Source organism: Pseudophryne corroboree, chromosome 5 (genome assembly GCF_028390025.1).
Source record: "Pseudophryne corroboree isolate aPseCor3 chromosome 5, aPseCor3.hap2, whole genome shotgun sequence".
In the NCBI taxonomy this organism is placed as follows: Eukaryota; Metazoa; Chordata; class Amphibia; order Anura; family Myobatrachidae; genus Pseudophryne; species Pseudophryne corroboree.
In genome coordinates, this window is record NC_086448.1 from 713,679,399 (window position 1) to 713,967,756 (window position 288,358).

The 288,358-nt window shown below is 45.8% G+C and overlaps 1 protein-coding gene and 2 pseudogenes across 11 annotated transcripts; 2 read left to right on the forward strand and 1 right to left on the reverse strand.

Moving 5' to 3' along the window:
* The first annotated feature begins 27,014 nt into the window (after positions 1-27,014).
* On the forward strand, positions 27,015-156,115 carry PEX2 (peroxisomal biogenesis factor 2). Of its 11 annotated transcripts, none has more exons than XM_063923953.1 (5): positions 27,015-27,169; positions 36,751-36,855; positions 117,293-117,351; positions 120,054-120,130; positions 151,695-156,115. In XM_063923953.1, exons 4-5 carry the CDS (start codon positions 120,106-120,108, stop codon positions 152,618-152,620), a joined length of 951 nt encoding a protein of 316 aa, XP_063780023.1. In that variant the 5' UTR covers positions 27,015-27,169; positions 36,751-36,855; positions 117,293-117,351; positions 120,054-120,105; the 3' UTR covers positions 152,621-156,115. The 11 variants fall into 11 exon arrangements, with proteins under 11 accessions (XP_063780023.1, XP_063780031.1, XP_063780027.1 ...); XM_063923954.1 differs by lacking the exons at positions 27,015-27,169; positions 36,751-36,855 and adding exons at positions 113,901-114,150; positions 114,253-114,455; XM_063923961.1 differs by lacking the exon at positions 120,054-120,130 and having other exon boundaries at positions 117,293-117,356.
* A 35,208-nt stretch (positions 156,116-191,323) lies between these two features.
* On the reverse strand, positions 191,324-191,441 carry LOC134930126 (5S ribosomal RNA; annotated as a pseudogene).
* A 1,677-nt stretch (positions 191,442-193,118) lies between these two features.
* On the forward strand, positions 193,119-193,236 carry LOC134930127 (5S ribosomal RNA; annotated as a pseudogene).
* The last annotated feature ends 95,122 nt before the right edge of the window (positions 193,237-288,358 follow it).

Below are 288,358 nucleotides of genomic sequence, written 5' to 3' on the forward strand. Positions count from 1 at the left end.
TAAAAAACCTAACAAATATACTTTCTGTCAGGAAACTCAGGAGAGCTCCCTGAAATGCACCCAGTCTCCTCTGGGCACAGTAGTAAACTGAGGTCTGGAGGAGGGGTATAGAGGGAGGAGCCAGTGCACACCCAGACCTAAAGTCTTTCTTAAAGTGCCCATGTCTCCTGCGGAGCCCGTCTATCCCCATGGGCCTTACGGAGTCCCCTGCATCCTCTAGGACGTAAGAGAAATCTGGTTACGGCTATTATTCAAGGTGCTGGGGGAAACAAAATGTGTTTTTTTTTCCTGCTTAGAGAAACCCCTCCCTTTCAAGCACCTGAATGATATCACTAAGCTAATTGAGCATCTGCCACTATACAGTATATTTCTAAGGTTATCTCTAGCTGAAAATCCTATTCCTGTCACTTGTGTAGAGTAGACTATTGGATTGACTACCCCTGTATAGTAGATATAAAAGGCAAAGCAAAAAAACTATTTTGTCTAAGTCAGCTTTATAATACCTTAACAAGTATCAAGTGTCAGACTCCAATGGGATGTAGTCAGACTGTCAACATACAAAATGTCGACATGTTCAGTAGGTGTCAACATAATGAATATTGTCATTATCAGCAGCGGCTCCTTCTTACGTTTAGTAGGGGGGCTGCTGCTGCCAGCAGATGAGGAAAAGAAAGACGAGCCCTGTCAGCTGGGTCCCAGCACCTGAGCAATGGATCTGACAGCTGTTGGGGCCTGCACATGCACAGCCGCTTTGGTGTGACTAAGCATGTTCAAAAACCCGGCTTCTATGGAATGTATCAGCTGCAGTACATACTGTAGAAGCTGGATTGGGATGTGCCAGAGGCAGGGAGTGGCTTCCTATTGGAAGCCAGCTCTCTGCTTATTGCAGCCCGGACTGGCAGTCCCAGAGGAAGGCAACACCTCCCAATGGGACTGCCTGTAGTGTCTGTGACTGACAGGTAAAACTTCCAATAGGAAGTCACTGCCAGTCACAAGGAAGCCAGTGCAGTCACGGAATGACACTGAGCTGGGTGGCAGATTTTACCTGGGGGAGGGGGGGGGGGGGAGCTGCAGTTATAAATCTTGAGAAATCAGATCACACCCGACTGCAATGACATGCATGAATCTAATGGAACAACCTGCCCAAGTTGCTGAATTGTATCATTGCTATCAATGTTATCATTCGTTCTGAAGATAAAAAAAACTGATTCTGGATCTGTTAAACAGTTAATATTTATAGAGTTTTCAAGTACTCAGATTAGTTTACAGATCTCTGTCCGTGTGTACAGCAATTTGTGCACTTCCCTGCTAAGACTGTAGGCCAAGATTGTTACACATTAACAAACCACAGTGCTCACACATGTAAACAATAGCGCATGTCTGTTTATGGATATTTGGAAAGAGAAACTTTTCAAGTTGTACTGAACTCAGCAGACCTCATGTACTAGTTAGGCACAGTCTGATTTTACTGCTCATTTTGAAAACTGATAAAGAAAATGACAGCAGTAATCTGATTGGTTGCTATGAGTTACAGCAAAATAACCATATTATTAAATTAAGCCCCAAATACTGCTTATATTTTTTTTAAATCATCATATTGATGCTATTGCAGTGACAAGGATTATAAAACTTCTTCACCCGTTAAACTATCTTTCGCGAAAGACACTTTTTTTAATCTTATCCGGCAGCTATTATTGTTCATTGCACATCAGCCTGTATGTGTCACTAAATTATTCCTGGACTTTGACTTATGTATTATATATCCTAATTTTTGCCACTGCTCCAACTCAGTATGCTATTTTTTACACATAATGCGTTTGTGATAATGAGGTTCTGAGTGAGGTTTGTTCAAAGTGAAGATTCTCTGTGTGGGGGGTTTGGTCCCAATAATCAGGGCTTGATTGTGCCACGTCCCCCTGTGACGAGACTCTTTGTTTGACTCTCTTCTTGCGGCACACCGCTGTGCGAGCCGATGACTTCTCCATCAGTACACAGTGGAACACATCAAATGTTATATTGAAACACTGCTATGACTTTAGCTGTTTTTCCTAGTGTGTGTGGAGCAACACGAAAGAAAGCGAGATATGGTGGGCAGTAAAACTGTTTTGTATGAGAAATGTTTTAAGAAGAAAGGAGCTGGATTTCAATTCATTAGCAACGTGACAGTCTCTAACGCCTTTGTAAGCAGGGGACAACCCAATGGAAAGATGGAGATGCGAGGAAGTTAAGGAAATGTCGCTGTCTTACACGAGACCACTAAGCACTCTACTAACGCCATCTAATAACTGGAGCTGCGGCCGTGAAAAAGCCTTTTTTTCCCTCATTGCTGTAATACAAGTGAGAACAGAATACATTAGGATGCATGGAGGGAGATGCATGTGGATTAATAGTCACTATTTAAGTACTGTGTTTGGAAGTGTGAAAACAAGGAAATCTCTATACTTCATTGCAGGTTAAGATGCACTTAGACTAAAGGAAAACATTTAATTTGTCAATAAAAACAATTAACTTGAGGCAAACAGAAGGTTAGGGATTCAGGGAAAGGAGCGAAGGGTCCTTGAGACATCATGGATGTTTTAAATAAACTAAAAGCAGGATGTGCTAATGGAAGGACTTGTACTGATTAATTTCAAGCCAGCAACATGTTTATTACAACTACACGTTTCCTGGCTCTTATCAAAAACATGAAAATCGCATTATAAGAAAATTGCTGTTAAAAACCAACACTTTAATTGTTAGGGTCATGGTTAATGGCACTTTCTAAGATGCAAGAATGTCAGCTCCCTACATGCTGCTGTGTTACTGTAAAACACGACGTACAGTCAAACACAGTGTAATGGGAAACATACACAGCAGCTTATTAATATACGTCAATGACGATTTTTCCCACTCAAGCCAGCTTGTGGGGTCTTCTTGTTTACATTGTATAGAAATAAAAAGCTCTAAGCATAAAATAAAAGAATAAAGGAAAGCATTTCATATTACATTGTGAATAATGTATACCCTACTGTATGGTATGAGGCTATTAGAAGAATGCTGATCTTAGCTAGGAGAATGTAAATGGCTTTTTTTGCACTTTCTCATGTATTGAAACATAAGGGGGTGATTCAGACCTGATCGCTGGGCTACTAACTTTGCTGTCCTGCGTTCATATAGTAGCCACTTAAGGGGGAGTATATATTTGCCGTGCAAGTGTGCGATCGCATGTGCATGCCAAGCTGCAAAAATCCAGTGTGTGCAGTCTTTGCGCAGCCCAGGACCTACTCCTACAGAACAGACTGATCGGGGCCGGAGCGGACGTCAGACACCCTCCCTGAAAACGCTTAGGAAGGCCTGCGTAAACGGTCAGTCACCACCCACAAACGGCCTCTTCCTCTCAATCACCTTGCGAACGCTTGTGTGAATGAAATTTTTGCACCATCCTGTCGCTGAACGGCGATGCCCATTGTTGTTGGCCGACGTGCGTGCGCATTGCGATGCTTACGCATGCTCAGTCATTACCTGATCGCCCGCTTCGTGAAAACGCACAAAAGCGATCAGGTCTGAATCAGGCCCGTAGAACGTTAGCAGCAAGGGGAAAGGAGAAAGACAGGGGAACATTGGGATAGGGAGAAAGTGACAAGTATGGGGGGAACATATGTACATTTATCAAGTAGGGAAACAAGTGGAGAAATGGACCAGTATTGAAGTTGCCCATAGCAAACAATCAGCTTTGAACTTGAAGTAGCATTCACCAAGTACATTCTATAAAATCACAGGTATAAGCTGATTCGCTGCTATGGGCAACTTCTCAACTAGTCCACTTCTACACTCTTCACTGCTTGATGCATCAGGAGTATGGGCTTATCTAGAATGGGTGCAGGGTGTGCGCGGTGCATACTGGCACACACCGCACACCCAGTATCCATTCACGATACTTACCTCTCGGTCTGTCACTCAAAAATCACTGGGAAAATGGCGCAGTCACCATTTTACCGAAGATCTGTGCATGCGCAGTACTAAAATCACTGGGAAATTGTTCCCAAAGAGCGACCCATGTGGTCATCTCACTACAAATCGTGGAAGCTGCTGCATTGGCATATTTTCATACAGTATCTGAGTGCAAATCTGCAGCTACAGCAGCATTATCAAACATCTCAGGCTCGCTGGGCCTGATTCAGATTTGGTTGGAGTAGCTATGTTCATATATGTGTATGCCTATAATTTACTTGTATATACTGTACAGTGGCAAACGCAGGATTTTTATGGGGGGTTTCCATAACACACACACACACACACACACACACACACACACACACACACACACACACACACACACATTATATATATATATACATCACAGTCAGCTTGCCCGGTGCTCTCTTAATCAACTTTGCAGGTTGAAGATATAAGCACAATGAAGCGGCACTCCAGGACTTAATTCCAATAAACAGGTCCAGTCTCCCGATTTTGATGTGCAACGTTTCGGTTTTAATCACAAACCTTCGTCAGGCATATTTGTTGTCAGCACATTCAACTATGTAAAGAACAAAGTATTTAATAAGATTATTTAATTCATTCAGATCAAGGATGTGTTGTTTAAGTGTTCCCTTTATTTTTTTGAGCAGTGTATATATATATATATATATATAAAACTATATATCTATATACATGACACTGATCGTAATTCAATCCTCCATTATAATAGTTGTCATCCAAGGCCACTTAAAATGGGTTTACCTTACTCCCAAATGATTAGGATATATAGGATTAATTCTAATAAAGAAGCAGCCATAATTCAGATGGACCAACTGATTGAGAAGTTTATAGCGCGTGGCTATACACGTAAATTACTTTTAGATACAAAAAAGAAAAATTCTCACATTGAATCGAGATGATCTCTTAAAAAAGAAAGAGGATAAAGTTAAATCTAATAAAGTAATTTGGGTGAATAAGTATAATGTAACATCTTCAGATATTAGCCACACAGCCAAAAAGTTATGGCCGATTGTAAGGAGTGATCGCGAAGTGGGGATCCCTGATCACTCGCTAATGAATTGTTATTCTCGGGGTCAGAATCTTAGGGACCTTCTAGTTAAAACTGATCTCCCAGATGTGAAATCATCTACATCGCATACCTTTCTGCCACAACCTAAAAAAGGTTGCGTTAAATGTCCCTGCACCACATGTGGCTTTATGTTACCAGGTGACTCCTTTTTCCATCCATATTCTGGTAAAAAGTTCTCCATTCGACATCGTTTAACATGCAATAGCACACATGTTATCTATCAATTAATCTGCCCCTGTGGGTTATCATATGTGGGGAAAACTATCAGGAAATTTAAGGAGCGCATGACCCTGCACCGTTCAGCGATCAGGGCAGCATTAGCAGGGGGCAGTAGGGAACAACCTGTGGCAAGGCATTTTGCGGAAGCAAAGCATAGCCTTGCCAGTCTAAAATACCGGATGATTGATCACGTCCCACCACTGCGTAGAGGTGGTGATCGGGGTAAATTACTCCTCAGAAAGGAATCATTTTGGATCAATAGGTTGGATGTTTTAGCTCCTAAAGGGCTTAATGAAATGCTCCCTCTATCTTGCTTTACTTAAACTGGTGATTTAAACTGTCTATTAATAAACTGTTTCAGTGTTTTTACAGATATGATTATTGATTATTGCGGCTTTATATGTATGTGGTTCTGACACAGTGATCTGAGGGTTAACATTCTATTCTTATTTCTTATATATGCCTCTGTAATTGATGAAGAAGTACTTTTTTGATATTAATTATTTATATCGATTGTTATATTTAAGATTATTACATCTTGACCATAGCGACTTGGAAGTACTATTCATTGCTCTGTTTACATTGTATTCCTAGCGTGTATTATCACTGTGGTGTCTGTGTTACTTTGGTAACGTCCTCACGTTGGTGTGATGACGTCATCGGCGGGCGCCAAGCTCCGGAAGCTGCATGCGGCGCCGACGAGCGGGCTCTCTCCTTGTATGTGGTGGCGGGAATATAGGTAAGTCACTTGTCTTTGTATTTCTATGTATCCTGATGACAAACCATTAAAGGTTTGAAACGTTGATCTACACATTATTGTCGCTGTGTATATGTCCTGAGTGCCGCTTCCAAGTTTTGTCTATATACTGCTGCCATGCAGTGTTGAAGGCACCGGACCAAGCTACTTTTGTTTATGGGAGTGCTGAGTCCTTTGGTCTATGTATCTATATATCTATATATATATATATATATATATATATTAATAGTAGAGAATCCCACACTCTCACCCAACTTAGATAACCACTGGGGTGCCAAATCAGAGTCCAACCCACACAAGGGTGGGACCCATAGTACAGTGCAGTGTTTTCCACAATAATGGAAATGATAGTACTCTCCAGACTTCTATAATGATAATACACAAAAATAATTTATTAAGGAAAAAATGAAGAAAAAAACCATCTCACAGTTCCAAATGGTTACAAGTTCACCAGGGCCGGTTCTACACATTGTGGCGCTCAGTGCGAAAGTTTCCACTGGCGCCCCCCCCAGCAGCTAAACAGGGGCGTGGCTTCATAGGGGAGGGTCGTGGCCACAATTATGCTCCCAGTAGTTGTGCCCCCAGATCTGCTCCAAGTAGTTGTGCCCCCCAGTTGATTTGCCCCAGTAGATTTGCCCCCTGTAGCTGTTCCCCCTGTAGCAGTGACCTCAGTATGTGCCCCTTGTTGTTGTGCCACCTGTAGTTGTGCCCCCAGTATTTGTGCCCCCCTGTAGATTTGCCCCAGTAGCTGTGCCCCCAGTTAATTAGTTAATTTGCCTCCTGTAGCAGTGCCCCTAGTAGTTGTGCCTCCTGTAACTGTGCCCCTTGTAGCAGTGTCCCCTGTAGTAGTGCCCCCTGTAGCTGTGCCCCCAGTTGATTTGCCCCCAGTAGCTGTTCCCCTTGTAGCAGTGCCCCAGTATGTGCCCCCTGTAGTTGTGCCCCCTGTAGATGTGCCCCTTGTAGCTGTGCCCCCAGTAGTACTACCCGCTGTAGATGTGCCCCCAGTAGTACTGCCCCTTGTAGCTGTGCCCCCATTAGTACGGCCCCTTGTAGCTGTGCCCCCAGTACTACTGCCCTTGTAGCTGTGCCCCCATTACTACTGCCCCTTGTAGCTGTGCCCCCATTAGTACTGCCCCTTGTAGCTGTGCCCCCTGTATGTGCCCCCTGTTGTAGCGCTGCATTGAAACACTAAAAGAAAAATCAAAATACTTACCTGCCTCGCTCCTGCTTCCGCTGGACCACTGCTGCCGTTGTCTCCGGGTGCCGGCTCCTCTCTATGGGAGAGACGTCATGACGTCTCTCCCATAGCAGCGCCGCACTGACACTAGGGGTCAATTTTGACCTCTAGCGTCAGTCAGTGACGCCGGCTGCAGCGGGCGCACGCGGCTCTCGCAGCAGCTGGGGAGCAGGGAGGGAGGCTTAGTAGCGGCTCTTGTCACGGCGGCGCCCTCAGGGTAGTGGCGCCCCGGGCAAAAAGCCTGCTTGCCCGTGGCAAGAGCCGCTACTGAAATTACCGACGTTTGGACCTAAACGTCGGTGAACTTGTAACCATTTGGAACTGTGAGATGGTTTTTTTCTTCATTTTTTCCTTAATAAATTATTTTTGTGTATTATCATTATAGAAGTTTGGAGAGTACTATCATTTCCACTATTGTGGAAAACACTGCACTATATATATATATATATATATATATATATACACACACACACACACTCTCTGTATAAGTCACATACAGTATTAATCACACACACTCGCCATCCCCACCTCACTCACCAAGCAGCTGGCAGTACCAGGCACCATTGATAAGTCCTGCCTCCCTGCAGTAAAATGTCACGATTTGCGGGTTGTCAGGAGCCAATAAGATGTGATTCCTTTAGAATCCCTACTGCGTTGACCTGCAAATTGCTGCATTTTGCCGGAAGGGGTGGGTGCTTAAAATGGTAGCCGATAAAAAAATAATAATATCTGTCGGGGAGGTTTCTGGGTAATCAGAAAACCCCCCTGCATGCACTACTGATACCATGGTCCCTTCCTAACAGTACCATTTTCCTTTGCACAATTATTATCAATATTGTCAGACAAAAAGTTGAACACTTTCCGTACTAAAATCAAATGGAGCACAAACAGTCTTGAAGAACTCCAGCCTGATCCTGGATTGTAGTGGAAATGTGCCTTTTTTAAATGTCCTATTACATGTGCAAAATGACTGAGAAGCGATTGTCATGCCTACAGCATGTAGCCTATTTCATCATCTCAGAAAATGCTTCAGGCATTTTTTTTTTATATAAAATTGTTTAGGGTTTTACAATCTAATCCCAAGTCAACTTGATTTATGGAATATGTACATTCAAGTACTTTGAATTAGGGGTGATATAGAGAATGAAAGGCCGCATCTTTCCTACCTATGCACTTATGTATTTCCCAAAGGAGCTGACAGGCTGTCCTCTGTGCAGCAGATTATTAAAGTAAGGGCAGGAATAGGAAGCAGGACAAGTTCGTAATTTGCATGTATATACTGTATCAGCAAATGATTGACACGTGCTCTTATGTTGAGAACTGAATCATTAACATAGTGGGTCCAACGCTTTGAAAAACGGTTTCTTTCCTTGCTTAGAAAATCCCATTTATAAAAAAAATGGGGAGAAAAACTGCTTGCTCTTAGGAGCACTTCCAAGATTGTGACTGAGGCAACATTCGGCAGCTTGAAAACATCTCCCAGTCAGCCAGAACAGGAGTCATTGCAATGTTTGTGGAGTCTGAGGCTGACACTGGGTTAAATGTACACTGGTTTACATAATGTAAAATATGCGACTTGGTTCTGTGCATGCCCACAAACCAGGCCGTATGCATGGGCAGTATTGATGTATCTATAATGGGCACATGGGCCCCTGGGTCCTGGAGTAGGGGGGAGGGGGGAGGGCACACGCCACACCCTATAACAAAGTTTAAACTATTACCTCTCAGTCAGGGCTGCAGCAGCATAAATCACCAGGAAAATGGTGTGGAGGCCATTTATCCAGAGATTTGGACATGTGCAGCAGAAAATTCTCTGGGACAAGGGGGGTAATTCAGACTGGATCACAGCAGCGGCAGCGATCGCAGTCTGAATTACTATGCACACTGCGCTCGTGCAGCCAGTAAGATGCTATCAGCGTCTCACTGGCTGCGATCGCCTCTGCCTGATTGACAGGCAGTGGCGGTCACGGGGCAGGAGGGGGCACAGCAACGGCGTTAGAACACCATTGGCAGGGCGCGGTCCGGACAACGGAGGCGTATCCACACCATTGGGGGTGTGGGCCGCGGCAGCTGTGTGACATCACGCAACCGATGCGGCTGGTAGCTCCCTGCCGGAGCGCAGGAGCTGCATAGGTAGGGAGCTACTCGCCAGGTACAAAAGCATCACCACCGTACAAAGCTTTTGTACCTGTGCAGGGAGGGTAGGGCCTGACATGTGGGGCGGACTAGCCCTGTGCTGAGCATCCCCCCGCATGTCAGAGGAAAAGATCGTACATTACCCCCCAGGTGCAGATGTCATGTTCCTGGAGACCCGTGTATGTGCATCTACTGTACCTCAGAGAGGAGGAGGCCCGCACACGGGCTCTCTACTCTCTTAAACAGCCCCTGATACACAGAGTAGCTCACACCTGACACCTGGACCCAGGGCCGGTGCTAGGGTGTTTGGCGCCCCCCCTGCCAACTATAAATTTGCGCCCTCCCATATTTTACAAAGGGACAGTGTGCGGCAAAAAGGGCTGTGGTTTCACAAGGAAGGGGCATGGCCACACAATAGTACCCCCATTTCAAATTACGCTACATAGAAGCACAATCTTATTCACATTACCCCGCACATAGTAGTGCTGTTTATACACATAATGTCCCCAGTAGTGGCGCCAGTTATACACATAATAACCCATGTAGTAGTGCCGCTTATACACAAAGTAGCCCCTGTAGAAGTACCTCTTATACACATAATAGTCCCTGTAGTAGCGCTGCTTATACACATAATAGCCCCTGTGGTAGCGCTGGTTATACACATAATAGCCCCTGTAGCAGCGCCGGTTACATATAATGCCCCAGTGGTCGAAGTGGAAATTTTGAAGTGGGAGTATGGAAAAATGAAGGTTGCAATTCTGCGCACTCCGGAAAAGGGTTGTGGCCACTCAAAAGGGGTCGTGTCCATAAGTGTAGTGTACCACACCATATACCCCTTATACACATTATGCACCACCAAAGTAGGACCCCTTATACTATCTAGTACTGGTGCCCCTTTCACATTATACCACACAGTATGAGCTGAAATTCACATTATAGTACACAGTATGAGCCTAAATTCACATTATAGCACACAGAATGAGTCGAAATTCACATTATACCACACAGTATGAGCCGAAATTCACATTATACCACACAGAGTGAGACGAAATTCACATTATAGCACATAGAATGAGCCAAAATTTACATTGTAGCACATGGAATGAGCCGAAATTCACATTATAGCACACGGAATGAGCCAAAATTCACATTATAGCACACGGTATGAGCCGAAATTCACATTATAGCACAAGGTATGAGAAATGCCGGTATGCCATACCGTTGCATACCGGCCCACTTCAACCACTGTAATGCCATCAGAAATGCCATTATATAAATTATGCGCCCCACCCACACAAACACATAGACAGATACACACACATACATACAGATACACACACATACATACATACATACATACACACACACAGATACACTTACACACACACATACATACAAATACACACACGCTTTCCCTCCACATACCATTTGTCTGGCCGCAGTGTCTGTCCTCCTCAGGCTCTGCAGCCTGGTCCCGTGTAGCTCCGCCCCTCGGTGCCATGTAACCCCGCCCCCTTTTCATCCAGGATACGGAGGACACTGCAGGGAGGTAAGTGGAGGCTTCAAGCTGCCGGCGCCGCTGCCTGTCAAACGGTGTAACAGGCACAGCAGCCGGCAGCAGCAGGGGGCCCAGACGCAGCACAGGGTTGTAGAGTAGGTAGAGCACCTCTCCCAGCCTGGCGCCTACCTGCACTGCATCCCTTTGCTGAATGTGTAGCATCGGGCCTGCCTGGACCTGAGACTGGAGAGGCGGAAGGAGGAGGGAAGGGATGGAATTACATAGGCCAGTGACATGCGGTGGGGTGAGGCAGAGCCTTTCCTTTTATACTAATGTTTGCACCAGAGTTTTGCCAGTATAAAGTATATGAAAATAGAAATATATTTTTGTATTGCGTAATTGAAGCCTATGGGTTTCTTTCTCTCTGTCCCTCAAAGAGCGATCCAAACGGATCCCTTCCAGCACTCCTGCGAGGCATGCGTCACTGAACGCATACACAGGTAGGACTCCGGGTCCAAAACCCGGAAGTCCTATCATTGCAAAGAACAGCTCTTACTGCAAGAGCTGTCATTCATGATTTTATTCATGCATTCAGCAGATATGCATGAGGTAAGCGGTGGGATGCATTGCATTGAAAATTTGATAATTAATGCATCCTGCCCAATATCTTGGTCCACAAACAGTACTGTAAATGCTGTGAGGTATTCAATTAAGAGTCACTATACTCCACCACTGAGTGTTATCTACATTGAGTAGGTTTTAAATAAAATATAAGACTCCCATAGAGTCGTTGAATTATTTTTCACTGCATAGTCTGATGGCCGACCAAGGTTGCCCAAAGCAACTGTGTAGAAGATGGATATCATTTCTTTCACTTCGGGTTAAAAGTTCTACATATATGTCATATATGTCATTGCTTGGCAAATCAGTCCCTGAAACTTGTTACACAGATGTCATCACAATAAATACATGATGCAAATGCCACATGGATATATAATACTATTGCTCATAAAGAAACAGTGTCTCTTTAGCAATAAACTATGATTTCTTTATAAGGTCTAATTTCCAATAATGACAAGATAGCAGAATGAATAAAACATCCAGGAAGTCCTTGAATCATACAAGGACTCACTTGGAAAACATGAAGCAGATGTTTAATAAATGAAACAGTATGATGATGCACTTGGGGAGCAGTAACAATAATCTGAGTATTAATTGCAAGCTGTGATCGTAAGTGATAATTAAAGACAGTTAAATCTGAGAAGTGACAGGCGTCTGTAGCTTACAGTAATTTGGGCGGAGTATGAATTTATTAAACAAGACATTGACATCTGGTGTTATATACAGTCTACTATAGTCACAATAAAAAAATAAAATGTACTGTACTTTTGTTCTTGCCTTCTACGCTTTTATTACATTATAAACCATTCTTCATTAAATATTCATTGTCATTATATTTTATTGGTTGTTTAGTATGAAAATTACAATTTTATTATTACAATTGTTATGCTCTGTTATTATTGCATTCATATTATTTTATGTTGTTTGCTAATGTGCTGTTTTGTTTACAGTATCTCAGAAGCACTATGACCTAAATGTCTTGAATCCAAAACTAGATACCAAGGAAGAAGCCATTTTTCTAAACAAAGACCAATAAGATTAAAAGAATGGTTTATGTATATACTTTGTAATTGACTTCCTGGGAGGGTAGGGGGGGAAATAAATATTTTTTGATTGGTTTTCAATTCTTAAAACAGTGAATGTATTATTGTAACCTATAAATGTATTTTTCTCCAATCTTGAAATCGCTGGTCAAAAATGGTTCCACGGTGCAGACTTCCCTGCTGAGAAAAACTCTTTTTCTCTTCTAATAGAACCATGGGGGTAAAAAAAGAAAACAGTCAGTTGGAGCCACCTTGTCAGCATAATGAGTACGTTAAACAAATAGGCAAATCTTTCCAGTTTATTCCACCAAGGGCCATAAAAATATTTAATGATTTTCTTCTTGGTGTCTAAAAGAGAATCCCTGGTTAAAAAAAAAAAAGTAAATAAATAAAAAATAATAATACTACATCTGAGGTTGGTTTTTGTTACCATTGGGAAAAGGATTCCAGCTTCAACGCAGAAGTGCTTAATTGGTACCAAAAGACCACTAAAAGTCAGGTTTTATAGGTAATTATTTATGAAGAAACTTGGTTCCATTTCATATCAGAAATTCACTCATGATGCCATTTGTCATATATGCTGCAAGAAGGAAAATTGTAGGTGGACCATGACCATAATTTAGCCAGCGGGAAGTGCAATAAAGTGCACTTCCATCTTCAGTATACCACACATTTTTGTATTATAATGTGATTAAAAAAAAACAAAAAAAAGCAGAAGACTCGTGGCCTCATCCAACGCTTTCACCTTTTTTTTTTCCCTCAAAGATTGTTGTTTTTCAGCACAGCTTTCACATTTGTGATCTAAATAGTGGTTTCGCTTAATATTTTTGTAGTATAATGGGATAAAATAAATAAATAAATAAATAAATAAATCACAGCTTCAACTATTAGACTTAACTGTATTTTCCTCCTCCCAGGCTCCCTGTCTTCTTTCTCAGCTGTCACCTAACAGCTGCAGTATAGTTACATTGCAATACAATTTAAAATTCAGGACTGGCAAATCTCCAAGGCTCTTATGGGGTACATCCTTTTCTGTTAGTGTTACGATGCTTGACCTGCCAAATGAATGGAAAAAAAAATGTATGGAATGGAATTTTCAGCATGCGTCTATAATTAATAGTTATAATAAGCAAACAGCAGTAAATATTTATGTATATATGATTTTCAATTAAAGGAAGATCTCACAAATTCAAGAAACAAATCAACGAAGGTATTGTGGATTAGTTTAAGAGAATGGATAGTTAGTAGACAAAATTGTCTCATCTGAGTTATACTTGGAGTTTTGCAATATATGAAGCAGAATTCTTTCTGGATAGTTAATCTGATTAGTCAAGCCCATATCTTCTATTATTAGTTGTCAATGGTGAGCTGAGTATAGTGGGTTCTCAATTGCCAACATGGATTAGCATGGTTTTTTTTTTTTTCGTTTTTACCAAGGACCTTTGCCTTGTTTCCAGATGTGATGAGCTGGATGTCAAACTAAGTAATGACTAGTCAATAGAGTTTGAACTGGTACATGTACACAGACTGTGAAGTGCCACACAGAATCCACAAGGAATAAAAGAATGTCGGAACATCCCAGGTTAGCATGAATGCCATTTAGCCACATCCATAGTTGGAAATAGGTATGGGACCCTTTGTAGCCCAATGCATTGGGCTGCAGTTTCAGCAGTTACCTCGTAATACCACATCTTAGTTTCCTGCCACTTTTTCCAGCACTTTGTGAAAATGTTGCTTTATAAAGCTCATACAACTTCAGCATACCTCCCATTTACCCAGGACTGTCCCACTGTCCTGCCTATGGGCCACAGTGTACGGTGGGCCTGGGGGCAGCCCAGAATCTCAGAGAGTTGGTGGGCACACCTCCACAGTGATGGGAATGGGTGTGCTGTGAAGCTCCACCCCTTACCATTAGGCCCCACCCCTTTGTGGCCACGCCGCACCTCCGCTGTCCACCAATGTTAGGAGGTATGCTTAAGAAATCTCTCTGTTTACTTATCTTCAAAAAAAAAAAAAACTGGGTTGGGATGTGCAACTTTTTTTGCTTTTTTTTCAGTGATTCTGTCTTGTGATTTGCAAACCACAAAAATAAAAACGATGGATAATTGCAGTGGTACGAAACCACACCTTAGTCCCTGCCCCCACCAGTTGGTTTTATTACAGAGTTGACAGGTCAAAGGACACAAGTTTGGATGAATACAAAAATTTACAGTTTTTATCTACTTTGCACATGGGGCCTCTTCCAGACATGGATGCAGAGCACATCGCTGCTCATTCTTTGGAGGCAGCAGCGATGTGTAAAAATTCTCATGCAGCAGGGGGCATCTGTAGAAAAAAGACGCCTCCTGACAGCACCTGCGATCCGAGTGCTGCGTCCGAAAACGCAGCTTCAGATGACCAACACGACTGTCGATTGCGATGTTGGCAGCATCGGCCATGGGAATAAAGTGATGCTTACTCAGAATGACGACCAGAACCCCGTAGCTGGGGTTGGGGAATCTGAAGATGCAAACCCTGGCCTCAGTTCACCGAAAAAATGGGGGTGACACCCACCCATTTCCTGGAACACTGGCCAGCCCTGTCAATCAGCCTGCAGCATAGGGGGCTGTGCATGCGATCACGCAGGACCAATTCTGCACAATCCTGTGCAGCCGTTTCACCATCAGAGATGTACACAGACCATCGGGTTACGTACATCTCTGAATGAGGCCCATAGTGTCTGCTGGGCTAAAATAAGCATTTGCAATAACGATTGGTCAGATAACACCATCTGATAGCCACAAGTGGCACTGCTTTAACCACTATTACCACACCTACTGCGGGATAAGTGGAACAAGTTGGATCTGTTGTTTACAGAATAAGAAAATCATTCCTTTCTAAGAGATTATGGGTTAGATTAACTAAAGCTTTTAAGACAGACAACTGCTGTTGCCCATAGCAACCAATCAGATTCTATTGATTCAGATTCAGATTGCTTTCTACAAAATGATAGACAGATTCTGATTGATTGCTAATTGCAAACCTCCACTTGTGTATTTTAAACCATTATTATAATTACCCGAGACTTATAGGCCCTACACACTGGGCGATATTACTGAAAGATATGAACAATCTCGTTCATTAATGAATGAGATACCGTTCATATCTTTCAGTGTGGAGGCAGCAACGATGAACGATGTGAGGCCCCGCGCTCGTTCATCGCTGGTGCCCCGTCGCTTGTGCATGCAGGCCAATATGGACGATCTCGTCCATATTTGCCTGCACTGCTATGGAGCCGGGTGATGGGGGGAGTGAAGAAACTTCACTCCCCCCGTCACTGCCCCCCGCCACCGCCGGGTCGCACGTCGACCGTATAGAGTGTAGGGCCCTTTAAATATTTTTAATTACCTAAATTTTGCTTTTTTAAAAGCATTCTTAAATAATTTCTTACGAAGAGATAGCAACCCATACTGCAATGTATAAAATATATGCAGTTCCATAATTTTTTGTCAATATTTTTTCACTGACTGTGTCTGAAGTTTTACTTGTTATAAAAGTGTTATATGGCTAATTACTTTAATTTTATCACACTTTCAATATATTTTCCGATTTTAATTTATTTTTGCTGACATAAAAAATTGTTTCGTTATTGAAGCAAAACCTTCAGCCGTAACTGTACATCATTAATTTATATTGATGTCGTTTCCAGGAGTCTTAATTTAAATGTTGATATTTTTTTCTTGAGATAAGGTAAATTGACATATGTGTCTAGTAACAATGCATCTAGTTATAGAATGGCTCAATAGTAATGCTGCAATTGATAGCAGTGCTATCGGAAAAGGTATTTGATCTAGTTAAAATCTGCACAATTGCTTTAATCATAATTACATTAATATTGACAGGCACATGACACTACGCACATAACTATTGATAGCTTCTTGTCGATGGCACGTTCCTAAATAAAATATGTACAGTCATGATTTGGAAAATACCCTTTGTGAGTTTATAACAAGTAAATGGTGACATACGTTTGTTTATTGGATTGTACAATCCAATCCGTAGACTTGCGAGACGGTTCTTATTGATATATAAATAATATGAGTCGCACGGGTTAATGCGTGTGTCTATTTGAGACGCTGGCTGCTTGTAGCAAAAAGACATACAGCCGGGCTCATGGCTGTATAAAAGACAAAAAAAGCATTTCAAACGCTTTGATCTTGGTCTTGATTCTTGACAATTGTTGATCATATTTTGACACAAACAGTCTCAAAAGATCCTGCCTTACGGTCGATTGTAGCCATCACATTACTTCAAAGCAGCCTTTTTTAAGAGTGAAAGTTCCTCTGTTTTAACCCAGAACTCCCTATTTATTGAACGTTCCTTGTCCACTATCCTTTTTTGAGGTCGTTTTATGGCTTAAGGGCTTGAGGTTTCTCAATCCATTTCTGCCTCTGTCTCAGTGTTTAACAGGTACACAGGGGTGATATTGATACTCGAGGGGACCTCATTGGTACCTATTGAGAGATGCCAATTAACAGCACATATATGTTGTATCATAGTATGCGACAGCACCAGGATTGGGAAATATATAGAGCACTCCGTACTCTCCCCCAGTCTTATTCCACCATCATGTTTTGTAAAGTTCTAAAGTCCTTGTGTACTTTGTAATCAGTGATCTCTTGAGTAGTGTCCCCACTTCATTTATATGTTGAATAAACGGAAAGGTGTTGAAATGGATTGGGGCCGGGGGGCTCCTGGTGCAAATTAGGCTTGCCTGGTGTGAAAATTAGATTTTATTTTGCAGGATGGAAATGTTTAAAGTGTTCTTCACAGCTTTTTTTTGCCGCAAGGGAACTGGAATTCAACATTCATTCAGAAGTGTAGAAAACCCCACCTCTGATGTGATAGTTAAAAGTGTAGAAAACCCAACCTTTTGTGTTATAATTAAGTCAAACTGAGAAATATTTTAGGTTAAAAATGTAAACGTTTAAATGAGTGAAGCTGGTTGTTCTTAACTGGAAGTTGGCTGGACTTTGATGTGATGTTTCTGCTGTATACACCATGCACGTTTTCAGGACATTCTGCAAAACCACAAATGTAGGCGTAGATTGATTTAACAGGAGCGTTTCCAAAGACTGGGAAGCACAGTAGGTCTGCACCTTCCAATGTGCCTGGCAGACAAGTAGGCACACTTGTGCAAAAAGAGACCCACTGCCAACCTGCATTTTTTGTGGTTGGTAAAAAAACAAAGACTACAAGTCTACATTTGTGTACGTAGCCAAAGCCAAAAGAGCTCTGCTGAAAATCCAAGAACGTTTTGTCAGGACTGGAGATATCACTGGCACTTCATAGTCAATGTATAGTTCATATACAGCATTAGTCACTGACCTGGTTCAAGAGTGAGACAAAGTGTATAGCATGCAGTGACTGCCAGTCAGCTGATCAAGGAGTTGGGAGTGTGCTTTCCGAATTAAGGAGCCGATTCAGTATAGAATGCTGAAGATTTCCGCACTTCCGTTTCCGTGCATGCGTGCATGTTGCTGCGCGCACGTGCAATGACTTAGATTGAGATTGCACACAGGCATGTCTGGGCCATTTCCGTCACACGCAACCGCTGTGACCCAAAACATGGCGGCCCAGTGACTGCCATTGCAGGGAGCTACCCTTAAGATGCAAGCAGCAATGCGCTCGCATTTCAGCAGGGTGGGACCCAGTCGCGTCACTAGCGGGCATTTGCATGCGGGCGGCCTTGCCCTGTGCTGGGTGGCCCCCGCATGCTAGAGATATGAGTTGTAGTTTTGTGATTTCTTGCAAAAATACAACTCAAACTGAATTAGGCCCTGAGGACCCCAGCAGTTTGGCTGATTTAGCAAATTACATATCCCTTACATGGTGTTACTGTGAGTACAACTGTAAAATCTGTGCACCTCAATAAACCCAATCTCCTGTAAAAGTCTATCCACATGGTGTACCTCAAATTCTTCTTTCCACTGGTGTACTGTTTATCGCTTGTGTACATTGCAAAATAGGAAACACATATCAACAGGTTACGGGCCCAGGCACCAAGACAGTGACACCCCAGATGCCACAGAACACTGCACATACGACAAAAGGCACTGAGGTTTCAGAGAGGTATGGGTCGTTGGGTTGACTCAACTTAGGTCAACAGTCATTAGGTCGACCACTGAAGGTTGACATGCATTAGGTCGACAGGGACACTAGGTCGACATGGTCATTAGGTCGACATGAACTAGGTCAACAGGTCGACATGGGTTTTTCGACTTTTTTTGGTGTTGTTTTCTTCGTAAAGTGATGGGGAACCCCAATTAGTGCACCATGTCCCCTCACATGGCTCGCTTTGCTTGCCATGCTTCGGGCAAGGTGCCTCTTTCCACTACCGCTGCGCTCGGCACAGGTTACCGTTCCCAATTGTAGTCAACGTGGATCGTAAAGTATGAAAAAGTCCAAAAATTGATTTAAAAAAAAACTCATGTCGAACCTTTGACCTGTCGACCTAGTACATGTCAACCTAATGACCATGTTGACCTAGTGTCCCTGTCAACCTAATGCATGTCGACCTTTAGTGGTCGACCTAATGACTGTTGACCTAAGTTGTTTCGAACTAATGACCGTATCCCCTTCAGAATGACTCAGCAAATAACATGAACAGGGTAGCTGCATCCACAATGAGATTAGTAAAATTTAGAGATTCAGAGAACTACAGTATGCCACATGAAAGTTCACAATGGAAATGCAATTTAAGCGTGAGAATCTGTGGAAAATTACTATTAACCTAGGTGACAGTCCAAATCCTGATTATGTAGCTAAGGCCATGTGAACCACAGGTTTAAGTGTTGCACAACACAGGAAAATGTCAGCATTTGACATGTGGACAGCACCGCAGGCAGCATATGAGGATAAGGGTCTCACAAAAAGAATTAATCTCAGGTGAATACTGTATAATACTGAGTTTTGTGAAAGCACCTGTATGAGTGACTATATTGCTAAGATGTGTGTTCCACCAGGTGCCAGGTAGTCAACAAAAGTGAAAACAAATACAATATAATGAGAGAAATGTCATATACATCCCTTCAATGGATGTAGTGGTCCAATGGGTGTAGTGGTCTGTTGAGTCTCTAAAAGTATAACAAGTCAGAGGCAAACTCAATGTAGGGCCGGATTAAGCCTTGGGTGTGCCTGGAGCACTTAAAACCCCAGGCACCCCCAAGGCTTAACCCAGCCCTGCATTGAGTTTGCCTCTGATTGTTTATACTTTGAGAGACTCAACAGACCATTACACTTATTGAAGGGATGTATATGACATTGCTCTCATTATATTGTATTTGTTTTCACTTTTGTTGACTACCTGGCACCTGGTGGAACACACACACCCTATATTATATTCCTATTAAAAGTATCTTTTGAGGTGTTGTGGAGGGACACCTTCTTTTGGTTTTTGTGTACTATAAGGCTGCCTAAGTGCTTCTGCACAGTTGTCGAGGTATCCTAACATTACCTATTGTTTATATTGATAAGATGATATCCATATCTCAGAGATTAATGTCTACAGAAGATCAAGTCGATGATGAGGAGATTGCTATGGGGATGCTATAGAACTTAATGTCTGAATTTGATTTTGCAGTAGCAGCACTTACAACCACAAAAGTTAGGACAATCATGGCTCACCTAAAAATAGGGGGTAAAACCAAAGTCACAGAAATCCAGGATGTGCTATATGTACCATATATGAGTACACATTTAATTCCCATAAGCATCCTAGAGCAAATAGGGAAAGTGTGTTGTGTGGAACAAAAATGGGACTGTAATAGCAAGAGGTACCACGTGTCATCAACTACATGCCCTAGACATTGAGGAGTACTGTATTAGGCGATGATGGCTCTGGCACAGAAAGCTATGCCACCTTTGAAACTTTATGACAGTATCCAGAAACGTTTGACAGTATGATTACAGTAATATCCATGAGTAACACAGAGAGACCAAAGTATGAGAGCTCAGTAGGCAAGCCAAGCTGCTGCCCCTTCCCAAATAAGAAGAAAGAAAAATGCAGATTTACACTCTAAGCACTAAGAATACTGACAGTCAAAAGTATTTTGTTAAACTCTTACAATTAACATGGAGTTTATGTGAAGTACTTAGCATTTGTAGCCAAAAATGTGGGCCCATCCACCATGTCCAGGTGCACTTCATCAGATAGGTCTCTAACATCCATCATACACATTATAACTTATTACTATAACTTGGTCATTCCTGTCATATGACCCATTCTAACATGTAGACAGCAATGTAGGAAACTGTGTTGATTAAAACATCTAAGTCCGGATGGGAGTGGTGCTACTACCAAACTGAAGAAGTCTCAACCTTCCATTGTACAATATATACACAAATACTGTATAGAGGAGGGGGAGCTTGGACTGCTTACAGTGTGCACTTGCATTCTTCTTTATCCTGCATGGTACTAGAAGTCTCAGCATGGTAGCACTCTTATCATGTTTAAAATTAAGATGTGTAGTCCACACTTTGGGTGGATTTACATGAGATAAATTATATTATCTCAACTACTTTCAACCAAAACACACAGCAAGAACTTTACCCCAAAGCAATTAGTAAACAAAGCAAGGATTGTATTCCAAATATTCTGCAATAAACATCAAGAACATGACCCCAAGCTTATGCTCCCTCATGTCAATGATGTACTTACTCACCTAAATTTGCCATGAGCTCCATACTTTCCTAGCACATGGTCCGATTATAACCCAATACTGGATACAGTGTGGAATAGAACTCAGATTAGAGAGACAGACTTTATTTGTACAGGGTTGTGTTCTATAATGGTTATGAATAAAATATTATTTAGGTGGAAACTTCTGACCCAGGCATAGTGGCGATTTACTATTACCACCAGGGGCCAGACTTCAAATGATAGTAATTATAGGGTATGGATTATCATGGTGAGGGCATGGATTATCATGGTAGGTGTTGAATAATACAATAGCTATCATGATAACTCGTGCACCCATATTGGTACTGCTAATTTTCCCTTAATCCTTGCCACCATTCAGCAAGTGCATAGTTGCATACTCCCAGGAGACTCCCAAACTGAGACAATAGACCAACCTCCCAGATCCTGCCTACTTCAATGGGGAGATGCACAATGAAACACATGATTGTGGCCATGACCTCTATTGCACCATGACACAAATCATGTCAGTGTACTGTTGGGGCCATGATGACACATTTAGTATTACAATGCCCCCCGGATATCCCACTAAGACTTCACCTCGGAAGTGGGAGGCAGGATAAGTAGTCAGTTGTTCCCACCAATGAGTATTACACACCAGCTATGTTCTGTGTACTTTGGCATGCTTACAAAAAGAAACGCTTTATATTATGGTTTATGTAGGCAATTTGGGGAAATCAAAATATACAAGTTAAATTGGTAAAACAACCCTTTACTATATTGTCTGCAGAGTTTGTACCTAGCACCACATGACTGCAACAATTTAAATAAGAGAAACCATCTTTCTTTATGTGCGCTTCATTTTGTCACTGTGGTATCCAGGTTTTGCTGTGCAGCTTCTGTAATACCAAACGTACCAAGCCAAGAGTAAGTCATAGTACTTATTGTACGGTCATATATAAGGGATGAGCTGCATACATGTGACTGCACAGTGGAGTGATGTTTTTAAAATGTATAAAGTTGATAATTTGTGCATAAGTCATAATGGATATTACATTAGATGCCAGCTTCAGGCATCACAGGGGGCTAAAGGTCACTCTGAACAGATGATCCTTTGTGTGAACTGTAACCCTAACTTTGATTACTTGCATGCACAGGTTTATACAAATAACATCCATCTCTAAATCAGTCCCATAATCATTTACAGTATCAGTCACTAGGAGAACTTGGGATGGAGTCAGGATCCCGGCAGTTGGGATTCTGACAGAATACCGACAGGTCCCGGAGGTAAGTACTGGTCTTGGGTTTAGGATTAGGTACTGGGGGAGGGTTAAAGTATGGCTGTTGGAGGGGACATTTAGGGTTAGTCTGCCGGGGGGGTGATAGGTTTAGGCTGTGGGAAGGGTGAGTTAGGGTTAGGGGAAGGATTAGGGATAGGATACAAATACCACGATCTGTCAGGATTCTGTCGGGATTTCATACCTGACCTAGGGAACTCTAGCCCTTTGTAGATAGAGCGGCAAATGCAGGCAGTATATAATGAGAAAGGTAGCCCAGTGACAGAAGAGGAAACTAATATATACAGGAGTATGCAGTGCAATTTTGGGATGATGTTGATGGACTAGAAATTTCAGACACTGCACAACTTATTTTCCTTGTTAGTAATACTCAATACGTTGTAACAGCAGCTTGTAATTTTGCTAACTACATTAACATCATGCTTGTTGGATTATTCCAGTCCAAAACTTTTTCACGGTTTTTGAAACAGAAGCACCTATTGACGGATACAAAGAAATTTGCAATACAGTACCGTTATAAATTCATTATAAAGACGGCATAGAGTAACCTGATTATTATTTTTTTCTGCAGACATTAAATCACAAATGCTGAATGTGTAGAGTTTGATGAATGAACCCCTAAAGTCTCCCACTTCTTCCACGTTACAGTTAAGAAATCCCTTCTGATACCTCCCCTGCATCATAATAATATTTCACTGCTGTTTCTGGATGGCTGACAGGACTTGGCAACTGGGATGAACTGGCAGCTCAGCTGAGCAGCGGATGATGTCACTGGCCCGTTAACCTGCTCCAGGAAGTATTAAGGGAGACCGAGACACAGTACATCCTCAAAATCATCAGAATGAAAAGCAATCGAAAAACACAACACAAAAGGGAGAATTGATTTGAACTAAAATTGGTGCAATTACAGAACAGAGTCTTTGCTTTGCAGGGTTTTGCTGGGAATATTTTCACATGATGACCTTTAAGTTTTGAATTTATTTTTCAATCAAACTCCCTGTTTTGCTGTGAAAGTTTTTTCTTCTTCATTTTTAAATCACCATCTCCCCATCTCACCCCCGCTGACTGTATATTCACATTTTATATATGTAGCCTTGCACACATCATGAGTTTGGTTACCGTCAGATTATTAAGACATCACACAGCCTATCTAGACATGTGTCCCCTAGTGCACAGAACATGTGATAGATTGCTCGGGAGAGTCTTACTTTGTTTAATGTCAGGCAATTAGTTCTGGGACAGGGAGAATTTATGCCTTGTAACTACAGGTGTAAACTTTTCAAGAGAGATCCGGCTTGCATTGGTCTGGAATGATGCCATAAATATCACTGAAACACTTGCCTTTGGGAAAACTATTTTAGGGAGGGGAACAACATGAAATTATGACATACATTATCTCTCACGCATATATATTAAAAATATCAGGCTGTCATTTTTTTTATTCTCCATATGGTGTGTATAATACAGTCACACATTTTACTGGCAACATACACTTCCAGATATGCTTCCATTTAATAGAATGAATAAATAAAAACAATAAAAATACTTTGTATTATGTGTCTCTGGACACCATGTATCTAATTCATGTTTATATGCAATGGCCGATGTTCACGCAATGGAGCGATTATCGGCAGACTGCGCAAGTGCTGAGAGATTGAGGAATTCATGGAAAAGTGATTAACAGGAAGTGACCCTTTGGAGGTGTTAGCGGTAAGTTTACAGGAAGTGGTTAGAAAAACTCAGACATGTCATGGCCGTTTTAGAGGCGTATAGCTGCTGTTAGCTATGAGGTCATATGTGCAAAAACATGGCACCTGCATTGCTAATGCCGTGTTCAGTCTGCATAGCCATAGGCCTATCCTTAACCTCAGTGTTCCAAAGACACACCATTGGTGGTGGCTGCAGTTGCTCCATCCGATTATGGCCTACTATGTAAGCAGTTCAATATCTCTGCTTGCAACTGCTTTAAGCGCCATGCCTGTGATACTCCCATAAAATGCAATACTCTGTGCGTCTTTTTAAGTATTCCCTTAAATAGACCAGTGTCTCTCCAGTCCCCTTCTATATCTCCAGCTCCAGCCCCAAACCCTTTGATTCTCTCATTTCACCCTTCTGTATCTCCAGCTCCAGACCCCTTCTTTATGATGCACAGATGCAGTGCTGTGACAGGCGACTCAGTATAACCACAGCAGACTCTGCCTCCACCCCCTTCATGACTGCTGGGGAACTGAAGCCTCTGAGTCCTCGGTAACAAGTTGCCTTTCCCACGTGACCGCAAACTCCCCTTTCTTCCTGCATCAAAGCTGCTGATGCTTGCTGTCCCTGTGCTGCCTGGCCAGCCATCTTTCTTGCTGGACCAGCTACATTAAAGAATGACCAAAGGATCAGCAGCTGCTCTGATGCAGGAAAGTGGCTTGCCGTGCCGTGCTACCCTTTGCAGGTGGTGCCTTAAAGAACATGCCTACTGGGAAATCCACCACTATGGGTAAGCAAACCAGAGAGCCAGAAGCTGTCAGCTAGATGTTAGTAACAATATATAGCAGCACTTATATCAAGTAACAGATTGGGTGCAGGCTTAGAACACCTAAGAAATTGCTTTGCAGAGGAATTAGAGGTCTGCTGTATCTATTTGCCTCCAAATCAGAGATCTGATTTGTCCTCTAGCTACTAGACTGTAGGTGCGCTTCATTTACCAGTCGCCAGACTGCAGGTGAGCACTCGTATGCCACCACATTGGGGCCTGTTTTATATTCTAGCCATTACATTACAGGGGTGTGGATTAAAAGATCAACAGTGCCTAGATCAGGGGTGGGCAATTATTTCAGCAAGGGGTCACTTAACACTTTCCCGTGAGTATTCGAGGAACCCACACAAAATATCTTGTATACACGACCCCCGGGAACGTTCATTGGTCGTCGTTCGTACCATACACTGTGCAATATTACAAACAATATCACTCAGAAGGGTGAAAATGAGCGATATCATGTGTAATATCACATAGTGTGTATGCACTTAAGGAGAGGAGGGGATTGAGTAGCTTTTGGAAGCAGCATTTGCTATAGGAACTCCCCTGACCACACATTTCTTCCCTCACAATACTATACGTTTACATAAATTACTAAGAACATTATGGGGCTAATTCTGAAGTAACACACATTTATTAAAACACAATGGGGTCGATTCAACTGATTGCATGTTAAAAGCGCCAGGAAGGAGGTCCCAGCGCTGTTAAATTGAGTGTGATGTTAAGTCAGAGAATGCCCATCCTCTCCCAGATTAAACAGGGGGTTTTGTTGGGAGAACCGGCATTATCTGACTTAAGTACCTGGTGCAATGCTGTGTCCGCAGTGCTAAGGGCAGAAATCAGCATCGCAATGGCATGTTTGTCGGATTTCTGCTTCACCCCCAACACTGCTCACAGCCTATTGTATTGCCGGACGACTGACATGATGCGACCGCGAGACCGCGACCTGGATTTCCTCTGCGGCGCCGGCAGCTTAGAGGTACTGCAGTGCAATGACAAGCAGCTCAGCCGGTTGGTGGGAGGTAGCGGGCTGGGCATGATTGGCCCACGGGCCGTATTTTGCCCACCCCTAGCCTAGATAGACAGTCAATAGACTGACAACACATGGAAGACAGTAAATAGGTCGACAGGTTCAAAAGGTTGACAGGGTCAAAAGATAATTGGTTTACATGGACTTGGGTCGACAGGGTCAAAAAGACGACATGGTACAGTATAAAGTTAAAACCAAAGTAAAGCACATACATAATGTAAAGATAAAACAACTTAAATGGTGATTATTTTGGTCCCAAAACATTGCACAAATCTCATTTTCATGTAAATTAAACTTACTTATAACTGTGTTGACTGTGGTTTGGATTGGTATGGTACTTAGGGTCGACAGTGTCTAGGTTGACAGACATTAGGTCGATGCCTATTGGTCGACAGTGACTAGGTAGACACCAGAAATAGGTCGACACGACCATTGGGTTGACATGAACAAGGTCGACATGGAAAAAGGTCGACCTGAGTTTCTACAAAAAATGTGTGTCATTTTCTTCGTAAAGTGACAGGGAACCCCAATTAGTGCACCGTGTCTCCTTGCATGGCGAGCGAAGGGCAAGGTGCCTCACTGCAGTCGGCACAGGTTACCATTCCCAATCGTAGTACATGTGGATTGTAAAGTATGAAAAAGTGAAAAACTCATGTCAACCTTTTTCCATGTCGATTTTGTTCATATCAACCTAATGGCAGTGTCAACCTATTTCTGGTGTCGACTTAGTTACTGCCAACCAATATGTGACACCCCATCAGAGTTGCCACGGACATTTAACTTATTTCTGCGCCCTTTTTCCCCCTCTACAAAATACAGCCTGGCTAAATGCTTTGAGACTTCATCAAGGAAAGGGTTAAGAACATTTTCTATGCTATAGCTGTCATGCGCTTGGACAGCCATGTGCCGAGTCTGTTGGCAGTTGGGCGGCGGCCATCTTAGGAGGATGGGCAGAGTGAAACAGGACCTAGGAGCAGAAGGTGCTGAGCTGATTTGGTGGTGTACATGGTGACCAAAGGAGACTCCTTACCTGATCTTCAATAAATCAGAGTCCAGCAGCTGACAAAGAGAGTGTCTATGGAGTGGTGAGCAGACTACGTCCGCCCTGAGGCAAAATAGCCACTTCTAGTGAGATCCAGGAGCCCCATTGCAGACTATACATTCTCACACTCTCTGTCACAGACTCCCTGGTATACAAGAGATCACAGTTTTATACAGTAAATTAGCCCGTTTCTATAGTACTAACACCCTTTATGAAACTGATAAGAGCCATCAAATAGCAGTAAGCACCTCTGTGCAGAAGCAGACAGTCATGTGCTGCAGTTTTCTCAGCACACAGCCAGAACTCTGTAGCGCAGTAAGGAACAATACTGTCTTAGTTACACAGACAGCTTAAAGGATTCAGGACTCAATATCACAGGGGCCTGCAGCTGATGTACTGCTCTCAGTCAGACAGTGTAAATGTAACAATTGAGTACAGTAACCTTTTTGGAGTACAGGTCAGTAACCCTGTTTCACCAACTATTCATTGCAAGCCCTTCCAGAGATAGAGAGACTGCTCATAACAGGGACAGAGACACCTTAGCTGCCTATATTGCATTTAAGGATGAGTCAGGATTAAGTGGCACAGTTGTAAACCTACTTATTGCCTGACACAGCCATGTGGATAGCGCAGAGAGCCTCCTTTAAGAAAATAGCACCTACAGTACAATCAATTAATATTACATCCAGACTAGCAAAACAAACTCACAGTTGTCTAAAAATAGTGTGATGCATCATATTAGAAGTTGCAAAACTGCCCGGTTGGACAGAACCAGCTACACTTCATTTGTTGTAATCCATCCATTGCTACCTTCATCCAAGACTTGTATTAACTATTCTCAGGATATAACTTTCCTAGAAAGGTGCATTATACTCAATGTAGCTAGCTACAAAACTAAAGGTTTTTACGGGGCCTCAATTATAAGAGTATTTTCAGGTGATTGCTTAAAACTTTATATTAGTGTGTAAGGATTGTCAAATGTGGATACTGAGGGTAATTCCAAGTTGATCGCTGCAGGAAATTTTTTAGGAGTTGAGCAAAACCATGTGCACTGCAGGGGGGGGGGGGATATAACATTTGCAGAGAGAGTTAGATTTGGGTGGGTTATTTTATTTCTGTGCAGGGTAAATACTGGCTGCTTTATTTTTACACTGCAAATTAGATGGCAGATTGAACTCGCCACACTCAAATCTAACTCTCTCTGCACATGTTATATCTGTCCCCCCTGCAGTGCACATGGTTTTGCCCAACTGCTAAAAAATTTCCTGCTGCGATCAACTTGGAATTACCCCCATTGTTTCTTGTGCTTTATTGTTCTTTGCATGAAAATGGTATGAGACTAGCATAGACATTGAGGTTAATCTAAATTGCCATTATATGAGATAATCTCAAATTTCTACAGCTGAGAAAAACTTATAGCAGTTTTTCAGTAGAATAAAAACTCATATAGAGAAATTGTGTAATCAATGCCTGTGTGCAATATATCCTGAACTATATTGTAAGTTGCTGGTGAAACTTATGCCTGTTAGAAGCTACAGACACTAGGTCCAGGTGAGGAACACCAGAAAAGATAAAGTAACACATTAGACCAGAGGGTTAGACTTCCTAATACTTACTTGTAAATTGTTGCCTTCAGTGATACCTACTTTAGGGTGTCACATTTGGTGTCGTACGAACAGGATACAAACATGTCTTCTGATGATCAAGCAGCGGGGGATTTGTCAAATACTCACCCAACCATGGCCAGCATAAATCCAATCGTCTTGCCGTATTACTTTGGGGCTCCATGGATTCCAACATATAGCGGAGATGTTAGAGTTTCTGAAGGGAACACATGGACTGAATTTAGGAACAAAATTAAGTCATTGTTCCGTTTATACCAATTAAGCAAACAACAAGTGGAGATTCTTATAGGGCAGCTAAAAGGCACAGCCCTGAGAGAGGTGACTTCATGGCCAGAGGAAAAAAGAGAAACCGTAGGCCTTATCTTGAACCGACTAGCTGCCACATTTGAAACAAGATCGTTATCTGATCTTAAGGTGGCTTTTTACACGAGAAAGCAGCGGCCAAGAGAAACACTGCGTGACTTTGCACTCAGTCTTCAGGAGGCACTTCGAGCATTACAGTCCATAGATCCAACAGAAATTCAGCCAACAGATGAAATATTGATTAATCAATTTATAGAGGGATCCCATGGTGAGATAGTGAAGTCGCATTTATGCCTCCTTCAGCTACAGTTATCAAATAGCTCATTTTTGGTCTTCAAAGAAGCTGCCGTTAAAGTGGTAGGGACGTTACAGATGCAAGAAATGTCCTGCCCTGAGATGTTGGGAATCCAAGAAGAAATATACCCTCCAGAGATCACAAATCTGAAATTGGATCTGCACTCACCTAAAGAAGTTGTTGCACAGGGTGATCAGGTGCCAAGGACCGATCTATTAAGTACTATAGGAGTGCAAGTCGCTGAGATGACCCATGGGATAAATGAAATGACACAGCAATTGCAGTATTTCATGCAGCAACATGAAAAGTGCAGAGGAGAGACAAACTGGAGCATCGATGAAAGACAGCCCAGAGATGTGGACCTTCATGTTGTAGACCAGAATCAAACTGAAGTGGTCACAACACCAGCTACAGAGCCTGTAGTCAGTTCAAGAAAAGTTATGGGGAAAGTCGTTTGGTTTAATGTGTGGTTTGGCTATGGCTTTATAAATTGTCCTGACACCAAGAAAGATGTGTTTGTACATTATACTGACATAAAGAAGAACAACCCCCGGAATTATTTCTGAAGTCTGGAGAGAGGAGAAACGATTGAGTTTGATGTTGTGAATGGAGAAAAAGGTCCGCAGGCAGCTAATGTAACTGGTCCTGGTGGTGCTCCAGTGCAAGGCAGTAGATATGCATCAAATCGCAAGCATTATTGTCACAGAGGTGCTCCATGTGATTATCAGCAAAGCTGCTGTCACAACTGAGGGCCTGAGCTGACGGGAGGCAGCCTCAGTTGTAGGGGCTGAGATGTACCGGAACCTGGGAGGTTGTATCAGACCCCTGGACATGTTAGTAACATAAAGAATAACCGCCCGAAGGCGTGACCACGACAACTTGAATAAAAGTCAATCATCACAGTAGCAGTAAAAGAAACATAAAATCAGCAGAGAAATAATACAGTTCCTGGGTACTACAGGGTGGCAGGGGCCACAGAGCTCTGGTAGTATGAGACAGTTTTTATTATCTGCGAGTTGGAAAGTCCTTACCAGGCCCGACTGTAGCAATGAAGAAAGCCCAGGATCGTACCAGCTGGTGTTCCAGGGAAAGCTGGACTGCTGTAAATAAAATAGCTGCTGTGGGTTCTGGTTGGAACCAGACAGATGTTGGCACGGAGTGGATACTGGCTGGAACCAGTTAAATAATAAATGAAGCTTGAGAGCGATGCAATATGAATGAAATGTAGAGTTTGAGAACGGAGAAATAATAATACCGGTGGAGAGTGGTAAACTGTAGAAAGGACACCGGCCCTTTAAGAGAAGCTGTACTCTGCTGGAAGCTGGGCTGGAAGCAGGTAATGTTGTAGCTGGAAACAGATGAATCCACAATGGATCGGAGAGTCAGGCTACACCGCAGGTGGAATGCTGGTGCGGGTCTCTATGGTGGAAGTCTTGAGACAGGAGCTGGAACCTGGAAGACAATCACAGGAGAGAGACAAACAGGAACTAGGTTTGACAACCAAAGCACTGACGCCTTCCTTGCTCAGGCACAGTGTATTTATACCTGCAGCAAGGAAGGGATTGGCTAGGCAATTATGCAGATTAACAATACTGACAACAGATTGGAGGAAATGATCAGCTGACAGAATCCAAGATGGCTGCGCCCATGCAGACACTTGGAGGGAAGTTTGGTTTGTAATCCATGTGGTAATGAAAACAGTAATGGCGGCGCCGGCCACTGGAGACAGGAGACGCCAGGCAGACAAGTGCACATCCAACCACGCGGACACAGCGGAGGCCGCGGCTGACGTAATCCACTCTGACACTCTGCATGCAGAAGCTCAGGGACGGCGGCGGAGGCAGCGGGAGACGCCATGCCAGATGTATTATGGCGTTACTGTGACAGCGTCTCAGAGAGACAGGAGAGGATGCAGGAATGTGAACATTAGGATAACAGATGGGATCCGGTGCTGGAGCGCTGAGCCAGCCTTAGGAGGCATCTGATGGGTAAGAAATGGCGTCCAGATACCCGGATCGTGACAGCACCCCCCCTTTAGGAGTGGCCCCAGGACACTTCTTTGGCTTTTGAGGAAACTTGGAATGGAATCTCCGGACCAAGGCAGGAGCATGGACATCAGAAGCATTGGTCCATGAACGTTCCTCAGGGCCGTAACCCTTCCAGTCAATAAGATATTGTAGTTGACCGTAACGGTGACGTGAGTCCAGGATCTTAGCCACTTCATACTCAACGCCTCGTTGAGTTTGGACTTTCGGAGTTGGAGGAAGTGAGGAATGAAACCGATTTAAGATCAGCGGTTTCAACAGGGAAACATGGAATGTCCTGGGTATTTTTAAGAAGGGAGGCAACTGGAGTCTGTAAGCAACAGGATTGATGACTTGTTCAATCTTGAAAGGACCGATATAGCGAGGTGCAAACTTCATACTGGGAACTCTTAACCTCAAATTCTTCGTGGATAACCATACCCGATCACCCGCCTTGAGAGCAGGATCTGCTCGACGCTTCTTATCCGCAAACTTCTTGTACCTGAACGATGCCTTGAGCAGAGCTGATCGTACGCTCTTCCAGATATTGGCAAACTGATGCAAGGTGATATCCACTGCGGGAACAGAAGTTGCTGGAAGCGGTTGGAACTCAGGGACTTTAGGGTGGAATCCAAAGTTAGTGAAGAATGGTGTTGAAGCAGATGAAGAATGATACTGGTTGTTATGACAGAACTCGGCCCAGGGAAGTAATTGAACCCAGTCATCTTGAGAGGAGGACACATAGATGCGGAGGAAGGCCTCCAAGTCCTGATTCACCCTCTCGGTTTGACCATTGGTCTGAGGATGGTAAGCCGTGGAAAACTTTAGCTTGACTTGGAGGACTTGACATCAAAGACGCATTTCTCTAATTTGCAATAGAGATGATTGACACGGAGACGGGACAGAACCTCTTTAACCCAAAAACGATGTTCCTCTAAATCGTTGGCAAAAATGAGGATATCGTCTAGATAGACCACGACATGACGGTATAGAATGTCTCTGAAGATCTCATTGACAAAATGCTGGAAGACAGCTGGAGCATTGCTCAATCCGAAGGGCATGACGAGGTACTCATAATGTCCGTCACGGGTGTTAAAGGCGGTCTTCCACTCGTCACCCTCACGGATCCGGATGAGATTGTATGCACCTCTCAAGTCCAGCTTTGTAAAGATGGTAGCTCCGCTAACTCTGTCAAAGAGCTCAGTAATCAGGGGTAAAGGATAACGGTTCTTGATGGTAATGTCGTTCAAACCTCTGTAGTCGATGCACGGCCGCAGACCACCATCTTTCTTTTTTACAAAAAAGAAGCCTGCGCCGGCTGGAGAAGAAGAAGGTCGAATGAACCCCTTTGCTAGGTTCTCTTTAATGTATTCCTCCATAGAATGCGTCTCAGGCAGAGACAACGGATAAGTTCGGCATCGAGGTGGAACCTTCCCTGGAACGAGATCAATCGGGCAGTCCCATTCTCTATGAGGAGGAAGGATATCAGCAGAAGCTTTACTGAACACATCCGTGAAATCTTGATATGGAGGAGGTGGAACATCAGACGACCTGGGGGAGGAAGAACAGACAGGCAATACTTTAAACAAACATGTCTCAGCACAGGAGGAACCCCATGCCAGGATTTGCGTAGTCGTCCAATCAATTGTAGGATTGTGAAGACGGAGCCATGGAAGGCCCAGGACCACAGGATGTGTGGCTCTTGGAATCACTAAAAAAGAAATAAGTTCGGAATGAAGAACTCCCACTCTCAGACGAACTGGTAGAGTCCTTAAAGAAATAACTGCATCAAAAATTTTGCTGCCATCCACGGCAGTTAAAGAAATGGACGAAGGAAGTCTCTCGGTGGGTAGGGACCACCGTTTAACATAGGCTTCGGTAATAAAGTTCCCAGCTGCTCCGGAATCAAGGAGGGCAATGACGTTCCGATAACGTTGAGCAACTTGAAGCGAGACTTGGAGATTACAATCTTGAGGAGAGGGAGAGGAGATCATTACTCCTAGCCGGCCCTCTCCTTGGCGAGCTAGGATTTGGAGTTTCCCGGACGTTTGGGACAGGCATTAATGGTGTGAGACGGAGCTGCACAATAAAGACAGAGAGACTCGGAGAGACGTCTTCGGCGCTCAGCAGGAGTTAAACGGGAACGGCCAATTTGCATGGGCTCATCTTTAGTTGGTGACAGTTGGCGAGGAGGAGGAGCAGAAGATTTTGGAGCAGATGATCTTCCACGCTCAGTTGCTCTCTCTCTGAAACGTAAATCAACTTTCGTGCAGAGTGAGATTAGTTCATCTAACTTAGAGGGTAAGTCTCTGGTAGCTAACTCATCTTTAATACGCTCAGATAAGCCATGCCAGAATGCAGCATACAGGGCCTCGTCGTTCCATGCCAGTTCGGATGCCAGGATCTGGAACTGTATCAGATATTGTCCTACAGTACGTGACCCCTGGCGTAAACGGAGAATCTCGGATGAAGCTGAGGTTACCCGGCCTGGCTCGTCGAAGATGCGCCTGAATGTTGAGACGAATGCAGTGTAAGAAGATAGCAGGGTGTCGGACCTCTCCCATAACGGTGATGCCCAATCAAGGGCTGAGCCACTGAGAAGAAAAATAATGTAGGCAATTTTTGTACGGTCACTGGGAAAATTGCCAGGTTGTAGCTCAAACTGAATCTCACACTGGTTGAGAAATCCCCTGCAGAATCTTGGAGATCCGTCAAATTTTGCTGGCGTTGGAAGATGAAGACGTGGAGCAGAAATGGGTAAGGTGGGTGGGGTTATAGCTGGAGTCACTGTGGTTGACGCACCAGACGCGCCTGATCCACGGAGAGTTGTCTGAATCCCATCCAGCCGAGTAGAGAGATCCTGGAGACAGCGGATGATGTGGCCCTGTGCAGCCTCCTGATGTTCTAGTCGGGCTGCCAGTTCTTGCATCGGCCTGGCCGCTTGATCCTGGTCTCCGGCTGGATTCATTAGGTCAGTGCTTACTGTCACAACTGAGGGCCTGAGCCGACGGGAGGCAGCCTCAGTTGTAGGGGCTGAGATGTACCGGAACCTGGGAGGTTGTATCAGACCCCTGGACATGTAAGTAACATGAAGAATAACCGCCCGAAGGCGTGACCACGACAACTTGAATAAAAGTCAATCATGTTTATTTATGACAAACTCCATGCATCACAGTAGCATTAAAAGAAACATAAAATCAGCAGAGAAATAATACAGTTCCTGGGTACTACAGGGTGGCAGGGGCCACAGAGCTCTGGTAGTATGAGACAGTTCTTATTATCTGCGAGTTGGAAAGTCCTTACCAGGCCCGACTGTAGCAATGAAGAAAGCCCAGGATCGTACCAGCTGGTGTTCCAGGGAAAGCTGGACTGCTGTAAATAAAATAGCTGCTGTGGGTTCTGGTTGGAACCAGACAGATGTTGGCACGGAGTGGATACTGGCTGGAACCAGTTAAATAATAAATGAAGCTTGAGAGCGATGCAATATGAATGAAATGTAGAGTTTGAGAACGGAGAAATAATAATACCGGTGGAAAGTGGTAAACTGTAGAAAGGACACCGGCCCTTTAAGAGAAGCTGTACTCTGCTGGAAGCTGGGCTGGAAGCAGGTAATGTTGTAGCTGGAAACAGATGAATCCACAATGGATCGGAGAGTCAGGCTACACCGCAGGTGGAATGCTGGTGCGGGTCTCTATGGTGGAAGTCTTGAGACAGGAGCTGGAACCTGGAAGACAATCACAGGAGAGAGACAAACAGGAACTAGGTTTGACAACCAAAGCACTGACGCCTTCCTTGCTCAGGCACAGTGTATTTATACCTGCAGCAAGGAAGGGATTGGCTAGGCAATTATGCAGATTAACAATACTGACAACAGATTGGAGGAAATGATCAGCTGACAGAATCCAAGATGGCTGCGCCCATGCAGACACTTGGAGGGAAGTTTGGTTTGTAATCCATGTGGTAATGAAAACAGTAATGGCGGCGCCGGCCACTGGAGACAGGAGACGCCAGGCAGACAAGTGCACATCCAACCACGCGGACACAGCGGAGGCCGCGGCTGACGTAATCCACTCTGACACTCTGCATGCAGAAGCTCAGGGACGGCGGCGGAGGCAGCGGGAGACGCCATGCCAGATGTATTATGGCGTTACTGTGACAGCGTCTCAGAGAGATAGGAGAGGATGCAGGAATGTGAACATTAGGATAACAGATGGGATCCGGTGCTGGAGCGCTGAGCCAGCCTTAGGAGGCATCTGATGGGTAAGAAATGGCGTCCAGATACCCGGATCGTGACAGCTGCCAATACAGTGAAGGTGGAGAGGAGAGCAAAGAAGGGGAAAATGTGGCAGAAAGTGCATATGAACCACAGCCTGATGGGACATGTTGCTACCCACTGTATGAGCAAATGGCGGAGGAGAGAGTTGACACTGTGCAGCAGAGCTTGCAAGACATAATCCGACCACAGCTGCCTCCAGATCCAGCATGTTCAGGTGAGGCCAGAGTCAAGGATATCAGTTCCAGTGCGGCCTGCCTTGATCAGGCAGATTCAGGTGTAGCCGACCAGGGAGAAGTCACAGAGAAAGTGATCTACATGGCTGCAGCAGAAGCCTTGGAAGTTTCCTCTAAACCCATTGCACCAAATTCCGTTAGGTCAATGTCTGAACCTCATATTCCTGCAAAACCCTCTAATAAAACAAAAGAGGCTGTAACATGGCTTTTCCCAGAGTGGCATTGCAAAGACTGTGAATACACCACAATAAGCGGTGAAGAGTTTGTCTCAATTTTGCAACAGTCATCAAGAAGATCAGGAAAGAGGCCCAAAGGGATTTCTTCCCATTAGATACTGGCAAAAGAAAATGTAAAAGTGATTATATAACAAACATATCAGTTTATACAATAGTTTTGGAAAAAGTAAGTGTTAGAAGTGTTTAATGTTACTGTTGCTATATGGCAAACTGACTGTGTTAATGTTTATGGTAAATTTGTAAAACTTAAAGTGAAGTCTTGAAAGTTAAAACAGCATGTCTTCTAATGTTATTTATGTTAAATATAGTGTAATGTAAAGACTGTATTTGAATTTCACAGCTGCAAGGTTGTTTGCTGATATGCGTGGGGACACGCATAATTCTAGCGGGCTGATATGTGACACCCCATCAGAGTTGCCACAGACATTTAACTTATTTCTGCGCCCTTTTTCCCCCTCTACAAAATACAGCCTGGCTAAATGCTTTGAGACTTCAGCAAGGAAAGGGTTAAGAACATTTTCTATGCTATAGCTGTCATGCGCTTGGACAGTTAACAGCCGTGTGCCGAGTCTGTTGGCAGTTGGGCGGCGGCCATCTTAGGAGGATGGGCAGAGTGAAACAGGACCTAGGTGCTGAGCTGATTTGGTGGTGTACATGGTGACCAAAGGAGACTCCTTACCTGATCTTCAATAAATCAGAGTCCAGCAGCTGACAAAGAGAGTGTCTATGGAGTGGTGAGCAGACTACGTCCGCCCTGAGGCAAAATAGCCACTTCTAGTGAGATCCAGGAGCCCCATTGCAGACTATACATTCTCACACTCCCTGTCACAGACTCCCTGGTATACAAGAGATCACAGTTTTATACAGCAAATTAGCCAGTTTCTATAGTACTAACACCCTTTATGAGACTGATAAGAGCCACCAAATAGCAGTAAGCACCTCTGTGCAGAAGCAGACAGTCATGTGCTGCAGTTTTCTCAGCACACAGCCAGAACTCTGTAGTGCAGTAAGGAACAATACTGTCTTAGTTACACAGACAGCTTAAAGGATTCAGGACTCTATCACAGGGGCTTGCAGCTGATGTACTGCTCCCAGTCAGACAGTGTAAATGTAACAATTGAGTACAGTAACCTTTTTAGAGAACAGGTCAGTAACCCTGTTTCACCAACTATTCATTGCAAGCCCTTCCAGAGATAGAGAGACTGCTCATAACAGGGACAGAGACACCTTAGCTGCCTATATTGCATTTAAGGATGAGTCAGGATTAAGTGGCACAGTTGTAAACCTACTTATTGCCTGACACAGCCATGTGGATATCGCAGAGAGCCTCCTTTAAGAAAATAGCACCTACAGTACAATCAATTAATATTACATCCAGACTAGCAAAATAGACTCACAGTTGCCTAACAATAGTATGCTGCACTATATTAGAAGTTGCAAAACTGCCTGGTTGGACAGAACCAGCTACACTTCATTTGTTGTAATCCATCCATTGCTACCTTCATCCAAGACTTGTATTAACTATTCTCAGGATATAACTTTCCTAGAAAGGTGCACTATACTCAATGTAGCTAGCTACAAAACTAAAGGTTTTTACGGGGCCCCAATTATAAGAGTAATTTCAGGTGATTGCTTAAAACTTTATATTAGTGTGTAAGGATTGTCAAATGTGGATATTGTTTCTTGTGCTTTATTGTTCTTTGCATGAAAATGGTATGTGACTAGCATAGACATTGAGGTTAATCTAAATTGCCATTATATGAGATCATCTCAAATTTCTACAGCTGAGAAAAAGTTATAGCAGTGTTTCAGTAGAATAAAAACTCATATAGAGAAATTGTGTAATCAATGCCTGTGTGCAATATATCCTGAACTATATTGTAAGTTGCTGGTGAAACTTATGCCTGTTAGAAGCTACAGACACTAGGTCCAGGTGAGGAACACCAGAAAAGATAAAGTAACACATTAAACCAGAGGGTTAGACTTCCTAATACTTACCTGTAAATTGTTGACTTCAGTGATACCTACTTTAGGGTGTCACAAATAGGCATCAACCTAATGGGTGTCGACCCAAGTGCTGTCGACCTAAAGTCCGGATACCGATTTGGACAATAGGTCCCCTACAAATAGGCAGAGGATATTTGTTATACCCCTTACACATCTTCAATGCTGGATCCCACCCGGGAATTAGAAACGGGTCCTTCCCAGGTGAAATCCGACTTTGGAGACTCTCCTACCTCTTTCTGCTGGCTTCCAGACCCGGCATATTCCTGGGTCGGTTGCCATAGTGGCGGGGGGCAGAGCCGGCAGCAGGGGCAGAGGTGGAGGTGGTGCTGGTAGATGAGCTCATCTCAGCGCCGCCTCTCCCTATCTTGTAAACGTGTGGAATCCGTTTACAGAGCCACTGACCTGGTATTCAACCCGGGAATAACACTGGTTATAACCCAGGTTGAATTACCGGGTCTGGCAACCTGGGAAATCCGACATGGCACTTTCACACCGCACACTAACCCGTGTCGACCCGGCAATATATAAGGTCGATACCGAGTTATTTGTGCGGTGTGAAAGGGGTATTAGTTGGAACTCATCACGCTAGGATAGTTTTGTTGTTTTTCTTATCGTCTTGTCGCATAATAAATGGCTAGCTGAACCAGAATACTGAACCTTTGTCTTATTTACTGGCTGCTACATTGCTAAGTGCCACCGTCTACTCCAGGCTTATCTGTATAATTGTTTTGAACTTATTTGTGTATAAACTGGTCCAGATATCTTTCACTGTTATGTTCTGCTGGTGGTCATTATATTCCTCTCTTTCCATACCACTCCAGAATTCTTTCTATAAAATGTAATTATAAACAAACAAAAAACATCTTGGAAGCATGTTTTATGGAGACAATGATTTAAATATGTTCTATTGTAATGTAGAAAACATACCTGGTTTCAATGGACGCTATTAATCAAAAATGTTCGGAATATTAATTCTTAGAACATAAGAGTTTAGACTAAACGGTTTTCATACAAAGGTGTTTTCCACTACCAAGTGCTTTAGTATTAAAGGACTTCTACATATACTACATAATATAAATTGTCCTTAGTGTTTAAAATATGTTACATAAGACTGTATCATTAATACTGTAGGTAGCAGTTTGCACTGCACAGCAGACTTCCGTCTGTAAGCCTAATGAACGATACCACATCCTGAGCTTAAAATGAAAAAGTACAAAGGACAATAGCTAGTACTTGCTGTATAAATGATATATTTTGTTCTGTCATGGCACAGTATACATTTGTAAATGTTGCAGGATCCATTTCCATAATGTATCAACTTAATTTATGTGCCACTCAAAGCATATTAGAGAACCTTACTATAGCTGAGAGAAGTATGCCTTTGATGAAAAATAAAAACAAACTTAAAATCCAGGAAAAAAAAAAAAAAAAGAAGTAAAATATTTGTACTCGGCGCAGACATTCAGTCAAAGTGTTTGAAAACATCCAGATAAAAAAAAAAAGTTAAACGGCAATAATCAGAGTTGTAGCAAGCCTCCTAGACTAGTATGGTACTGATTCCGAAATGTACATAATATGATGGTTTACGCACATCTTTGATGTTTGTGCAACGAAGGACCAATTCAGAACGAGATCTGCGAGAACGCAAGCAGTGCCATTTGTGGTCGAAGATGGGTGCGGGCAGCCTGCTTTTGATGTCAGCCCAGTTTTCCTGAGACTGACAAGGGCAGTGTCTGCATCTTCAGATGCAGATTTTTTTGGCCTCGCAGGGTGACAGGAGGTGGCCATTCTGAGTAATCTTAGGCTTACCCAGATGGGTGATGATGCAAACATCACAACTATGCATCTTCTGACACAGGACACAGATCTGAGATGCAGACACCTATGATGCTGGCATTACTATATTTTTCCACTCCAGCTTTGTCAAAAGATGTAGCTGCTGTGCAAAACCATCCATCTCTGAATCAGGCCCTACGGTCCTATCAAATAAGTTCTATAAAGCGATAGGTAGAAGCTGATTTGGATAAGTTACCCATAGCACCAATGTCCACTTCTCTGCTATTGAGAAGGCTTGATACATCTCCCCCACAGTTACATGAACAGAATGTATTAGCATACCCTCCAACATTTCTCATTTAAAAAATGGTACTCTTGATTTGAGGGGGTGCAGACACGGGTAAAGGGGAGTGGCCACAGGTAAACGGGGAGTGAGATTGGCCTTCTGCTATAGCCACATAGAGGACAGAGACAGCTGTCAGTTCACCAGCGCTGTGTAAGTCTGTCCCCGCAGCGCTGCTATAGCCACACAGAGGACAGAGCCAGCTGTCAGTTCACCAGTGCTGTGTGAGTCTGTCCCTGCAGTGCAGCTATAGCCACACAGAGGACAGAGCCAACTGTCAGTTCACCAGCACTGTGAGAGTCTGTCCCCTCTGTCCCCGCAGCGCTGCTATAGCCACACAGAGGACAGAGCCAGCTGTTAGTTCACCAGTGCTGTGTGAGTCTGTCCCCGCAATGCTGCTATAGCCACATAGAGGACAGAGTCAGCTGTCAGTTCACCAGCGCTGTGTGAGTCTGTCCCCGCAGCGCTGCTATAGCCACACAGAGGACAGAGCCAGCTGTCAGTTCACCAGCGCTGTGTGTCATGAGTCTGACCCCGCAGCGCTGCTATAGCCACACAGAGGACAGAGCCAGCTGTCAGTTCACCAGCGCTGTGTGAGTCTGTCCCCGCAGCGCTGCTATAGCCACACAGAGGACAGAGCCAGCTGTCAGTTCACCAGCGCTGTGTGTCATGAGTCTGTCCCCGCAGCGCTGCTATAGCCACACAGAGGACAGAGCCAGCTGTCAGTTCACCAGTGCTGTGTGAGTCTGCCCTTGCAGCGTTGCTATAGCCACACAGAGGACAAAGCCAGCAGTCTGTGAGAGTCTGTCCCTGCAACATTGCTATAGGGCCTAGCTAGCATCCGGTAGAAATCGTCACAGCCACGCTTGCCGGTACAGACTGTTGAAAAATGGTACTGTACCGGCCAAAATGGAACAATTGGAGGGTATATATTAGGTTCATTGCAGAAAGTATTATCTGAAAGATTGAGAACTACTTTGTTCTGCTATCTATGTCCAAGTCATAAGGATTTACTGTATGATGAATATTATAGAGACAACGGGAGACTTTTGAACAGCAAACCTACTGTATTGCAGTGATAATCGATAAGTAGCATTTATGTAACACTAACAATCGCTTAAGTAAATGCCATTGCGTTTCATAGCAGACTTTCCCTCAGGAGTCAATTTATGTTGCAGATCTGTGATCTTAAAACAGCAATGGCTGCACCTCTTATCATTAATATCACGCATTTCAGCTTCTTTGTAAACACTACTAGAACCTACAAACTGTCAGGTCTCTGCTGGGGAAGGATTACAATCAATGACATCTGAAGTTTAGAATTCCACAGACATAGTCATGGATTTTATGAGTCTGGCAATGAAAACAGACATAATAAGCTGTTAAAACCGATCTTCTTTTAAGTATTTTATCATCATCAGAATAAAATGTACAAGAAACTGACCATTCATTAAAAACACTTTGGGGTATATGCACTAAAGGCTGGTATACACGGGAGATATGTGTGCTGAGTGAGGCGGGGAAGGACGGGGGGGGGGGGGGGGGGGGCGCTCATTTCACCCGGTGGGTGAAATGAGCAACGTGCTAGATTATCCTGCATGCAGACTCAATCTAGCACCGGTGATAGCGATGCGCGGGGCTGCGCATCGCTATCACTGAGGGGGCTACACACGAGTGATCTGTGCTTAAAATCTAAGCAATCTAGTCAGATTGCTTAGATTTTAAGCATGGATCTCTCAGTGAGTACCCCCCTTAAGCCTTGATGAGAGATAAAGTGGATGAAGCTAAAGTAGCCAACCAGCTTCTAACTGTCATGTTTCAAACCCAACCTGTAACATGGGAGTTGGTAGCTGATTGGCTGGTACTTTATCTCCATCCACTTTCTCTCTCTCCAAGGCTTAGTACATAGGGCCTAATTCAGACCTGATCGCAGCAGTAAATATGTTAGCAGTTGGGCAAAACCATGGCCCTCATTCCGAGTTGTTCGCTCGCAAGCTGCTTTTAGCAGCTTTGCACACGCTAAGCCGCCGCTTACTGGGAGTGAATCTTAGCTTATCAAAATTGCGAACGAAAGATTTGCAATATTGTGAAAAGACTTCTCTGTGCAGTTTCTGAGTAGCTCGAGACTTACTCTGCCAGTGCGATCAGTTCAGTGCTTGTCGTTCCTGGTTTGACGTCACAAACACACCCAGCGTTCGCCCAGACACTCCTCCGATTCTCCAGCCACTCCCGCGTTTTTCCCAGAAACGGTAGCGTTTTTTCAAACACTCCCATAAAACGGCCAGTTTCCGCCCAGAAACACCCACTTCCTGTCAATCACATTACGATCACCAGAACGAAGAAAAAACCTTGTAATGCCATGAGTAAAATACCTAACTGCATAGCAAATTTACTTGGCGCAGTCGCAGTGCGAACATTGCGCATGCGCAGTTAGCGGAAAATCGCTGCGATGCGAAGAAAATTACCGAGCGAACAACTCGGAATGACCACCCATGTGCACTGCAGGTAGGGCAGATATAACATTTGCAGAGAGAGTTAGATTTGGGTGGGTTATATTGTTTCTGTGCAGGGTAAATACTGGCTGCTTTATTTTTACACTGCAATTTAGATTGCAGATTGAACACACTACACCCAAATCTATCTCTCTCTGCACATGTTATATCTGCCTCCCCTGCAGAGCACATGGTTTTGTCCAACTGCTAACTAAATTCCTGCTGCGATCAACTTGGAATTACCCCCCATGGTTTTGCCCATTAGCTAACAAATGTGCTGCTGCAATCAGGTCTAAATTAGGCCCATAGAGCCTACCTCAGTCCTGATTGTTGTTGTGCGAAATTGCACAGTGGACGATTATCGAATGACTGCGCATGCATATGCACCGCAATTTTCCATTTTCTAGGAGTGTCAGGAAAAACTCAGGCGTGCCCAGGTGTTTTAGGGAAGGTGTGTGATGTCAGCTCCGGCCCCGATCTGCCTGTTTCTATCGCACTGTAGGAGTAGGTCCTGGGCTACGCACAGACTGCACAGCCTGAAAAACATTTGATGGTGAGTGAGTTGCGAACGGATTTGCAGATGTCCGCTGTCTGGCGAAGTTTTCGCACAGCGTTTGCATGCATTTACACACTTGCACGGGCGGGTTTTCACTCTCTATGGGCGGCGGCTATCTGATGCAGCCCTCTGCAAAATCGCAGAGGAGCGATCAAGCCTGAATTAGGCCCATAGACTCCTATATTACAATATTGGGCCTGATTCTGAGTCACATGTAATGCCAATGTTCATGGAGGTGAGCAATTGTTTGCGTCTCTAAGTGTGAGAAAATCCCTAAAACATGTATGTGTTACACTGTGTGTATGAGAGAGGCGCTGATGTGATTGAGACGCACAGTATCAGAAATGGCTTTGAAAAGTGCTGGCTGTACCTGGGTGGTGACTGGGAAGTGGCTAAACAGACGCACGTCTATGGACCATCTCATGGGCATGTGATGGAAGTGTTGGGGCAAGGCTAAAGTATTTGCATATACAGATGCTCAGTAATTCACACTGAGTGCCATACTCAGATGAAAAATCTGCACCTGCCGTAGGGCTGGGGCAAGTTCCAATGGAGAGTCTAAAGCAGAGGTCTCCAACCTTAATTGGGGTGTGAGCTACTCGAGAAAAATTAAATCTCCTGAGGAGCTACTAAAGTTTTTGAAAAAAATATGCTGTACTTGAATGGTTGCTGGCGCTCTCTCAGTGTTAAGACTGGACTCGTGGCCAGTGGTGTAGCTATAACTTTTGCATTCTCCTGTCAAAAACAGTTTCTGGCACCCCTCCCATTGCTATATCAAAAGTAAAGAATTAGCGCGTGCCGTAGGCGCATGCGCTCCAAAAGGAGGGTGTGGCCTCACTGCAAGGGCCATGGTATTGCAGGAAAATACTACCTTTTACCCCAGTTTTGCAACCTGCTTGCCCAGACATTGGCCACCACAGGAAGAAAAAAAACCTAATTCATGCCCCTTACATTATTTGTTATTTTTCCTCCTTATAGTAATGCCTCTTACACATTATGCCACACACCATAATGCCCGTGACACATTATACGACACACAGTAATGCCACTTACACAATATGCCACACACCGTAATGCCCGTTACACATTATGCCACACACCGCAGTGCTCCTGACACATTATTCCACACACCGCAATGCCCCTGACACATTATTCAACACACCACATGCCCCTGACACATTATTCTACATACCGTAATGCCCCTGACACATTATTCTACACCCCGTAATACCCATGACACATTATTCTACACCCCGTAATGCCCATGACACATTATGCCACACACCGCAATGCCTGTGATACATTATGCAACACACCGTAACGCCCATTACACATTATGCCCGACAGTAAGGCTTCTAATTAATTTTAAATTACCTGCTAATTGTCAGGGATCTTGTGCTTATTGCCAGGGGTTTCATGCACACAGAAGCCTTGTAATATCACCGCTGAGACTAACCCAGACTATATGCTGCTATCACGCCCCGTTTGGAGGGTCCGTATAGCGTTGGGTGTGGACTCCGTCACAATCCATGCAGCTGCTTAGGGGCAAAGATGGAGGTATTGGCGCCATCAGCTCTCCCGCGTACGGCCGCGCACAGCCGCACCTATTTAGAGCCAACACAAACTGTAAAGTTACATTATGCTCCATCAGTATACACCTGCATTGTGCTGATTATTGCAGCCATCACCTCACCTAGTTAGAGCCAAGTAAACTGTACAATCCAATACCAATATGTTCCATCAGTATACACCTGCATTGTGCTGATTATTACAGCCTTTGCCATACCTATTTAGACTCTAAATAGGTGTGGGGATAGCTGCAAGAATCAGCACAATGCATACTGATGGAGCATATTGGATTGTACAGTTTATTTGTCTCTAACTAGGTGAGGTGATAGCTGCAATAATGTACATCAGGGAAGGCATTTGTTGTGGCATTTACACAGTCGCAGACATGTGACCACCATAAGACGCACCCATTGTGTTAGTCAGTGGCAGAGGAAAATGCTGAAATAACTGCAAATTCATTCAATACTGAGTGATAGATATGGCAAAAAGTGGGTGGGAGAACCATATACTGGGACTAGAAGTAAATCCATTGTCTATTACTCAATAGAAGTGTGCACTGAAAAATTGCATATATTTATATACAGAACTATATACATATCGAAATGTGCTGCCTCTGCATGTGAACATCCTATCACACCCTATTTCCGCTTTTCTGGTTGTACTGTAGCTGCAGATGTCATCAGGGCCGGTTCTAGACCTTGTGGCACCCAGGGCGAAAGTTTCCTTTGGACCCCCCTCCCCCCCTGACAGGGCTCATGTAAAAAAATATGGGCGTGGCTTCATAGGGAAGGGGCGGGTGACAGTTTTTCCCCCTGTAGAGTTGTGCCCCCAGCAGTTGTGCCCCCATTAGTTGTGCCCCCAGTAGTTGTGCCCCCATTAGTTTTGCCCCCAGTACTGTGCCCCTGTTAGTTTTGCCCCCAGTACTGTGCCCTCAGTAGTTGTGCCCCCTGTAGCTGTGCCCTTAGTAGTTTTGCCTCCAGTTGTTTTGCCCCCAGTACTGTTCCCTCAGTAGTTGTGCCCCCAGTAGCTGTGCCCCCAGTACTGTGCCCTCGGTAGTTGTGCCCCCATTAGTTTTGCCCCCAGTACTGTGCCCCCAGTAGTTGTGCCCCCGTTTGTTTTGCCCACAGTACTGTGCCCTCTGTAGCTGTGCCCACCAGTAGCTGTGTCCTCTGTAGTGCTGCTTACCAAAAAAATAAAAAAATACTCACCAGCCCCACTCCTGCTTCCCGACCACTGCTGCCCTCCATCTCCGGCCACCGGTGCCGCTCCTCACTATGGGAGAGACATCATGACATCACTCCCATAGCAACACAAAGACACTAGAGGTCAATTATGATCTCTAGCGTCTACGGTGGCTCCCACAATGCTGTGCGGTGGACGATGATGTCAGGCATACCGCACGGCAGGCACCAGTTGCGGGGAAAGGTCCTCTTCACGAAGGGAAACTAGATGCTACAGTAGCAGCTCTTTCCACGGCGGCGGCGCCCCCGGGACAGGCAAAAAGCCTGCTTGCCCGTGGCAAGAGCCGCTACTGGATGTCATCAAAAAGCATAGGACTCTTCAATATGTATTGAAAATGTATTGGATGTTCCTGGCGGTGACTGGGTAGTTACAGGGAGGTGTGGCTATTCAGACACATGGAAACGCATGGTCTCACGGGCGAGTTATGGGATTGTTATGGACATATCATTGAACTGGTTGCGAACTCAGGTGCTTAGGGGGACATGTACTAAGCAGTAAAAACAGTGCAGAAGTGAGCCAGTGGAGAAGTTGCACATGGTAACCAATCAGCATTGACATAACATTTAGAAATTGCATACTATAAAAGTATACAGAGCCGCTGATTGGTTGCCATGGGCAATTTCTCCAATGGCTCACTTTTCCATTCGTATCACTGCTTCGTACAGCTCTCTCATAATCATTCAAGTTTTTCTTAACACAGCAGATAAATTACCTAGGATGTGTGGTTGCCTTAGGTAGAAATGGCAGGGAGAAGTGAGCAACTTATAAAATATAAGCAAGAAAAGGTAACCAATAATAGTTCAACTGCTAATTAAAACCATAGTTGCCTACCCTCACTCATTCTGCAGGAGACTCCCTGAAATAGTAGCAATCTCCCTCACTCCCTGAATAGTCCAGCAATCTCCTTGATTGCACCTTACCCCCATTATACAGCTATTACATTATTGGGGGGAAAAGAAATCAGTGCTACATACATTCAATTGGGATCAATAGTGCCATTTAATTGCATTGGTTATAAGGCACAATGATCCCTATGGCCACTTACAGTATATGGAACCTCTTGTAAAACACAATACACGAACAAATCCTGCAATATATCAGTGTCTTTTCTTCAACAAATAGATCTTACTAACTTTGGGGTTCATTTACATTTGGATGTGAGTAATTTTCATGACACGCCTCTCCGATGTAGCAGTACACGCCCGCGCAGATAGGTGTTAATTTCACAATCTCCCTGAAATGCTTTTTCAAAAGTAGGCAAGTATGATTAAAACACATCTGTGCATAAATGTATTAGCTCTACAAAACATCTATTAGTCTCTGTTCTCACTGTATGTGTTCTTTGCATTAAATTGTTTAATGTAATCTTGCCAAAACGTTCATAGAAATCCTGCTACTTGGGCCGGTGTTCAACATTCTATCTATCTGCACACTGAAAGGTTCCACTATGTATAGTATGAAAAATGCATGTATTTAGGCACCTCTTCTTCTTCTGGCCACAAAACTCATGTAACCGTTGCTTTGCCATGTGTAAATTTAGGTATACACTTCTTTATAAAAAGAAAAGACGGTAATTCACAGAAACTACATTGGGGGTAATTCCAAGTTGATCGCAGCAGGATTTTTTTTAGCAGTTGGGCAAAACCATGTGCACTGCAGGGGAGGCAGATATAACATGTGCAGAGAGAGTTAGATTTGGGTGTGGTGTGTTCAATCTGCAATCTAATTTGCAGTGTAAAAATAAAGCAGCCAGTATTTACCCTGCACAGAAACAAAATAACCCACCCACATCTAACTCTCTCTGCACATGTTATATCTGCCTCCCCTGCAGTGCACATGGTTTTGCCCAACTGCTAAAAAAAATCCTGCTGCGATCAACTTGGAATTACCCCCATTGTCAGGCCTTGGCAAAGCCTCTGCTATCATGGTGAGGTGAGGACTGTATAAAGCCTCTCTCGGGACTATCATATTTATGTCAGGACTAACACTAAATATTATACTTTAGCAGGATATAATAATTTAATAAGACATACCTAGGCATAAGAACTGTCCTTCAAATTAGTTACCAGTCACGGCGAAGTAGTACAACGACCACACACAGTGGAAACAACAGCAGATGACTTATACACACTCAGAAGACATGCCACACAATAAGGCTAGAAGGCTAGAAGCCTTACATATATTATATTATTAAAATTGTAAAGAGAAAGAGGGACACTCTTAAATGAAATTAAATATCTCTAAAACATATTTATTGGTATTCATTAAAATCAAGTAATAACAATCACATGAAACCAGTAAGACCGTATATAGGAGCTAATTCAGGTTGGATCAGCATCCGTCCTGGGCATGCGTCCGCAAATTCTGCGGGGAAGGCCGCAGAAAAAGCGATTGCCTCTGCCTGTCAATCAGGCAGAGGCGGTTGCGGGGCGGGGGGGGGGGGCAACATTCTCTTTCCAGGGAGGAGACGGAGCATTGCGGGTGCTACCCGAACGGTGGGCGGTGCAGCGGAAATGAGGCGTATCGGGGGAGTGGTCACGGCGGCTGCGTGACGTCACACTAAATAGATACAATAAAAATTATGAAAACTAAATAGATACAATAAAAACCACAGTGTATTACAATTACTGTCTGGCAACATTACGATATGGGGACCCATTGCATGCATACATTCTAGGTTATAATAGCCAATGAGATGGGTCCCCCAAGAAGCATCAATCCTGGTATTACCTAAAAGGAGTCCTGGTGTTGCTTAACACAAAATCATACTGTCCTGTTTTGTGTAGAGAGATGTTATTGAGGAAAAGAATATCCAGAAAACTGCCGTGTTCCATTTGGTTTCTACTGCCCAGCCGTGTACCTGAGGCAGTGAACGGCTGAGTGAGGGCACCAAAATTGGAATGGGTTTCTGGATGAATTCAGTGTAAAGATGTTGAATCTGCTTTCACTAGGGTGTTCCATGGTGATCCCTGTTTGCACTGGCGTGCGCAGCACATTTTATTAGGGGGTGCACCGTTGGAGGGGTGTGTCTAGCATCGCCTTTTGGGCGTGTCTAGCACCATCTATTGACGGTCAACGCATATTATATATTCACCTTTGTAGCAATCCTAATAAAGCAGATACATTGTCAGATGTTGTGGTGTGCACCAAACAAACACCCATGATGGCACTCACTGCATTTATACTGCTCCTCCTCAGCCTGGTCTGCTCCCCCTCTTTCCCCTGCAAGCTGCAGCAGCTTACTTACAAGTCAGTCACTCACTGACACTGACAGTCGCAGACTAGTGCTTCTGCTGCTGGAAAAACGAGTGATGTGTCAATGTTGCTGCCGACCGCCTGCCTGTATTGAATTTGTCTTCCTAAGAGGAACGCTGGCTGCATGCTGATCCTCATCAGTGGCTGGCGTTGGCATAGCATAGAAGGAAAGAGGTGGGTGTGCGAGCAGCATGATGTAATCACGTCACATCACGCTGTTTTTGTACATGGAGGTGGAGCCGGGAGTTTGAAAGCCGGTGGCAGTGGCACCTTTGATTAACCCAGGTGTCCGGTCAGTAATGCAGTCCTGACAGGGTGCAGCGCAGAGGGGATAGTAATCAGCCTGCTCGGCGATCGCTGCATCAGGCATGTGAGATCGGGGTGCCAGACATTAGGGGGTGCCTGTGCGCACCAGGCACCCCCCCTGCGCACACCTATGCCTGTTTGAGAAAACCAGCACAGGGGCGACTGGGTGTCCCTTCGTGATGAGAGTTCACATGAAAGAAAAAGTTTATAAAGTGGTCAATTGAATACATACTGTAAGTATGTAGAGGAGCATGTAACAGGGCGGTAACGTGTGGAAGCAATGGGGACAGATAGAAAGTTAGAATGAGATGAAACTGCATGAGCAGTTTAGTTTAAGTGAGATTGTGTATGTGATGATCCTGCAGCCGTGCTTTGGGGTCTTTCTCTCTATAGTATCCTGTATTCTCAGATGGTGTCCCATCCAAGTACTAATAGGGCTTATCATTGTATTGCTTCCAAGATCGGACAGAATCTGCCATATCCAATGTGGTATGACTGTAGAAATGTATTGCTTCCACATGCAGTTTAATGCCAGATCTAAATACACATTGTGCAGATGAGATCTCACTTGCTGGGCAGTCGCTGGGAGGGGAAGGTGACGAAATGGTGGCATTTGGCCGCCGTTTCGTGGGCACAGTCCAGCCAATGCAGGCGTGGGAGGACCATGCGGGGGGCGGGCCGCAGCGGCTGCGTGACGTCACACGCAGCCACTGCGGGCCGGGGAGCAACGAGTAGCTCCCGGCCAGCACGCTAAAGCTGCACTGACCGGGAGCTACTCCTAAAGTGCAAAAGCAACGCCGCTGTGTGATGCTTTTGCACTTCTGCGGGGGGGGGGGGGGCACTGACATTCGGGGCGGGATAGCCCTGTGCTGAGCGTCCCCCCGCATGTCTATGGACATGATCGTAGCCCTGCAAAATTTTGCAGGGCTACGATCAACTCGGAATGACCCCCATTGCCCGTTTGACTCTTGGGACATACTGTATGCTGGTCACAATAATAATACCTATAATAATTATAACATATAGAATGTGATACATTCCAGGCAAGCACTATGCAGAATCAAATGTCTCAAATGCGGGATGTAATTATGTGACCGGCGGTCACAAAACCTACCCCTACATCCCGCCCCCTCACAATCTTGATGGTCGGTATGCCGACCAACAGGGACTATTCCCACTCGTGGGTGTCCACGACACCAATAGAGTGCGGTTGCCACCGAATCCGCAAGGGGCTTGTTGCGCTCGCCCACCAAACCCCCCCCCCTCCTCCTTCCCGCTGGCATTCCGCTGCCGGGATAATGGTGTATTTGGATTTTGGAATAATTTCTATACTGTTCTCAGTGGCATCAATAGTGGGGGTGCGTTCTACAATGGATGACACAATCTGAAGGGGTGACACAAAGACAGCAGAGCTTGGATGGTGAACAAATAAGCAGAGTAATCGGCGCTGTACATTGAAGTGAAGCTGTTTTCTTTTAATCCGGCTTGTCCCTGAAAATACACTTTCCTATAACACATGGAAACCTTTCCCATATGGCAGAAACTTACAGTAAAGTTGTGACTCGCAGACCTTTAAAGTAGTGATGAGCGGGTTCGGATCCTCGGGATCCGATTCCGCCCGAACTTCACCTTTTTTTGCACGGATCCGAGCAACTCGGATCCTCTCGCCTTGCTCGGTTAACCCGAGCGCGCCCGAACGTCATCATCCTGCGGTCGGATTCTCGCGAGATTCGTATTCTATATAAGGAGCCGCGCGTCGCCGCCATTTTTCACTCGTGCATTGGAGATGATCGTGACAGGACGTGGCTGGCGTCCTCTCAGTTTCTATGTTCAGTGGGCTGCAAATATCTGTGCTCAGTGTGCTGCAAATATCTGTGCTCAGTGTGCTGCAAATATCTGTGCTCAGTGTGTTGCAAGTGCAAATATGTACGTTTTCTGCCTGAAAAATGCTCCATATCTGTGCTCAGTGTGCTGCAAATATCTGTGCTCAGTATGCTAATTGCTTTATTGTGGGGACTGGGGACCAGCAGTATTATATAGTAGGAGGACAGTGCAGAGTTTTGCTGACCACCAGTATAACTATATATATAGCAGTACAGTACAGTAGTCCACTGCTCCCCCTCTGTGTCGTCAAGTATACTATCCCATCCATACCTGTGGTGCATTTCAGTTTTGCGCAGTTTGCTGACCACCAGTATATAATATATAGCAGTACGGTACAGTAGGCCACTGCTCTACCTACCTCTGTGTCGTCAAGTATACTATCCATCCATACCTGAGGTGCATTTCAGTTTTGCACAGTTTGCTGACCACCAGTATATAATATAAAGCAGTACGGTACAGTAGGCCACTGCTCTACCTACCTCTGTGTCGTCAAGAATACTATCCATCCATACCTGTGGTGCATTTCAGTTTTGCACAGTTTGCTGACCACCAGTATATAATATATAGCAGTACGGTACAGTAGGCCACTGCTCTACCTACCTCTGTGTCGTCAAGTATACTATCCATCCATACCTGTGGTGCATTTCAGTTTTGCAGTTTGCTGACCACCAGTATATAATATATAGCAGTACGGTACAGAAGGCCACTGCTCTACCTACCTCTGTGTCGTCAAGTATACTATCCATCCATACCTGTGGTGCATTTCTGTTTTGCACAGTTTGCTGACCACCAGTATATAATAGATAGCAGTACGGTTCAGTAGGCCACTGCTCTACCTACCTCTGTGTCGTCAAGTATACTATCCATCCATACCTGTGGTGCATTTCAGTTTTGCAGTTTGCTGACCACCAGTATATAATATATAGCAGTACGGTACAGAAGGCCACTGCTTTACCTACCTCTGGGTCGTCAAGTATACTATCCATCCATACCTGTGGTGCATTTCAGTTTTGCACAGTTTGCTGACCACCAGTATATAATAGATAGCAGTACGGTTCAGTAGGCCACTGCTCTACCTACCTCTGTGTTGTCAAGTATACTATCCATCCATACCTGTGGTGCATTTCAGATTTGCACAGTTTGCTGACCACCAGTATATATAATATATAGCAGTACGGTACAGTAGGCCACTGCTCTACCTACCTCTGTGTCGTCAAGTATACTATCCATCCATACCTGTGGTGCATTTCAGTTTTGCACTGTTTGCTGACCACCAGTATATATAATATATAGCAGTACGGTACAGTAGGCCACTGCTCTACCTACCTCTGTGTCGTCAAGTATACTATCCATCCATACCTGTGGTGCATTTCAGTTTTGCACAGTTTGCTGACCACCAGTATATATAATATATAGCAGTACGGTACAGTAGGCCACTGCTCTACCTACCTCTGTGTCGTCAAGTATACTATCCATCCATACCTGTGGTTCATTTCAGTTTTGCACAGTTTGCTGACCACCAGTATATATAATATATAGCAGTACGGTACAGTAGGCCACTGCTCTACCTACCTCTGTGTCGTCAAGTATACTATCCATCCATACCTGTGGTGCATTTCAGTTTTGTACAGTTTGCTGACCACCAGTATATATAATATATAGCAGTACGGTACAGCAGGCCACTGCTCTACCTACCTCTGTGTCGTCAAGTATACTATCCATCCATACCTGTGGTGCATTTCAGTTTTGCACAGTTTGCTGACCACCAGTCTATATAATATATAGCAGTACGGTACAGTAGGCCACTGCTCTACCTACCTCTGTGTCGTCAAGTATACTATCCATCCATACCTGTGGTGCATTTCAGTTTTGCACAGTTTGCTGACCACCAGTCTATATAATATATAGCAGTACGGTACAGTAGACCACTGCTCTACCTACCTCTGTGTCGTCAAGTATACTATCCATCCATACCTGTGGTGCATTTCAGTTTTGTACAGTTTGCTGACCACCAGTATATATAATATATAGCAGTACGGTACAGTAGGCCACTGCTCTACCTACCTCTGTGTCGTCAATTATACTATCCATCCATACCTGTGGTGCATTTCAGTTTTGCACAGTTTGCTGACCACCAGTCTATATAATATATAGCAGTACGGTACAGTAGGCCACTGCTCTACCTACCTCTGTGTCGTCAAGTATACTATCCATCCATACCTGTGGTGCAGAGGCGTATCTAGCACGGGGCGAGCAGGGCACGTGCCCTGGGCGCCATGGCAGCCCCAACAGAGGGGGGCGCCACCGGCACCTGCACGGCCCACTCGCCCCATGCTTCAGGGATTCCGCCGGCGCTACCCGCGGCGCTTTCCCTGTCTCCCCGGCTGCTGTGCCTGTCACAATAGACAGGCAGCGGCAGCCAGGAGCCTCCCCCTACTCCCCCCTGCAAAAGTGTCTGTGTGTACGCGATCGCGACCGCGGAGGTGCGCGCATGCGCGTGCGCGACCTCGGGGGGGGGCGTGCGGCCCCTGCCCTGAACAGCAGTAAGTGCAGCCTCAGGTGAGCGGGAAGGGGGTGCGGGACATTTTGTGTGTGTGTGTGTGTAGTGTGTGTGTGTCGGACAGTGTGCGTGTGACATTGTGTGTGGGACAGTGTGATTGTGTTAATTGTGTGTGTGGGACAGTTTGAGTGTGTGTAAATTGTGTGTGTGTGTGACTGTGTGTGTGTGTGGGACAGTGTGCGTGTGTTAATTGTGTGTGTGGGACAGTGTGTGTGTTAATTGTGTGTGTGTGTGAGTGTGTTAATTGTGTGTGTGGGACAGTGCGTGTTTGTTAATTGTGTGTGTGTGTGTGTGACAGTGTGAGTTTGTTAATTGTGTGTGTGTGACAGTTTTGAGTGCGTGTTAATTGTGTGTGTGTGGGACAGTGTGCGTGTGTTAATTGTGTATGTGTGGGACAGTGTGCGTGTGTTAATTGTGTATGTGTGGGACAGTGTGAGTGTGTTAATTGTGTGTGTGTGTGGGACAGTGTGAGTGTGTTAATTGTGTGTGTGTGGGACAGTTTGAGTGTGTGTTAATTGTGTGTGTGTGGGACAGTGTGCGTGTGTGTTAATTGTGTGTGTGTGGGACAGTGTGCGTGTGTATCAATTGTGTGTGTGTGGGACAGTGTGCGTGTGTGTTAATTGTGTGTGTGTGGGACAGTGTGCGTGTGTTAAGTGTGTGTGTGTGTGTGTGTGTGGGACAGTGTGAGTGTGTTAATTGTGTGTGTGTGGGACAGTGCGTGTTTGTTAATTGTGTGTGGGACAGTGTGCGTGTGTGATATTTGTGTGTGTGGGACAGTGTGCGTGCGTGTGTGTTAATTGTGTGTGGGACAGTGTGCGTGGGTTAATTGTGTGTGTGTGTGTTAATTGTCCCGGCGGTTATTGGCGTCTGTAGTGTGCGCCCCATCCTCCTCCGCTGCCGCTGACAGGAGCGGCGGTGTGCGGCTCTCCCCCTCCTCCGCCGGCTCCGTCCTCCCGTCGTGGCCCTGCAGTGTGTGCCGGTCTCCCCGGCAGCAGCAGCAGGTTAGTCTCTCCCCCCCCCCCCCCCTCTCTCTCTCTCTCTCTCTCCTCCTGTGGATTGCAGTGTGTAAGTATCATTTTAATTTTTACAGGTACCCCTATTGAATTCTACTGGACAAGTGGACGTGACCGGCGTGGGATGTAGGTAAGTAATCTGTCTCTCATTTTTACAGGTACCCCTATTGGATTCTACTGGACAAGTGGACGTGACCGGCGTGGGATGTAGGTAAGTAATCTGTCTCTCATTTTTACAGGTACCCCTATTGGATTCTACTGGACAAGTGGACGTGATCGGCGTGGGATGTAGGTAAGTAATCTCTCTCTCATTTTCACAGGTACCCCTATTGGATTCTACTGGACAAGTGGACGTGACCGGCGTGGGATGTAGGTAAGTAATCTGTCTCTCATTTTTACAGATTCCCCTATTGGGTTCTACTGGACAAGTGGACGTGACCAGCGTGGGATGTAGGTAAGTAATCTGTCTCTCATTTTTACAGATTCCCCTATTGGATTCTACTGGACAAGTGGACGTGACCAGCGTGGGATGTAGGTAAGTAATCTGTCTCTCATTTTTACAGGTAACGCTATTGGATTCTACTGGACAAGTGGACGTGACCGGCGTGGGATGTAGGTAAGTAATCTGTCTCTCATTTTACAGATTCCCCTATTGCACAGGTTCTCAAACTCGGTCCTCAGGACCCCACACAGTGCATGTTTTGCAGGTCTCCTCACAGAATCACAAGTTAAATAATTAGCTCCACCTGTGGACCTTTTAAAATGTGTCAGTGAGTAATTAATACACCTGTGCACCTGCTGGGTTACCTGCAAAACATGCACTGTGTGGGGTCCTGAGGACCGAGTTTGAGAACCCCTGCCCTATTGGATTCTACTGGACAAGTGGACGTGATCGGCGTGGGATGTAGGTAAGTAATCTGTCTCTCATTTTTACAGGTAACGCTATTGGATTCTACTGGACAAGTGGACGTGATCGGCGTGGGATGTAGGTAAGTAATCTCTCTCTCATTTTTACAGATTCCCCTACTGGGTTCTACTGGACAAGTGGACGTGACCAGCGTGGGATGTAGGTAAGTAATCTGTCTCTCATTTTTACAGGTACCCCTATTGAATTCTACTGGACAAGTGGACGTGATCGGCGTGGGATGTAGGTAAGTAATCTCTCTCTCATTTTCACAGGTACCCCTATTGGATTCTACTGGACAAGTGGACGTGACCGGCGTGGGATGTAGGTAAGTAATCTGTCTCTCATTTTTACAGATTCCCCTACTGGATTCTACTGGACAAGTGGACGTGACCAGCGTGGGATGTAGGTAAGTAATCTGTCTCTCATTTTTACAGATTCCCCTACTGGATTCTACTGGACAAGTGGACGTGACCAGCGTGGGATGTAGGTAAGTAATCTGTCTCTCATTTTTACAGGTACCCCTATTGAATTCTACTGGACAAGTGGACGTGACCAGCGTGGGATGTAGGTAAGTAATCTGTCTCTCATTTTTACAGGTACCCCTATTGAATTCTACTGGACAAGTGGACGTGACCAGCGTGGGATGTAGGTAAGTAATCTGTCTCTCATTTTTACAGGTACCCCTATTGGATTCTACTGGACAAGTGGACATGATCGGCGTGGGATGTAGGTAAGTAATCTGTCTCTCATTTTTACAGGTATCCCTATTGGATTCTACTGGACAAGTGGACGTGACCGGCGTGGGATGTAGGTAAGTAATCTGTCTCTCATTTTTACAGATTCCCCTACTGGATTCTACTGGACAAGTGGACGTGACCAGCGTGGGATGTAGGTAAGTAATCTGTCTCTCATTTTTACAGATTCCCCTACTGGATTCTACTGGACAAGTGGACGTGACCAGCGTGGGATGGAGGTAAGTAATCTGTCTCTCATTTTTACAGATTCCCCTACTGGATTCTACTGGACAAGTGGACGTGACCAGCGTGGGATGTAGGTAAGTAATCTGTCTCTCATTTTTACAGGTACCCCTATTGAATTCTACTGGACAAGTGGACGTGACCAGCGTGGGATGTAGGTAAGTAATCTGTCTCTCATTTTTACAGGTACCCCTATTGAATTCTACAGGACAAGTGGACGTGACCAGCGTGGGATGTAGGTAAGTAATCTGTCTCTCATTTTTACAGGTACCCCTATTGGATTCTACTGGACAAGTGGACATGATCGGCGTGGGATGTAGGTAAGTAATCTGTCTCTCATTTTTACAGGTATCCCTATTGGATTCTACTGGACAAGTGGACGTGACCGGCGTGGGATGTAGGTAAGTAATCTGTCTCTCATTTTTACAGATTCCCCTACTGGATTCTACTGGACAAGTGGACGTGACCAGCGTGGGATGTAGGTAAGTAATCTGTCTCTCATTTTTACAGATTCCCCTACTGGATTCTACTGGACAAGTGGACGTGACCAGCGTGGGATGTAGGTAAGTAATCTGTCTCTCATTTTTACAGGTACCCCTATTGAATTCTACTGGACAAGTGGACGTGACCGGCGTGGGATGTAGGTAAGTAATCTGTCTCTCATTTTTACAGATTCCCCTACTGGATTCTACTGGACAAGTGGACGTGACCGGCGTGGGATGTAGGTAAGTAATGTGTCTCTCATTTTTACAGCTACCCCTATTGGATTCTACTGGACAAGTGGACGTGACCGGCGTGGGATATAGGTAAGTATGTGTGAGTGTGTCAGTGTGCTTTAATAAATTTTTACTGTCACGGTGTGTGAGTTGTGTTTTTATTTGGGTATTTTTTCTGTTGTAGAACTACAGGTACCGGCGGGCCCGTTATTTCCCTGCATGTTGGTACTTGAGGTTCTCCAAGTACCAGCAAGCGGGGGAGGCTTTCTGGGCCTTGTAGTTCCACAACAAAAAACAATATTCTTTTTTTACTTACATGGCTATCAGCCTCCCATCCACAGCCCACGGATGGGGGGGACAGCCTCGGGCTTCACCCCTGGCCCTTGGGTGCCTGGAGGGGGGGTGACCCCTTGATTTAAGGGGTCCCCACTCCTCCAGGGAACCCCGGCCAGTGGTGACTAGTTGGGGGGGTAATGCCACGGCCGCAGGGACCTACATAAATGTGTCCCCCGGCTGTGGCATTATGTCCCTGGCTAGTGGAGCCCGGTGCTGGTTTTAAAAATACGGGGGGACCCCTACATCTTTTGTCCCCCGTATTTTTGGAACCAGGACCGGACTAAGAGCCCGATGCTGGTTGTCTAAATACGGGGAACCCCTGTCCAATTTTTTCCCAGTATTTAAACAACCAGGACCGGCTCAAAGAGCCCGAGGCTGGTTATACTTAGGAGGGGGACCTCATGCAGTTTTTTTTTACATTTTTAACCCATTCAGACCCTTCTCCATTAAGTTAATGGAAACCCTGGACAACAAAATTGCATTCATGTCCTCCTCCCACTCCCTTCCCAGTCCCAAACACTGATTATTATTTTTTTCTATAAAAATGTACAATACAACATCACAAGTATGATGAGCAGGCATGCAGCGGGCATTGGCAACTTTGGACTGAGTTGCAAATTAGTGGCGGAGGGCTGGGTCAGTTGATGGTGGGCGAGTTTGTAAGCCATTGGTGGTGGCATCGGCTCAGAGGCAGTGGCGGGCATTGGCTCGGTGGCGGTAGGGTTCATCGACAGGATTCGGCGGACATTATGGCTGTAGTGCCTCACCGCACGCCACTGACCTCACCGCACGCCACTGGTGTGTGGGACAGTGTGCGTGTGTGTTAATTGTGTGTGTGGGACAGTGTGAGTGTGTGTTAATTGTGTGTGTGTGGAACAGTGTCAGTGTGTGTAAATTTTTGCAGTCCAGTGTGTGTGTGGGGGAGAGGAAAGTATGAGAATGTGTGTGTGTGTGTGTGTGTGTGTGTGTGTGTGTGTGTGTGTGTGTGTAGTCTGAGTGGGTGTGTGTAGGATTTGGGGGTGGCCAGTCTGTGTGTGTGTAATCAGTGTCTGTGGGATGTACTAATGGCCATTTACCGAAGAGAGATATGTATTAAACCACGGGCACTGAGATGCCCTTCTTACTCACCATCCAGCTGGGTGGGCGAGCCGGGCGGGTGGAAAGCCAGCAGCAGGGGCAGCATGCCAGATATCAGCAGCCGAGGGTGGGGGCTGTAATGCACATGCGGAGCCCAAAGCCGGAGATCAGCAGCATGCTGACCGGCAATAAGCAGCTTCTGCTTCCGCGTTCAACATGCTGCTGATCTCCGGCTTTGGGCTACGCAGGGTTCGGGGGATGGGTGTCCTCTGCCGGTGTACTGCAGCTCCGGGGGTGCGGGCTCCGGAGGCTTTCAGCACTGTTGAATATCCAGCTGCCCCAAGTATGTACAGCCCGCACCCACTGCAGCTGATATCCGGCATGCTGCTGCTGGCTGTCCCCCCGCCCGGCTCGGCCACACAGCTGTATGGTGAGAAGGGCATCTCAGTTCCTGAGGTTTAACACATATGCCTCAGAAAATGGCCTCTGCGGTAAACGATACTAATGCTTACCGTGACAGTAACAGCGGGGAGGAAGGCGCACATCGTGATCCTGCAGCATGAAACAAGAACCCCTTCGGAGTGCAGCAGGCCACACTGAAAAGGGTGCATACCCGGTGCGGTGCTCTGCATCCCGGGTGGTGCCGAAGATGTGGAGTGTCGGAGGTGGCAGAAGCGCCGCAGCTTGGGGTGAGAAACCGCTGCAGCCCTTCCGCTGCTAAACTCTGCAATTAGTCTATTAAGGGGGTGGGCTCCCCTCATCATAGTGCCCCACAGGCCATGTTAATTCTGGGGGTAGGATCCCCTAACTCTATAATGGGAATTTTGGCTCATATCATGTGCTGTAACGTGAATTTTGGCTAATACCGTGTGCTATAATGTGAATTTCGGCTCATACTATGTGGGGTAATGTGAATTTTGGCTCATTCCGTGTGCTGTAATGTGAATTTCGGCTCATACCGTGTGCTGTAATGTGAATTTCTGCTCATACCATGTGGGGAAATGTGAATTTCTGCTCATACCATGTGGGGAAATGTGAATTTCTGCTCATACCATGTGGGGAAATGTGAATTTTGGCTCATACCATGTGGAGTAATGTGAATTTTGGCTCATACCGTGTGCTATAATGTGAATTTCGGCTCATACCGTGTGCTATAATGTGAATTTTGGCTCATACCATGTGGGGTAATGTGAATTTCGGCTCATACTGTGTGCTATAATGTGAATTTCGGCTCATGCCGTGTGGGGCAATGTGAATTTCGGCTCATACTGTGTGCTATAATGTGAATTTCGGCTCATACCGTGTGCTATAATGTGAAAGGGGCACCAGTACTAGATAGTATAAGGGGTCCTACTATACTGAAGGACACGCCCCTTTTGAGTGACCACGCCCCTTTTCCGGAGCGCGCGCGCCGAAGGCGCGCGCATAATTGCTATCTGCACTCTTTCATTCCACCTTCAAAAATTCAACTTCGACCACTGCACCTACATACACATACATACACACCCTGACATCTTTATATGCAGTGACACCGGTGGCGTCTGCACATACTTTCCTTTTGTATTTTTTTTTTCATTATCATTTTATTAATTTATTTTATTAAGAAAAAAATATTTATTTATTTATTTTTTTTTTTTTGGGGGGGGGGGGGGCGCCATTATTGATCTTGCCCTGGGCTCCAAAAACCCTAGTTACGCCTCTGCTGTGGTGCATTTCAGTTTTGCACAGTTTGCTGACCACCAGTATATATAATATATAGCAGTACGGTACAGTAGGCCACTGCTCTACCGACCTCTGTGTCGTCAAGTATACTATCCATCCATACCTGTGGTGCATTTCAGTTTTGCACAGTTTGCTGACCACCAGTATATAATATATAGCAGTACGGTACAGTAGGCCACTGCTCTACCTACCTCTGTGTCGTCAAGTATACTATCCATCCATACCTGTGGTGCATTTCAGTTTTGCACAGTTTGCTGACCACCAGTATATATAATATATAGCAGTACGGTACAGTAGACCACTGCTCTACCTACCTCTGTGTCGTCAAGTATACTATCCATCCATACCTGTGGTGCATTTCAGTTTTGCACAGTTTGCTGACCACCAGTATATAATATATATAGCAGCACGGTACAGTAGGCCACTGCTCTACCTACCTCTGTGTCGTCAAGTATACTATCCATCCATACCTGTGGTGCATTTCAGTTTTGTACAGTTTGCTGACCACCAGTATATATAATATATAGCAGTACGGTACAGTAGGCCACTGCTCTACCTACCTCTGTGTCGTCAAGTATACTATCCATCCATACCTGTGGTGCATTTCAGTTTTGCACAGTTTGCTGACCACCAGTATATAATAGATAGCAGTATGGTACAGTAGGCCACTGCTCTTCCTACCTCTGTGTCGTCAAGTATACTATCCATCCATACCTGTGGTGCATTTAAGTTTTTGTGCGCAGTATATATAGTAGTAGGCCATTGCTGTTGATAAATAAAGAAAACTAGAAAACTTAAAAGACTTAAGATGGCAAAAGCACAGCAAAGAACTGTGCGTTCTTCTAAATCACAAATCAGAATCAGAATCAGAATCAGCTTTATTGGCCAGGTATACTTGCGTATACTAGGAATTTGTCTTCGGTTTGCTATACAACAGCCAAGTAGGTAGCAGGTAAGCAGGTGAGTGTGTGTGTGTGTGTGTGTGTGTGTGTGTGTGGGGGGGGCAAGTAAAGTTACACAGATAGGTATACCGTAGGGACACAAGTTAGTTACATGTACATCTAGTCAGCCAATGTTCAGGAGTTCAGCAGGCGGACCGCTTGGGGAAAGAAACTTTTGAGGCTTCTGGTGGATCTGGCGGGGACAGCCCTGTAACGCCTGCCTGAAGGAAGCAAGTTAAACATGCTGTGGCCGGGGTGTAGCTGGTCTTTTACTATCTTCATTGCCCGCTTTTTAGCTCTGGACAAGTACAGATCCTGGACTGAGGGAAGGTTGGCCCCGATGATCTTCTCTGCGGTTCTGACCACCTTTTGGAGCCTGCATCTGTCCCTCGCACTGGCGGAGCTGTACCATACGAGTATCGAGGAGCACAGTACCGACTCCACAATCGCGGAGTAGAAGAGGAGCAGAAGCTTCTGTGGGATGTTGAACTTCCTTAGTTGCCTGAGGAAGAACAACCTCTGCTACGCTTTCCCAACAGTGGCATCAGCGTTGGACCCCCATTTAAGGTCCCTGGAGATTGTGGTCCCTAGAAACTTGAAGGAGTCCACTAGCGATACCACACTGTCAGCAATCGTTAGCGGAGGTGCACTAGATGACTTCTTCCTGAAGTCCACTATCATCTCGACAGTTTTGAGGGGGTTGAGCTCAAGGTTGTTGTGGATGCACCACTGGGCCAGCCGGTCTACTTCCCGTCTATAGGCCGATTCGTCCCCAAGGAGAGTCCAATTGTGTCGGATGCGATGCCTGACCTTCCCAACACTGGACGGGAAGAGGTGGCGCCTTCCACCATTTGCCCGCCCCCTGCAAGTGCTGGAAGGAGCACCCGCAATCCAGTTCCTGATAGTCAAATTGAAGATGTCACTGTTAAAGTACACCAGGATGAGGATATGGGTGTTGCTGGTGCTGGGGAGGAAATTGACAAGGAGGATTCTGATGGTGAGGTGGTTTGTTTAAGTCAGGCACCCGGGGAGACACCTGTTGTCCGTGGGACGAATATGGCCATTGACATGCCTGGTCAAAATACAAAAAAAATAACCTCTTCGGTGTGGAATTATTTCAACAGAAATGCGGACAACTGGTGTCAAGCCATGTGTTGCCTTTGTCAAGCTGTAATAAGTAGGGGCAAGGACTGTTTGCTCTGGCTGTTTGCATTGTACCTGTGAACTTTTAGTGTTTGCTATACCTGAAGTGCAAGGCCACACCCCTTTTGCAAGCATGCATGCCTTCAGTGCACACAAGGATAGGGGTGCATTGGTGTTTCTATAATAGGTGCAATGTGTACGGTGCACACGGGCCCCAGGGGAGGGGCCCATACCGCACACACTGCACCCATTTTAATACTTATCTTACCAGAGTCCAGCATCAAGCGCTGTGATCGCGATGGAAATCGCTGCCAAAATATCCACCGCGCATGCGCGGTAGCCAAATTGGTCTCCGGATCATGAAAGGCGCCATGTTTCCGGAGACCTGCGCATGCGCAGTAGACTCCGGCACAATGCAGGAATCTACAGTGCCATACAGAGGAGGGGGCCCATCTGGAGGTGCGCACGGGCCCCCTCCTCTGTTGAAACGCCCCTGTGGGGGTGCTAGGGTGAATAGGAGCACTGGGTGACACCCACCATAGTGACGCCACTGACTGCTCTATAAAGTGTGATATATCAAATGAGTAATGACTAATTATCTGTAATGTGGCATCGCAGTGACACCGCAAGGGGCTCATTTTCGCTCGCCACGCTGTCGGTATGACCCCGACAGCCAGCATACCATACCACACCCGCTACAATATTTAGCGCTATTAACACAAAGCAGATTAGTAACTTGTTACAAAAACAACAAGCTGGCCATAACATGGAATGTGAAATAGAATCTAGAGAAAAGTAGAGTTTTGAGTATAACCTGATGCAATCATTTTGCTATTATTTACACATGAAATGAAATACAATTGGGAAAAACTGAGAAAGAACAGAATACTAGCAGACCGAAAACAAAGTACTGCAGCAGCATCAAAGGCGAATACAATTGTACGGCGCACAAACAGGGGAACAAAACTCACATGACACATAAATTGTATTACCACTGATTAAGTTGCTCGTTATTTTAGGGTGCTTCCCTGTAAGAGGGACATATTATCATTTCATTTGAAAAAATATATATATATTTTTAGAGGGTTTCTAAATAATATGTATAAATATATTAAAGGTCAATAAAAACATTTTACTTAATAATCTGTTTACACCATGGGATCATTAACTGCATATAAAAAATATATGGCTTCATCATGAGCATAGGAGAAGTTAGTCAAATAAACTAGCTATGCAGCACTTTTCAAAGCCTTGGCATATTCTTTTAAACTGCTGGATTTAAATGGGGGCAGTCATTTTAAATAGAAAACATGCCTGGTTTTGTCAGTATTGCAGATTTAAAACGTTTATACATAAGGGTTTTGTTTTGTCTTCCTCTGGATCAATGCAATAAGACTTTTTCTATCATATTAAGGGGGTTATTCAAAGTTAGCAATTGGACAAAACAATGGAGGTCAATCCGACCCGTTCGCATGCAGCGGTTCTTCGCTGCGTTGCGAATGGGTCGGAACAGCGCATGCGCAGTGCCCGCAATGCGCACGCGCGTTGTTGCCGCAACGACCAGAAGAGAGAAGAAAGTGATCGCTAGCGCGATCGCAAGAAGATTGACAGCGGGGAGGCGTTCCGGGGTGGATACTCGCCGTTTTCCGGGCGTTGAGATCCGAACGCAGGCGTGTCCAGGCGTTTGGAGGGCGGATGTCTGACGTCAATCCCGGGACCTTCGTCGCTGGATCCGTCGCACAGGATAAGTAAGTCTGACCCTGGTCTTGTTTTGCAGGAAACTTTTTACTTTCTTAGCATAGCAGGGCTGCACAAGCGATCGCAGCCTTGCTATGTTAAAATACACTCCCCCATTAGCCGGCGTCAAGGTGATCATACGAGCAGCAAAAAGTTGCTACGTGCGATCAACTTGGAATGAGGGCCCATGTGCACTGCAGGTGGGGCAGATGTAACATGTACAGAGAGAGTTAGATTTGGGTGGGTTATATTGGAGAGAGATAAAGTGGACAGAGATAAAGTACCAGCCAATCAGCTACTAACTGCCATTTCACAGGCTGTGCTTGAAAAATGACTGGAGCTGATTGTTTGGTACTTTATCTCTGTCTTCATTTATCTCTCTGCAAGACTTAGCACATAGACCCCCAAGTGATTGGAATCCTACCAGATATCTCACAGTATACTCTACTTCTCTGCTATCATCCTTGCAGCCTTAGCAAAAACTGCTAAGCAGATTCAGTGGCGGTCACTTTGGATGGGCTGGTGTATGGCTACTATATTTGTCCCTATTGGCAGATTATCCTGGCGTGGGCATGGAGCTGATTGTCTGGTACTTTATCTCTACTTTATGCTTAGTACATCTGCCTCTTAGTGCATAGAACCTTAACACCCAGGGGCTTTACTGTTAAGGCCAGAAACCACTGATTGGAACCTGTACACTGTATGATGTGTCACTTCTACAGGGCCACTGTTGTCTTCGTAAAATTGTGTAGAACATCATTGTGCAACACTGTCTCAATATTTTGAATGGAAATTCACTGTGGTGTAGATTTATCAAAGCTTGGAGAGAGAGATAAAGTACCCCCACAATATTTTTATGCAATAATAAAAAAATAAATACCATACAGGCCAACACTTAGGAGGAAGTGATCGTCCTATTGTATGTCATGTTGAGGGTGTGGCTGTACATCAAGTCCCCATTCCTGGTCATGCTGGTGGTGTTCCCGTAGATTCCTGAGCTGCCGGGCTGTGCCCAGTCTCTATCGTTATTGCGCATGCGCACAGCATTGATTCACCACTGCTCTGCAATGCAGGAAAAAGTGTCTCTCCAACCTTTCCCCCCACCCCGAGACACTGTGACGCACAAGTAACATGGTGGGCAGTACCGGAAAAGCTTGTATGTAACACCCAACATATCCTTCATGACAATAGTGATGTAATCTATCTAACAGCACTTCTTGTGGATAAATTATAATAAATAATTGTAGAATGCTATATTTTCATTACAATCAAATAAGAGTCATATTGAATACATTTTTATCTCAGATTTTTATATGGGTGCAGGGCTGTAGGGAGGCGTGTGTGAGTACTGCCATCATCCAGGGCACAGGGCACTGTGGGTGGCAGAGTTATGGGCCCACAGTCCCTGTATTTGGCTAGCAAGGTGCCTAGAATTGCACCCTGCAACCAGTAGCGCTGATTCTTCAGGCACACACGCTGCAGTGTGTAGAGCCATTAGGAGTGCTTGTGGCTCTACACATTGCAGCCACACCCCCTCACATGACATCATGTGTTCATGGGCGGGGGCAGCACAGGGCGCCAGTGAGCCCTGCTTTGCTGCATTTAAGAGGACACTAGTAACTATTGTAATGCCTTATAAACCTTAAACAATAGGTCCTATTTCCAGATCCATGTACATGTATTGTGCTAGCATTAAAAAAAATGCATGAAATGAATGAGTTGGAGTGAGGCTTTAGGGCCTGAGAGTGCCTACAGCATCCTTTCTGCTGGGACTGGGGAGTAGCCGAGCATCTTAAGAATGCTCTAGGCGATGGCTTTCTAGGCTGCTATTAAATGCACCTAGATGCCAAATACAGGTGTCATGGGTCCCCTAGGCTCAACTCACCCCCATTAAGTTAAAGGCCTAGCAACCGTGCAGCAACAGGCCTTTAGGAGAAGCATCCAGTGTGGGATGTTGTGGGCATGTAGACAGAACTGCGACTCATTTGGAGGTGGCATTTGTAGAGATTAGAGATGAGCGGGTTCGGTTCCTCGGAATCCGAACCCACCCGAACTTCAGCCTTTTTACACGGGTCTGAGGCAGACTCGGATCTTCCCGCCTTGCTCGGCTAACCCGAGCGCGCCTGAACGTCATCATCCCGCTGTCGGATTCTCGCGAGGCTCGTATTCTATCGCGAGACTCGGATTCTATATAAGGAGCCGCGCGTCGCCGCCATTTTCACACGTGCATTGAGATTGATAGGGAGAGGACGTGGCTGGCGTCCTCTCCGTTAGAATAGATAGAGACACTTGAGTTACATAGTAACATAGTAACATAGTATCTGAGGTTGAAAAAAGACAATTGTCCATCGAGTTCAACCTATTTGTGGTGTCCTATGCAAGATGATTTGACTAAAATTTCTGACTGATGCTGCTGTCAGCCATTGCATTTTATCCCTATTTATAGTAACTGTAATGCATGACTATGCACCATACCCCTGGATATCCTTATCCAATAGGAATTTATCTAACCCATTTTTAAAGGTGTTGACAGATTCCGCCATTACAACTCCCTCGGGCAGGGAATTCCAAACACGTATTGTCCTTACCGTGAAAAAGCCTTTACGCCGTATTGTGCGGAATCTCCTCTCCTCTAACCTGAGCGAGTGTCCACGAGTCCTCTGTGTTGATCTAACCAAAAACAGGTCCCGCGCAAGCTCTGTGTATTGTCCCCTTATATATTTGTAGATGTTGATCATATCCCCTCTTAGTCTCCGCTTTTCCAATGTAAACATGCCTAGTCTTTCAAGCCTTTCCTTGTATTCCATCGTCTCCATGCCCTTAATTAGTTTGGTCGCCCTCCTCTGTACCTTTTCAAGCTCCAGGATATCCTCCAGGATATCCTTTTTGTAGTACGGTGCCCAGAACTGTACACAGTATTCAAGGTGTGGCCTCACTAGTGATTTATATAACGGGAGTATAATACTCTCGTCCCTAGCATCAATACCCCGTTTTATGCATGCTAATATCTTATTAGCCTTCTTATATTAGCAGACGCAGTACGGTAGTCCACGGCTGTGGCTACCTCTGTGTCGTCAGTGCTTGTCCATAATTGTATACCTACCTGTGGTGGGGTTTTTTTTTTCTATCTTCTTCATACTAGTAGTTTAGGAGTCTGCTGACAGTGTCCAGCAGGTCTGTCATTATATTATATATACCTGCAGTAGTGATATATATATATTTTTTATATCATTATCATCTCTATACTAGCAGACGCAGTACGGTAGTCCACGGCTGTAGCTACCTCTGTGTCGTCAGTGCTCGTCCATAATTGTTTACCTACCTGTGGTGGGGTTTTTTTTTCTATCTTCTTCATACTAGTAGTTTAGGAGTCTGCTGACAGTGTCCAGCAGGTCTGTCATTATATTATATATACCTGCAGTAGTGATATATATATATTTTTTATATCATTATCATCTCTATACTAGCAGACGCAGTACGGTAGTCCACGGCTGTAGCTACCTCTGTGTCGTCAGTGCTCGTCCATAATTGTATACCTACCTGTGGTGGGTTTTTTTTTTCTATCTTCTTCATACTAGTAGTTTAGGAGTCTGCTGACAGTGTCCAGCAGGTCCGTCATTATATTATATATACCTGCAGTAGTGATATATATATTTCTCTGACGTCCTAGTGGATGCTGGGGACTCCGTCAGGACCATGGGGGATTAGCGGCTCCGCAGGAGACAGGGCACAAAAATAAAGCTTTAGGATCAGGTGGTGTGCACTGGCTCCTCCCCCTATGACCCTCCTCCAAGCCTCAGTTAGGTTTTTGTGCCCGTCCGAGCAGGGTGCAATCTAGGTGGCTCTCCTAAAGAGCTGCTTAGAAAAAGTTTTTAGGTTTTTTATTTTACAGTGAGTCCTGCTGGCAACAGGCTCACTGCAACGAGGGACTTAGGGGAGAAGAAGTGAACTCACCTGCGTGCAGGATGGATTGGCTTCTTAGGCTACTGGACACCATTAGCTCCAGAGGGATCGAACACAGGCCCAGCCATGGAGTCCGGTCCCGGAGCCGCGCCGCCGACCCCCTTGCAGATGCCGAAAAGTGAAGAGGTCCAGAAACCGGCGGCAGAAGACTTTTCAGTCTTCATGAGGTAGCGCACAGCACTGCAGCTGTGCGCCATTGTTGTCACACACTTCACACCAGCGGTCACGGAGGGTGCAGGGCGCTGCAGGGGGCGCCCTGGGCAGCAATGAGAATACCTTGTTCTGGCTAAAAAATACATCACATATAGCCCCTGGGGCTATATGGATGTATTTAACCCCTGCCAGGTCTCAGAAAAACGGGAGAAGAAGCCCGCCGAAAAGGGGGCGGGGCCTATTCTCCTCAGCACACAGCGCCATTTTCCCTCACAGAAATGCTGGTGGGAAGGCTCCCAGGCTCTCCCCTGCACTGCACTACAGAAACAGGGTTAAAACAGAGAGGGGGGGCACTTATTTGGCGATATGATTATATATATTAAGATGCTATAAGGGAAAAACACTTATATAAAGGTTGTCCCTGTATAATTATAGCGTTTTGGTGTGTGCTGGCAAACTCTCCCTCTGTCTCTCCAAAGGGCTAGTGGGGTCCTGTCCTCTATCAGAGCATTCCCTGTGTGTGCTGTGTGTCGGTACGTGTGTGTCGACATGTATGAGGACGATGTTGGTGAGGAGGCAGAGCAATTGCCTGTAATGGTGATGTCACTCTCTAGGGAGTCGACACCGGAATGGATGGCTTATTTAAGGAATTACGTGATAATGTCAACACGCTGCAAGGTCGGTTGACGACATGAGACGGCCGGCAAACCAATTAGTACCTGTCCAGGCGTCTCAAACACCGTCAGGGGCGTTAAAACGTCCTTTTACCTCAGTCGGTCGACACAGACACAGACACTGACTCCAGTGTCGACGGTGAAGAAACAAACGTATTTTCCTTTAGGGCCACACGTTACTTGTTAAGGGCAATGAAGGAGGTGTTACATATTTCTGATACTACAAGTACCACAAAAAAGGGTATTATGTGGAGTGTGAAAAAACTACCTGTAGTTTTTCCTGAATCAGATAAATTAAATGAAGTGTGTGATGATGCGTGGGTTTCCCCCGATAGAAAATTATTGGCGGTATACCCTTTCCCGCCAGAAGTTAGGGCGCGTTGGGAAACACCCCTTAGGGTGGATAAGGCGCTCACACGCTTATCAAAACAAGTGGCGGTACCGTCTCCAGATAGGGCCGCCCTCAAGGAGCCAGCTGATAGGAGGCTGGAAAATATCCAAAAAAGTATATACACACATACTGGTGTTATACTGCGACCAGCGATCGCCTCAGCCTGGATGTGCAGCGCTGGGGTGGCTTGGTCGGATTCCCTGACTGAAAATATTGATACCCTTGACAGGGACAGTATTTTATTGACTATAGAGCATTTAAAGGATGCATTTCTATATATGCGAGATGCACAGAGGGATATTTGCACTCTGGCATCAAGAGTAAGTGCGATGTCCATATCTGCCAGAAGTTGTTTATGGACACGACAGTGGTCAGGTGATGCAGATTCCAAACGGCACATGGAAGTATTGCCGTATAAAGGAGAAAAAGACAACGTCTTTTCAGCCTCAGTCCTTTCGTCCCCATAAGGGCAAGCGGGCAAAAGGCCAGTCATATCTGCCATGGGATAGAGGAAAGGGAAGAAGACTGCAGCAGGCAGCCCATTCCCAGGAACAGAAGCCCTCCACCGCTTCTGCCAAGTCCTCAGCATGACGCTGGGGCCGTACAAGCGGACTCAGGTGTGGTGGGGGGGTCGTCTCAAGAGTTTCAGCACGCAGTGGGCTCACTCGCAAGTGGACCCCTGGATCCTACAAGTAGTATCCCAGGGGTACAGATTGGAAATTCGAGACGTCTCCCCCTCGCAGGTTCCTGAAGTCTGCTTTACCAACGTCTCCCTCCGACAGGGAGGCAGTAGTGGAAACAATTCACAAGCTGTATTCCCAGCAGGTGATAATCAAAGTACCCCTCCTACAACAAGGAAAGGGGTATTATTCCACACTATATTGTGGTACTGAAGCCAGACGGCTCGGTGAGACCTATTCTAAATCTGAAATATTTGAACACTTACATACAAAGGTTCAAATCAAGATGGAGTCACTCAGAGCAGTGATAGCGAACCAGGAAGAAGGGGACTATATGGTGTCCCGGGACATCTGGGATGCTTACCTCCATGTCCCAATTTTGCCCTTCTCACCAAGGGTACCTCAGGTTCGTGGTACAGAACTGTCACTATCAGTTTCAGACGCTGCCGGTTGGATTGTCCACGGCACCCCGGGTCCTTACCAAGGTAATGGCCGAAATGATGATTCTTCTTCAAAGAAAATGGACGATCTCCTGATAGGGGCAAGGTCCAGAGAACAGTTGGAGGTCGGCGTAGCACTATCTCAAGTAGTTCTACGACAGCACGGGTGGATTCTAAATATTCCAAAACCGCAGCTGTTTCCGACGACACGTCTGCTGTTCCTAGGGATGATTCTGGACACAGTCCAGAAAAAGGTGTTTCTCCCGGAGAAGAAAGCCAGGGAGTTATCCGAGCTAGTCAGGAACCTCCTAAAACCAGGAAAAGTGTCATTGCATCATTGCACAAGGGTCCTGGGAAAAATGGTGGCTTCTTACGAAGCGATTCCATTCGGCAGATTTCACGCAAGAACTTTTCAGTGGGATCTGCTGGAAAAATGGTCCGGATCGCATCTTCAGATGCATCAGCGGATAACCCTGTCTCCAAGGACAAGGGTGTTTTCTTCTGCGGTGGCTGCAGAGTGCTCATCTACTAAAGGGCCGCAGATTCGGCATTCAGGACTGGGTCCTGGTGACCACGGATGCCAGCCTGAGAGGCTGGGGAGCAGTCACACAGGGAAAAAAAAATTCCGGGGAGTGTGATCAAGTCTGGAGACTTCTCTCCACATAAATATACTGGAGCTAAGGGCAATTTACAATGTTCTAAGCTTAGCAAGACCTCTGCTTCAAGGTCAGCCGGTATTGATCCAGTGGGACAACATCACGGCAGTCGCCCACGTAAACAGACAGGGCGGCACAAGAAGCAGGAGGGCAATGGCAGAAACTGCAAGGATTCTTCGCTGGGCGAAAAATCATGTGATAGCACTGTCAGCAGTGTTCATTCCGGGAGTGGACAACTGGGAAGTAGATTTCCTCAGCAGGCACGACCTCCACCCGGGAGAGTGGGGACTTCATCGGGAAGTATTCCACATGATTGTGAACCGTTGGGAAAGACCAAAGGTGGACATGATGGCGTCCCGCCTGAACAAAAAACTGGACAGGTATTGCGCCAGGTCAAGAGACCCTCAAACAATAGCTGTGGACGTTCTGGTAACACCGTGGGTGTACCAGTCGGTGTATGTGTTCCCTCCTCTGCTTCTCATACCCAAGGTACTGAGAATTATAAGACGTAGAGGAGTAAGAACTATATTCGTGGCTCCGGATTGGCCAAGAAGGACGTGGCACCCGGAACTTCAAGAAATGCTCACAGAGGACTCATGGCCTCTGCCGCTAAGAAGGGACTTGCTTCAGCAAGTACCAGGTCTGTTCCAAGACTTACCGCGGCTGCGTTTGACGGCATGGCGGTGGAACGCCAGATCCTAAGGGAAAAAGGCATTCCGGAAGAGGTCATTCCTACCCTGGTCAAAGCCAGGAAGGAGGTGACCGCAAAACATTATCACCACATGTGGCGAAAATATGTTGCGTGGTGTGAGGCCAGGAAGGCCCCACGAAGAAATTTCAACTCGGTCGATTCCTGCATTTCCTGCAAACAGGAGTGTCTATGGGCCTCAAATTGGGGTCCATTAAGGTTCAAATTTCGGCCCTGTCAATTTTCTTCCAGAAAGAATTGGCTTCAGTTCCTGAAGTCCAGAAGTTTGTCAAGGGAGTATTGCATATACAACCCCCTTTTTGTGCCTCCAGTGGCACTGTGGGATCTCAACGTAGTTCTGGGATTCCTCAAATCACATTTTAAACCGCTCAAATCTGTGGATTTGAAATATCTCACATGAAAAGTGACCATGCTGTTGGCCCTGGCCTCGGCCAGGCGAGTGTCAGAATTGGCGGCTTTGTCTCACAAAAGCCATATCTGATTGTCCATTCGGACAGGGCAGAGCTGCGGACTCGTCCCCAGTTTCTTCCTAAGGTGGTGTCAGCGTTTCACCTGAACCAGCTTATTGTGGTACCTGCGGCTACTAGGGACTTGGAGGACTCCAAGTTGCTAGATGTTGTCAGGGCCCTGAAAATATAGGTTTCCAGGACGGCTGGAGTCAGGAAAACTGACTTGCTGTTATCCTGTATGCACCCAACAAACTGGGTGCTCTTGCTTCTAAGCAGACGATTGCTCGTTGGATTTGTAGCACATTTCAACTTGCACATTCTGTGGCAGGCCTGCCACAGCCTAAATCTGTCAAGGCCCATTCCACAAGGAAGGTGGGCTCATCCTGGGCGGCTGCCCGAGGGGTCTCGGCATTACAACTCTGCCGAGCAGCTACGTGGTCGGGGGAGAACACGTTTGTAAAATTCTACAAATTTGATACCCTGGCTAAAGAGGACCTGGAGTTCTCTCATTCGGTGCTGCAGAGTCATCCGCACTCTCCCGCCCGTTTGGGAGCTTTGGTATAATCCCCATGGTCCTGACGGAGTCCCCAGCATCCACTAGGACGTCAGAGAAAATAAGATTTTACTTACCGATAAATCTATTTCTCGTAGTCCGTAGTGGATGCTGGGCGCCCATCCCAAGTGCGGATTGTCTGCAATACTTGTACATAGTTATTGTTACAAAAAAATCGGGTTGTTATTGTTGTGAGCCGTCTGTTCAGAGGCTCCTACGTTTGTCATACTGTTAACTGGGTTCAGATCACAAGTTGTACGGTGTGATTGGTGTGGCTGGTATGAGTCTTACCCGGGATTCAAAATCCTTCCTTATTGTGTACGCTCGTCCGGGCACAGTATCCTAACTGAGGCTTGGAGGAGGGTCATAGGGGGAGGAGCCAGTGCACACCACCTGATCCTAAAGCTTTATTTTTGTGCCCTGTCTCCTGCGGAGCCGCTAATCCCCCATGGTCCTGACGGAGTCCCCAGCATCCACTACGGACTACGAGAAATAGATTTATCGGTAAGTAAAATCTTATTATTTTTTATATCATTATCATCTCTATACTAGCAGACGCAGTACGGTAGTCCACGGCTGTAGCTACCTCTGTGTCGTCAGTGCTCGTCCATAATTGTATACCTACCTGTGGTGGGGTTTTTTTTTCTATCTTCTTCATACTAGTAGTTTAGGAGTCTGCTGACAGTGTCCAGCAGGTCCGTCATTATATTATATATACCTGCAGTAGTGATATATATATAGATTTTTTATATCATTATCATCTCTATACTAGCAGACGCAGTACGGTAGTCCACGGCTGTAGCTACCTCTGTGTCATCAGTGCTCGTCCATAATTGTATACCTACCTGTGGTGGGGTTTTTTTTTCTATCTTCTTCATACTAGTAGTTTAGGAGTCTGCTGACAGTGTCCATCAGGTCCGTCATTATATTATATATACCTGCAGTAGTGATATATATATATTTTTTATATCATTATCATCTCTATACTAGCAGACGCAGTACGGTAGTCCACGGCTGTAGCTACCTCTGTGTCGTCAGTCACTCGTCATCCATAAGTATACTAGTATCCATCCATCTCCATTGTTTACCTGAGGTGCCTTTTAGTTGTGCCTGTTAAAATATGGAGAACAAAAATGTTGAGGTTCCAAAAATAGGGAAAGATCAAGATCCACTTCCACCTCGTGCTGAAGCTGCTGCCACTAGTCATGGCCGAGACAATGAAATTCCATCAACGTCGTCTGCCAAGGCCGATGCCCAATGTCATAGTACAGAGCATGTAAAATCCAAAACACAAAATATCAGTAAAAAAAGGACTCAAAAATCTAAAATAAAATCGTCGGAGGAGAAGCGTAAACTTGCCAATATGCCATTTACCACACGGAGTGGCAAGGAACGGCTGAGGCCCTGGCCTATGTTCATGGCTAGTGGTTCAGCTTCACATGAGGATGGAAGCACTCAGCCTCTCGCTAGAAAAATGAAAAGACTTAAGCTGGCAAAAGCACAGCAAAGAACTGTGCGTTCTTCGAAATCACAAATCCACAAGGAGAGTCCAATTGTGTCGGTTGCGATGCCTGACCTTCCCAACACTGGACGTGAAGAGCATGCGCCTTCCACCATTTGCACGCCCCCTGCAAGTGCTGGAAGGAGCACCCGCAGTCCAGTTCCTGATAGTCAGATTGAAGATGTCAGTGTTGAAGTACACCAGGATGAGGAGGATATGGGTGTTGCTGGCGCTGGGGAGGAAATTGACAAGGAGGATTCTGATGGTGAGGTGGTTTGTTTAAGTCAGGCACCCGGGGAGACACCTGTTGTCCGTGGGAGGAATATGGCCATTGACATGCCTGGTGAAAATACCAAAAAAATCAGCTCTTCGGTGTGGAAGTATTTCAACAGAAATGCGGACAACATTTGTCAAGCCGTGTGTTGCCTTTGTCAAGCTGTAATAAGTAGGGGTAAGGACGTTAACCACCTCGGAACATCCTCCCTTATACGTCACCTGCAGCGCATTCATCATAAGTCAGTGACAAGTTCAAAAACTTTGGGCGACAGCGGAAGCAGTCCACTGACCAGTAAATCCCTTCCTCTTGTAACCAAGCTCACGCAAACCACCCCACCAACTCCCTCAGTGTCAATTTCCTCCTTCCCCAGGAATGCCAATAGTCCTGCAGGCCATGTCACTGGCAATTCTGACGAGTCCTCTCCTGCCTGGGATTCCACCGATGCATCCTTGCGTGTAACGCCTACTGCTGCTGGCGCTGCTGTTGTTGCTGCTGGGAGTCGATGGTCATCCCAGAGGGGAAGTCGTAAGACGACTTTTACTACTTCCACCAAGAAGCAATTGACTGTCCAACAGTCCTTTGCGAGGAAGATGAAATATCACAGCAGTCATCCTGCTGCAAAGCGGATAACTGAGGCCTTGGCATCCTGGGCGGTGAGAAACGTGGTTCCGGTATCCATCATTACTGCAGAGCCAACTATAGACTTGATTGAGGTACCGTGTCCCCGGTACCAAATACCATCTAGGTTCCATTTCTCTAGGCAGGCGATACCGAAAATGTACACAGACCTCAGAAAAAGACTCACCAGTGTCCTAAAAAATGCAGTTGTACCCAATGTCCACTTAACCACGGACATGTGGACAAGTGGAGCAGGGCAGACTCAGGACTATATGACTGTGACAGCCCACTGGGTAGATGTATTGACTCCCGCCGCAAGAACAGCAGCGGCGGCACCAGTAGCAGCATCTCGCAAACGCCAACTCTTTCCTAGGCAGGCTACGCTTTGTATCACCGCTTTCCAGAATACGCACAAAGCTGAAAACCTCTTACGGCAACTGAGGAAGATCATCGCAGAATGGCTTACCCCAATTGGACTCTCCTGTGGATTTGTGGCATCGGACAACGCCAGCAATATTGTGTGTGCATTAAATATGGGCAAATTCCAGCACGTCCCATGTTTTGCACATACCTTGAATTTGGTGGTGCAGAATTATTTAAAAAACGACAGGGGCGTGCAAGAGATACTGTCGGTGGCCAGAAGAATTGCGGGACACTTTCGGCGTACAGGCACCACGTACAGAAGACTGGAGTAACACCAAAAACGCCTGAACCTGCCCTGCCATCATCTGAAGCAAGAAGTGGTAACGAGGTGGAATTCAACCCTCTATATGCTTCAGAGGTTGGAGGAGCAGCAAAAGGCCATTCAAGCCTATACAACTGACCACGATATAGGAGGTGGAATGCACCTGTCTCAAGCGCAGTGGAGAATGATTTCAACGTTGTGCAAGGTTCTGCAACCTTTTGAACTTGCCACACGTGAAGTCAGTTCAGACACTGCCAGCCTGAGTCAGGTCATTCCCCTCATCAGGCTTTTGCAGAAGAAGCTGGAGACATTGAAGGAGGAGCTAACACTGAGCGATTCCGCTAAGCATGTGGGACTTGTGGATGGAGCCCTTAATTCGCTTAACAAGGATTCACGGGTGGTCAATCTGTTGAAATCAGAGCACTACATTTTGGCCACCGTGCTCGATCCTAGATTTAAAACCTACCTTGGATCTCTCTTTCCGGCAGACACAAGTCTGCAGGGGTTCAAAGAACTGCTGGTGAGAAAATTGTCAAGTCAAGCGGAACGCGACCTGTCAACATCTCCTCCTTCACATTCTCCCGCAACTGGGGGTGCGAGGAAAAGGCTCAGAATTCCGAGCCCACCCGCTGGCGGTGATGCAGGGCAGTCTGGAGCGACTGCTGATGCTGACATCTGGTCCGGACTGAAGGACCTGCCAACGATTACGGACATGTCGTCTACTGTCACTGCATATGATTCTCTCACCATTGAAAGAATGGTGGAGGATTATATGAGTGCCCGCATCCAAGTAGGCACGTCAGACAGTCCGTACGTATACTGGCAGGAAAAAGAGGCAATTTGGAGGCCCTTGCACAAACTGGCTTTATTCTACCTAAGTTGCCCTCCCACAAGTGTGTACTCCGAAAGAGTGTTTAGTGCCGCCGCTCACCTTGTCAGCAATCGGCGTACGAGGTTACTTCCAGAAAATGTGGAGAAGATGATGTTCATTAAAATTAATTATAATCAATTCCTCCATGGAGACATTCACCAGCAGCAATTGCCTCCACAAAGTACACAGGGAGCTGTGATGGTGGATTCCAGTGGGGACGAATTGATAATCTGTGAGGAGGGGGATGTACACGGTGATGAATCGGAGGATGATGATGAGGTGGACATCTTGCCTCTGTAGAGCCAGTTTGTGCAAGGAGAGATTAATTGCTTCTTTTTTGGTGGAGGTCCAAACCAACCCGTCATTTCAGTCACAGTCGTGTGGCAGACCCTGTCACTGAAATGATGGGTTGGTTAAAGTGTGCATGTCCTGTTTATACAACATAAGGGTGGGTGGGAGGGCCCAAGGACAATTCCATCTTGCACCTCTTTTTTCTTTCATTTTTCTTTGCGTCATGTGCTGTTTGGGGAGTGTTTTTTGGAAGGGCCATCCTGCGTGACACTGCAGTGCCACTCCTAGATGGGCCAGGTGTTTGTGTCGGCCACTAGGGTCACTTATCTTAGTCACACAGCTACCTCATTGCGCCTCTTTTTTTTCTTCTTTGCGTCATGTGCTGTTTGGGGAGTATTTTTTGGAAGGGCCATCCAGCCTGACACTGCAGTGCCACTCCTAGATGGGCCAGGTCTTTGTGTCGGCCACTAGGGTCGCTTAGCTTACTCACACAGCTACCTCATTGCGCCTCTTTTTTTCTTTGCGTCATGTGCTGTTTGGGGAGTGTTTTTTGGAAGGGCCATCCTGCGTGACACTGCAGTGCCACTCCTAGATGGGCCAGATGTTTGTGTCGGCCACTAGGGTCACTTATCTTAGTCACACAGCTACCTCATTGCGCCTCTTTTATTTTTTCTTTGCGTCATGTGCTGTTTGGGGAGTATTTTTTGGAAGGGCCATCCGGCCTGACACTGCAGTGCCACTCCTAGATGGGCCAGGTGTTTGTGTCGGCCACTAGGGTCGCTTAGCTTGCTCACACAGCTACCTCATTGCGCCTCTTTTTTTCTTTGCGTCATGTGCTGTTTGGGGAGTGTTTTTTGGAAGGGCCATCCTGCGTGACACTGCAGTGCCACTCCTAGATGGGCCAGGTGTTTGTGTCGGCCACTTGGGTCGCTGAGCTTAGTCATCCAGCGACCTCGGTGCAAATTTTAGGACTAAAAATAATATTGTGAGGTGTGAGGTGTTCAGAATAGACTGAAAATGAGTGGAAATTATGGTTATTGAGGTTAATAATACTTTGGGATCAAAATGACCCCCAAATTCTATGATTTAAGCTGTTTTTAGGGTTTTTTGAAAAAAACACCCGAATCCAAAACACACCCGAATCCGACAAAAAAAATTCGGTGAGGTTTTGCCAAAACGCGTTCGAACCCAAAACACGGCCACGGAACCGAACCCAAAACCAAAACACAAAACCCGAAAAATTTCCGGTGCACATCTCTAGTAGAGATCACATTATTTTCAGTCGGATCTTTTAGACCAAGTATGGTGTCGGTATGCTAATACTAGGGGTGACAGCTACTCTAGTGGCTGGAGAGCTGCAGGTAGTGCGCCGCATTCATGAGTCCAAATAAGAATACAGGCAGATGTTTGCACAGGACTTCCCATCTCTGGAAGCAGCCAAATACTGCAGCAACCACATTATGCAAGTCAGAACCAGAACCTTGGGACCTTATTCAGGTTTGTTAGCAAACCAAAAAAAGCACATTAATTGGCAAAACCATGTTGCACTGTAGATGGGGCAGATGTAACAAGTGCAGAGAGAGTTAGATTTGGGTGGGGTGTTTTCAAATTGAAATCTAAATTCCAGTGTAAAAATAAAGCAGCCAGTATTTGCTATGCACGTAAATAATACAACCCACTCAAATCTAAATCTCTCTGCACATGGTACATCTGCCCCACCTTTAGTGAAACATGGTTTTGCCCATTATTGCGTTTTTTTTTTTTTTGTTAACAATCCTGAATAACCCCTTTTTATCCCTTTCAGATACTAGACCCAATTGCCGGGTATATCATGCTGGCAAATTCGCGGGTCTGATCTCCATGACCCTGGTCGGGAGAAGAGTCACGGGCCCGGGACTTAGTCCCAAGTCATTTGCATTCAGACATATCAAAATCCCAGGTTGACGCGCGTTCACATGCATCAACACAGGATTTTGATACATGTCTGAAAAGGGTATTAGTCTGCATTTTAATGCCCAACAATAATTTTGTGTTTAATAAGAAGGTATATGGAAAATGTACATAAGAGTTAATGTAAACATTTCTTAATTTGTTGTTTTCTACCTTTATTTTATTTTCTTACTTGCAATATAGGCATTTCAGAACATAGACAACGTATTACTTGGGACACCAACTTAATTATTATTAATGTTTTCAATTAAGAATTCCCCGGAGAGTGTTGGTTTATTTGCTTTTTCCCCCCTATATGCTTGATTTCTTTATGCCTCTTAAATAATGTGACAAAAGATCCAGTCTACACCACTTCTCTCCCAAGGCCACGAAAGCGGCATATTAAGACTAGTAAAAAAGAATAAAATGTCAGGGCAGCAAATTAAAAGACAACATAAATAAGCAAACACGGCCATTTTACACTAAGATGATTGTGCAATTGCTCAATAAAATTCCACTTGATTTTCCTAGTGCTAAATAATTACTAAGCTGAGGAAAAAAATATGGTAATGTATGGTAGGTTTGTGGGCAGTAAACACCAGAGGCTAGTTAGGCATGATATAAATGTGTCCGTTCCACATAATGCATACCTCAATACCACAAGTTAAATACCAAAGTATAAAAATATCTGCGTGAACGCAAGTGAAGCAAGTAATGGTAAAAATGCATGACTGCAACGATTAGACTAAATCTTTCATGACTCTCGTACATAGGTTTATCCAATTTAATTGACAATTTAGGAGAAATATGTGACAATATCTGGCTTTTAGCCTTGATCAACGTCTTTAGCATCGTTCTTCTTCCAAGATCTTGTCAGACATTTATCATTTTCTTTATGTTGCTATGAATGGGTATTACTAGTTCTCCGTCTAATGCGGTCAAATTTGAATTTTTTTCTGCTTATTACATTGGAAAGGGAAACAAATCAGTCTGAGGTAAACCGGGTAAGGGCCATAATCCATCTCCAATTAGAAGTGTTGTCAACTAATTTGTGAGCTAAATAAGCAAAGAACAAGAAAACTATTTTAAGTGAGGATTGTTAACTGCAGTTCGGAACACAGTAATATTTTAGAAGCGCTGTACATAATCTAAAGGCATAAATCTACAATTACATAACCATATCTGTCATGGGTTTTGAATAAATGCAAACTGGATGGAAAGCAAAAGAACATTAAAAAAAACAAGTTGCTTTGTGTGGAGTGGAATTGTGTTTTCCAGATTGCATATTCTTTTAAAACATTTTTTTTTATTATTGTAACTTATTAATAATGCAAAAAAAAAAAAAAAAAAACCACCTTTAACACTTTTTTGTGTGCATTCAGGATCTTATAAGTAAAAACAACTTACAGTAGTTCATGGTTAATATTTTTTTATATTATTCTCTTTATGGGTGTGGCATGACTTATCAACAGTCATCAGGTAGACATGAGACTGTCAACAGGATCAAACTGTCGACATGCAGTATGTCTGCATGCTTGGCATGTCGACAGTGACCAGGACTACATTCCTGATATATCGATACAATGAACTGATGACAAACTGCCCCTGTGGTCTAGTGGTCTCATACCTTCTCTAGCGTCTTCATCCGGGTCCCAAAGGCCAACTGACAGCCACTTCCGGCATGGACCTACGATGGTACAGTGTTCCAATGAGTAATTCTTTCACCATTTCCTAAACATTATCCCTACCTCTAACCCTCCCTCTAGCACCTAACGTTAACCCCCTCCTCCCCCGCTCCCTAGCCCTAATTTTCCCCCTCTGCCTCAACCTCCCGGTGGCGCCTAACTTTAACCCTAATCTTTAAACTTTTGACGTTTCAGATGTCGACATTGTAAATCTGTTGACAGTTTGAGGATGTCAACCTGATGCCTTTTTACAGTTTGAACCATGTTAATATTCTGATGTCAACATTGTGTTGACATCAGCAACCATGTGGACCTTATGAACATAGACATGGTTGCTGTTGACTAATCAACTGGATACGCTGTTTATTGATAATGATTGGGTTTGAACACTTATATGGCTGAATTCCGCTACGTCATTAATTGGCCCCCTTCCTAACTGTGAAGAGCAGCACCTGTGGCACTGTCTACATGGACGGAGAACATTGGAGGAAATATATTCTTTGTTGGTCCTAGTGCAGCTTTAAGTTACTTAACTCATGGATCTGGACGAAAACGGGGGACAGTGTGAGAGAGAGCCAATCACAAGCTGCAGTCAGGAGATTGTGGCTTGTGATTGGTTCTCCTCCACTGAAACTTACAGATGGTGATTGATTTGCCAGTTCAGTATTGCAGAGTTGCCAGTGTCAGACAAAATTGGCTGCCTGTAGCTGCCACCTGGGCATGGTTAGGGGAATTAGGAAAATACATTTCTAGGTAGTGGTGCATCTTTAATATTTCAATATTTTAATATTTCTATATTTTAAACTATACTCCCTCCAAACCACTGGAATGAGGAGAGACACAAAAGTGGTGTAACTAGTGAGTGGGAGCTCAGATGCAACAATGTGCTTTGCCTCCCCCAACATATGTATGTACAGTACTAACAACAAAGTGCAGGAAGATGTAAAGCAGCAGCTTCTTTCTATATATTTGTGGAAGTAGTATTTAATTATTATGAACTCAGCTGCTAACAAGCATGTTACCATTTATTTACCAATGAATAGGACAGGGTAGGCAGGTCACCGGTGTACACCTGTGCCATGCCCAAACTGCAGTGCATGGCTGGATCGCTGGCTTGGCTGTGCTGGGGCAGGGCAGCTTCTGTTCTCGCTGGGGTTTCGCTCTGGGGATGGTTGGGTGATTGCGACATCAGGTCCCTAGCAGCAACATCTCAGAGAGGAGTCAGAGAAGAGGACCCGGGGTCAAGATAAGAGCCATAGCTAGTCATTTTGCTTGACTAGGCAAGACAGAACTACGGCTTGCCCACCTCTACTGACCTGGAACATGTATACCAAATTAACTATAAATAAGCAATCTGCCCACGGCTCTGAGAGATTGTATGGTGTGTTTATTTCTTATTCCAAAGTGAACCTCAATCTGGGGGTGCATAGAAGTATATACTCTCTGTAAGCAGAAAAAAATAATCTGTGATATTGTCCAGGCTGTCCCTCACACTAGGACAATATTACAGGCCTGGGGATATTATTCAAGGGCGAGTTCTGGTGGCACATAAGGGACATGTGGTGGGTAATGATGTCACATAATGGGCATATGAAGGGGTCTGATGAGGCATAAGAAGTAGCTGGAGATGTCTGATGATACAAAAGGAGCACCTAGAGGAGGAGGATGACACAAAAGTGGCATTTGTGGAGGTCTGAGGGGCATTTAAGTTTTATAAGACCACAGGTTGCTCCTTCTGCTGGCCACTCTCTCTCTCAACAGATATCGAACAGACAGATGTCAAGCTGTGATAACATCTCTACCTGCAGAGTGTGGGAGGTGGAGTCGAGCTGGGGACATGGGGAATAGAAGTTTAAGAGAACCAGGTACAGCCATAGCCGAGAACACCAATTACAAGCCATCAACATCATGGTTTATTGCTAGATACCTGTATTACTGATAGACATCACTGCTACAAATGGACATCTTACTGGCCATTACAGTTAATGATGGGAACCTATTTGGGATTACTGCTGCAACTGACCATACTGTTGGACATTAATGCTATTAACAGGCATATTGCTTGACATAACTATCACTATAGGGCATCTTATTAGGTGTTAAGATGATGCTAAGAGGCATTACTATTATTTGCATCATAGGGGGTGTCACCTCACTGGCATAGTGTCACAGACCCTCCAACATGACCCGCCCCACTAGGTACAAAATGCTCTGTTTCTGGACTTCCCTCTTAATTTATGATTTCCATCACCTGTGTTGAACTAGTTCAATGATAAGAAAGCTGTTTCTTCACAGGTGATGGCAATAATAAATTAAGAGGGAAGTCCAGAAACAGAGCATTTTGTACCTAGTGGGGCGGGTCATGTTGGAGGGTATGGTGTCATGCACCTGAGCTTCTGATACCTTTCTCATGATTCAATATAGCCTGTGCATTTGTCTTCGTAGCGGAGTGCAAGCCTCTATTGCAGGCATTCCCAACCACGGTCCTCAAGGCACACTAACAGTGCAGGTTTTAGTGATATCCAGGCTTGAACACAGGTGAATTAATTAGTTGCTCAGTTATTTTGATTTAATCATCTGTGCTGCAGCCTGGATATCACTAAAACCTGCACTGTTGGTGTGCCTTGAGGACCGTGGTTGGGAATGCCTGCTCTATTGTTTACCATCTTGGGTCTGAGACATGCACTTCCACCCACTTCTTAATGTTGTGGTCATGTGACCTCATCCCTGCATGGCCTGTCTCTTCATCTACACTACAGGCTACTTAAACCACCACATCCTTGTGCCTTGTTACTATCCCCTGATGAAGGTATCCTTATGTATCATTTCTATCAGTCCATTCCCATGAGTCACTCACACGGGGTGTCTCAAACTGATGTTCACATGTTTCTAGTGAAATAATTTTAACATGTGTTTGTCAGGATGGCAAACAATGGAGTGCTCAAACACACATTCTATTAATCATTACCAATCCATTTCTATTAGCTCATTCAGCAAGAATAGCCCCTCTCAGCTCCATATCTTCTTTTCCATGATTCTGACAGCTCCTCCTTTCCCTATATGAAGCTGACTAGCCCAAGTGTTCTTTTTGATCTGTTTGAACTTAGCCCCAAAATTGAAGTCTACCAGTGGAGGGAGACGCATGTGATAAGTCCCTCATTTTGCCACAATGGATTCTTTTCATAACACCATGTTTTATCAATGCTTTACCATTATAGCATATGAGTACATGTTTTATATATATATATATATATATATATATATATATAAAGAAAACAGCTGCTCCGGCACTCCACAAAGTCCAAAGCTGGACTGATGCTGCTCTGGTGCCCTCCCCAACCGGGGACCGGTAGTATGCAGTGGAAGAAACGAGGCGGCACTCAGAGACTTTCACTTCTATAATATAATTGTGCAAATAGTGCAAATGGTCACATCAACGTTTCGGGGACCTAGTCCCCTTCTTCAGGATAACAGTAGTGCAAAACAAGAGTGTTTAAATAAGGTTAGAAACACTTACCCCCTGACCCCATTCAGTCACATGCTGCAGCGTTTCTCTCTGGCCGCCCGCTCAGGACTTCCGCCCGGCTCACTGGCGCCTCGACGGGACCGGAAGTGACGTTGCGGAAGTGAGCCGCGTCACCATGGCAACCGCTCGAGGGCATACTCACTGTCTGAGCGTCTCCTCCTGGCCGCGTCTCTCTCACTTCCGCCCAGACGTCCACAAGTACCGCGAGATCAGGAGCCACATCACGGAAGCCAGCTGCGTTACCATGGTAACGCTGTCTGCTGTGAGTACACATAATACAAAAAAATAAAATAAGTGACAAAGTAAGATGACCTTGAAAGGACAATATGAAAGTGACATGTCATAATAAAGTGCTAGTGCAAGCTACAAAGCAGTTGAAAACATCAATTAAAAACATCCAAAGGTGCAAAGAGAAATGTACATAGTGACACCCAGGGCCGTAACTACGTGTGTGCCAAGTGGGCTTGGCACACAGCGCAGTTGCCCTGAGGGCGCAACGGCCAGCGGCATGTAATGAGTCAAATTGACTCATTACATGCCGCCTCTGTGTGCGCCGTGCGCGGCTGGAGGGAGAAGAGACCAGCGCCGGGTTCAAGGAGGAGGAGGGAGGGGGAGCAGGGAGCCGCAGCAGCGCTATTTGATTGGTAGTAAGCGCCGCTGCAGCATCCCCCTCTCCTTCTGTATTGGCTGCCCGGCGCTGCTATGGATGCTGGGATGCGGTTCCTTCATCCCAGCATCCATAGCAGCGCCGGGCAGCCAATACAGAAGGAGAGGGGGATGCTGCAGCGGCGCTTACTACCAATCAAATAGCGCTGCTGCGGCTCCCTGCTCCCCCTCCCTCCTCCTCCTTCTCATCTCACTGCCTGCACCGAGAGGGAGATGCCAGCACGAGGAGCCTGTCAGCGGGGAGAAGGTAAGTATCTCTCTCTCTCTCTCTCTTTCTCTCTCTCTCTCTCTCTCTCTCTCTCTCTCTCTCAGGGGGACACCGTCTGCCGCAATGTGTAAAAAGGGGTCCTGGCTGCCGCAATGTATAAAAAGGGGGTCTGGCTGCTGCAATGTGTAAAAAGGGGGGGGTCCTGGCTGCCGCAATGTGTAAAATGGGGTCCTGGCTGCCGCAATGTATAAAAAGGGGGTCTGGCTGCCGCAATGTGTAAAAAGGGGGGGTCCTGGCTGCCGCAATGTGTAAAATGGGGTCCTGGCTGCCGCAATGTGTAAAAAGGGGGCCTGGCTGCCGTAATGTGTAAAAAGGGGTCCTGGCTGCCGCAATGTATTAAAAGGGGGTCTGGCTGCCGCAATGTGTAAAAAGGGGTCCTGGCTGCCGCAATGTGTAAAATGGGGTCCTGGCTGCCGCAATGTGTAAAAAGGGGGCCTGGCTGCCGCAATGTGTAAAGAGGGGGCCTGGCTGCCGCAATGTGTAAAAAGGGGGCCTGGCTGCCGCAATGTGTAAAGAGGGGACCTGGCTGCTGCAATGTGTAAAAAGGGGTCCTGGCTGCCGCAATGTGTAAAAAGGGGTCCTGACTGCCGCAATGTGTAAAAAGGGGGCCTGGCTGCCGCAATGTGTAAAATGGGGTCCTGGCTGCCGCAATGAGTAAAAAGGGGGTCTGGTTGCCGCAATGTGTAAAGAGGGGGCCTGGCTGCCGCAATGTGTAAAATGGGGTCCTGGCTGCCGCAATGTGTAAAAAGGGGGACTGGCTGCCGTAATGTGTAAAAAGGGGTCCTGGCTGCCGCAATGTATAAAAAGGGGTCTGGCTGCCGCAATGTGTAAAAAGGGATCCTGGCTGCCGCAATGTGTAAAATGGGTTCCTGGCTGCCGCAATGTGTAAAAAGGAGGCCTGGCTGCCGCAATGTGTAAAGAGGGGGCCTGGCTGCCGCAATGTGTAAAAAGGGGGACTGGCTGCCGTAATATGTAAAAAGGGGGACGCTGTCTGCTGTAATGTATAAAAGGGGCTCTACCTGGTGTAGTGGCGCTACTGTGCAGCGTCATTTGAATAATGTAGACTACTGTGCACCATAGTATGAATTGCTATTATTTTGTGGCCACGCCCCTTCCCCGTGAAGCCACGCCCCTATAAATTTTTCACGCGCCTGCGGCGCGCACTGCCCCTATCTTACATGGTGGGGGGGGCGCCACTGTCGTTTCTTGCACACAGCGCTAAAATGCCTAGTTACGGCACTGGTGACACCTCTAATATTATGATAACCTACTGATATATATCAAATATGGCAACAACATAAGAGCTCGAACATTTTTGGGTAACCTGTGGCTTATGAAGAAATGGTGAAAGCACAAGCGCATAGCGCCCAGACTGCATGGCTTCACCTTTCTTACATGAGTTTGTGCCAGACATGTAAGAAAGGTGAAGCCATGCAGTCTGGGCGCTATGCGCTTGTGCTTTCACCATTTCTTCATAAGCCACAGGTTACCAAAAAATGTTCGAGCTCTTATGTTGTTGCCATATTTGATATATATCAGTAGGTTATCATAATATTAGAGGTGTCACTATGTACATTTCTCTTTGCACCTATGGATGTTTTTAATTGATGTTTTCAACTGCTTTGTAGCTTGCACTAGCACTTTATTATGACATGTCACTTTCATATTGACCTTTCAAGGTCATCTTACTTTGTCACTTATTTTATTTTTTTGTATTATGTGTACTCACAGCAGACAGCGTTACCATGGTAACGCAGCTGGCTTCCGTGATGTGGCTCCAGATTTGACGGTACTTGTGGACGTCTGGGCGGAAGTGAGAGAGACGCGGCCAGGAGGAGACGCTCAGACAGTGAGTATGCCTCGAGCGGTTGCCATGGTGACGCGGCTCGCTTCCGCAACGTCACTTCCGGTCCCGTCGAGGCGCCAGTGAGCCGGGCGGAATTCCTGAGCGGGCGGCCAGAGAGAAACGCTGCAGCATGTGACTGAATGGGGTCAGGGGGTAAGTGTTTCTAACCTTATTTAAACACTCTTGTTTTGCACCACTGTTATCCTGAAGAAAGGGACTAGGTCCCCGAAACGTTGATGTGACCATTTGCACTATTTGCACAATTGTATTATAGAAGTGAAAGTCTCTGAGTGCCGCCTCGTTTCTTCCACTATATATATATATATATATATAAATCGAATACAAATGTGCGCTCCATAGTGCATGAATCCGTTTAAAAATGAATTTATTCCAACAACTTTCCGCATACAAATGACAGGTGACGTACCACAGCAGGCGGTATCAACCACCGTACGTATAACATTTAATTCAAGATAAGGACTTCACCGCATCAGCGTGTGGATTACGGCGACGTGATAAGATTCCTCTGATGCGGTGAAGTCCTTATCTTGAATTAAATGTTATACGTATGGTGGTTGATACCGCCTGCTGTGGTATCAGACCTGATCACTGCAGTGTGTTTTCGCACAGGGGGCGATCAGCAATAGACTGCGCATGCGTATGCACCGCAATACACACGCGCATCGGCCAACAACAACGGGCATCGCCGGTCAGCGACAGGATGGTGCAAAATTTTTATTTGTACAGGCGTTCGCAAGGTGATTGACAGGAAGAGGCCGTTTGTGGGCGGTAACTGACAGTTTACTGGGAGTGTCAGGGAAAACGCAGGTGTTCCCAAGCGTTTTCAGGGAGGGTGTGTGAGGTCAGCTCCGGCCCCGATCAGCCTGTTCTCATCGCACTGTAGGAGTAAGTTCTGGGCTGCGCATAGACTGCACACACTGGATTTTTGCAGCTCGGCGTACACATGTGTTCGCACATTTGCACGGCGAATTTACACTCCCCCTTGGGCAGCGACTATATGAACGCAGAACAGCAAAGTTAGCAGCACAGCGATCAGGTCTGAATCACCCCCAAAGTCCAGAACAGAGAAATATGCAGAAACATGGATCCAGTAATCAAATAAACATGACCGGTAACAGCAGGATCCAGGCACAGCGAGTCAGAGCTGACATGAAGCATAGCACCGTGCTGAAGCAGTAAACATGACTTGGTAAACTCAGAAAGCATGAACAGAACCAACAATCACATGAAAACATAAATGACCACCAATTTCTTGGTGAGAGGCAGGGTTATGTAGCAGTTCCCAAGTGCAGGTGATTGCAGAGACACCAGATTAACTCCTACAATACATGAGAAGAGACAATGGGGCATATGTAAGAACGTGCGGTATGTGCATTTTGCACATAGCGCACGTTGGGGGTAATTCCAAGTTGATTGCAGCAGGAAATTTTTTAGCAGTTGGGCAAAACCATGTGCACTGCAGGGGAGGCAGATTTAACATGTACAGAGAGAGTTTGATTTGGGTGGGGTGTGTTCAATCTGCAATCTAATTTGCAGTGTAACAATAAAGCAGCCAGTATTTACCCTACACAGAAACACTATAACCCACCCAAATCTAACTCTCTCTGCACATGTTATATCTGCCTCCCCTGCAGTGCACATGGTTTTGCCCAGTTGCTATCAAAAATCCTGCTGCGATCAACTTGTAATTACCCCCGTTATATCCTACTGTAACTGCTTCCTCCGAATGTATTACATGTGATTTTGCACCTGCTTAAGGGGCGTGCATAGCGGCAATTACATTAGCGAATGTGCCACATGTGTCTTTAGGGAGCCGCTGCCGACTATAGAGAGACGCTGCTTTACTGTATGTATCAACTGCACTTTTCAACATGTTATGCCTCCCTGCTCTCTTCGTCTCCTCCCAGCTGGCGTTGCTTGTTTCCTTCGTCTCCACAGCAGCCTCTGACATCATATCCGTGTCTACTCAATGCCCAGCACCGCGTGGCGTCCTCACAGCCTATCCGCACGCTACTACAGCTAGCGTCGATAACAGTCTGGCCGATGTGGGAGGACGCATATCATGGGACAGGTGACATAGCGCCCTCCCACATTTTGGCAGGGGCCTGCATAAAACATTGTGGCAGAGGGACAGGGCAGTGGCGTAACTACCAAGGGTGTAGCTGCTATGGGACCTGAGACGTTTCCAGGGCCTGCAGCTCCCCCTGCACCCAGTCAACTGTAAGTCCGTGGCTCCCCCCACGAAGAAGAGGCACAAGTGTCCCCACCACCCTCCCATGAAGCAGTTGGTGGTGGGATACACGCTCCCTGCCCAGCAGCTTGTTCGGCCCACAGCGGCGGCTCCACCAATCCCCCCAGGCTGGAGCTGCAGTAGTTCTTCGGCTGCAGAGAGCCATGGGGCCGGGGGAGAGGGCTGCTCTCTGCCCTCTCTCATCTTCTGCTCCCTGGCTGACCCCCTGTACACCTGCCCCGGGCACACTGATTCCGCAGCTGCTAGCTGCCGCTGATCACTTGAAGAGGCTGTCCATGGAGGACATCCTCCCTATGCAGGCACACGGGGGTCCCGGTCCTGGAGGAGGGTGGGATGGAGTGTACTGTCTAAATAAAGTTTCCAAGAGTGGGGTTTTTCCTCAATTCCAAAAACTTTATTTTTTAAAATATATTACATTAATACTGTCCACTGTCCATAGATATATACACTCCCTGCCGCCTCTTTGTCCCTACATCTCTGCTGCCGCTCTCTCTGTCCCTATGTTCCTGCTGCCTCTGTCTGTCCCTGCTGGATCTCTCTGTCCCTACGTCCCTGCATCCTCTCTCTGTCCTATGTCCCTACATTCTCTCTCTGTCCCTACATCCCCGAGTCGTCTCTCTGTCCCTATGTCAGTGCTGCCTCTATCTGTCCCTACGTCCCTGCTGCCTCTATCTGTTCCTACAGGATCCGAGCAGGATCCCGGCGGTCAAAATACAGATGCAGGAATCCCGATACTGGTTGAAATGTCATAGCCGGCATCCCGACAAGGATCACCATCCCGGACCCGGGATCCCGAACGAGTGTGGACTGGTATGCAAGGCTGCGGGGAGAGGGGGTTAGATTTAGGCACCAAGGGTGAGGTTTAGAATTGAGCTGCGGGGGAGGGAGATGTTAGGTTAAAACTGCGGGAAGGGAGTTTTAGGTTTAGGCTGCGGGTGTGTGTGTGGGGGGGGGTTTAGGTTTAGGCTGTGGGATGTGAGGGTTAAGGTTAGGGGGCCATTGGGGTAACGTAACTAACTTACCTTGCCATTGTCGTGATTTTTAGCATCCCGACCGCCAGGGATACGTTCCTGCTGTGTCTCTATCTGTCCCTACGTCACTGCTGCCTCTCTCTCTCTGGGGGGTCATTCCGAGTTGATCGCTCGCTAGCTACTTTGTGCAGCTGTGCGAACACATAGTCGCCGCCCACCGGGGAGTGTATATTTGCTGTGCAAGGGTGCGATCGCATGTGCAGCCGAGCGGTACAAAAATAGTTTGTGCAGTTTCTGAGTAGCTCAGAACTTACTCAGCCGCTGCAATCACTTCAGCCTGTCCATTCCCTGAATTGACGTCAGACACCCGCCCTGCAAACTCTTGAACATGCCTGCATTTTTACAAACACTCCCAGAAAACAGTCAGTTGACATCAATAACCCTTTCTTCCTGTCAATCTCCTTGCGATCGGCTGTGCGAATTGATTCTTCATTAAATCCATCACACAACAATGATCCGCTTTGTACCCGTACCACGTGCCTACGCATTGCGGTGCATACTCATGCGCAGTAGTGACCTGATCGCTGCGCTGCGAAAAATAGCAGCGTATGATCAGGTCGGAATGAACTCCTCAGTCCTACGTCCATGTTGCCTCTCTCTCTGTTCCTACGTCCCTGCTGCCTCTTTCTCTTTACCTATGTCCCTGCTGCCTTTGTATGTGTCCCTTTGTCCCTGCTGTGCCTCCCTATCTGTCCCAACATCCCTGCTGCCTCTCTCTCTGTCCCTATGTCCCTGCTGCCTTTCTATCTGTCCCTACGTCCCTGTTGCCTCTCTCTCTGTCCCTATGTCCCTGTTGCCTCTCTCTCTTTCCTTACATCCCTGCTGCCTTTCTCTCTGTCCCTATGTCCCTGCTGTCTCCCTATCTGGCCCTGCATCCATGCTGCCTCTCACTCTCTGTCCCTTTGTCCCTGCTGCCTCTCTATCTGTCCCTACGTTTCTGCTGCCTCTCTATCTGTCCCTATGTCCCTTCTGCCTCTCTCTCTGTCCCTACGTCCCTGTTGCCTCTCTCTCTTTCCCTACATCCCTGCTGCCTTTCTCTCAGTCCCTATGTCCCTGCTGCCTCCCTATCTGTCCTACATCCCTGCTGCCTCTCTCTCTGTCCCTATGTCCCTGCTGCCTCTCTATCTGTCCCTACATCTCTGCTGCCTCTCTATCTGTCCCTATGTCCCTGTAGTCTGTCTCTCTCTGTCCCTATGTCACTGCTGCCTCTCTATCTGTCCCTACATCTCTACTGCCTCTCTATCTCTCCCTATGTCCCTGCTGTCTTTCTATCTGCCCCTACATCACTGCTGTCTCTCTCTTTCTCTGTCCCTACATCCCTGTTGCCTCTCTCTCTGTACCTACATCCCTGCTGCCTCTTTCTGTCGAAAAGTCACTGCTGCCTATCTCTGTCCTTATGTCTTTGCTGACACTCTCTCTCTCTGTCCCTGCTGTCACTGTCTATCTCTGTGTCCCTTCCGCCACTCTCTGTCTCTATGTCCCTTCTGCCACTCTCTCTGTCTCTATGTCCCTGCTGCCCATCTCTTTCTGGAGACCTGACTTGGGGAACCCCTTAAACATTTTGTTATGGAGTCCACAAAGTCCTAGTTATGCCTTTGGGATGGGGCGTATCACCATGATAATGTGCTGATACGAGAGCAGGCACATAACGTCCGGTAGGACGTTTTTCATACATCTGCCCCAAAGTCCCAGTGACAGCAGCACCTCTAGCAGCACAGAGGTACTGAAGGCAGATACAATATACTGATAGAGGGCCTAATTCAGACCTGTTTGCTCGCTAGGTTTTTTTTGCAGTCCTGCGTTCGCATAGTCCCTGCCCATAGGGGAGTGTATTGAGTGTTTGAGAATCCTTGGGATGAGGGAACACATACACTGATTTGAACATCCACGGAGTAACCAGGCGTCCACCGCCACTGCCTGTGGGTCTTTCGACCTGGAACAGTACCTCCGAAGCTTCTTGTTGAGGCGGGCGGCCATCATGTCTATTTGAGCTACGCCGCAAAGACTTGTCACCTCTGCGAACACCTCTGGGTGGAGGCCCCACTCTCCTGGATGGAGATCGTATCTGCTGAGGAAGTCCGCTTCCCAGTTGTCCACTCCCGGAATGAAGATTGCTGACAGCGCCACTGCGTGTTTTTCCGCACAGAGGATGATTCTTGTTACCTCTGACATTGCAGCTCTGCTCTTCGTTCCGCCTTGTCGGTTTATGTAGGCTACCGTCGTTACATTGTCCGACTGAACCTGAATGGCTTGATCATTCAGAAGATGTGCCGCTTGTAGAAGACCTTAATTCCAGAATGTTTATCGGAAAGGATGGATTCCACACTTGACCACCGTCCTTGTAAGTTTTCCCCTTGGGTGACTGCTCCCCAACCGCTGAGACTTGCATCCGTGGTTGGGAGGATCCAATTCTGAATCCCGAACCTGCGGCCCTTAGTAGGTGAAAGATTTGCAGCCACCAGAGGAGCAAGATTATGGCTTTCGGTGACAGACGTATCCTCTGGTGCATGTGAAGATGAGATCCCGACTATTTGTCCTGGAGATCCAGTTGGAAAGACCATGCATGAAATCTTCCGTACTGTAGAGGCTCGTAGGAGGCAACCATCTTCCCCAGCAGGTGAATGCACTGATGAACAGATACCCGGGCTGGCTTCAGGACATCTCGGACCATTGTTTGTATCACCAACGCTTTCTCCTCCGGCAGAAACACCCTCTGTACTTCCGTGTCGAGGATTATCCCCAGGAAGGACAGTCTCCTTGTTGGTTCCAAATGCGACTTTGGAAGATTCAGGATCCATCCATGATCCTGGAGTAGATGAGTTGAGAGAGCAATGCTCTGTAACAGCTTCTCCCTGGAAGACGCTTTTATTAGGAGATCGTCCAGATAAGGAATTATGTTCACACCCTGCTTGCGGAGGAGTAGCATAATTTCCGCCATGATCTTGGTGAACACCCTCGGTGCCGTGGAGAGGCCAAACGGCAGCACCCAGAACTGATAGTGACAGTCCAGCAGCGCAAATCTTAGATAAGCCTGAAAAAGCTGCCCAGAAGCAGCAAAACGCATTGGTGGTATCTGCTACTTCACCCGGACCATTCCAATTGCCACTTCACACTCCTTTTATATTTGGATCAAAGGAACTAAGACTTTTTGAGACATTGTACTTCTACATCAGGACAGGACTCTGCTTCCATTTAAAGGCACCATGTGACTGGTGAGGACTCTCAAAACCTATGCAAAGGTTCTTCTACATCTTCTCGGATTGCACCTCCAGTGGTGAAAGTACATTAATATCTGTCCAGGCTGAACTGTGCCGAAAAAGTGCCCTTATTGTCTGTTCCTAATTTATACCAACAGTGGAGGGTGAAAATTACATTAGTGGTGATTGTGGCAGCATTTTCATGCAAGTTTTTAGATTGTTTTAATAAATATCTTTTTATCCGTTCATTCACTCATCCATCCATTCATTTCAATTTATTACGTATGTCTAGCGCTGCTATCTGATTTGTGTATTTGTTTATGGTTGGTAGGTTTGACTAACACCTACGGTCCAGCAGTAGCATTAGAAAGACTCACTTAGAAGCACCTGAATCTACCCTTTGGGTGTCCATTTCTTTTCAAATCTCAGATAATCCTGATGAGGCGGCCAGATCGGAATGTGAAGGTACACATCCTTGATATCTAGGGATACCAGAAATTCCCCCTCCTCCAGACCTGAGATCACCGCTCTCAGAGACTCCATCTTGAATTTGAATTCCCTCAAATAAGGGTTCAATGACTTTAGGTTCAGTATTGGCCTGACCGAACTGTCCAGTTTCGGTATCACAAATAGGTTTGAGTAATAACCTTTGTTTGTTAAGTGAGGTGGAACTGGAACAATGACATTTGACCTTAGCAATTTTTGAATGGCTTCCTGTAGGATAGTACTTTCTGTCAGCGAAGCTGGTAAGCCCGATTTGAAGAATCAGTGAGGTGGGAGGTTTTGAAACTCCTGTCTGTATCCCTGGGTGACAATATCCTGTACTCAGAGATCCAGGCATGAGGACGCCCAGACATGACTGAAATTTCTTAGTCTTGCTCCCACCTGCCTGATCTCCATGCTGGGAGGTCCACTGTCATGCCGAGGATTTTGAGGAAGCAGAAACAGCTTTCTGTTTCTGGGAACCTGTTGGTGCAGGTTTCTTGGATTTCCTCCGACCTCCTCTAAAGAAAGTGGAAAGGGCTTTGGATCTTTTAACTTTTGCTGTCCAAAAGGACTGCATTGTAGATGTAGAATAGGATTTCCTAGTCGTAGGTGGTGCAGAGGGAAGAAAAGTGGACTTACCCACAGTTGCCGAGGAGAACCACGCATCTAAAGCTTTCCCAAACAGAGCCTGACCTGTGAAGAGTAGATTATCCACACTTTTCTTGAATACAGCATCCGCTGAACATTGGTGCAGCCAGAGCCCCTTGCGTGCCGTGACAGCCATGGAAGAAGCCCTCGCATTCAGATGTCCAAAGTCTTTCATGACCTCCACTATGAAACCTGCAGAATCCTGTATGTGACGTAAAAATAATGAAATGTGACTTCTATCCACAGAATCTAATTCCTCTAGTAAGGTGCCTGACCACTTTACTATGGCCTTAGAAATCCATGCACAAGCAATAGTGGGTCTTAAAGCTACACCATTAGCTGTGTATAAAGATTTGAGTGTAGTCTCAATCTTGCGGTCAGCTGGCTCTTTTAGCGCGGTTGAACCAGGGACAGGTTAAACCCCCTTTTTAGACAATCTAGATACAGAAGCGTCTCCTACAGACAGGTTTTCCCACTTTTTCCTGTCCTCCTCAGGGAAAGGAAAAGCAATGAGAACCCTCTTTGGAATCTGGAATTTTTTCTCTGGGTTTTTCCAGGATTTCTCAATGCGTTTAATTCTTTAGACACAGGGAAGGTAAGGGAGGCTTTCTTATTGTCAGTAAAATAAGCCTCCTCTACCTGCTCAGGAACCGTTCAATCATGAGTTGCACCCCCTTAGCAAGGGATGCCTCCCCACCCCCAGTATATCACCATCACCGTCCCCTGAATCAGAGCCGGTATCCGTGTCAACTTGCATTATCTGGGCAAGAGCACACTTTTTAGGGTACATACCAGGGGCTTTTGATGAGGCAGTGGGAGCGGAATACGAGAAGCCTGGGACAAAATATTACACTCCTGAGTACATGGAATACACTCTTCAGGAGAAGATACACACTCTGCAGCACAAGATACAGAGGGGGTCATTCCGAGTTGATCGCAGCCAGCAACTTTTTGCTGCCCCCGCCTATGGGGGAGGGTATTTTAGCATAGCAGGGCTGCGATCGCTTGTGCAGCCCTGCTATGCTTAAAAATTTCCCTGTAAAACAAGACCAGCCCTGTAGCTACTTAGCCAGTGCGACGGATCCAGCGATGAAGGTCCCGGTCCTGACGTCAGACATCCGCCCTCCGTTCGCCTGGACACGCCTGCGTTCTTCTTACCACTCCCCGAAAACGGCCTCCATCGGTGAGTATACGCCCCGGACCGCCTCTCCGCGGTCAATCTTCTTTCCGTCCAGCGCTGCGTCTTTTCTTCACGCTAGCCGCTCCGTTGCCTGGCGACGTCTGTCGCCGGGCAACGGCGCACGTGCCCGCATGCGCAGTTCTGACCCGTTTCCCCACAGAGTACCTTCAGAGAGACACAGCGTATAAAGAGCCAGCCACACAGTGCCCCAGTAGGCAGTTATTATGATAATTGCCTGGCGCTGACTGAATAACCCAAGTAGATCAAACAGTGAAAAATAACACTCTCCCCCCCTTGTCTAATACACCCTGGTACCGCAGAGGATATCTGGAGTGAATAGGAGGGCAGCGCTCCCTGTCAGCATCTCTGTAGTGCGATCTGCATGGAGAAAATGGCGCTGGTGAGTGATAGATCCACTCTGAGGAAGAAGCCGCACCCCCTGTAATGGTGCGTCTTCCCGCTGATGAGATTATACTGGCCTGAGGTAACTGTGGTTGCTAACAGTGGGATTAGCCCCTGTTAGCCTCTGAACACCAGTGTAGGGTCTGTGCGCTGGCTCAGGACACCCCTCACAGCACCGTACCTCGTACTGATGAGCCCTCCGGAGCGCAGCTTCACAGGGATGCGCTCCAAGCCTTACGCCGCCATTTCACGCCGGTGATCCGCTTATAAGGGCACTGGCGTCATACTCACCACTCCATATTCTGGCTCTGTTAGGGGGTGGCGGCTGTGCTGCGGGAGTGAGCGGTCGCCTCGTGGGCTTGTGATCATCACCCTCAGGAGCTCAGTGTCCTGTCAACGGAGATAGGAGCCATTAACCTCTAGGGTTGGATCCCACTTCCCCCCTAAGTCCCACGAAGCAGGGAGGCTGTTGCCAGCAGCCTCCCTGTACCTAACTCTATTTAAAAAAACAATAAAACTAAAGAAACTCCTAGGAGCTCCCCTAGCTGTGACCGGCTCCACCGGGCACATTTTCTAAACTGAGTCTGTTAGGAGGGGCATAGAGGGAGGAGCCAGCCCACACTATTAAACTCTTAAAGTGCCCATGACTCACAAGGGACTCGTCTATTCCCCATGGTACTAATGTGGACCCCAGCATCCTCTAGGACGTAAGAGAAATAACATGTGCATAGAGAGTTAGATTTGGGTGGGGTGTGTTCATACTCAAATCTAAATTGCAGTGTAAAAATAAATTAGCCAGTATTTACCCTGCACAGAAACAAAATAACCCACCCAAATCTAACCCTCTCTGCACATGTTATATCTGACCTGCAGTGCATATGGTTTTGCCCAATTGCTAACAAACTTCTGCAGCAATCAACTCTGAATTACCCCCATGGTTTTGCCCAACTGCTAACAAATTTGCTGCTGCAATCAACTCTGAATTACCCCCCATGTTACCATACTTCTGGCATAGAACAGTTGTTCCCAAACTTTTTTGAATCGTGGCACCCTGGAGTATCAGGATTTTCTCATATCAACCAACCTATTGTGGTGCCAGTGGCTACTGACACCTCAATTAGCTCAAAGTCCTTGGATGTTGTGCGGGCTTTGAAGATATATGTGAAGGGAACTTCTCGTCACGGGAAATCGGAGGCTCTCTTTGTCCTTTATGATCCCAACAAGATTGGTGTCCTGCTTCTAAGCATACGATTTCTCGCTGGATCAGGCTTACTATCCAGCATGCTTATTTGATGGCAGGATTGCCGATTCCAAATTCTGTTCAGGCCCACTCTACTTCCTGGGCGGCTGCCCGGGGTGTCTCGGCATTACAGCTTTGCCGAGCAGCTAACAAAAAAACAGCAAATACTGCACAGCGCCTCAAAATTTAACAATATTGTGAATGATAAAATATAAATTAAAGTTCGCCTGATATATGCGCTACCATAAAACACTGTGTAAGTGTATATAGATCAAAGGGAATGTGGTAAAAGAATGGCTGCGTAATATAGCAGGGAAATCAACAAGGATGAGAGCTGACGTGTAAAGATATAAAAAAAAATTTTTTATTATGCTATTGCCGAGCAGCTACTTGGTCAGGATCGACCACGTTTCCTAAGTTCTACAAGTTCGAGACTTTGGTCTCTGAGGACCTAAAGTTTGGTCAATCGGTTCTGCAGGAACTTCAGCACTCTCCCTCCCATACTGGGAGCTTTGGTACTAAATTGGATTCCAGCATCCTCTAGGACGTAAGACAAAATAGGATTTTGATTACCTTACGGTAAATCCTTTTCTCGTAGTCCGTAGAGGATGCTGGGCGCCCATCCAGTGCTTCGTATTCCTGCATTGTTACTTGGTTCAGTATTGTTGGTTCAGTGGGGGTCATTCCGAGTTGTTCGCTCGCAAGCTGCATTTAGCAGCTTTGCACACGCTAAGCCGCCGCCTACTGGGAGTGAATCTTAGCTTATCAAAATTGCGAACGAAAGATTCGCAATATTGCGATAAGACATCTCTGTGCAGTTTCTGAGTAACTCGAGACTTACTCGGCATCTGCGATCAGTTCAGTGCTTGTCGTTCCTGGTTTGACGTCACAAACACACCCAGCGTTCGCCCAGACACTCCTCCGTTTCTCCAGCCACTCCCGCGTTTTTCCCAGAAACGGTAGCGTTTTTTCACACACACCCATAAAACGGCTAGTTTCCGCCCAGAAACACCCACTTCCTGTCTATCACATTACGATCACCAGAACGAGGAAAAAACCGTGAGTAAAATTCCTAACTGCATAGCAAATTTACTTGGCGCAGTCGCAGTGCGGACATTGCGCATGCGCACTAAGCGGAAAATCGCTGCGATGCGAAGAAATTTACAGAGCGAACAACTCGGAATGACCCCCAGTGTCTGGTAGGAGGGGCATAGAGGGAAGGCTAGCTCACACTATTAAACTCTTAAAGTGCCAGTAGCTCCCAAAAGACCCGTCTATACCCCATGGTACTAAATTGGACCCCACCATCCTCTAGGACGTAACAGAAATAAAGATATTTCCAAAGGCAAATCTTTAAAACCTGGGATTGTCCCCTAGTGACTATGGTGTCTATGTACTAAGCCTTGGAGAGATATAAAGTAGATGGAGATAAAGGGGGTATTCAATTGCTGGCGAGTATCTCACCCAGACGAATTCGTACGAAACCTGCCGCACTCTCCGATGGCGCGATTTTGCTCAAAAGTGTTTGAAACCCCATAGGGTAGTGAACACTTTTGGGTAAACATGGGTATGAATCAGCCAGAAGAAGGGTGCAAATCGGGCTGCTGTTGCCTTCGTTTAAATGCCGTAGCAACGAAAATTGGCATCCTTCGCTGACAATTGAATTTCCCCAGTGTACCAGCAAATGAGCTCCTAACTGCCATGTTACAGGCTGTGTGTTTGAAAATGACAGGAGCTGGTTGGTCGGCACTTTTCACTCTCCACTTTATTGCTCTGCAAGTCATAAGGTGCGTACACAGTCACACTAGGCGATATGGTAAGAGAAATCATTCATTTTTACCCTCCTGAACGATATCGCTTACTATGTGGCCTAGTGTGTATGCAGCTGAAGATGACCAATGCGCGGACCCGCGGGACATTAATGACCCTCGGTGTCGGCCGTGCATGCACCTCAATGTGGACTCATCATCCAAAGCTGCATGCACAGTCTGGCCGCGGCATAACATCACTGTGCGATATCACTAGCGATATCGCACAGTGGGGGTAATTCTGAGTTGATCGCAGCAGGAACTTTGTTAGCAGTTGGGCAAAACCATGTGCACTGCAGGGGAGGCAGATATAACATGTGCAGAGAGAGTTTGATTTGGGTGGGTTATTTTGTTTCTGTGCAGGGTAAATACTGGCTGCTTTATTTTTACACTGCAATTTAGATTGCAGATTGAACACACCCCACCCAAATCTAACTCTCTCTGCACATGTTATATCTGCCTCCCCTGCAGTGCACATGGTTTTGCCCAACTGCTAACAAAGTTCCTGCTGCGATCAATTCAGAATTAGCCCCTGTGTGTATGCCCATGTCGGGCAGCCTGGGCCGGGAGAGGGACACACTAGGCGATGACGCTCATGGAGCACATTGCCTAGTGTGTATGCACCTTTAGTACAGAGAGCTGGACGCCTTTCTTCCGAGTAATGCAATTACCATTAGGAATGCAGTTTGTGTAAACAGGAATTGCCACTGTTACCTATATGTGCAAAATTGTTAAAGTTTCGTGCATCCAGCATACGCGTCATGATTTGTTTCCGTTGTTTTCTTAAATCTAAAAATAAGAATTTACTTACCGATAATTCTATTTCTCATAGTCCGTAGTGGATGCTGGGGACTCCGTCAGGACCATGGGGAATAGCGGCTCCGCAGGAGACAGGGCACAAAAAGTAAGCTTTTAGGATCACATGATGTGCACTGGCTCCTCCCCCTATGACCCTCCTCCAAGCCTCAGTTAGGTACTGTGCCCGGACGAGCGTACACAATAAGGAAGGATCTTGAATCCCGGGTAAGACTCATACCAGCCACACCAATCACACCGTACAACTTGTGATTTGAACCCAGTTAACAGTATGATAACAACGAAGAAGCCTCTGAAAAGATGGCTCACAACAATAATAACCCGATTTTTGTAACAATAACTATGTACAAGTATTGCAGACAATCCGCACTTGGGATGGGCGCCCAGCATCCACTACGGACTATGAGAAATAGAATTATCGGTAAGTAAATTCTTATTTTCTCTAACGTCCTAGTGGATGCTGGGGACTCCGTCAGGACCATGGGGATTATACCAAAGCTCCCAAACGGGCGGGAGAGTGCGGATGACTCTGCAGCACCGAATGAGAGAACTCCAGGTCCTCCTTAGCCAGAGTATCAAATTTGTAAAATTTTACAAACGTGTTCTCCCCTGACCACGTAGCTGCTCGGCAAAGTTGTAATGCCGAGACCCCTCGGGCAGCCGCCCAAGATGAGCCCACCTTCCTTGTGGAGTGGGCATTTACAGATTTAGGCTGTGGCAGGCCTGCCACAGAATGTGCAAGTTGGATTGTGCTACAGATCCAACGAGCAATCGTCTGCTTAGACGCAGGAGCACCCATCTTGTTGGGTGCATACAGGATAAACAGCGAGTAAGATTTTCTGACTCCAGCCGTCCTTGAAATATATATTTTCAATGCTCTGACAACGTCCAGCAATTTGGAGTCCTCCAAGTCGCTAGTAGCCGCAGGCACCACAATAGGCTGGTTCAAGTGAAAAGCCGAAACCACCTTAGGCAGAAACTGAGGACGCGTCCGCAGTTCTGCCCTGTCCGAATGGAAAATCAGATATGGGCTTTTGTACGATAAAGCCGCCAACTCTGATACTCTCCTGGCTGAAGCCAGGGCCAGTAGCATGGTTACTTTCCATGTAAGATACTTCAAATCTACCGATTTGAGCGGCTCAAACCAATGGGATTTGAGAAAATCCAAAACTACGTTGAGATCCCACGGTGCCACTGGAGGCACAATCGGGGGCTGTATATGTAGTACACCTTTGACAAAGGTTTGTACTTCAGGCACTGAAGCCAATTCTATCTGGAAGAAAATCGATAAGGCCGAAATTTGAACCTTAATAGACCCCAATTTGAGGCCCATAGACAATCCTGCCTGCAGGAAATGTAGGAATCGACCCAATTGAAATTCCTCCGTTGGGGCCTTCTTGGCCTCACACCACGCAACATATTTTCTCCAAATGCGGTGATAATGTTGTGCGGTCACTTCCTTCCTGGCTTTAATCAAGGTAGGAATAACTTCCTCTGGAATGCCCTTTTCTTTTAGAATCCGGCGTTCAACCGCCATGCCGTCAAACGCAGTCGCGGTAAGTCTTGGAACATACAAGGTCCCTGCTGAAGCAGATCCCTTCTTAACGGTAGAGGCCACGGCTCTTCCGTGAGCATCTCTTGAAGTTCCGGGTACCAAGTCCTTCTCGGCCAATCCGGAGCCACGAGTATTGTTCTTACTCCCCGTAGCCGTATAATTCTCAGTACCTTTGGTATGAGAGGCAGAGGAGGAAACACATACACGGACTGGTACACCCACGGTGTTACCAGAGCGTCCACAGCTATTGCCTGAGGGTCTCTTGACCTGGCGCAATATCTGTCCAGTTTCTTGTTGAGGCGGGACGCCATCATGTCCACCTTTGGTTTTTCCCAACGGTTCACAATCATGTGGAAGACTTCTGGATGAAGTCCCCACTCTCCCGGGTGGAGGTCGTGTCTGCTGAGGAAGTCTGCTTCCCAGTTGTCCACTCCCGGAATGAACACTGCTGACAGTGCTATGACATGATTTTCCGCCCAGCGAAGAATCCTTGCAGCTTCTGTCATTGCTCTTCTGCTTCTCGTGCCGCCCTGTCTGTTTACGTGGGCGACTGCCGTGATGTTGTCCGACTGGATCAACACCGGCTGACCCTGAAGCAGCAGTTTTGCCAGGCTTAGAGCATTGTAAATCGCTCTTAGCTCCAGTATATTTATGTGAAGAGACGTCTCCAGGTTCGACCACACGCCCTGGAAGTTTCTTCCCTGTGTGACTGCTCCCCAGCCTCGTAGGCTGGCATCCGTAGTCACCAGGACCCAGTCCTGTATGCCGAATCTGCGGCCCTCTAACAGATGGGCACTCTGCAACCACCACAGAAGAGACACCCTTGTTCTTGGTGACAGTGTTATCCGCTGATGCATGTGCAGATGCGATCCGGACCATTTGTCCAGCAGATCCCACTGAAATATTCGTGTGTGGAATCTGCCGAATGGAATTGCTTCGTAAGAAGCCACCATCTTTCCCAGGACTCTTGTGCATTGATGTACTGACACATTTCCTGGTTTTAGGAGGTTCCTGACAAGTTCGGATAACTCCCTTGCTTTCTCCTCCGGGAGAAACACCTTTTTCTGAACAGTGTCCAGAATCATTCCCAGGAACAGCAGACGTGTCGTCGGGGTCAACTGAGATTTTGGAAGATTCAGAATCCACCCGTGTTGTTGAAGCACTACTTGGGTTAGTGCTACTCCGACTTCCAGCTGTTCTCTGGACCTTGCCCTTATCAGGAGATCGTCCAAGTAAGGGATAATTAATACGCCTTTTCTTCGTAGAAGAACCATCATTTCGGCCATTACCTTGGTAAAGACCCGAGGTGCCGTGGACAAACCAAACGGCAGCGTTTGAAACTGATAATGACAGTTTTGTATCACGAACCTGAGATAACCTTGGTGTGAAGGGTAAATTGGGACATGCAGATAAGCATCTTTTATGTCCAGGGACACCATGAAGTCCCCTTCTTCCAGATTCGCTATCACTGCTCTGAGTGACTCCATCTTGAACTTGAATTTCTGTATGTACAGGTTCAAGGATTTCAGATTTAGAATAGGTCTTACCGAACCGTCCGGCTTCGGTACCACAAATAGTGTGGAATAATACCCCTTTCCCTGTTGTAAGAGGGGTACCTTGACTATCACCTGCTGAGAATACAGCTTGTGAATGGCTTCCAATACCGTCGCCCTTTCTGAGGGAGACGTTGGTAAAGCAGACTTTAGGAACCGGCGAGGGGGAGACTTTTCGAATTCCAACTTGTAACCCTGAGATACTACCTGCAGGATCCAAGGGTCCACCTGTGAGCGCGCCCACTGTGTGCTGAAAATCTTTAGTCAACCCCCCACCGCCCCTGAGTCCGCTTGCACAGCCCCAGCGTCATGCTGAGGGCTTTGTAGAAGCCGGGGAGGGCTTCTGTTCGTGGGAAGTAGTTGCTTGCTGCACCCTCTTACCCCTTCCTTTGCCTCTGGGCAAATATGACTGTCCTTTTGCCCGCTTGTTCTTATAGGAACGAAAGGACTGCGGCTGAAAAGACGGTGTCTTTTTCTGTTGGGAGGTGACCTGAGGTAAAAAAGTGGATTTTCCGGCTGTTGCCGTGGCCACCAGATCCGATAGACCGACCCCAAATAATTCCTCTCCTTTATACGGCAATACTTCCATATGCCGTTTGGAATCCGCATCACCTGACCACTGTCGCGTCCATAAACTTCTTCTGGCAGATATGGACATCGCACTTACTCTCGATGCCAGAGTGCAAATATCCCTCTGAGCATCTCGCATATAAAGAAAAGCATCCTTTAATTGCTCTATAGTCAATAAAATACTGTCCCTATCCAGGGTATCAATATTTTCAGTCAGGGAATCCGACCACACCACCCCAGCACTGCACATCCAGGCTGAGGCTATTGCTGGTCGCAGTATAACACCAGTATGTGTGTATATACTCTTCAGGGTAGTTTCCAGCCTCCTATCAGCTGGATCCTTGAGGGCGGCCGTATCAGGAGACGGTAACGCCACTTGTTTTGATAAGCGTGTGAGCGCCTTATCCACCCTAGGGTGTGTTTCCCAGCGCGCCCTAACCTCTGGTGGGAAAGGGTATAATGCCAATAACTTCTTTGAAATTAGCAGTTTTCTATCGGGGTTAACCCACGCTTCATCACACACGTCATTCAATTCCTCTGATTCTGGAAAAGCTACAGGTAGTTTTTTCACACCCCACATAATACCCCCCTTTGAGGTACCTGCAGTATCAGAGATATGCAAAGCCTCCTTCATTGCCGTGATCATATAACGTGTGGCCCTATTGGAAAATACGTTTCTTTCTTCACCGTCGACACTAGATTCATCTGTGTCGGTACCTGTGTCGACTGACTGAGGTAAGGGACGTTTTACAGCCCCTGACGGTGCCTGAGACGCCTGGACAGGTACTAACTGGTTTTCCGGCCGTCTCATGTCGTCAACTGACTTTTGCAGCGTGCTAACATTATCACGTAATTCCATAATTAAAGCCATCCATTCCGGTGTCGACTCCCTAGGGGGTGACATCACCATTACCGGCAATTGCTCCGCCTCCACACCAACATCGTCCTCATACATGTCGACACACACGTACCGACACACAGCAGACACACAGGGAATGCTCTTATCGAAGACAGGACCCCACTAGCCCTTTGGGGAGACAGAGGGAGAGTTTGCCAGCACACACCAAAGCGCTATAAAAATGTATATAAACAACCCTAAAAGGTGTTGTTTCTGTTATATGCGCTTAATATATAAAAATATCGCCAAAATATGCCCCCCTTCTCTGTTTTACCCTGTTTCTGTAGTGCAGTGCAGGGGAGAGTCCTGGGAGCCTTCCTCACAGCGGAGCTGAGCAGGAAAATGGCGCTGTGTGCTGAGGAGAATAGGCCCCGCCCCCTAAAACGGCGGGCTCTTCTCCCGGAGTTTGCGATATATGGCAGGGGTTAAATACATCCATATAGCCTCAAGGGCTATATGTGATGTATTTTAGCCATAGAAAAAGGTATTATACATTGCTGCCCAGGGCGCCCCCCCCAGCGCCCTGCACCCTCAGTGACCGCTGGTGTGAAGTGTGCCGACAACAATGGCGCACAGCTGCAGTGCTGTGCGCTACCTTATGAAGACTGAAAGTCTTCTGCCGCCTGTTTCCGGACCTCTGGACCTCTTCAACTTCGGCATCTGCAAGGGGGGTCGGCGGCACGGCTCCGGGACCGGACTCCATGGCTGGGCCTGTGTTCGATCCCTCTGGAGCTAATGGTGTCCAGTAGCCTAAGAAGCAAATCCATCCTGCACGCAGGTGAGTTCACTTCTCTCCCCTAAGTCCCTCGTAGCAGTGAGCCTGTTGCCAGCAGGACTCACTGAAAATAAGAAACCTAAAAAACTTTTTCTAAGCAGCTCTTTATGAGAGCCACCTAGATTGCACCCTGCTCGGACGGGCACAAAAACCTAACTGAGGCTTGGAGAAGGGTCATAGGGGGAGGAGCCAGTACACACCATGTGATCCTAAAAGCTAACTTTTTGTGCCCTGTCTCCTGCGGAGCCGCTATTCCCCATGGTCCTGACGGAGTCCCCAGCATCCACTAGGACGTTAGAGAAATGTAATTATTGCACCTATAATATATATATATGTATATATATATATAAAAAGAAGACTGTGAGGACCGGCACTCCCCCTCCAAGGCTCAGTGCTTAGGTGCCATCTCAGATGAAGATGGATAGTGGAAGACAAAACAAGCGGCACTCTAAGTCTGTCTGAAAATCAAGTGTATTTCACTCAAGTAGTGATCCGACGTTTCGGGGTCCAAGCGCCCCTTTGTCAAGGTGAACACCTTGACAAAGGGGCGCTTGGACCCCGAAACGTCGGATCACTACTTGAGTGAAATACACTTGATTTTCAGACAGACTTAGAGTGCCGCTTGTTTTGTCTTCCACTATGTATATATATATATATATATATATATATATATACATAGTGGAAGACAAAACAAGTGTTCATATATATATATATATATATATATATATATATATTAGCTTGAGTAGCCTGTTTACCATAATAAATGTAAATATTAAACACGGGATGAGGATGGTAAATTAGAAAGTTAGTTGTTCGTTAATTTACGTTGGTTGGAGATATAGTATGTAGGCATATCTTGCTTCCCTGACGCACTTTGTGTAGTGGCCGGACCCCTTTTTGTTCCCCCAAGGGACCCTGCTCTTCCCACTATACAACTCTCAGTCTGTGGCTTCCTGCTGCCTTCATTCCCCTCCTCACATCATGTCAGTGCCCCTGTGAAATTATCGATTTATTTACAGTTTCTTATATAGCGTAGCACATTATGTGTCTCCTGACATACTCTGTGCTGCTGGGGGACCGTGCTACTTCTACTATATAACTGTCAGTGTGTGGGTTCGTGCTACATACATTCCCCTCCTCACTGGCCCTGTCACATGCAGCCCTGTCATCACTGACACATCACTCATCTCCTGTTATACTCTGTGCTGCTGGGGGACCGTGCTACTTCCACTATATAAGGCTCAGTTTGTAGCTTCCTGCTGCCTCCATTCCCCTCCTCACATCATGTCACTGCCCTTGTCACATGCAGCCCTGTCATCACTGACATATCATGCATGTCCTCATATAGTGTGCGCTGCTGGCCCACCCCTAGGGGTGCTAGTGGTGTGTTAGCCCCACAGTGTTTGTTCCCAGATTGTAAGTCATATGTGTAGCAAGTTTAGTGTAAATTGGTCCAGGCATGCGGGAGTTATGCTATCTTCTGAAATACTCTGTGCAGCTGTCTTACCTCTAGGGGTGCTAGGGGTGTCTAACCACCACAGAGTTTGTTCCCAGATTGTAAGTCAGACGTGTGTGCTGTGAGTCAGATGTGTACCAAGTTTGGTGTAAATGGCTCCAGGCCTTCCACAGTTACGCTGTCTGCTGACTTACTCTGTGCTGCTGTCCCACTCCTAGGACATACCTCCCAACATGATCCTCTCCAGGAGGGACACAATGCTCTACTCCTGGACTTTTCTCTTAATGTATGATGGCCAGCACCTGTATTGAGCAGGTTAGTGGATAAGAAAGGTGTTTCACCACAGGTGATGGCAATCATAAATTAAGAGGGAAGTCCAGGAGCAGAGCATTCTGTCCCTCCTGGAGGGGGTCATGTTGGGAGGTATGCCTAGGGGTGCTAGGGAAGTCTTCCCCCCACGGTGTTTGTTCCCAGAGTGTAAGTCAGATGTGTACCAAGTTTGTTGTAAAATGCTGCAGACATTCCAGAGATATGCTGTCTGCTGAAATACTCAGTGCTGCTGCCTCACTCCTAGGGGTGTCTTCCCCCCACAGTGTTTGTTCCCAGATTTATGTGTGTGCTGTGAGGCATATGTGTACCAATTTTTGAGCACATTGCTCCAGCAATTCCAGAGTTATGCTGTCTGCTGATATACTCTGTGCTGCTGTCTCCCCCTCGGCCGTGTTCTAATACGCTCATATGTATAATTTCACGATCTTTGCTTGTAAACTGTGCATTTGTATAGAAAGACAGAAGGACAAATTTTCGCTTTTATATAGTAGATAATAAGATTTTACTTACCGATAAATCTATTTCTCGTAGTCCGTAGTGGATGCTGGGACTCCGTCAGGACCATGGGGAATAGCGGCTCCGCAGGAGACAGGGCACAAAATTTTAAAGTTTGACCACTAGGTGGTGTGTACTGGCTCCTCCCCCTATGACCCTCCTCCAAGCCTCAGTTAGGATACTGTGCCCGGACGAGCGTACACAATAAGGAAGGATTTTGAATCCCGGGTAAGACTCATACCAGCCACACCAATCACACCGTACAACTTGTGATCTGAATCCAGTTAACAGTATGACAAACGTAGGAGCCTCTGAACATACGGCTCACAACAATAACAACCCAATTTTTTTGTAACAATAACTATGTACAAGTATTGCAGACAATCCGCACTTGGGATGGGCGCCCAGCATCCACTACGGACTACGAGAAATAGATTTATCGGTAAGTAAAATCTTATTTTCTCTGACGTCCTAGTGGATGCTGGGACTCCGTCAGGACCATGGGGATTATACCAAAGCTCCCAAACGGGCGGGAGAGTGCGGATGACTCTGCAGCACCGAATGAGAGAACTCCAGGTCCTCCTTAGCCAGGGTATCAAATTTGTAGAATTTTACAAACGTGTTCTCCCCTGACCACGTAGCTGCTCGGCAGAGTTGTAATGCCGAGACCCCTCGGGCAGCCGCCCAAGATGAGCCCACCTTCCTTGTGGAATGGGCCTTGACAGATTTAGGCTGTGGCAGGCCTGCCACAAAATGTGCAAGTTGAATTGTGCTACAAATCCAACGAGCAATCGTCTGCTTAGAAGCAGGAGCATCCAGCTTGTTGGGTGCATACAGTATAAACAGCGAGTCAGATTTTCTGACTCCAGCCGTCCTTGAAATATATATTTTCAATGCTCTGACAACGTCCAGCAACTTGGAATCCTCCAAATCGCTAGTAGCCGCAGGCACCACAATAGGCTGGTTCAGGTGAAACGCTGAAACCACCTTAAGCAGAAAGTGAGGACGCGTCCGCAGTTCTGCCCTGTCCGAATGGAAAATCAGATATGGGCTTTTATACGATAAAGCCGCCAATTCTGACACTCTCCTGGCTGAAGCCAGGGCCAGTAGCATGGTTACTTTCCATGTAAGATATTTCAAATCCACCGATTTGAGTGGCTCAAACCAATGGGATTTGAGAAAATCCAAAACTACATTAAGATCCCACGGTGCCACTGGGGGCACAACCGGGGGCTGTATATGTAGTACTCCTTTTACAAAAGTCTGGACTTCAGGAACTGAAGCCAATTCTTTTTGGAAGAAAATCGACAGGGCCGAAATTTGAACCTTAATGGACCCTAATTTGAGGCCCATAGACAATCCTGTTTGCAGGAAATGTAGGAATCGACCCAGTTGAAATTCCTCCGTCGGGGCCTTCCTGGCCTCACACCACGCAACATATTTTCTCCAAATGCGGTGATAATGTTGTGCAGTCACCTCCTTCCTGGCTTTTACCAGGGTAGGGATGACCTCTTCCGGAATGCCTTTTTCCCTTAGGATTCGGCGTTCAACCGCCATGCCGTCAAACGCAGCCGCGGTAAGTCTTGGAATAGACACGGTCCCTGCTGAAGCAGGTCCCGTCTTAGAGGTAGAGGCCACGGATCTTCCGTGAGCATCTCCTGAAGTTCCGGGTACCAAGTTCTTCTTGGCCAATCCGGAGCCACGAGTATCGTTCTTACTCCCCTTTGCCGTATAATTCTCAGTACTTTTGGTATGAGAGGCAGAGGAGGAAACACATACACTGACTGGTACACCCATGGTGTTACCAGAGCGTCTACAGCTATTGCCTGAGGGTCTCTTGACCTGGCGCAATACCTGTCCAGTTTTTTGTTGAGGCGGGACGCCATCATGTCCACCATTGGTCTTTCCCAATGGACCACAATCATGTGGAAGACTTCTGGATGAAGTCCCCACTCTCCCGGGTGCAGATCGTGTCTGCTGAGGAAGTCTGCTTCCCAGTTGTCCACTCCCGGGATGAACACAGCTGACAGTGCTAACACATGATTTTCTGCCCAGCGAAGAATACTTGCAGCTTCTGCCATTGCCCTCCTGCTTCTTGTGCCGCCCTGTCTGTTTACGTGGGCGACTGCCGTGATGTTGTCCGACTGAATCAACACCGGCTGACCCTGAAGCAGAGGTTTTGCCAGGCTTAGAGCATTGTAGATTGCTCTTAGCTCCAGTATATTTATGTGAAGAGACGTCTCCAGGCTTGACCACACGCCCTGGAAGTTTCTTCCCTGTGTGACCGCCCCCCAGCCTCTAAGGCTGGCATCCGTGGTCACTAGGACCCAGTTCTGTATGCCGAATCTGCGGCCCTCTAACAGATGAGCACTCTGCAACCACCATAGCAGAGACACTCTTGTCCTTGTGGACAATTTTATCCGCTGATGCATCTGCAGATGTGATCCGGACCATTTGTCCAGCAGATCCCACTGAAAAGTTCGTGCATGGAATCTGCCGAATGGAATCGCTTCGTAAGAAGCTACCATTTTTCCCAGGACTCTTGTGCATTGATGCACAGACACTGTCCCTGGTTTTAGGAGGTTCCTGACTCCCTGGCTTTCTCCTCCGGAAGAAATACCTTTTTCTGAACAGTGTCCAGAATCATCCCTAGGAACAACAGACGTGTCGTCGGGATCAGTTGGGATTTTGGAAAATTCAGAATCCACCCGTGTTGTTGGAGCACTACTTGGGTTAGTGCTACTCCGACCTCCAGCTGTTCTCTGGATCTTGCCCTTATCAGGAGATCGTCCAAGTAAGGGATAATTAAGACGCCTTCTCTTCGAAGAAGGATCATCATTTCGGCCATTACCTTGGTAAAGACCCGGGGTGCCGTGGACAATCCAAACGGCAGCGTCTGAAACTGATAATGACAGTTTTGGACCACGAACCTGAGGTACCCTTGGTGTGAAGGACAAATTGGAACATGATGGTAAGCATCCTTGATGTCCAAGGACACCATAAAATCCCCTTCTTCCAGATTCGCTATCACTGCTCTGAGTGACTCCATCTTGAACTTGAATTTTTGTATGTACAGGTTCAGAGATTTTAGATTTAGAATCGGTCTTACCGAGCCGTCCGGCTTCGGTACCACAAATAGCGTGGAGTAATACCCCTGTCCCTGTTGTAGGAGGGGTACCTTGACTATCACCTGCTGAGAATACAGCTTGTGAATGGCCTCCAATACCGTCGCCCTGTCGGAGGGAGACGTTGGCAAAGCAGACTTTAGGAAACGGCGAGGAGGGGACTTCTCGAATTCCAACCTGTAACCCTGAGATACTACCTGCAGGATCCAGGGGTCCACCTGCGAGTGAGCCCACTGTGCGCTGAAATGTTTGAGGCGACCCCCCACCGCCCCTGAGTCTGCTTGTAAGGTCCCAGCGTCATGCTGACGCCTTTGTAGAAGCCGGGGAGGGCTTCTGCTCCTGGGAAGGAGCTGCTTGTTGCAGTCTCTTACCCTTTCCTTTGCCTCGGGGCAAATAGGAATGTCCTTTTGCTCGTTTGTTCTTATAGGAACGAAACGACTGCGGCTGAAAAGCCTGCGGCTTTTTCTGCTGGGAGGTGACCTGGGGTAAAAAGGTGGATTTTCCGGCCGTTGCCACCAGATCCGATAGACCGACCCCAAATAATTCCTCCCCCTTATACGGCAATACTTCCATATGTCGTTTGGAATCCGCATCACCTGACCACTGGCGCGTCCATAAACTTCTTCTGGCAGATATGGACATCGCACTTACTCTTGATGCCAGAGTGCAAATATCTCTCTGTGCATCTCGCATATAAAGAAATGCATCCTTTAACTGCTCTATAGTCAGTAAAATACTGTCCCTATCCAGGGTATCAATATTTTCAGACAGTGACTCCGACCAAGCCACGCCAGCACTGCACATCCAGGCTGAGGCGATTGCTGGTCTCAGTATAACACCCGTATGTGTGTATATACTTTTTAATGTATTCTCCAGCCTCCTATCAGCTGGATCCTTGAGGGCGGCCGTATCAGGAGACGGTAACGCCACTTGCTTTGATAAGCGTGTGAGCGCCTTATCCACCCTAGGAGGTGTTTCCCAGCGCGCCCTAACCTCTGGCGGGAAAGGGTATAATGCCAATAACTTCTTTGAAATTAGCAGTTTTCTATCTGGGGTAACCCACGCTTCATCACACACTTCATTCAGTTCCTCTGATTCAGTAGTTTTTTCACACCCCACATAATACCCCTTTTTGTGGTACTTGCAGTATCAGAGATATGCAAAGCCTCCTTCATTGCCGTGATCATATAACGTGTGGCCCTATTGGAAAATACGTTTGTTTCTTCACCGTCGACACTGGATTCAGTGTCAGTGTCTGGGTCTGTGTCGACCGACTGAGGTAAAGGGCGTTTTACAGCCCCTGACGGTGTCTGAGACGCCTGGACAGGTACTAACTGGTTTACCGGCTGTCTCATGTCGTCAACCGACTTTTGTAGCGTGCTGACACTATCCCGTAATTCCATAAACAAAGCCATCCATTCTGGTGTCGACTCCCTAGGGGGTGACATCACCATTACAGGCAATTGCTCCGCCTCCACGCCAACATCGTCCTCATACATGTCGACACACACGTACCGACACACAGCAGACACACAGGGAATGCTCTGATAGAAGACAGGACCCCACTAGTCCTTTGGGGAGACAGAGGGAGAGTTTGCCAGCACACACCCAAGCGCTATAAATATATATAGGGACAACCTTAATAAGTGTGTTCCCTTTATAGCAGCTCAAATATTATAAATATCGCCAATAAGTGCCCCCCCTCTCTGTTTTTACCCTGTTTCTGTAGTGCAGTGCAGGGGAGAGTCCTGGGAGCCTTCCTCGCAGCGGAGCTGGGCAGGAAAATGGCGCTGTGTGCTGAGGAGAATAGGCCCCGCCCCCTTTTCGGCGGGCTTCTTCTCACGGTTTTTTTGGAACCTGGCAGGGGTTAAATACATCCATATAGCCCCAGGGGCTATATGTGATATATTTTAGCCAGAATAGGTATATTACATTGCTGCCCAGGGCGCCCCCCCCAGCGCCCTGCACCCTCAGTGACCGCTGGTGTGAAGTGTGCGGAGAGCAATGGCGCACAGCTGCAGTGCTGTGCGCTACCTCATGAAGACTGAGACGTCTTCTGCCGCCGGTTTCTGGACCTCTTCTCTATTCGGCATCTGCAAGGGGGTCGGCGGCGCGGCTCCGGTGACCCATCCAGGCTGTACCTGTGATCGTCCCTCTGGAGCTAGTGTCCAGTAGCCTAAGAAGCAAATCCATCCTGCACGCAGGTGAGTTCACTTCTTCTCCCCTAAGTCCCTCGTTGCAGTGAGCCTGTTGCCAGCAGGACTCACTGAAAATAAAAAACCTAACAAACTTTTTCTAAGCAGCTCTTTAGGAGAGCCACCTAGATTGCACCCTGCTCGGACGGGCACAAAAACCTAACTGAGGCTTGGAGGAGGGTCGTAGGGGGAGGAGCCAGTACACACCACCTAGTGGTCAAACTTTTAAATTTTGTGCCCTGTCTCCTGCGGAGCCGCTATTCCCCATGGTCCTGACGGAGTCCCAGCATCCACTAGGACGTCAGAGAAATTTATTTCCCGGACATTTGTGGAGCTAGTGCGTGTATGTATAAATCCTGCCATGCATGGATCAGAATCAGTGGAACAATAGACAACAGCAATATCAGCGTTCTAGCTGGATGGCTGAGCGAGCTGCGTATGTGTGGCAGTGCCTGTGGTATATTGGACCATCTCTCTCGCCGTAGACACAGAGCTGAGTCATGTGACAGCAGGAGGACAGGAAGACACGCAGCAGCAGAGAGAGTGTGTACAGACAGAGGGGAGAGTGTGAGGAGTCCCTGGGGGTCAGTGCTGCTGCTGCATTGATGTGAGTCGTCTGCTATATACTCCAGTTGTTGTAGAACTACAAGTATCAGCATTTTTCTGCTGCAGTCTGACAGCTTTACAATGTGTGTGCATATGTCTCCAGTAACAGCATCAGCAGATGCCAGAGAGAGAGAGAGAGAGAGAGAGAGAACACCATTCCTCCTTCCTCATAGAGTTACTGGCGGTTGCCTGTAGTGTGCCCTGCAGGTGAGGGCAGTGCCATGGGGCTTCGTGTGTCATGTGCACAGACATCCCCCCTTACATGGAGCTTGTTACAGAGAAGTGCAGATATAAGCAACAGCTGGTGTAAGTACAGTAGTATAGGGCAGGTATGGCAGGTGCTTCATGTGTGTGTGTGTATTGCATGATGGGTCTGATCAGGCCTGGCAGAACCAGCAGCGAAGTGGGGACAGTGATGCTACATGCAGCATATGTATCTGCAGACTCACAGTGGATCACGCTGATAGACTTCCAGAGGACTCCAGGCACAATACAAGTGACCCACATTAACTAGAACAAGTCCCTGTGCTTATCTGTGTCCCAGAAGTTAGGGAATACCAGAACTTTTATAGGGAAATTTAACAATTCAGTGTTGTTATTGTATTCACCAATGTCACTGACATTAATGATAGTTAAATGGCAATAAGGTATTGATTTACAATTATCTATTTTACTAGTGATGCACTACTGTACAAATTAGATTATATTAATTGTGGGCAACTTCATACATTTCAGGGGCCACATAGGTGGGCCACTAACCATCAAAAGGGCCACGCACTACCCTTAATCTTAGTAATGAAATTAAAAATACATTTAATCTAATAATACATTCAATCTGGTATCACTGATAAAGGGTATGGTGCAATAGTGCAGAGCTGTATATGGTACTACTCTTCATCATGTGATTCCAGAGTAGTGTAGCCAGACACAAGCCATCTCATCAAAGCATATGGCATCACAGAGCAAAATGACACAAAGGGGAGGGTGGGGATTTATCTGTTTTGCCAACTGGATACTAGGGATGACCATCGGTGTGCTATCCCATCGATGGTGAACCTGTGGGTGGCCTTTGATGGTAACAAACTTTTTTTGTGGATGACCATTGATGGTTTCAACCACCGATGGTCATCCCTATTATTTCACTGATTGGCCTGCAGTCCAATCACAGCCTGGGGGTGGGGCTTTGTGGGTGGCCATGTTCCTGCATTGCTAAGAAGAAGAAAAAAAATAATTGGATGGTTCTGTACCATCGATGGTAGGAGACCATGTGGTTCTCCCCCATTGATGGAAAAAGTATTTGACATCGGGCATAGACCATAGATGAGTTTGAATCATCAATGGTCAATAGCCATCATTACCGGTTAATAAATTGTCACATTTTGCTGGCAGAAGGCCTGATTCAGAGTTGAACGCTGTGTCGCTGTTTTCACAGTTGAGCGATTATTGGCCGACTGTGCATGCATCTTAGTCGCACTGCACACACCTCAAAGTCCATTGCCATAGTTGCTCGCAGTGAGGATTCATTTGCACAGTGGAGTTGATCGCTAGCTGCTTTCGGTCGCAGCGCTGCGATTAGGTGAAAAAGCGGCATTTCTGCGCATGCATACGGGCCACAGGATGCACGCGCGAAGTACTTTCACACAAAACTATGCAGTTTTACACAAGGTCGAGCGACGCTTTTCTGTCGCTCTGCTGATCGGTGAGTGATTGACAGGAAGTGGGTGTTTCTGGGTGGTAACTGACCGTTTTCCGGGGAGTGTACTAAAAAACGCAGGCGTGACAGGTAAAAACGCAGGCGTGCCTGGGGAAAGGGGGTAGTGGCTGGCCGAACGCAGGGCGTGTTTGTGATGTCAAAGCAGGAACTAAACTGACTGAGGTGATCGCAAGTAAGGAGTAGGTCTGGAGCTGCTCAGAAACTGCATGAAAATTTTTACGAGCAGTTCTGCTAACCTTTCATTCGCACTTCTGCTAAGATACACTCCCAGAGGGTGGCGTCTTAGCGTGTGCACTGCTGCTAAAAGCAGCTAGCGAGCGATCAACTCGGAATGAGGGCCTGTGATTGACAAGGAGGGACTATTTGGGGGAGGTAACAGGGAGTGGCAGCTAAAACGCAGGCATGCGCTGCCTGCGCCTGCAATCCCGTATGCTATCCCGTATGTACTCCAGCGTCTCAGTACATGCAGCCATAGGATTAAGTACTCAGAAGGCCAATTATTGAAGTATCTGTGATCTTGCTGCATCTTTGAACGCAGTGCCTGAGATTAGCAAAGCCGACCGCTATATGTGTCAGTACGGACTCTGCCAGCTGAGACATTTGCACATTTACCACAGTTTCTGCGTATGGGATCGCAGCTGCAGATTCATTAGTGTACAATATGAATCAGGCCCAATGTGCTGTAATTAGAAACTGGTAAATTGCATGGAGTTTAAGGAATACTGCTGCTGGTCTGGGTGGGGGGCCCATGCCAGTCCTAAATATGCCTCATTCTGGAATCCCCAGCCAGTGTGTACTGTACCTGGGATTAAAAAACATATGGTTCCCCAACGAAAGCAAACTGTTAGTTATGCCCTTTCCTCAAAAATGATATACTATGTATGACCCCTTAATGTTAAATATAATATCTTACTCCTTAATTATGTAATGATATATTGGACCTTTTAACTTACATTTGTAGTGGACTTTATACTTTTTACTTTACCGTCCTACTGTTTTTATACAATGTACTACTTAGAATTGGCCCAGGCATATCTAGGTGCTAAGTAGCATGGCCCATTCAGAAAGGGGAGGGGTGGTGTATACCTGTTGTGTTCTGGGGTTTGTAGCTTTTTATAGAGAAACAATTGGGATACAGCGGATTGCGTATTTTTTATTTTGGTCTTTTGATTTATTTAGTTATGTGATTATAAAATTGCCTAAATTCACACAAAACAATAGTGCAGGCCTGACCAACCTGAGGGTCTCCAGCTGTTGTGAAACTACAAGTCCCACCAAGCTCTGCCACAGTTTTGCTATTAGGGAATGCTCAAATTGCATCGCATAACCATCATACATAGAAGGTGATGGCTTTCCTGTCGCAGTGGCATTTGTTGGGTTTTGTTTCTTTATAAATTAATAATGAATAATAATTTTTTTCTCTCCAAAGCTTCTGTATAAGGGAGTGATTGTGGTCCAGAGATTAACTTTTCTTCGCTGTCTGTGAAGGTAAGGTGTGTTCTGTATTGTACCTCAACTGTTTATTAACATCTGTCATTCAAATGATAGCCACAATTCATAATGTTTTCCATGTAACAGGCTCCGTCAGTGACACCATTTGCCACATGGATGATCTCTATTAGTATAATATATGCTTAAGTAAAATATCATAAGCATTGCTTGTTTCCACTGCAATAAATTCATCATAGGACAGGCATAAAGACCGTAGCTCTCAATGAATGGAACTGCAAATCTCAGAATACCTTTCCAGTTAAGAAAATGTACCATCCAGTTTTGCAGAATTCAATTCAGTTATGCAGAGCACCAAAATAAGAATTGACCAAGCGCATCCATTATAAGGGATCCAGTCAGGATCCTGGCAGTCGTAATACCAATCTCTGAATCCCGACACTGCTGAGAATGCAGGCGCCATCACCCTGAATGCGATCACAATGCCGGCATCTTGACAGCGGGGATCCCTATTGCGTGTCTGCCGGCCTGGCCTGCTGGAGAGGTTTGCTGTGGGAGGGGGTATGTGTTTAGGCTGAGGAGGGAGGGTTAGGGTTAGTCTGCGGGGAGGGGGATTGTTAGGGTTAAATTTAGGCTGCGGGGAAGAGGGGGGGGTGTTAGGTTTAGGCTGCGGGAAGGGGGGGTAGGTTTAGGCACCCCCAGGGGGAGGGTTAGGTTTAGGCTGTGGGAAGGGGGGGTAGATTTAGGCACCTGCGGTGGGGAGGGGGGCGGGGGGGGGGGGTTAAGTTTAGGTAGCAGGAATAGGGGAGGGTTAGCATTCTTTCCTGACCCCTGTCTGTATTCTAAACATCAGGATGCCGTGGACGGTATTTTGACTGCCGGCATCCCGAACGTCCATTATTAGCTCTGTACGTTTATGTCCTAATACGTTTGTTGTTACTGCACGCAATTTATACTCTCCTATTTTATTGTTCTGTGGAGCATTCGAAGCTTCACTACGACCTGGTGTAAAATGGATACTAACCTGCTTTCCCTGTCCTGGATAAGATCATTTTACCTCCCACTCACTTGTCACCTACTCCGCTCCACTGTTTCCCCCTGGGAAAGATAGCTGTATTTTTTTATCTCCCTGGTCTCTGGATAGAGTAATGAGTAAGGTTGCCACCTCTTACATCATCGATTTCTGGAGGTCCACCCCCTCAATCCCAAACCCCCCTACCCCCCTTCCCGCGGTACCAAGCAATGTTCATGTAAATACAATGATGTACCATATTTATAAAATATTTTACATACACTGTTTCATTTTATATTGTTTGTATCTATATAAATAGGAATATAATAGTCACCACTTGGATAAATTACAGGCATTTGGTGCCTTAAAACTAGATTGTGTGAAAGGGGAAGAACTTTGGAAGTGTTGCACACAACCTAATCAATATCAAGCTTCAACAGATTAAACAAACAAATGCACAACTAAAACATAAACATTATTAAAACATATACATATATCTATATATAACTTGAGCCTCTATTTGTTTCATGCATGCTCATTATATTATAGATATATGTGTGACATGCCTGTCCGCTCTCGTTGCTCTTCTCACATGAGCCGGGCCGGCGTTACTTCACCGCAGCCCGGGGAAACGCTGAGAAAGAGCTGACTATGGCAGCGTCACGGCAGCTTCGGCTCAGTCTGCAGTCCGCAGGCACAGCCCGGGGAAATGCTGAAAAGCTGCCGATGGCAGCGTCGCCGCAACTTCGGCTCAGTCTGGACTGAACACTGTCTCGCGAGATTTGATGTCATCATCTCGGGAGACAGTCACTGTAGTTCACTGAGTTCCTCGGTTGCCAAGGAGCACTGCTGGTGCTCCCAGGGTCCCCTTATTCCTGGAGAATCCGGGTGAAGGGAAAAGCCTCCTGGGGTGTTGTCACCTAATCCTGGAGAATCCAGGAAAGCAGGGAGAGGTGGCAACCCTAGTGATGAGATGTTGGTAAAAAAAACAACAACAAAAAAACCCTTATTACAGTAGGTGGTAGTTCACATCTGCTACTGTATGTAACTGTGCTGCACCTCATGGCAAAAATTGTGTTTTTCTTTTAAGCTGCGTGTTCATTGAATAGATTACAAAAGACAAATATTTGTTTTCACTATAAAATTTCTTATTATTTTTCTTCTTACAGGTGAAATATGGTGACTAGTTCACAATGATTTTGGTAAAATTTCCTGTGATTTTGGAAAAATAGATAAGAATAAACTAAATCACCATACTCCAGCACTTTAAAAAAAAAAAAAAAAAAGTGGCGTCAGTGTACATGCGCACCAACGTAATTTCTCCGAAACTAGCCCCAGTTGTCCCTAAGACTCCCCACTGGTGATTAGTTCCGTGGAGAGAAGGTAATCACCAGGGGTCACTTTGCTCTGTTCAACGAGTAGGATTCGTCATCCTCGGTTTTAAGGTTTATGCGGGTGGCGGCGTGCCCTAAAGTCATTCGAATGGACATTAGAACAATAAATAGAGTTTTCACCTTTCATTAAGGGAATTAATTAAAATCCGTAAACTTTACTGGTGCCTCTTCATTCTGGCTGCCCATAGATTTAAAAAATGGGAAAAAGAGAGTGTTTAATTGCAGTATGTAAATGTTTCTGTCTAGCAAGTTCCTAGCTTACCTTAGGTCAATGTTCTTCTGTGTGGTCTGCATACATAACCTGCTTCTTGTTGCTTTTCTTCCATGTCTTGCAGTGCCAAGGCAGCAGCCTAAAACCCGCTAGGGGTTAGCGATCTTCGTGATCACATGACCATGCCAACTCACATCCGAGGTACGGGATTACAAAGAAGACTAAGAGGGCAGAATATGAATACAATTCTGGGAGAAATGAATTAGAGGAGAAGGCAGCTGTGGGAGATATATAAATTACAGTTAGAAGAGAGGGTGGTGGAGACATACAAACTGACAAGAGAGTCCTATGTGCAGATTAATTGGGAAATGAATGACAATGGGAGAAGCACGCACACTTAGGGTACCTGGGGGCAAATGTATTAATCCTGGAGAAGTGATAAAGTGGAAGGTGATAACACCAGCCTATCAGCTCCTAACTGCCATTTTCTTTTAAACCCGCCTGTAACTTGACAGTTAAGCACTGATTGGCTGGTGCGTTATCACCTTCTACTTTATCACTTCTCCAGACTTAATGCGTCTGCCCCTTATAGCCAAAGTTGGATTCTGGGCCCCTCCTTGGATCTTGTAACGTATGTGTAGGAGTCACATAAGAGCATACGGTGTCTGATGCAGGGTATTTTTTTAGCCATAACAATAATGCTTCATACAATTACTGATATTTTTGTGATGTCACAAGCTCATTCATGACCTTGGATACATTGTTTTAGAAGCGAAACTATTTTGAGGGCCTTTTCTACGATTACTTCCTACCAAGGTTACTGATACAAAGTTAAATGGAAGTCCTTTTGCGAAGTGTGTCTTTTGGGTTGTTCTCAGAGCTCATACTCTGAGACCAAGTGTACACAAGTATCAGTGATGCAGAGTTGTATGCCTAGGCACATGTGCTTTCATGTAGACTAAGCTCAGGTAAGACGTATCAAAACAATTGTGGGTTTTCAGAAGGATCTGTTACTCTAAGGATCGGGCTGGCGCAATTCCGCACTGATAATGGAGCCAAGTGTACGGATAGGGGTGGAAAGGCCACAGATATGTGTACAACTCTATGCGAGTATCTGCATTTAGGGGGTCATTCCGACCCGTTCACACACTGCTGTTTGTCGCAGCAGTGCAAACGGGTCGGTTCTGCGCATGCATGGAGGCTGCATCGCGATGCCACTAACGACAAAAGCGGTCGCAGCAGCGACTGCAAGAAGATTGATAGGAGGAAGGCTTTCCGGGGCGTCAACTGACCGTTTTCCAGGAGTGGTTCAACGAAACGCAGGCATGTCCAGGCGTTTGGAGGGCGGATGTCTGACGTCCATTCCGGGACCTGCATCGCTGGAACTACCGCACAGGGGAAGTAACTCTTACCCTGGTCTTCATTTACAGAAAACTTTTTTGCATAGCAGGGCTGCACAAGCGTTCGCAGCCCTGCTATGCAGATATACAGTCCCCCATAGGCGGCGTTTAGTTGATCGCACGGGCAGCAAAAAGTTGCTACGTGCGATCAACTCGGAATGACCCCCATAGTTCTGTGTACACAGTGCAGACACAGTTATGGCTGACTTGGGTTCAACTCTGTCTTGGCCTCATGGTGACTTTATAGTACATCTTATTTGGACTCCTACGGGTCCTGCCTGAAAGCTGGGAGCTGCTGGTATTCAACACAGAAGCACTGCATGAAAAAGGGATTGTTTTTTAATGTCTTACATTTTTATTAAATTTAAAAGGGGAGTAGGGGGAGCAGCTAAAGCATTAAAGAGATTTAACATAACCTTTCTGTTGATTTTGTTCACTTGTGTTGTTTCTGACATAGGGGCAGGTGTACTAAGCCTTGGAAAGAGATACAGTACCACCCAATCAGCTCCTGTCATTTTTCAAACACCGCCTATAACATGGCATTTAGAAGCTGATTGGCTGTACTTTATCTCCATGCAAGGCTTAGTAAGTAGACCCCTTTATCTCTCCACTTTATCACTCTCCAAATGCTTAGTACATCTCCCCTCTAGAATCTACTTCAGCAGGTAAAGTATTGCAGGGTCTCTTCAGCAGCCAGGTATACATACAGAATAGCCCTTTTCCCGAGTGCCATAACTAAACATTTAAAATATATAAAAATAATAGAAAAAAATAATAATGCAGGCGATGTGGATACAGCAGTTCATATGGACAGTTCTCAAGACATCCAGGATGGGGTAATAAGGCTGTGTGGCACATATTAGCCAAAATGTAATACAATCCGTATAGAATGCTGCAATGGATATTACACACTCTGATATTGATATGGTATGAGAATCTGTATGTAAACTCTTGTGAAAATGAAATCAAAGGCGATGCACCTACCCAGAAGATAGAAAAAAATCACAAAGCAATCAAAGATAACTAAACAAAAATATAAACAATAATAAAAAAAGCCATGCAAAAGATCCTTGAAACATGTTACAAATTGTGTATCTCACCCTGTCGAGCCATGTATTTGATTACCACTACTCCCTAGATACAGACACAACTGGGATTCTTTTTTCTTTAGGACCTGCGTCTTAAAGATCTATTTTTATTCTCCTTTCATTATCATAGCTATTTCCCACTACCAACCCAACATTAATTATTCACATTTAATAAATCCCCCTCCTCTCCAAACTCAGCCCCACATTAATAACCCTCCAAACTACCCAAAAATGAAATAAATCATCCCATCACCATACCTTTAATTAATAGGCTACATTATTAAATGAAATAGTCCCCACCATGATCACCATTATTGAATTAAATATCACCCACCAACCATTAAATGAATTGCTCATGTGACCTACTGTACTGTGCAAAGGTTTTAGGCATGTGTGGAAAAATTGCTGCAAAGTAAGAAAGCTTTCAAAAATAGAAGTGTTAATAGTTTAATTTTATCAGTTAACAAAATGCAAAGTAAATGCATTCAAAACAGCATCAATTCTTCTAGGTACACTTGCACACAGTTCTTAAGGGAACTCGGCAGGGAGGTTGTTCCAAACATCTTGGAGAACTAACCACAGATCTTCTACGGATGTAGGCTTGCACAAATCCTTCTGTCTTCATGTAATCCCAGACAGAATCGATGATGTTAAGATCAGGGCTTTGTGGGGGCCATATCATCACTTCCAGGACTCCTTGTTCTTCTTGACACTGAAGATAGTTTTTAATGTCATTGGCTGTATGTTTGTGGTCGCTGTCCTGCTGCAGAATAAATTTGGAGCCTATCAAATGCCTCCCTAATGTTATTGCATGACGAATAAGTACCTGCCTGGATTTAATGAACTTGTATGACAACTCCTCGTCACACCCCAGTTCTGCCTCTTCAGAGACAAGAGACTGTAAGCTGCAAAAGCAGGGCACTCCTTCCTTCTGTTCTCATTACCTAGTTCTTTCTCTTACGTCCTTGAGGATGCTGGGGACTCCAAAAGGACCATGGGGTATAGACGGGATCCGCAGGAGACATGGGCACACTATTAAGACTTTTACTGGGTGTGAACTGGCTCCTCCCTCTATGCCTCTCCTCCAGACCTCAGTTAGATTCTGTGCCCAGGAGAGACTGGACACACACTAGGGGAGCTCTACTGAGTTTCTCTGGAAAGACTCTGTTAGGCTTTTTTCTTTTCAGGGAGACCTGCTGGCTACAGGCTCCCTGCTTCGTGGGACTGAGGGGAGAGAAGTCAGACCTACTTCTTCTGAGTTAAGGGCTCTGCTTCTTAGGCTACCATTAGCTCCAGAGGGTTCGATCACTTGGTGCGCCTAGTTTGCTTGTTCCCGGAGCCACGCCGTCACCCCCCTCACAGAAGCCAGAAGAAAGAAGCCGGGTGAGTATTAGAAGAACAGAAGACTTCTGTAACGGAGGTCCATGCTCCCACACACACACACCAACGGCACTCACAGAGTGCAGGGCGCTGGGGGGAGCGCCCTGGGCAGCAGGTTACTGGAGCCTTATTTCTCTAACGTCCTAGAGGATGCTGGGACTCCGTAAGGACCATGGGGAATAGACGGGCTCCGCAGGAGGCATGGGCACTTTAAGAAAGACTTTGGACTCTGGGTGTGCACTGGCTCCTCCCTCTATGCCCCTCCTCCAGACCCCAGTTTTAGACTGTGCCCAGAGGAGAATGGGTGCACTGCAGGGAGCTCTTCTCAGTTTCCTGCTTAGAAAGCATTTTTGTCAGGATTTTTTCTCTTTTTCAGGGAGCACTGCTGGCAACAGGCTCCCTGCACCGAGGGACTGAGGAGAGAGGAGCAGACCTACTTAAATGATGGGCTCTGCTTCCTCGGCTACTGGACACCATTAGCTCCAGAGGGAGTGAACACAGATTCGTCCTGGGCGTTCACCCCAGAGCCGCGCCGCCGTTCTCCTCACAGAGCCAGAAGAAACGAAGACAGAAGACGTCTCAGGCGGCAGAAGCCTTCGGTGCTTCACGGAGGTAACGCACAGCACCGCAGCTGTGCGTCATTGCTCCCATACACCTCACACACTCCGGTCACTGTAAGGGTGCAGGGCGCAGGGGGGGCGCCCTGGGCAGCAATAAAACACCTCTCCTATGGCAAAAGTCTATATACATGTACAGGTGGGCACTGTACATGTATATAAAAGAGCCCCCGCCATTTTTTAGTAAGTTTGAACGGGACAGAAGCCCGCCGCCGAGGGGGCGGGGCTTCTCCCTCAGCACTCACCAGCGCCATTTTCTCTCCACAGCACCGCTGAGAGGAAGCTCCCCGGACTCTCCCCTGCTTGACACACGGTGAAAGGGGGTTTTAAAGTAGAGGGGGGGCACATTATTGGCGTTTATACATTAAGCAGCGCTATTTGGTAAACAATCTGTTTTTCTCCAGGGTTATATAGCGCTGGGGTGTGTGCTGGCATACTCTCTCTCTCTGTCTCTTCAAGGGGCCTCAGGGGGAACCTGTCTTCAGAAAAGAGATCCCCTGTGTGTGTGAAGTGTGTCGGTACGTGTGTGTCGACATGTTTGACGAGGAAGGCTCACCTAAGGAGGAGGGGGAGTGCATGATGGTCAGATCGACGTCTGCAACGCCGACACCGGACTGGGTGGATATGTGGAATGTCCTTGATGTGGTCAGGGCTTTGAAGATTTATGTGGCCAGAACAGCGAGGGTTAGGAAAACTGAAGCGCTGTTTGTTCTGTATGTGGCCAACAAAGTTGGCGCGCCTGCTTCAGAGCAGACTATTGCTCGCTGGATCTGTAACACGATTCAGCAGGCGCATTCTACGGCAGGATTGCCATTGCCTAAATCGGTTAAGGCCCATTCCACTAGGAAGGTGGGCTCGTCTTGGGCGGCTGCCAGAGGGGTCTCGGCATTACAGTTGTGCCGAGCAGCTACTTGGTCGGGGTGAAGCACCTTTGCAAAGTTCTATAAATTTGATACCCTGGCTGAGGAGGACCTCCTGTTTGCTCAATCGGTGCTGCAGAGTCATCCGCACTCTCCCGCCCGTTTGGGAGCTTTGGTATAATCCCCATGGTCCTTACGGAGTCCCAGCATTCTCTAGGACGTTAGAGAAAATAATATTTTACACTTACCGGTAAATCTATTTCTCGTAGTCCGTAGAGGATGCTGGGCGCCCGTCCCAAGTGCAGACTTCTTCTGCAAGACTTGTATATAGTTATTGCTTACATAAGGGTTCTGTTATAGTTTCATCGGTGTAGACCGAGACTATGTTTGTTCATACTATTAACTGGGTAGTTATCACAAGTTATACGGTGTGGCTGGTATGAATCTTGCCCTGGGATTCCCAAAAATCTTTTCCTCGTACTGTCCATCTCCTCTGGGCACAGTTTCTCTAACTGGGGTCTGGAGGAGGGGCATAGAGGGAGGAGCCAGTGCACACCCAGAGTCCAAAGTCTTTCTTAAAGTGCCCATGCCTCTGCGGAGCCCGTCTATTCCCCATGGTCCTTACGGAGTCCCAGCATCCTCTACGGACTTCCAGAAATAGATTTACCGGTAAGTGTAAAATCTTATTTTTACACTGGCAAAATACATATTAGGGGTGCCTGGGCACTGTGTATGTACCCCCGCTAGTATAATCTTTTAAATTTTAGCAGGACTACAGCGCGCCGGGAAGGGCCGGGGCTTAGCCGCACAGCTTACCAACACCATTTTCTCTTCTCCACAGTGCATGTGATAGAGCAAAAATGTTATTAATCAAAGAATTCAAATGGATTGTTCGTCTGGGGACCATCTCTCCTGGTGGCCTCAATGAAAAGATCAATTGGAACATGTTATAATTCCTGTGACAAATTACTAGATATGTTGCATATTAATTTTACTGTATCTTTTGCAATTTGATGTTTTGCACTATAATTATCGATATTATCATTGTCATTATTATTTTTTGTTAAGATTTATATTGTTCTGTTTTTATACACCCCTGCTGCTGATTGAGTAGGTGAACGTGTCCTGAGCCGCTCTCTGCAGTGTACTCGTGGATACGGTGCTGGCGCTGTGGAGACTGTGTTTACATGTCTACTTGGCGACCCGCTCCGGCGGGTGCCGCTGGGAGTGGCTGCGGTTGACGACGTCACTACTAAGAGCCGCAGTGAGCTGCCCTTTGCGTTCCAGACTACCAGCGCACGCAGGTGAGCTATGGTCCTTGTGGAACATGAGTGGGTTGTTCCCATGGCAACAGATACACCTGTGGTGGAAATGGGTTTGTCTGTGAGGCAAATTGATTAGCTCCTAACGAGCTGATAAGCGGCAGGTGAGTGTTTGGTGGGGTATATAGGTAAGGTCATTTTATCACTGTTTTGTACTGGTGTGGTCCTGAGGAAGGGGTTGTATCCCCGAAAACGTTCGACCTAATACAGATTTCAACTATATGTAAGTCTCTGGAGTGCCTTTCTTTATTGGACATATATATATATATTCAGCGCAGACAACATATATTTTTTGTTTAGTAGTATATGGGCGCTGGGGTGTGAGCTGGCATACTCCCTCTGTGTTCTCTCTACAGGCTTCCCTGTGGGTCTGTCCCCTTTGGCCAGTGTAAGTGTGTGTGTCGGTGCCGTGTGTCGACATGTCTGAGGCTGAGTGCTCCTCCCCGGAGGAAGTTACTGGGGGCGCAGAGAAAGATTTGGGAGTGACTCTGTTGGCACAGCCGACTGCTGTTGGGTGAATATGTTGAGTACATTGAATGCAAATGTGGCGTTATTGTCCTTGAGGCTGGATAAATCAGATTCTCAGACACAAACGTGGAGAAAATCCATGGAGGATGTCTTATCCCAGGTACAGGCCCCCTCAGGGTCACAGAAACGTTCCTTTACCCAGATGGCAGATACAGATACCGACACGGACTCTGATTCCAGTGTCGACTTTAGTGAGGCCAGTTTACATCCAAAATTGGTATTCAGTACATGATTGTGGCTATTAAAGATGTTTTACATATTTCTGAAGAACCTCCGGTTTCAGATAGAAGGGTTTGTTTATTTAAAGGGAAAAAGCCTGAGGTGAAGTTTCCCCCCTCTCATGAACTGAACGCTCTTTGTGAAAAGGCTTGGGAGTCGCCTGACAAAAGGTGGCAGATTCCCAAGAGAATTTTTATGGCATATCCTTTCCCCTCTGACGACAGGGAGAAATGGGAGTCGTCTCTTAATGTGGACAAGGCTCTGTCCCGACTGTCCAAAAAGGTGGCGCTTCCGTCTCCTGACACGGCTGCCCTCAAGGATCCTGCGGATCGCAAGCAGAAAACGACATTGAAGGCCATTTATGTCACTACGGGTGCACTCCTCAGGCCTGCCGTGGCGTCGGCGTGGGTGAGTAGTGCTATTGCTAAGTGGGCTGATAATTTGGGATCTGACATGGGTACCCTTGATAAGGATAACATTCTTTTGACTTAGTTATATCAGGGACGCTGCAGCTTACCTAAAGGATGCGGTGAGGGATATTGGCCTCTTGGGATCAAGGGCCAATGCCATGGCGGTCTCGGCCAGGAGGGCGCTGTGAATTCATCAATGGAATGCTGATGCCGACTCCAAGAAAGCTATGGAAGCTCTCCCTTTTAAAGGTAGTGTCTTGTTTGGTGACGGCCTTGCTGACCTGGTGTCTACCGCTACTGAGGGTAAGTCATCTTTTCTTCCTTATGTTCCCGCACAACAGAAAAAGGCGCCCCATTATCAGATGCAGTCCTTTCGGCCTAATAAATACAAAAAAGGAAGGGGGTCGTCCTTCCTCGCTTCAAAAGGTAGAGGAAGGGGAAAAAGGTTGCCTGCTGTGTCTGGCGCCCAGGACCAAAAGTCCTCCCCCGCCTCTGCCAAGTGCACCGCATGACGCTGGGGCTCCCCTACGGAAGTCCGTGCCGGTGGGGGCCCGTCTCCGAATCTTCAGTCAGGTCTGGTTTCAATCGGGCCTAGATCCTTGGGTCTTAGACATAGTGTCCCAGGGATACAAACTGGAGTTTCAGGAGATGCCCCCCCCCCCCCCCCCGCCGATTTTTCAAATCAGCCTTGCCAGTTTCTATTCCAGAAAGGGAAGTAGTTAATGCTGCGATACAAAAGCTTTGTCAACAGAGGGTCATTGTCCCGGTTCCCCCGTCCCAACGGGGGGGAAGGGTTCTATTCGAGCCTCTTTGTCGTGCCAAAGCCGGACGGCTCGGTCAGACCGATCCTGAACCTAAAATCCCTCAATCCGTACTTGAAAACTTTCAAGTTCAAGATGGAATCTCTTCGAGCTGTGATCTCCAGCCTAGAAGGGGGGGGATTTTATGGCGTCAGTCAACATAAAAGATGCCTACTTACACGTCCCGATATATCCTCCTCATCAGGCCTTCCTGAGATTTGCGGTGCAGGATTGTCATTACCAATTTCAGACGTTGCCGTTTGGGCTTTCCACGGCCCCGAGGGTCTTCACCAAAGTGATGGCGGAAATTATGGTACTCCTACGCAAGGAGGATGTCACAATTATCCCGTACTTGGACGATCTCCTGATAAAGGCGAGATCAAGAGAACAGTTGCTAAGAAATGTGGAACTTTCCCTGATGGTTCTGCAACATCATGGTTGGATTCTAAATTTGCCAAAGTCTCAGTTGATCCCGACAACTCGGCTGCCCTTCTTGGGCATGATCCTAGACACGGAACTACAGAGAGTGTTTCTTCTGCCGGAAAAAGCTCTGGAAATCGAGACCATGGTCAAGGAGATTCTGAAACCGGCAAGAGTGTCGATTCATCAATGCACTCGAGTGCTAGGGAAGATGGTTGCGGCTTACAAAGCCATTCCGTTTGGCAGGTTTCATGCCCGGGTGTTTCAGTGGGACCTGCTGAACAAATGGGCCGGGCCTCACCTGCACATGCACCGGAAAATAAGTCTATATTCCAGGACCAGAATTTCTCTCCTGTGGTGGCTGCAAAGTTCTCAACTTCTAGAGGGTCGCAGGTTCGGAATCCAGGATTGGGTCCTGCTGACCACAGATGTAAGTCTCAGAGGCTGGGGTGCAGTCACACAAGGAAGAAGTTTCCAGGGAAAATGGTCAAGCCAGGAATCTTGTGTCCACTTAAATGTTCTGGAGTTAAGAGCCATTTACAACGGCCTTCTGCAAGCGAAAAACCTTCTTCAAGGTCTACCTGTTCTGATTCAGTCGGACAACATAATAGCGGTGGCGTACGTAAACTGCCAGGGCGGAACAAAGAGCAGAGCGGCAATGGCGGAGGCCACAAGAGTTCTCCGCTGGGCGGAACAGCACGTGTGCGCTCTGTCAGCAGTCTTCCTTCCGGGCGTGGACAACTGGGAAGCAGACTTCCTCAGCAGACACGATCTCCATCCAGGAGAGTGGGCCCTTCATCAAGAGGTATTTGCAGATGTGACAAGGCGTTGGGGAATTCCTCAAATTTGACATGATGGCGTCTCACCTCAACAAGAAGCTTCTGAGGTAGTGTTCCAGGTCAAGGGACCCCCAAGCCAGTGCAGTGGACGCCCTGGTAACTCCGTGGGTGTTTCAGTCGGTGTATGTGTTCCCTCCACTAACTCTCATTATTAGAGTGTTGAGGATCATAAGACGAACAAGGGTTCAGACAATACTCGTTGTTCCAGATTGGCCACTGAGGGCCTGGTATCCGAATCTTCAGGAATTACTCATAGAAGATCCTTGGCCGCTCCCTCTCAGAGAGGACCTGTTACTGCAGGGGCCATGCGTATTTCCGGACTTACCGCGGCTGCGTTTGACGGCTTGGAGGTTGAACGCCAAATTCTAGCTCGTAAGGGTATTCCAGGGGAAGTCATCCCCACTCTCCTTAAAGCTAGAAAGAAGGTCACGGCGAAGCATTATCACTGTATTTGGAGAAAATATGTGTCGTGGTGTGAAGCCAATACAGCTCCTGCGGAGGAGTTTCACTTAGGTCGTTTCCTCCATTTTTTGCAGGCAGGCGTGGATGTAGGCCTGAAATTGGGTTCCATCAAAGTGCAGATTTTGGCTTTATCTATTTTCTTTCAAAAAGAATTGGCCGCCCTACCTGAAGTTCAGACTTTCGTGAAGGGAGTGCTGCATATCCATCCTCCATTTGTGGCACCGTGGGATCTTTAAGTGGTGTTACAATTTCTTATGTCTCACTGGTTTGAACCTTTGCGGAAGGTTGAGTTAAAGTTTCTCACTTGGAAAGTGGTCATGCTTTTGGCCTTGGCGATCTGCCGGATGAGTGTCAGAATTGGCGGCTTTGTCTCACAAGAGCCCATATTTGATTTTCCATGTGGTTAGAGCGGAATTGAGAACTCGTCAACAATTTCTGCCGAGGGTGATTTCTTCGTTTCACATAAAACAAGCTATTGTGGTGCTTGTGGCTACGGATGCTGTGGCAGTGCCAAAATCTCTTTATGTCATGAGAGCTTTGAAAATTTATGTCTTCAGGACGTCTCTTGTTAGAAAAACGGAGGCTCTGTTTGTCCTGTATGCTTCCAAAAAGATTGGAAATCCTGCTTCCAAGCAGACTATTGCACGCTGGATTTGTAATACGATTCAGCACGCTCATTCTTCGGCTGGGTTGCCGTTGCCGAAGTCGGTAAAGGCCCATTCTACCAGTAAGGTGGGCTCATCTTGGGCAGCTGCCCGAGGGGTCTCGGCACTTCAACTTTGCCGAGCAGCTACGTGGTCGGGTTCAAACACTTTTGCTAAGTTCTACAAGTTTGATACCCTGGCTGATGAGGACCTCATGTTTGCTCAATCGGTGCTGCAGACTCGTCCGCACTCTCCTGCCCGATCTGGAGCTTTGGTATAGACCCCATGGTCCTTTTGGAGTCCCCAGCATCCTCTAGGACGTAAGAGAAAATAGGATTTTAATACCTACCGGTAAATCCTTTTCTCCTAGTCCGTAGAGGATGCTGGGCACCCATCCCAGTGCGGACTGTTACTTGCAGTTGTATTGTTGGTTGTTGTTTTCGGTTACACGACGGTTGTGTATCTGTTATGTTCAGCTTGTTGCTGTTCTTTCGTTCATACTGTTATCTGGTATTCAGGCTAATACAGTTATACGGTGTGTTTGTGGTGTGGGCTGGTATGTATCTCACCCTTAGTTTAACAAAAATCCTTTTCCTCGAAATGTCCGTCTCCCCTGGGCACAGTTCCTATAACTGAGGTCTGGAGGAGGGGCATAGAGGGAGGAGCCAGTTCACACCAAGTTAAAGTCTTATAGTGTGCCGATGTCTCCTGCGGATCCCGTCTATACCCCATGGTCCTTTTGGAGTCCCCAGCATTCTCTACGGACTAGGAGAAAAGGATTTACCGGTAGGTATTAAAATCCTATTTTTACACAGCAGCTTCACTTTACACCTTCTTGGGCTCCTTGCTCCCACACTCTACTCCTTTGCCGGTTATCTGCACCCACAGTACTAGGCACAGGATTCAGCTTACAATGAATATTTCTGTTGCACCCCTTGCATCAGTGGCTGTGTTGAAAGTTGTAGAGCTATTTGTAACTTGTCTAGTGTATTGTACTGTTCTCTGTACTGTACTGTTTTATTTATTTGCCTTCTGTACTTAGCTGCGGACCACCTGTAGCACCCTATAAATAAAGTGTAATAATGTGATAGAAATGTGTACGAGTTTGCATCTCCCGTACTCGGATGCTCCCATTGTTTATGCCTGCGCAGTGTGGATATAAACAATATATGCTTTGCAAATTGGCGCACATTCAACTCTGCATCAGCTCTATAATATCTTTATATCAGGAAAATGCAGTTTTCAGAAAAACGAATGCCATATCAATCATTCGTATATAATGTCTTCTATATTCACGTATTCAATGCCATATTGAAAAGTAATACATTTGCTGTAAGGAAAAAAATGTGTGTATGTATGTATGTATGTATGTATGTATGTGTGTGTGTATATATAGATATATATAATGTTACATACACATGTATGAGCGTGTGTGCAAAAAAAAATTTTTGTATGTGTATATATATATATATATATATATATATATATATATATATATATATATATATATATATATATATATATATATATATATATATATATATATATATATATCGTACTGTTTTCTATTTATTTTTAGTTGCTAGAAATTGCCCTGGTCTCAACAAATTCCCGACAGAAGAGAAAGGGTTAAGCTTTGCTCCTTTTCTTTGATGTGTGATTCCTTTAACAAATGCTTGCCTACATCCAGCAATATAAAGGGAAATCTAATTCTGCAAACATACTATCACATACCATTTACTTGGAGGGTGCTCACTTAAATTGGCCTAGTGGGAATACGATCCGACAAATGGCTGTGGTGGGCTCGCCTCTACATTTTATGCATGTGCACAATTTGGCTTCAGTGGTTTGACTTTTCTTTTTGTTAGTGCAGTGACCTCGTGAGAGGGAACCTCCCTTTGTTCTCAGGTTTTGTCTGTGGATCTGGGGTTATTCTTTGTTACAACATGATATTCATGTGACGTTGAGCGGATGTCAATAGGTAGCATAGAGTCGAGGATTTTATGAATAGTCCCTGGGTTGCTGTGCATTTTCGTTTCGTTTTTCACCCCCACCCCCATACAATTTTATTCTTTTATTAGATAATCACAATACAATAGTCGTGCCCACCTGCAGAAAGCTGGTCTTTTGTTACTTATTTCTTCTGTATTTTTCAGGCACGGGGTCAACTATCTATATGTGTTTTAACCACTTAACTGGCATGGTCCGATCACATGCGACCATACTGCCCCACTATGTCCCAGAGGTTTTGAAAAGGAGATCCGTTTTGCAGATGTGCATAATATAATATTTAAATATTTAAAAAAATACTTTTTAAACTATATTAAATAAAAAAAATAATGTTATGAACGGGTTTGAAGGAAACAATCGTCAGTTAAGTGGTTAGGTCATGGCAGACAAAATAATGTCAAATTTAGGATCCTAATTGTCAAAGTCAAGCAACTTCAAAGATGTACATTTGCGTAGAGTTACTGAAATTCCCCCAATATTTAGAAACCGCCGTTCATTTATATTGTTTGCCATTGCATTGTACAACTGTGGATTGTGTTATAGTACCAATGAAAATACAATAGTAAATATTTTCATTATCACATTAATTTCGGGGCATGTTATAATAGCAATATTGTTTATTAAATTGTTTGTATATCACTGCAAGATCTTAACTTGTTGATTGTAATTAAATACCTTTTTATTGATCATTTAGAATCATCATTGCATTTTCAGTTTGGATGAATTACTTTATGTATCCTTGTTGTGTGCTTTGTATTGCTTTATGTTAAACGTCTATTTTTCCATAGAAGAAAAGAACAAAAAGCACATAAGGCATTACAATGGAAACTCCTCACTGCTTCATGCCTACTTTAGTGCTTTCATGGCTTAAATCTTTGTTTCTGGCCGTCACTTTGGAGTCTCACCTGTGAAAGCTGAAGTAATTTTCCCTGTTTAGCCATTTTGCTGATAATACCAATGTGTAAAACTCCAGCAGAGGAATCTGTGATTTGCTTTTGGTGCCTTTTCACTTCGTTACCAGTCAGCCAATTATGGATTAAGCAGCTGCATGGATTAAATGAACAGCTTCAACTAACGCTGTGCGGTCATGGCGTATGGATAGTGTGCACAGTTGTGGCAATTTGGCCTTTAAAATAGAATACTTTAACATAATGTGTAGACACATTTAAGTCTTCTGAAAGCAATCTTTTTGACCACAAAAGGTGGGACCCATGTTGTATCCTCAAGCACACATTATTCTCTTTCAGCAGTAATGTTTCAGTGTATACAGCCTCGATTTCAATCACTTTATGCATATCAATGGGGGAATTCAAATGTTTGAAAAGTCAGTTGGTGTCTGTTTTTTCCTATCTAATAGACAGGAAAAAACAGATACCCAACCGGCTTTTCAAACATTTGAACTCCCCCCAAGACTCCTGTCTATTTACTTTGTATGTATATGTGTGTGTATGTATGTATGTATGTGTGTGTATATATATATATATATATATATATATATATATATATATATATATATAATTTCTCTGACGTCCTAGTGGATGCTGGGAACTCCGTAAGGACCATGGGGAATAGCGGCTCCGCAGAAGACTGGGCACAAAAGTAAAAGCTTTAGGACTAGCTGGTGTGCACTGGCTCCTCCCCCTATGACCCTCCTCCAAGCCTCAGTTAGATTTTTGTGCCCGGCCGAGAAGGGTGCATGCTAGGTAGCTCTCCAGAGCTGCTTAGAGTAAAAGTTTTAAATAGGTTTTTTTTATTTTCAGTGAGACCTGCTGGCAACAGGCTCACTGCATCGTGGGACTAAGGGGAGAAGAAGCGAACTCACCTGAATGCAGAGTGGATTGGGCTTCTTGGCTACTGGACATTAGCTCCAGAGGGACGATCACAGGTTCAGCCTGGATGGGTCCCGGAGCCGCGCCGCCGGCCCCCTTACAGAGCCAGAAGAGCGAAGAGGTCCGGAAAAATCGGCGGCAGAAGACGTTCCTGTCTTCAATAAGGTAGCGCACAGCACTGCAGCTGTGCGCCATTGCTCTCAGCACACTTCACACTCCGGTCACTGAGGGTGCAGGGCGCTGGGGGGGAGCGCCCTGAGACGCAATAAAACATGTTTTAAACCTTATATGGCTAAAGAAATGCATCACATATAGCTCCTGGGGTATATGGATGCATTTAACCCCTGCCAGTTTTCCTAAAAAAAGCGGGAGAAAAGGCCGCCGAAAAGGGGGCGGAGCCTATCTCCTCAGCACACAAGCGCCATTTTCCCTCACAGCTCCGCTGGAAGGACGGCTCCCTGACTCTCCCCTGCAGTCCTGCTACAGAATCAGGGTAAAACAAGAGAGGGGGGGCACTAATTGGCAGAAAATACATATACAGCAGCTATAGAAGGGAGAAACACTTATATAAGGTTATCCCTGCATTTATATAGCGCTCTGGTGTGTGCTGGCAAACTCTCCCTCTGTCTCCCCAAAGGGCTCGTGGGGTCCTGTCCTCTATCAGAGCATTCCCTGTGTGTGTGCTGTGTGTCGGTACGATTGTGTCGACATGTATGAGGAGGAAAATGATGTGGAGGCGGAGCAATTGCCTGTAATAGTGATGTCACCCCCTAGGGAGTCGACACCTGACTGGATGGTCGTATGGAAGGAATTACGTGACAGTGTCAGCACTTTGCAAAAAACTGTTGACGACATGAGACAGCCGGCAAATCAGTTAGTGCCTGTCCAGGCGTCTCAAACACCGTCAGGGGCTCTAAAGCGCCCGTTACCTCAGATGGTCGACCCAGACACGGATACTGACTCCAGTGTCGACGGTGACGAGACAAACGTAATGTCCAGTAGGGCCACACGTTACATGATCACGGCAATGAAGGAGGCTTTGAACATTTCTGATACTACAAGTACCACAAAAAAGGGTATTATGTGGGGTGTGAAAAAACTACCCATAGTTTTTCCTGAATCAGATGAATTAAATGAGGTGTGTGACAAAGCGTGGGTTTCCCCCGATAAAAAACTGCTGATTTCTAATAAATTATTGGCATTATACCCTTTCCCGCCAGAGGTTAGGGCGCGTTGGGAAACACCCCCTAGGGTAGATAAGGCGCTCACACGCTTATCAAAACAAGTGGCGTTACCGTCTCCTGATACGGCCCCCCTTAAGGAACCAGCTGATAGAAAGCTGGAAAATATCCTAAAAGGTATATACACACATACTGGTGTTATACTACGACCAGCAATCGCCTCAGCCTGGATGTGCAGCGCTGGAGTGGCTTGGTCGGATTCCCTGACTGAAAATATTGATACCCTGGATAGGGACAGTATATTGTTAACTATAGAGCATTTAAAGGATGCATTACTATATATGCGAGATGCACAGAGGGATATTTGCACCCTGGCATCAAGAGTAAGTGCGTTGTCCATTTCTGCCAGAAGAAGTTTATGGACACGACAGTGGTCAGGTGATGCGGATTCAAAACGGCATATGGAAGTTTTGCCGTATAAAGGGGAGGAGTTATTTGGGGTCGGTCTATCAGACCTGGTGGCCACGGCGACGGCTGGAAAATCCACCTTTTTACCCCAGGTCACCTCTCGGCAGAAAAAGACACCGTCTTTTCAAACTCGGTCCTTTCGTTCCCATAAGGGCAAGCGGGCAAAAGGCCACTCATTTCTGCCCCGGGGCAGAGGAAGGGGAAAAAGACTGCAGCAAGCAGCCTCTTCCCAGGATCAGAAGCCCTCCCCCGCTTCTGCCAAGTCTTCAGCATGACGCTGGGGCTTTACAAGCGGACTCAGGCACGGTGGGGGCCCGTCTCAAAAATTTCAACGCGCAGTGGGCTCACTCGCAAGTGGACCCCTGGATCCTGCAGGTAGTATCACAGGGGTACAAATTGGAATTCGAGACGTCTCCCCCTCGCCGGTTCCTGAAGTCTGCTCTACCAACGTCTCCCTCCGACAGGGAGGCAGTATTGGAAGCTATTCACAAGCTGTATTCCCAGCAGGTGATAATCAAGGTACCCCTCCTACAGCAGGGAAAGGGGTATTATTCCACGCTGTTTGTGGTACCGAAGCCGGACGGCTCGGTGAGACCGATTTTAAATCTGAAATCATTGAACACTTACATAAAAAGGTTCAAATTCAAGATGGAATCACTCAGAGCAGTGATAGCGAACCTGGAAGAAGGGGACTATATGGTGTCTCTGGACATCAAAGATGCTTATCTCCATGTCCCAATCTACCCTTCTCACCAAGGGTACCTCAGGTTTGTGGTACAGAACTGTCATTATCAGTTTCAGACGCTGCCGTTTGGATTGTCCACGGCACCACGGGTCTTTACCAAGGTAATGGCCGAAATGATGATTCTTCTTCGAAGAAAAGGCGTCTTAATTATCCCTTACTTGGACGATCTCCTGATAAGGGCAAGGTCCAGGGAACAGTTAGAGGTCGGAGTAGCACTATCTCAGGTGGTGCTACGTCAGCACGGGTGGATTCTAAATATTCCAAAATCGCAGCTGATTCCAACAACACGTCTACTGTTCCTAGGGATGATTCTGGACACAGTCCAGAAAAAGGTGTTTCTCCCAGAGGAGAAGGCCAGGGAGTTATCCGAGCTAGTCAGGAACCTCCTGAAACCAGGCCAAGTGTCAGTGCATCAATGCACAAGGGTCCTGGGAAAGATGGTGGCTTCTTACGAAGCGATTCCATTCGGAAGATTCCATGCAAGAACGTTTCAGTGGGATCTGCTGGACAAATGGTCCGGATCGCATCTTCAGATGCATCAGCGGATAACCCTATCTCCAAGGACAAGGGTGTCTCTCCTGTGGTGGTTGCAGAGTGCTCATCTTCTAGAGGGCCGCAGATTCGGCATTCAGGACTGGATTCTGGTGACCACGGATGCCAGCCTGAGAGGCTGGGGAGCAGTCACACAGGGAAGAAATTTCCAGGGCTTGTAGTCAAGCATGGAAACGTCTCTTCACATAAATATCCTGGAACTAAGGGCAATTTACAATGCCCTAAGTCAAGCAAGGCCTCTGCTTCAGGGTTAGTCGGTTTTGATCCAATCGGACAACATCACGGCAGTCGCCCACGTAAACAGACAGGGCGGCACAAGAAGCAGGAGGGCAATGGCAGAAGCTGCAAGAATTCTTCGCTGGGCGGAAAATCATGTGACAGCACTGTCAGCGGTGTTCATTCCGGGAGTGGACAACTGGGAAGCAGACTTCCTCAGCAGACACGACCTCCACCCGGGGGAGTGGGGACTTCACCCAGAAGTCTTCCACGTGATTGTAAACCGTTGGGAAAAACCAAAGGTGGACATGATGGCGTCTCGTCTCAACAAGAAACTAGACAGATATTGCGCCAGGTCAAGGGACCCTCAGGCAATAGCGGTGGACGCTCTGGTAACACCGTGGGTGTACCAGTCAGTGTATGTGTTCCCTCCTCTGCCTCTCATACCCAAAGTACTGAGAATCATAAGAAGGAGAGGAGTAAGAACTATACTCGTGGCTCCGGATTGGCCAAGAAGGACTTGGTACCCGGAACTTCAAGAGATGCTCACGGAGGACCGGTGGCCTCTACCTCTCAGAAAGGACCTGCTCCAGCAGGGACCTTGTCTGTTCCAAGACTTACCGCGGCTGCGTTTGACGGCATGGAGGTTGAACGCCGGATCCTGAAGGAAAAAGGCATTCCAGATGAAGTCATCCCTACCCTGGTCAAGGCCAGAAAGGATGTAACCGCAAAACATTATCACCGCATTTGGCGGAAATATGTTGTGTGGTGTGAGGCCAAGAAGGCCCCTACAGAGGAATTTCAACTGGGTCGTTTCTTGCATTTCCTGCAAACAGGACTATCTATGGGCCTAAAATTAGGGTCCATTAAGGTTCAAATTTCGGCCCTGTCAATCTTCTTCCAAAAAGAACTGGCTTCAGTGCCTGAAGTTCAGACGTTTGTCAAAGGGGTACTGCATATACAGCCTCCTTTTGTGCCTCCAGTGGCACCTTGGGATCTCAATGTAGTGTTGAGTCTCCTAAAATCACATTGGTTTGAACCACTCACCACTGTGGAATTGAAATATCTCACATGGAAAATGGTCATGCTGTTAGCCCTGGCTTCAGCCAGGCGTGTCTCAGAATTGGCGGCTTTATCATATAAAAGCCCTTACCTAATTTTTCATTCAGACAGGGCAGAACTGAGGACTCGCCCTCAATTTCTCCCTAAGGTGGTTTCAGCGTTTCACATGAACCAGCCTATTGTGGTACCTGCGGCTACTAGGGACTTGGAGGACTCCAAGTTGCTGGACGTAGTCAGGGCCCTGAAAATATATGTTTCCAGGACGGCTGGAGTCAGAAAATCTGACTCGCTGTTTATCCTGTATGCACCCAACAAGCTGGGTGCTCCTGCTTCTAAGCAGACGATTGCTCGTTGGATTTGTAGTACAATTCAGCTTGCACATTCTGTGGCAGGCCTGCCACAGCCAAAATCTGTAAAAGCCCATTCCACAAGGAAAGTGGGCTCATCTTGGGCGGCTGCCCGAGGGGACTCGGCTTTACAACTTTGCCGAGCAGCTACTTGGTCAGGGGCAAACACGTTTGCTAAATTTTACAAATTCGATACCCTGGCTGAGGAGGACCTGGAGTTCTCTCATTCGGTGCTGCAGAGTCATCCGCACTCTCCCGCCCGTTTGGGAGCTTTGGTATAATCCCCATGGTCCTTACGGAGTTCCCAGCATCCACTAGGACGTCAGAGAAAATAAGAATTTACTTACCGATAATTCTATTTCTCATAGTCCGTAGTGGATGCTGGGCGCCCATTCCAAGTGCGGATTGTCTGCAATACTTGTATATAGTTATTGTTACAAAAATCGGGTTGTTTATTGTTGTGAGCCATCTTTTCAGAGGCTCCTACGTTTATCATACTGTTAACTGGGTTCAGATCACAAGTTGTACGGTGTGATTGGTGTGGCTGGTATGAGTCTTACCCGGGATTCAAGATCCTTCCTTATTATGTACGCTCGTCCGGGCACAGTATCCTAACTGAGGCTTGGAGGAGGGTCATAGGGGGAGGAGCCAGTGCACACCAGCTAGTCCTAAAGCTTTTACTTTTGTGCCCAGTCTCCTGCGGAGCCGCTATTCCCCATGGTCCTTACGGAGTTCCCAGCATCCACTACGGACTATGAGAAATAGAATTATTGGTAAGTAAATTCTTATTATATATAAATATATATATATATATATGTATGTATGTGTATATATATATATATGTGTGTGTATATATACAAAATATGTATGTGTGTGTGTATATGTGTCTATATATATATATATATATATATATATATATATATATATATATATATACATATACACACACACACGGCACTCCAAAACGCTGTGATCCACAATAAGCCGGTGCCTCCGTGTAGGAACAGGTATAGAAAGTTAGGACGTGGCACTCACGGCAGAAATAACACTCATCACACTTTCTAACTACACTGAAGGTGTGATGCGTGTTATTTCTGCCGTGAGTGCCACGCCCAGACTGATCGGTGAAATGCTGCTGCCGGAATACTGGCAACACAGGCTATTCTCCCTCTGTGGGTGTCCACAACACCCATAGATGGAGAATATAACCTGTGGCGAGCGCAGCCAGCCACCGTGTCCGCAGCATGGCGAGCGCAGCGAGCCCGCAAGGCGCTGCCTAGTGCTCGCGCAGCTGCCGGCATTCTGGCGGACGGTATCCCGCTGTCGGGATAATGACAGCCGGGATACCGTCCGACGGCAATTTATACTGAACTCAAATATAAATTATATATATATAATAAATATATATATATATATATATATATATATATATATATATATATATATATATATATATATATATATATATATATATATATATATACAGGTTGAGTATCCCTTATCCAAAATGCTTGGGACCAGAGGTATTTTGGATATGGGATTTTTCTGTATTTTGGAATAATTGCATACCATAATGAGATATCATGGTGATGGGACCTAAATCTAAGCAGAGAATACATTTATGTTTCCTATACACCTTATACACACAGCCTGAAGGTAATTTTAGCCAATATTTTTTATAACTTTGTGCATTAAACAAAGTGTGTCTACATTCACACAATTCATTTATGTTTCATATACACCTTATACACACAGCCTGAAGGTCATTTAATACAATATTTTTAATAACTTTGTGTATTAAACAAAGTTTGTGTACATTGAGCCATCAAAAAACAAAGGTTTCACTATCTCACACTCACTCAAAAAATTCCGTATTTCGGAATATTCCGTATTTCGGAATATTTGGATATGGGATACTCAACCTGTATATATATCACGCATGTACCATAGAAAGCTCCAAAGAATTTGGAAGGTGCACTCTCACAAATAAACAATCGTAGATACTTCTTCATAAAATCACCAATTGCTTTTATTGTCGACGTTTCGGTCTGGTCACAGGCCTTTATCAAGACAGGTGATGCATCGTATCATCAAATCACAGTTAGGAACAACATGAGCATAATCTGCAAATGAACAGTAATATACAGTCACAAGCAATAAGCCTCACCGGCCCCTATGGGCCCCTACTGGCTACAATAATGGACCCACCACCAAAAAACACCTGTTAAGACGTGCCATCAAAAATATTTCCATCTGAAGGATGAAAAACTAATTACCTGGGATACCTGTAGGTGTCCACACAGAGCATCTCTCATATATGGATATTAGGGCATATAGAACCCATTGAAAATACACTAAAAAACGTACGCATTCTGCCAAAAGAAATTAAAATAATGAACAACTTAGGGCTATAGTGTACACTCCACTAGTGAAACTAGTCTCAGAAAAACTAACTCCATACCTCATTAGAGTAGCCATAGAATAAACAAACAGCGGTGCAGGTGGTTTTGCATCTAAAATAGTCCAACCTGCTAAAACCAAGTTAGGAATACAATCCGCAAATTCTGATGTAGATGAAAGGTGGAGAGATCATCACATATAATACAAATAGTCAATACTCACTTCAGCCAGGGGACAGAGCAAACATCGCTGCATGCTGTCCCTATGTACGAGTGAGCTATTTAAGCAGTGCTTACCGGAAGTGGCGTCCGTTCCGGAAGCCACCCCCCAAAACGATTCTACTCGTAGTTAGAACTTAATAAGAACTCTATGACACCCCAGAACACGGGGGGGGGGGGGGAAACACCACACCTGCGGGACAAACCACTCAGCCATGTGAGCGCCGGCTCCGGCCAGCCGCGGCGCCCCGGTGCAGACCGCCACAGGAACGCGTCCTCATGCGTTCCAGCGGCTAAACTTCCGTGCGGTTCAGCAACCGGAAGTGTACGGAAGCACCTAGCTACCCTGTTACTAAGCAACAAGGACGCTATGCTGAGCGCGTCCTAGCAATAAACAGTAGCGCAGTGTACCTATCGCTACTCAACAATTTGCATACAGCAATAAGTAGAATGAAGGATCATATTAATACTTTCATCTAGTGTGAACATATTTGTAACAGGCTCCACAGTGGTCTTATAGGCACTACTAATTCAATCATAATAGAACCGTACTAGTACAGTAGAGGTAGCTCTATTCAACTACTGGGGAAATAAGCACTCTAGGAAGTGCACACTTAACTATAGGTCATCCAGCACATATCCCTAAGTTAGTGTGTGTGTATGTATGTGTGTGTGTATGTATGTGTATATATATATATATATACACACATAAGCATATACAGATCTATAAATTATCAGGTCCAAATGTATGCCAGTGACCCAAGAGGCCGATGACTCATTCACAAAAAATGGTCCTAAAATATGCAAAAAGATTAAACAGACAGATCACTGACAAATACAAATAACATAAAGTAGTAGTAGTTAAGTATGCACTTCCTAGAGTGCTTATTTCCCCAGTAGTTGAATTGAGCTACCTCTACTGTACTAGTACGGTTCTATTATGATTGATTTAGTAGTGCCTATAAGAAGACTGTGGAGCCTGTTACAAATATGTTCACACTAGATGAAAGTATTAATATGATCCTTCATTCTACTTATTGCTGTATGCAAATTGTTGAGTAGCGATAGGTTACTCAGTTTATTGGTAGGACGCGCTCGGCATAGCGTCCTTGTTGCTTAGTAACAGGGTAGCTAGGTGCTTCCGGACACTTCCGGTTGCTGAACCGCACGGAAGTTTAGCCGCTGGAACGCATGATGACGCGTTCCTGTGGCGGTCTGCACCGGGGCGCCGCGGCTGGCCGGAGCCGGCGCTCACATGGCTGAGTGGTTTGTCCCGCAGGTGTGGTGTTTTTTTCCCCCGTGTTCTGGGGTGTCTTAGAGTTCTTATTAAGTTCTAACTACGAGTAGAATCATTTTTGGGGGGTGGTTTCCGGAACGGACGCCACTTCCGGTAAGCACTGCTTAAATAGCTCACTCGTACATAGGGACAGCATGCAGCGATGTTTGCTCTGTCCCCTGGCTGAAGTGAGTATTGACTATTTGTATTATATGTGATGATCTCTCCACCTTTCATCTACATCAGAATTTGCTAATTGTATTCCTAACTTGGTTTTAGCAGGTTGGACTATTTTAGATGCAAAACCACCTGCACCGCTGTTTGTTTATTCTATGGCTACTCTAATGAGGTATGGAGTTAGTTTTTCTGAGACTAGTTTCACTAGTGGAGTGTACACTATAGCCCTAAGTTGTTCATTATTTTAATTTCTTTTGGCAGAATGAGTACGCTTTTTAGTGTATTGTCAATGGGTTCTATATGCCCAAATATCCATATATGAGAGATGCTCTGTGTGGACATCTACAGGTATCCCAGGTAATTAGTTTTTCATCCTTCAGATGGAAATATTTTTGATGGCACATCTTAACAGGTGTTTTTTGGTGGTGGGTCCATTATTGTAGCCAGTAGGCACCCATAGGGGCCGGTGAGGCTTATTGCTTGTGACTGTATATTACTGTTCATTTGCAGATTATGCTCATGTTGTTCCTAACTGTGATTTGATGATACGATGCATCACCTGTCTTGATAAAGGCCTGTGACCAGACCGAAACGTCGACAATAAAAGCAATTGGTGATTTTATGAAGAAGTATCTACGATTGTTTATTAGTGAGAGTGCACCTTCCAAATTCTTTGGAGCTTTCTATGGTATATGTATGCATATATATGTGTGTGTGTATATATATATGTGTGTGTGTGTGTGTGTGTGTGTGTGTGTGTGTATGTGTGTGTATATATATATATATATATATATATATATATATATATTTCTCTATCGTCCTAGTGGATGCTGGGGTTCCTGAAAGGACCATGGGGAATAGCGGCTCCGCAGGAGACAGGGCACAAAAAGTAAAGCTTTTTCAGATCAGGTGGTGTGCACTGGCTCCTCCCCCTATGACCCTCCTCCAGACTCCAGTTAGATTTTTGTGCCCGGCCGAGAAGGGTGCAATCTAGGTGGCTCTCCTAAAGAGCTGCTTAGAAAAAGTTTAGCTAGGTTTTTTATTTTACAGTGATTCCTGCTGGCAACAGGATCACTGCAGCGAGGGACTGAGGGGAGAAGGAGTCAACTCACCTGCGTGCAGGATGGATTGGCTTCTTGGCTACTGGACATCAAGCTCCAGAGGGACGATCACAGGTACAGCCTGGATGGTCACCGGAGCCGCGCCGCCGGCCCCCTTGCAGATGCTGAAGTCAGAAGAGGTCCAGAATCGGCGGCTGAAGACTCCTGCAGTCTTCTAAAGGTAGCGCACAGCACTGCAGCTGTGCGCCATTTTCCTCTCAGCACACTTCACACGGCAGTCACTGAGGGTGCAGGGCGCTGGGAGGGGGGCGCCCTGGGAGGCAAATGAATACCTATAAAGGCTAAAAATACCTCACATATAGCCCCTAGAGGCTATATGGAGATATTTAACCCCTGCCTGATTTTTCTAAATAGCGGGAGACGAGCCCGCCAGAAAAGGGGCGGGGCCTATCTCCTCAGCACACGGCGCCATTTCCTCTCACAGCTCCGCTGGTCAGGACGGCTCCCAAGTCTCTCCCCTGCACTGCACTACAGAAACAGGGTAAAACAGAGAGGGGGGGGGCAAATTTATGGCGATATTTTGATATAACAAAGCAGCTATAAGGGAGCACTTATTATAAGGCTATCCCTGATATATATATAGCGCTTTTGGTGTGTGCTGGCAAACTCTCCCTCTGTCTCCCCAAAGGGCTAGTGGGTCCTGTCTTCGTTAGGAGCATTCCCTGTGTGTCTGCTGTGTGTCGGTACGTGTGTGTCGACATGTATGAGGACGATATTGGTGTGGAGGCGGAGCAATTGCCAAATATGAGGATGTCACCCCCTAGGGAGTCGACACCAGAATGGATGCCTTTATTTATGGAACTACGGGATAGTGTCAACACGCTAAAGCAGTCGTTTGACGACATGAGGCGGCCGGACAATCAATTAGTGCCTGTCCAGGCGACTCAAACACCGTCAGGGGCTGTGAAACGCCCTTTGCCTCAGTCGGTCGACACAGACCCAGACGCAGGCACTGACTCCAGTGGTGACGGTGACGATTCAACCGTATTTTCCAGTAGGGCCACGCGTTATATGATTTTGGCAATGAAGGAGGCGTTACATTTAGCTGATACTACAGGTACCACTAAACAGGGTATTATGTGGGGTGTGAAAAAACTACCTATAGTTTTTCCTGAATCAGAAGAATTAAATGACGTGTGTAATGAAGCGTGGGTTGCCCCTGATAAAAAGCTGATAATTTCAAAGAAATTATTGGCATTATACCCTTTCCCGCCAGAGGTTAGGGAGCGCTGGGAAACACCTCCTAGGGTGGACAAGGCGCTAACACGCTTATCTAAACAAGTGGCGTTACCCTCTCCTGAGACGGCCGCACTTAAAGATCCATCAGATAGGAGGATGGAAAATATCCAAAAAAGTATATACACACATGCAGGTGTTATACTACGACCAGCTGTAGCGACTGCCTGGATGGGCAGTGCTGGGGTAGTTTGGTCAGAGTCCCTGATTGAAAATATTGATACCCTGGACAGGGACAATATTTTACTGTCGTTAGAACAAATAAAGGATGCATTTCTTTATATGCGTGATGCACAGAGGGATATCTGCACACTGGCATCACGGGTAAGTGCTATGTCCATTTCGGCCAGAAGAGCTTTATGGACGCGACAGTGGACAGGCGATGCGGATTCAAAACGGCATATGGAAGTTTTGCCGTATAAAGGGGAGGAGTTATTTGGAGTCGGTCTATCAGATTTGGTGGCCACGGCTACAGCCGGGAAATCCACCTTTCTACCTCAAGTCACTCCCCAACAGAAAAAGGCACCGACTTTTCAACCGCAGCCCTTTCGTTCCTTTAAAAATAAGAGAGCAAAGGGCTATTCATATCTGCCACGAGGCAGAGGTCGAGGGAAGAGACAGCAACACGCAGCTCCTTCCCAGGAACAGAAGCCCTCCCCGGCTTCTACAAAAGCCTCAGCATGACGCTGGGGCTTCTCAAGCGGACTCGGGGACGGTGGGCGGTCGTCTCAAAAATTACAGCGCGCAGTGGGCTCACTCGCAGGTAGATCCCTGGATCCTGCAGATAATATCTCAAGGGTACAGGTTGGAATTAGAGACAGATCCACCTCGCCGTTTCCTGAAGTCTGCTTTACCAACGTCCCCCTCCGAAAGGGAGACGGTTTTGGAAGCCATTCACAAGCTGTACTCTCAGCAGGTGATAGTCAAGGTACCTCTTCTACAACAAGGGAAGGGGTATTATTCCACTCTTTTTGTGGTACCGAAGCCGGATGGCTCGGTAAGGCCTATTCTAAATCTGAAGTCCTTGAACCTGTACATAAAGAAGTTCAAGTTCAAGATGGAGTCACTCAGAGCAGTGATAGCGAACCTGGAAGAGGGGGACTTTATGGTATCCTTGGACATCAAGGATGCGTATCTCCACGTTCCAATTTACCCCTCACACCAGGGGTACCTCAGGTTCGTTGTACAAAACTGTCACTATCAGTTTCAGACGCTGCCGTTCGGATTGTCCACGGCACCTCGGATCTTTACAAAGGTAATGGCCGAGATGATGATTCTTCTTCGAAGAAAAGGCATATTAATTATCCCATACTTGGACGATCTCCTAATAAGGGCGAGGTCCAGAGAACAGCTAGAGATGGGATTAGCACTGTCTCAAGAAGTGCTAAAACAGCACGGGTGGATTCTGAATATTCCAAAATCCCAGTTAATGCCGACAACTCGTCTGCTGTTCCTAGGGATGATTCTGGACACGGTTCAGAAAAAGGTTTTTCTCCCGGAGGAAAAAGCCAAGGAGTTATCCGACCTTGTCAGGAACCTCCTAAAACCAGGAAAGGTGTCTGTACATCAATGCACAAGAGTCCTGGGAAAAATGGTGGCTTCTTACGAAGCAATTCCATTCGGCAGATTCCACGCAAGAATTTTCCAAAGGGATCTGTTGGACAAATGGTCAGGGTCGCATCTTCAGATGCACCTACGGATGACCCTGTCTCCAAGGACAAGGGTGTCTCTTCTGTGGTGGTTGCAGAGTCCTCATCTATTGGAGGGCCGCAGATTCGGCATACAGGATTGGATCCTGGTGACCACGGACGCCAGCCTGAGAGGCTGGGGAGCAGTCACACAAGGAAGAGACTTCCAGGGAGTGTGGACGAGCCTGGAAACGTCTCTTCACATAAACATTCTGGAACTAAGAGCAATATACAATGCTCTAAGCCAGGCAGAACCTCTGCTTCAGGGAAAACCGGTATTGATCCAGTCGGACAACATCACGGCAGTCGCCCATGTGAACAGACAGGGCGGCACAAGAAGCAGGAGTGCAATGGCAGAAGCTGCAAGGATTCTTCGCTGGGCAGAGAATCATGTGATAGCACTGTCAGCAGTGTTCATCCCGGGAGTGGACAACTGGGAAGCAGACTTCCTCAGCAGACACGATCTTCACCCGGGAGAGTGGGGACTTCATCCAGAAGTCTTCCACATGCTGGTAACCCGTTGGGAAAGACCAATGGTGGACATGATGGCGTCTCGCCTCAACAAAAAACTGGACAGGTATTGCGCCAGGTCAAGAGATCCGCAGGCAATAGCTGTGGACGCGCTGGTAACGCCTTGGGTGTACCAGTCGGTGTATGTGTTTCCTCCTCTGCCTCTCATACCAAAAGTATTGAGAATTATACGGCAAGGAGGCGTAAGAACGATACTAGTGGTTCCGGATTGGCCAAGAAGGACTTGGTACCCGGAACTTCAAGAGATGATCACGGAAGATCCGTGGCCTCTACCTCTAAGGAGGGACTTGCTTCAGCAGGGTCCCTGTCTGTTTCAAGACTTGCCGCGGCTGCGTTTGACGGCATGGCGGTTGAACGCCGGATCCTAAAGGAAAAAGGCATGCCGGAAGAAGTCATTCCTACTTTGATTAAAGCAAGGAAGGAAGTAACCGTGCAACATTATCACCGAATTTGGCGAAAATATGTTGCGTGGTGCGAAGATCGGAGTGCTCCGACGGAGGAATTTCAACTGGGTCGATTCCTACATTTCCTGCAATCAGGATTGTCTATGGGTCTCAAATTGGGATCTATTAAGGTTCAAATTTCGGCCCTGTCGATTTTCTTTCAAAAAGAATTGGCTTCAGTCCCTGAAGTCCAGACCTTTGTTAAGGGAGTGCTGCATATACAGCCTCCTGTGGTGCCTCCAGTGGCACCGTGGGATCTCAATGTGGTTTTGGACTTTCTAAAATCTCATTGGTTTGAACCACTAAATAAGGTGGATTTGAAATATCTCACTTGGAAAGTGACCATGCTTCTAGCCCTGGCTTCTGCCAGGAGAGTATCAGAATTGGCAGCTTTATCTTACAAAAGCCCATATCTGATTTTCCATTCGGACAGGGCAGAACTGCGGACTCGTCCGCATTTTCTCCCTAAGGTGGTGTCAGCATTTCATCTGAACCAGCCTATTGTAGTGCCTGCGGCTACAAGTGACTTGGAGGACTCCAAGTTACTGGACGTTGTCAGAGCATTAAAAATATATATTGCAAGGACAGCTGGAGTCAGAAAATCTGACTCGTTGTTTATATTGTATGCACCCAACAAGATGGGTGCTCCTGCGTCTAAGCAGACGATTGCTCGTTGGATCTGTAGCACAATCCAACTTGCACATTCTGTGGCAGGCCTGCCACAGTCTAAATCTGTAAAGGCCCACTCCACAAGGAAGGTGGGCTCATCTTGGGCGGCTGCCCGAGGGGTCTCGGCATTACAACTTTGCCGAGCAGCTACGTGGTCAGGGGAGAACACGTTTGTAAAATTTTACAAATTTGATACTCTGGCTAAGGAGGACCTGGAGTTCTCTCATTCGGTGCTGCAGAGTCATCCGCACTCTCCCGCCCGTTTGGGAGCTTTGGTATAATCCCCATGGTCCTTTCAGGAACCCCAGCATCCACTAGGACGATAGAGAAAATAAGATTTTACTTACCGATAAATCTATTTCTCGGAGTCCGTAGTGGATGCTGGGCGCCCATCCCAAGTGCGGATTATCTGCATAAATTGTACATAGTTATTGTTAACTAATTCGGGTTATTGTTGAAGGAAGCCATCTTTCAGAGGCTCCGCTGTTATCATACTGTTAACTGGGTTTAGATCACAAGTTGTACGGTGTGATTGGTGTGGCTGGTATGAGTCTTACCCGGGATTCAAAATCCTCCCTTATTGTGTACGCTCGTCCGGGCACAGTACCTAACTGGAGTCTGGAGGAGGGTCATAGGGGGAGGAGCCAGTGCACACCACCTGATCTGAAAAAGCTTTACTTTTTGTGCCCTGTCTCCTGCGGAGCCGCTATTCCCCATGGTCCTTTCAGGAACCCCAGCATCCACTACGGACTCCGAGAAATAGATTTATCGGTAAGTAAAATCTTATTATATATATATATTTATATATTTATATTATATTAATTGCGAAAATATAGCATACCAAATTTCAACCCCAACAACAGTGTGTCCATTACAGCATACAGCAATATAAAGTATCCATGTTTCAGGCAACTTGCCGCCCTTTGTAAAATAAACAGCAACAACCAGAATTGGCAGACTGGCATCAATGTATAGCAAAAAGCACAGACCAGTATTGTAATAAATATATACAGTTAGCAATATAAATGCTGAAAGAAGCAGGCATAAACAGTGTGATATGCGTGAGTGCGGAAACAGCTCATAAGCATCACAGCTTACCTCAGTCGGGGAGAGAGAGGTTACCATACTCCACTGCCTAGGGCAGTGTTTCTCATACTCAGTGCTCAAGGCACACTAGCAGACCAGGTTTTGGTGATATACATGCTTGAGCACAGGTTTTATTAAGATAACTGAGATAATAATTGTCACCTGTGCTCAGTATGGCTATCCTTAAAACTCGGACTGTTAGTGTGCCTTGAGGACCTTGGTTGGGAACCCTTGGTTTAGGGAGACAGAGAAGGGATCAGGGGCCGATTGTGTGTTAGGTTGTTGCTGTGGAGTTTGTATATTCTCCGTGTGCTCTGGTTTACTCCAACAATCCAAAAATATGCTGGTAGGTTAATTGTCTCCAAACAAAATTAACCCTAGTGTGTACAGTATATAAGTGTGTATAGTACATGTAATAGGATATATAGATTGTAAGCTCCACTGGGGCAGGGACTGATGTGAATGGCCAAATATTCTCTGTAAAGTGCTGCCGAATATCTGCGCGCTATATAAATAACAATAGCAACCTGATGGCTTAGAGGGCGAGGATGTTGACAGTGGACGCATGTAACTGGGTGGCAAGGAGGTGGAGCAAAGTCTGTTGCTAAGGGAACCATCTTTTAACAAGTGTAGAACAGAAATTGCAGAAAAAAGTTAATGCTGGGAATTTAGTAAAAAAAAGGGAGAGTGTCTGTAAGGCATCTTATAAATGAAATGACACAAATGAACATGGCAAAGAAACAAGGATGGTGAGGGTGCCCACAACGCGCACCCATTATTTTTAATACTTACACTCTGGAGTCTTGTGGCGCAGCAGCTTCGCTGCAGAAATCACTGGGGAAATGGCGCTGTGCCATTTTCCCGGTGTTCTGCACATGCGCAGTAGGGACATCACTGGGAAAATGGGCGCCGCATCATTTTTCCGGAGATCTGCGCATGTACTCTAGGCTCTGGGACAGCGCTAGGGTCTCCTAGGGACCCCAGTTCCCAGAGCTACAGGGCTGCCGGCTAGAGAGGAGAAGATGGAGCCTGCACACGGGTCTCCTCCTCTCTAGATACGCCGATGCCCCAGAGGCATATATTCCTGGGGCCCTGTCCGTTATATTATCACAGCAGCTGGGGCTAGTTGAATATGAAATGTGGATGCAAATTTGGGGTATTGTAGGCTGGGAGTTAGATTACTCTTCCACAGTTTGCCAAAGCCGCCAATGAACAATAGACTTTAAACGGAACTAGTAATTAATGCTAAACAAGCCTGATTGTAATTTGAAATCCATTGGTTAAAGCCACCGATCATCAACAGCATTGTAAATCCGGCGGATAGTAAATCTACACCTTGGAGTGGACAAGAGATGTTATATCTGTTTAGACACTTGCTGTGCATGCTGTGGGAAACTGACCTATTGAGCAATGATAACAATTATTAATATTAGAATATTTTCGTTTTTAGGTATTTAGATTAGCAGTACTTTTTGTAATTCAGATATAATATGTTGAATAACTGGATTTATTGTTCTACAGGAGGAATGGCAGCTGCTGAAAACAGTATGGAAGACATAAATCCTGTGTTGAGGATAAGTCAACTGGATGCGATTGAATTAAACAAGGCATTGGAGCAATTGGTCTGGACACAGTTTAACAGTTGTTTTCAAGGCTTTAAACCGGGACTATTAATTCGCTTTGAGCCAGAAATTAAGGCATTTTTATGGTTGTTTTTGTGGCGATTCACCGTGTACTCCAGAAATACAACTGTCGGCCAGGGAATTTTAAACATTCACTACAAAAATGACTTATCTCAGACTAAAAACTACATCCCACTCAATAAGCAGCAAAAAGTATGGTTTGCACTTTTTACAGTTGGCGGCAAGTGGTTGGAAGAACGTTCCTATGACTTATTCAGCAACAACACTTGTGGGTCATCTTTTCACAGAGCAAAGTATTTCATTAATGTGGTATCCGGCTTCCTCAAGATTTGTGGACTTTTGAATTTCTTGGTTTTTCTTCAGCAGGGAAAATTTGCCACATTGACTGAACGCCTTTTAAGAATCCGGTCCGTCTTTAGTAAACCCCAAGATGTGCGACAAGTAGGCTTTGAGTACATGAACAGGGAAATCTTGTGGCATGGCTTTGCAGAGTTCTTGATTTTTCTCCTGCCTCTCATTAATACGCAAAAGCTGAAATCAAAGCTGTTTTCTTGGTGTAAGCCAGTGAGAGGCCTCCGTCATACTGATCCATCTGTAGCCGTCATTTGCAAGGAGTGCTGCCTGTGTGGAGAATGGCCGACTATGCCTCATACCATAGGCTGCGCTCATGTCTTTTGCTACTACTGCATTAAAAGTAATTACATGTCTGACATGTATTTTACTTGCCCTAAATGTAGCACCCAGGTGCACAGTCTGCAACCGCTGGAATTCAAGATCGAGATCTCTGAGGTTCACACTTTGTAGAGGTTTGTTTTCTGTGTGATTTAATAACCTAAGAACATTGAGGTTGCAATCTATTGATACCAATCTTTTACAAGCAATTCTAATACCTACGTTCTGTTCTATGATCCTTTAGAATTATCATAAGTTTGGAACACGTAGATTCGAGACTGAAAGTGAATCCGTATTTTTGTTAACTTTAATCATCTATCCAATTAACTTTCAGAAGGTTGAAGAAACCATCACCACTTCACGAACTCTTCCAGAGCATGGAGTCACCACACAATGACATGTGGGATCTTCACTCTTCTGTTTTGAGAAATAAAACACCACCTACAGTAGGAAGCATTTGTTTGCAAATAACGTATACCTCCATCGCCAGTAATTGTTCAGAGCCAGTTATTCACATCATCCAGGAGATATTTCTATGGTTGTTTCGTCTAATACAAATCTCACAAGACAGCGCTGCTGAACAGGTGTTTCATTTAGCAATAAAAAAATATATATAATAAACACATATAAAAAATACCATCGGTTATACATCGGCCAGTATTCTTCACAAGCACTTGAGCACGATGTTAAAAAAACATATAAACTCTACTAAATGCCTCTGAATACTCCAGCACAGGCACACAGGTTTAAAGTGCTGATTGCTTGCTTTATGTTCATCAAATCAGAATCAGAATCAGCTTTATTGGCCAGGTGTACTCACGTACACTAGGAATTCTTTGTGGTACAATGCATCGCCAAGCAGCAACATGAAGGGGGAATACATAGCATACGAAGGGGGAAGAACATAGCATACATTACACACATTACACGTATGAGTTGATACTGCACATTGCAACTGTACAATAGACTCAACATATTAGACATATTATACACGTAGGACTAAACACAAAGGCTGCTTGGCAGAGCAGCACCGAGGCAGCCATCCGCGGAGCCAACTAGAACTCAAACAATGCACATAATACAGAAGATTTAAGTACCATTCAAGGTGTATCCAAGAGTCACTAGTTGTTGTTGGTATTATTTACAAGTTCTGTTCTGCTCTGTATACAGGGGTGGTCTTCAGTTTGCCGGTTGTCGGGGTCCCGGCGCACAGTATACCGGCTCCGGAATCCTGACACCAGGCATACCGATGCCTTTTCTCCCTCTTGGGGCTCCACGACAGCCCTGGAGGCAGAATAGATGGCGTGGCGCACATAACGTGCCACCGAGCCCGCAGTGTTGCTAGCGCAGCGAGCCTGCATGGGGCTCATTTGCGCTCGCCACGCTGTCTGTATGCCGGCACCGGTATGCTGTGCGCCAGGACCCCGACAGCCGGCATACCATACTACACCAGTATACAGACTCAGTCACACAATACAAAAGTGTTATATATCATACTAATCAGCACAGTCTCCTTGTGTGTCCTAGTTGCATTGCGCTGTGTCTTATACACACTTTCAGCAAAAAAAAAAAGATGCCTCTGAGTTAGCAGAGTTGCACGGGACCTGACAGCTCACTCATGGCAGGCATCTCGCACGGCATGGCATACTAAAGGTGCATACTCACTAGACGACGTGCTCTATGAGCGATGTCTAATGTTTTCCCCCTCCCGGGCCGGGCGGATGGTGGCCGGGCATACACACTGAGTGGTATGACCACCATATCGCTCAGTGACATAATGCCGTGGGGCCGCTCATCGGTCGTCGTCGCCGGCATACACACTTGTCGGGAAAGTCAACAACGTCGCTTAGGAAGGGTGAAAAGAGCTACAACATTCATTTTATCGGCAAGTGTGTATGCACCTTACAGCTAAAGGTATGAGTCCACATCTGCATTTGTAACACAGTGCACAGTATGCCGAAACACAGACATGGAGGGAACTTCCGCACTAACATTTTTTACTATGCTGAATTTTGTGGTTTATGGTAGTTTACCACTTTTGGTTTAGCGATTTGTGCAATGGATAAATATATACTACAGTATACTGACAAATGGCACTTTATACAGAAAGAGTAACAAAAAAAATATTAACTGAGGTTTTCGAGGGTATCCAAATAGCTGCAATAATTTTTCAGGCATGAAAAACTGTTTGTTTGTTTGTTTGTTTGTTTTTCTTTTGCAATTCTTTTGTTAATTATTTGTAACATTTTTTCAGGCTATCCAGTTAGCCCCATTTTTTCCTGACTGAAAAGTTTTAGTTTTTCATGCAAAAACATATAGGATCCATGAAAGGTCATGGAACAAAAGGCTGCTTGACGCGGATTTGGTTTTGGATACCGCGTTAATAACCATCGGTCAAACATTGTGATATCTGCTCATTTTTAATAGGATACCCCCGCCCATAGAATTTGACGTCAGATAAGAAACACTTAGCCTATCTAGTCTGCCCTATACACATGGTCTGTACACGCACACACTTGCACACTAGGGTAAAAAAAATGTTTATTATTTCATTGGGAGCCAATTAACTTACAAGTATATTTTGGGCTTTGCACTGTGTATTCACTTGTTCTCTTCCCTATCTCTGACTTATTCCTTACAACAGGTTAATAACCATTGTTGCTGCAGGGAAATTAAAGGGGCATCCAACCAACCCTTACTAAAACATGCTGCTCCATTTATTGAAAATAGGTGTGGTCTCCAACTCTTCCCCAGGAACCCACTGTTATCTGAAAAAAAGGAGTTATACTGTTTCGCAGAACTCATCTCGTTTTCAGGTGTAGTATAGTAGGTCAACAGAAGGTTGACCGTGTCTAGGTTGACCCCAAAAGGACGACTTGGAAATGGTCAGCACATGAAAATATCGACATGAGTTTATTGGTATCAAATTATACATGAACCCCCAATTAGTGTTCCACTTCGCTCGACGCAGGTTACCGTTCTGAACTGTAGTTCGCGTGTATAGTAAAGTATGAAAAAGTGCTAAAAATGAAAAATAATTAACAAAAAACTCATGTCGACCATTGTCGTGTTGACCTTTTTGACCATGTCGACCATATGATGTTGACATTAGCTGTCGACCTAATAACTATCGACCTATCATCCGGAACGCTTAGTTTTTCTACAGCAAGGCTCAGTATTACAGTCCGCCCATTTCTTTTCAGTAAACCTCATTGGAGATAACTGTACGGGTTGAGCCCCCAGTGATGTGAGCACCCAGCCTCAGGTAAGTTGAGGTAGAATGTTTACTACAAAGTGGAAGTCATAGGTTATAACCCTGTAATAGTTAAATGCTAAGGTGGTCTTTTCTCCCTTTTCTTACTCTGTACCAAATATTTAATTCAGATACAGGAATATAGTGTTCCATGCTATCGTGTTACCACATTTTTGATGATTTGGGTTTGCCCATGGGGATAATATTTTGATTGTAACTGGGAATGTCCGTACTTTGGGGCTGGTAATGACAGGAGAGTCTTGCTCTGTCTGTCAGAGGAGAGAGACTTACAGTGCCTTGCTAAAGTATTCACCCCCTTTCAATTTTTCATGTTTTGTTTCCTCACAACCTGGAATTAAAATGGATTGTTTGAAGGTTTGCATCATTTCATTCACAGAACATGCCTACAACTTTGAAGATTTTTTTTTTTTTATTGTGCAGCAAACAACAAATAGGACAAAATAACAGAAAACTTCAGCGTGCATAACTATTCACACCCCTAAAGTCATTACTTTGTAGAGCCACCTTTTGCAGCAATTACAGCTGCAAGTCGCTTTGGATAAATCTCTATGAGCTTGCTACATCTTGTCACTGGGATTTTTGCCCATTCCTCAAGGCAAAACTGCTTTAGCTCCTTCATGTTGGATGGTTTCTGCTTGTGAACAGCAATCTTCAAGTCTGACCATAGATACTCAATCGAATGGAGATCTGGGCTTTGACTAGGCCATGCCAACACATTTAAATGTTTCCCCTTAAACTACTCGAGTTTTGCTTTAGCAGTATGCTCCGGGTCATTGTCCTGCTGGAAGGTGAACTTCCGTCCCAGTCTCAAATCACAGGCAGACTGAAACAGGTTTTGCTCAAGAATATCCCTGTATTTAGCACCATCCATCTTTCCCTCGACTCGAAACAGTTTCCCAGTCCCTGCTGCTGAAAAACATCACCACAGCATGATGCTGCCACCACGATGTTTCACTGTGGGGATGGTGTTCTTGGGGTGTTGGGTTTGCGCCAGACATAGCATTTTCCTTGGTGGCCGAAAAGTTACATTTTAGTCTCATCTGACCAGAGCACATTCCTCCATACATTTGGGGAGTCATCCACATGACTTTTGGCAAACTCAAAACCTGCCTTCTTATTTTTAACACTAAGTAATGTTTTTTTTATGGCCACTGTTCCATAAATCCCAGCTCTATGGAGTGTACGGCTTATTGTGGGCACATGCGCAGTTATACCAGTCTGCTGTGGAACTCTGCAGCTCCTTCAGGCTTACCTTTGGTCTCTGTGCTGCCTCTCTGATTAATGCCCTCCTTGCCCGGTCTGTGAGTTTTGGTGCCCGGCCCTCTCTTGGCAGGTTTGTTGTGGTAAAATGTTCTTTCCATTTGAAGATGATGGATTTGATGGTGCTCTCAGGGATCTTCAAAGATTTGGATATTTTTTTATAACCCAACCCTGACTTGTACTTCTCAACAACTTTGTCCCTGACTTGTTTGGAGGGCTCCTTGGTCTTCATGGTGTGATGCCTCTTGCTTAGTGGTGTTGCACCCTCTGGGGCCTTTCAGAAAAGGTGTGTTTATACTGACATATCATGTGACTCTTAGATTGCATACAGGTGGACTTCATTTCACTAATTATGTGACTTCTGAAGGTAATTGGTTGCATCAGAACTTTTGAGGAGCTTCATAGCAGCAAAGGGTGTGAACACATATGCACGTGCCAATTTTCACATTTTCTCTAACGTCCTAGTGGATGCTGGGGACTCCGAAAGGACCATGGGGAATAGCGGCTCCGCAGGAGACTGGGCACAAAAGTAAAAAGCTTTAGGACTACCTGGTGTGCACTGGCTCCTCCCCCTATGACCCTCCTCCAAGCCTCAGTTAGATTTTTGTGCCCGAACGAGAAGGGTGGAATCTAGGTGGCTCTCCTGAGCTGCTTAGAGTAAAAGTTTAAAGTAGGTTTTTATTTTCAGTGAGACCTGCTGGCAACAGGCTCACTGCAACGAGGGACTAAGGGGAGAAGAAGCGAACTCACCTGCGTGCAGAGTGGATTGGGCTTCTTAGGCTACTGGACATTAGCTCCAGAGGGACGATCACAGGCCCAGCCATGGATGGGTCCCAGAGCCGCGCCGCCGGCCCCCTTACAGAGCCAGAAGACTGAAGAGGTCCGGAAAATCGGCGGCAGAAGACGTCCTGTCTTCAATAAGGGACCGCACAGCACCGCAGCTGTGCGCCATTGCTCTCAGCACACTTCACACTCCGGTCACTGAGGGTGCAGGACGCTGGGGGGGAGGCGCCCTGAGACGCAATAAAAACACCTTTTTTGGCAAAAAATACATCACATATAGCTCCTGGGCTATATGGATGCATTTAACCCCTGCCAATTTTTCCATAAAACGGGAGAAAGGCCGCCGAAAAGGGGGCGGAGCCTATCTCCTCAGCACACTGGCGCCATTTTTTCCTCACAGCTCCGTTGGAGGAAGGCTCCCTGACTCTCCCCTGCAGTCCTGCACTACAGAAACAGGGTAAAACAAGAGAGGGGGGGGCACTAATTTGGCAGATAAATATATACAGCAGCTATATCAGGGAAAAACACTTATATAAGGTTATCCCTATATATATATATATATATATATATATATATATAGCGCTCTGGTGTGTGCTGGCAAACTCTCCCTCTGTCTCCCCAAAGGGCTAGTGGGGTCCTGTCCTCTGTCAGAGCATTCCCTGTGTGTGTGCTGTGTGTCGGTACGTCGTGTCGACATGTATGAGGAGGAAAATGGTGTGGAGGCGGAGCAATTGCCTGTGTTAGTGATGTCACCCCCTAGGGAGTCGACACCTGACTGGATGGTCTTATGGAAAGAATTACGTGATAGTGTCAGCACTTTACAAAAGACTGTTGACGACATGAGACAGCCGGCAAATCAGTTAATACCTGTACAGGCATCTCAAACACCGTCAGGGGCTCTAAAACGCCCGTTACCTCAGGTCGATACAGACACTGACACGGACACTGACTCCAGTGTCGACGGTGAGGAAACAAACGTATTTTCCAGTAGGGCCACACGTTACATGATCACGGCAATGAAGGAGGTTTTGAACATTTCTGATACTAAAAGTACCACAAAAAAGGGTATTATGTGGGGTGTGAAAAAACTACCCGTAGTTTTTCCTGAATCAGATGAATTAAATGAGGTGTGTGATGAAGCGTGGGTTTCCCCCGATAAAAAACTGCTAATTTCTAAAAAATTATTGGCATTATACCCTTTCCCGCCAGAGGTTAGGGCACGTTGGGAAACGCCCCCTAGGGTAGATAAGGCGCTCACACGCTTATCAAAACAAGTGGCGTTACCGTCTCCTGATACGGCCGCCCTCAAGGAACCAGCTGATAGGAAGCTGGAAAATATCCTAAAAAGTATATACACACATACTGGTATTATACTGCGACCAGCAATCGCCTCAGCCTGGGTGTGCAGTGCTGGGGTGGCTTGGTCGGAATCCCTGACTGAAAATATTGATACCCTGGACAGGGACAATATATTATTGACTATAGAGCATTTAAAGGATGCATTTCTATATATGCGAGATGCACAGAGGGATATTTGCACTCTGGCATCAAGAGTAAGTGCGATGTCCATTTCTGCCAGAAGAGGGTTATGGACGCGACAGTGGTCAGGTGATGCGGATTCCAAACGGCATATGGAAGTATTGCCGTATAAAGGGGAGGAGTTATTTGGGGTCGGTCTATCGGACCTGGTGGCCACGGCAACGGCTGGGAAATCCACCTTTTTACCCCAGGTCACCTCTCAGCAGAAAAAGATACCGTCTTTTCAGGCTCAGTCCTTTCGTCCCCATAAGGGCAAGCGGGCAAAAGGCCACTCATATCTGCCCCGGGGCAGAGGAAGGGGAAAAAGACTGCAGCAGACAGCCTCTTCCCACGAACAGAAGCCCTCCCCCGCTTCTACCAAGTCCTCAGCATGACGCTGGGGCCTTACAAGCGGACTCAGGCACGGTGGGGGCCCGTCTCAAGAATTTCAGCGCGCAGTGGGCTCACTCGCAAGTGGACCCCTGGATCCTGCAGGTAGTTTCTCAGGGGTACAAATTGGAATTCGAGACGTCTCCCCCTCGCCGGTTCCTGAAGTCTGCTTTACCAACGTCTCCCCCCGACAGGGAGGCGGTATTGGAAGCCATTCACAAGCTGTATTCCCAGCAGGTGATAATCAAGGTACCCCTCCTACAACAGGGAAAGGGGTATTATTCCACGCTGTTTGTGGTACCGAAGCCGGATGGCTCGGTGAGACCCATTTTAAATCTGAAATCCTTGAACACTTACATAAAAAGGTTCAAAATCAAGATGGAGTCACTCAGAGCAGTGATAGCGAACCTGGAAGAAGGGGACTATATGGTGTCTCTGGACATCAAGGATGCTTACCTCCATGTCCCAATTTGCCCTTCTCACCAAGGGTACCTCAGGTTTGTGGTACAGAACTGTCACTATCCGTTTCAGACGCTGCCGTTTGGATTGTCCACGGCACCCCGGGTCTTTACCAAGGTAATGGCCGAAATGATGATTCTTCTTCGAAGAAAAGGCGTCTTAATTATCCCTTACTTGGACGATCTCCTGATAAGGGCAAGTTCCAGAGAACAGTTAGAGGTCGGAGTAGCACTATCTCAAGTAGTACTACGACAGCACGGATGGATTCTAAATATTCCAAAATCGCAGCTGATTCCGACGACACGTCTGCTGTTCCTAGGGATGATTCTGGACACAGTACAGAAAAAGGTGTTTCTCCCGGAGGAGAAAGCCAGGGAGTTATCCGACCTAGTCAGGAACCTCCTAAGACCAGGCCAAGTGTCAGTGCATCAATGCACAAGGGTCCTGGGAAAGATGGTGGCTTCTTACGAAGCGATTCCATTCGGCAGATTCCACGCAAGAACTTTTCAGTGGGATCTGCTGGACAAATGGTCCGGATCGCATCTTCAAATGCATCAGCGGATAACCCTGTCTCCAAGGACAAGGGTGTCTCTCCTGTGGTGGTTACAGAGTGCTCATCTCCTAGAGGGCCGCAGATTCGGCATTCAGGATTGGGTCCTGGTGACCACGGATGCCAGCCTGAGAGGCTGGGGAGCAGTCACACAGGGAAAAAATTTCCAGGGCTTGTGGTCAAGCATGGAAACGTCACTTCACATAAATATCCTGGAACTAAGGGCCATTTACAATGCCCTAAGTCAGGCAAGGCCTCTGCTTCAGGGTCAGCCGGTGTTGATCCAGTCGGACAACATCACGGCAGTCGCCCACGTAAACAGACAGGGCGGCACAAGAAGCAGGAGGGCAATGACGGAAGTTGCAAGGATTCTTCGCTGGGCGGAAAATCATGTGATAGCACTGTCAGCAGTGTTCATTCCGGGAGTGGACAACTGGGAAGCAGACTTTCTCAGCAGACACGATCTTCACCCGGGGGAGTGGGGACTTCACCCAGAAGTCTTCCACATGATTGTGAGCCGTTGGGAAAAACCAAAGGTGGACATGATGGCGTCCCGCCTCAACAAAAAACTGGACAGATATTGCGCCAGGTCAAGGGACCCTCAGGCAATAGCTGTGGACGCTCTGGTAACACCGTGGGTGTACCAGTCAGTATATGTGTTCCCTCCTCTGCCTCTCATACCCAAGGTACTGAGGATCATAAGAAGGAGAGGTGTAAAGACTATACTCGCGGCTCCGGATTGGCCAAGAAGGACTTGGTACCCGGAATTCAAGAGATGCTCACGGAAGACCCGTGGCCTCTACCTCTAAGAAAGGACCTGCTCCAGCAGGGACCATGTCTGTTCCAAGACTTACCGCGGCTGCGTTTGACGGCATGGCGGTTGAACGCCGGATCCTGAAGGAAAAAGGCATTCCGGATGAAGTTATCCCTACCCTGATCAAAGCCAGGAAGGATGTAACTGTGCAACATTATCACCGTATTTGGCGTAAATATGTTGCGTGGTGTGAGGCCAGGAAGGCCCCTACAGAGGAATTTCAACTGGGTCGATTCCTGCATTTCCTGCAAACAGGACTGTCTATGGGCCTCAAATTAGGGTCCATTAAAGTTCAAATTTCAGCCCTGTCAATATTCTTCCAAAAAGAACTAGCTTCAGTTCCTGAAGTTCAGACGTTTGTCAAGGGGGTACTGCATATACAGCCTCCTTTTGTGCCTCCAGTGGCACCTTGGGATCTCAATGTAGTTTTGGGATTCCTAAAATCACATTGGTTTGAACCACTCACCACTGTGGACTTAAAATATCTCACATGGAAAGTGGTAATGCTGTTAGCCCTGGCTTCAGCCAGGCGTGTATCAGAATTGGCGGCTTTATCCTATAAAAGCCCTTACCTGATTGTTCATACGGACAGGGCAGAATTGAGGACTCGTCCTCAATTTCTCCCTAAGGTGGTTTCAGCATTTCACTTAAACCAGCCTATTGTGGTGCCTGCGGCTACTAGGGACTTGGAGGATTCCAAGTTGCTGGACGTAGTCAGGGCCCTGAAAATATATGTTTCCAGGACGGCTGGAGTCAGAAAATCTGACTCGCTGTTTATCCTGTATGCACCCAACAAGCTGGGTGCCCCTGCTTCTAAGCAGACGATTGCTCGTTGGATTTGTAGTACAATTCAGCTTGCACATTCTGTGGCAGGCCTGCCACAGCCAAAATCTGTAAAAGCCCATTCCACACGGAAAGTGGGCTCATCTTGGGCGGCTGCCCGAGGGGTCTCGGCTTTACAACTTTGCCGAGCAGCTACCTGGTCAGGGGCAAATACGTTTGCAAAATTCTACAAATTTGATACCCTGGCTGAGGAGGACCTGGAGTTCTCTCATTCGGTGCTGCAGAGTCATCCGCACTCTCCCGCCCGTTTGGGAGCTTTGGTATAATCCCCATGGTCCTTTCGGAGTCCCCAGCATCCACTAGGACGTTAGAGAAAATAAGAATTTACTTACCGATAATTCTATTTCTCATAGTCCGTAGTGGATGCTGGGCGCCCATCCCAAGTGCGGATTGTCTGCAATACTTGTACATAGTTATTGTTACAAAAATCGGGTTATTATTGTTGTGAGCCATCTTTTCAGAGGCTCCTCTGTTATCATGCTGTTAACTGGGTTCAAATCACAAGTTGTACGGTGTGATTGGTGTGGCTGGTATGAGTCTTACCCGGGATTCAAAATCCTTCCTTATTGTGTACGCTCGTCCGGGCACAGTATCCTAACTGAGGCTTGGAGGAGGGTCATAGGGGGAGGAGCCAGTGCACACCAGGTAGTCCTAAAGCTTTTTACTTTTGTGCCCAGTCTCCTGCGGAGCCGCTATTCCCCATGGTCCTTTCGGAGTCCCCAGCATCCACTACGGACTATGAGAAATAGAATTATCGGTAAGTAAATTCTTATTTTTATTTATAAAAATATTTTTTCAATCTTTCTCATTTCACTTCAACAGATCCATCACGTAAAATTCAGATAAAAAAATTAAATTACAGGTTGTAATGTAACAAAATAAGTTAAAAGCCAAGGGGGTGAATACTTTAGCAAGGCACTGTATACCCCTCTCACATATAATGTATGAGCCAGGAATTTCACGACTCCAATCCAGGTCTATTAACCTGGCTTCAACCTTGGTCTCAGCCTGAGCTAATTATAGTGTTTTTATTATTTAATTTTCAAATGTTTTTTTTATCCGTTATAGAATAAATTTTACTTAAACCAATGTGGCCTAATGTTTTATTTTAATAAAAAAATATCTGTTTTTTGGGGGGATTTATACGATTTTTGGAATAATGTGTGAAAATATTATAAAATCTCTAAAATTAAAATTGTAAGCTTTCTTCCTTTTCATAGTGTTTATTTTGTACTAGAACATCCCACTGCAACACTTTTCATTTTCATGGGGCCCTGAATGCAAGCTTTAGCCTTTAATGAATTCAGTATTATACTCAAAATCATGTTTAATTCAATCTTTTTAGCATGTATTATGTTACACCTCTTTTATGAAATCTGACATCTTAAAAATCTAAGGTCATAACTTGCAAAAGCATGGGTCTGAGTGAGCAACTTGCAGTCTCCTAGGTAACCAAAAGATTCTCTTCAGATTTGTGGTTTTAGTCACCGGGACTTGGCCAATGATGACTTGTTTGAAAAGGAATAGTTAACCTAATCTGTGTTGCTTAGATGAAGTGTAGAGCACTTGCTATGGATTAATTCTCTTTTTTCCCAAGCAGCAATAGAAAGCCATGTCTTTCATGTTCCTTTTATTAAAAATTTTAATTTTTTTACTTTAAGGTATTTGAAATTGTATGCTCTTTTGAAAGAAAACTAGTGTTCTCCTCTGTAAGGGGCTTTGATAGGCTTCAAAGCTATATGCATTTTTTAAGGTGGCTTTCTATTAAGTATAGATGTTCATTAACCCTTTTTGTTCCACTAGTAGACTCTTTGGCTTCGGAGTGCTTTTTATATCTAGAGAAACTAATGGGAAATGTACTTTGATCTGTCTTATGCAAAACAATGCAGAAATAGTGGAGATACTGTATGTGAAAAAAAAAATTCACTGCTCATAAGGACTCTTCGCTCATTGAAACCTTGATGCTACTGTAAGTATTTTTGTTTTATCAGTAGTACATCAGTGGTTCATTGACTGCATTACAAGGGCTGTCAGGTAGGGCTCAGTGTTTGTTTTTCCTAATATTGGGCCTCATTCTTAGTAGTACGCTAATGCTGCTGCTGATGTGATTTTTGACTCTGAGGATGTGCAGGAATATGCTAATGTGACAGCTGCTGGGAGTTGTATAGAGACGCCCACTGGTGCCTGTAACTGCGTTTACATTTGCAGCATCCGAGAAATACAGTCTACCTGAGTGAGTTGATGGTTACCCACTGCAATTGAGACGCCGGAGATGTGATTCCTGTATACAGGATTGCAGTCGGCGGCTGATAGCCCCAAAACTGGTCCCGACATGGCCATATTTTTGCCGCCACTTCATTACCTCCCACAAAACATATACAGTACTTCCTGTTTATCACTTGTGAAGGAATCCTCACTGCGAGTATAATCAATTCAGTTTCTGCACCTGCCCATTGTGTCAATGACGCACGTGCAGACCACCGTAATAAACATTGACATAGCATACAACTATGAATCAGGCCCAATACTGAACATACGTACCAGTTTCAAAGGAATCCTTACGAGAGGTGTACAATAAGTTTCCAGATGCACAAAAGTATTCTATTTACAAACAAAGTGAACATTACATTTTTTCAAAGTATTCACCAGAGGAGTCTATGCAAAGTTGCATGCGCTCAAACCACTTGGTGAAGCAGCTGGGCCATTCCAGTGACTCAAAATGAATCCCATGCAACTGGGATTTGATTTTTGGGAACACGAAGAAGTCGCAGGGAGCCACAGGTCTGGACTGCGGCAGATGACCAAGTTCCTGGATGCATTCATATGCCATAACATCCACCATTTTGCTGGAGGGGCAGGTGCATTGTCATCATGAAGAAGGGCACCACGACGGCGAGTTCTTGGACGGCATCTGGAAATGGCTTCCAGAACTTGCGGCAGGCTCCAGTGACAGTACACTGCTGCACGAGTGGTATATTAGCTACATGACCAGTTTTGGCCACAAAAACAGCCCCCATCTGTTTGGCCACGCTGCGCTCACTAATGATCTCCCATACAGAGTTTGAGTGACCGCCATCAAACCTGGCCAGCATGTTGGAGCACCAAGTCACCCAACCCTCCTTCTGTTCTTGAGTCAGCTGATGGGGCACCCACGATGCAGAAACCTTGCACAGGCCATTATTGTGGAGTATCAAGTGGATGGATCCCAAGAGGATGCCTATCTCCTCTAAATGGGTCATGGTCACCATGGTGTCCACCTAATCACTGGGCCGCACAGCAGCAACGTTGTCCTTGGCGATGGTGGACACAGGTCGACTGCAGTGCTCTTGGCCATCCAGGAACCATCTCCTGCGCCTAAATTATGCAAACCAGACAAACGCAGCGGTTCAGGATGGTGCTTCCTCCCCAAAAGTAGCTCACAGTCAATCAATACTCTTCTGTTGCAGACCACTATTGTAGTCGTGGAAGTTCATGGCTCTTCAATGGCCTCTGTTGAGCTCCATAACAAGTTAATGAAGGAAGTGAACATACAAACTTTTTTGGTGTGCAGTGCTGCTTATATGCTGTTCTGTGCCTTGACATTTCACAAGAACTTTAGTCAGAGATTACAGTTCACAACCTGTCAGATTGTGTTTACCTATGCACTGCACATCCGGAACTTATTGCACACCTGGGGGTAAATTTACTAAGATGGGAGTTCTATTTAAGATGGGATGTTGCCCATAGCAACCAATCAGATTCTACCTCTCAGTTATCTAGCACCTTTTAGAAGATAATGGGCCTAATTCTGAGATTATCGCAGCAGCAAATTTTGTTAGCAGTTGGGCAAAACCATGTGCACTGCAGGTGTGGCAGCTATAACATGTGCAGAGAGAGTTAAGATTTGGGTGGGGTGTGTTCAAATCTAAATTGCAGTGTAAAAATAAAGCAGCCAGTATTTACCCTGCACAGAAACAATATAACCCACCCAAATCTAACTCTCTCTGCACGTTATATCTGTCCCCCTTGCAGTGCACATGGTTTTGCCCAACTGCTAACAAATTTGATACTGCGATCAACTCAGAATTACCCCCAATATCTGGAATCTGGTTGCTATGGGGAACATCCCATCATAAATAGAACTCCCATCTTAGTAAATTTACCCCTTTTTTGTTTTTTTATCAGATAGTGAATGTTAAACGTTTGTTTATATTATTTGTTCAGATACTTTTGATACTAGATTTGTTATAAAGCAATAAGGATACCTTTTTTCTACACTGTAAATTCTCTCCTTTTTGCCCAATATCAGACAGATACCTACTCCGTACCTTTCTTTTGGCTGGAAAATTTTATTTTTTATTTTGCTATAGAAAACGTTGGCAAAAGTGAGACTTCTGTGTTCTTTATAGCGGTAAATGAAGTGAAAGTCCTTTAAGTATAAATATATAGTTGACGTTAATATTTTATGATAAAAAGCAAAGGAAGGGGGATTCAATTAGCCCCAAAGCACAGCCACCGGCAGCTATTATTGGCCATTTCTCCGACGTCCTAAGTGGATGCTGGGACTCCGTAAGGACCATGGGGATTAGCGGCTCCGCAGGAGACTGGGCACAACTAAAGAAAGCTTTAGGACTACCTGGTGTGCAGTCTCCTCCCACTAAGACCCTCCTCCAGACCTCAGTTGGATTCTTGTGCCCGGCTGAGCTGGATGCACACTAGGGGCTCTCCTGAGCTCCTAGAAAGAAAGTATATTTAGGTTTTTTACTTTACAGTGAGATCTGCTGGCAACAGACTCACTGCAGCGAGGGACTAAGGGGAGAAGAAGCGAACCTACCTAACAGGTGGTAGTTTGGGCTTCTTAGGCTACTAGACACCATTAGCTCCAGAGGGATCGACCGCAGGACCCGACCTTGGTGTTCGTTCCCGGAGCCGCGCCGCCGACCCCTTACAGAGCCAGAAGCATGAAGAGTCCGGAAAATCGGCGGCAGAAGACTTCGGTCTTCACCAAGGTAGCGCACAGCACTGCAGCTGTGCGCCATTGCTCCTCATGTACACCTCACACTCCGGTCACTGATGGGTGCAGGGCGCTGGGGAAGGGGGCGCCCTGAGGGCAATATAAGACACCTTGGCTGGCAAATCATCACAATATATAGTCCCATGGCTATATATGTGATAAATTACCCCTGCCAGAATCCATAAAAAAGTGGGAGAAAAGTCAGCCGAAAAAGGGGCGGGGCTTCTCCCTCAGCACACTGGCGCCATTTTTTCTTCACAGTGCAGCCGGAAGACAGCTCCCCCTAAATTTAGGCGCAATATATGTATACAAGCAGCTATTGGGGGAAAAATCACTCAGTTATAGTGTTAATCCCTGCATCATATAGCGCTCTGGTGTGTGCTTGCATACTCTCTCTCTGTCTCCCCAAAGGACTTTGTGGGGTCCTGTCCTCAGTCAGAGCATTCCCTGTGTGTGTGCGGTGTGTCGGTACGGCTGTGTCGACATGTTGGATGAGGAAGGTTACGTGGAAGCGGAGCAGAGGCCGATAAATGGGATGTCGCCCCCTGTGGGGCCGACACCAGAGTGGATGGATAGGTGGAAGGTATTAACCGACAATGTCAACTCCTTACATAAAAGGCTGGATGACGTAACAGCTGTGGGACAGCCGGCTTCTCAGCCCGCGCCTACCCAGGCGTCTCAAAGGCCATCAGGGGCTCAAAAAACGCCGTTACCTCAGATGGCAGACACAGATGTCGACACGGAGTCTGACTCCAGTGTCGACGAGGTTGAGACATATACACAATCCACTAGGAACATCCGTTACATGATATCGGCAATGAAAAATGTGTTACGCATTTCTGACATGAACCCAAGTACCACATAAAAGGGGTTTTATTTTTGGGGAAAAAAAGCAGCCAGTGTTTTGTTCCCCCATCAGATGAATGAATGAAGTGTGTAAAGAAGCGTGGGTTCCCCCGATAAGAAACTGGTAATTTCTAAAAAGTTACTGATGGCGTACCCTTTCCCGCCAGAGGATAGGTCACGTTGGGAGATATCCCTTAGGGTGGATAAGGCGCTCACACGTTTGTCAAAAAAGGTGGCACTGCCGTCTTAGGATACGGCCACCTTGAAGGAGCCTGCTGATAAAAAGCAGGAGGCTATCCTGAAGTCTGTATATACACACTCAGGTTATATACTGAGACCTGCAATTGCCTCAGCATAAATAGTGCTGCTGCAGCGTGGTCTGATACCCTGTCAGATAATATTAATACTCTAAGACAGGGATAATATTTTGCTAACATAGAGCATATTAAAGACGTCGTCTTATATATAAAGGATGCACAGAGGGATATTTGCCGGCTGGCATCCAGAATTAATGCAATGTCCATTCTGCCAGGAGGGTATTAGAAACCCGGCAGTGGACAGGTGATGCTGCCTGTAAAAGGCACATGGAGATTCTGCCTTATAAGGGTGAGGAATTGTTTGGGGATGGTCTCTGGGACCTCGTTACCTCAGGTTTCCTTACAGCCTAAGAAAGCACCGTATTTTCAGGTACAGTCCTTTTGGCTTCAGAAAAGCAAGCGGGTCAAAGGCGCTTCCTTTCTGCACAGAGACAAGGGAAGAAGGAAAAAGCTGCACCAGCAGCCAGTTCCCAGGATCAAAAATCTTCCCCCGCTTCCTCTGAGTCCACCGCATGACGCTGGGGCTCCACAGGTGGAGACAGGTGCGGTAGGGGCGCGTCTCGGGAACTTCAGGAACCAGTGGGCTTGCCCAGAGGTGGATCCCTAGGTTCTGCAAATAGTATCACAGGGATACAGGCTGGAGTTCGAGGCGACTCCCCCTCGCCGTTACCTCACATCAGCCTTGCCTGCTGCCCTCGGAGAAAGGTAGTACTGGCGGCAATTCACAAGCTGTACTTCCAGCAGGTGAAATCAAGGTACCCCTCCTTCAACAAGGCCGGGGTTACTATTCCAAAATGTTGTGGTACCGAAACCAGACGGTTCGGTGAGACCCATTCTAAAATTGAAAGCCTTGAACACTTATTTACGAAGGTTTAAGTTCAAAATGGAATCGCTCAGGGCGATTATTGCAAGCCTGGAGAATTTCATGGTATCACTGGACATCAAGGATGCTTACCTGCATGTCCCTATTTACCCTCTTCACCAGGAGTACCTCAAAATTGTGGTACAGGATTGTCATTACCAATTCCAGACGTTGCCGTTGGTCTGTCCCCGGCACCGAGGTATTTACCAAGGTAATGGCCGAAATAATTGTCCTGTACTTGGACGATCTCCTTATAAAGGCGAGGTCCAGGGAGCAGTTGTTCGTCGGAGTAGCACTATCTCGGGAAGTGCTACAACAGCACGGCTGGATTCTGAATATTCCAAAGTCGCAGCTGGTTCCTACGACGCGTCTACTGTTCCTGGGTATGGTTCTGGACACAGAACAGGATAAAAAGGGTTTCTCCCGGAGGAGAAGTCCAAGGAGTTGTCGTCTCTAGACAGAGACCTCCTAATACGTATACAGGTGTCGGTGCATCAATGCACGCGAGCCCTGGGAAAGATGGTAGCTTCTTACGAAGAAATTCCATTCGCCAGGTCCCATGCAAGGATTTTCCAGTGGGATCTGTTGGACAAGTGGTCCGGGTCGCATCTTCAGATGCACCGGCGGATAACCCTGTCTCCAAGGGCCAGGGTGTCGCTGTTGTGGTGGCTGCAGAGTGCTCATCTTCTAGGGGGCCGCAGATTCGGCATACAGGACTGGGTCCTGGTGACCATGGATGCCAGCCTTCGAGGCTGGAGGGCAGTCACACAGGGAAGAAACTTCCAAGGCTATGGAAAAGTCAGGAGACTTCCCTACACATAAATATTCTGGAACTAAGGGCCATTTACAATGCCCTAAGTCAGGCTAGACCCTGCTTCAACACCGGCCGGTGCTGATCCAGTCAGACAACATCACGGCGGTCGCTCATGTAAACCGACAGGGCGGCACAAGAAGCAGGATTGCGATGGCAGAAGCCACAAGGATTCTCCGATGGGCGGAAAATCATGTGTTAGCACTGTCAGCAGTGTTCATTCCCGGAGTGGACAACTGAGAAGCAGACTTTCTCAGAAGACACGACCTCCACCCGGGAGAGTGGGGACTTCATCCAGAAGTTTTCCAAATGATTGTACACCGTTGGGAAAGGCCACAGGTGGACATGATGGCGTCCCGCCTCAACTAAAAGTTACAAAGATATTGCGTCAGGTCAAGGACCCTCAGGCGATAGCTGTGGACCCTCTAGTAACACCGTGGGTGTACCAGTCGGTGTATGTGTTCCCTTCTCTGCCTCTCTTACCCAGGGTAATGAGAATACTAAGAAGGAGAGGAGTAAGAACTATACTCATTGTTCCGGGTTGGCCAAGAAGAGCTTGGTAACCAGAACTCCAAGAAATGATCTCAGAGGACCCATGGCCTCTGCCGCTCAGACAGGACCTGCTGCAGCAGGGGGCCTGTCTGTTCCAAGACGTACCGCGGCTGCGTTTGACGGAATGGCGGTTGAACGCCGGATCCTGAAGGAAAAGGGAATTCCGGAGGAAGTTATCCCTACGCTATTTAAAGCTAGGAAAGAAGTGAACGCAAACCATTATCACCGCATATGGCGGAAATATGTTGCGTACTGCGAGGCCAGGAAGGCCCCAAAGGAGAAATTTCAGCTAGGTCGATTTCTGCACTTCCTACAGTCAGAGGTGACTATGGGCCTAAAATTGGGTTCCATTAAGGTCCAGATTTCGGCTCTATCGATTTTCTTCCAAAATTGAACTGGCTTCACTGCCTGAAGTTCAGACTTTTGTTAAGGGAGTGCTGCATAGTCAGCCCCCGTTTGTGCCTCCAGTGGCACCGTGGGATCTCAACGTGGTGTTGGATTTCCTGAAGTCGCATTGGGTTGAGCCACTTAAATCCGTGGAGCTATAATACCTCACGTGGAAAGTGGTCATTCTGTGGGCCTTGGCGTCGGCCAGGCGTGTATCAGAATTGGCGGCTTTGTCATACAAAAGCCCTTATCTGTATTTTATATGGATAAGGCGGAATTGAGGACTCGTTGCCAATTCCTTCCTAAGGTGGTATCAGTTTTTCATGTGAACCAACCTATTGTGGTGCCTGCGGCTACTTGGGACTTGGAGGATTCCAAGTTACTGGACGTAGTCAGGGCCCTAAAAAGTAGATGTTTCCAGGACAGCTGGAGTCAGGAAAACTGACTCGCTTTTTCTCCTGTATGCACCCAACAAGCTGGGTGCTCCTGCTTCTAAGCAGACGATTGCTCGCTGGATCTGTAGCACGATTCAACTTGCACATTCTGCGGCTGGACTGCCGCACCCTAAATCTGTAAAAGCCCATTCCACGAGGAAAGTGGGCTCTTCCTGGGCGGCTGCCCGAGGGGGCTCGGCTTTACAAATTTGCCGAGCTGTTACTTGGTCGGGTTAAAACATTTTTGTAAGAGTCTACAAGTTTGATACCCTGGCTGAGGAGGACCTAGAGTTTGCTCATTCGGTGCTGCAGAGTCATCCGCACTCTCCCGCCCGTTTGGGAGCTTTGGTATAATCCCCATGGTCCTTACGGAGTCCCAGCATCCACTTAGGACGTCGGAGAAAATAAGATTTTACTCACCGGTAAATCTATTTCTCGTAGTCCGTAGTGGATGCTGGGCGCCCATCCCAAGTGCGGATTGTCTGCAATACTTGTTTATAGTTATTGCCTAACTAAAGGGTTATTGTTGAGCCATCTTTTGAGAGGCTCAGTTATATTTCATACTGTTAACTGGGTATAGTATCACGAGTTATACAGTGTGATTGGTGTGGCTGGTATGAGTCTTACCCGGGATTCAAAATCCTTCCTTATTGTGTCAGCTCTTCCGGGCACAGTATCCTAACTGAGGTCTGGAGGAGGGTCTTAGTCGGAGGAGCCAGTGCACACCAGGTAGTCCTAAAGCTTTCTTTAGTTGTGCCCAGTCTCCTGCGGAGCCGCTAATCCCCATGGTCCTTACGGAGTCCCAGCATCCACTACGGACTACGAGAAATAGATTTACCGGTGAGTAAAATCTTATTTTTTTTCAGGACCTCAGGAGGCTCCAAATAAAAAATTACTCAATTTCCTTTTTTTTTTTACCACGATCGCGACTGTGAAGACACAATAAGGTCATGAAGTTAGGACGGATTCTATGTGTTTCACCCGAAAATAGATAATTTTTCGGCTCCAAGAAAGGGCAATAATGAAATTGCCCAATTTTTTTTTATTTTGAGAAAGTCACGTTTTTTTATGGATGAAAAATAATTGTGCCTAATTGAATTCCCCCCTATGACTGGGTACACGTTGGCACCACCAACCAACGAACCTAGAGACTGTGCAACCAATTGTGTGAAGCTTACAAACTTACCAATCGGTGGCACAATATGCCTGGCCAGACATGACAACTCGGTGGGAATTTCAAATTTCCCACCCAATTGTGAGGTCATTGTCGATGGTTCCTGCGCCAAGCATAACGGGTCACTTGTCTGTACACACAGCCAGATTCCACGCTGCAGGGCCAATATTTAATGTCTGTGAACAATGGCGTTCACAGACATATCGGGTGTACTTTACGATATACTGTATGTCGTTTGCCTGCTGTATGAACGATATATCGCGTAGTGTGTACCCAGCATTAGTCACCATTAATTTAGGGGTTTTGTATTTATTTATTTTTTCTCTTACGTCCTATAGGATGCTGGGGTCCATTTTAGTACCATGGGGTATAGACGGTTCCGCAGGAGCCTTCGGCACTTTTAAGACTTTTCAACAGTGTGAACTGGCTCCTCCCTCTATCCCCCTCCTCCAGACCTCAGTTTAGAAAATGTGCACATCAGTGAAGCTCTACTGAGTTTTGCTGTAAAAGACTTTGTTAGGTTTTTTATTTTACAGTGAAGCTGCTGGCAACAGTTTCCCTGCTTCGTGGGACTTAGGGGGGGAGGGGGGGGAGTAGGAACCAACTTCTTAGTTTAATGGCTCTGCTTCTGCTGACAGGACACCATTAGCTACTGAAGGGTACTGAACACAGCCCTTGCCTGGCTGCTGCTCACTCCCACAGCACTGCAGCCACCCCCTAACAGAGCCAGAAGTCAGAAGGCTGGTGAGTATTAACCGGAGACCTGCAGAGAGGGGCCCTCCGGTCATCATGGCGGCATAAAGGTACCAGCGCAGCGTGGGACGCTGCACAGTAACATGTCGGTGCAGGATTTGTGTGTGGGGGGGGGGGGTGCGCACTGAGGGGCATGATAAATCCTTACTCTCACTGGCAAAATGTACATACATGTGAGCCGCTGATGTACACTACCCCCGCCAGTATAAATATTACTGTGGCTGAAACGCGCCATTAAAGGGGGCGGGGCTTCACCTCAGAACTGCTTGTAACACTCATTTGGCGCCATTTTCTCCTCACAGGGCGCTGATCCTACAGGCTGCTTCACCTCACACATCGCTGATATCAAGTACCAGGGTGTTATAGAAGGGGAGGGGAGCACATAAATTATTGAAGTCTGCGGGCTTCACATTGGATATAAAAGTGCTGTTTTGGTATATATGTATATTCATTGTATGTAATACATATAGGGCACGTGGTGTGGACTGGCAATACCCTCTGGGTCCCTCTGACAGACATTAGTGTAGGTCTATCCCCATTAGCTCCCGTGTGTGTGAGTGGTGTGACTGTACACGTGTGTGTCATGTCTAGAGAAAGTAGTTCCCCAGAGGAACCCATTTTGGAGGCACAAGAGTGTTCTGAACCTGTGTGGGTGAGAAAGCTGCAGAGTAATATGGCTAAACTAGCAAGGAAATTCTCTGAGTCTGAAGAACAGACAAAGCATTGGAGACAGTCTGTGGGAGATGCTTTATTGCTGATTCACCTACAACGTCCACTCGGGACCCCTCCAGTTCCCAGAAAAGGTCCCTGGCACAAATTATGCAAAGGGACACTGATACAGATTCCGACACTGACGTCGACACTGGGGATTTGAGGGGGGTAGATCCAAAACTGGCTAAGAGCATTCAATGTATGATAGTTGGTATAAAAGAGTTGTTGGAATTTCCTGACACAACACCTCCACCTGAGGAAAAAGATTATTTTAAATTAAATAAAAAACAAGTGGTGACTTTTCATCCGTCTAAGGACTTAAATGCCTTTTTTGAGGAATCCTGGGCTAACCCAGAAAAGAAATTTGCTATCCCTAAAAGGTTGCGGGTAGCATACCCTTTCCCTGAAGAGGATAGGCGTAAGTGGGAGTCACCCCCAATGATAGACACCTCAGTCTCTAGGTTGTCAAAGAAAATCATTTTACCTGCCCCTGGGTCAGCTTCATTAAAAGAAACTGCTGACCGCAAATTAGAGACGACTTTAAAGTCCATCTATGTTGCTACGGGTACATTACTCAGGCCCACAATTGCTTCTGCGTGGGTAGGTAACGCAGTTGGAAATTGGGCAGATATCTTGATTGTCAATATTGACACGATCGATAAAGATGACATGCTGCAAATTCTAGGTCATATCAAAGACTCTGCAGGTTACTTGGTTGAGGCTATGAAGGACGTAGGCTTACTGGGCTCACGGGCCTCTGCTATGGCGATTTCAGCCCGCAGGGCTCTCTGGATCCGTCAATGGAATGCTTTACAATTACAATGGTGAGGCCCTCTTTGGAGAGAAACTAGATGCCATGATATCAACTACTATATCTGGCAAGTCAGCATTTCTGCCGTCGGCAGCTGCACCGGCTAAAAAAGTATATCATTCTCATACTATGCAGTCCTTTCGGCCCAACAAGTACAAAAAGTCTAAAACTACCCCTTTTTTCACAGGAAAGGGGAGAGGAAAAGGTAGAAAACCTACAACACCCTCAGGCTCCCAGGAGCAGAAGTCAGCAACTACTTCTGCAAAAGCAACAGCATGACGCTGGGGCTCCTCTGCGGGAGTGCGATAGGGTGGGGGCACGTCTACTATTTTTGGCTTCGCTCAGACCTGGATCCTTGGATTTTACAGATAATATCCCAAGGTTACAAGTTGGAATTTCAAGACCTTCCCCATGCCGATTTTTCAAATCAGCCTTGTCAGTTTCCGTTCAAGATAGCATAAATGTTCTGAACGCAATACACAAATTGTGTCAAGACAAAGTAATTGCCTTGGTTCCTGCCGAACAAAAGGAACCAAGGCTTTTATTCAAGCCTGTTTGTGGTACTGAAGCCGGATGGCTCGGTCAGACCGATTTTAAACCTAAAATATCTGAATCCCTACTTGAAAAGATTCAAATTCAAGATGGAATCCTTGAGAGCAGTGATTTCCAGCTTTGAAGAAAAGGAATTTCTGGTGTCAGTGGACATCAAGGATGCTTACTTGCATGTCCCCATTTACCCGCCACATCAAGCGTACCTGAGGTTTGCGGTTCAGGATTGTCACTACCGATTCCAGACATTACTGTTCGGGCTCTCCACGTCTCAGAGAATATTCACCAAGGTGATGGCGGAGATGATGGTTCTCCTTCGCAAACAAGGAGTCAACATAATTCCATACTTGGACGATCTCATAAAAGCGAGATCCAGGGACAAGCTACTCCAGAACATAGCATTATCCCTGAAGGTGCTTCAACAGCACGGTTGGTTCATCAATTTTTCAAAATCCCAGTTGGAACTGACGATGAGATTATCATGAGATTATCATATTTCTACCGGTGGAAAAGGCTCAGGAGATCCAGAACATGGTCAAACAACTTTTGAGACCAAGAACAGTATCAATTCATCAGTGCATTCGCCTGTTGGGGAAAATGGTAGCGACTTACGAGGCGCTACAATATGGCCGTTTCCATGCCAGGGTCTTCCAGTGGAACGGAAACTGACAAGGCTGATTTGAAAAATCGGCATGGGGAAGGTCTTGAAATTCCAACTTGTAACCTTGGGATATTATCTGTAAAATCCAAGGATCCAGGTCTGAGCGAAGCCAAAAATAGTGGACAAGTGGTCAGGGTCGCATCTCCACATGCATCAAAGGATAATCTTGTCAGCGGAAGCCAGAAGTTCGCTCCTGTGGTGGCTACAAATTTCTCACCTCCTGGAGGGACGCAGGTTCGGGATTAAGCCCTGGATCCTGGTGACCACGGATGCAAGTCTCCGAGGATGGGGAGCAGTCACGCAAGGAGACAGCTTCCAAGGAAGATGGTCAAGTCAAGAAACTCTCCTTCACATAAACATTCTGGAGTTGAGAGCTGTGTACAACAGCCTTAATCAAGGTCGTCCCATACAGATCCAGTCAGACAATGTAATGGCAGTAGCTTACATAAACCGTCAAGGCGGAACAAAAAGCAGGGCGGCAATGGCAGAGGTGACAAATATACTCCTCTGGGCAGAAAGACATGCAAAAGCTCTGTCGGCAATTTTCATCCCGGGAGTGGACAACTGAGAAGCAGACTTCCTCAGCAGACACTATCTCCATCCAGGAGAATGGGGCCCCCACCCAGAAGTCTTTGCAGAGGTAACAAGTCGTTGGGGTGTTCCTCAAGTGGACATGATGGCATCTCGTCTCAACAAGAAGCTTCCGACATATTGTTCCAGGTCGAGAGACCCACAAGCAATAGCAGTGAATGCACTGGTGACCCAGTGGGTGTTTCAGTCGGTGTATCTGTTCCCTCGGTTCTCAAGATCATCAGAAGAACAAGAGTTCAAGCAATTCTCATTGCTCTAGACTGGCCAAGGAGGTCCTGGTATCCAGATCTTCAGGAGTTATTGCTGGAAGATCCTCGGCCTCTTCCTCTTCGCGAGGACCTGCTTCAGCAGGGGCCGTTAGTTTATCAGAACTTACCGCGGCTGGGTTTGACGGCATGGCTGTTGAGCGCCAGATCCTAGCCCATAAGGGTATTCCCAATGAAGTCATTCCCACACTTATTCTGTCCAGGAAAGGGGTAACGTCCAAACATTACCATCGTATTTGGAGAAAATATGTATCTTGGTGTGAATCCAAGAAGTCTTCTGCGGTGGAGTTTCAATTAGGACGTCTTCTCCTATTTCTACAGGCGGGTGTGGATGTTGGATTGAGATTAGGATCTTTCAAGGTTCAGATTTCGGCGTTGTCTGTTTTCTTTCAGAAACAATTGGCTTCTCTTCCTGAGGTCCAGACGTTCGTAAAGGGGGTTCTGCACATCCGACCTCCCTTTGTGTCTCTTGCGGCACCATGGGATCTTAATGTGGCGTTGCAGTTCCTTAAATCGGACTGGTTTGAGCCTCTACAAGACGTAGAGTTGAAGTTTCTCACTTGGAAAGTGGTCATGCTATTGGCCTTGGCCTCAGGCAGACGGAAGTCTGAGTTAGGAGCTCTTCCACACAAGAGTCCTTATTTAATATTTCATGAAAATAGGGCTGAACTAAGAACACGTCAGCATTTTCTTCCGAAGGTTGTGTCTTCTTTTCATATCAACCAACCAGTGGTGGTGCCAGTGGCTTCTGACACCTCAGCCATCTCAAAATCCTTGGATGTCATCAGAGCGTTGAGGATTTATGTTGCAAGAACGGCTAGGATAAGGAAAACAGAATCTTTGTTTGTCCTCTATGACCCCAACAAGATTGGGGGTCCTGCTTCTAAGCAGACTAATGCGCGCTGGATCAGGTGTACCATTCAGCACACTCATTTCACGGCAGGATTGCCGTTACCGACTTCTGTAAAAGCCCACTCTACAAGGAAAGTGGGTTCGTCCTGGGCTGCTGCCCGGGGTGTCTCGGTTTTACAAATCTGCCGATCTGCTACTTGATCAGGTGCAAACACGTTTGCTAAGTTTTATAAGTTTGACGCCTTGGCTGGTGACGACCAAAGATTTGGTCAGTCAGTTCTGCAGGAACATTAGCACTTTCCCGCCCGTACTGGGAGCTTTGGTATATCCCCATGGTACTAAAGTGGACCCCAGCATCCTCTAGGACGTAAGAGAAAATAGGATTTTAATTACCTGCCGGTAAATCCTTTTCTCGTAGTCCGTAGAGGATGCTGGGCGCCCGCCCAGTGCTCATTTACCCTGCAGAATTACGTTTATATTTTTGCACATTTTTCATGTGTTCAGTTGTTAACAGCTGTTGCTGTTGCGTTATGCATGCTGATTGGCATGACTTATGTTAAAGGCCATGTTAGCCGACATGTTGTTTATGGATGGTGTGAGCTGGTGTGAATCTCGCCACAAGTTTTAATAGTAATTCCTCTCTCGAGAATGTCCGTCTCCTCGGGCACAGTTCCTATACTGAGGTCTGGAGGAGGGGCATAGAGGGAGGAGCCAGTTCACACTGTTGAAAAGTCTTAAAGTGCCGAAGGCTCCTGTGGAACAGTCTATACCCCATGGTACTAAAATGGACCCCAGCATCCTCTATGGACTATGAGAAAAGGATTTACCAGCAGGTAATTAAAATCCTATTTTTTTTTCTTGCTTACAGTGCATCTGGAAAGTATTCACAGCGCTTCACTTTTTCCACATTTGTTATGTTACAGCCTTATTCCAAACTGGAATAAATTCATTTTTTTCCCCTCATAATTCTACACACAGTACCCCATAATGACAATGTGGAAAAAAGTGTTTTTGAGATTTTTGCAAATTTATTAAAAATAAAAAACGAAGAAATCACATGTACATACGTTTTCACAGCCTTTGCTCAGTACTTTGTTGATGCACATCTGGCAGCAATTACAGCCTCAAGTATTTTTGAATATGATGCCACAAGCTTGGCACACCTATCTTTGGGCAGTTTCGCCCATTCCTCTTTGCAGCAACTCTCAAGCTCCATCAGGTTGGATGGGAAGCGTTGGTGCACAGCCATTTTCAGATCTCTCCAGAGATGTTCAATCGGATTCAAGTCTGGGCTCTGACTGGGCCACTCAAGGACATTCACAGAGTTGTCCTGAAACTCCTTTGCTATCTTGGCTGTGTGTTTAGGGCCGTTGTCCCGCTGAAAGATGAACCGTCGCCCCAGTCTGAGGTCAAGAGCGCTCTGGAGCAGGTTTTCATCCAGGATGCCTCTGTACATTGCTGAATTCATCTCTCCCTCTAGTCTCCCAGTTCCTGCCACTGAAAAACATCCCCACAGCATTATGCTGCCACCACCATGCTTCACTGTAGGGATGGTATTGGCCTGGTAATGAGCGGTGCCTGCTTTCCTCCAAACATGACGCCTGGCATTCACGCCAAAGAGTTCAATCTTTGTCTCATCAGACCAAATAATTTTGTTTTTCATGGTCTGAGAGTTCTTCAGGTGCATTTTGGCAAACCCCAGGCGGGCTGCCATGTGCTTTTTACTAAGGAGTGGCTTCCGTCTGGCCACGCTACCATGCAGGCCTGATTGGTGGATTACTGCAGAGATGGTTGTCCCTCTGGAAGGTTCTCCTATCTCAACATAGGAATGCTGTAGCTCTGACAGAGTTACTATCGGGTTCTTGGTGACCTCACTGACTAGGAATCTTCTCCCCCGATCGCTCAGTTTAGATGGCTGACCAGCTCTAGGAAGAGTCCTGGTGGTTCCAAACTTCTTCCATTTATGGATGATGCAGGCCACTGTGCTCATTGGGACCTTTAAAGCAGCAGATATTTTTCTGTATCCTTCCCCAGATTTGTGCCTCGAGACAATTCTGTCTCGGAGGTCTACAGACAATTCCTTTGACTTCATGCTTGGTTTGTGCTCAGACATGCACTGTCAATTGTGGGACCTTTTATAGACAGGTGTGTGCCTTTCCAAATCATGTCCAATCAACTGAATTTACCACAGGAGAACTCCAAGTAAGCTGTAGAAACATCAAAAGGATGATCAGTGGAAACAGGATGCACCTGAGCTCAATTTTGAGCTTCATGGCAAAGACTGTCAGTACTTAAGTACATGTGATTTCTTCTCACTATGCGGTAGGGACTGTGGGTCAGTATCGCAAGCATAGATGACTGTGCTTGCGATACTGGCTATGTGCAATTTTGGCTAACTGTCAATTTTGACTATACTTATATACTAGATAGTCAAAATTGACTTGCCTGCACAGTCTATCTAGGCTGGCAGTACCGACCTTGCGGGACCGTGCATCAGGATCTCAAGGTGACTTTCACCTTGCGATCTGCACTAACTTTCCTTATGATTTTGACAATATAGTAAAAATCGCAAGCAAATATCTTACCGTGTGTACACACCTTTAGTTTTTTATTTTTAATTTGCAAAAATCACAATAAAAAAAACTTTTCACCAGCAGGGTACATTGGTTTCCACAGGGAAACATCGGGGTGTAGAGATGGATCTTGATCCAGGCACCAACAGGCTAAAGCTTTAGACTGTCCTAGGATGCATTTGGGCCTCCTCTATAACCCCGTCTGCAGGCACTGGAGATCAGTCTCGAGTTGGTGCTTGCAGAAGCAGGTCACTTAACTGGGGGGCTGCACTGGGCAGCCCTGAAAAAGCTTTTAGAAGACTTCAAGGGCTGCATCACTTAAATGTCAGGGTGGCATTCTGTGCTGCTGCTCCGTCACCTCCCCAGCAGCATTGCATACTCCCACTGGCTCTGTTCCCGGGTACTTGCGGCGGAGACGCTCCGGCTCTAGGCACATGGTCGCAGACTCTCTCCTGGTTCGCATGGCTGCTACAGAAGTGAGGAGGTAAGAGGGTCCCCCAGGTGGTCGTAGTCTAAGGAGATGGACTGTGACGCTGACGTGGACACTGTAACAGAGCAGGGACCCCACTATATCCACCTGGGAACAGGTCGGATATATAAATATACTCTTTATTAAGACTCCAAAGTACCAGGTGGTGAGGACCAGCAGAGGGGATTAGGCGCTTGACCTGTAGCCCCTCCCCCGGCTGCGGGCGCCATCTACTGCTGGTGTTCCTGCCCTGGAGCTGCCTCACACTCTCCCTCACTCCCTGACTAGCTGCGACTGGTCTCCGGGACTGCAGGGCAAGGTCTCCCCTGTAAATCCGCCTGTACATCAGTGCCATGATTTTACAGACACTTAAGCAGTCTACATGTCAATATTAAGACGGCGTTAGTTAAGAACAAGTGTACCTGTGACAGAATATATTGTGCGTGTATTCTGATATATACATCCGGTCTCGGACCGCGCATTGTTATATATATATATATACATATACTAGTCCAGTGCAGTTTTGTCTTACTAAAATAATTATCTGCATTGTCACTGTGACTGTGTGTGCCTGTATCTGCTGTGTGGATTTCACTTACAGTGTATCACAGCTATATCACTGTATTCTGTACCCTAAGGGACTTGGTGCATCAGGGTCTCATATATAGTGCTGCACAGTATTTACTGTCAAGTGTAATCTACTGTGTACTCAATCACATACTACCTGATTTATTTGCTGGTGTTGTGTACTGTGTACGCTGTCACATACTAGGGGATTTATTTGCAGGTATTGTACTCTGTCTCGCTATATTGTACTCATACGCTCTGTGGTTACATTCACTAAAATGTCTAACACAAAGGTCGGGAAATCCACGGACGCTCTTGTATCATGCAGCACATGCACCAGGGATTTGCCTGAGGGGGAAGCTTTGAATGATGGTCTGTGTAATATGTGCCATATCTCCCAGTCAGTCCGCAGCTCCTGTAGCCAATCAGGAGCCACCTTGGGCGGCATTCTCAACTATGCTTAATATGCTTGTGACACGCCTTACGCCCCCTATGGGACCTCCTGTGCCATTGCAGCCTCATATTGTCCCTATGGTAAATCCGCCTTGGGCGGATAATTTGGCTACCCAGTTACAGCAATTTAATCAATCTTTGATTAGACATAAACCTACCCCAAGTCACCCTGGTGTCAAGGGGTCATCTAAGCGGGCCACTTCCTCCTCACAATCCACTAATGTCTCAGAAGATTCTTCTGATGAGGATGGGGTGTATACTGACCCATCAGACACTGATACAGCTGCTTCTGACGAGGAATCTACAACTCAGGTTGATGTCCCTGACCTAGTGGTTTCTGTTAAGCAAATCCTACAAATAGATGACGATGTGGATACCACTACTGTGTCTAAGAAACCTGATAAGTTCAAATGTCAGGCTTAGGCCTCCGTCTAGCCTCCCTCAAGGTTCTTATCTCTGCCTTGTCGGTTTGGTTTCAGAGAAAAATTTGCGTCTATTCCTGACATTCATACTTTCACTCAGGGTGTTTTACGGATTCAGCCTCCCTATGTCCCTCCTGTGGCTCCATGGGATCTCTCTGTCATTCTGAATGCCCTGCAAGAGTCTCCATTTGAACCTCAGTGGACCTTAAATGGCTCACGGTCAAGGTCCTGTTCCTACTGGCTATTGCCTTTGCTAGGAGGGTGTCAAACCTAGGTACTCTGTCCTGTCGCCCACCCTTTCTGATTTTTCACCGTGACCGGGCAGTTCTTAGAACTCGCCCTGGTTATTTGCCTAAGGTGGTGTCATCTTTTCACCTTAACCAAGAGATTGTGGTTCTGGCTTTCATCTCTTCTGATTTGTCCTCCAAAGAGCGGTCTTTGGATGTGGTACGGGCTCTTCGCATTTATGTAGAGAGGACTGCCTCTATCAGGAGGTCAGATTCCCTTTTTGGTTTTCACAAACGTGGCTGCGAATAAGCAAACCTTGGCCAGATGGATTAGAATGGTGATTGCACAAGCCTATGCGCACGCTGCTATTAAAGCCCATTCTACTCTGTCTGTTGGACCTTCTTGGGTGGCCCGCCGTGGCGCGACCGCTGAACAATTGTGCAAGGCGCTACGTGGTCCTCAGTGAACATGTTCATTAGGTTCTATGCCTTCTATACTTCCGCCTCCCAGGATGCTTCCTTTGGACGCCGGGTTCTCATACCTGCTATGGTGCATCCCCTCCCATGAGGAACTGCTTTAGCACATCCCCAATGTTTCCCTGTGGAAACCAATGTACCCGCTGCAGAAAAGGAGATTTAAGGTAGACTTACCATTGTTAAATCTCTTTCTGCGAGGTACATTGGTACCACAGGGCGCCCGCCCTGACGCACCTCGCTTCTATGGGTTTGTATGGCATTAGCCGCTGGTCCCTGCTCCTGTCGTGAGAACGTGGTTCTATGTGACTAACATCTGCCTTCTCTTTTACCTGCTACTGCATTGGACTAGTTAAGGAAACTGAGCTCTAGTGCCTGGAAGCGGGGTTATAGAGGAGGCCCCAATGCATCCTGGGACAGTCTAAAGCTTTAGCCTATTGGTGCATGGATCAAGATCCATCTCTACACCCCAATGTTTCCCTGTGGAATCAATGTACCTCGCAGAAAGACATTTAACAATGGTAAGTCTACCATAAATCTCATTTTCACATTATCATTGTGGGGTATTGTGTGTAGAATTTTGAGGGGAAAAAAATAATTTTATTCCATTTTGGAATAAGGCTGTAACATTACAAAATGTGGAAAAAGTGAAGTGCTGTGAAAACTTTCCGGATGCACTGTATATTATTAATATCGCTCCCCGGTATGTTCCCTGTTGGTGCAAATGTACAGCCACATTTCATTTGTATTAACGTGAGGCAATCATGAGACTGACTATCAGGATCCCGGCAGTCACAATGCCAATGCCGGGATTCCGACAGGCGGTGAAATGCTGTCACCGTAATACCGGCGCCACAGGCTTTTCTCCCTCTGTAGTTGTCTAGGACACCCATAGAGGGAGAATATAACCTGTGGCGAGTGTAGCGAGGTACCATGCCCGCAGCATGGTGAGCACAGCGAGCCTGTAAGAGGCTTTCTAGCGCTCTGCTAGCTGCCGCCATACTGGTGGCTGGGATCATGACAGGCAGTATCCCGGCCGCCGGTAATACGTACACTATGTATTCCGTATTAACATATGGTTTTTTTTGTATTGTACAGTGTGTTTCAATATGATAGATTCAATTTCAAAGCAATATACATTATTTCACGTTGGCAACATGTTACAATTACACTAACGTTATAAACGGTTTAATGGGTTATCAAATTTCTCCAGCATCCATGAGAGATATTGGGGACACAGTAGTACGATGGTTATAGACGGAATCCAAAGGAGCCAGTGCACTTTAAATTTCTTCAACTGAGTGTGCTGGCTCCTCGCCTCTATGCCCCCTCCCACAGACAGTTTAGAAAAAAGTGCCCTCAGGAGAGGAAGCACACTCTGCAGCTCCAGAGTGTTTTCTTCACTTTTATTTTAAACTTTATTATTTTTGGTATGCTGTTTGGGCAACAGCATACCTGCACCATGGGAGTTGGGAGGCGGTCACCGGCCTCGCGAGGTGTCAGAGCTGCTTCCCCACTGCAGGACCACCGTCCTGAGCGGTTGTTTGTAAAGTGGGGCACTGCGCCTTAGCTGTTGCAATCGCAGTATGCCGCACACCCCTAACCTAAGCCTGAAGGTGACGACAGTGGTGAGTACAGACCAGGGGCCCCGCTAGGGGGGGCCCTGGTTCATTGTGCGGCTGACACACAGGGGAGGCATACGGGACCCTCCTGGGGGGGGGGACCTGCTATAGCCCCCTGTGTAAACTGGCTAGCGGTGGCTTAACCTGACACTTGTGTGATGGTTTAAGCACTTTTGGGAGACTTTGCCTGTATTAAGATATCAGTAGCTCCGGCGCCATTGGGGTGGCGGAGCTACCTCAGAGCGGGCTCAGTGGCATTTTGGTGCCTTTCTCTGCACAGCAGCAGCCTCACACAGCTCCTCCAGACGCAGGGACACTCTGGAACACTGGTACAGGGTGTAACTCACGGGGAGAGCTGCTATTGTGCACATTCCTACATCCCAATAGGGAAGATAATTATATAAACACAGTGTTTCACTGAGATACAGCTAGCAGCCTCACTGAGGCTGTATAGCTTGGTTGTGCTGGTGACTTCCCTTTGTTTCCTCTCACATACAGTAGAACAGGCTTGCATTATATTGTCTGTATTGTATGTATTACTGTCATCATGGTTAAACACAAGTTATGCAGTGTGTGTAACACCAGGTTCTCCCCACTCTTTTCTGGCTCAATTTCTTGTGAACAGTGTAGTCAGTCCTCACAAAACATTGAGGAGACTGTTGGGGAGGGTCATGAGCCTTCCTGGCTAGGTGCCATCAAAACTATGATGTCTGCGATGTCATCTCGGCTCACTGCGAATGCCCACAAAACACAAGAATAGCAGCAAGCTGCTGCAAATCTAGCTGCTAGGGCTGATGTTCCCCATCCCCCCTCCCCCTCTGCTGCAGGTCCCCAAAAACGAGCAGTACCTGCATTACTATCAGACACTGATGATATACAGGAGGATGGGGACAATGTGGACCCCGTAAGTGGGGACTCCACTCCTACACTGGGTATTGAACCCCTCAATCTGGCTATACGGGATGTGTTAAAACTCCGTCTAGAGGACACTGCAACACAGCAGTTGTTTGTCCTCACACAAAACAAACTGAGTGTCACCTTCCCTGATTTAAAAGAATTGGATGACCTATTTAAGTTAGCCTGGAAAAATCCAGATAAGAAATATCAGGTGTCAAAACATTTTTTGCATACTTTCCCTTTTGCCCCTGAAGGCAGAAAATTCTAGGAAGAATCCCCGGCTGAAGACGCCTCTGTCTCTCGCCTCTCTAAGAAGGCAGTACTCCCTGCTGCAGGCTCCTTTACCATAAAGGACCCCGAAGATAGGAAGATTGAGACCACTCTGAAATCTATCTACACAGCTGCAGGTACTGTATATCTCAAAGACCGGTCATAGCAGGTTGCTGGATGACACATGCAATTCATAAGTGGGCTACTGAAATTCTGGAGGGCCTCTCTGGGGATATGACCCTGGTTACTACAGTGACATTCCTAAAACACATTCAGGACGCGGCACGCGTCCTCTGTGACTCGCTCAAATAGATTGGCAATATTAATGCAAGGACTACTGCTATGGCAGTATCAGCACGCAGGACCTTGTGGTTGCGTCAGTGAATTGCGGATGCAGAAACCAAGTGCAATGTGGAATCCCTTCCCTTTAAAGGTGAATGGCTCTTCGGGGGCAACTTGGACACGTGGATCTCTAAGGTTACTGCTCGAAAATCCACGTTTCTTCCCTCAGGGACCCCGCCAGCTAGACGTACCTACCCAGGACCGTCTACTCAGTCCTTTCAGTCCACCAGATTTCGGTCTAGGGCCAGAGGGGTGCCTCCAACGCAGCTAGAGGCACCAGAGGTAAGCATAAGAAACCAGCCATTGCTGGCTCTCAGGAACAGAGCACCAGTTTAGCTTCTGCAAAAGCTTCAGCATGACGGTGCCCACCCACCCTGAGAGGATCTCGAGGTGGGAGCTCGGTTACGTCACTTCGGCCACATCTTGGAAAGTTTCTGCCAGGATGCCTAGGTAAGGGACCTCATCTCTCAGGGGTACAAGCTGGAGTTCGACAGTACTCTTCCCCAGCGGTTTTTGAAATTACAGTAAGCTTACCAGCTTATGAAGATATGCGTATTACGCTGCTACTGGCCATCAAAAAGTTGGTTCAGTCCGAAGTCATTGTTCCAGTACCCCTGCAACAACGGGGACAAGGTTACTACTCCAATCTGTTCATAGTGCCAAAACTAGACTGGTCAGTAAGACCCATTTTGAATCTGAAGTCCTTGAACCCTTACTTGAAGGTTTTGAAGTTCAAGATGGAATCTATAAGAACAGTGATTGCACGCCTGATATCAAGGACGCCTATCTCCATATCCCGATTTGGCCTCCTTATCAGGCCTATTTGAGGTTTGCCCTGCTGAACGATCACTACCAGTTCCATGTGTCACCCTTCAGCTTGTCTACAGCTCTGAGAGTGTTCACGAAGTTGATGGCGGAAATTATGTTCCAACTCCGGGTCCAGGGGGTCAACGTGGTCCCTTACGTGGACGATCTCCTGATAAAAGGAAGCTTCTATTGCTCCATATAGATCGCACTATCCAACTTCTGTCATGCCATGGGTGGATCCTCAATCTACAGAAGTCCCACCTGGAGCCATCTCAGCGGCTCCTGTTTCTGGGAATGCTACTGGATACTGTAGCACAGAAAGTGTTCCGCCCAGAAGACAAAGCAAGAACACTCCAGGAAATGGTTTGCATGGTTCTCTGACCTGCTCGAGTATCCATTAATCTTTGCATAAGATTGTTGGGGAAGATGGTAGCCTCGTACGAGGCGATCCAGTATGGAAGGTCCATGCCAGACCTTTCCAATTGGATATCCTGAACAAGTGGTCCAGTTCACATCTTCAGATGCACCGGATGATACAACTGTCACCCCAGGCCAGGATTTCACTCCTGTGGTGGCTGCAGTCTTCCAATCTCATGAAAGGTCAATGTTTCGGGATTCAGGATTGGATCCTCCTCACAACGCATGCAAGTCTGAGAGGATGGGGAGCTGTCACCCAATGGTCGCAGTTCCAGGGCAGGTGGTCTGCCCAAGAATCCCTACTTCCGATCAACATTCTGGAACTTCGGGCTATCTACAGTCGGACAATGCCACGGTTGTGGCGTACATCAATCGACAAGGAGCGACAAAAAGCAGGACCTGCATGCGAGAGGTGTCAAGGATTCTCCTCTGGGCAGAAAGAAATGCAAGAGCATTGTCCACAATCTTCATTCCGAGTGTGGACAACTGGGAAGCGGACTTCCTGAGTCGCTATGATCTCCACCCAGGAGAAAGAGGACTACACCTTCAGGTATTTCAACAAATCTTTGACAAGTGGGGATGCCCACAGATCGACATGATGGCATCTCGCCTCAACAAGAAACTTTGCTGCTATTGCTCACAAACCAGAGTCCCTCAGGCGAGCATGGTGGATACACTAACGTCGCCTTGGCCTTACCGGCTGGTCTATTTCCTCCGATTCCGTTGATCCCAAGGGTGCTCAAGAGGATCAGACATCAAGAAGTGCAGGCAATCTTGATTGCCCCAGATTGGCCTCGGAGAGCTTGGTACGCGGGTCTTCTGGGCATGTCCGTAGAAGACCCTTGGCCTCTGCCAATAAGAAGGGATCTTCTTCAGCAAGGGCAGTTTGTCTACCCGGACTTATGGCGGCTTCGTTTGACGGCATGGAAGTTGAGCGGAACATCCTAGCTCACAAGGGACTTTCCAAAAAGTTCATTGCCACCATTATGCAAGCCACAAAACCTGTGACGTCAAAATACTATCATCTTATCTGGAGGAGATATGTCTCCTGGTGCGAGGAACACACATATCAGCCTGTAGAGTTCCACTTGGGGCGTTTCCTCCGTTTCCTGCAGGCTGGTGTGGATAAAGGCTTATGTCTGGGTTCCCTAAAAGTCCAGATTTCAGCTCTTTCAATCTTCTTCCAAAAGAAGTTGGCTGTGTTGCCTGAATTTCAGACCTTCTTGCAAGGGGTACTTCACATACAACCTACGTTTGTGCCGCCCATGGCACCTTGGGATTTGGATGTGTTGTTGGAATTTCTACAGTCCTCTTGGTTTGAACCTCTGATGGAAGACAGTGATACCTCACGTGGAAGACTGTGATTTTGCTGGCCCTGGCTTCTGCTAGACATGTCTCGGAACTAGGGGCCTTATCGTGTAAAAGTCCATACTTGGTCTTATACGTGGACAGAGCGGAGCTCAGGACTAGGCAGCAGTTCCTGCCGAAGGTCATCTCTGCATTCCACTTGAATCATCCTATTGTGATCCCGTCAAGTTCTGGCACTTCTGCCATTCCGGAAGCATTGGATGCTGTGCGAGCCTTGAAGATCTATGTTAAGAGGACGGCTCGGACCATTCCTTTTTCGTGCTATATGACGCACAGAAAAAGGGTTGCCCTGCTTCAAAGCAGTCCATTCCTCGTTGGCTTAGGCTCACTATTCAGCAAGCCTATGTGTCGGCAGCCTTACCTGTTCCGCAGTCTCTACAAGATCAGTGGGGTCTTCCTGGGTGGCTGCCTGTGAAGTTTCGGCCCTGCTTTGTGAAGTTCTACAAGTTTGATACCCTGGCCAAAGAGGATACCCAGTTTGGGCAGGCGGGGCAGCAGATGTCTCTGCACGTTCCCGCCCATTCTGGAAGCTTTGGGACATCCCCATCGTACTAATGTGTCCCCAATATCCCTTATGAATGCTAGAGAAAATAGGATTTTAATACCTACCGGTAAATCCTTTTCTCGTAGACCATAAGGGATATTGGGTGCCCGCTGCTGTGCTGTGACTTTCTGCAGGTTGTTTTTATATGGTTACCTGTTCAGTTGTTGCTGTTGTTGCCAGCTGTTGCTGGCCAAGTTATGTTGTGGTGTGCTGGTGTATAAATCTCACCCCTCATTGTTGTTATGTTCCTTCTCTCGCCTGTGGGAGGGGGCATAGTGCTGGGAAGCCAGCACTCCTAGCTGAAGAAATTTAAAGTGCATTGGCTCCTTTGGACCCCGTCTATACCCATCGTACTAAAGTGTCCCCAATATCCCTTATGGACTACAAGAAAAGAATTTACTGGTAGGTATTAAAATCCTATTTTTACTATTTTGTAAATGCTCTATGTGCCCTCCACCTGCTGTACAGACAACATTGACACAATAGTTTAATTCGTCCCAGACACCTCTCAGAGTGTCTTCTCCCACTAATGTCACCGCTGCCGTGATTTTGTTTTTGAGGACATTCAGAGTAGTCGCTAATGGTGGCACAAAAATATGGTCTTTGACGTATTCCCACAAGAAAAAGTTGCAGGGTGTAATGTCTGGGGATCTTGAGGGCTAAGAGTGTAGCGGCAAGTCTTGGGGTCCTATGCGACCTATCAAATGTTGAGGCAGTATGTCATTTAAAAAACAAAACCAGCAGGTGCCAATGTGGCGGATCAATACCAAAATACAACTGAATCGTACGCTGCACGGCAATTATGGATTCAGTGTAGCCGAACTGCGGAATGTAAAATGCCTTGTATTGCTGGGTGGCCATCTTGTGAATGACTGAGACTAGGGGCTGTTGGTGCACTGGGAAAGGCCTCTAGCGGTAGTGATTTGAAACTATGCCCCACCCTTTCAAGTGGTAAGCATTATATTCATGGGCGGTTTGTGGCTGCAGAGATACTGTATAGCAATTACAAATCGGCTCAATCTTTTTGAAACATGTATTTTAATGATGATGTGCCCATACTATTAATGACAAAGTGAGGTAGTGAAACATGGATAGAATAAAATATTTTAAGTATTGCTAGCGCCTGTCATTGCAATAGAAATTTCCAAGAGGATTGCTTGCGATAAAAAAAAAAAAAAAAAAAAAAAAGGCTTACCGGTTTTTTTTGGCTGCTGGCTATTCAGCAATCTACCAGGAAGGTTGATGATTCCGCACCAGTATTGCACAATTACATGTGTTTATCAGGACCAGTATACATTTGTACGGAGATAATCTCTTATTATTATCTGGTGGTGCACCCAGAGTCAGGAAAGGGCTAGAGCAAACGAAGAGTAAAGAAGACTCTTTTTTGGGTGCACTCTTATTAAGTATGTATTTATGAAATTTGTTAAAACATACAATTTTTATTATATTTAATTAAAATATTGTCCGTATCCACTCATATTGCATTTGTAGGAGGAACAAGTCAAAAAATGGGGTTATGTCCTGGTTTGATCTATCCCAATATAGACTGGCATGGGGGTGTAGATATATTAACCATACACCTGTTCTCATGCCATACCAGTACAAGCTGTGCTTGTTTTAATGGGACCAAAATAGGTCATGCAAAAATATGTATCAGTTACACCGGGATTATGTGTACCAAATAAACTATCTCGTCTAGTCTTAGCCACTTAAGCCCTCAATGGGTACTTGATAGGATAGAACTGAAAAGATTAGGTTCTATTGAGTCTCGCCTAAGAAGATGATGGTTAAGGAGACCAAAAATTGGTGATATACCGATGTTCTTGCCTGAATAGAATCAAGAAAATTGTATGAGATGGGAAGGAAGAAGTAGTGGTGATACTGCTGTTGGTATTCGAGTTTTGATTTGGAACAACCTCAGATTACTACACTGGGTATTCTTTGAGGGTCACCCCTCAAATACTGACCCAGCCCATCACCGTTTTGCTTCCAAGATCAGACGAGATTGGGCTCTAGCGGTGAGGTATGGTAGTAACCTATGAATGAGGAGTTCCACTCACCAATGAGAGTGCACCTATTTAATAGATTTAAGGAAGAAGTGTGGATCTGCTGTCCTGTTAGACCTGGGATTGCTCCCAGGAATCATGGATGAGAGTCCACGAAAATAGAAAAGGTATTGAATTCTTTATAAGAAATAAGAAAGTAACATAGTGCATAGATTCAGGCAATTTATAGACAAAATGTGCATGTAAAATTGCAGATAAGTTTGCACATCAGTATTATCTATGGTATATATTCACACTGAAAACCCAGCAAAAATGCCCTTTTCTGGGTGAGGATTTCATCCAAAACACTTTCATTTAAATATATAGGTAATATATCCAAGGGTGCTATCAAGTGAGGTCTCAGATACAATGTATCAAATATTGTCTGACGAGCAAAAAGAATAATATTATATCAGGTATAACATGTATGTATCAAGACTAGGGCTATCATCTTATATGCTATCAATTAGTTATAATAACTGATAAAAATAAAATTTATTATATTAGTATGAAAGGTGATACCAATTACTGCCCAGGTCCCTGGGTCAGTCAAGGGTGAGGATAATAAAGATATTCTCCCGTGTGAGAACCTTTTTGCATGCCTGGTTCAGAATCCTTCTTGCATATTGTAGGAATCAAGGTCCTTACTGCATATTGGATAGGAATTAGGTAGGAAAACGCGTTTCACCCGTGTCCACGGGCTTGCTCACTTCCATTGCTGCTATCCTGGCGTGATGCAGGGTTGCTTGGCAACCCTGGAAGCATCAGCCTATTCCCCCTCACCCCGAATAGGCTGATGCTTCCAGGGTTGCCAAGCAACCCTACATACATACAGCTTCCGCCTAAACACAGCAGGAGCTGAACCTGCAATTAGGAAATCACAGCCATTGGCTGACTAATTAATACCAGGGCTTTTAAACCCTGCATCACGCCAGGATAGCAGCAATGGAAGTGAGCAAGCCCGTGGACACGGGTGAAACGCGTTTTCCTACCTAATTCCTATCCAATATGCAGTAAGGACCTTGATTCCTACAATATGCAAGAAGGATTCTGAACCAGGCATGCAAAAAGGTTCTCACACGGGAGAATATCTTTATTATCCTCACCCTTGACTGACCCAGGGACCTGGGCAGTAATTGGTATCACCTTTCATACTAATATAATAAATTTTATTTTTATCAGTTATTATAACTAATTGATAGCATATAAGATGATAGCCCTAGTCTTGATACATACATGTTATACCTGATATAATATTATTCTTTTTGCTCGTCAGACAATATTTGATACATTGTATCTGAGACCTCACTTGATAGCACCCTTGGATATATTACCTATATATTTAAATGAAAGTGTTTTGGATGAAATCCTCACCCAGAAAAGGGCATTTTTGCTGGGTTTTCAGTGTGAATATATACCATAGATAATACTGATGTGCAAACTTATCTGCAATTTTACATGCACATTTTGTCTATAAATTGCCTGAATCTATGCACTATGTTACTTTCTTATTTCTTATAAAGAATTCAATACCTTTTCTATTTTCGTGGACTCTCATCCATGATTCCTGGGAGCAATCCCAGGTCTAACAGGACAGCAGATCCACACTTCTTCCTTAAATCTATTAAATAGGTGCACTCTCATTGGTGAGTGGAACTCCTCATTCATAGGTTACTACCATACCTCACCGCTAGAGCCCAATCTCGTCTGATCTTGGAAGCAAAACGGTGATGGGCTGGGTCAGTATTTGAGGGGTGACCCTCAAAGAATACCCAGTGTAGTAATCTGAGGTTGTTCCAAATCAAAACTCGAATACCAACAGCAGTATCACCACTACTTCTTCCTTCCCATCTCATACAATTTTCTTGATTCTATTCAGGCAAGAACATCGGTATATCACCAATTTTTGGTCTCCTTAACCATCATCTTCTTAGGCGAGACTCAATAGAACCTAATCTTTTCAGTTCTATCCTATCAAGTACCCATTGAGGGCTTAAGTGGCTAAGACTAGACGAGATAGTTTATTTGGTACACATAATCCCGGTGTAACTGATACATATTTTTGCATGACCTATTTTGGTCCCATTAAAACAAGCACAGCTTGTACTGGTATGGCATGAGAACAGGTGTATGGTTAATATATCTACACCCCCATGCCAGTCTATATTGGGATAGATCAAACCAGGACATAACCCCATTTTTTGACTTGTTCCTCCTACAAATGCAATATGAGTGGATACGGACAATATTTTAATTAAATATAATAAAAATTGTATGTTTTAACAAATTTCATAAATACATACTTAATAAGAGTGCACCCAAAAAAGAGTCTTCTTTACTCTTCGTTTATTCAGCAATCTATACAGTAATTCTTATGGGATGTTATTGTTTTTGGCCACCATAGATTGTAAATTAATATAAATGCCTATAAATAACTGAACTATTTTATTTTCAGTAATCTTACTAATTATACACATGTATTTTGCAGGGTACACACGGTTTAGATTCTTCACAGAATTTCTGCATATTTTAATTAATTTTTTGTAATCCTCTGTATTTTTTAGTGTTTTTAATTTTCTGCCAACAAAAGTGATAATAAGGCTGGTATTGTGCCTTCATTCGGGTGAATGTTTTGTTGCTTTTTTTTCTCTTTCAATAATTCCTGCATAGTACTCAGAATTCTATTACCTTATATCTTTAGAAGCTTTAGGTGTACAGCGTTTTTTTTCTATAAACCGCAAACTGTACCTCATAAAAATTCATTACAGATGGGCATAAACAAGTACTTTTTCCTTCCAGTCATTGGCAGTAAGTGATTCATCTGTTTTCCACAGAAAACCAATTTCATTGCAGATGCCTTGTAATTTCCAATCTCCCCGAATTGTGGAACCGTATCACACCATCCTGATGTGAGGAATGTGAGGATTTTTTGTGAGGGAGTAAGAGAGAGAAAAAGCTGTGCTTAGTCTTGTTAATGGGATTGAATAGCATTTGCTGTCTCATCAGTTTTGCAAAAGAACCGTAAAGTAATCAGACAGCCTTTTTTTTCTCTTCCTATACCAGCTATCAATTTAACCATGTGGCTGATTTTCTTGCATATATGTGCAAGGACAAAAGTGGAAAGCGGAAGTCCTTTCAGATAAGTTGTTCGCTTTATTATGAAGCATTACTGTACTTGTGTATGTGAGTATGAAATGGAGGATTGTATGGCTTAATAGAATGTTGCCCTGTATATTTTATTGCACATACAGCACACAGTGCTGAGCTAACTTTTTAAATCTGTCTTAAAACAGGTTAAATTAATCGTGATTTACTTTCTTCTTCTTTTTCCCTTTCATTACCCCCTTGTATCTCCATGTTCTCTGTATTTTCATTCTAATATCTATGCCAGGGGTGTCAAACTCGCGGGCCGCGAGCCGCATGCAGCCCCTACCGCATACTTTTTCGGTCCGCGGGCAGGGGTCCTTTTGCCGGCCGACCGCCTTGCTTGCAGTGAGGGAAAGAGATCGCAGCATGCGCCTCTCCTGCTTTTCAGTCTGGTCTCCATCGGCGGCACGGGTAACTTAAATCAGGCATCGGTTCATGAGCCAATCAGAGCTTGTGGACCGGCAGCCAATCAGGAGCTTACAATCAGCTGCTGTGTGACAGTGTGACAGTGCTGGCCCGGCCCTTTACAATCAGCTGCTGTGTGACAGCGCTATCCCGGCCACCCCACACACAGCCTCTGAGCTGCTGTCAGCGGTGTCAGGCGCGTGGTGTCTGGGTGATGCTGTGGTGGACGCTGGCAGGTGGGTAGTGTGCGGGGCAATGCTGTTGGCAGGCGGGGTGCTGCACGGTGTCCTGTGCCGCAAATCGTGCATCCTCATGACCAGCCTGGTGTTACCTGACAAGGGTGCCGTGCTCTGACACGGCTTGAAACCGTGTTCAATATCTCGGCTCAGACCAGGGATTTCAGTGTAAAAGGGGTATTAGTTTCATCACAGTCTTGGCGAAGTTCTCTGTAGCAACCTAAGGACAAATATTTTTATAAAGGTGATTGCAGGGCCTTATCTGTGTGGAGTTCGGCTTGTTCATATACACATATCAGCTTATTTATTTATTTTTTGCATTGCTACAACTACTCATTTTTTCTTTATGCTGTTGTCTAAGTAGAGCTATTAGATACCTATAATTAAAAACACTGTTGAGCCACTAATGTTTCTTCCTCCACCGGCAAACTGCGCTTTGGCCAGCATTAGGGGCGGGTCTGAATGACCCCCTTAGTCCCTGACTTTGTATATGACTGTTAGTTATGAGTTGCCTGTGAGTGACTGCTGCTTCTTTCGGTTTTATTCTATGGTAACAGCACTCCTACCGATATACCTGCATGACTGATGTTGTAGAGAGTGAGCACTGTATCCAGATAGCTCTGATGTTTGGGGAACATGGTACATAGGGGAGATGTATTAAGACTTGGGGGTAAATTTACCAAGATGGGAGTTCTATTTAAGATGGGATGTTGCCCATAGCAACCAATCAGATTCTACTTGTCATTTATCTAGCACCTTCTAGAAGATAATACCTGGAATCTGATTGGTTGCTATGGGCAACATCCCATCTTAAATAGAACTCACATCTTAGTAAATTTACCCCTTGGAGAGAGACAAATTACCAGCCAATCAACCGTCATTTCTCTAACGTCCTAGTGGACCATGCTCCGTAAGGACCATGGGGAATAGACGGGCTCCGCAGGAGACTGGGCACTCTAAGAAAGATTTAGTACTACTGGTGTGCACTGGCTCCTCCCTCTATGCCCCTCCTCCAGACCTCAGTTAGAATCTGTGCCCGGAAGGAGCTGGGTGCATTTTAGTGAGCTCTCCTGAGCTTGCTATTAAGAAAGTATTTTAGTTAGGTTTTTTATTTTCAGAGAGCTTCTGCTGGCAACAGACTCTCTGCTACGTGGGACTGAGGGGAGAGAAGCAAACCTACTAACTGCGGCTAGGTTGCGCTTCTTAGGCTACTGGACACCATTAGCTCCAGAGGGATCGAACACAGGAACTTAACCTTGGTCGTCCGTTCCCGGAGCCGCGCCGCCGCCCCCCTCGCAGAGCCAGAAGACAGAAGCCGGCGGGTGAAGCAAGAAGACGTCAAAATCGGCGGCAGAAGACTCCTGTCTTCATATGAGGTAGCGCACAGCACTGCAGCTGTGCGCCATTGCTCCCACACTAACCCACACACTCCGGTCACTGTAGGGTGCAGGGGGGGGGCGCCCTGGGCAGCAATTGAGTACCTCCTGGCAAAAAGCAGCATATATACAGCTGGGCACTGTAATATGCATGAGCCCCCGCCTTCCTCAGCACTCAACAGCGCCATTTTCTCTCCACAGCTCCGCTGAGAGGAAGCTCCCCAGGCTCTCCCCTACAGAAGCACGATAGAAGAGGGTGAAAAAGGGAGGGGGGGCACATAAATTTGGCGTAAAAACAATATATACAGCAGCTACTGGGTTAACACTAAGTTACTGTGTGATTCCTGGGTCATATAGCGCTGGGGTGTGTGCTGGCATACTCTCTCTCTGTCTCTCCAAAGGGCCTTGTGGGGGAACTGTCTTCAAATAGAGCTTTCCCTGTGTGTGTGGTGTGTCGGTACGTGTGTGTCGACATGTCTGAGGTAAAAGGCTCCCCTAAGGAGGAGATAGAGCAAATATGTGTGTGAGAGGGTGTCTCCGTCGACAACGCCGACACCTGTTTGGATATGTGTAAGTGCTAAGGTGATTTTATTGCACAAAAGATTAGAGAACAGACAGGAAATCTACCCATGTCTGTCCCTATGGCGCAGAGACCTTCAGAGTCTCACAATGCTCACTATCCAAAATAATAAACACTGATATCGACACGGAGTTTGACTCCAGTGTCGACTACGATAATGCAAAGTTACAGCCAAAATGGCAGAAAAGTATTCAATATATGTTTATTGTAATAAAAGATGATTTGCATATCACTGATGATTCATTTGTCCCTGACACAAGGGTACACATGTTTAAGGGGAAGAAAGCTGAGGTAAATTTCCCTCCTCTCATGAGGAAAAAGAGCGGGAATCTCCAGACAAGAGACTGCAGCTTCCCATAAAGAATTCTCAGGCAGTATCCTTTCCCCACTAGGGCCAGGATGTGATGGGAATCTTCCCCTAGGGTGTCACGTTTGCCCAGAAGGTAGCCCTAGCTATTCTCAGGGATCCTGCAGATAGCGTGCACATTCTGGTACACAACCCAGACCGGCGATTGTGTCGGCATGGGTTTATAGCGCTGGGGCGGCGTGGACAGGTACCTTATCAGCAGAAATTGAGACCCTAGTATGTATGTATATATATATATATATATATATATATATGTGTATATAGAGAGATATGTATATATATTAAAGATGCTGTCTTAAGAGATATATATAATCAAACATGCCCAAAGAGACATGACTATACTGGGTCCTAGAGTCAAAGCTATGTCGATTTCTGCTTGACGTGTCCTGTAGAATATGCAATGGACAGATGATGCCATGCCAACTTAAGTGGCATATGGAAGGCTGTGGATTGTGTGGAGAAGGGTTCTCGGACCTGGTCTCCACGGCTATAGCTGGTAATTCTGATATTTTGCCTTATATTCCTGCACAGCCTAGGAAAGCACGTCATTATCAAATGCAGCTTTTCGAACAAAGAAACAAGAAAGTCCGAGGTGCGTCCTTTCTTGCCAGAGGCGGGGCCAGATTAAAGAAGCTGCACAACACAGCTAGTTCCCAGGAGCAGAAGTCCTCCCCGGCCTCTATGAAAATCCACCGCATGTCGCTGGGGCTCCAAAGACGGAGCTAGGCCCGGTGGGGGCACGCTTTTGTAAGTTCTGCAACAAGTGGGTTCGCTCCCTGTTAGATCCCTGGGCAATAGATATTGTGTCTCAGGGATACAAGCTGGACTTTGAGAAGTGGCCTCCTCACTGACGGCTCTGCCGGCTTCCGCCCACGAGAGGGAAACAGGGTTAACTGCAATTCACAAATTGTATCTGCAACAGGTGGTGGTCAAGGTTCTCCTCCTTCGACAAGGAGGGGGTTATTATTCGACCATGTGGTAGTCCCGAAACCAGACGGTTCGGTCAGACCCATATTGTATTTAAAATCCCTGAACATATACCTGAAAAGGTTCAAGTTCAAGATGGAATCGCTAAGAGCGGTCGTTACAAGCCTGAAAGGGGGAGATTTTATCGTGACTCGGGACATAAAGGAGGCATACCTTCATGTCCCCATTTATCCACCTCATCAGGCGTACCTCGGAATTGCGGTACGGGATTGTCATTACCAATTTCAGACGTTGCCGTTTGGTCTCTCCACGGCCCCGAGAATATTCACCAAGGTAATAGCGGAAATGTTGGTGCTCCTGCGGAAGCAAGGTGTCACTATTATCACGTACTTGGACGATCTCCTCATAAAAGCGAGATCAAGAGAGCAGTGGCTGAACAGCGTATCACTTTCTCTGGAAGTGTAACGGCAACACGGCTGGATTCTATATATTCCAAAGTCGCAGTTGGTTCCTACAGCTCATCTGCCTCTCCTAGGCATGATCCTAGACACAGACCAGAAAAGGGTTTATCTCCCGATAGAGAGAGCTCTGGAGCTCGTGACACTGGTCAGGAATCTATTAAAACCAAAACGGATGTCAGTGCATCACTGCACTCGAGTCCTGGGAAGGATGGTGGCATCATACGAGGCCATTCCTTTCGGCAGGTTCCATGAGAGGACCTTCTAATGGGACTTACTGGACACAGTGGTCCGGATCACATCTTTAGATGCATCGGTTAATAACCCTATCCCCCGGGGCCAGGGTGTCTCTCCTATGGTGGCTGCAGAGTACTCACCTTCTCGAGGGCCGCAGGTTCGGCATTCAGGACTGGGTCCTGGTGACCACGGATGCAAGCCTCCGAGGGTGGGGGGCAGTCACTCAGGGAAGAAGTTTCCAAGGGCTGTGGTCAAGTCGGGAGACTTGCCTTCACATCAATATCTTGGAACTAAGGGCCATATACAACGCCCTAAGTCAAGCGGAGACCCTGCTTCGCAACCAATCGGTGCTGATTCAATCATAAAGCAGACTTCCTCAGCAGGCACGACCTCCACCCGGGAGAGGGGGGACTTCATCAAGAAGTCTTCGCGCAGATTGTAGGTCGGTGGGAACTGCCACAGGTGGTCATGATGGCATCCCGCCTCACCAAAAAGCTACAGAGGTATTGCGCCAGGTCTAGAGACTCTCAGGCGATAGCTGTAGACACACTGGTGACACCGTGGATGTTCCAGTCGGTTTATGTGTTTCCTCCTTTTCCTCTCTTACCCAAGGTGCTGGGAATCATAAGGAAAAGAGGAGTGAGAACAATACTCATTGTTCCGGATTGGCCAAGAAGGACTTGGTATCCAGAGCTGCAAGAAATGCTCACAGAGGACCCATGGCCTCTGCCTCTAGGGCAGGATCTGTTGCAGCAGGGACCTTGTCTGTTCCAAGACTTACTGCAGCTGCATTTGACGGCATGGCGGTTGAACGCCGGATCCTAGTAGAACAAATGGATTCCGGATGAGGATCTTCCTACGCTGATAAAGGCTAGGAAGGACGTGACGGCTAAACATTATCACCGTATATGGCGAAAATATGTTGCTTGGTGTGAGGCCAGGAATGCCTCTACAGAGGAATTCCAGCTGGGCCGTTTCCTTCACTTCCTACAGTCGGGAGTGACTTTGGGCCTAAAATTGGGGTCCATTAAGGTCCAGATTTCGACCCTATCCATTTTCTTTCATAAAAAACTAGCTTCTCTACCTGAAGTTCAGACGTTTGTAAAGGGAGTGCTGCATATTCAGCCCCTTTTGTGCCACCAGTGGCACCTTGGGATCTTAACGTGGTGTTGAGTTTCCTGAAATCTCACTAGTGTGAGCCACTTAAGACCGTGGAGTTAAAATATCTCACGTGGAAAGTGGTCATGTTATTGGCCTTAGCTTAGGCTAGGCGTGTGTCAGAATTGGCGGCTTTGTCACATAAAAGCCCCTATCTGGTTTTCCATATGGACAGGGCAGGATTACGGACTCGTCCGCACTTTCTGCCATGGGTGGTGTCATCTTTTCATTTGAACCAACCTATTGTGGTGCCTGCGGCTACTCGTGACTTGGAGGATGCCAAGTTACTAGAGGTAGTTAGGGCTTTGAAGGTTTATGTAGCCAGAACGGCTGGAGTCAGGAACACTGAGTCGTTGTTTATCCTGTATGCATCCAACAAGCTGGGTGCTCCTGCTTCAAAGCAAACTATTGCTCGCTGGATCTGTAACACGATTCAGCAGGCTCATTTTGCGGCTGGATTGCCGCCTCCAAAATCAGCAAAAGCCCATACCACAAGGAAGGTGGGCTCTACTTGGGCGGCTGCCCGAGGGGTCTCGGCATTACAGCTTTGCCGAGCAGCTACTTGGTTGGGTTCAAACACTTTTGCAAAATTCTACAAGTTTGATACCCTGGCTGAGGAGGACCTTGTGTTTGCTCATTCGGTGCTGCAGAGTCATCCGCACTCTCCCGCCCGTTTGGGAGCTTTGGTATAATCCCCATGGTCCTTACGGAGTCCCCAGCATCCACTAGGACGTTAGAGAAAATAAGATTTTACTTACCGGTAAATCTATTTCTCGTAGTCCGTAGTGGATGCTGGGCGCCCGTCCCAAGTGCGGACTTCTTCTGCAATGCTTGTGTATAGTTCTTGCTTACATAAGGGTTATGTTATGGTTGCATCAGGTTGGTCTGATGCTCTGTTGTTGTTCATACTGTTAACTGGGTATAGTTATCACAAGTTGTACGGTGTGATTGGTGTGGCTGGTATGAGTCTTACCCAGGATTCCAAAATCCTGTCCTTGTAATGTCAGCTCCTCCGGGCACAGTTTCCTTAACTGAGGTCTGGAGGAGGGGCATAGAGGGAGGAGCCAGTGCACACCAGTAGTACTAAATCTTTCTTAGAGTGCCCAGTCTCCTGCGGAGCCCGTCTATTCCCCATGGTCCTTACGGAGTCCCCAGCATCCACTACGGACTACGAGAAATAGATTTACCGGTAAGTAAAATCTTATTTTTTCAAACACAGCCTCTGTGGTACTTTATTTCTCTCTGCTTTATCCCTATCAGGGCTTAGTACATTCTCCCCGTAGTTTCATATCATGGGGGTAATGCAGTTAGCTGCTGTCAATTGCCGCAGCTAATTGAGCAATAGGGGCTAATTTAATTAACCCTGATAACTGGCAGCCTCGGGGATTTCCTTTCTCCTGCCAGAAGCAGGAGAAAGGAAATCCCCGAAAACTAACCCGTTTTCACGGCCATGAATGCAAAAACAAATGGATACGGGAACGTATCCCGTTTCCATGTGTTTTTCGCATAAACAGGTGAGCGCACCCCCCAAAAAAAGGGATTGCAATGGAATAGCCCAAACTCACCATTTTTACAGCAGGTGTACTTAGCACATGTAACTGAATTCCCCCCTTAAGTCTCATTTGTATCTATTTCTCTGCCTGAGTGTTGTATCCACAATGACATTGCTCATGGTTTCATGTACTCACTATGGGAAGGGTCATGAAATGGGTTTATGCACTACTTCTCTAAGCAGTGGCCTCATAGTGCAACCCTCACATGCCCTTGTCCTCTATTACCTTGTGATTGCAGCAGTAGTCTTATGCGGCTGTCACCAGTTAGAGATTCATTTGAGTCCTGTTCGGCTCCAGCCGTCTGACTTTGTGGAACATTTCTGTGTCCTATTTTCAGTAATCATGCTAATTACACTAATTTATTGTGTATACACTTAGGGATAAATGTATGAGAACAGCGATGTGAAATTAAGCTGGGCATTTGCAGCCAAAACAAACCAGAGTAAACCTCCAAAGCTGCAGCCAAGACTGAAGATGATGACTTCTTACTCTTAAAGTGTACAATCACCTAAAACATGTTCGGACATATTTCAGAGCAATGTATACATGCATATTTTATTTGACAGGTTTAGGTTATTTGTGTTTTTCTTTTATTGATAGCCTTAAAATAGATAAAATAGAAAGCGGGCTTCCTTTGTAAATAAAATAAAATAAATGACAAGTGATCTAAAATTGGATCCTTAAACTGTGTTGGATTTTATTTAATTGACACTGGGAAGAATTCAGTCAATTGCAATGTACTGTATTGGCATGCATCCATGCGATGCTTTGCCGCACACAGGGGTCCCGGCGCACATTCAGGTCCCGACGCAGTGGTACAAAGTATGCAATGTACTGAACATCGGTGTGTGCCGTAACCCTAATGTGCATGTGTGGTATGGGGCCTGCATCGTTGGACGACAGTAGACGCCCAATGAATGACAGTCTGCAGCTGTTTGGGGGTGGAGAGGGGGCAGCCATGGTGTCTCAGTTTCCCAAAGTGGAGGCATGCCGCCTCCGTTTTGTAGGAGTGCCGATCCAGGGTCTCTGTCTTCCGACAGAGATTTCTTGGCCTTGGTGACGGCGCTGCGGGAGCCAGCTACATAACCTCATGGGCTACTCATCAGGCCAATGATGTCACAGGTGATCCGATGCTGCATCCTTGGACGCAGCAGAGGAGCGCAGGAGGCATCTACTTATACAAGACACCACATGCCGCATTACTGTATGTATCTGTGCCTCGCTGCTGTTTGCAAGTAAGCAACAGTGATGCTGTTTCCAGCCACATATGTATCACCCCCACAATATTGCAAATTTGTTAGCAGTTGGGCAAAACCATGTGCACTGCAGGTGGGGCAGATATAACATGTGCAGAGAGGGTTAGATTTGGGTGGGTTATTTTGTTTCTGTGCAGGGTAAATACTGGCTGCTTTATTTTTACACTGCAATTTAGATTTCAGTTTGAACTCACCCCACCCAAATCTAGCTCTCTCTGCACATGTTATATCTGCCCCCCCCCACTGCAGTGCAGCATGGTTTTGCCCAACTGCTAACAAATTTGCTGCTGCGATCAACTCTGAATTACCCCCATAATTATAGAAAATATTTGCTAACTTTCCCTCATATCACATAGCAGTGAAAAAACTTGTTCCAAAGTGCCCATCACCACAGCACTTTGCAGCCAGTGCACGGAATTGAATAAATACACCACCCTCTGCATGATGGCGGTTCTTCGCTGTCAAGATAGTAACGATATACATACTTACGTGCACCACCACTCCTCATAGTTATAGTTTCACTCTTCAATCACTCTTTGATTAGTGATCCCCAATGTAAGATCTACTTGGACTCTTACTGAACCAAGTGAAGGAAATGTGAAGAACCCCTTTACAGCGAGCAATTCAAATGTAGACCATTATTTTTAGTAGGGTTATGTTTTGATGTATATTGCTTTGTTGTTACTGTATTCATCCACACATTATAGAGTGGGAGTCTGCATAGGATACTTTTAAGGGAATCTCTTCTGGATTATAGAGGTTAAAGTCTGTAGCACAGTCACAGGACTTAACATCTCTTATCTGTGAAATGAGCCCAAAATCCAGTCATCCGTAAAACCATTTGCCATCCTTTGAGATATCAGAAAGCTGCAGCTTTCTGACTGCAATGATGCTTTTAACTGGCTGCCATCAGACCCCAGATGCTTATATTTAACGCTGTATTTCTCTCATAACACGCAATACGACATAGATGTTGGGACTTTATCCATTAACGCTATTAGTGGCAAATCAGAAAATGGTGCTCTGATACACTATACCTCATACAACTCATAGATTTGGCTTTTTAGTACAGATTTCTAGACTTTGAAGTATGAGCACCTAATTTACAGTAGATTTATAATTTTTATTTAAAACCATAAATAAGCCACAGTAGTGTCTTTCAAACCCTTAAACATCTGTGCAGTATGTAATGTGCTTAAAATGAGGCTTCTGTAACCATCTTATACTGTATTTACTCGCGTTCTTTATGCTACGTGTGAATATTTTTCCATAAGGTGAAATGTAAGAAACAAAAAAGCAAACTATTAAAAAATAATCTAACATCATTCAGAGATTGGAATGTATTATATAGGGGTCTGTTTATCAATAGTGTCAGCATGAGCCCTAAAAAATTCTCATTCCTCACTGCAGCAATAAGAGATACATTTCAGTTATTTATTTTGCTTTTGTCAGGACAGTGGCTCCAATGAAATGCAGTATTGTAGCCTATAGAGCAGTCGCTGACAACCATCTCAAGATGCCTTTAGTTATTAAGGGACCTAAGTGGGAGATGTATCAAACAACGGAGAGAGAGAACCTAACAACCAATCCTCTGCCAACGGTCATTTTTCAAACACAGCCTGTTAAATGACAAAAAGCTGATTCTCTGGTACATTATCTCTCTCCCAGGTTTGATGCATCTCCCCCCCCCCAAAGTTCCAAAAGCTTACTTTCAGATCTCCAATGCCAGATCCAACCCGGGAATTGGAAACGGGTCCTTCCCGGGTGGGATCCAACATTGGAGCCTCTGCGATGGCTTCCCGACCCGGCAAAATGCTGGGTCGGTTTCCATAGCGGCGGGAGGGTGGAGCCGGCAGCGGGGGTGGAGGTGGCGCTGGGAGATGAGCTCATCTCCACGGCGCCTCTCCCTATATAGTAAACGGGTCCGGGTCTCATCGACCCGGGAATCCGTTTACGCTGCCACTGAATTACCGGGTCAGGCGACCCGGGAATTCTCCAAGGCCCCTTTCACATCGCACACTGACCCGTGTTGACCCGGTAATATGCTGGGTCGATACTGGGTAATTTTTGCGATGTGAAAGGGGTATTTTTAGAGCTTAATAAATTGAAAAAACCTTAGTGTCCACTGAAGAAAAAAGGTCAATGCAGTATTCTGCGTTACTTTGGTATCTCCGGAAATTAACCTTTACGAATGTTGGCTATCGCATGACCGCCAGTCACCATACGGACGCCGGGATCCCTGGCAGGGGGGGGGGCGAGTGCAACGAAGCCCCACAGGTTCTATTCCCACTCTATCGGGTGTATTTGATACAGGTCAGTATTCAATGAGCGGCCAAATCCGACTATTGGATTTGGCTGTTCCCAACAACTCTGGGGAGGCAGACGCTGCTCAAACTCCATGCAGTCATGTCCGGCGGCTGGGTCCTCTATGCTGAGTGCCGGTGGCCATCTGTGCTGCTGCCATTTGCCATGCTGCTCTGTTGCTGCCACTACTCACCTGTCCCTGCTCCTCCCCGTGGTGGTCTCTGTCCCCGCTCCTCCCCGTGGTGGTCTCTGTCCCCGCTCCTCCCCGTGGTGGTCTCCTTCCCTGCTCCTCTCCGTGGTGGTCTCTGTCACATGCTCACCGTGTCCCCGCTTCCCCATCTCGTCTCCCCGGTTCCGACCATGGCAATCCGACTTTAAAAAAGTTGGATTAATATTGTCAGAACCGGGGCCAAAACCTGTCGGATTTGGCCGCGGAACACATGGATCTGCGGCTAATCTGACAATCCAGGTAGTTACCGACAAGTCGGGAATTCCCGACTTGTCGGAAAAAATGGCCCGGCATTGAATAGGTCGTAACCCCTTCCGATCTAAAGCTGTTGAAAACTGCCATCTTTCCGACACGATGGCATTTTCCGACAGGTATTGAATATATCCCCTATGGGTGTTGTGGACACCCACTAGTGGAAATAGTCCATGTTAGTTGGCATTGCCGACTGTAGAGATTGTGAAGGGGCAGGATGTAGATGCCAGTATTGTGCCGCCGGTCACATAACTACATCACTTTATGAAATTGCAGAGATACAGTACTAAAAACATGCAGAAACTGTTTTTTCTGTTTGATTTAAGGGACCATAAGGCATGATAAATAGGCACCATAAATGTTAACTGATTTGGCATAGTCATAAATCAACTTTAGAATTTCAGACCACAGGAATTACAGCGCAGCCCAGTAAATCTAAAACCAAATAATAACTATGTCACTGCATTATCTTCCCCCCACCCAGCAAACCCTTAATTCGAGGGACTATTAACCATGAAGCATACTTGGCAGCAATGTATACCATGAATTATAGCATCACATAGCAGGAGCTGACGCTTAATGACGCAATTTACGGTGAACTGCATTATTAAGCTCTAGGACCTCCCAGTTCACCAGAGAATCCAGGAGTTTGTTTTGCTATCTTGGGAGTCTGGGAGAACTTACTGAAATTCAGGAGTTACCTGGACATTTTGAGAGAGTAGGCAAGTGTAGAATGCTTATAATAGAGTTGGAGTACCTACACCTAGTCTTCATTAGTCTGTTTTTAAAGTAGTTGGCTCACCTACTGTAGGTCACGGTTTACTAGCAGGATAGGTTGTAGTCTCTAGAATAGTTCAGCCACAATATGGCTGTTGTGGCCCCAAAACATGATTTTTCAAATGTAATACAGAACTTTACAATTTATTTAATTTTCAAAAAAAGGGATAATTTTTACATTTTCTTTTGCTGATACTCAATGTTTTTTTTATAATGACATGCTGTACCTTATTTTGTCTACAGATGTCACTATTTAAGAAAGCATGCTGCCGATGGCTAGATTTCTCATTACCAAATGGAGACAAGTATGCCTTCAGACTACCCGTATACTGTATATGTATAGATGGATAAAACAAGTGTGATCATAATTTGTTGATAATGACGTTACATTTTCAGTTAGACCTTTTAGCGCCAATACTACATATTATTTTTAGATTATGACATTATATAATATATTTATTTATTTATTTAACAGTTTCTTATATAGTGCAGCAAATTCTGTTGCGCTTTACAATTAGACACAATGATAATACAAAACTGGGTAATAAACAAAGTCATAGAGGTAGGAATGCCCTGCTCGCAAGCTTACTATTTATAGGGAAATAGGCATTGATACACAAGGAAAGGCACTATATATTGCATATTTTTCCACCGGACTGCAAAAGTTCTAGGTGGGTTGCATGATATCACATCACAGCACTGATGAACCATGGTCAGAAAGAAGGAAAAGTGAAGAAAGAGAAAATATATGGAGGATTTGTGCGGATTGTACAGTGGGGATATAATCGGATAGGAAAGCTTATGGAGGTTGAGTGAGTGGTTCTGGAATGTAATAAGCTAGCCTGAAGAGGTGAGTTTGAAGGTTTGGAGAGTCTTATTGTGTGTGTGGTAGGGCATTCCACAGAGTGTGTGCAGCCCGAAGAAAGTACTGCAATCGTGCATGGGAGCAAGTAATGAGTGAGGATGAGAGACGTAGATCTTGTGAAGAGTGGAGAGGTCGGGTTGGGAGATATTTTGTGATTAGCGAAGAGAAGTACATTGGTGTAGTATGGTTAATGGCCTTATGCAGTGGCGGATCTTGCCACGGGCAAGCAGGACTTTTGCCCGGGGCGCCGCCTTCCGGAGGGCGCTGGTGCCACCCGGAGGGCGCCACACCGTGGCAAGATCCGCCACTGCTGCCCGCTGTGTCCCTGTCCGCCTCCGCTGCCGTCCCCGTCCCTGTCCGCCTCCTGAAGGGAACTAGACGCTATGCGTCTAGTTTCCCTTCCTGGAGAGTAACTTTGCTGAGCGGTGCGCGATGACGTCATCGCGCACCGCACAGCAAAGGTCCTCTCTACGAAGGGAACTAGACTCATAGCGTCTAGTTTCCCTTCGTGGAGAGGACCTTTTGCAGTGCGGTGCGCGATGACGTCATCGCGCACCGCTCAGCATTCAAGCGGCGCTTTTAATGTACAGGGGGCGTAATTGACCACGCCCCCTGTATTAGGCCACGCCCCATTTCCTGCCCGGGGCGCTCTGCGCCCTTGAACCGGCCCTGGCCTTATGTGTGAGTATAATTATTTTAAATTGTTATTTACATAGTGTGTGCATATCCTTTTAACTTGACCCTTTTCCACCTTTAGCACATGGTCCTCTAACCTGGGCTGAACTGAATTATTGATGTTAAGGGTATTTATAACGTTAATTATTTAATACAAAATGAAAACAGAAAATGGGAAAATAAGTGGGAAAATCTAGAAAACCTGTATTTTGTTTAGTTTAATATTCCATATGAAAAGTATGTGTGTTCTATTCCTGTTTTGATAGATGCCAAGATGGGTTACTAATACCACTTTTACACTCGCACTCCCGGGTCACTCCCGGGATGCTTCCCGGGATGCATCCCGGGATGCATTCCCGGGACTGACCCCTTTCACACTGCATTAAGACCTGGGATCGACCCGGGACAGCCCCATTTACACTGATCCCGGGATATCCCTGCAAATGCATTAGTATGTCATTAGAAATGGCCTTGGGCTCAGAAAAGATGACATCAGCTTTTCTGAGCCCAAGAAAGCTCCAATCCAAGTCCTTTTAACAGTCCCGGGATAGTGAATCCCGGGACGGACCCTTTCACACTACACAGCTTCCCGGGACGGTCCCGGGTTCAACCCTGCTTTTGACCTGGGATGAAATCCCGGGATGCTCGTCCCGGGAAATTGTCCATGTACCCATTTACACTGAGATGAATCCCGGGATGATGCGCGTTCACGTGCAATATCCCGGGATTTTCCTGCGAGTGTAAAAGGGGTATTAACTGTTGCACAGCCAGACTCCCTGTCTTGTTTTGGGTCCTGATAAGGATATGTGTGATTGGATTCTCACCCGTAATTAATTTATAACTCATTTCAGAAAAATCAAACCTTACACATTGTTAAAATTGATTGGTGAACCCGGCCATGCTGTTATTTTTTTTTTTCATTGGAGTGATTTTCTGGAAGGTAAAATCTCAATAAAATGTCAGCTTTATTTTATTCATATTGTGCCATCTGTTTAAAGTGACCAGCTCATCAACCCTTTAATGCAAGATGCTGCTGAATTATTCATTGTGTAATGCTACACTGATAACAAGCATATCCACCAAAGGGGAGAAGGTTCTAAGCACAATTGCAATTCAAAATAGAGAAATTTGGAAGGTTTAAAATCCAGCGTGATCTATTAACTTATTGCCTTCAATTTGTTCTGTACTTAAAATAAAAATGTATAAATTGCTACCATAATCGTCAATATTTCAAGTCATTTTCTTCTTTCTTGGTAAAATACTCATAAAAATGAGGAAGCATAAGGTAGTCGATAACCACTTACAGCATGATTACAATGTTAGAAAAAAAATATTCTGTGTGTTTGATTTTTACAAAGAATGTGAGTTCTGGTTTAATGGTTTCTGGAATATGTGCTGTTCTATTGAAATTTCATAACACTTAATTATGCTCTCCCACCTGCACTAGGCATTTGCAAGCGATATATGATATTCAGATAGAATGAGAGAGAAAAAATATAGTTTTCATCCATTGAAACCATTTAGTCATTAGTGGAGGTAAAAATACTTGTATTACTTAAAGTAACAACCCCTTTTTTTGCTGTAAGTCCTTGCATGTGTAATGCAAACCAATACTTCACTATTTATTCAGACCAAGAGGAGCTACGTTGGGGGCCGACTACTACAAAGGTTATTAGTGTGCTACAGAGGTTATTGGTGCAGCAATTTTCCTAATTTCAAAATGATGGCTACATCCAGGCAGTGTCGGACTGGTCAGAGGTAAGGTAAGGGCCCATGCTTAGGGGTGTAGCCAGCTGCCACAGAGACTTGGCTACCTTGGTATGGGCCCCATGATAAATATAGTGCATGCATGATAATGTACCAGATTAATAACTGCAATGCACTGTAGATCATATGTATAATGTACACTTCAAGTGCACAGTCGGGACCTAATCCATAGAAGAGGAGGTAGGCCCCCAGGCAGTAGGGACCACTGGTGGTTTCCCCGGTACCCCTGTGGGCCAGTCCAACCCTGCATCCAGGTAAAAATCCAAAGCTATGTTATTGTCACCCCTCCAAAGGGAACCTGTGGAACCTGTAAGGGAGGTTCAGGGGGTAAGTGCAGGGGTGTGGCTCTGCTTCCTACTGTGCAGTGCCTTGATTTACAGCACCACCTTCCACAGGGCTGCTTACACAATTTACTACTAATCCCCAGGGAAACGGTTGGATGGTTATGTTCTATTGTGTTCTAAAGTCTGTGTTCTTGTCGGCTTTGGCTTTAGTAAATGAGCGGATTTATTTATTTTGGTATATTTTTACTGTATTTATTAACAATTTCTTATATAGCACAGCATATTCCGTTGCGCTATATACCTTCTGGAAATTCAATCCCAAACCCACTTTGGAAAAATAAGGGGTATATTTACTATCTTCACCTATCCACGTACTGTAATTCTTCAATTATCCATTTTTGGCAAGACATTGGGGGTAATTCAGATCTGATCGCTGGACTGCATTTTTTGGTGCCCTGCGATCAGATAGTTGCCGTCCACAGGGGGAGGGGAAAAGCCTGTGCAAGTGTGCAAATCAGTTTGTGCAGTCTCTGCGCAGCCCAGGACTTACTCAGCCGCTGCGATTGAATCCTCTTGAACGTGGCCGGAGCTGACGTCAGACATCCTCCCTGAAAATGCCTGAGCCCGTCTGCGTTTTTCCGGACACTCCCGGAAAACGGTCAGTTGTCACCCACAAATGGCCTCTTCCTGTCAATCTCCTTGTGAACGCCCGTGCGACTGTATCCTTTGCACCATCACAACGCAGGGCGCCGATCCCCGTAGCAGCCGTCTGTCGCGCATGCGCAGTTCAGATCTGATCGCACGCTGTGCAAAAACGCACAGCAGCGGACAGATCTTAATTACCCCCAATGGCCACTTTAGATTGTGGTCTTCTGCTACAGTAGCTATCCTACTTCATGGTTTGATGTGCTGTTCATTCAGAGATGTACTTCTGCATACGGTATCATGGTTGCTTTGCATGATTATTGTGAACCAGTCCTACCATTCTCCTCTGACTCTCATTAACAAGGCATTTTCGCCCACAGAACGTTAAGTTATTTTCTTTTGTGCACATTTTTTTTGTATGGTTTAGAAAATGTGAATGTCCCAGGAGATCGGCAGTTTCTTAAATCATCAAACCATCCTGCATCAACAATCATTCCATTGTCAAAGTCACTCAGATCGCATTTCTTCCCCATTCTGGTGTTTTATTTGGTATGAACAACAACTAAACCTCTTGACTATGCATATATGCTTTAATGCATTGAGTTGTTGCTACATGATTACCTGATTGAATATTTGCATCAACAAAGCAGATATATGGGTATACCTAATACAGTGGTCATTGTGTATATACACTGTAAATATGTATTTTATATATGTCTTTAAATTTTTATATTGTATGTACTGTAACATTCTCTCATCATTCAATAACACTTCGTATAGATTATTTATAAGCTATATACTTTGAGGTAAGTTAAATGTTTCATTCTTCGCAATATTAAAACATCTCTTAAGCCTAGAGTGTAAGTATGTTCTTTTGGTTGAGAATATAGATTTAAGCCCCACTGGGGTAGGGACTGATGTGACTGAATTAATATAGAGATATGTAGTTCGGTGTTCCTAAAATATGAACATACCCGAACTTAGGGGATCCGAGTTCAATCAATGCCCAGTACAGAATCACTTTAAGGTTCCTAGTGCAGTCGAGTCCCGGCTCAGTTCTGTTGTCAGTTTGGAACTCGGATTTAAGAACTGAGCTCTGGTTTTGGATTGCGTGTAAACTGGTCCAAATTACATGATTTGTACTGTTTTATTTAAATTTTTATATTTTTTTATAGATTTTAAAGGAATACAAAACCGAACTGAAAACTGAATCGAAACCAAAACACTTGAGGGTGGGTTAACCAAAACATGGGGAGTCATTCCAAGTTGTTCGCTCGTTGCCGATTTTCGCTATACTGCGATTAGTCGCTTACTGCGCATGCGCAAGGTTCGCAGAGCGCATGCGCTTAGTTATTTTACACAAAAGTTAGGTATGTTACTCACGGCCTAACAAGGATTTTTTCATCGTTCTGGTGATTGTAGTGTGATTGACAGGAAGTGGGTGTTTCTGGGCGGAAACTGGCCGTTTTCTGGGAGTGTGCGAAAAAACGCTGGCGTTTCTGGGAAAAACGCGGGAGCGTCTGGGCGAACGCTGGGTGTGTTTGTGACGTCAAACCAGGAATGAAACTGACTGAACTGATCGCAATGTAGGAGTAAGTCTCGAGCTACTCAGAAACTGCTAAGAAATTTCTATTCGCAATTCTGCTAATCTTTCATTCGCAATTCTGCTAAGCTAAGATACACTCCCAGAGGGCGGCGGTCTAGCGTGTGCAATGCTGCTAAAAGCAGCTAGCGAGCGAACAACTCGGAATGAGGGCCATGGTTCTTACGGCAGTCCTGGTAGTTTGGGTGTGTCAGTTTGTGACTGCGATTCCATACGCAGTTACATGCCACATGTTCATAGGGTTACTCTGTGTCCAGTGTCTGCATCTTCATACACAAGTGGAGAATCTGACACAATACAACATAGATTCCATTGCAGCCACTATGTACTAAATTGCAGCTGCAACGGCATTTGCGTACATTTCTGAATCGGGCCCTGAATGTTTTTTGTGTTTCTTAGGTCAATGTACATTTTAGAACATTGCCACGTCCTTTACGTTAACTCCTTTACGTCCTTTACGTTTGCCTCCTTACGTTGCCACACAAGGGACAATTCAACTGTTCTACTCTGTGGCTGCAAGTAGATGGCGCTGAATGGAGCAATACATTTTTGCTCCATTTAGGGAGCGAGCAGCCACGGGGATGGGACACATTTCAACTCACAGCTACCTGAGGTGCGAGCTGAAATGTGCGATAAGTCGGTACTTTAGTGACCCAAATGGTAATTTGGACGGCCAATGCAATACTTTAGATGGGGTTAGCCTCCTTGCGCGGCTAAAACTGTCACTTAAGGGGTGCATACATGGCATGGGGGGGGGGGTGCAATATAATTTGTCCCATTGGACACCCATTACATTTGGGCAAATCACAGAAGATTCTTATTTGTAAATATTACTGATGAGTATGGTGTTTTTAGCTGAGCATTTTATTCTATTTTGGTGTATGCTGGGAGTAAAGTATTACCATTTCTCTCTTTCAAAATGTGTGTGAGATAAAATTAGATCTTTTTTATTTTTCACACCTCTGCCTGGTGCTGTATTGTCCAAAAATTTTATTTTTTATAGAGATGAGCGGGTTCGGGTTTTACTCGGATTTACACGGTTCTCAAAACGGCATCTTATTGGCTATCCAAAACAAGAGACATCTGTGAGTCAATAAGATACAGTTTTGAAATCCAAGTAAAACCGAGTAAAACTGAACCCACTCATCTCTAATTTTTTGTGAATCAAGAGTTAAGTTAAGAGCATACTTGTATCTGACCAAAGGCCTGGAAATATGCTCATAAAAAGTCTTGCTGGATGTAACCTTATAGTATGTCACTGCTAGGCTACTCCCTTATATTGTATATTGGGCCTAATTCTGAGTTGATCGCAGCATCAAGTTTGTTAGCAATTGGGCAAAACCATGAGCACTGCAGGGGGGACAGATATAACATGTGCAGAGAGAGTTAGATTTGGGTGGGTTATTTTGTTTCTGTGCAGGGTAAATACTGGCTGCTTTATTTTTACACTGCAATTTAGATTTCAGTTTGAACTCACCCCACCCAAATCTAACTCTCTCTGCACATGTTATATCTGCTCCCCCTGCAGTGCACATGGTTTTGCCCAATTGATAACAAACTTGATGCTGCGATCAACTCAGAATTAGGCCCATTGTGTACTACATATACCTGTGCTGCTAATACTCAGTAACCCAAAGAGCTTCATTTGTTGAGATGTTCTTTGTTGCCTGGCAGTTGACTCAAGATTTGGCTCAATGCACTCGATATAGACATGGCACACAGTAACTGAGCGTGACCTGTCTTCTGGACCCAAATCTTCATTCTATGTAATAGGGCACAATATAAGAACTGCTCATGAGAATTGCAAACCTTAAAAAGACAAGAAACGATAAGTGTCATTTTGCAGTTGGTATTAAGTTTTGATACTGTACCCTCAAAATATTTGGGAAATTTAGCAATAATGCTATTAGACAATTCCTTATTAAATGTGTCAACTGCTGATTAGCTAATACAAGATGCAGACTACAATTAAAATGTGAGGGGAGAATAGCACAGATTATTCATTCATAAATATATCTCCTATACGGGGCTGTAACATCTTCACTAGAACACCCTGCAAAGAGAAGCAAGTGGTATTGTGGCACTATACATAATGGTAAGATACCGTTTCCACGATTTTTTTTTTTAAGCTATTCATTTCTTAGCTAGAGGGAGGCAGTGGTGTCACTAGGGTGGGTGGTACCCAGTGTGCCTACAAAATGAGGGGGTGTGACCGTATGTTATGACCCCATTTTTACCACGCTGGGTACTTGACCAGCACTCCAGGAGCAGCTAGGAATCCCTCTAGCCTCTCCACGGAATTTCTGCTGCTCGGTAACACCATAGAAGAGGATGCCGTCAAAATAGCGGAGCAGCTCTGCTATTTTGGTGTTACCTCTTCAATGGTGTCATCCAGTGCAGCCCGCCTTCCCTTGTGACGCCACTGGAGGGAGGTTTCCTGATAGTCACTGTGGTCCATACTTGCTGGCTTGTGCTGGTGTGTGTCTGGGAGGTTTGATGTGAGGAGGAGGTACAGTAGGTTTGCGGGATGGGGACTGAACTACATGAATTGCTTCGTCACGGCCCCTCTTATATGTGACATTTTGGCAAGATTCCAGATCTGCATCGCTGAGGCAGGGCCTCAATGATGTAATTCATAGCGAATTATGGTCCGTACACTTCGCGGCTCAGCCGGAGGGTTTGACACTGCACCAAATTCATCCGTCTACCGGAAGTGCTTTTCATGGTACAAACATTTTCTTTCATATCCATGAATTCTTCTACATCACAGGCTGATTCATGCTATGCATCATTGTGGTGTATCACACACACTAAAGCTGGCTGAGAGTGTTTAAAACAATTGCTGGGAGTCCTGTATACTGTAAGTTTAGTACATCACAATCTGAATGGCTCAGTATGCCATGGCATATATTTTGACCATGAAGGTTTTCTGTAAGACCAGGAGAACTGCACATTAAATGTCTCTCCCCCCGTCCCCCCCCCAAAAAAAAAAAAATAGGGTACAGGATTCCAATTTAATTTTTTTTTCATTACTCACAAAGGAATGTTTCTTGATAACTATTTCCACAGGTTGCAGAACAAAAGGTCAAAAGCTAAGTTGTACATACTTTAAATTATTGCTTTGTAGCTGTGAAAGTACAAGAGCACTTCCAGGTGGATATATAAAATATATTATGCTTGCAGTTCTACTCTTCTTCCAGCTATACCTGTCTGAATAATGGATTGTAGTCCCCTATTTTTTTATCATGGTAACTTTGAACTGTTTTCATATGTATTTTAATGAAAGGGATGATGATAAATTCCTTTTGATAAAACATTTCACAAGTCTCCATTATGCAGTCACTACTCATAATCTAGAATGAAACACCACTATCTAGTTTTAGTCAACTTTAATGTAATTCTTACTTTATCCAGCTTATTTAGATCGACAGATAGTTCAGCCATATTGATAAAATATTAAGAAAATTTTGCCAGTCAGTATGATCTTCACTGTTTGATCTTTTCGATGTCTTGTCTATTAAATATGTAACCGGATCATCTTCTTTCTTACGTTGCTTTAATGGTAAGTATTTGGCAACAATAGTTTTACCATTACAATAAGAATATTTGCAAAGGAATATCTAGTATTAGGGATCAGGGCCAGACCCGAGGTCTAGACAGAGAAAGCGCATACTGTACCTGTCACACAGTTAAGAGGTTGGTGTATCAAGCAGTGAAAAGTGGACCAGTGGAGAAGTTGTCCTTAGCAACCAACCAAGTCAAGTAGCATTTATCAAGTACATTCTATAAAACAATACGTAGCTGCCAATTGGTTGCTCTGTGTAATTTCTCATACTTGTCCACTTCTCTACTGCTTAATAAATCAATGCCTGTCACACGCCAGGGGCAGCGGCTGCCGCGCTTACCCCTGCGTGGCTGCTGGTCCGTTTGGCGGTCCTCGGGTCCCGGCGTCTGGCTGGTGCGGCTCCCGGCGGTTCCCCGGAGTGTGGGCACCGCCATGACAGCCGGCGTCATGTGGGCGGGGAGCAGGTGATGTCACGAACCCGCTTCACCAATCCAATAGAGGCGGGAGATTCAAAACCGGATGCCGGGCAGAGCCTCGGGGCCTGAGTATCGTCTCTTTTCTGAAGTGGATGCCAGAGCTCCCGTACGCAGTGTGTTTCCCAGCAGCTATACTCCAGTGCATCTAGCATTCAGGGTGCCTTCCTGCAGCACAGTCTCCAGTGATCCGAGCAACTAGTGTGTTCCTCTGCAGTGCAGTTGCCAGCGCTCCCTGGATTCAGTAAGGCCTGCAGGCCGAACCAACTTTAGTGTTTCCAGCATTCAGTGTCATTCACCATCGCTCACAAGTTCCTCATTCATCAGTGTCCTTAAACATCGCTCACAAATCCTTCAGTGTCTTTCACCATCGCTCACAAGTTCTTCATTCATCTGTATCTTTAAAACATTGCTCACAAATTCTTCAGTGTCTTTCATCATCGCTCACAAGTTCTTCATTCATCAGTGTCTTTAAACATCGCTCACAAATTCTTCAGTGTCTTTCACCATCGCTCACAAGTTCTTCATTCATCTGTGTCTTTTAAACATCGCTCACAAATTCTTCAGTGTCATTTACCATCGCTCACAAGTTCTTCATTCATCAGTGTCTTTAAACATCGCTCACAAATTCTTCATTCATCAGTTGAACATTGCTCACGAATTCTCCAGTAACTTTTTGACATTTCCCACAAGTTCACTTTCTTTCATGTGCCGCTGTATTGCTCCCTTCCCTTAATAAAGTTCCTCAGCATTCTTTCACCAAACCTAACTATCAGAGTCTTGTATGAGGAAATTCTATATCCGACCATCCCTGCTCCGACCCACCTGTGGTTCCTTTTCCCGACCATCGGAAGAACCCCCGAGTCCACAACATCCTCAACCCAGGTCAGTGACAGTATACTCAGGCCTCATGGACCCGGGGGAACGGAACCCACAGGCAAGCACCATCCAGGATCTGGTTTCCCGAGTTCAAAGTCAGGAGACGGCACAAAGCCAAGTGATGCAGTATCTCCAGGAGTTATCTGGTCGGCTGGATCAAATTCAGGCTTCTCTGGCTTCAGTAGTTCCGGCTCCAGCTCCAGTACCCGCTCCTGTGGTTGTCCCTAGTAATGTTCAATCCCTGTCTGGAACCAGGTCACGCCTTCAGCTTCCCACTCCTTCTCGCTATAATGGGAATCCAAAGAATTGCCGTGGTTTTCTCAACCAATGCGAGGTACATTTTGAACTTCTCTCACACAACTTCCCCACAGATCGGTCCAAGGTGGCGTACATTATTTTCTTGCTTGAAGGTTCAGCGTTGGATTGGGTGTCTCCGTTATGGGAGCGTTCTGACCCGTTGGTTTCCAATAACACCAATTTCATCACGTCATTCCGTAGGATCTTCGATGAGCCCGGCAGAACGACCGCTGCTTCTTCGGATTTTCTCCGATTCCGACAAGGCTCCCGTTCAGTGGGACAGTATGTGATCCATTTCCAAACCATAGCCTCGGAACTGCGCTGGAATAATGATGCTCTCCGGGTCGCTTTCTGGAATGGGCTCTCTGACCGTCTAAAGGACGAACTGATCACTAGGGACTTGCCAGATTCCTTAGAAGAGTTGATCTCACTCTGTGTAAAGGTGGATCTTCGTATGCAGGAACGAGGTGGTGAACGTAGTCGGACAGAACGATCCAGATCCCGGTCTCTCCCGACTAAGCAAACGATCACCCCAAGTCCAGACGAACCTATGCAAATTAATCGATCTCGGCTGTCCCCGGAAGAACGACAGCGCCGTCGTGAGTGTAGACTCTGCCTCTACTGTGGAGCTGCGGATCACTTTCTCAAGTTTTGTAAGTCCCGTCCGGGAAACGGGCAGTCCTAGCTTGTTCCGGAGGAGTCGAGTTAGGGGTTACATCTAAACCTTCTCCGACAGTGGACTGTTTACTCTCCGTGTCTCTGTTTTCTGTGTCTATAGCCAAACCTGTTAAGGCCCTGCTGGACTCCGGGGCTGCAGGGAATTTTGTTTCTCTTTCCTGCGTCCAAAAACTGGGTTTACAGTTACAATCCGTCGAACGACCTATTACGCTGACTGCCATCAATGGTACCCAAATTTCTAATGGTCTTATTTCAAGTCGCACAGTGCCAATCAAACTGCAGGTTGGAGCTCTACATCAAGAACATCTGGAGTTCCTAGTGATTCGGGAGATGCCTCACGATCTGATCTTGGTCTTCCTTGGCTTAAAGTACACAACCCTCACGTCGACTGGAAGTCGTCACAAATAGTATCTTGGAGTTCATTCTGTCATTCTAATTGTCTCACTCCTGTCTACCCGCTCCGTGTATCTTCCAAGTCGGATGAGGAGCTCATTCTGGAGGCCTATTGGGAGTTTGCAGACGTGTTTTCGGAACAGGCAGCCGATCAGTTACCACCCCATAGACCTTGGGACTGTCCCATTGAGCTCATCCCAGGGAAGATGCCACCCCGGGGGCGCATTTATCCTTTGTCATTGCCCGAGACCCAAGCCATGTCGGACTATATCAAGTCTAATCTGCAGAAAGGATTAATTCGCCCCTCTACTTCCCCGGCGGGAGCAGGCTTCTTTTTTGTGAAGAAGAAGGACGGAGGGTTGAGACCATGCATTGACTACCGTGGCTTAAATGAGATCACCATTAAGAACAAATATCCTTTGCCGCTCATCACGGAACTATTTGATAGGGTTCGCGAAGCCCATGTCTTCACGAAGCTCGACTTAAGGGGAGCTTATAATTTGATTCGTATTCGACAGGGGGACGAATGGAAGACGGCCTTCAATACCAGGGATGGGCATTACGAATATCTGGTAATTCCCAGTTGGGCTCAGTAATGCCCCTGCCGTCTTCCAAGGTTTTGTGAATGAAATCTTCCGAGATATGTTATACCTAAAGTGTAGTGGTATACTTGTATGACATTCTGATATTTTCTAAGGATCTCACGGAGCATAGAATTCAGGTCAAGGAGGTACTTCTTCGTCTACGAAGGAATCATCTCTACGGTAAGATCTCCAAATGTACCTTTGAGGTTCCTTCAATTCCATTTCTTCGTTACGTCATCTCCGGTACGGAGCTTCGCATGGATCCGGAAAAACTCACTGCTATTCGGGACTGGACTCAGCCTCTTTCTTTGAAAGCGGTACAAAGATTTCTGGGTTTTGCGAATTACTACCGGAAATTCATAAAGGGATTTTCTACCATTGTGGCACCTATTACTGCTCTAACCAAAAAGGGGTCTGACCCAAGTCACTGGTCTTATGAAGCTGTAGCAGCGTTCGCCCAGTTGAAAGCAGCCTTTATGTCCGCTCCGGTACTCCAGCAACCAAATTTTTCAAAACCATTCTTCTTGGAGGTTGATGCTTCCTCGGTCGGCATCGGTGCCGTGCTTTCACAGTACTCCTTTGACGGGAAGTTACATCCATGTGGTTTCCATTCTCGCAAGTTCTCTCCTGCTGAACAAAACTACACCATCGGAGACCAGGAACTGTTGGCAATAAAATCTGCCCTGGAAGAATGGAGATAGCTATTGGAAGGTGCTAAACACCTAATTACGATTTATACCGATCACAAGAACTTGCTGTATCTCAAGACAGCCCAGTGCTTGAATCCCCGTCAAGCTAGATGGGTGCTCTTCTTCACTCGATTCTCGTTTGTCATTAAGTACCGGTCCGGGACGCTTAACACCAAAGCTGATGCTTTATCTCGTTCCTTGACGGCTTCAGATGAGGAGAACTGCGTTGGAAAGGCTTTGATTCTCAGTCCAGTTTCTATTTCGGCAGCTCCTACCGCTTTGGGTCCTCCTCCTGGGAGAATGTCTGTACCAGCTGAATTTCGACCGAAGTTGTTGCAGTGGGCTCATACCTCCAAGTTTTCCGGTCATCCTGGAGTTCAAAAAATGTGTGAGTTTCTGCGAAGGTCATACTGGTGGGACACTATGAAGAAGGACATACAAGATTATGTCAACTCATGTCCTCAATGTGCTCAGCACAAAATTCTTCGTCTGCCTCCTGCAGGGTTGCTTCATCCACTGTCCATTCCTAAGAGGCCTTGGACCCATATCTCTATGGACTTTGTCACCGAACTGCCCCTCTCCAAGGGTCACAATACCGTGTGGGTGATTATTGACCGCTTTTCTAAAATGGCCCCTTTTTATTCCTTTGACTGGGTTACCGTCAGCTCCCAAATTGGCTTCATTATTTATCCGTGAACACTTGCGCCTGCGTGGGTTACCTCAGACCAATGGGCAAACTGAACGCGTTAATCAAGATTTAGAGACTTTTCTACGCGTTTATCTCTCTCCTTTGCAAGATGATTGGGTGGAACTGTTGCCCTGGGCCGAGTTTGCCCATAATCATTTGTACCACTCTTCCACTGGTGAGTCCCCATTCTTCATTAATTATGGATTCCATCCTCAAGTTCCAAAAATACCCATCTGTTCCAGAAGATGTTCCTGCTACAGCTTCTACTCTTCGGCACTTCAGTCAAATCTGGAGTAGGGTTCACGTTAACCTCAAGAAAATCTCCAGCCGCTACAAATTCTTTGCGGATAGGAAGCGACGGACAGCTCCCCAATACAAAGTTGGTGATAGAGTATGGCTCTCTACCCGCAATCTCCGTTTAAGAGTGCCTGCTATGAAGTTTGCCCCGAGGTTCATTGGTCCTTATCCCGTATTGCAAGTTCTGAACCCGGTTGTCTGCAAATTGGGTTTGCCTTCCCACTTTCGGGTACCAAATTCCTTCCATGTTTCTCTTCTTCGTCCCCTTATTTTAAATCGGTTCCATTCAGAGTCACCTAGGCCAACCTCTGTAGAGACTGAAGCCGGAACGGAATTTGAAATTAAAGCTATTCTTGACTCTCGTTATCTTCACAAGAATCTGCAGTACTTGGTGGAATGGAAGGGTTATGGCCCTGAGGAGAGAAGCTGGGTCAAAGCTACTGATGTTATGGCCCCCCGACTGGTGCGGATCTTCCATTCCAGACATAGAACAAAGCCCGGGAAGTATCCAGGGGCCACTCCTGGAGGAGGGGGTACTGTCACACGCCAGGGGCAGCGTCTTGTCCTCATCTCCGGCGGCACTCGGGTCCCAGCGTCTGGCTGGCGCGGTTCCCCGGAGCGTGATGTCACGAACCCGCTTCACCAATCCAATAGAGGCGGGAGATTCAAAACCGGACGCCAGGCAGAGCCTCGGCGCCTGACTATCGTCTCTTTTCTGAAGTGGATGCCAGAGCTCCCGTACGCACAGTCTCCAGTGATCCGAGCAACTAGTGTGTTCCTCTGCGGTGCAGTTGCCAGCGCTCCCTGGATTAAGTAAGGCCTGCGGGCCGAACCAACTTTAGTGTTTCCAGCGTTCAGTGTCATTCACCATCGCTCACAAGTTCCTCATTCATCAGTGTCCTTAAACATCGCTCACAAATCCTTCAGTGTCTTTCACCATCGCTCACAAGTTCTTCATTCATCTGTATCTTTAAAACATTTCGCTCACAAATTCTTCAGTGTCTTTCATCATTGCTCACAAGTTCTTCATTCATCAGTGTCTTTAAACATCGCTCACAAATTCTTCAGTGTCTTTCACCATCGCTCACAAGTTCTTCATTCATCTGTGTCTTTTAAACATCGCTCACAAATTCTTCAGTGTCATTTACCATCGCTCACAAGTTCTTCATTCATCATTGTCTTTAAACATCGCTCACAAATTCTTCATTCATCAGTTGAACATTGCTCACGAATTCTCCAGTAACTTTTTGACATTTCCCACAAGTTCACCTTCTTTCATGTGCCGCTGTATTGCTCCCTTCCCTTAATAAAGTTCCTCAGCATTCTTTCACCAAACCTAACTATCAGAGTCTTGTATGAGGAAATCCTATATCCGACCATCCCTGCTCCGACCCACCTGTGGTTCCTTTTTCCGACCATCGGAAGAACCCCCGAGTCCACAACATCCTAAACCCAGGTCAGTGACAATGCCTAAGTCTGAATAAGAGTAAGAAGATAAGAACAATTTACAGATATATTTTTGAGGTTTATTTATAGTACTAAGAGCCCTGGGAAGGCAGACTATGCTTTCCTACTTTTTAGTGGTGCCCTGAACAAGATCCAGGTGGAATGGGGAATTTGCGCCATAATGTCACCCAAATTTGGGAGCCTTGAATAACTTCCCCAAATTTGGGAGTCTCCTGGACAATCCAGGAGAGTAATCAAGTATGCAGGCTCTTCTTCATGATACTTCCTGCAACCTAAAAAGCAGCCTGAGCAGAGTGGAACTCTGACACATTGATGGACTAACAGGTCATAATTACTTCTGTGCCAGCCCATGCTTCTGCTATAGAGCACAGGAGTGAGAGGTGGCTCAAGGATGTATGTTCTGCTGCTCCAGGAGCACCCTGTCTTCTCCACTGTGATGAAAACAAAAGCCCTATCATGGCTCCATTCCCCATCTGCTGGCCTTCATACACACTTGGAAGAGTTGAGCAGGAGATGGAGCAGTGAGTTGACATTAAAGATCCTTGTGCTCTTGGGTCCGATGAATGATAGTTACAGTATGCCGCTTCTGCCCTACATTTATAGGTTACTGAAAGGTCTCAGTCTCTGCAGTGCAGCTGAGGTGACTGTCAGAAATAACTTCACCAAGTCTTCTTAGCACTCGATGTCAGCAGTAGAACCATCTCAGCTGCCTCTGGTGCTTGAGTTCTTTGGATGCGCATACATGTAGAAGTAAGTACACTTTGCCACCATGGACTAAGCTACATATTCGACACTCGGCACACAACACTTAGCTAGCATGGATGGGGCTACGATAAACTGGCCACCATAGAACGTGTTATTATACATTGGCCAGCAGGGACTATATTGACTGTTATTGATTGGATTTCATATATATATATATATATATATATATATATATATATATATATATATATATATATATATATTTTGTGATGAGAGAGACACCAGACGGTCTGAAGTGGAGTGCCAGACCAGCCGGAAGGAGCCTCGTGTAAAGGAAATGGGATCCGTTCCATATTTTACAACGACCTGAAAATTGCCTACAGCAGACTTTAGAAAAACCCCAGAGAGACAGAAGGAACTATTTTAGGTCCTATAGTTTGGTTTTGTAGAAAACCAGTAAGTGTCCCTGGGGGTGGAAGGGAGAAGAGGATGGGCCCCATCCACAATGGTCAGTCCAGGTCTTGTGGGTTCGGCAGCCAGGATGGCTGAGTAATTGTGCACCTGTAGAATACCTAGAAAGGGCTGAAGGTTTCACAGGTGCAGGACCTCTGATGCTGACTAGCGGCCAGAAGCTAGGGCCTGTAAGGGGGGCTAGTGTCAGGGGTCTGGAAGACTGTGTATGCCTGAAGAGACTTCGGTACCAGTGGTTCCTGTCAGGACGCATTTCCACTGAAGCGGGACGCTGCACACATTGGCGACTATAACCCAGGACACTGTGTTATGAATGTTTATTTTTAGTGCTGTTGGCAAAAAGCTTTACACTACTGGATTCATTGTTGTATAGATTGTATGCTGGATCTATAATCACCTGATGGCTGTGTGATGTTAAACAGCCAGGTAGATTGTTGTTACCCAAAGTTGTGGTGTGAACAACTTGGTTTTGTTTGATGCAGAAAAGAACCTGTGGTTTAGTAAAACTGTGTTGTTTTCACTATGGGGGTAATTCTGAGTTGATCGCAGCAGCAAGTTTGTTAGCAATTGGGCAAAACCATATGCACTGCAGGAGGGGCAGATATAACATTTGCAGAGAGAGTTAGATTTGGGTGGGTTATTTTTAGTGATGTGCACCGGAAATTTTGCGGGTTTTGTGTTTTGGTTTTGGATTCGGTTCAGCGGCCGTGTTTTGGATTCGGATGCGTTTTGGCAAAACCTCCCTGAAAATTTTTTGTCGGATTTGGGTGTGTTTTGGAGTTGCGTGTTTTTTTTACAAAAAACCCTCAAAAACAGCTTAAATCATAGAATTTGGGGGTCATTTTGATCCCATAGTATTATTAACCTCAATAACCATAATTTCCACTCATTTTCAGTCTATTCTGAACACCTCACACCTCACAATATTATTTTTAGTCCTAAAATTTGCACCGAGGTAGCTGTGTGACTAAGCTAAGCGACCCAAGTGGCCGACACAAACACCTGGCCCATCTAGGAGTGGCACTGCAGTGTCACGCAGGATGGCCCTTAAAAAAATACTCCCAAAACAGCACATGACGCAAAGAAAAAAAGAGGCGCAATGAGGTAGCTGTGTGACTAAGATAAGCGACCCAAGTGGCCGACACAAACACCTGGCCCATCTAGGAGTGGCACTGCAGTGTCACGCAAGATGGCCTTTCAAAAAAATACTCCCCAAACAGCACATGACGCAAAGAAAAAAAGAGGCGCAATGAGGTAGCTGTGTGACTAAGATAAGCGACCCAAGTGGCCGACACAAACACCTGGCCCATCTAGGAGTGGCACTGCAGTGTCACGCAGGATGGCCCTTCAAAAAAATACTCCCCAAACAGCACATGACGCAAAGAAAAATGAAAGAAAAAAGAGGTGCAAGATGGAATTGTCCTTGGGCCCTCCCACCCACCCTTATGTTGTATAAACAGGACATGCACACTTTAACGAACCCATCATTTCAGCGACAGGGTCTGCCACACGACTGTGACTGAAATGACTGGTTGGTTTGGGCCCCCACCAAAAAAGAAGCAATCAATCTCTCCTTGCACAAACTGGCTCTACAGAGGCAAGATGTCCACCTCATCATCATTGTCCGATTCATCACCCCTTTCACTGTGTCTATCCCCCTCCTCACAGATTATTAATTCGTCCCCACTGGAATCCACCATCTCAGGTCCCCGTGTACTTTCTGGAGGCAATTGCTGCTGGTGAATGTCTCCACGGAGGAATTGATTATAATTCATTTTAATGAACATCATCTTCTCCACATTTTCTGGAAGTAACCTCGTACGCCAATTGCTGACAAGGTGAGCGGCGGCACTAAACACTCTTTCGGAGTACACACTGGAGGGAGGGCAACTTAGGTAGAATAAAGCCAGTTTGAGCAAGGGCCTCCAAATTGCCTCTTTTTCCTGCCAGTATACGTACGGACTGTCTGACGTGCCTACTTGGATGCGGTCACTCATATAATCCTCCACCATTCTTTCAATGGTGAGAGAATCATATGCAGTGACAGTAGACGACATGTCAGTAATCGTTGGCAGGTCCTTCAGTCCGGACCAGATGTCAGCACTCGCTCCAGACTGACCTGCATCACCGCCAGTGGGTGGGCTCGGAATTCGTAGCCTTTTCCTCGCACCCCCAGTTGCAGGAGAATGTGAAGGAGGAGATGTTGACGGGTCACGTTCCGCTTGACTTGACAATTTTCTCACCAGCAGGTCTTTGAACCTCTGCAGACTTGTGTCTGCCGGAAATAGAGATACAACGTAGGTTTTAAATCTAGGATCGAGCACGGTGGCCAAAATGTAGTGCTCTGATTTCAACAGATTGACCACCCGTGAATCCTGGTTAAGCGAATGAAGGGCTCCATCCACAAGTCCCACATGCCTAGCGGAATCGCTCTGTTTTAGCTCCTCCTTCAATGTCTCCAGCTTCTTCTGCAAAAGCCTGATGAGGGGAATGACCTGACTCAGGCTGGCAGTGTCTGAACTGACTTCACGTGTGGCAAGTTCAAAAGGTTGCAGAACCTTGCACAACGTTGAAATCATTCTCCACTGTGCTTGAGTCAGGTGCATTCCACCTCCTTTGCCTATATCGTGGCCAGATGTGTAGGCTTTAATGTCCTTTTGCTGCTCCTCCATCCTCTGAAGCATATAGAGGGTTGAATTCCACCTCGTTACCACCTCTTGCTTCAGATGATGGCAGGGCAGGTTCAGGTGTTTTTGGTGGTGCTCCAGTCTTCTGTACGCGGTGCCTGTACGCCGAAAGTGGCCCGCAATTCTTCTGGCCACCGACAGCATCTCTTGCACGCCCCTGTCGTTTTTTTAAATAATTCTGCACCACCAAATTCAAGGTATGTGCAAAACATGGGACGTGCTGGAATTTGCCCAGATGTAATGCACGCACAATATTGCTGGCGTTGTCCGATGCCACAAATCCCCAGGAGAGTCCAATTGGGGTAAGCCATTCTGCGATGATCTTCCTCAGTTGCCGTAAGAGGTTTTCAGCTGTGTGCGTATTCTGGAAAGCGGTGATACAAAGCGTAGCCTGCCTAGGAACGAGTTGGCGTTTGCAAGATGCTGCTACTGGTGCCGCCGCTGCTGTTCTTGCAGCGGGAGGCAATACATCTACCCAGTGGGCTGTCACAGTCATGTAGTCCTGAGTCTGCCCTGCTCCACTTGTCCACATGTCCGTGGTTAAGTGGACATTGGGTACAACTGCATTTTTTAGGACACTGGTGACTCTTTTTCTGAGGTCTGTGTACATTTTCGGTATCGCCTGCCTCAATCAAGTCTCTAGTTGGCTCTGAATTAACGATGGATACCGGAACCACGTTTCTCACCGCCCAGGCTGCCAAAGCCTCAGTTATCCGCTTTGTAGCAGGATGACTGCTGTGATATTTCATCTTCCTCGCAAAGGACTGTTGAATAGTCAATTACTTACTGGAAGTAGTACAAGTGGTCTTCCGACTTCCCCTCTGGGATGACGATCAACTCCCAGAAGCAACAACAGTAGCGCCAGCAGCAGTAGGCGTTACACTCAAGGATGCATCGGAGGAATCCCAGGCAGGAGAGGACTCGTCAGACTTGCCAGTGACATGGCCTGCAGGACTATTGGCTTTCCTGGGTAAGGAGGAAATTGACACTGAGGGAGTTGGTGGTGTGGTTTGCAGGAGCTTGGTTACAAGAGGAAGGGATTTAGTGGTCAGTGGACTGCTTCCGCTGTCACCCAAAGTTTTTGAACTTGTCACTGACTTATGATGAATGCGCTGCAGGTGACGTATAAGGGAGGATGTTCCGAGGTGGTTAACATCCTTACCCCTACTTATTACAGCTTGACAAAGGCAACACACGGCTTGACACCTGTTGTCCGCATTTCTGTTGAAATAATTCCACACCGAAGAGCTGATTTTTTTTGTATTTTGACCAGGCATGTCAATGGCCATATTCGTCCCACGGACAACAGGTGTCTCCCCGGGTGCCTGACTTAAACAAACCACCTCACCATCAGAATCCTCCTTGTCAATTTCCTCCCCAGCGCCAGCAACACCCATATCCTCATCCTGGTGTACTTCAACAGTGACATCTTCAATTTGACTATCAGGAACTGGACTGCGGGTCCTCCTTCCAGCACTTGCAGGGGGCGTGCAAATGGTGGAAGGTGCAAGCTCTTCCCGTCCAGTGTTGGGAAGGTCAGGCATCGCAACCGACACAATTGGACTCTCCTTGGGGATTTGTGATTTCGAAGAACGCACAGTTCTTTGCTGTGCTTTTGCCAGCTTAAGTCTTTTCTGTTTTCTAGCGAGAGGATGAGTGCTTCCATCCTCATGTGAAGCTGAACCACTAGCCATGAACATAGGCCAGGGCCTCAGCCGTTCCTTGCCACTCCGTGTCGTAAATGGCATATTGGCAAGTTTACGCTTCTCCTCAGACGCTTTTAATTTTGATTTTTGGGTCATTTTTTTACTGATCTTTTGTGTTTTGGATTTTACATGGTCTGTACTATGACATTGGGCATCGGCCTTGGCAGATGACGTTGATGGCATTTCATAGTCTCGGCCATGACTAGTGGCAGCAGCTTCAGCACGAGGTGGAAGTGGATCTTGATCTTTCCCTATTTTTTTAACCTCCACATTTTTGTTCTCCATATTTTAATGCGCACAACTAAAAGGCACCACAGGTATACAATGTAGATGGATGGATTGTATACTTTATGTATGACGAAGATTGACTGAAGACACAGAGGTAGGTACAGCAGTGGCCTACCGTACTGCTATATACAGTATAATGGACCTGGTGGACACTGTCAGCAGACTGCGTTTATAGTATAAAGAAAAAAATGCACCACAGGTATACAATGTAGATGGATGGATAGTATACTTTATGTATGATGACGAGTGACTGAAGACACAGAGGTAGGTAGAGCAGTGGCCTACCGTACTGCTATATACAGTATAATGGACCTGGTGGACACTGTCAGCAGACTGCATTTATAGTATAAAGAAAAAAAGACACCACAGGTATACAATGTAGATGGATGGATAGTATACTTTATGTATGACGACGAGTGACTGAAGACACAGAGGTAGGTACAGCAGTGGCCTACCGTACTGCTATACACAGTATAATGGACCTGGTGGACACTGTCAGCAGACTGCGTTTATAGTATAAAGAAAAAAAGACACCACAGGTATACAATGTAGATGGATGGATAGTATACTTTATGTATGACGACGAGTGACTGAAGACACAGAGGTAGGTACAGCAGTGGCCTACCGTACTGCTATATACAGTATAATGGACCTGGTGGACACTGTCCAGTAGACTGCGTTTTTAATATAAAGAAAAAAAGACACCACAGGTATACAATGTAGATGGATGGATAGTATACTTTATGTATGACGACGAGTGACTGAAGACACAGAGGTAGGTACAGCAGTGGCCTACCGTACTGCTATATACAGTATAATGGACCTGGTGGACACTGTCAGCAGACTGCGTTTTTAGTATAAAGAAAAAAAGACACCACAGGTATACAATGTAGATGGATGGATAGTATACTTTATGTATGATGACGAGTGACTGAAGACACAGAGGTAGGTACAGCAGAGGCCTACCGTACTGCTATATACAGTATAATGGACCTGGTGGACACTGTCAGCAGACTGCGTTTATAGTATAAAGAAAAAAAGACACCACAGGTATACAATGTAGATGGATGGATAGTATACTTTATGTATGACGACGACTGACTGAAGACACAGAGGTAGGTACAGCAGTGGCCTACCGTACTGCTATATACAGTATAATGGACCTGGTGGACACTGTCAGCAGACTGCGTTTATAGTATAAAGAAAAAAAGACACCACAGGTATACAATGTAGATGGATGGATAGTATACTTTATGTATGACGACGAGTGACTGAAGACACAGAGGTAGGTACAGCAGTGGCCTACCGTACTGCTATATACAGTATAATGGACCTGGTGGACACTGTCAGCAGACTGCGTTTATAGTATAAAGAAAAAAAGACACCACAGGTATACAATGTAGATGGATGGATAGTATACTTTATGTATGACGACGAGTGACTGAAGACACAGAGGTAGGTACAGCAGTGGCCTACCGTACTGCTATATACAGTATAATGGACCTGGTGGACACTGTCAGCAGACTGCGTTTATAGTATAAAGAAAAAAAGACACCACAGGTATACAATGTAGATGGATGGATAGTATACTTTATGTATGACGACGAGTGACTGAAGACACAGAGGTAGGTACAGCAGTGGCCTACCGTACTGCTATATACAGTATAATGGACCTGGTGGACACTGTCAGCAGACTGCGTTTATAGTATAAAGAAAAAAAGACACCACAGGTATTCAATGTAGATGGATGGATAGTATACTTTATGTATGACGACGAGTGACTGAAGACACAGAGGTAGGTACAGCAGTGGCCTACCGTACTGCTATATACAGTATAATGGACCTGGTGGACACTGTCAGCAGACTGCGTTTATAGTATAAAGAAAAAAAGACACCACAGGTATACAATGTAGATGGATGGATAGTATACTTTATGTATGACGACGAGTGACTGAAGACACAGAGGTAGGTACAGCAGTGGCCTACCGTACTGCTATATACAGTATAATGGACCTGGTAGACACTGTCAGCAGACTGCGTTTATACTTATAGTATAAAGAAAAAAGACACCACAGGAGTGTTTTTCAGGCAGACAAACGTATACTGGTGGTCACTGTCAGCAAAACTGTGCACTGTACTCCTGCTATAGCTGCTCCCCAGTCTCCCCCACAATTAAGCAGTGTGAGCACTCAGCACAGTCAGATCTATCATGCAGCACACTGAGGCTGAGCACAGATATGGTATGAAGCGTTTTTTTCAGGCAGAGAACGGATAAAAAAAAACTAGCAAAACTCTGCACTGTACTCCTCCTAACAGCTGCTCCCCAATCCTCCCCACAATAAGCTAAGCAGTAGCAATCAGATCAACTAACTATAACTATATAAACGGAGAGGACGCCAGCCACGTCCTCTCCCTATCAATCTCAATGCACGTGTGAAAATGGCGGCGACGCGCGGCTGCTTATATAGAATCCGAATCTCGCGAGAATCCGACAGCGGGATGATGACGTTCGGGCATGCTCGGGTTAGCCGAGCCATACGGGAGAATCCGAGTATGGCTCGGACCCGTGTAAAAAGGGTAAAGTTCGAGGGGGTTCGGTTTCTCGGAAACCGAACCCGCTCATCACTACTAATTTCCAGTCTATTCTGAACACCTCACAATATTATTTTTAGTCCTAAAATTTTCACCAAGGTCGCTGGATGGCTAAGCTAAGCTACCCAAGTGGCCGACCCAAACACCTGGCCCATCTAGGAGTGGCACTGCAGTGTCAGACAGGATGGCAGATTTAAAAAATAGTCCCCAAACAGTACATGATGCAAAGAAAAAAGAGGTGCAATGAGGTAGCTGTGTGGCTAAGCTAAGCGACCCAAGTGGCCGACACAAACACCTGGCCCATCTAGGAGTGGCACTGCAGTTTTCTAGCGAGAGGATGAGTGCTTCCATCCTCATGTGAATCTGAGCCACTAGCCATGAACATAGGACAGGGCCTCAGCCGTTCCTTGCCACTCCGTGTCGTAAATGGCATATTGGCAAGTTTACGCTTCTCATCAGACGCTTTTAATTTTGAATTTTGGGTAATTTTACTGAACTTTTGTAGTATACTTGACGACACAGAGGTAGAGCAGTGGACTACTGTACCGTACTGTTATATATATACTGGTGGTCACAGCAACATTCTGCACTGTCCCCTCCTACTATATACTGCGCACAACTAAAATGCAGCACAGGTATGGATGCATAGTATACTTGACGACACAGAGGTAGAGCAGTGGACTACTGTACCATACTGCTATATATATATATATATATATATACTGGTGGTCAGCAAAATTCTGCACTGTCCTCCTACTATATACTGCGCACAACTAAAATGCAGCACAGGTATGGATGCATAGTATACTTGATGACACAGAGGTAGAGCAGTGGACTACTGTACCGTACTGCTATATATATACTGGTGGTCAGCAAAATTCTGCACTGCCCTCCTACTATATATACTGCGCACAACTAAAATGCAGCACAGGTATGGATGGATAGTATACTTGACGACACAGGTAGAGCAGTGGACTACTATACCGTACTGCTATATATATACTGGTTGTCGGCAAAATTCTGCACTGTCCTCCTACTATATACTACAATGCAGCACAGATATGGAGCGTTTTTCAGGCAGAGAACGTAGATATTTTCAGCACACTGAGCACAATATTTGCAAGCACACTGAGCACAGATATTTGCAGCACACTGAACACAGAAACTGAGAGAACGCTGCACGTCCTCTCGCTATCATCTCCAATGCACGAGTGAAAATGGCGGCGACGCGCGGCTCCTTATATAGAATACGAATCTCGCGAGAATCCGACAGCGGGATGATGACGTTCGGGCGTGCTCGGGTTAACCGAGCAAGGTGGGAGGATCTGAGGCTGCCTCGGAACCGTGTAAAATGGGTGAAGTTCTGGGGGGTTTGGATCCCGAGGACCCGAACCCGCTCATCACTAGTTATTTTGTTTCTGTGCAGGGTAAATACTGCCTGCTTTATTTTTATACTGCAATTTAGATTTCAGTTTGAACACACCCCACCCAAATCTAACTCTCTCTGCACATGTTATATCTGTCCCCCCTGCAGTGCACATGGTTTTGCCCAACTGCTAACAAATTTGATGCTGCGATCAACTCAGAATTAGGCCCTATGGCCCTCATTCCGAGTTGTTCGCTCGTTATTTTTCTTCGCATCGGTGCAATTTTCCGCTAACTGCGCATGCGCAATATTCGCACTGTGGCTGCGTCAAGTAAATTTGCTAAGAAGTTTGGTATTTTACTCACGGCATTACGAGGTTTTTTTCTTCGTTCTGGTGATCGGAGTGTGATTGACAGGAAGTGGGTGTTTCTGGGCGGAAACTGACCGTTTTATGGGTGTGTGTGAAAAAACGCTGCCGTTTCTGGGAAAAACGCGGGAGTGGCTGGAGAAACGGGGGAGTGTCTGGGCGAACGCTGGGTGTGTTTGTTTGTGACGTCAAACCAGGAACGAAACTGACTGAACTGATCGTAGTGGCAGAGTAAGTGTGGAGCTACTCAGAAACTGCTAAGAAATTTCTATTCGCAATTTTGAGAATCTTTCGTTCGCAATTCTGCTAAGCTAAGATTCACTCCCAGTAGGCGGCGGCTTAGCGTGTGCAATGCTGCTAAAAGCAGATTGCGAGCGAACAACTCGGAATGAGGGCCTATATACCTTGGTGTCAGTATTGTTATTTTATGACAATCCCAACAATACTGTTACAAGTGGTGGCTCCCTTGGGGAGCCGTAAAGTGGGATGCCAGACGCTTTTCAGCATGGTACTAACCCCCCCCCCCCCCCCCTGACCTGAATAAAGCCTAAAAAAAAAAAAGGTTGTTTTTTTTCTCCTTATATTTCTTAAAGGGGAAATAACCCAAAAACTATAAAGGTTTTTTCCCCCCTCTCCTAGCCTAAAGAAGCAAGTTTAGCTGGCTCATTATGGGTTCTTTCTTGAAGCCTGCTGTCTTCCGCTACCCCTCTAACCTCAGTATGGAGGAGCTGTTGCGTACAATGACCACTGCTGTGGTTGCACAGCAAAAGACCCAAGAGCAGATGGCACAGTTGTTGACAGATCGAGCGCCAGAAAATAAGCTGGTCATATTAAATAAAATGACCGCCTCAGATGATCCGGAAGCCTACCTTCAAGTGTTTGAAAAAATCGCTCAGTGGTTAAAATGGGAGTTAGATCCATGGGCAGACCGGTTAGCACCATATCTGACCGGAGTATCGCAACGGGCACATGCCGACTTGTCTGCGGAACAAACTAAACACTATGGAGTAGTAAAAGCTGCTATCTTTGCCCGGCTGGGCCTGACTGCAGCGAGTAAAGCACAGCGCTTCAAGGAGTGGACTTTTCAGTCTGGATCCCCTGTCAGGATACAATTGGCAGAGTTAGCCAAGTATGGCTGCAGTTGGCTACAGCCTGAAGAGAACAGTTCTCACCAGATAGTAGAGACGGTAATTGTGGACCAGTGTATCCGCACCCTGGATCACAACACCCAAAGTAGTCCACGCTGCCCCTCAAAATCTGGAGGCATTCGCAATTACCCTGGAGAGATATGAGACAGCTGGCCGAATGGCTAAAGGCCCTGATCGGAAGTCACTGGCTGGGCGGCCAGTGAAGACAATACCTTTGACTTGTTCTCCCGGACTGGGGACAGGACCGCGACCACTGGGGTCCTCCCCTACTGTACCTGCTTCTAGAAATAATGGATTCTCTCATGAGGAGAGCCCTTCCCCTTTATGCTGTGAATGTGGTGAAACTGGCCACTATAGACGCATGTGTTCCAGAAAAAGAGAGCCCATGGATTGTAGTGTTGCAAAAGCCACAGAAGAGAACATGCTCTAGGTTGCCTTCACAAGGGCGAGCTTCTCTGATATGGGAGCCAGTGCAAATTGGAGGATGGAAATTGACAGCCTTGGTGGACTCCGGCAGTGAATTAACATTGGTCTCAGCGGCTGTTGTGCCAAAGAACGTGGAACAACTGCTGGTATCGGCCAACGTCCTGTGTGTGCATGGGACTACGGAGAAGTATCCCGTGTCATACTGCCTATCACTGTACAAGGCCAGACTTATTACATTGCAGTGGCAGTTGGACTTAAACTGCTCTATCCATTAATCCTGGTATGGGATTTCCCAGGCTACAGTAAGCTTATTGCTCTGACAGAGGACAAATCTGATGACCCTCCAAAGCACTCTCGTACTGCATCATCTGAGGTGGTTGCTGTGGGCAAAGGTGGTGATGAGCAGACTTCCCTAAGGAAGCGCCAGAGCACCCAGTTCCTTTTCCAGAGTGGGCCCAAAACTTACAGCAAGTGGACCTGGAAAACTTTGCAAGGGATCAACAGAATGATGCTGCTATTGAAAAAGGACAAGGTTGTATGATGTTAAACAGCCAGGTAGATTGTTGTTACTCCAAGTTGTGGTGTGAACAACTTGGTTTTGTTTAATGTAGAAAAGAACCTGTGGTTTAGTAAAACTGTTTTGCTTTCACTATATACTTTGGTATCTGTATTGTTATTTTATGACAATCCCATCACAATACTGTTACAATATATATACAGGTTGAGTATCCCATATCCAAATATTCCGAAATACGGAATATTCCGAAATACAGACTTTTTTGAATGAGAGTGAGATAGTGAAACCTTTGTTTTCTGACGGCTCAATGTACACAAACTTTGTTTAATACACAAAGGTATTAATAATATTGTATTCAATTACCTTCAGGCTGTGTATATAAGGTGTATATGAAACATAAATGAATTGTGTGAATGTAGACACACTTTGTTTAATGCACAAAGTTATAAAAAATATTGGCTAAAATGACCTTCAGGCTGTGTGTATAAGGTGTATATGTGACATAAATGCATTCTGTGCTTAGATTTAGGTCCCATCACCATGATATCTCATTATAGTATGCAATTATTCCAAAATACGGAAAAATCCTATATCCAAAATACCTCTGGTCCCAAGCATTTTGGATAAGGGATACTCAACCTGTAATATAATTTTATATATATATATATATATATATATATGTAGACCAAGGTGCGGCACTCCGTCAAATAAATCAATGTAGCCGGTTTGATAGTCAATCAACGTTTCAATGTTAGTACATTTTCGTCAGGATTACAAATAGAATAAGAAAATACATACCTTAAATAGTAACACCAGTGCTCATAACGCGGCTGCCGGCGGGCTTTCCGCCCCGGACCGCCACTTTGAAGTGACGTCATCACGCAATTAGCGTGTGGCGTCAGTGTGTACCCATCACCATAACAACCAGTTAAACAGGAACTGTCAGAGATAGCAACTTATTCCATATATCTTATTATAACAATGTGTGGTAATTGCCTCAATGAATGTATGTCCAACTTTAAAAATAGATCACTTAATTCTAACGGACTAATATCAATCATAGTTAATGGCGCCCATATTGCCTCATAAATCAATAGATGATTAATTCATTTCGCAGTGCGGTCCCTATAGTAAATGTGGATAACAAACGCCATACTAGTTAAATCAAATCTAAAAGGGAGCATGATAAGGTGACATAAATGACGTATCTAAATCGCCAAAGATGTCTTTATAACTAGTCAGCCTAAGCATGATAGAGAAAGATATTCATTAAGACCTTTAGGGCTAATGACATCTAACCGGTGTATCCAACGAGTCTCACACCTCAGTAATTGTAAATTGCGATCTCCACCCCTTCTTGATTGTGGGATATGATCAATCATCCTATATTTGAGATTTGGCAGCCCATGTCCCTTCTCTGCGAAATGACGTGCCACGGGCTGCTCACTAGTGCCACTGGAAATGGCCTGCCTGATAGAATGACGGTGAGCCGCCATCCTCTCCTTAAATTTACATTGGGTCTTTCCTATGTAGGAGAGGCCGCAGGGACAAATAATTTGATAAACCACGTGTGTGCTGTTACAATCCAAATGGTGTCTAATCTGGTATACCTTTCCTGAATGAGGGTGATTAAATTTATCCCCCTGTATTAAATAATTACAGGTAGTGCACCCACATTTAAAACATCCCCATCTTCTATTGGACAAAAAATGTTGTTGTCTTGCTGGTCCTATATCAGATATATCAGTGCGAACTAATAGATCCCTAAGATTTTGCCCCCTAGAATAGCAGGGCATGATTCTACTATCAGTTAAATTTAAAGCCTCGTCACTTTTAATCATTGGCCATAATTTCTTAACTGTTGTAGTGATCTCATTGGACAAGCAGTTGAATCGATTAACAAATGGTAATGTATGCGTTAGGGACTTACGTGATTTTTTTTCTCAGTAGGTCCGCCCTGTTTAATGACATCACTTTATGTTTTGAGGACATTAACAATTTGTAATCATATCCTCTATTCATGAATTTATTGATGAGTTTATCAATTTGTGTATCCGCTACATCAATATTGTCATTAATACGGCGTATTCTAATCATCTGTGAAAAGGGAAGACCCATTTTCAGTTTCCTGGAATGACCACTATTCATATGTAATAATGTATTACGATCAGTTTCTTTGGTATATACTGTAGTACCAATACCATGTGAACTGATTGAAATAGTCACATCCAAGAAATTCAGCTGTTTATGACTCATATTGACCACTAATTTTACAGGATTGTCAGATGTATTGTGTGTTTCAATTATCTGTAAAAACTCATCTTTGGTACCTTGCCATATGATGAACACATCATCTATAAAGCGGGTATACATCAGAATTTTTGACTTAATATAATCATCTGTAAAGAAAATGTCATCCTCCACCTCAAACATAAAGCAATTAGCATATGCCGGGGCCATAGAAGACCCCATCGCACACCCAGTGCACTGTAAATAATATGAACCATCAAACAAGAAATAATTTTTTGTCTAAAACAAATTCCAATAACTGCAACAAAAATTGTATATATGAAGCTGAAAGATGATTTTCTTTCATTAATAGATTTCTAACCGCTGTTATACCAAGACTATGTGGAATCACCGTGTAAAGGCCTTGGTGGTGTCCAAGAGAAAATTCTTGTGTTTCTGTACTAAGGGTTTCTGTACTAAATTCAGAAACACAAGAATTTACTCTTGGACACCACCATGTTTCTTAATAAATTATCCACTGTGGATATATTACCGACAGGAGCCTGGCTCATTAGTATTGATGTAGCCAGCCTTTACACGGTGATTCCACATAGTCTTGGTATAACAGCGGTTAGAAATCTATTAATGAAAGAAAATCATCTTTCAGCTTCATATATACAATTTTTGTTGCAGTTATTGGAATTTGTTTTGACAAAAAATTATTTCTTGTTTGATGGTTCATATTATTTACAGTGCACTGGGTGTGCGATGGGGTCTTCTATGGCCCCGGCATATGCTAATTGCTTTATGTTTGAGGTGGAGGATGACATTTTCTTTACAGATGATTATATTAAGTCAAAAATTCTGATGTATACCCGCTTTATAGATGATGTGTTCATCATATGGCAAGGTACCAAAGATGAGTTTTTACAGATAATTGAAACACACAATACATCTGACAATCCTGTAAAATTAGTGGTCAATATGAGTCAGAAACAGCTGAATTTCTTGGATGTGACTATTTCAATCAGTTCACATGGTATTGGTACTACAGTATATACCAAAGAAACTGATCGTAATACATTATTACATATGAATAGTGGTCATCCCAGGAAACTGAAAATGGGTCTTCCCTTTTCACAGATGATTAGAATACGCCGTATTAATGACAATATTGATGTAGCGGATACACAAATTGATAAACTCATCAATAAATTCATGAATAGAGGATATGATTACAAATTGTTAATGTCCTCAAAACATAAAGTGATGTCATTAAACAGGGCGGACCTACTGAGAAAAAAAATCACGTAAGTCCCTAACGCATACATTACCATTTGTTAATCGATTCAACTGCTTGTCCAATGAGATCACTACAACAGTTAAGAAATTATGGCCAATGATTAAAAGTGACGAGGCTTTAAATTTAACTGATAGTAGAATCATGCCCTGCTATTCTAGGGGGCAAAATCTTAGGGATCTATTAGTTCGCACTGATATATCTGATATAGGACCAGCAAGACAACAACATTTTTTGTCCAATAGAAAATGGGGATGTTTTAAATGTGGGTGCACTACCTGTAATTATTTAATACAGGGGGATAAATTTAATCACCCTCATTCAGGAAAGGTATACCAGATTAGACACCATTTGGATTGTAACAGCACACACGTGGTTTATCAAATTATTTGTCCCTGCGGCCTCTCCTACATAGGAAAGACCCAATGTAAATTTAAGGAGAGGATGGCGGCTCACCGTCATTCTATCAGGCTGGCAATTTCCAGTGGCACTAGTGAGCAGCCCGTGGCACGTCATTTCGCAGAGAAGGGACATGGGCTGCCAAATCTCAAATATAGGATGATTGATCATATCCCACAATCAAGAAGGGGTGGAGATCGCAATTTACAATTACTGAGGTGTGAGACTCGTTGGATACACCGGTTAGATGTCATTAGCCCTAAAGGTCTTAATGAATATCTTTCTCTATCATGCTTAGGCTGACTAGTTATAAAGACATCTTTGGCGATTTAGATACGTCATTTATGTCACCTTATCATGCTCCCTTTTAGATTTGATTTAACTAGTATGGCGTTTGTTATACACATTTACTATAGGGACCGCACTGCGAAATGAATTAATCATCTATTGATTTATGAGGCAATATGGGCGCCATTAACTATGATTGTCCGTTAGAATTAAGTGATCTATTTTTAAAGTTGGACATACATTCATTGAGGCAATTACCACACATTGTTATAATAAGATATATGGAATAAGTTGCTATCTCTGACAGTTCCTGTTTAACTGGTTGTTATGGTGATGGGTACACACTGACGCCACACGCTAATTGCGTGATGACGTCACTTCAAAGCGGCGGTCCGGGGCGGAAAGCCCGCCGGCAGCCGCGTTATGAGCACTGGTGTTACTATTTAAGGTATGTATTTTCTTATTCTATTTGTAATCCTGACGAAAATGTACTAACATTGAAACGTTGATTGACTATCAAACCGGCTACATCGATTCATTTGACGGAGTGCCGCACCTTGGTCTACATATGTAAGTGTGAGGATTCAGATTACACTTGTGAGGGCACCCGCAACAGTTATCTATTATTAATGGAGTGCCGAACACCACTGTAGTTTTTATATATATATATATATATATATATATATGTATATGTATGTGTATATATATATATATACAGCAGAAGGGAGAGCACTCCCGGTGAAATAAATGATAGTCCCGGTGCCCGCGGTAGGAGTTATAAAATCAACAGTAACTGTACTATGTGTTACACACTTACTACGGCCTATGATATATGTTAATAATTTGGGCACCAAGGCCTGAGCTCTGTATATTACACTTTGATCCTGGGTATTTATTGAGTTATATCTCTTTACCACCATCTGCTGGCTTCTGTTTAATAATTTACCATCAGGTACTTGGCTGTGTACTGTCGATGTGGCCACCTTGGTCTTGGTTTTCCATTGTGCATTTGACCACCAGCAGCTGACCTATATGCTGTAATTTTTCCACCGTTGCTTAGGCTTTATGCTGTCATTTGGCTATAATTATACTGTAATATCTACTGTGCTTAGAATCAATGATTGAATGAAACGTAGACATTATTTCATCATTTCCCAAACTGCATTTCTACAGTCTTAGGGGGTAATTGAGACGCAGTCTGAATTACTTTGTGGAGTGCGCACGCGCAGCAGCCGCACTGCGCTTTCCCCCCCCCCCCTGGGTGCGCAGTGAGATGCTATCAGTATCTCAGTGGTGCGATCGCCTCTGCCTTATTGACAGGCAGAGGAGGGAGGGGGTGTGCCAACGGCGTTAAAATGCTGTTGGCGAACCATGGCGGCTGCTTGACATCACATGCAGCCACTGCAACCCAGTACGCAGCGAGTAGCGGACTGCCAGTGCTCAGGAGCTGCGCTGGCAGGCAGCTACTCATCAGGTACAAAAGCATTGCCGCCATGCAATGCTTTTGTACCTGTGCAGGGGAGGGGGGGTTAGGGCCTGACATATGGGGCGGACTAGCCACGTCCTGAGCGTCCCCCGCATGTCAGAGTAACTGATCATAGATGTGCTAAATTGAGCACATCTACAATCAACTCTGAATTACCCCCTTAGTTCTGCTAGTTGCACTTCAAAGTGCAATTGTAACCAAGAGGTATCCCATCTCCTGGTGTGGAATTTCACACATAAGCCTAGCTTGTACTGCCTGAGAGGGGTGTACTACTTTATGGTTATACTTATCATTGAATATTTGTGGCTTATTCGCCCAAAACATCTATTTTCTTTAGTATTCCCTGTATGTATATGAAAATAATCTGAAAATAATAAATGGAGGATTAACTTAAAAGCTGCTCCAGAAATAAAGTAATTTGTAACATATTAAATAAATAACAGAGCGCTTGAAATAAATTATGTGAACGCAATACCTAGAAAAACTTTAAAAGGTTAGTTTTCCTTGTTTACAGTTCTTTTTTGAGTATGTATAGTTGAGAGTCCACTGTTGTAATGGTTAAGGAGTGGGGTTCCAATATATTACCGTTGATGGATGCGTGTGAGCATAATAGGTGCTAGGTACACCAACTGTCCCTATATCTTGTACCTGTATTCCGCACGTATTCCCTGTATGTATGACTGAGGCATCACTGCAGATATTGCCGATATTCCCACCAGCAGCAGCTACCCCCATAGGTTTCTATGGAGGATGCAATGCTGCCAGATTTACCAAGCTGTATCTTAAGGGCTGCAGCTCGCATAATTCGCCGGGTGAGGGTTCCTCTTGAACCCTCCCTGGCAATGGCAGTGGCGCATGTGCCACCACACTGAGCATATCGCAGACATGTTCTCCTTTTCGCAGCCCCTGTTCCCCTGGTTGCTCAGTCATACATCTGGCTATAAGAATTGCATCCTGCAATGCAATTCTGGTGTTAATATCGTACCCAAATTATATTGCAAATGCAATTCTTGATAAATAGGCCCCATATAGCAGTGGCAGGTTACAGTTTCTTATAGTAGAGGAACAAATGAAATGTAAGGTGATAACATCAGTGGTCATAATCGGTCACATTTACGACCAGGCGGCCAAACTTTCATAATCAACCTGCTGGCCTCCACATGGAATTTGCTGCACACTGGTTGAGCACATTCTTTATGTACAATATGACAGTAGATCGAGCAGAGAGCGCGGCCGGGGAGAAACTGCATAAGATTTGCAATGCAAAGATTAATGTGAAGGGAAATATCATGTAATTAATTTGATGTTGAGTATAAAGTGTTAAAGTTTGTGTGATGTTTTTGATTTTTTATTACTTTGCAAACAGAGGCAGTAATCTGTAAATGGTAAATTATGCCCAACTCAGTGCCAAACCAGGTGTTTCCAATCCATGCATCTAAATTTCTGTCACATGGGTTTGCAGATCAAAAAGTCAGCATTTGCGGAGAAGCAGCATTCATGATGCTAAGGGGCCTACTTATCAAGTCATATTTGCAGAATATCCCCCTCCCGAAAAAAACCCAACACATTTCTGAGGGTACACACAAAAAGTTTCCCTGAATGCAATCACACTGGGAGTAATTGGCAGAGGGGAGGAGTTGGGAGACTTTAGGCATTCCTAATGGCATATACTGTACACAACACGCCAGGGTGCTTTTGGTTTTCTTTTGCCGAGTGATATTACCAAAACGAGGTACATTCCATTTCCAAGGATTTATGGGTAAGTAGAGAAGTTGCCCATAGCTTCTAACTGTCATTTAATAGACACTGCTAGATAAATGATAGCTAGACACTGGGTGAGATGTACTAAGCATTGAAGAAACATTTAGAATTTGCATACTATGAAATTTTACAGAGCAGCTGATTGGTTGCCATGGGCAACTTCTCCACGGTCTCACTTCTCCACTCTTTTACTGCTTAGTGCATCTTCCCCTCTGACTGGTTACCATGGCCAACCTCTCCAATTTATCTCTCCTGAAGGTTTGATACATTTCCTCCTTAAGGTCAATACTAGTGTTTTCTAGGTGTCAATCACTCTTTTTTTGGAAACAAAGTTTAACCGTCATTGCATTTTAGCAGGGGGGCACATTTCTAGGCACACCCAAAAAGCAAGACATGAAATAAAGACCCAATTCTCATGATTTAAACTAGGCCATAAATGAGGCTATGCAAATGGATCCTTATACTGTATGTACCTCTGACTAATTATGCATCCAGAACTGCTGCATTCATAGCTTGTATACAGCCAGATATATAGCATTGTCTTAATTTTATGGTTTATGCAGCAATGCAATTTTTATAGCAGGAGTTACTAAATAAGCAATGGGAGGGATTTACTGTATTTCAGTACATGATGGAAATATCTCCTGAATGACATTGACCATTTATTTCATAAAATGTCTATGTAAGAAAAAATAAAATAAAAACAAAGAACACAATCACATTCACATTTCTGGATGTTTATGTTAACTAAGGTAAGGCAGATGTAATCATTTCTGCAAACAATTAAGGAACCTGCTATAAAAAGGTTTTCACTGTAAACAAAATCAAGTTGTTGGTCTGCCCTCGACAGCAAAACATGTTTAACTAAAACAATCTGAAATCAGAGTTCATGCTTTAACAGTAACACTGGTCTATTCATTGCTATTTGTTATACTACTTATCACTAATGCAGATACCAGCATTAATAAAACATTATTCTATTCTGTAATACTGTATAGTGGGGTGTAATTTATGCAGGGTACACACTATGCCAGTGGCTCCCAAACTTTCTTGAATTGCGGCACCCAAGATTATCAGTGTATTTTTTACGGTACCCTTAGCCCAAAAGTTTCCTATTGATAACTTCAGCAAAACTGATTAAATTAAGTAAATTGTGTCTAGCCGTCATACTTATGGTCAGTTATGTGGTGGGTTGCACTTCTGTTTGTTCATAGATTTTATGATTGTCAGTAGGGAGGCCAATCCAGGGCCATTTTTTCAATCCCGGGTATCGGGAACGGGCGGGTGGGGAACATCCGTCTCTCTCGGCGGGCAGCGGCGGGTGACGGCGGACGGCGCAGTGTGACCTGTCACTGCTTGTCACACTGTGCTAGGGAGCCGGGCAGCGTCTTAGCGCCCTGAGGGCGCTCTACGCTGATTCTTCAATCCCTGGGTTTTGCCTATCACACTGACCATAAATAATTTGATTTGGTCCTAGACCATCAACCCGTGCTACCCTTGCAAGTGCTGGCACATTGTTTGGGAACCACTGCACTATGTTATATACCGTTCATACAGTACACCCGACAAACTATATATAGTTAAGTACATTTACTTGCTTGTTCAGCTGATATGTCTGTGAACACGTCATCCACAGGCTACAGTTGGTCCTGTAGCATGGCAGATACATCTAGCTGGGAAACGAGCAACTGACTGACCGACCTGTTATGCTGGCCACAGAAACTGCTGACAATGACATCACAACTGGGTAGGCAAATTTAAATGCCCGCCTTGTACTGATGTCTGGCCAGACATATTATGCAGCCGATTGGTAAGTGTGTATGCTTACCAAAATTGGTCACTTATCACGTCAGTCAGTGGCATCAAATGTGTACTAAATGAGATTCAGGAACTTATTCCACTTCAGTTGCAGTTTTACTAAAATAACACAATTACAACTGCTTATTATCGCATGCTGGGTACCGCCCAGCACAAGGAAGGGCTGCCCCGCAACACAGGCAATGGGAAATACAGGTAGCCCCCTGCATACTCAGCCAAGCTGCATATGCAGGTGCACTGGCTCCACCTTTCCTATAGCAACAGCATGAAAATGGCCCGGACCCACCTGCGGTTTTGGCGCAACGCTGTATCGCCACCCCGCGATCGCCTATGCCTGTCAGTCAGGCAGAGGCATTTGGATCACTGCGATGCGATCGCATGTCCCGGGCTGCGCACGTGCAGAATGGGCCCTTTGCTTATGCACTGGCCCGGTAATCGGCAAAATGCGATTGCATTGCAGTAATGATCGAATCTGAATAAGACCCCCAAGCACAAAAAGAATCTTTGTACAATTCAGCCAATACTTTCAGTGGTGGCAGGAGCACACCTGCAATCAAAATCACCATGAACATGCATATATGCTAAAACAAAGTAATCTGGAAATGCTAAATAGGTGAGATTTTTTTTAACTAAAAAAAATAAAAAATAAAAAAATTACATTCTTAGGGCCTGATTTGGATTTGTATGCAAACCTGATGGTTTACATACAAGTCCGATGGTTTGTGGTCTGTTCATGTGCATAACCTGTTCTACTTGTTTCTTGCAAAATCGCTCACAGCCACCCCCTGGTCATGCTGCAGAGTTTGTTGGTGGGGGCAGAGTGGTGGTGTTGACCTGGTCCATTTTGTAGGCATGCTATGCCTAGGGTCTATGTCGTTGGATGAAAATTTCATGAACCCGAATGTCCGGATCCAACGGCCAGTCTGAATGCAAACTAGAGATGAGCGGGTTCGGTTCTCCGAGATCCGAACCCCCCCGAACTTCACCTATTTTACACGGTTCTGAGGCAGCCTCGGATCTTCCAGCCTTGCTCGGTTAACCCGAACGCGCCCAAACGTCATCATCCCGCTGTCGGATTCTCGCGAGATTCGTACTCTCTATAAAGAGCTGCGCGTCGCCGACATTTTCACTCTTGCATTGGAGATTGAACGGAGAGGAAGTGGCTGCTTTCTCTCCCTGAAAAACTCCGTAATCTGTGCTCAGTGTGCTGCAAATATCTGTGCTCAGTGTGCTGAAAATATCTACGTTCTCTGCCTGAAAACGCTCCATATCTGTGCTCAGTGTGCTGCAAATATCTGTGCTCAGTGTGCTGCATTGTGGGGACTAGGGACCGCCAGTATATAATTATAGTAGTACAGTACAGTAGGCCATTGCTGTATCTTGCAGCTCTGTGTCAAGTATACTATCTCTGTGCTGCATTATTGTGAGCAGTATATAGTAGGACAGTGCAGCATTTTAGTGACCAGCAGTATACATATATAGTACAGTACAGTACAGTACAGTAGGCCATTGCTATTGATATATTACTGGCATATAATTCCACACATTAAAAAATGGAGAACAAAAATGTGGAGGGTAAAATAGGGAAAGATCAAGATCCACTTCCACCTCGTGCTGAAGCTGCTGCCACTAGTCATGGCCGAAATGATGAAATGCCATCAACGTCGTCTGCCAAGGCCGATGCCCAATGTCATAGTAGAGAGCATGTAAAATAAAAAAAAACTAACGTTCAGTAAAATGACCCAAAAATCTAAATTAAAAGCGTCTGAGGAGAAGCGTAAACTTGCCAATGTGCCATTTACGACACGGAGTGGCAAGGAACGGCTGAGGCCCTGGCCTATGTTCATGGCTAGTGGTTCGGCTTCACATGAGGATGGAAGCACTCATCCTCCCACTAGAAAACTGAAAAGATTTAAGATGGCAAAAGCACAGCAAAGAACTGTGCATTCTTCTAAATCACAAATCCTCAAGGAGAGTCCAATTGTGTCGGTTGCGATGCCTGACCTTCCCAACACTGGACGGGAAGAGGTGGCGCCTTCCACCATTTGCACGCCCCCTGCAAGTGCTGGAAGGAGCACCCACAGTCCAGTTCCTGATAGTCAAATTGAAGATGTCACTGTTGAAGTACACCAGGATGAGGATATGGGTGTTGCTGGCGCTGAGGAGGAAATTGACAAGGAGTATTCTGATGGTGAGGTGGTTTGTTTAAGTCAGGCACCCGAGAAGACACCTGTTGTTCGTGGAATGAATATGGCCATTGACATGCCTGGTCAAATTACAAAAAAAATTACCTCTTTGGTGTGGAATTATTTTAACATAAATGCGGACAACAGGTGTCAAGCCGTGTGTTGCCTTTGTCAAGCTGTAATAAGTAGGGGTAAGTACATTAACCACCTAGGAACATCCTCCCTTATACGTCACCTGGAGCGCATTCATCAGAAGTCATTGACAAGTTCAAAAACTTTGGGTGACAGCGGAAGCAGTCCACTGACAACTAAATCCCTTCCTCTTGTACCCAAGCTCCTGCAAACCACACCACCAACTCCCTCAGTGTCAATTTCCTCCTTAGACAGTAACGCCAGTAGTCATGAAGGCCATGTCACTGGCAAGTCTGACGAGTCCTCTCGGAACTGGGATTCCTCCGATGGATCCTTGAGTGTAACACCTACTGCTGCTGGCACTGCTGTTATTGCTGCTGGGAGTTGATTGTCATCCCAGAGAGGAAGTCGGAAGACCACTTGTACTACTTCCAGTAAGCAATTGACTGTCCAACAGTCCTTTGCGAGGAAGATGAAATATCACAGCAGTCATCCTGCTGCAAAGCAGATAACTCAGGTCTTGGCAGCTGTGTTGGTGTTAAACGTGTGTCCGGTATCCACCGTTAATTCACAGGGATTTAGAGAATTGCTTGAGGTACTGTGTCCCCAGAACCAAATACCATCTAGGTTCCGCTTCTCTAGGCAGGCGATACCAAGAATGTACACAGACGTCAGAAAAAGAGTCACCAGTGTCCTAAAAAATGCAGTTGTACCCAATGTCCACTTAACCACGGACATGTGGACAAGTGGAGCAGGGCAGACTCAGGACTATATGACTGTGACAGCCCACTGGGTAGATGTATTGCCTCCCGCAGCAAGAACAGCAGTGGCGGCACCAGTAGCAGCATCTCCTAGGCAGGCTACGCTTTGTATCACCGCTTTCCATAAGAGGCACACAGCTGACAACCTCTTACGGAAACTGAGGAACATCATTGCAGAATGGCTTACCCCAATTGGACTCTCCTGGGGATTTGTGACATCGGACAACGCCACCAATATTGTGTGTGCATTACATGTGGGCAAATTCCAGCACGTCCCATGTTTTGCACATACATTGAATTTGGTGGTGGAGAACTTTTTAAAAAATGACAGGTGCGTGCAAGAGATGCTGTCGGTGTCCCAAAGAATTGTGGGCCACTTTCGGCATTCAGCCACCGTGTGCCGAAGACTGGAGCACCAGCAAACACTCCTGAACCTGCCCCGCCATCATCTGAAGCAAGAGGTGGTAACGAGGTGGAATTCAACCCTCTATATGCTTCAGAGGATGGAGGAGCAGCAAAAGGCCATTCAAGCCTATACATCTGCCTACGATATAGGCAAAGGAGGGGGAATGCACCTGACTCAAGCGCAGTGGAGAATGATTTCAACGTTGTGCAAGGTTCTGCAACCCTTTGAACTTGCCACATGTGAAGTCAGTTCAGACACTGCCAGCCTGAGTCAGGTCATTCCCCTCATCAGGCTTTTGTAGAAGCAGCTGGAGAGATTGAAGGAGGAGCTAAAACGGAGCGAATCCACTAGGCATGTGGGACTTGTGGATGGATCCCTTAATTCACTTAACCAGGATTCACGGGTGGTCAATCTGTTGAAATCAGAGCACTACATTTTGGCCACCGTGCTCGATCCTAGGTTTAAAGCCTACATTGTATCTCTCTTTCAGGCAGACACAAGTCTGCACATGTTCAAAGACCTGCTGGTGAGACACTTGTCAAGTCAAGCAGAACGTGACCCGTCAACAGCTCCTCCATATTCTCCCGCAACTGGGGCTGCGAGGAAAAGGCTAAGAATTCCGAGCCCGCTGGCGGTGATGCAGGGCAGTCTGGAGCGAGTGCTGACACCTGGTCCGTACTGAAGGACCTGCCAATGATTACTGACATGTCGTCTACTGTCACTGCATATGATTCTGTCACCATTGAAAGAATGGTGGAGGATTATATGCGTGACCGCATCCAAGTAGGCACGTCAGACAGTCCGTACGTACACTGGCAGGAAAAAGAGGCAATTTGGAGGCCCTTGCACAAACTGGCTTTATTTTACCTAAGTTGCCCCCCCTCCAGTGTGTACTCCGAAAGAGTGTTTAGTGCAGCCGGTCACCTTGTCAGCAATCGGCGTACAAGGTTACTTCCAGAAAATGTGGAGGAGATGATGTTCATCAAAATGAATTATAATCAATTCCTCCATGGAGACATTCACCAGCAATTGCCTCCAGAAAGTACACAAGGACCTGAGATGGTGGATTCCAGTGGGGACGAATTAATACTCTGTGAGGAGGAGGAGGATGTACACAGTGAAAGGGGTGATGAATCGGACGATGAGGAGGAGGTGGACATCTTGCCTCTGTAGAGCCAGTTTGTGCAAGGAGAGATTGATTGCTTCTTCTTTGGTGGGGGCCCAAACCAACCAGTCATTTCAGACACAGTCGTGTGGCAGACCCTGTGGCTGAAATGATGGGTTTGTTAAAGTGTGCATGTCCTGTTTATACAACATAAGGGTGGGTGGGAGGGCCCAAGGACAATTCCATCTTGCACCTCTTTTTTCTTTCATTTTTCTTTGCATCATGTGCTGTTTGAGGACTATTTTTTTGAAGTGCCATCCTGCCTGACACTGCAGTGCCACTCCTAGATGGGCCAGGTGCTTGTGCCACCCACTTGGGTCACTTAGCTTAGTCATCCAGCGACCATGGTGCAAATTTTAGGACTAAAAATAATACTGTGAGGTGTTCAGAATAGACTGAAAATGAGTGGAAATTATGGTTATTGAGGTTAATAATACTATGGGATCAAAATTACCCCCAAATTCTATGATTTAAGCTGTTTTTGAGGGGTTTTTGAAAAAAAAACACCCGAATCAAAAACACACCCGAATCCGACAAAATAATTTCAGGGAGGTTTTGCCAAAATGCGTCCGAATCCAAAACACGGCCGCGGAACCGAATCCCAAACCAAAACACAAAACCCGAAAATTTTCCGGTGCACATCTCTAACAAACCAGTGTTTTTCAAACTCGATCCTCATGGAACCCCAACAGGGCATGTTTTCAAGGTATCTTCTATTGTGTTATTCAATTAACACTCCTGTGTTCCAGCTAGATGATCTGGAAAACATGTACTGTTAGGGCTCCATAGGGACCGAGTTTGAAAAACACTGGTGTAAACAGTGTAGCTTGAAACCTAATATGACAATTAGAATGTGGCTGTAGTGGAAGAGTGCTGGATCGCATTCAGGCAGTTACAATCCTAACAATATAATATGTAAAACCATGGGGTGTCCACACAAATCTTGTTACTTGATTCCGAGTGGTACATAATCCAAACACTGATGTTTGCGTAGTTAAGCAATTAAATGCAACTCTGAGAAAAGATCTGAAAGCCCTACGATGCATGTGTTACAATCAGGCACATCTGAGATGCATTTGCATTTCCCCGGTTTCCGCTGCAGTGCACATGCGCAGGACCCACACTGTGCTTGGGCGGTCCAGGGAGATGCAATCGCATCTCAGTGGTGCGAATGCCTCTGCCTAATTGACAGGCAGAGGCATTCGCTGGACAGTTTGAGGTGGCGATGCAGCATCAGGGCGTTGGAAACGGGGGTGAGCTCGGGGCGGCTGCGTGATGTCACATGCGGCCGCTGCGACCCAGAAAATGGCTGCCCAGCACCTGCCTTTGTAGCCAGACTGTGGAGGCAGGGGACATCCACAATACAGCGATGCGATCGCAACCCTAGTGCTGTCCCAGAGTCTAGTGCGCAGGTCTCTAGGAAAAATGCTGCGGTGGCCATTTTCCCAGTGATTTTCTTAGTGCGCATGTGCGAAATGCCGGTACAATGAGGGTCTCCAGTGGGTAAGCATTGAAAAAAATGGGTGCAGGGTGTGTGGTGCCCTTGTGCACTGCAAACACTGCACTCATTATACTGTAAATACGCCAGTGTTGTCAGTGGTAACAGCGTGGACACAGAGTAAGCGGTTATGTTACCAGAGACAGCAGTAGCGGTGATATCCATGGTACTCACTGCATGGAAGAACATGTGTTGTACATCCATGCAGTACATCACACATACATAAAGCAAGATGGATCGGGGTCTCACATGTGCAGTAAAGGTTCTTGACGGCCATCTTTGTAAAGGTGCTGCCTGGCTTCAATACAGGAGCAGAAGATAGCACAGGAGCGCACTCCACTCTAACATATACAAAGTTTTATGCATCTATAGCATCAGGTTATGATGTCAGAGCCCAGTTCCAAACATCTTAGGGGGACATGTACTAAGCAGTGATAAAAGTGGAGAAGTGAGTCAGTGGAGAAGCTGCCCATGGTGCCCAATCAGGATTGACATATCATTTAGAATTTGCATACTATAAACGTATACAGAGCAGCTGATTGGTTGCCATGGGCAGCTTCTCCACTGGCTCACTTCTCCATTTTTATCACTGCTTAGTACATGTCCCCCTGAGTCTCACAGAGACTGTGTAGTACAGAATTTAGACTGTAAGTTCCTGTGGGGCAGACACTAATGTGAATGATTGAACGTTCTCTGTAAAGTGCTGTACTGTATGTTGGTGTAATACAAATACCGTTTAAGAATATTAATAAAATGTCCGTAGCTGTCTTTGACTGCATATTTACTTTAATAGCATTAAGTTCTGTAACCTCACAAAGGATAATGCCATGTGTCTGAAAACAAATACAAACTGTAATCTTTAAAATGTCATTCTCACAGCAATGTTTTTACCTCTTTGTAAAGTTAGCTTTGCCTGCCTGATGTTCTCATTCACTGTCATTTTATTCTAATCCCTTGGCACAGCCTATCCGGACCTCCTGCTACTATGTGCTGAGACATTTTTTCATAATGCTGGAGCTTCCGCTACTCATTCTTAGGTAATGAAAATATTTTAGATATTGGAGTATAATCTTAAAGACTGCATTCCCAAGATCATTTCAACTCATATGTGGATTGAATTTCTAAATGCTTAATAGTTTTATGCCTGCTGTTGTTTAACTCACTTCACTGCTGGAAATGGTTGCATGGCCTTTGTCAGGGACACTTTTCATAACTTGGCTGATATAGACTTAAAGATGTGGAAAAAGCATGTGTGGTATAGATATGTTAGTAACGCTAATTATTTTAGTCTGTAAGCAATCAACCTCCAACACACATACTGTGTGTGTGTGTGTGTGTGTGTGTGTGTGTGTGTGTGTGTGTGTGTGTGTGTGTGTATATATATATATATATATATATATATATACCCTCACAACAGGCACGGCACTCCAGGGACTCATATGCAATTACCTTTAATGGCGGTGTTTTGATCTAAAACACCGCCATTAAAGGTTATTGCATATGAGTCCCTGGAGTGCCGTGCCTGTTGTGAGGGTATTTGGATTGTTTTGCACTGGGCACAGGGATCAGTTGTCATTACAGCAAGGAGTGCCGGCTGAATTGGAATAGTATATGTGTATATATATATATATATATATATATATATATATTATGGGTTGGGGCTGTGAGACCGGTGGCTGGCATCCCGGAGGTCAGCATACTGACCCCGGTATCCCGACTGCAGAATGCTGGGGAAGGGGGTGGGGCAAGTGCATCAGAGCCCTTTGCGGGCTCGCTGTGATCGCCACGCAGTGGGCTCGCCACACATTCTATTTCCACTCTATGGGTGTGCACACACGCAATGCGGCTTCTGTACGTGTGCACACTGCAGTTAGGCCCATTGCTCCACAGCTCCACAAATCCCAAATGGATAAAAAATTAATTGTATATACCCTCTACAGTTGCAGTTATTCTTTAATGAACCTCTAGGTACTCTAAATGCCACCTGCCAGCTAACTCATGGCTTTTAAAGGTGAGACCGTCGCCAACACAGCTCCTGAATTACCTTGGAGCTGTGTTGGTGACTGTCTCATGTTTATATATCTTGACTGATACAGACTCAAAGATGTGGAAAAAGCATGTGCGGTACAGATATGTTAATAACCCTAATTATTTTAGTCTGTAAGCAATATCAACCTCCGACACAATATGTGTGTATATATAATTCAGCAGGGTAGGTATCACAAGTCAACGCGTTGACCCCTAAGGGTATTTGTCAAGGCAGTCCAAAAAAGCATCAGCACAGCATGCAATCAATAGGTACACTGATTCAGCCTTCCAGGCTCCCTTATAAGTAGTAGCTAATGAAATAATAAACAATAGAATAATAGATTCAAAGGAAATGCCATAGAAGCAATGCCTATAAAACAGTAAATGTCAACTCATAATAATAGTGCACGGATAGCTGCATGTAATATTCAAACACTGTTCCGAAGTGTATACCGACATAAGGTAGAAAGTAACCAGCTCTACCAATATCAAACGGCATCAATAAGTGTAGTATATTAGCGGTAACTGGAAGTCTGCCCATCTGCATGTAGTGCCTTGTGTCCACGTTCCATCTGCAAGTCAAGTAGTGATATCTGGGAGTGTTAGATCCTATATTACACTAATGCATTAGGCTAAGCGCTATGTGCTCCACCTAGTGGTCACTGGGAGTGCGTCACCATGTGTTCCATTACCCGGAACTACCGAGATGGAGCAGCGGTATGCGTTCCACACAATCTGTGTGATAGTGCAGGAGATAAATTCATCTGTGTGTACAATATTTAAATAATTTGATGGATACATCCATTGCCTAATCAATGGTGCAAATATACACTGCTCAAAAAAATAAAGGGAACACTTAAACAACGCAATGTAACTCCAAGTCAATCACACTTCTGTGAAATCAAAATGTCCACTTAGGAAGCAACACTGTTTGACAATCAAATTCACATGCTGTGCAAATGGAATAGACAACAGGTGGAAATTATAGGCAATTAGCAAGACACCCCCAATAAGGAGTTGTTCTGCAGGTGGTGACCACAGACCACTGCTCAGCTCCTATGCTTTCTGGCTGATGTTTTGGTCATTTTTGAAAGCTGGCGGTGCTTTCACTCTAGTGGTAGCATGAGACGGAGTCTACAAACCACACAAGTGGCTCAGGTAGTGCAGCTCATCCAGGATGGCACATCAATGAGAGCTGTGGCAAGAAGGTTTGCTGTGTCTGTCAGCGTAGTGTCCAGAGCATGGAGGCGCTACCAGGAGACAGGCCAGTACATCAGGAGACGTGGAGGAGGCCGTAGGAGAGCAACAACCCAGCAGCAGGACCGCTACCTCCGCCTATGTGCAAGGAGGAACAGGAGGAGCACTGCCTGAGCCCTGCAAAATGACCTCCAGCAAGCCACAAATGTGCATGTGTCTACTAAAATGATCAGCAACAGACTCCATGAGGGTGGTATGAGGGCCCGACGTCCACAGGTGGGGGTTGTGCTTACAGCCCAACAACGTGCAGGACGTTTGGCATTTGCCAGAGAACACCAAGATTGGTAAATTCGCCACTGGCGCCCTGTGCTCTTCACAGATGAAAGCAGGTTCTCACTGAGCACATGTGACAGACGTGACAGAGTCTGGAGATGCCAAGGAGAATGTTCTGCTGCCTGCAACATCCTCCAGCATGACCGGTTTGGCAGTGGGTCAGTAATGGTGTGGGGTGGCATTTCTTTGGGGGGCCGCACAGCCCTCCATGTGCTCACCAGAGGTAGCCTGACTGGCATTAGGTACCGAGATGAGATCCTCAGACCCCTTTTGAGACCATATGCTGGTGCGGTTGGCCCTGGGTTCCTCCTAATGCAAGACAATGCTAGACCTCATGTGGCTGGAGTGTGTCAGCAGTTCCTGCAAGACGAAGGCATTGATGCTATGGACTGGCCCGCCCGTTCCCCAGACCTGAATCCAATTGAGCACATCTGGGACATCATGTCTCGCTCCATCCACCAACTCCACGTTGCACCACAGACTGTCCAGGAGTTGGCGGATGCTTTAGTCCAGGTCTGGGAGGAGATCCCTCAGGAGACCATCTGCCACCTCATCAGGAGCCTGCCCCAGGCATTGTAGGGAGGTCATACAGGCACGTGGAGGCCACACACACTACTGAGCATCATTTTGACTTGTTTGAAGGACATTACATCAAAGTTGGATGAGCCTGTAGTGTGTTTTTCCACTTTAATTTTGAGTGTGACTCCAAATCCAGACCTCCATGGGTTAATAAATTTGATTTCCATTGATAATTTTTGTGTGATTTTGTTGTCAGCACATTCAATTATGTAAAGAACAAAGTATTAAATAAGAATATTTAATTCATTCAGATCTAGGATGTGTTATTTTAGTGTTCCCTTTATTTTTTTGAGCAGTATATTTTCTGAAATGCGACACAAATGGTATATTGGCGCATCAATACAAGTGACGGTGTAATCGAATGGCAACACTAAGGTATAGCAAATGCCTAGTGTATATCACTACAGGAAGTATCCTGGGTAATTGTTTCACAGCAATCCACCTATGGAGAGCTGTGAAACTTAAGGGGGCCCATGAGTGTAGTCAAGACAGCCTACATTGTACATTTGTGGAACATAATAAACTATCTGTACTTCTCAGTGTACTAAGTAGACTGGCGAGCAAAATCAAAATTAGAAAAAATACCAAAAATAAAAATAAATATTAAAACAAAAAAATAGTCAATGTCCAATATTGAGGTAGACAAATGTGGAAAAAAACATGAACCAAAGACATAAACTGGATCAGTATTACTGCAGAAAAACACTAAGCAGTTTTTGTTTTTCATTTAGTCCACGTGGTGTGACCATATCAAGCTTATTGAGCCATTGTGCTTCCAGTTTCTTCATTGATAAATCACGATCACCACCCCTTGATGGTTTAGGTACGTGGTCAATTAGCATGCAGCACATTCTGGCAACCTGATGTCCAATTTGTAGGAAGTGTTTAGCCACAGATTTATCTGTGACCCCTGTCTCCAAAGCAGTTCTGATGGAGTAGCGGTGGTTATCCATTCTGTCACGACAGGGCCGCTTGGTCATCCCTACATAGTACAAACTACAGGGACATGTGACAAAATAAACAACATAAGTACTCGTACATGTGTGCCGGTGTTTGATGGTATTTTTTTCCGCACTGTGGGGGTGATGGAACGTAGTACCACCCAGCATTGAGTGACAGGTAACACAATCTCTACATTTGAAGCAGCCAGTCCTATTGAACCTGAGCCAGGTAGATGCCGCTGTTGTGGGTTGCAAGGTAGGGCGCATTAGTAGCTGGCATAAGTTGGGTCCCCTCTTGTATGCACTCATAGGTGTTTCTTTTGCCATGTAGTTTGACCATGTGTGACCAAATACTAGTGTCTCTCATAGCTCCGTTTAGTCACTTTGGAGGTGTGGTCAAAAGTGCTGATATGCACCATTCGATCCTTAGCACCCTTTTTGGTGGATATATCAGTAGGACACTTAAAGCGATGATATGCCTTTCTTATACACCTGTCAACTGGTTTTTATGAGTACCCCCTATTCCTCATTTCAAAGATTTGCGTCTTCGCAAAGTCATCCAATGAGTTGTTGTGAAGTACCCATAGAAATTCCGAAATGGGCAGGTACTCTTTAAGAGAAGTTGGATGCTGACTGTTGGGTGTGTTGGTGACTGTCTGACCTTAAAATATCTTGACTGATACAGACTCATATGTAGAAAAACCATGTGCGGTACAGGTATGTTAACAACCCTAATTCTTTTAGCCTTTAAGCAACAAACTATATGTATATGTATGTATGTGTGTGTATATATATGTATATATATATACACTGTGTGTGTGTGTAATAAATTAGGGCCTAATTCAGACCTGATCGTAGCAACAAATTTGTTAGCAGATGGGCAAAACCATGGGGGGTCATTCCGAGTTGTTCGCTCGGTAAATTTCTTCGCATCGCAGCGATTTTCCGCTTAGTGCGCATGCGCAATGTCCGCACTGCGACTGCGCCAAGTAAATTTGCTATGCAGTTAGGAATTTTACTCATGGATTTTTCCTCGTTCTGGTGATCGTAATGTGATTGACAGGAAGTGGGTGGAAACTGGTCGTTTTATGGGAGTGTGTGAAAAAACGCTACCGTTTCTGGGAAAAACGCGGGAGTGGCTGGAGAAACGGAGGACTGTCTGGGCGAACGCTGGTTGTGTTTGTGACGTCAAACCAGGAACGACAAGCACTGAACTGATCGCAGATGCCGAGTAAGTCTCGAGTTACTCAGAAACTGCACAGAGATGTCTTCGCAATATTGCGAATCTTTCGTTCGCAATTTTAAGAAGCTAAGATTCACTCCCAGTAGGCGGCGGCTTAGCGTGTGCAAAGCTGCTAAAAGCAGCTTGCGAGCGAACAACTCGGAATGACCACCCATGTGCACTGCAGGGGGCAGGGCCGAAACTAGGCGGGGGCTAGGGGGGCAGGCGACCTGGGCGCCGAATTGGAGGGGGTGCCGAGACCCCCTAACACCCGCCGCGGCACTTCTTTGTAAACCCCCTTCTCCCTCCTCCCGAGTGCCCAGCTCGGGAGGGCGGGGTTTCGCGGAATGACGCGATTGCGTCGTGACGTCACGGCGCAAACGCGTCATTCCACTAAACCCCGTGGAATATATATATGTGACTCCGGCCAGTGCGGACGGCGGGACAGGCTACACTGTGCACAGATGTCGCGGTGCTGCCTATTAGGAAGGCTGCTGCTGCAGCTGGGAGGAGCGTGCGAGGCAGTCACCGGCCCGGGACTGTGTGTGCGTGGTGATGATGACAGTGAGTGGAGTGGAAAGTCCCTGCACACAGCCGTCCCACTCACTGCAGCCTATACACAGGAGGCAGCCAGTGACATCACATCGCATTCACGAGTGCAACCACAGCACACTCACTGCTGCAAGTGCAGCCAGGGCTCATTAGTGCTGGTCTGTCTGTGAGAGAGGGGGTAAGTGACACAGGCAGTGACGTCTGTGAGGTGCAGTGGCCACTGGAGTACAGCACACCCCCATGCCAGCTCTCACAGGTGCAACTATGCTATGCAAAGACAGGGATTTCTCTCTCATTATTACACCCTAGTCACTGTCTTAGCATGTCTCCTTATGAACTATCATCACAACTAGGTGCCACATTGGAAATAATATAATTGTAGTTCTGAAGATGCTTCTGGCTTTATGTCTGACTAAACTTTTGATTGCAATGAAAATCTGCTGTAACCTGACAGTGGCGGATCCTAGATACCCCCCAGGTGCAGGTTGTTAGCAACACGCCAAGCAGGCCATGGGAGCCAGCATTCCGAAATGATTGGGACTGCACAGGTAACACAAACGTTTGCTTGCCAACATTTGCTACAAGTTGCCTATATTGATACAGGTTTTAAAGTAAATGTTTTCTTCACGATACTTGACATCTGTTTGATTATATGTTGTTGTTGGATTTGAAAAAAAACCTTTGGAAATTGCATATAAGCCTCTTTTTCTTGCGGCCCACACCAGACTTAGGGGTCTATTTATATAGCAGTGAAAAGAGCGGAGAAGTGAACCTGTGGAGAATTTGCCCATGGCTACCAATCAGCTGCTTCGTACAATTGTATAGTATGCAAATTATAAATGTTACTTCAATGCTGATTGGTTGCCGTGGGCAACTTCTCTACTGGCTCACTTCTCCATACTTTTCACTGCTTCATGAATAGACCCCTTAAACCTTGATTATTCGGCCCAGTTGGGATTTTGAGTTTGACATGCCTGGCTTACAGGTCTATTCATACAGAAAACGAAAACAGTATTGCTACTTATCACTATACATCGCATCGCTTCGATGCGATGTATAGCTGTAATAAGTAGCAATTCATGTATACTCACCCTTCTGACGATGCACTGCGGTGTCTGGGGCTCCTGCGGTGAGGTCATCTCCATATAATATATATAATAATTTTATTTATTTATTTTAAATTGGTTTCTCTATCGTCCTAGTGGATGCTGGGGTTCCTGAAAGGACCATGGGGAATAGCGGCTCCGCAGGAGACAGGGCACAAAAAGTAAAGCTTTAGGATCAGGTGGTGTGCACTGGCTCCTCCCCCTATGACCCTCCTCCAAGCCTCAGTTAGTTAGATTTTTGTGCCCGGCCGAGAAGGGTGCAATCTAGGTGGCTCTCCTAAAGAGCTGCTTAGAAAAGTTTAGCTTAGGTTTTTTATTTTACAGTGAGTCCTGCTGGCAACAGGATCACTGCAACGAGGGACTTAGGGGAGAAGAAGTGAACTCACCTGCGTGCAGGATGGATTGGCTTCTTTGGCTACTGGACATTAGCTCCAGAGGGACGATCACAGGTACAGCCTGGATGGTCACCGGAGCCTCGCCGCCGGCCCCCTTGCAGATGCTGAAAAGAGAAGAAGGTCCAGAATCGGCGGCAGAAGACTCCTCAGTCTTCTTAAGGTAGCGCACAGCACTGCAGCTGTGCGCCATTGCTCTCAGCACACTTCACACGGCAGTCACTGAGGGTGCAGGGCGCTGGGAGGGGGGCGCCCTGGGAGGCAATGTAAACCTATTTTTTGGCAAAAAATTCCTCACATATAGCCTCCGGGGGCTATATGGAGATATTTAACCCCTGCCAGAATCCGTTGAAGAGCGGGAGACGAGGCCGCCGAAAAAGGGGCGGGGCCTATCTCCTCAGCACACAGCGCCATTTTCCCTCACAGAAAGGCTGGAGGGAAGGCTCCCAGGCTCTCCCCTGCACTGCACTACAGAAACAGGGTTAAAACAGAGAGGGGGGGCACTAATTTGGCGTTAGAAATATATAAAAAGATGCTATAAGGGAAAACACTTATATAAGGTTGTCCCTATATAATTATAGCGTTTTTTGGTGTGTGCTGGCAAACTCTCCCTCTGTCTCTCCAAAGGGCTAGTGGGTCCTGTCCTCTATCAGAGCATTCCCTGTGTGTGTGCTGTGTGTCGGTACGTGTGTGTCGACATGTATGAGGACGATGTTGGTGAGGAGGCGGAGCAATTGCCTGTAATGGTGATGTCACTCTCTAGGGAGTCGACACCGGAATGGATGGCTTATTTAGGGAATTACGTGATAATGTCAACACGCTGCAAGGTCGGTTGACGACATGAGACGGCCGACAAACAATTAGTACCGGTCCAGACGTCTCAAAAACACCGTCAGGGGTTTTAAAACGCCCGTTTACCTTAGTCGGTCGACACAGACACGGACACTGAATCCAGTGTCGACGGTGAATAAACAAACGTATTCCTTATTAGGGCCACACGTTAAGGGCAATGAAGGAGGGGTTACATATTTCTGATACTACAAGTACCACAAAAGAGGGTATTATGTGGGATGTGAAAAAACTACCTGTAGTTTTTCCTGAATCAGATAAATTAAATGAAGTGTGTGATGATGCGTGGGTTCCCCCCGATAGAAAATTATTGGCGGTATACCCTTCCCCGCCAGAAGTTAGGGCGCGTTGGGAAACACCCCTTAGGGTGGATAAGGCGCTCACACGCTTATCAAAACAAGTGGCGGTACCGTCTATAGATAGGGCCGTCCTCAAGGAACCAGCTGACAGGAGGCTGGAAAATATCATATAAAAGTATATACACACATACTGGTGTTATACTGCGACCAGCGATCGCCTCAGCCTGGATGTGCAGAGCTGGGGTGGCTTGGTCGGATTCCCTGACTAAAAATATTGATACCCTTGACAGGGACAGTATTTTATTGACTATAGAGCATTTAAAGGATGCATTTCTATATATGCGAGATGCACAGAGGGATATTTGCACTCTGGCATCAAGAGTAAGTGCGATGTCCATATCTGCCAGAAGATGTTTATGGACACGACAGTGGTCAGGTGATGCAGATTCCAAACGGCACAAAGGTGTATTGCCGTATAAAGGAAGAGGAGTTATTTGGGGTCGGTCCATCGGACCTGGTGGCCACGGCAACTGCTGGAAAATCCACCGTTTTTACCCTAAGTCACATCTCTGCAGAAAAAGACACCGTCTTTTCAGCCTCAGTCCTTTCGTCCCTATAAGAGTCATATTTGCCCAGGGATAGAGAAAAGGGAAGAAGACTGCAGCAGGCAGCCCATTCCCAGGAACAGAAGCCTTCCACCGCTTCTGCCAAGCTCTCAGCATGACGCTGGGACCGTACAGGACCCTTGGATCCTACAAGTAGTATCCCAGGGGTACAGATTGGAATGTCGAAACGTTTCCCCCTCGCAGGCTCCTGAAGTCTGCTTTACCAAGGTCTCCCTCCGACAAGGAGGCAGTATGGAAAAAAATTCACAAGCTGTATTCCCAGCAGGTGATAATCAAATTACCCCTCCTACAACAAGGAAAGGGGTATTATTCCACACTATATTGTGGTACTGAAGCCAGAAGGCTAGGTGAGGCCTATTCTAAATCTAAAAAATTTGAACACTTACAAAGGTTCAAAGCAAGAGGGAGTCACTCAGAGCAGTGATAACGAACCAGGAAGAAGGGGACTATATAGTGTCCCGGGACATCAGGGATGCTTACCTCAATGTCCCAAATTTGCCCTTCTCACTAAGGGTACCTCAGGTTCGTGGTATAGAACTGTCACTATCAGTTTCAGACGCTGCCGTTTGGATTGTCCACGGCACCCCGGGTCTTTACCAAGGTAATGGCCGAAATGATGATTCTTCTTCGAAGAAAAGGCGTCTTAAATTACCCCTTACTTGGACGATCTCCTGATAAGGGCAAAGTCCAGGGAACAGTTGGAGGTCGGAGTAGCACTATCTCGGATACTGCTACAACAGCACGGGTGGATTCTAAATATTCCAAAATCGCAGCTGATCCTGACGACACGTCTGCTGTGCCTAGGGATGATTCTGGACACAGTCCAGAAAAAGGTGTTTCTCCCGGAAGAGAAAGCCAGGGAGTTATCCGAGCTAGTCAAGAACCTCCTAAAACCAGGAAAAGTGTCAGTGCATCATTGCACAAGGGTCCTGGTAAAAATGGTGGCTTCCTACGAAGCAATTCCATTCGGCAGATTTCACGCAAGAACTTTTCAGTGGGATCTGCTGGACAAATGGTCCGGATCGCATCTTCAGATGCATCAGCGGATAACCCTATATCCAAGGACAAGGGTGTCTCTCCTGTGGTGGTTACAGAGTGCTCATCTTCTAGAGGGCCGCAGATTCGGCATTCAGGATTGGATGCTGGTGACCACGGAGGCCAGCCCGAGAGGCTGGGGAGCAGTCACACAAGGAAAAAATTTCCAGGGAGTGTGATCAAGTCTGGAGACTTTTCTCCACATAAATATACTGGAGCTAAGGGTAAATTTATAATGCTCTAAGCTTAGCAAGACCTCTGCTTCAAGGTCAGCCGGTATTGATCCAGTGGGAAAAACATCACGGCAGTCGCCCACGTAAACAGACAGGGCGGCACAAGAAGCAGGAGGGCAATGGCAAAAACTGCAAGGACTTTTCGCTGGGCGGAAAATCATGTGATAGCACTGTCAGCAGTGTTTCATTCCGGGAGTGGAAACTGGGAAGCAGACTTCCTCAGCAGGCACGACCTCCACCCGGGAGAGTGGAAACTTCATCGGGAAGTTTTTCCACATGATTGTGAACCGTTGGGAAATACCATGGTGGACATGATGGCGTCCCGTCTGAACAAAAAACGGGACAGGTATTGCGCCAGGTCAAGAGACCCTCAGGCAATAGCTGTGGACGTTCTGGTAACACCGTGGGTGTACCAGTCGGTGTATGTGTTCCCTACTCTGCTTCTCATACCTAAGGTACTGAGAATTATAAGACGTAGAGGAGTAAGAACTATACTCATGGCTCCGGATTGGCCAAGAAGGACTTGGTACCCGGAACTTCAAGAGATGCTCACAGAGGACTTATGGCCTCTGCCGCTAAGAAGGGACTTGCTTCAGCAAGTACCATGTCTGTTCCAAGACTTACCGCAGCTGCGTTTGACGGCATGGCGGTGGAACGCCGGATCCTAAGGGAAAAAGGCATTCCGGAAGAGGTCATTCCTACCCTGGTCAAAGCCAGGAAGGAGGTGACCGCACAACATTATCACCACATGTGGCGAAAATATGTTGCGTGGTGTGAGGCCAGGAAGGCCCCACGAAGAAATTTCAACTCGGTCGATTCCTGCATTTCCTGCAAACAGGAGTGTCTATGGGCCTCAAATTGGGGCCCATTAAGGTTCAAATTTCGGCCCTGTCGATTTTCTTCCAGAAAGAATTGGCTTCAGTTCCTGAAGTCCAGAAGTTTGTCAAGGGAGTATTGCATATACAACCCCCTTTTGTGCCTCCAGTGGCACTGTGGGATCTCAACGTAGTTCTGGGATTCCTCAAATCACATTGGTTTAAAACCAGTCAAATCTGTGGATTTGAAGCATCTCACATGAAAAGTGACCATGCTCTTGGCCCTGGCCTGGGCCAGGCGAGTGTCAAATTGGTGGTTTTTTTCTCAAAAAAGCCCATATCTGTTTGTCCATTCGGACAGGGCAGAGCTGCGGACTCGTCCCCAGTTCTCTCCCTAAGTTGGTGTCAGTGTTTCACCTGAACCAGCTTATTGTGGTGCCTTGCGCCTACTAGGGACTTGGAGGACTCCAAGTTGCTGGATGTTGTCAGGGCCCTGAAAGTATAGGTTCCAGGACGGCTGGAGTCAGGAAAACTGACTTGCTGTTATCCTGTATGCACCCAACAAACTGGGTGCTCTTGCTTCTAAGCAGACTATTGCTAGTTGGATGTGTAATACAATTCAGCTTGCACATTCTGTGGCAGGCCTGCCACAGCCAAAATATGTAAATGCCCATTCCACAAGGAAGGTGGGCTCATCTTGGGCGGCTGCCCGAGGGGTCTCGGCATTACAACTTTGCCGAGCTGCTACTTGGTCAGGGGCAAACACGTTTGCAAAATTCTACAAATTTGATACCCTGGCTGAGGAGGACCTGGAGTTCTCTCATTCGGTGCTGCAGAGTCATCCGCACTCTCCCGCCCGTTTGGGAGCTTTGGTATAATCCCCATGGTCCTTTCAGGAACCCCAGCATCCACTAGGGCGATAGAGAAAATAAGAATTTACTTACCGATAATTCTATTTCTCGGAGTCCGTAGTGGATGCTGGGCGCCCATCCCAAGTGCGGATTATCTGCATTACTTGTACATAGTTACAAAAAATCGGGTTATTATTGTTGTGAGCCATCTTTCAGAGGCTCCGCTGTTATCATACTGTTAACTGGGTTCAGATCACAGGTTGTACAGTGTGATTGGTGTGGCTGGTATGAGTCTTACCCGGGATTCAAAATCCTTCCTTATTGTGTACGCTCGTCCGGGCACAGTATCCTAACTGAGGCTTGGAGGAGGGTCATAGGGGGAGGAGCCAGTGCACACCACCTGATCCTAAAGCTTTACTTTTTGTGCCCTGTCTCCTGCGGAGCCGCTATTCCCCATGGTCCTTTCAGGAACCCCAGCATCCACTACGGACTCCGAGAAATAGAATTATCGGTAAGTAAATTCTTATTTTTTTTATTATCTTTATTTATTGTAAAAAAAAAAAACTTTTTTTTTTTTTTTGGGGGGGGGGGGGGGGGGGGGTGTCATATGACTACCTTGCCCCGGGTGACAAAAATCCTAGTTTCGGCCCTGCAGGGGGGCAGATATAACATTTGCAGAGAGAGTTAGATTTGGGTTGAGTGTGTTCAAAATGAAATGTAAATTGCAGTGTAAAAATAAAGCAGCCAGTATTTACCCTGCACAGAAACAATATAACCCACCCAAATCTAACTCTCTCTGCACATGTTATATCTGCTCCCCCTGCAGTGCACATAGGGGGTGATTCAGACCTGATTGTAGCTGTGCTAAATTTAGCACAGCTACGATCATCCACACTGACATGCGGGGGGACGCCCAGCACAGGGCTAGTACGCCCCGCATGTCAGGCCCGGCCCCACCGCACAAGTACAAAAGCATCACACAGTGGCGATGCTTTTGTACTTGAAGAGTAACTCCCAGCCAGCGCAGCTCCTGCGTGCTGGCCGGGAGTTACTCGTCGTTGTGATGGTTGCAGCCACTACGTGTGACATCACGCAGCTGCTGTGGCCCGCCCCCTGCACGGTCCGGCCACGCCTGCATTGGCCGGACCCCACCCACAAAATGGCGGCCAAACACCGCCGTGCCACCCCCTCCCACCCAGCGACTACATCTGCCTGTCAATCAGGCAGAGGCGATCTCTGGGCTACGACAGCCGTCGGCTGTCTGGCATGCGCCGGCGCGTGCACACTTCTGACCTGATCGCTGCACTGCGATGAACTGCAGCGTGTGATCAGGTCAGAATGACCCCCATGGTTTTGCCCATCTGCTAACAAATTTGCTGCTACGATCAGGCCAGAAATAGGCCCTTAGGCACTTTGTTTTTTAGCTCTTTATATTAAGTAGTGGGTGCTTCTGATACATTCTTTGATCAATTTCTATAAAAATAGCTGGGCTTTGCCTTGTTTGTTGCTGGTAAAAGTTTCTGAAATATATGTTCCACTTCTGTATTTAACTAACAATTTACTACAGCAACCACCCAATCAACACTGAAAAGAGTAAGAAGAAACCTTAGACAAGATAGATTGGATAAATTGGTAGTGCCCTGTGTAAAAGCAATATAACTTAATGGAACCCTTTTACCAAAACATTTTTCTTAACACGCTAGTATGTCCTTTTTTGTTATATACCTTTTTAAAGTACATCTGAAAGGTCAGAGTGCTTTATTTCATTCAATCTTCATCTAATCCTCGTCTGAGTCTCCTCCGTTTTGTAGTGAATGGACCATTGGAGCGATCGAAACTATTCTTATTTAGGTAGGATTGATGGGTGAGCTTTTGTGGTTGTGAACATCCCATGGCACAGTTGTTGATTTAATGGGACTCCACTCTAGGAGATCCTGTACGGGGAAGTCCAAGAGGTGGGGCCACAGTCACTCAATTTGCAGCGAATTGGAAAATGTTGACCCTGCCCCATCCATTGCACTGTAGAAATTGATGGTTTAAAGGAGTGTTGTCCACTTTCCCAGGAAACATTCCTGACATCCGATTATAAGAATGGTCTTTTCCACATTTGGCCGCAAGTCCTGTTGGGCATCAGTATTATATTATCTGAGTGTGCTGCTATTATGGGAGGCATACAGTAGGTTTCATGATCTTCTGTAAAAGAGGGCAGGCCTCTCTATCAAAGATTTATGGCCTTTAATGAAGGAAACATTTTCCTGAGACTGTATTTCCTGTACACACTCCTGTTGGAATGCTTAGTTTTTTTGCATGAATGAGTCACAAAAAAATGTAAAGCTTTAAATGTGAGCTTTTATACCATAGACCAATAGCTATTATACAATGCACTCTCCAAACTATTGACTACTCTACAATACATTACACATCTCAGACTGATGGCTAGTATGCAAGACATGTCCATGCATCAAACACAAAGGAAAAATATTCTGGGATTAATGCAAAGTGTGACGGGCAGTGCTTTTCTTCTGAAAGGAGCTCAGTACCAGCATCTGTTTTTGGTATAGTTTTTAATTCCAGAAACAGAAAGAAATCAATCGAATCATTTCAGGGAGACATAAAATAAGCAATTGGAAACTTGCCCAGAGTATTGGAGCTACTATGAATCTGGTTCTCAATTGTACATGTAGGTGAGTACTAGTACATTCTACAGAGTATGCATACTTCCAGGGCTGCCATCAGGAATTGTGGGGCCCGGGACTGACAAAATGGGTACCCCCCTTCCTCCCCCTTTAGGCAAAATAGACTTTGGTGCTCCCCCTTCCCTTTAGGCAAAATAGACTGTGGTGCCCCCTCTCCAGACAGCACATGCGCAGTAGCACAGCTGGAGGTGCAAAGGAGTTGAGGTCTATTTACGAAGCCTTGGTTGGAGATAAAGGGGATGGAGATAAAGTACCACACCCTACACTCATTGTTTTAATACTTACCCACTGGAGTCCTGCAATGGCAGAAGCAGCTCAGCAGAAACCACCAGGAATATGCTGCCTAATTCAGACCTGATTGTAGCAGCAAATTTGTTAGCAGATGGGCGAAACCATGTGCACTGCAGGAGGGGGGGGGGGGGCAGATATAACATGTGCAGAGAGAGTTATTATTATTATTATTACATTTTATTTATAAGGCGCCACAAGTGTTTTGCAGTGCCATACAAGGGACAGTACAGGAAAACAGAACTTTGCATTACAGTAAATAAATAAATAAAAAAGAGTACAGGTAACAAAGAGCACCACAATTCTCACAACATAATACATTTAAGATGGTTTGGAGGAGCAGCCTCAGGACTAGGTTATGCATCGGAAGGGTACGCTTTGATGAATAGATGGGTTTTTAGTGCCCGTTTGAAGCTTTGCAAGGTCGGGGAGAGTCTAATGGAGCTGGGGAGTGCGTTCCACTGAAGGGGTGCAGCACGAGCAAAATCTTGAACTCAAGCATGGGAAGCAGTGACCAGGACAGAGGAGAGGCAACAGTCATTGGCCAACCATAGGGGGTGGGAGGGAGTATGAAGGGAGAGGAGGTTGGAGATGTAGGGAGCAGTAAAATTAGAGATGGCCTTGTATGTGAGTGTGAGGAGTTTGAAGAGGATTCTGTTGGGGAATGGGAGCCAGTGTAGATTTTGTTGAAGGGGAGTGGCAGATGTGGAGCGGTGGGGGAGGAAGATAAGCCTAGCTGCGGAGTTGAGTACAGATTGGAGGGGAGCAAGATGGGAGCAAGTGAGGCCAGTGAGGAGAATATTGCAGTAGTCGAGTGGATGATAAGTTTAGTTGCACTCTTGAAGAGAAATGGCCTGAAGCAAGCAATGTTGCATAGCTGTAACCGGCAGGATTGCGCCAGAGCTTGGATGTGGGGTGCAAAGGAGAGGGAGGAGTCAAGAATTACACCCAAGCAGCGGAGTTGGGGAACGGGGGAGATGATGGTGTTGTCAACAGTGATAGAGATATTGGTAGGGGGTGTTGATCTGGCTGGGAAAAAAAGATAATGAGTTCAGTTTTGTCCATGTTGAGCTTCAGAGAGCGCTCAGACATCCAGGAGGAGATGGCGGAGCGGAGAGGCAGCTGGAAACCTTAGAGAGGACAGGGGGACAGATCAGGAGAGTAGAGGTAGAGTTGTGTGTCATCAGCATAGAGGTAGTATTGAAGGTTAATGAGCGCACCCAGGGAAGAGGTGTACAGGTAGAATAGAAGGGGAACCTAGGACGACACCAACAGGAAGAATGGAAGGGTGTGAGGTGGTGCAAAAGGCAGACACAGAGGAGAGATTAGTGAGGTAAGAGGTAGATCAGTCAAGGACAGTGCTAGAGAGGACAACCTTTTGGAGTGTGCGGAGGAGGAGAGGATGATCCATGGTGTCAAAGGCAGCAGAGAGGTCCAGAAGGATGAGCAGAGAGAAGTGGCCCCTGGATTTGGCCGAAAGCAAGTCATTGCTGACTCTCACCAGGGCAGTCTCGGTGGAGTGGAGTGGGCGAAAGCCACATTGTAGTGGTTCAAGGATGGAGTTGTCAGAGAGGTAGCTTGTGAGACGGCTGTAGACCAGTCGTTCAAGTAGTTCGAAGGCAAATGGGAGAAGAGAGATGGGGTGGTAGCTAGTGACTGATGAAGGGTCGAGGTTGTTGTTTTTTTAGAATAGGAGACACCAGAGCATGTTTGAATGGTGAGGAAAAGATGCCGGTTGAGAGCGTTAGGTTAAAGAGGTGTACAAGGTGGGAGCAGGCAGTGGGGGAGAGGGAGCAAAGAAGACAGGAGGGGAAGGGGTCCAGGGGGCAGGTTGAGGGGGTGGGGACAAGATGAGGGAGTGGACTGGACTTCCTTGTCTGGGACGGAAGGAGGACAAGGTAGGATAGATGGAGGGGAAAGATGATGGGGTCAAAGGGCTGCAGAGGAGTTATGGGAGGAGATGTCATGTCAGATATCCTCAATTTTGGAGATGAAGAAGGAGGCAAAGCCAGTGGCAGTGAGGGAGGATGGGAGGGGAGGAGGAGTGGGGCGAAGGAGAGTGTTGAAAGTTTCAAAGAGACAGCATGGACTAGAGGACTGAGAAGAGATGAGTACTTGGAAAAAGGATTGCTTGGCGAGAGAACAGAGCTGTATGAGGAGAGAATTGACTTGAAATGGAGGAAGTCCGCCAGAGAGTGAGATTTCCTCCAGGAGCGTTCAGCGGAGCGTGAACATTTTTGTAAGAATCGTGTTAGTCTGGTGTGCCAGGGTTGAGATTTGGAGTGGCGAAGGGGGACAGAGGAGAGGGGGGCCACAGAGTTGAGAGCAATGGTAAGGGAAGAGTTATAGAAGGAGGCTGCCTGGTTGACAAAAGTCATAGTGGAAAGATGATAGAGGAAAGTCTCGAGGGAGGACAGGATAGCAGGGTCAAGAGACCCGAGATTGCATCTGGTGATGGTTTATCTGGGTATGGAGAGGAGAAAGGAAGATGAGAGGGTGAAAGAAAGCAGGTGGTGGTCAGAGAGAGGGAAGGAAAAGTTTGAGAAATCAGAGAGATCACATCGGTGGGTGAAGACAAGGTCAAGGGAGTGGCTGAGATTGTGAGTAGGGGTGGAGGTCCATTGAGAAAGTCCAAAGGAGGTGGAAAGGGCAAGAAGATTAGTGGAAGCAGCATTAGTGATGTCAATAGGGATGTTAAAGATAGAGGGGAGGTCGGAGGAGAGAAAGTGGGGAAGCCAGGCAGCAAAGTTGTCAAGGAAAAATGAACAGCGGCCAGGGGGCGGTAGAACACTGCCACATGGAGGTGAATGGGGTAGAAGAGGCGGATAGTGTGGACCTCAAAGGTGGAGAAGGTGAGGGAGGGATCAGGTGGGATGACACAAAAGGTGCAATTTGGGGAGAGAAGGATGCCCACGCCTCCACCCTGGTGATCATCAGGTCTGACCGTGTGGGTGAAGGAGAGGTCTACGTAGGAGATGGCAGCAGGGGAGGTGGTGGTGTCAAAGGATGAGAGCCAGCTTTCACTGATGGCGAGAAGGTTAAAAGAGTTAAAGAGGTTGTGGATAGTTGGCTGCTTGTTGCAGATTGAACTAGCATTCTAGAGTGCACAGGAGAAAAGAAGGGAGGGGAGATGGGGATCAGGTTGGCTGGGTTCTGAATGCATGTGGATGGTCTAGAAATTGGGGGGGGGGGGGGGGTTTGACCTAGCAGTGAGGATTGGTATGGGACAGAATCCTGGAGTCATAATTCCAGTACAGTAGTGTTGTTCAGAGGAATAATATTGAATGGAGTGGGTGTAATATAGAATGAACAATGAGAAGGGGAGTGTAGTAAAGCAAAGACAGTGCAAACAGGATTTTTTTGGAAATAATGGAAGGAACGGAAAGGCTGAGATTGTTACACAATGATTGTAGATAGTATAAATGAGGAGCAGAAAACAAAAAGTGTGACAGCAGTAGGGTTGTTACTTAATCAGACCAGGGGGTAGATTTACTAAGCTCCCGATTTTGACCGATTTGGTGTTTTTTCTTCAAAGTGTCATCTCGGGAATTTACTAAACTCAAATCTCGGCAGTGATGAGGGCATTCATATTTTTTTTGAAGTCAAAGAAAAAAATACGAATGAATACACCATCGGTCAAACGTGGCTGTTTAGGTATACAACTCGGTAATTTACTATGCATTCGTATTTGAAATCTCTACCGTGAAAGTGCATTAGCGGCCGTAAAAAAATAGACCTGCTTTTGAGAAGTGTGTTTACATGTGTTTCAAAGTCTACATTAATCACACCTGCATTTTTTGTCCTTTAAAAGGGACCCAAGCACATTTTTCAGATCTCTCACTCTGAAATGGCTGCTGCCGTGTGCAGTACTGATTTTTCTTGTTTGCTGTGGGATACCTGAGACTGCTCCATCAGGCTACAATAAACCAGGGCCAGGAAACTGAACATGGTCAGCAGGTTGTCCAGGTTCCGCAGGCCTCGTTTTTTTAGGTGGCGTTTAAACTTAAACGCATTGGCCGATGACCAGGTCATACAGATGTTCCGGCTAAATACAAACATCATTTTCCATCTGTATGACCTTGTCAAACTGGACCTAGACCCTGAGACAGCACGCTCTCACCCTGTCTCAGGCCTGGACAAACTCCTGGCTGTGTTGCACTTTATGGCTAATGGCAGCTTTCAGGCTGTGACTGGCGATGTAATTGGTATCTCACAGCCCACTTTTTATAAATATTTAAATCAGGTGAGTTAACACATACATACTCCTCTATGTCTAAGTTGTGCTTCTGTTATGTAATATAACACAGTATTGTATTTTTTACAGGTCATGACGCTCACCTTATATTTTGTAATGTCCACTCAGGTTTTGGATGCTTTGTATCCACACATAGATGCCTCTATCTGCTTCCCTACCCAGGAGTTGCAGTGGCATATAGTCAGGGTATCTTTCTATGAGCTTGCTGGCATGCCCAATGTGCTGGGTGCCATAGATTGCACACATGTTGAGCTGAGACCACCTAGGGGCAGGCAATACATTTATACCAATAGACATCTGGCCCACTCCACTAATGTCCAGGTGGTTTATGTTGCAAATCTAAAAATTACGAGTGTGGTTGCGGGTTACCAGAGCCGGCCCTAACCAATATGATGCCCTAGGCAAGATTTTGGCTGGTGCCCCCTAGCACCACAGCTGGTTCCACCTCTGACCTTGCACCTCTTTCCCAGAACCATCACCCCTCACCCATAGCAGTCCTTATTTTTGTGTTTGTATCCCCTATATTTAAATAGGAACAGTTCGCACATTTGGCGCGCAGCCCAAAAAGGGTTGTGTTTTTGCTGGCAAGGGGCATGGCCACACAATAGTAACCCCAATTCCAATTACGCCACACAGTAGTGCAACTTTATTCACATCTGATCATGCGATAGTGTCCATAATTCATATTACATCCCACAGTAGTATCACTTTACCTTATAAACGTTACTCCTCACAGTAGAGCCCCTTATTCACATTACATCACACTGAATTGCTCCTTATTCACATTACACCACACCCTATTGCTCTTTATTCACATTAGACGACACAGTAGTGCCCTTTCTATACGCAACGCCACATAGCAGAGCACCTTATACACACAATGCCACACATTAGTAATGCATTTATACACATAATTCCACACAGTAATGCCCCTTACACATATGAGACACCTTCTTAATGTCCTTATAAACATAATGCACCTTACACATTATGACAACCTTTATTAATGCCCTTACACATATGCCGCACATTATTAATGCCCTTATACACATAATGACACATAATGCCCCCTACCCATTTGCTGCACATTATTAGTGCCCTTAAATGATATGCAGCACGCCTATATACTGTGTGAGACTGTGGCTGCATCTGCATATGAAATGATACACACAGAATATAGGTATGTCGCATATCATTTTAATCAGCAGAAGCTGCTGATGCCCCTAGGCATATCAAATGCCCTAGGCAATTGCCTAGTTTGCCTATGCCTATGGTCGGCTCTGCGGGTTACCCTGGTGGCTGCCATGACTCCTCCATCCTCAATCAATCATCCCTCTTTGAGAAATTTGAGGCCGGACAATTTGAGGCCGGACAAATGCCTGATGGATGGCTGCTGGGTATGTTCCAAATTTGTTGTGTGTATGTGTGTTAACCTCAACATCGTCATTATGTTTTTATTTATTTACCTAAACCACATGTCCTAATGTTGGCTATATCTGTCTTTCAGGTGATGGGGGATATGGCTGCTTTTCTTGGCTTCTTACTCCATTGTTCCAACCTGATTCCCCTGCTGAACACAATTACAATAATGCACATAAGTCCACATGGAATGTGATAGAAAGATGTTTTGGTGTGCTGAAATCTAGGTTTCGGTGTCTGAATAAGTCTGCAGGACTTTTGTTGTATAGTCCCTCAAAGGTGACTAGGACTCTGTTCTGCTGCTGTTTTCTTCATAACATGTGTTTGTGTCAACATCTGCCACATGTTGAGGAGGAGGAGTATGATGTTCGTGATGAAGAAAACAGTCAGCAAGTAGAGGAGATAGAAACATCTGGCGACAGTGTGAGTACAGATGTAGGGAGGCAGGTATGGCAAGAACTGATGCTGCGTCATTTTACCGGTAAGTCTTAATTTTTCTTACTCAACATTGGCTAACGCCATTCCTAAAATATAGGTAGTTATGAATTCTGTTTGTGATGCGTTATTGTTTGATATTAGGCATGTTGTTTACAGTTAATCAATAACATTTTCGTCTTACACTGTCAGTCAATAACAAATTAAACATTACGCATATAGCGTTTGAGTAATTTATTACCTTAAACACTTGAATTTGGTTTGTCACAATTCAATAATCTTTAAATATATTTGAAAATGCTGTATACTTTGATGCAGGCTTGCTCATTTCCTAGGTTTTTTTTTTGCTGGCTGCAGAGGATTGTGATGGCACATTGGGCCGTGTTCTGCTGGATCGTCTAACTGGGGAGGTGACTGGGGTCTGGCTAGGTGTGGTTGTCCCTGAGCTTGAGCCTTGTTGCTGGGATGCCAACACATTTATGTTTTGGCTCAGGTTGTTTGCTGTGAGTTGTGTGGTTGCGGCAGTGTTGTTGGAGATGATTCTGGACAGGCTTTCGTGATTAACTGATTGTTCTGAATGATTTGAACGAGGGCTTGTTGATGGCGGTGTTGTTCGTCCATTATGCGCTGAAAACTTGCTATCAGTTGGCTGTTGTCTGCTCTCATCTGCTCCATGGTATTGGCTACTCTGCCAAGTTGCACAATCATTCTGCCTGAGTTTCTACTTAGTCTAGGTAGATGATGGGGCAGACTGGCAAGATATTGGCTGTGTGTGTTGAGACAGGCATAGTTTTGTGCCTGTTGTGTGTCCCAACTGGACCAAAAGTCTGCATGTTGTAAATTATAAATAGAGTGTGGGCTAAACTTAAAATATTATTGTACATTATTTTAGAAACATGTGGCTTCTTAGGTACCCTACTCATTCCAACAATTTTTAAGGTAAATGTTGGACTATGAGCCTTACTTAATGGCCAAACACGTAGAACTATAAAAATGTAAAATTCCACCATTGACATATTGTGTTTAAAGCTTCCTTTTGCCAAACACAATACATTAAATGTGTTCAACAATACACTCATACATTGTTAAAGGCTGTCAGTCTTGCCCAGTAAACTTTTTCAATTATAGTGAAAAAACATGTGTTAAAAAATATGGTTGGCAGAAGTGGGCACACCTATTTTGCGCATATTGTTAAGTTGAGATGTGAACCACGAAATAATGCTTACCATGGGGTCAAAATACTAAGATGGAAGTTCGATTTAAGATGGGATGTTGTCCATAGCAACCAATCACATTGCAGGGATTATATTCGAGAAGGTGCTGTATTAATGTAACGTAGAATAGGATTGGTTGCTATGGGCAACATCACATCTTAAATAGAACTCCCATCTTAGTAACGTTACCCCCATGTGTTTGCTGGTGTGGATTAGTACAAGGATGAGTGTGTGCTTTTGGTCATGTTTTTTTTGTGTGCAAAAACACTGTGTAAAATGCACTTTTTTATTTTTTTAGGTTTACTCACCAGACAGCTGAGGGGATTGTGATTCCTCGGTTTGTGGACTGGCCAAAATGGCTTGTGGTGGCTGAGCCAACACAGTGGAGATGCGCCGTTGTAGTGGTGAGGATGCGGGTGTAGTTACCACCTCAAGACGGCGTCTCTTGCTACCCATCTTCTAGAGATTGGCAGACCCCTGTGAATGTGGTCTTAGTGGAGTATGGTGCAAGGATGAAGTTCCTATGGGATAAAATAGACATTATAATTAGAGATGAGCGGGTTCGGTTTCTTTGAATCCGAACCCGCACGAACTTCACTTTTTTTTTCACGGGTCCGAGCGACTCGGATCTTCCCGCCTTGCTCGGTTAACCCGAGCGCGCCCGAACGTCATCATGACGCTGTCGGATTCTCGCGAGACTCGGATTCTATATAAGGAGCCGCGCGTCGCCGCCATTTTCACACGTGCATTGAGATTGATAGGGAGAGGACGTGGCTGGCGTCCTCTCCATTTAGATTAGATTTAGAAGAGAGAGAGAGAGAGAGAGATTGCTGTGATACTGTAGATTAGAAGAGAGTGCAGAGTGCAGACAGAGTTTAGTGACTGACGACCACAGTGACCAGTGACCACCAGAGACAGTGCAGTTGTTTGTTTTATTTAATATATCCGTTCTCTGCCTGAAAAAAACGATACACAGTCACACAGTGACTCAGTCTGTGTGCACTGCTCAGCCCAGTGTGCTGCACATCAATGTATTGTATATAAAGCTTATAATTGTGGGGGAGACTGGGGAGCACTGCAGGTTGTTATAGCAGGAGCCAGGAGTACATGATAAATAATATTATATTAAAATTAAACAGTGCACACTTTTGCTGCAGGAGTGCCACTGCCAGTGTGACTAGTGGTGACCAGTGCCTGACCACCAGTATATTAGTAGTATTGTATACTATCTCTTTATCAACCAGTCTATATTAGCAGCAGACACAGTACAGTGCGGTAGTTCACGGCTGTGGCTACCTCTGTGTCGGCACTCGGCAGGCAGTCCGTCCATCCATAATTGTATTATATACCACCTAACCGTGGTTTTTTTTTTCTTTCTTTATACCGTCGTCATAGTCATACTAGTTGTTACGAGTATACTACTATCTCTTTATCAACCAGTGTACAGTGCGGTAGTTCACGGCTGTGGCTACCTCTGTGTCGGAACTCGGCAGGCAGTCCGTCCATCCATAATTGTATTATAATATATACCACCTAACCGTGTTTTTTTTTTCGTTCTTTATACCGTCGTCATACTAGTTGTTACGAGTATACTACTATCTCTTTATCAACCAGTGTACAGTGCGGTAGTTCACGGCTGTGGCTACCTCTGTGTCGGAACTCGGCAGGCAGTCCGTCCATCCATAATTGTATTATAATATATACCACCTAACCGTGGTTTTTTTTTCGTTCTTTATACCGTCGTCATACTAGTTGTTACGAGTATACTACTATCTCTTTATCAACCAGTGTACAGTGCGGTAGTTCACGGCTGTGGCTACCTCTGTGTCGGCACTCGGCAGGCAGTCCGTCCAACCATAATTGTATTATATACCACCTAACCGTGGTTTTTTTTTCATTCTTTATACCGTCGTCATACTAGTTGTTGCGAGTATACTACTATCTCTTTATCAACCAGTGTACAGTGCGGTAGTTCACGGCTGTGGCTACCTCTGTGTCGGCACTCGGCAGGCAGTCCGTCCAACCATAATTGTATTATATACCACCTAACCGTGGTTTTTTTTTCATTCTTTATACCGTCGTCATACTAGTTGTTACGAGTATACTACTATCTCTTTATCAACCAGTGTACAGTGCGGTAGTTCACGGCTGTGGCTACCTCTGTGTCGGCACTCGGCAGCCCGTCCATAATTGTATATACCAGTGACCTAACCGTGGTTTTTTTTTCTTTCTTTATACATACATACTAGTTACGAGTATACTATCTCTTTATCAACCAGTCTATATATTAGCAGCAGACACAGTACAGTGCGGTAGTTCACGGCTGTGGCTACCTCTGTGTCGGCACTCGGCAGCCCGTCCATAATTGTATATACCAGTGACCTAACCGTGGTTTTTTTTTCTTTCTTTATACATACATACTAGTTACGAGTATACTATCTCTTTATCAACCAGTCTATATATTAGCAGCAGACACAGTACAGTGCGGTAGTTCACGGCTGTGGCTACCTCTGTGTCGGCACTCGGCAGCCCGTCCATAATTGTATACTAGTATCCAATCCATCCATCTGCATTGTTTACCTGAGGTGCCTTTTAGTTGTGCCTATTAAAATATGGAGAACAAAAATGTTGAGGTTCCAAAATTAGGGAAAGATCAAGATCCACTTCCACCTCGTGCTGAAGCTGCTGCCACTAGTCATGGCCGAGACGATGAAATGCCAGCAACGTCGTCTGCCAAGGCCGATGCCCAATGGCATAGTACAGAGCATGTCAAAACCAAAACACCAAATATCAGTAAAAAAAGGACTCCAAAACCTAAAATAAAATTGTCGGAGGAGAAGCGTAAACTTGCCAATATGCCATTTACCACACGGAGTGGCAAGGAACGGCTGAGGCCCTGGCCTATGTTCATGGCTAGTGGTTCAGCTTCACATGAGGATGGAAGCACTCAGCCTCTCGCTAGAAAACTGAAAAGACTCAAGCTGGCAAAAGCACCGCAAAGAACTGTGCGTTCTTTGAAATCCCAAATCCACAAGGAGAGTCCAATTGTGTCGGTTGCGATGCCTGACCTTCCCAACACTGGACGTGAAGAGCATGCGCCTTCCACCATTTGCACGCCCCCTGCAAGTGCTGGAAGGAGCACCCGCAGTCCAGTTCCTGATAGTCAGATTGAAGATGTCAGTGTTGAAGTACACCAGGATGAGGAGGATATGGGTGTTGCTGGCGCTGGGGAGGAAATTGACCAGGAGGATTCTGATGGTGAGGTGGTTTGTTTAAGTCAGGCACCCGGGGAGACACCTGTTGTCCGTGGGAGGAATATGGCCGTTGACATGCCAGGTGAAAATACCAAAAAAATCAGCTCTTCGGTGTGGAGGTATTTCACCAGAAATGCGGACAACAGGTGTCAAGCCGTGTGTTCCCTTTGTCAAGCTGTAATAAGTAGGGGTAAGGACGTTAACCACCTCGGAACATCCTCCCTTATACGTCACCTGCAGCGCATTCATAATAAGTCAGTGACAAGTTCAAAAACTTTGGGTGACAGCGGAAGCAGTCCACTGACCAGTAAATCCCTTCCTCTTGTAACCAAGCTCACGCAAACCACCCCACCAACTCCCTCAGTGTCAATTTCCTCCTTCCCCAGGAATGCCAATAGTCCTGCAGGCCATGTCACTGGCAAGTCTGACGAGTCCTCTCCTGCCTGGGATTCCTCCGATGCATCCTTGCGTGTAACGCCTACTGCTGCTGGCGCTGCTGTTGTTGCCGCTGGGAGTCGATGGTCATCCCAGAGGGGAAGTCGTAAGCCCACTTGTACTACTTCCAGTAAGCAATTGACTGTTCAACAGTCCTTTGCGAGGAAGATGAAATATCACAGCAGTCATCCTACTGCAAAGCGGATAACTGAGTCCTTGACAACTATGTTGGTGTTAGACGTGCGTCCGGTATCCGCCGTTAGTTCACAGGGAACTAGACAATTTATTGAGGCAGTGTGCCCCCGTTACCAAATACCATCTAGGTTCCACTTCTCTAGGCAGGCGATACCGAGAATGTACACGGACGTCAGAAAAAGACTCACCAGTCTCCTAAAAAATGCAGTTGTACCCAATGTCCACTTAACCACGGACATGTGGACAAGTGGAGCAGGGCAGGGTCAGGACTATATGACTGTGACAGCCCACTGGGTAGATGTATGGACTCCCGCCGCAAGAACAGCAGCGGCGGCACCAGTAGCAGCATCTCGCAAACGCCAACTCTTTCCTAGGCAGGCTACGCTTTGTATCACCGCTTTCCAGAATACGCACACAGCTGAAAACCTCTTACGGCAACTGAGGAAGATCATCGCGGAATGGCTTACCCCAATTGGACTCTCCTGTGGATTTGTGGCATCGGACAACGCCAGCAATATTGTGTGTGCATTAAATATGGGCAAATTCCAGCACGTCCCATGTTTTGCACATACCTTGAATTTGGTGGTGCAGAATTTTTTTAAAAACGACAGGGGCGTGCAAGAGATGCTGTCGGTGGCCAGAAAAATTGCGGGACACTTTCGGCGTACAGGCACCACGTACAGAAGACTGGAGCACCACCAAAAACTACTGAACCTGCCCTGCCATCATCTGAAGCAAGAAGTGGTAACGAGGTGGAATTCAACCCTCTATATGCTTCAGAGGTTGGAGGAGCAGCAAAAGGCCATTCAAGCCTATACAATTGAGCACGATATAGGAGATGGAATGCACCTGTCTCAAGTGCAGTGGAGAATGATTTCAACGTTGTGCAAGGTTCTGATGCCCTTTGAACTTGCCACACGTGAAGTCAGTTCAGACACTGCCAGCCTGAGTCAGGTCATTCCCCTCATCAGGCTTTTGCAGAAGAAGCTGGAGGCATTGAAGAAGGAGCTAAAAGGGAGCGATTCCGCTAGGCATGTGGGACTTGTGGATGCAGCCCTTAATTCGCTTAACAAGGATTCACGGGTGGTCAATCTGTTGAAATCAGAGCACTACATTTTGGCCACCGTGCTCGATCCTAGATTTAAAGCCTACCTTGGATCTCTCTTTCCGGCAGACACAGGTCTGCTGGGGTTGAAAGACCTGCTGGTGACAAAATTGTCAAGTCAAGCGGAACGCGACCTGTCAACATCTCCTCCTTCACATTCTCCCGCAACTGGGGGTGCGAGGAAAAGGCTCAGAATTCCGAGCCCACCCGCTGGCGGTGATGCAGGGCAGTCTGGAGCGACTGCTGATGCTGACATCTGGTCCGGACTGAAGGACCTGACAACGATTACGGACATGTCGTCTACTGTCACTGCATATGATTCTCTCAACATTGATAGAATGGTGGAGGATTATATGAGTGACCGCATCCAAGTAGGCACGTCACACAGTCCGTACTTATACTGGCAGGAAAAAGAGGCAATTTGGAGGCCCTTGCACAAACTGGCTTTATTCTACCTAAGTTGCCCTCCCACAAGTGTGTACTCCGAAAGAGTGTTTAGTGCCGCCGCTCACCTTGTCAGCAATCGGCGTACGAGGTTACATCCAGAAAATGTGGAGAAGATGATGTTCATTAAAATGAATTATAATCAATTCCTCCGCGGAGACATTGACCAGCAGCAATTGCCTCCACAAAGTACACAGGGAGCTGAGATGGTGGATTCCAGTGGGGACGAATTGATAATCTGTGAGGAGGGGGATGTACACGGTGATATATCGGAGGGTGAAGATGAGGTGGACATCTTGCCTCTGTAGAGCCAGTTTGTGCAAGGAGAGATTAATTGCTTCTTTTTTGGGGGGGGTCCAAACCAACCCGTCATATCAGTCACAGTCGTGTGGCAGACCCTGTCACTGAAATGATGGGTTGGTTAAAGTGTGCATGTCCTGTTTTGTTTATACAACATAAGGGTGGGTGGGAGGGCCCAAGGATAATTCCATCTTGCACCTCTTTTTTCTTTTCTTTTTCTTTGCATCATGTGCTGATTGGGGAGGGTTTTTTGGAAGGGACATCCTGCGTGACACTGCAGTGCCACTCCTAAATGGGCCCGGTGTTTGTGTCGGCCACTAGGGTCGCTAATCTTACTCACACAGTCAGCTACCTCATTGCGCCTCTTTTTTTCTTTGCGTCATGTGCTGTTTGGGGAGGGTTTTTTGGAAGGGCCATCCTGCGTGACACTGCAGTGCCACTCCTAGATGGGCCCGGTGTTTGTGTCGGCCACTAGGGTCGCTAATCTTACTCACACAGCTACCTCATTGCGCCTCTTTTTTTCTTTGCATCATGTGCTGTTTGGGGAGGGTTTTTTGGAAGGGACATCCTGCGTGACACTGCAGTGCCACTCCTAGATGGGCCCGGTGTTTGTGTCGGCCACTAGGGTCGCTAATCTTACTCACACAGTCAGCTACCTCATTGCGCCTCTTTTTTTCTTTGCGTCATGTGCTGTTTGGGGAGGGTTTTTTGGAAGGGCCATCCTGCGTGACACTGCAGTGCCACTCCTAGATGGGCCCGGTGTTTGTGTCGGCCACTAGGGTCGCTAATCTTACTCACACAGCTACCTCATTGCGCCTCTTTTTTTCTTTGCGTCATGTGCTGTTTGGGGAGGGTTTTTTGGAAGGGACATCCTGCGTGACACTGCAGTGCCACTCCTAGATGGGCCCGGTGTTTGTGTCGGCCACTAGGGTCGCTTATCTTACTCACACAGCGACCTCGGTGCAAATTTTAGGACTAAAAATAATATTGTGAGGTGTGAGGTATTCAGAATAGACTGAAAATGAGTGTAAATTATGGTTTTTGAGGTTAATAATACTTTGGGATCAAAATGACCCCCAAATTCTATGATTTAAGCTGTTTTTTAGTGTTTTTGGAAAAAAACACCCGAATCCAAAACACACCCGAATCCGACAAAAATAATTCGGTGAGGTTTTGCCAAAACGCGTTCGAACCCAAAACACGGCCGCGGAACCGAACCCAAAACCAAAACACAAAACCCGAAAAATTTCAGGCGCTCATCTCTAATTATAATTCTGTCTTTCTATGTGTTTGCAGAATATGTGTATACACAAAATTCTTACCTGCATCGCCAGCATCCGCATCTCTTGGCAGTGTGGTTGGTGTCCTGGCTGTGCTTGCTCTCTTTCGTACTGTAGAAATATGAAGTTTGACCTTATGATCATTATATTGTGATTAGATATTTAATCAAAAACCTTATTGTGATGTGGACATATGAAGAACATTATGAGAATTAAACAAAACTTTGGTTATGCTTTTCTGGCTGACTTCATTGGGTGTAAATAGTATAATTATGAACCAATTACACCAACCAAACCATACCCCAAGGTGCAGAATTAACAATATTATACAACTACAAAACCAACTGTGGATGTTTAACACAACAAGAATATTAGTCTCTAACAAAATAATATATTTCTGACAAAAATAACTCACAACCAAATATATTATTTTAAAAAAAAAAGATTCAGCGGCAATAATCACATCATGCACACAAAGGCCTACCCAGAACAACATACAATAACCATAAATACATTCAACAAAATGGACTAAACATTCATGAAAACACATGAGTCACACTACATTTAAAGTCCCCCCCCAAAAATGGCAAAAAAAAAAAAAAACCCAGAACAGAATAAATTGATGCAGCAAAAGGGCCAGGTCAACTGCTAACTTCACAATACAAAGGAAAAAACATAACTATTTATGTACAAAACTACATCACCAACACATTCGAACAATGAACCAACTTACAATCACAATTAGCTACAATACATTTCAGACAACTAAGGACAAAGCACATATGTTAAAACAATATAAATATTGTACAACAAACTCACCATCCTGCCTTGGACGATCCGAATCCCGGACATTAGTCGCACCAATCACTTCTGGCGGAATAAGGGACCGCACAGGCTTCTCCCACTCCCGATACGATGCTCTGAAGGGATGGCCACCCCCTGTTTGTCTGGCTGACTTTGGCTCCTTGGCCATCTTAGCCTTGACACGGCGCTTGATGTCGTAGAATCGATTACGACACGTGTCCTCGGTCCTCCTCACCACACCCTCACTGTTAACTGCCGCTACTACCTTCCCCCACAGAACACTCTACCTGCGTGAAGGAACCTTGGCGGCATCAGGCCCAAACAGCTGACGATGATGTCTCATCAGCTCCCGCACCAATGCTACATTCTCTGCATAGCTGAACTTCACATTGTGCCCCGTCTTTGTAGTGGTGCGTGGCTGCGGAGCCACAGCACCATCACTGTCACTCTCACTCAAGGCCGCAGCACCAACCTCCCCCTCCTCCTCCCCCTCACTAACCTCCTCCACCTCACTCACCTCCTCCCTCTCACTCACCTCCTCCCTCTCACTCACCTCCTCCACCTCACTCACCTCTGCCACCTCACTCACCACTGACTGGGACATATTCCGGACAAACAACAAATAACACTGATAAAAATAAAACACAAAACACACTCCTCCACTACACACCACACACCAAACACACACACACTCACAAACAATGACAATAGACTGAAAAATAAAATTACAAAGACAAAAAACTAAACAAAGTTTTAAATAACTACACAACAAGTATGACAAGATTACTTACACACACAGTACAGCACTCAGCAATCGCAAAAAACCACCTCAAATCCTCCAAAAACTCCAAACAACTCTCCAACACCAAACACCACTTCCTCTCACCTCTCCACTAGCTAAACCCACGAGGTTCGGTCGGTTTGGGGCGGTTTTATAGTAATGAGCACAGACACTCCTCCATCACAAAACCAACCAATCACGGACGAGTGAGAAAAACGAAAGTTAGAAAAAAATCGCGGCCGGGAACGGAAAAACACTGCCGTAACATTCAAATGACGAATTCGTTAAAAAAAAAACCAACACGGCCGCAAAAACACAAAATCGGCCGCATTCTACCTTTGAAAAACACGAATGACATCAACATCGAAAAATGAAACTAATCAAAATACGACAGCATAGTAAATGAGGCGTAAAAAATTCAAAAAGTTGCAAATTCACACATTCGATGCCAATCGTGATTCATCTCCCACCAAATCGAGATAAATACGAATTTTAGTAAATATACCCCAGGGAGTTCAATGTCCAGGCTGTGCAGGCTGCAGGCGTTGGTGGTAGTGGATTAGGCAACTCACTGTAATATGTTGATTGCAGTTCTTTTTGTGGAGTTGGGGAAGATAGTCTGTTGTTCTTCTGTTTCTCTCCTGTTCATCTCCGTATATTTCCAAAGTTCATATCCTCATACATTGCACTAACATACTTCACAGCTAAGATGCTTTGCAGCCAAATATGTACTGATTAAATATAAATGCACACATGGATACAGGCTTGATTGCTAGCAGCACCCTCCCAGGTTTGCTGTAGGTGTTAGAGTTATGGGCCCTACGCACTGATAGATCCGCCTCCGAGGTGCCCGGCGGTGGATACGGCCGATAGGCGACCCGGCGGCAGGATGGGGGGCACTGACGGGGGGAGTGAAGTATCTTCATTCCCCCCCGTCACCCGGCTCCATAGCAGTGCAGGCAAATATGGATGATCTCATCCATATTGGCCTGCATGCACAAGCGACAGGGCGATGAACGAGCGCAGGGTTGCACATCATTCATCGCTGGTGCCTCCACACTGCACGATATGAACGAGTTCTCGTTCATTAATGAACGAGAACGTTCATATCTTGCATTATCATCTGCCAGTGTGTAGGGCCCATTAGATTTGGGTGGGTTATTTTGTTTCTGTGCAGGGTAAATACTGGCTGCTTAATTTTTACACTGCAATTTAGATTTCAGTTAGAACACACCCCACCCAAATCTAACTCTCTCTGCTCATGTTATATCTGCCCCCCTGCAGTGCACATCAGTGATCATTCCGAGTTGTTCGCTCGCTGCAGTTTTTAGCAGAATAGCGATCAGGCTAAAAATGGGCGATTCTGCGCATGCGTATGGGCCGCAGGGCGCACGCGCTAAGTATTTTCACACAAAACTATGCAATTTTACACAGGTCCGAGTGACACTTTTCAGTTGCTCTGCTGATCAGTGAATGATTGACAGGAAGTGTGTGTTTCTGGGCGGAAACTGAGCATTTTCTGGGAGTGTGCTAAAAAACGCAGGCATGTCAGGCTAAAACGCAGGAGTGGCTGGAGAAACAGGGGAGTGGCTGGCCGAGCGTAGGGCATGTTTGTGACGTCAAACCAGGAACTAAACGGACTGAGGTAATCGCAATCTAGGAGTAGGTCTGGAGCTACTCAGAAACTTCAGGGAAATATTTAATAGCAGAACTGCTAATCTTTCGTTCGCAATTCTGCTAAGCTTCGATACACTCCCAGAGGGCGGCGGCCTAGTGTGTGCACTGCTGCTAAAAGCAGCTAGCGAGCGATCAACTCGGAATGAGGGCCATGGTTTTGCCCAACTGCTCACAAATTTGCTGCTATGATCAGGTCTGAATTAGGCCCATGGTGAGGTGGACATTTTATCAGCATTTCGTGCGTAAGGAGTAGGAAAATCTCCAGACTGGCACATACATACTGGACTCTGGGAGAGCACTAGGGTCTCCTAATGACCCTAATGCCCAGAGTCTATTGCTTAGCCAACTAGAGAGGATGAGGCCTGGATGGAGATTGCACATAGGCCTCCTCCTCTCTTGATGCACTGCTGCGTACTTGTTTTCATAAAGAAAAAATACTCTACATGTGAACTTCAGAAAAAATGAGGATTAACAATAGTGCACAACACAACAAAGAAATTACACAGTAACAGTTTATGATATAGCACCACCTTCTATCCCCTCAGTATAACTTCTCAAGTCATACTTGGCCTATAAACTGTTCTTTTATTCCAACTAAAACATACCTCAATCGTATTGCTATGCAAAGCAGACTCCTAGGACCTGGGCCCTCATTCTGACCTGATCGCACGCTGCAACTTTTTGCTGCCCGTGCGATAAGGTAGCCGCCGCCTATGGGGGAGTGGATTTTTGCATAACAAGGCAGCGTTTGCTTGTGTAGCCCAGCTATGCAAGAAAGTTTTGTGCAGATGAGGAGTAGGTCTGAACTTACTTACCTGTTGCGATCACTTCAGCGTCTCAGGTCCTGGAATTGACATCAGACATCCAGCCACCAAACGGTTAGTTTATGCCCCGGAACGCCTTCCTCCTGTCAACCACAGTGCGATCGCGGCAGCAATAATTTTCTTCTTTAATTCAGTCGCTGCCCGGTGTTCCCTGTAGCCAGGTAGCGACGCACCTGCACATTGCGCCCGTTGTGCATGCACATTCCAGACCTATTCGCACGGCTGCAAAAAAAAGCAGCGTGCGAACGGGTCGGAATGACCCCTCTGGTGCAGATTGGAATATAATTTGGCTCTAACATCACCGCTGATTCTGAGTTTGGAACACAACAAAAAGAGTAAGTAACTTTGCACTTTGGTAAAACTATGGGCCTAATTCAGATCTGTGTGCTCACTAGCTATTTTTGCAGCGCTGCGAACAGATAGACGTCGCCTATAGGGGAGTGTGTGCGAACACATGTGCAGCCGCCCTGTACAAAAACAGCTTGTGCAGTTTCTGAGTAGCTCTGACCTTACTCAGCCGCTGCGATCACTTCAGCCTATTCGAGCCCGGAATTGACGTCAGACACCCGCCCTGCAAACACTTGGACATGCCTGTGTTTTTCCAACCACTCCCAGAAAATGGTCAGTTGCCACCCACAAACGCCCTCTTCCTGTCAATCTCCTTGCGAATGGCTGTGCGAATGGTTTCTTCGCTAGAACCAGTGCACAACAACGATCAGCTTTGTAACCGTACGGCGCGCCTGCGCATTGCGGTGCATATGCATGCGCAGTAGTTACCTGATCGCTGCACAGCGAAAAATGCTAGCGAGCGAAAAGATCTGAAGTAGGCCCTATGTTGTACTGCAGGTGAAGCAGTTGTAAAATGTACAGAGGAATTTTGAATTGAGAAGGGCCAAACTTAAATCAGAATTGAGGAGTGAAAATAAAGTTGTATGCATCCTTGCAGAGTATACAGTCCCTTTCTGTACACTTGGGTTGATAGTCATCATCAAGCACTAGAAAACACACCAATACAGACCAGTTACTCTTCCACAGACGAAAGAGGAGATGTCCCTGAAATACATACCACTCTGCATTGCCTATAATTATGTTTGCTTGGAGCTGGAGCATGCACAGAGCAAATACAGACAAGATATGGGGTGGTCATTCCGAGTTGATCGCTAGCTGCCGTTGTTCGCAGCGCAACGATCAGGCTAAAAATTGGCATTTATGCGCATGCATATGGGCCGCAATGCGCACGCACGTCGTACGGGTACAAAGCCTGTTGTGGTTGTGCACAGGTTATAGCGAAGTTTCCAGTCGCACTGACGGGCGCAAGAAGATTGACAGGAAGGGGGCGTTTCTGGGTGTCAACTGACCGTTTTCAGGGAATGTTTGCAAAAACGCAGGTGTGTCTGAAAAAACACACTTGTTCGCTGGGTGGGTGTATCACGTCAAATCCGGACACCAATAGGCTGAAGTGACCGCAAGCGCTGAGTAGGTTCTGAGCTACTCTGAAACTGCACAAACTGTTTTTGCTAAGCTCGGCTGAACAAGTGTTCGCACTTCTGCTAAGCTAAAATACACTCCCCAGTGGGCGGCGGCATAGCATTTGCACGGCTGCTAAAACTAGCTAGCGAGCGATCAACTCGGAATGACCCCCCCCCCGGTCTGCAGACGGGTGAACACTCAACTCTTCAACAGGGCCCTAGTGTACAGTGGGCCTCCGCCCTCATTGTCAATCTAAGTAGTTACCGTACTATACAGTTTTCAAATTAAAAATCTCCTAGAATCAAAAGTAAAGCGAAAATAAATTTCATATTGTAGATCTGTCACATGAGCAAATCTGCTCACCTTAGATCGCTCTGGGCATGGACAGTGAAGAGGAGACCTGCCAGTGAAAACGTAGTTAATGAAGTGGGGGGAGGGGAAATTGTTCCATTGCTCTCTCTTTCCTCTGAATAATTAGGATTTTTTTCAAATGAATAACCAATGAATAACCTGGAATATGTAAGGAAAAAAGATGTGCCACTAGTGTATACCATATAAATATTCGGACAAAGTATTTCTTAACAGCATTGTATACCCTGGGCACAGCAATGCACTGGGGCCACTACATAGAGATGGAACCTCCATTATATTGGCTGCCTAAGGCGTTAGTCGCGATCGGGCATACGCAGCGTGCCTGGGCGCAAGGAGGCTTGCCTAGTCGTAGGGAGCTGCGCCTAGTCGTAGGGAGGCGCACAGAGCGTTTGGTGTTACCTTTAAGTGTAATACTTGCGATCATCCACCAGATGTCGCTTTTAAAATCACCACTGCAGATGCGTGTGGTCTCCAGTAAAATACAATACCGAACTACAGCGTACTGTAAGAACTACTTTACTGGTGCATCTCATTGACATTAGGAATATGTGTGCGTACAAGTCCCGCAGACAAATCAACAAATTAAAAACCAGTAGTGTATACAGATGCAAACGAATGTGTTACAGGTACAGCGTGGTCTATTGATGTTAGGGATATGTTCACATCCAAATCTTGTAGCCATTACGGCATAATCAATACCAATGGGCTTATGCATCTGTCATACGGCAACGTGTCCGAGTGGTGAAGTGTGCCGCTTCCCATGCTTAGTGTCCTGGGTTTGATTCCCGAAGTGCGAATGCATGTACAGTTTTTTCCTGACACTGTATTCATTTTTTATTTTTGCATCAATTGTGCTATACCTTCACATTCAATAGAAGTGTGCACACAAGTTTTACATAAAGCAGGGGAAAGGTGCAGGAGTGTATCTACTGTAAAATACACAGCGACTATGAGTATAAGGTTCTATGCACCGTACGGTACACATACAATTCTGTAGCTGACCAGACTCGATTGAAATGGCTACCACCCATGACCCTTTGCCTCGTGGAAGCCATAAGCTATGGAGCCAGCGATGTCATAGATTTTGCAGGCTTCAGGGCAATGCTGAAGGAGCGTCTAATTCCCCTGGCTAAAATACACATGGGTGATAGGTATAAGCGAACTCTATGCACATTACGATACACCGGACTCTACCGACCACATAGCAAACTGACAAAATGACTGCCCCCCGTGATCCCTTGCCCCGTGGAAGCCATCAGCTATGGAGCCAGCGACAGCATAAGTTTTGCAAGCTGCAGGGCAATGCTGAAGGAGTGTCACAACACCCTAGCTAAACTACACAGGGGCAAATAGGGATAAGCGAGCTCTATGCACATTCTGATTCACCAGACTCGATCGCATAGCAAGTTGACAAAATGGCCGCCGCCTGAGTCCCCCTGCCTCGTGACAGCCCTCAGCTATGGAGCGAGTGATGGCAAAGGTTTTTCAGGCTACAGGGCAATGCTGAAGGAGCGTCATGATACCCTATCTGAAATACACAGGGGCGATTGGCTCTAAGCTTCTCCTCATTGCTGGCGAGAGCTTGGTCCCACCAGCAAACGAGGAGTTGCAACTCTCCAGTGCTGAAGGGCCTATCATGGCATGCAGTCATTATCCCCTCAGCACACGGAGTCAGAGACGTGCGTCCCACGTTGTTTATCTTGTGGCCGTGATTCAGGACGTCAGTACAAATTAACTGGTTTATTGTGTGCAATGGCAGACAGTTACAGTAGTTATGGAAACTTGTTTTC

What these genes read in the sequence shown, in the direction of transcription:
- PEX2 (XM_063923953.1), top strand. Translation starts at nt 120,106, where the DNA reads ATGACCATGCCAACTCACATCCGAG. An exon ending in CATGCCAACTCACATCCGAG is followed by an intron (nt 120,131 to 151,694) that starts GTACGGGATTAC and finishes ATTGTTCTACAG; the next exon opens with GAGGAATGGCAGCTGCTGAA.